Below are 236,562 nucleotides of genomic sequence, written 5' to 3' on the forward strand. Positions count from 1 at the left end.
CAGCATGATATGCTGAGCACCCCCCGACCCCCCAACACACACCTTGTCCAACCTTGCCCTAATTACTGGGAATAAACTGCCAGATACCCTTCATGTGATAAGGAACCAATCCAAAGTTAGCTGGCAGGCTTTGGATGTACTTTACTGATAATAGTGGAATGCAGTAGGTAGCGATGGCCCTTGGATGGCCTCCAGGCATAACAACCTTTCTGCAGCTGCAGCTGACCAATCAACTTAGGACAGGTTCCCCCATCCCAGAGTTGCACCAATCCTGAGACTGTTACTAAGCAACTAGCAGACCCCCAGACACCTGCCCTTGCTCTACCTCCAATATGTGCCCTGTCCCACTGATGCTCGGGGTTCCTCCTACTCTACTCACTGGGTTGGACAGACAGAGGACCAGAGTTAACTCGTAATTAAAAAGACTCCTTGCTTTTGCATCAGATCTGGCCTCTTGGTGGTTTTGGGAGTTCAGAGTCTGGGCACAATAAGGTGTCCTTTTCTATTGCTCTCCACTTTTTTATTGAGGCAGAATCTCTCACTGAAGCCAGAGCTCGCCGATTACAGCTACTCTAGCTAACCAGCTTGCCCTGTGGATCTCCCATATCTGCCTACCAGGTGATGGATTACAGGCAGGTCACAGTGCCTATCCAGCTTTTCCCTGGATTCTGGGGAGCTGAACTCCAATTCTCATGCTTGCACAGCAAACATTTTTATCCACTGAGCAATTTCCTCAGTTTCCTGTTGAGTGGTTTCAGTATCAACCAAGATAAGTTTATTGTATAGTTTGAGATGCTAATAAATGTATATTTCCTTCACAATATCAAAATACCCTTGCATTCCTGGGTTATTAATAACAATATTAAAATGCCTTTGTGTGCCTGGAATAGATCTTCTGCAGTCCAAGAACATGCCTAATATTCTGTTGGATTGTAAACATTGACAGTTATTTTCAAATTTCATATTTCCATTTATGGAACTAAAATAGAACTGGGAGATGGGTATGGTAACTTTTGAGGGTTCTAGAATTTGGATAATGTTAGGGTTAGAAATCCTACATTTTGCCAGGCGGTGGTGGCACATGCCTTTAATCCCAGCACTCGGGAGGCAGAGGCAGGCGGATCTCTGTGAGTTCGAGGCCGGGCTGGACCGACAGCCTCCAAAACACTACAGAGAAACCCTGTTCTCGTAAAAACAAAAACAAAAAAGAAAGAAAGAAATCCTACATTTTAGCTGTATACAGGAACAAGATCTATACCATAAAAAAATGTTTTATTTGACTTTCAAGAATTGCATGTGACTTCATCAGCCAAATTACAGCATAATGTTTTATGAAGTCCTTGTTTATCTATAGACTCCGTGCTGATGGAGCTACGATATTTCAATGACCTGCACTGAGTTTTTACTGTGTTTTAGTTCCATTATAGCCTTCTAATGGCTCTATTGGTCACATCTTTGGAGCGTAATGTTCATGGGAATCTGACTAGAAATGAGTTTTTCTAAGTATACAAAATGGTTTTTGTGCTTATCAGTAGTATAGTATTGCTTCATGTCATCACTAGGATTGGGATCCGAACCCAGCAAATACTGTTCTGTGAAAGGGATTGGCTATTGTGGGGATTCCTTAATGGGAAATACTTGAAAATATGGCTGTAAACCTTGAAATTGGAAAAAGTCCTTGTTTTTTCTATTGCTGTGAAGAGACATCATGAGACATGGCAACTCTTACAAAGGAAAACATTTAATTGGGGTAGCTCCCTTACAGTTCAAAGGTTCAGTCCATTATCATCATGATGGCACATGGTGGAATCCAGGCAGACATGGTGTTAGAGAAGCAACTGAGAGTCTTACGTCTTTCAGGCAACAAGAAATGATCTAAGACACTAGATATGATTTGAGCATATATGAGACTTCAAAGCCTACTTCCACAATGACACACTTTCTCCAACAAGGCAATACCTACTCAACAAAATCACACCTCCTAATAATGCCACTCCCTATGAGCTTATGGGGACAAATTACATTCAAAGTACCACATATACTTTGTACTTTTGTCAATTCAGTGGTAATAATATGTATTTTCTCATATGTACCATTTGTAGATTTTTCCCTAATAAAAGCATTATGAGTTTGAATTCCATTGTTATTATTTTGCTTGATTTTATTTTATGTTTGTATTTTGTCTGCAGATATGTCTGTGTAGTTTTTGCATGCCTAGTGCCCACAAGGCTGAAAGAGGGTATCGTATCCCCCACAGCTGGAGTTACAGATGGGTTCTGAGCTTTTGTGTGAGTGCTGAGAACCAAACCTAGGTTCTCTGCAAGAGCAACAAGTACTCTTACTCACTGAGCCATCTCCATAGCCTGCTTTTATGACTTTCATAGCAAATTAATGAACATGCCAGTCATTTTAGATGTGAGTAGTGATTTTATTTTATTTTTTGAAACAAGATATCATGGTCATTTCTTTAATCCCAGCATTTGGGAGGCAGAGGCACGTGGATCTCTGTGAGTTGGAGTTGGTATACATAGTGAGTTCTAGGACAACCAGAACTATATAGTGAGACCCTATCTTGAAAAGAAGAAACAAGATCTCACTCTGTATCCCAGGATGGCTTAGAACTTGAGATCATCTGGCCCAGCCTCCCAAATACCACCTCACTAGGTATAGTGTTTTCTTACATATTCAACATAGTTTTAGCTGGGTGCTCACATAATTGTGGTCCAGCTACTGAGAAGGCTGAGGCAGGAAGATCTCTTTACCCGGAAAACCAAAATAGCTTGGGCAACATAGCAAAAGCCCATGTCAAAGAAAAAAGAAAAATATTTATACATATATACATGTACATATGTATATAAATATATTGTTTTCTCCCTTTTCTCACACCATTTCTGGTATCTCCTTTTTTTACAATATTTCAGAGAAATGTGTCCATTGTTTCTATGTTTATGCAAAACCAGTTGTCAAATGTTATTTATTTCATTTTCACTGTACTTTAAATATCTTTATTCCTATTTGTATCTTTTTCCCCTCTAAAGGATTTCTCACTCAGCAGCATTTTCCATCATCTCACAGTTTTCACTGGGATCAGTTCTCTAATGACATTAATACTTTACTAATATCTTTTGAGCTGGATGCATGCAAGTTGCTGGGCAGGGGCATCACTTTTCCTTGAGATATATGAACAACTTGTATTCATTCTAGACAGGGGACTAACAAAAGACCATGGAAACCATTCCACCCAAGTCTAGCTTAGTGAACCAGTGAGTTTATGGGGGTCACTTACAGGTCCATGGGTGACTTGAAGGCAGAATGTAAGCAAAAGTCACCACACCATGGGCATTGACTCACAGGAGCTGCATCTCTAGAGCACCTTGTGGCTCGTGCAGGCAGACCATCTGCCTTGACAGTCTCCTCTTCCCTGAAACTGCTTAGTTTTCATAACCCTGGGAAGGAGCTGCATGAGTTTTGTGACTTTCTGAGCTTCCGGGATCTACTCATTTTCTTGGCCTTCCTAGATAGAAAGGAAGGCCTTCTTCCTTCTCTAGGAGGGAATGTTTCAATGCTGAGGAAATACACAAGAGTTACTAACTCCCTTCCTCAAACTCAGCTTCTGATAAATTAAAGATGAAGGATGGGGCAAGAATCTGAGGACAGTGCATGATAAAAGTGTGTGAAAGGGGCTGGAGAAACACTTCAGCAGTTATGAGCGCTTACTGATCTTGTAGAGGACCAAGGTTCTGCTCCCAGCACCCATAGTCGCTCACAACAGCCTATAACTTAAATTCCAGGGAATCCAGTGCTCTCTCTGACCTCTGTGGGCTCTTGAACATGTGTAATGCTTACATATGCATGTAGATTTAAAATAATAAATTAACTTTAAGAGAAAAATGTATGTGAACACTCCACACCCACACTGTCCTCATAAGATAAAAGAATCCAGATGAGTGTGGCCCAGGAGCCTCAGAACAAGGGCTGCCATCTCTAGGCAGGAAGGACGGGAGGACTTCCAGTTTCACTAAGATTCAGTCCCAGGACTCAGCCAGGATCAGTAACAGCCAGAATAAATCAAAATGAGAAGATTTATTTATTCCATAGCCTGGAATCAGTAGTATTCAATATTTACAACACTATACAACTAACATGGATAAATATAGCTCAAAGGAAGAAACCTCCTGTTTTCTCACCTGAAGAGATGGGATATGTGTGAGTGTATTGTGAGAGTATGTGTGTATATGTTTGTGTGTGTGTGAGTGTGTGCATGTGTGTGTGTGTCTGTCTCTCTGTGTGTGAGTGTGTGTGAGTGTAAGAGAGTGTATGTGTGTCTCTGTGTGTATGAGTGCATATGTGTGTGTGTGTGTGTGTGTACCCAAGCTGATGGATTCATGACATAATTTGCAGAGGAAGCTGCCCAAAACAGAGAACCCTTTCTCAGACAATGTGCTCCAAAAGGTGACTCAGCCAGGGCCACTGCCCTACAGAAATCTCCACAGGAGCCTGAAAGACAGCCTGCTGTTCATGCTCCCTGCCTAAGAAACGGACATGAGGGGAGAGCCCATCTAGGAACCAGCAAATAGTCTTGAGTCAGAAACACCACACATTTATTTTTAAATAATAAATAAACAGCAAAGGAAATACAGGAAAGAAAACATTCATTAATTCAAGTCACTAAAGTGCTTCCAAACATTAATCCAAAAGGACCAAGAAATCAGGTCTGATCTTCAGTCTCCAGATATTTAACAATTGTCTAAACATGTCTCCAGGTGATTTCAGAGGAAGGGAGTATGGCCTTCTTTGCTGTCTATGCATTGAATATTCAAGGCCTAGCAATTAACACTCAGAATTCAAAATTACTGCCTACCATGAAAATGAGAATGTCTAAGACCCAGTTCAAGGAAAGGTGATATAGCATTCATTCATTCATTCATTCATTCATTCATTCATCTGTTTAGAAACTCCTAGGAATGTAAAATAATTATATTCACACTGCAACCCCAGCATTGGAGAGGCTGAGGCAAGAGATGACAAAATTGAAGCTAACCTGGGCTGTACAGCAAGACCCGGTCTCATTAAGCCAAACCAAAAGCTCCAACTTGGAGTGGAGAGCCCTCTTAATGATTGAATCACATCTCAAACGATACAGGTGGTAATAATATCTATCTATCTATCTATTTATCTATCTATCTATCTATCTATCTATCTATCTCAGGTCTTGTATAGCCCAGCTTGACCTCAACCTGGATGGTCTTAAACATCTGAACCCTTGTTTCCACCTTCCGAGTACTGGGATTACAGGTGTGCACTACCACATCTAGTTTATGTGGTGCTAGGGATTGACCCCAGGCTTTTGTGTGTACTTTCAATTGAGCTAAATTATACCCCATCCCATCTTTGAACTTCAAGTCTTCCCTGCTCAGGTTCTACAAAGAAGAAACAAAATTTTAGACCAGCTTGACTGATTCAACAGGTTGTACGAAATGTTCTCCATTCTAGAATTAAATGAAACTTGCCTTCAATTATCATTTATCCAGATGTTTCAGGAAGGAAATCAAACTGGAGGTATTTGTCTTAGACCAATTTTCTCTCCAAAAACTGTTTCCAATTTTTGGAGGAAGCGATCTGTTGGTCTCATGAGGCTTCCACTTTTGGGGGCTGGAACACCTGCAGCCCTGGGTCATGGGAACATCCCTGAGCACTGGACTCCAGGGGCATTTTCTTGGTCTCCTGCCTGGAAGAGCTGGACAGGTCAATGGCCACATCTTCCACGCTGTCCTCAGGGTCCAGAATTGTTTTGTCTGGGCCTTTTCCAGGTCCATCCTGACCCTTATTAGCACCTTCCTTGAGGTGGTCAAAACCCCAGAGTCCTAACTTGTCTTCACTTTCTGATTTCCTCATCCCTGAAGACTTTTTATGCATTCCTGAAAAATAAAAACAAACAACAAAAAAATTGCTTTGTTTTGTTTTGAGGCAGGGTCTGTCTATGTAGTTCTGACTGTCCTGGATCTTGCTATGTAGAACAGGCTGACCTCAAACTCACAGAGATCCACCTGCCTCTATATCCCAGGTACTCAGATCAAAGGCATGTGCTACCATACCAGGCTCAAAAAATATCTTTAAATTCAGCAAGCAAGCGCATTCCTTTCTTACCACTATTCTTTCTATCTCTAAAATTTTCTTGTCAGTGTTCCTCTAGAGCCTATAAAGAGCGGTAGTTAACTCCCAACATTAGGGTTTAGAAGACCCTATCCACAAGCTGTCACTCCTGCAAAATTGCTTTGTTGGGTGACACAGTAACTTCACATTTGTTTGAATAACAAAGTGCCCTAGTTCAGCACAAAACCCACTTGCTTGTGTGACTGAAGTCCCATGCCAGCAAGGACCCCCATTTGTGGGGCATTACTTCTAATCTCTTTGGTCCTTAGGCAAAGTCAGGGCGTATCGCAGGTTCTCGGCACAGTACCTAACCGGAAAATGTTTGCTGAACTTTCCAACTTAAAATACCACTATGAGCCACCTAACTAATTTTCTGGTAGTGATCATCTTATGACTCAGGCCTCTGAACTCTGAACCCAAAGAGATCAGTCAAGGGTAAGGGCACCAGAAAGGGCTTGACCTCACCAGTAGAGGTACTACCCTAGGGCAGGTTTGTTAAATCAGAACCAAGCCCTGACCTATTACTTCAGCGGTGCCAACAGAAGGGAATGCTCTAGATTGTCTCTACTCTGCATGGCCCTATAAACCTTGCTCTCTAAACCGTGTAGTTTATAAACTGTCTAGTAGCATTCACCACTTTGAAAATATGTATCAAACACAAGGCATGTCTCTCTATTCATAAGTTTTGAATACATATTGACCAATGTGAGTAGCCTATGAGGACTATCCCACACACTGCCTCCACAGTTCCAACGAAAATTTAAGGCTAGGAATGAAAGACAAATTAGAGTCCAAACTGGGCCTAAATCTGAGACCTCTCCTGCTTTGCTCTTGTAAACGCATTGTAAGGTCCCCACCCAACTCTCTGGTCTTGTTCTTAGCCTGGCTTACCGAGAAGCCAGGGCGCACAGGAGCCCTGCAGGCTGTCCACTGAGTTGAGCACAGAATCTGGCAGTGGAATGCAGTGGCGCACCATGGCCCCATAGAGCCCGTACTCAGCCATCACGCTGCTGCCACCCCAGCGCTTCTCTCGCTTACGCCACTTGGCTCTCCGGTTCTGGAACCAGACCTGGTTAGAGGCAGAGGGGAGTCCGAAAGGCTCAAGAAAAGACACTATGAAAAGGGATGCCTGGAGGAGCGTGCATGACATGCCCCAGGACTCTGAGTCTACAAACAAAGGGCCCGTTCCCCACCCACAGGCCTGAAGACCAGCATGACAGCAGCCCTCCAAACCTGCAAGGACACAGCATCATGAGGATGAGACAGGAGTCGCTTCCTGTGAAGTTTTCTAAGAAGTCAGAAAGCGGAAAATAAGGGATGAGAAGGACTCTTTCCTGCAGTGTGTTTATATGAAGGGGCTGCCCACGGCGTTTCCTGGTTTTCCTGTTTAGGATGTCTGCAGGGGCAACGGCCCCTTGGCCCCTTCAAATCTTAGACTGAGGGATTGCTGCTATTTCTCCTGAAGAAAAGTACATTAATCTAAACAATACAAGATAACCTGAAGCTTAGGGCAGCAGGTCACTGGCAACTCTTCCAACAAAGCACATTTGCCAGCACAGGAGAACTTTCAGGATGGATACTCTCTGACACACAGACAGCACCACGTGACACCTACTCAAGCTGTATGCATCTGGTGATTTCTTTAAGAACTAAAGACCAGAGCCAAACACTTTTGCTGATATTCAGTTTTCTAGTTCAACATACAATTGAGTGATTTCTTTTGAAACATCATTTTTATTAATTTTGTGTGCGTGACTGTAGAAGTTGGTGTGACACAGCACGTATATGGATGCCAGAGAAAATTTTACAAGAATCAGTGCTCTCCTACCAAGTGGGTTCCAGGGATCCAACTCACAACTGCACAATAGTTGAGCATAGGTTAAAGACAATGATAGAAGAAAGAAAGGCGCGAAGGCCAGAGCTGTCGGCATCTTTAACTAAGTCACTCTCCGTTCTCGAGTGAAGAGGACCATCCTGGGCTGTTCTGAGTGGCTATGGGCTGTTCACTGTGTGGGGGAATGTCCTCTGAAGTGTCTTTAGAGGAGAGGAAGGACACCACTAGACACCTGTATCCGGTCTTCGGGGAGCTCTGTTTTCACAGCCAACATCTCCCGGGCATACACGTCAGGGTAGTGAGCCTCACCAAATGCCTTCTCCAGCTCTTCCAGCTGATGGGCAGTGAAAACTGTCCTGCAGAGAGCCAGAAATACACATGAAATTTTCCAGAGATAAAAACCCAGTTACAAACCCACCAAACCATGTCTTTAGATTTGTGGAGATTTCCCTGCAGCCTCCTGGGAATTGTGGGTCGTCTTTGCAAATGGCTATGTGATGCTCACTACCCTGACTCTCTATACATTCTCAGACACTGTTCTCAAAGACAGTGGGGTTGTGTCCACCAAGACAGGCAGAGAAGCCTGGACCCATACCTGTGCCTCCGCTTCTTCCTCTTGCCCGGGGTAGGGGACATCTTCAGGTCACTCTTTTCTTCAGATGGACTGTCCCCATCTGTTGGTACAAGAAGATAACTCTCTGAAAATGTGAAAAATTTGGCTATATTCTGGGCTATATATTTTGCCATATTTTAATGTGAGGGTTAACATTGTGCATCTCTTAAGACTGTGCTTACTGATACACACAAGCAAAGAGAGCAACTCCCACATTCCAGACACTGTCCGCATTATTTCAACTATTCCTCATAAAGTAAAACATAAAGGCAGCTGGTATCATTGCCCTGCCAGATCAAAAGGCCAAGTTGCAGTGATGAAGCTGGAACCCAAATTTCACTTTCTTTAAAGCCAATGCTACTTGGCTACCAGAGTTCCACAGCTGATAGACCACCATGCTCCAGTCGCCTCCCGCCTCCCGTCAATGCCCATGTGGACATTTCTGAGAGGCATGATTTGTGACACCAGAATCTTTGTCAGAACTGATGCACCCATTCTGGAGACACAGCCCAGGAAGCTTATGAATGCATGACACACATGTTCTCATGGTGTATAGCTTCCCCTGGAAACAATACCATTCAACTGTGCAGTTGTCTACCCATATTCAACACAGCAAAAGATCTCAGGGTAAGGAAGGCTAGAATCCAAATTATTATCAGATTCGTCATTCAAAAACAGAATTGCCCCAAAATATTTTAATGAGTAAAGAAAAAGCAATGAAAGTACATCAGTTTGTCTCTATTTCAATGATATCACCACAAAACAGCATGCTTGAATTACAATATTCTGCATTTTCCTACAGAGTGTCTGGAAGCCATTGGACACTTGGGGTGAGAAAATGCTTGAACAGTGGCTACTAAGACTTGCAGCAGATATAAAACACTCCGTCAGTTTGGAAAACTTAATATCCCCAAAGCATAATCATTTTATAATGATTACACAGAAAGGATAATATTTGCGTGTATTGGGTTGGCAATCTAGTATTTAAATCTATGCCAACCATTTCTTTTTTCTCTTAAGGCCACAGAATTTCTCATCAGTCAAATGATGGTATTTCTGAAGGAACCGCCCTTGCAAAATAAAATTTACTTGCATTTTTTCCTTTCTTTAATATTCTGAAAAGAAGCCACCCAATGAAGATAGTCCTTTGGATTTTAATGACACAACAAACAGAGGGTTTCCTTTCATCCTACGGAGAGGCCAGGACTATGCGATAAAGTCGGTTTTCCGTAGAGAGCCCCAGAGATTGGCCCCTTTGCTCCTCAGACTCCACTCTACCTACCTAGTCGGTTGCTCTGCCGGACAGTGTTTCACTAGGTCGGCGATTTTTTGCATAATTCTCTCCCCTCCCTCTCACATCGCCAACCTAGTTTCTTGCACTGAGGAATGAATATCTTAGGTTCCTTCTCTTTTCCCCACAATCGAAACTTTTTCCCCCCTGAGGAAAATAGGTGGAGTCCGAACAAAACATGAGTTGGACGGATAGCTTCTCTCACTTGCCTGTATTGGGAAGAAGGTGATAGGAAGAGAGACAGAGGCTGGAGACCCAGGACTGCCTTCTTAGCACCCGGAGAGAGAGACCAAGAGTTCCCGCTGACACCCAGCCCTCTAAAACAGTTCGGCTGAGTCTACCTTAAGGATATGCGAGACAGACCCCGGTCTTCCTGACCATTTGCCTCTCAAAGCGCTGAGAGAAAGGCGCCTGCTTGTCTGGACACAGGGTCCATCGGAACCCATGGCGGTTGTCCCCACCGCCTGCGGGAATAAGGCTAGGCAGGAGAGGCTGAGGTTTGGAGACCAGCTATGGCAGGAGGCACAGCAGATCCCCCTGTCGGACTGGGCTCCCCTCGCGATTCCAACCTCCCAAGATCTAAAGTGTCTCGAAGGGCGACCAAGCATTATCCAGGTGCTTCTGGACCTTTCGAGCACTAGGGTCGGGAAGCTTTGCCTAATTACCCGACGTGGAGACGCTCTCGCTGCGCTGCTGGCTGCCGAGCGCAGGTGGCGGGCAGACCCGGGTCTGGGCGACCGCAGGTTCGGGTCCAGCGGGCGGCAGAAGCCTCAGATCGGCGAGGAGCAGGCAGCGCGCACGAGCAGCGGCCGCGGAGGAGGGTTGCGCCCCGAAGCCGCAGAGGAGGCCCAGCCCCAGCGGGAGAGCCCCGCGCGCAGGGCAGGAACCGCAGAGTCCTGGCCCTGGGCCTGCGGCCTCCTCTGAAGCTTCACAGCTGGTTCCTAACCCGGGCCCCGCCGGAGTTGGCAAGTCGCCTTCCAAGCCCAGCAGGTCGTTGATGGCGAAGCTTCGAAGGCGAGAGCCGGTGGGAGGACAGCCCGGAGCCAGGGCTCTACTCCTAGACAGCCCATCCGAATGCCCGTCCCGTCCAGTCATGCTTCTCGGCCAAGAGAGAGAAGCTGAGCCCCTCTTGGTCACCTGTGCAAAGGAGGCTAGCTGGGGCGATGCTTTTTTATGCTGGGGAGGCTGTCCGTAAGATCAAGACGGCCCAGAAAGCGCCAATCAGCAGGGAGCAGGCGCATCCAGGCTCCCACCAGAGGTGCAGAGGCCACCAGCTCCCCTCCCCTGAGTCGTCGGCCTCCCGACTGCGATCCTCCTCGTCACCTCTTTTCTCTCTCCAGCTGTCCCTTACCCTCCCCACCCCCATGTTCTGGGAGAAGAGGAAAAGTGAGCAACAAGGGCCGCGTTGTCTGCCCACCCCCCTGAAACCCACAAGTCCCACATCCTGATGGGTCTCCCTTCTGGACACTCCGGGCCTTCCAGAACCGGGCACACGCCCCACTCTCCTGTAATACTTCGGGCGGGTTCCCAACCACACTCCCCTCACTACTACCCAAACCGCGTCGGCAGCCCCTTCAGCTCCAGCGCTCAGGCTGAAAATCCCTGAACGAAAGAACCGCTGACATTTTGCTTTTAACTCAAGGCCGGTCCCTCTCCCTCCAGGCAAACAGTAGAATGCAACAAATTCACAAAATCGCAGGAGCTTCGAAAGGCGATGGAGAGAGGAGAGGCAGATGTGGACTATGAGGGCTAAAACCGTGGCCAGGATTAACAAAAATACACGCAGCCCAGTGAAATTTTAATTTCCCATAAGCAATGGATATTGTTTTAGTATAACAATGTACCAGTATTTGATTCAGCAATCCTAAATGGGTGGGGAGCGTGGATTAAACAGGTCCATCTATCGGAACTCCTCACTGAGACTAACAAATCACCGTCCGGTTTTATGACTATCCAAAGACAACCTGATTGGCACATAGGAATTTCATATTTGTTGAAATTAGGACTAATTAAAACAAGTGAGCAAGCCACTCAGACTCCGCCCAGACACTCATCCTCTCGAGCGACCCTGCTCTCCTGCGGTTCTCAAAATCGCCCAGACAGAAGCCGCAGCTTTTGGAGACCTACAGGACATGGCGCTGCTCGCGACTTCCTCAGTGTGGGACCGGGTCAGAGCCCTGAACAACAAGTCTCCCTTGCTGTCTTCGCTGTGTGAGGGGGCGCCACCACTAAGCCAGAGGATTAAACAAGGGACTCTAAGAAAGACAATGACAAGAGGCTGCGCATTAACTTTCCATTATTAAAGGGAGACCCAAATCTCCCCTCCAAGCTGTTCTCCTGGATTAGCAAAGCAGTAACTTTCCTTCAGTATAATTGTCCTGAGTTGCTCGCGGGAGGGGAGCGAGGTTGTGGGGAGGAGTCCTTTTCAGCTCTGCTAGGAATGCTGCCTAAAATTTACCTTTGGATTTGGGGAAAACATCAGAGATACTGAGCCCTGCCAACTAGCAGCGTGATCGTTTGTAAATTTGGTCTCACGGTTAAGAAAGATACCCAGGAATCCACTCTTCTGTAGTCTGTAGGTGATTCAGCCATGGTCACCGGCAAGTAGAAGAGGCTCCAGCGACCTTGCCACAGAGATCCCCTCCCTCTCCTAGGTTCTGCCTTAGGAGGTAGATGGCCACCGAGATGACAGACTCCCCACACCCCAAGTAGATGCCAGAGATAAGCCAAAGGTAGGGGATGTAGGGGATGGGAGAAATGCCGGATCTCAGCTGCTGGCAACAGCCCAGAGCACATCTGTTTTAACCCTCTGAGAAAGATCTTACCAAATCAACCCATTTGCAGATGAGAGGCTATTCATATAAATCAAGTGGTCTTGTGGAACACGGGAGAGAAATGGAGAAAGTGAGGCAGAGCTTAGCTGAGGAAGGAGTGGGGTTAGGGCTCGGAGGGCTTAAGGAATCCTGCTATTCCTGAACAGAGGCGCCCCAGTGTTGCCTGTCTTGCATCTGGCAGGATGATTGGGGCCTGCAGGGACTCTGGCAGGAGAGCTAGACCTCTGGGCACCTTACTGGCAAGGGAACGTGATAACAAGGAATCCTTTCATGGGGCCTTCGAGATGGCTCAGAGGATAAAGGTTTTGGGCTCCCAAGTCCAGAACCCACACGTAGCAGAAGGAGAGAACCTACTCTCTCAAGTTGTCCTCCAACTTTCAAGTGCACCCATCCCCTGGCACACATGATTCCCTCCAACACACAAAATGAGAGAGAGAGAGAGAGAGAGAGAGAGAGAGAGAGAGAGAGAGAGAGAGAGAGAGAGAGAGAGAGAGAGAAAGAGACAGACAGACAGATGAGTCAAGGGCTGATTGGTTTTCTAAGGAACTTATACCCCCGCACCCCCACTGCAACAAATCCAATATCTGGCACCAAATGATGGAGACTCAACAGCAAGAGATGGGGAAGTGCTTTACTCAAATGTCCTCAAAAGAGGAGGAAATCACTTGTGGTCGTTTAAGAGATGAGGCACTAGAGGTGGCTCTGCCCCTGAGCCTACCCACACTGCATGTCCACCCTATCTCCAGGCAGATAAAACCACAGGGAGGTTTGCACCTCACCTTGGAGCTGTGGCAGCCTAGTGTGGACTCCTCTTGGCCTCCTCTGACCATGGGCAGCGTCTGCTGCCTCTGCCACCCCGCCCCCCCCCATGGAACCCTAAATCCATTAAGGAGTCCAGATCCACCTTCATCAGCCAGGATTATCTGGGATTTAACTAATCAAAGTTTTCCCTCTCATTATTTCCAGGGAATGTTTCCAGACCCTCTCTGATGCCAACCACAAATGTGCCAGTCCAGCGCTTCTCGTATTTGCCCAGTTTAGGTGCATTGTAGCCTTCCGGGAACCAGGCTGCGGCTTGTCCAGTTCGGGCTGGTTCACAGACACTGCTCCTCATCTTTTCAGAGCTGCTGCTGGCCTGGCAGGCAATACAAAATCCTGAGGTGTAACAGGAGTTGGATACAGTGTGGGGTGCTCAGAGTTGCTTCTCTGCCCTTTGTTAAATGTTGCTAGAGCCCAGTATATTAGCTCATACTTGTAATTCCAGCACTTGGGATGCTGAGACAGGAAAACCAGGACTCATCAGAGACCAGCAGGCTACCTGAGCTACAGAGCAAAAAACTGCCTCCAAACAAAACCAATCAAACAAAAAAGTTGTGGAAGAACTGTTTTTCCTGTTATTATCCCTTTCCTTGGTCAGTTTGCCTTAGTGCCCCAACCACTACACACCCATGTCCTCAGCTCTATATATTTTCCTGGGGATTCCCTTGGTTTTGAAACCACATTGCTAGCTAGCCACATGTGGAAAGAATGAGCAAGTTCTGAAAAGCCCTGGATCACAGAACAACAGAAGTGGATTATACACTGTCAGTTCAGCCACAGACATGTGCAGTGCACTCTACTCTGTCTCTGCAAGGTCCTGGTAGGTCTGTCCCCAAGGTCCTGGGAGGAATATCCCCAGAGTCCAGAAAGGACTTTTCCCAAGGTTCTGGTAGGAGCCACCAGCTGCTAAGAATGCAGAACTGGGCTTTTTGGTGGCTCTTCTCCATTGTTGGAGACTCTGAGGGGATGGGGTTTGGAGATAGAGAAATGGGTCATCTCGGAGCAAGCTGGAGATTCCAGTCAAATAGTATAACTATCTGAATTGTTCAGAGCCAGGGTTTGAACCCAAACAATAAGAACTGGAAGCCTGACCACTAGCAACCCTGCCTCCCTCTTCAAATCCTCTAAGAGCGGGAGGCCATCAGCACACTTTGGATCAAGGACAATCTCTCCCTACCCTCTACCTGGGAACTTTCACACAATCCCTGTCTCAGGCTCTTCTTTGGGGAAACCCAAGTCACTGTCCACAACAAGCCCTGGACCAGGGTCCAATGCTGATCTGATAGTGCTATGGGTGCCTTATTCTTCAACTTTTTCCTCTGAATTGAAACTGAGTAAAGCTTACAAGGTACAGGAAGCTCATAGAACTTACAGGAAGCCGGAAGCTTAGAAAGATACAAAGTTTATAAGATGGATGCATCGTCAGAAGTCACACCCGCTCGCTCGGGGTGGGCTTTTCAGTGATGCAGCTGCTTTGGAAGCAACTTCTCACCATAGTCTTAAATGCAACCACAACAAACTCATTGGTTTACCAAGCTAGACTTGGGTGGAGTTCTTTTCTTTGGTCTGTAGTCATTGCTTTATTCACTTCTTCCCAGGAAAAGTCATGAAACAACCTAGCACCAAGTGAATGAGTCCTGGGTGGACTAGAATGAACAGTGGGCTGTTACCCAATCCAGTTTCCTAGAAGAACTTCAGCTTCCTTTCATTTATTCTTCTGATCCCCAAGAAAACCTCACACCAAACTCTGAGACCACTTCCAAGAGCCTGAGAAGTCTGAGAGCATTACTTCCTGCCTTCTGTAGTCCCAGGAGGAAAGGAAAAAGAAAGATGTTGTAGCGAGTCTTTCTCTATACCACCAGCCAGCTCCCAAATAAAGACATGAAGATGTCTTATTAATTTTGAAAGCTTGGCCATTAGCTTAGGCTTATCCTACTAGCTCTTATAACTTAAATTAACCCATTTATATTTATCTATGTTCTAGCATATGGTGTTACCTCTCTTCCATCTTGTACCTCATGTCTCCTTTCCTTGTCTCCTGGCATCTCCACCTGTCTCCTTCCCAGAGTCCTGTCTGTCTTTGGAAGTCCCACCTAACTTCTTCCTGCCTAGCTATTGGCCATTCAGCTCTTTATTAAACCAATCAGAAGGCACCTTGGCAAGACACCTCTCTACAGTGTAAACAAATATTTCACAACAGATGTGAATAAATGGCAATGACTACAGACCAAAGAAAAAAATTCCACCCAAGTCTAGCTTGGTAAACCAATGAGTTTGTTGTGGTTGCTTATAAGAATATGGTGACAGGTTGCTTATGAAGCACAGTTCAATAGAACTCTCACAGACCAGTTCTGGGGTGGGTTCCCCAACTGCAGTGGTAGGTCACCAGGTGTCCGCACTGGCTACACCATTTTGGCTATGAGTGACCATCCTGAAACTCTGCTTTTGTTAGGGTTGAAATTTTATTTATGAAGGTCGCAAAAGTGGCAGCCAAGGCTGGGTGAGTTCCAGACTGGTGGTAGTCAGACCTTGGCAGGATTCAACACACAGCAGATCTCTGTGTGGACACAGACTAGACTGCCTATTAATAAGTCCAAGCAAAAGACAGCAGCATGCTGCTTTAACTTAGTCTGACTCACTTTCCCAGCCCTTTATTTCACCAGACAGACCCAAATCAACTAGAGAAACCCTCCTTAAGGAGTAGAGCAGAAGGAAAAGAAAAATGTGACCAAGGCGTACCATAGACCTACCTGAACATAGCAAAGGTGCAATGTTCTTAAAAGTACAGCTCCCACACAGAGGAGCTAGCATCCCAGACACATTTTATCCCCATAGCTACAGTTCTAGGCAAGCCTTCCATCTGCCCAAGAAGAGAGTGTTTTGAATTGCTTTGTCCTTTGTCTTGCCATCCTTAGGAGAGCATTTGTCATACAAGTCTAGGATTTCTTTCTTGCTCCTCACCCTGATGTTTCCTACTTTTTACTGCTTAAAAAAATATCAGATTTGAAGCCACAGAGAGGGCTCATCAGTTAAGAGTGTGTACTGCTCTTACAAAGGATCTGAATTCAGTTCCCAACACCCATGTCTTGTGGATCACAACCTCCTATAACTCCAGCATCAGGATATTTGATGCCTTTGGCCTCCTCAGACCCCATCATTTACAGGCACAAACACCAAACACTCCCACACACAGGGTGGGAGGATTTTAAAAACTAAATAAATCTTTTTTTCAATATAACAGTTTTGGAGATCTGAGGTGTTGGAGAAACGGCTGTTAGTAAAGTGTCTACCACACAAACATGAGGACCTCAGTTCAAATAATCAGTAACCATGTAAAAAGCCAGGAACAGAGGAATGTGTTTATAATTCCAGTACTGGGGAGATAGAAGCAAACAGGTCCTGGGGCTTAATGACTAGCCAGCTTGATGAACTCCAGGCCAGTCTCAAAAAAATTTTTAAGTGGATAATTCCTGAGAAACAGCACGCTAGCTGGAGAGATGGCTCAGCCATTAAAGGCTAGGCTCACAACCAAAAGTATAAGAGAAACAGCAAGCATACATACACACAAACGCACACACACACACACAAAAGATTACATGGGAAATTTTCAAGATAAGCCATATTCTGGATTGTAAAACACATTTCAACAAATTTGGAAGAATAGAAATCATACAAAGGACCAGCTATACCACTCTTGGGGGTATACATCCGAAGGATTCTATATGTGCAGAGATACCTGCTCACCTATGTTCACTGCTGCTCTAGCCACTGTTATAACTGTGATAATGAAAATGTGGTGCACAGACATAGTAGAATGTTACTAGCTGCAAAGAAAAATGAAATTGTAATGTTTTCAAGTAAATGAATGAAACTGCAAAACAAAAACAAAAATGAACACACTTAGTAAGGTAGTTCAGACCCAGAAAGACAAATTTGTCATATGTTCTGTCTCATATATAGATTGGAGCTTTCAATATGTTAGATTTGTATATTTAAATTGGAGTACCTGTAGAAGCCAAGAAAGTAAAAGGAGTCCATGTTGGGGGTGGATTAGGAAAGAGGCACAGCAGAGACAGAAAGGGAATAATTTGGGAATTTGAGAGTAGGGTAAAATCAGAGGTGTGGGTGAACTAGCATTAAATGTGTCTGGAAAATCTGTATGGAAACCTACTATCCTATGAAAGACACAGAATGACATAATGAGAGGACAAACTACAGACTTGAGGACAATATTTATAAAACACAGATCTGCTTAAAAACTTGTATCTGATATATAGAAAGAACATTTTTAAAAAGATTTATTTATTTATCATGTATACACTGTTCTGCCTGCATATATCCCTGCACACCAGAAGAGAGCACCAGATCTTATTACAGATGGTTTTGAGCCACCATGTGGCTGCTGGGAATTGAACTCAGGACCTCTGGAAGGGCAGCCAATGCTCTTAACCTCTGAGCCATCTCTCCAAACCCCTAGAAAGAACATTTAAAGGAAGTTTGTCCATTTATTTCAAAACTACACATGATCTTATCATATGGTGTGGCAATCTCATTTTCTGGCATTTACTCACTTATGTTGGTAAGCATGCTTTCACAATATGAATACTCACAGCAGGTTTTTTTATACTACTTCAGTGTTGGAAGCAATCAGCCTGGTTCACCCACTGAGAAATACATAAACTATACTACATGCAGGCAGTGAAAGTGTTCTATTTATCAAAACAATGAAAAGAGACAGGCATAGTGGCTCATGCCTTCAGTTCCAGCACTTGGGAGGCAGAGGCAGGTAGATCTACACAGAGAATTCCAGGACAGTGGAGCTATATAAAGAGACCCTGAAAAAAGGAGATGAAAATGAAAAGCTAGGAAGAAATCTTAAATGCCTATTACTCAGTGAAGGGAATCAATCTAAAAAAAAACTACATACTGTGTGACTCCACATACAACATTCCAGAAAAGGCAAAGCTATGGAGACAGTTGAAAGATCGCTGCTTGCCAGGGGATCTATAGGAGGCAGAGATGAACAGGCAGCTATGGTTGCTGTTCTGGTGTAGTGAAACTGTGTAACGGTGTAGTGATAACTAAGTGACATAATGCCGCTGTCCAGTCTCAGACTCCATAACTCAACAACCCCCTCACCCATTTGTTGTCTTGATTGATTAAAAAAATATGAAAGATTTTAATGACCAAAGGCCAGGGGGGGGCTTAGGGTGTGTATATGGGAACTCTCTGTACTTTCTGTTCACGTTCTTAAAATAAAAAGACAAAGTGTAGTAGTTCCCAAAGCTGGCAAGGACCACAAGGAAGAGCTTGCTCTCAGTTCCTCTCACCACCCTGGTTTTCACCTTTGCTTTGGGCCCTGGAAATTCCCCTTGAATGTCAAAATAAATGGACTTAAGAAAGCATGTTATCCAGCATTTCTAGGACCAGTTCTGTTTAATCCATTCAAAATTGAAAATGGAAATCGAGGGGCTGGAGATGGTTTATATAGCACTTGCCTTGCATGCCTTAGGTCCTGGGTTCCATGCCCAGCACCATGTAAATCAGGCATAATAGCACACGCTGTAATCTCAACACTCTGGGCATGCAGACAAGAGGGTCAGGAACACGTGGTCATTCTTGGCTACAGAGTTAGAAAACAGCCTGTGTTACATGAGACTTTGTCTCAAGAACAAAACAAAAAAAAAGGAGTAAAACAAATACTTTCATACACATGAAATTGTCAAGGTGTCTCTTTCTGGAAGTGTCAAAACCAACCAGAACTAATTTAAGCAGAAGGAAACTAGCTCGTAGGATGGGACAGCCAATGTGATACATGGAACAATGGGATACAACTGGGCCTTCAGAAACTGTGTTGAAACTCTTCTTCTTCTGGCTCTATCTCTGAGTATTTTAATTCTTCTTCACCATAGAGCACCCTCCATGCCCAGCTCCAGTCACCAGCTTGCCACTGGAGTGAGGAAGCATCTGGTTGATCATACTATGCATTGCGAGCATTGAGTGTATTGTATCTACTCATCTCTTTGAGGGATCCTGTTTGCCGAAGGATGTAATGAAACTGTCCTGAAGGAAGCAGGTGGATTGGTTCAGAACTGTGCAGATGGCAGACCCATCTTTAGCTACTACACCCAGAGCACAATAAATGCACGGAGAAATGGAGGCAGAATGGAAGGAAGGATGGGTGCTCTGCCTGCATAGGTAGAGACTCTGGGGCCAGTCTAAGTGTAGAGCCTAGAGCAGGCTGACTGGGACAGTCCTGTATGATCATCTGTGCTGGCTCTCCTCTCAGAGATGCGGGTGGGATGTCAGGGTGTGCTGGGAGCATTGTGATTGGCGGACACTGACTGGGCCTTGAGAGACTGAAGAACAGATGAGAGACCAAAGAGACCACTTCTCTGTCTCTCCCACATGTGCTGCTGGCCTGAGAGCCTCTGCCATCATTCTTTGTTCACCCATGTGAACGGGGCTCACACTCAGTGAGGCTAGAAGAGTTTGGTCCTATGAGCCATCTGGTGTCTTGAGGATCAGTGAGACATGCTCCTGTACAACAGTCTCACCAGGCTCAAAAGTAAACATTTCCTCTGAGGGGCTGGCAGTTACTGGTGCTCACTCTGCCACCTGAGGAAGTACCTGAGAAGATTCTGGGGCAGGGAGGGGAGAGGCAGGGTCTAGAGAAGAAAATCTCTTTGTTTCCTGGCTCCTATGTCCACCCTCATGACAGGCAGCTATACAGTCTCCACTACTCCCTATAAATTCTTGTTCACCCCCCTACTGGTGGCTGGAGAGAAGTGCAGGCACTGCTTACTCAGTTAGCTCAGGAATAGGCACTCTCATTAAGGACACTGGCCAGGTAGTTTGGTGGCTGAATCTGTGTTCTCTCCATAACACTTGGATGCTCTCACATTCCCATTTGAGAATGGGGTCCCAGTAGAGTTGCATTTGGCTTCTCCTGAGGGCTGGCAGTGGGGATCTCAATGGGAATGTGTTGTTGGTAAAGACACCTGGTTTGAAATTCTTTTTATAATGCACCCATAGTAAACTGGATCTATTGTTGCTTAATTTTTCATCAGAATTGTTACCAATCATTAAGGATGCTTCCAGCACACTGGGCACACGGGTATCACTATATATAAGATTATTATGACATTCCTTAACTGCTTTCAGTGTCCTATAAGGGCAACTTGGCACTTATAGTTACCAATATGTAAAAACGCCATAGCAAATGTTTCTTGCCAGTCAAAAATTTACCAATGTTTCCTTTGTTCCTTGAATTCATATTTTAAACTCAGCCCCACCGCAACCCTGGTGTTATATGCACTTTGTGTTTCTCAGTCTCTCATGGACCACGGTTTCATGTTTCTGGAGCACTAATATACTTTTTTTGAAGTCTAAGTTTTAGGGCCAGAGAGACTGCTCAACATGTAAAGGCATTTGCTACCCAAGCCTGACAATTTACATTTGATCCCTGGAACTCATGTAGAGAATGGAGAGCACCAACTCCACAAAGTTGTCATCTGACCTCCACACATGCACCCTGGCTCCCCCCCAAGCATTAATAATAATATTTTCAAATTAATTCTGTTTTTAAATTTTCCCATAATCATGATTATCTGTCTGTCTATCTATTTATCTATCTATCCATTTACCTATCTATTTATCTATTTGAAACAAGGTCTGTCTTAGGGTTTCCATTGCTGTGAAGACACACCATGGCCTCAGCAACTCTTATAAAGGAAAGCATTTAACTGGGACTGGCTTAGAGTTCAGAGGTTTAGTCCATTGTCATGGACTAAATGCAGAATGGACTAAAAGCATGCCAGAATGCAGGCAGACATGGTGTCAGAGAGGTAGCTGAGAGTTCTACATCTGGATCAGCAGACAGCAGGAAGAGAGTCACACTGGTTCTGGCTTGAACATCTAAAACCTCAAAGCCCACCCCCCAGTGACACACTTCCTCCAACAAGGACATATCTATTCCAACAAAGACACATCTACTAATAGTGCCACTCTGTAGACCAAAGTTTCTGCCCTGTCCTGCAGTCATTTGGTCCCAAATAAACACACAGAGGTTTATATTAATTATAAACTGTTTGGCCTATTGCTCAGGCTTATTATTAGCAAGCTCTTAAAGCTTAAATTAACCCATAATTCTTATCTATGTTTAGTCATGTGGCTTGGTACCTTTTCTCAGTAAGGCATTCTCATCCTGCTTCCTCTGCATCTGGCTGACAGCTGTGTCTCTGACTTTCTTCTTCCCAGAATTCTTCTCATCTGGTAGCCCCACTTATACTTTCTTCCTGGCTACTGGCCAATCAGCCTTTTATTAAACCAATACAAGTGACAAATCTTTACAGTGTATGAGCATTATCTCACGTCATTACTCCCTGGTGACCAAGCATTCAAACACTTAAGAGTCTTCAGGAGTCATTCCTATTCAAATCACAATAGGGTCTCTCTATTATGTAGTCCTGAATGTTCTAGAACTTGCTGTGTAGACCAGGCTGACCTTGAAATCTCAGAGATGTAACTGTCTTTGCATGTTGAGTGTAACCATCATTGTTTAAAAATTCAACACATTTTGAAATGTTATTGGGGAGCCTGGGGTGATGACACACACCTGTAGTCCCAGCACTCAGAAATTTGAGAATTAAGACAAGTTGAGATACTGAGTCAGGCAAAGCTACAGTGTGAGATACTGCCTCAAAAATTATCATCTGGGTTGAATTATAGCAACCATTATTAGTGTTCAGTTGAACAATATGTCACAAGTATGTTTAAAATTCAAAGAACCATTAGAGTCAATAGCTCCCATCCTCAATAGCTACCATCTTCACTGAGGCATTTGTTCATCTCCTCTTGAGGCCCTTGAACATATTCATGATTGCTACTTTGAGGTTCTTGTCTTGTGGTTCTACTAAGTTGCTTTTTTCAGGGCCCATTGCAACATGGCTGTTGACTTCAGAAAGAGGTGTCATTGTCTCGCCTGTTCATGTTTGTGTTTTTGTGCTGGGATCTCGGCATCTGAAGTTATGATGAATGATTGAGGTGGTTTTGGTGTAGATACTTGGTCTTGTCTTTGTTGATAGGTTTTCTGTTCTTTGGTTGCTGTTGCTCTCTTTGTGTTCCAGGCAAGTGTGGTTCCTGGTAGACAGTGCTTGGGCAGGTCAGTGGTGGGTGACACAGAGCAATGGAGATGGACTAGAAGGGAAGGCTGGAAGGGTCTTTGGGAAAGAGCTAAGGGGACCCTTGGTCTGCACCGGGGGGAATCCCCAGGTGATGAAGGCAGGGTGGGAGGAGGGACTCATGCAAGCAGGCTGCAGCAGGACTAGGAGAAAGTGTGGAAAGACAGAAATGAAAGAGATAGGGGAGCCCAGCTCCTTGAAATAGACCTTTAGAGCTAGGTCCACATGTGCAGGTAAATGCCGTGCACTGCTAACCTGACAGTTGTCAGCCTCTTTTAATCTTTTTCATATCAATGAGGTAAATGGGTCTGGACATAGCTCCTTTCAGACAGCTCCCCTGACATTGCTGTGTCTTTGAGTACATGTGTGTCCATGTAAACATACGTGTACATGTGCATTTGCACTTGAAAACCAAAGGTCATCCACAGTATTGTTCTTCTGAAGATGGAGGTTTCTGACCCACCAGGTCCCACAGCCACTTTTCCCAAATAAACACACGGACACTATATTAATTATAAACTGTTGACTGATAGCTAGGGCTTCTTATTGGCTAGCTTAATTATTAACCCATTTCTATTAATCTAAGTATTTTCATGTAAAGGGTCCAGACCTGTTACTCCTTCCTCCCCTACATGGCATCTTCTCAAGGCCTCTCTCTCCCTCACCCTGCAGCATTCTCCTCATCCCCTTGCCTTACCTATCTTCCTGCCTCTACTAGTCAATCAGCGTTTTATTCATCGACCAATAAGAGAAACATATATACAGAAGAACATCCCCCATCATTCTTCAATCTTGTTTTTTGAGATAGGATTAGTCCTTCACTGGCCTAAGTCTTGACAATTAGAGCTCACAGACAAATGCTAAATTCCCCACACATTAATTAAAAAAAAAAGTTAAAAAAGCTTGAAGTGCAAGTTCTTAATAAGCTTCTAAAAATCAATATTCCAACTTATTTATTCATTTTGTGTGCTGGGTAGGGATGTGTGCTCATGCCACCATGTGTATATGGAGGTCTGAAGACAGCTTGCAAGAGTCGGTTCTCTCCTTCTACCACGTGGGTCCTGGGGATTGAACTTAGGCCTTTTGGTTGCTGACATTACCCATTGAGCCATCCTGCTAACCTTTAATCAGATTTTAGAGCCTTAATCAGTTTTGTAGTCGTTCACTTTGGAAATGGGCAGCAAGCACCAAAGACTTTTCTCTGACCCATCTGCACCTACTTTCCTTTGACTTAGATGGACCTTCTTCCTTAAGATCTGTTAGAGATGTTGAACTGTTTAAGGAACAAAATCAGGGAACCAAAACTGAAGTAAAATTGCAAAATATACATTTTAGAAAAGTTCCTGGCAGTTCTAAACAAAGCCTAATATATTCAATCAATTCCTAATCTTATGTGTCATCTTTGCAACACCTGGTGAATAACATCATGCCGGAAGAACAGGGAGGCAGAGGCCCATGCATGCGTACACATAAGGACTGACTGTCAGTGACACATCTGGTGGACTTATCTCCACAGATAATCGAGGGAACTAATCCTGCTAAATGAAGCCTTTTTTTTCTCAGAGAATTGGTCCCTACACTGTGCCTTAGGAAGATGTTTATCCTGCACATGGATACTACGTATGTTCTGCTGGTGGGAGTGAAAAGTTGATCATGGCTCACACTGAGATGCTAATGGATACTGCTAAGAGCATTAACTGGGGAACATTCCACCACTTCCATCCCAGTGTGACAGAGCCAAAAAATGGTCACTTGTAATGGACAGCACTCCAGATGATGATGATGATTATTATTATTATTTATTGCTAGAAAATCGAACCAAAATCTTCACACATGCTAGCCATGCTCCAAAACTGACCTATACTCTCAGAGTCCCCCCTCATTTTAAATATATTTTATAGATTACCAATATGCTTTCCACAAAAAGTCAGTAATAACCTTCCTTCTGTTGGGAAAAATGGCTGTTAATGAATATGTGAGATAGAGGGCTAGGGATTCAACTTAAGTGGTAGCATGTGTGCTTAGCTCACACAGTGTCCTGTCTCTAATACCAAAGAGAAAACAATAATAGATAAGCTGGAAAAGTAACCCTAACAAAATGCTCTCCTTGTGTTGCTCGGCTGGTTGTTCTCCCAAGTATCTTGGTCATAGCTACACAAAGGCAGCGCGCTTAGAGTTTGCTCCTGGAGGGCTGACAGATGGCTCAGGAGTTAAGAGCATTTGCCATTCTTCCGAAAGACCCTGAGTTCAGTTTCCAGCACCCAAATTGGACAATCACAACCGCCTGTAACTCCAGCTTCAGGGAATCCTGCACCCACTTCTAACCTCTATAGCCATCTGCATACATACAACACATCCACAGAGAGGCAATGCACACACTTAGATAAATAAAGACTAGATCTGTAGAATTTCCTCATGGTCTATGAACCTACAGCAGCTCACGGGGGAGATGAAGCTCTGGAACACCTCATTTCCAGTGTCTTCCAGATGAAAGATGGGTATGTCATTAAAGTCTCCTTTTGGGGAGAAAAAGGAGCTAGATATGGGAAGAGCAGGAAGAACAAGGGTGCCCAGGGCCACTCGGCCAGGAGTGGAGGCTTTTGTCATGGCTTTCTTTATTCACTTTTTTAAATGATTTACTTTTATTTATGCATGAATGCTTCATCTGCCTGTATATATGCACACCACCTGTGTATGGTACCCATGGAGGTCGGGAGAGTATTTGTGGCAACTGCAGTCACAGACAGCTGTGGGCTGCCCTGTGAACTGAGCCCAGGTGTGCTCCAAGTGCAGCCCGGCCCTACAGCTCTGCCCCCGTAGCATGCAGGCAAGAGCACCACACAAAGCTCTGAAGCAAGTCTCTCCTGGCTGGTGGGCCTGGGGCCAATGTGTGATTATCTAGGATCTGGCTTAAGTTTTCTGTTGTTCATTTTGTTTTTCACTTAGCAGCTTTGTGTTAATAGAAAGTCCACTCACTGAAGGATTTGCCCGGGATTTCTGTAATAAAATAGAAGGATTTGCAACAAATGCGGAAAGAGCTGTCTGCAGAAGTGGTATTTTCTGAGTGATTATGAAGCCTGGAACATATTGTCATCCCAGGGCTGCAGGCCTAGCTTCCTCACCAAAAGGCAGTGACAGATGTCTTCTGTTAATGTCCAGTGATTAAATGTCACTCTGAGCCCTTTCCCTGTCTATACAAACTGTCCCTTGCTTTCTGCAACCATGGTGGTACTGTTACCCACAAACCTCCCGTTTCCTGAAAATTATGGGCCTTCTCCAGACTGAACTTTGCGTCCATAGCAGCCATGCTTTGCTTTATTCTACCCTCATCCTAGATGGCACCTAGGAATAAGAAGACCTGTGTCACCTATTGGAAATTACAACCTGCACGAACACATCCTATTGAAAAGCTTACACTAACAAAAAATGCAAAGAAAGAAATGACCATGAAGGTGTTAGAGATGCTGGCATCATTGTCCCCTCTGGGATTTATTCCAAAGGAAGAATTAAACAAAAATTAGTACTTCAATGGCAGTGCATTTCCATAACAGAAACTGAAAACACCCCAGAAAACCTTAAATGTTGATCCATTCACTGGACCAGATAAGATACGACCATTTGGTAAGTGCTCAGTTAAATGTGGCCTCCTGACCCACAGTTTTTGTTCTCATTCTTACAAAAGTTAAAAAGAGAAAATACAAAGTAAATTTCAAAAGCAAAGAATATGGGAAAGAAGAAAACGCAACAAAAACAGTGTTGCCCACAGTAATGCAAAGAGGCCAGATCCCTTGGAGCTGGAGTTATGCACGACTGTGAGCCAGCATGTAGGCGCTGGGAAGTGAACCCAGGTGCTATGCGAGGGGAGCCAGGGCTCTCAACCACTGAGCCATCTCTGCAGCCCCTTTAATGGATCTTTTGAAAGATGAAGAGAGAAAAACCTTAAAACCAGCATGTGCAAAGTAGATTGTCACAGGGATCTTCCCACCAGAAACTTTGAAAGTCAAAAGAAGATGAGTTGGGGTGTTTGGAGTATGAAAAGAATACTGCCAATTGAGAAGCTAATGGTTGACAGAACTATTCTCCTTTGAAAGTACTGGAGAAATTAAAGCATCCTTAGGCACACCAAAGTTGAGGCAATTCATTAGCACTAGACCTAGCCTGCAACAAATGCCCACAGAGTCCAGTAGGGCATGGCAGAAAGATACAAGATAATAACCCAACCTCATATGAAGAATCAGGGATTTCAATAAAGGGCAACACAATTTTAAAGGTTACTAGTGCCCTAATAACAGCTTGTAACTCTACTCTCTTCTGTATGATTTTTGAAACCATTATATATTTTGGTTTTAGATAGATAGACTCCAAACTCAAAATCATGTCTCAGCCTCATTTGTGCTGGGATTACAAGCATGTACCACCATATCCAACTTGAGACAGAGATATGTTTTTAAATTATTGATCTAAGAGATACTATCATTATACCTTGGTTTCTAACTCCACATTGTTCTTTCTACACAGTTTAAGAGAACAATTCATCTAAACAAATGTTCATTTAAAGGGCACAATATATAATGAAAATTGTCTTTTGTGGTATCAACAACTGAAAGCATTGGAAGCACATCTGGAAAAGGGACATTTTTGCACTGTTGCCTCTTCCCACCTTTCTGAATAACTTTTTCTTCTGTTATATTGAAATCGAGGCAGACTAAATTCAAATTGAAGTCCTAAGACTTGGGTATGATGGCTGGAGAAATGGCTTAGCAGTTAAGAGCATTTGATGCTCTTGCAGCGGACTCAAGAGATTTCCAGCACCCACATGGTGGTTCACAGTCATCCATTACTCCTGTCCTGGGGGACCCAGCCCTCTTCTGATATCCAAGGGCACCAGGCATGCATATGACGCACACATATACATACACACGGGTGAAACATGCACGCACATAAAATAAACACCTTGGGTATGCTAAATATGGTCTTCATGGTAACCACAAATGAAATATCTATATAAAAACAGAATTCTATGGCTGGGTGTGGGGGTGCACACCTTTAATCCCAGCACTCAGGAAGCAGAGGCAAGTGGATCTCTGTGAGTTCGAGGCCAGCCTGGCCTACAACAACAACACAAGTTCCTATATGCTCTAGCAGTCTTATATCTGGGTATGTTTCCAAACGGAAGGAAGTTGTTACCTCAGATATGTGTCCCATTTCATTACCTCACTCACAACAGCCATATAGAAACAACCTAAGGGGTCATGGACGGATGGAGAAAACGGAGTACATACCCTCACGGAAGTCATACATATTTCAGCCAGTGGCAGACTGCATATATGACATGTCATAAAATTATGCCACCAGAGTCACGGCAGGGCCACCATGAAGTTGGGTCTGTTCACCTTGCGGAGTAACTTTTGCTTCCCTTTTGTCTTTCTTTTGGGTGCTTTCTTTACTTGGGGCTTCTTCGCTCTTTTTGGTTTTGGTTTTTTGCCTGCTTTTGGTTTTGAGACAGGGTCTCTCTAGGTGATCCTTGCTGTACTAGAATTCACATCTGTGTCTGCCTTCTAAATAAAGGTATATAATATCATTCCCCAGCTTTACACTGTTTTTCCAAAGCTCCCCTCCCTGCCCAGTGGCTACTTGTCCACTACATGACTGACCTCCATGCCTAACTCAAACCAGCATGTTCTCTCTCTCTCCCTCTAAAGCTTTCACTATGAATCTATAATCATCTGCTCTCCAAAACAAAACAAAAGATTATGTCACCACTAGATAGAATCCATGATCTTTGGCTAAATTCTGGCTTTGTAATCAAACCAATTGTATTAAAAGGCATTTTTTGAGGCAAGCGAGGGAATTTGAATATAGACTGGATACAAGATGGCATTGAGGTGTCCATGAGGTGGTGGTTTTCGGGTTCTATAGGATGTTGTCATCCTTCAAGACTGTATACTGAAGTGTTTAGAAGAGAGATGTCAAAATGTCTGCCACATGTTTCAAATGGAAGGAGCCCTAATGTTGCCAGATGAGACCAAGTGGTGAATTCTAGTGGGTGTTTCTGTAAGTGCTCATTTTATGATTCTCCATGTTTCAGAAAGTTTGTAGCAAAAGCGACAGCAAATAAAAGATGGCTTTGTCTCAGTTGTTAGAAAGAAGCACAGGTTGCTCTCTTATTTCTGGTCTTTGAGCAGCCACCTAAGTGGGCAGGTGGAGTTCTCTGAAAGCAGCACACCCTGGGACAGAGGTTCCATACAGGAAGTTTAAGCAGAAGGCAGCAGGATTGGGAGGCAAGTGGTTTCTGTTGCTGTGATAAAACACTTCCCCAGAAAGTGACTTGGGGAAGGAAAGGATTTCATTGGCTTACAGGTTACAGTCCACCTTAGAAGCCAAGGAAGGAACCTGGAGGCAGAAACTGGCTCAGAAGCCATGGAGGATGCTGCATACACACTTGCTCCCCATGGCTTGCTCAGCTGCTTTCTTATACAACCCAGGACCACCTGCCCCAAAAGGACTGGGACCTTCCATGTCAATCATATCAAACAAAACAAAACAAAACCAAAAAACCCACAAACACGCCCACAGGCCACTCTGATGGAAGCAATTCCTCAATTAATATTCCTTCCTTCCAGAAGGCTCTAGTTCGAGTCAGGTGCCTAAAACAGGAAGGGGGAAAGATTGGGATGAGGAAAAGGATGATTTTTTTTTCAGAAATTTATTTTCTAGGACTGGAGAGATGGTAATTCTGTCCTCTATGAGCACATGCTGCCCCCACCACACACACAGCACATAATCTTTAAAAATAAACTTATATTCTGCCAATTCTGGAGGCTGGAAGTCCATGATCAGGATGGTGATAGAGTCGTGGGCACCTAAAGTCCATCTGATGGCCTCTCTCTCATCAGCAGATGATCATCTCACGGTGTCCTCACATGGCCTTTATCTCTTACTCCTTTCTTTTCTTTTTAAAGACACCAGTCTCATTGGATTAAGGCCCTACTCTTATGACCTAATTAAATGTCTATTACCTTGCAAAAGACCCTGTCTTCAAACACATTTGTATTGGGGATGAGGTTTTCAATATGCATGTTGGGAGGATTCTGACCGGATTTATATTAATTTCTTTATCACTGTGACCAAATTACCTGACATAGACAACTTAAAGGAAGGATATCTCCTTTGGGCTCATGGTTTTAGAGCATTTTGTCTCATGTGTGGGGAAAGGTGTGCCAGAGCAGAACAGCTCGCACCACAACTGTCCAGGAAAACAGAAAAGGGGAGTTGTCATCTCTTTTCCTCTTTTAAGTTGTCGAGCCCACGGCCCATAGAATGATGCCATCCAGGTGGGTTTTTTGGCCTCAGTTGATACTCTCTCAGAAGGTCAATTTTGATGAAGCAAAAGGAGCTCAGAGCTCTGAGTGGGAAATGGCTCGTGAGTGGCCCACAGTGGTCCCCGGCTGCCTTAAATTAATCACTGGACAAAGTGGCTCAGGACAGAGCATGGTGACATCTGCAGCTGAGACAGATAGAGCCCCAGGCCCACTACTATCTCATAGCTGAACAGCAAGTCCCCATCAAGGGGTCTCCGAGTACACTCCGTGCCACTTCAGAGGAGATGGTTCATCTTGCTCACTGCACACGGAAGGAAGCTACACATCTGTAGACTCTCCATCATCCGAATCTGAATACCACAGTCTTTCAGGACCCAAGGAGTCTGATTCCAGGACCTGGTAAATAGCCCGGATGTGGTGGCGCACACCTTCAATCCCAGCACTCAGGAGGCAAAGGCAGGGAGATCTCTGATCTGATTGAGGCCAGCCTGGTCTACAGAGTAAGTTCCAGGACAGTCAGCACTACACAGAGAAACCCTGTCTCAAAAAACCAACACAAATAAAACAGGACCTAGTAAATAACAAAAATGCACTAATGTTCAAGAAGTTGACATAAAGTAGCTTAGTGTAGTGTAGGTTATAGCCTACATCCTCTTGTAGGCTATAACCAGCACTACATGGCTTATAACACCCTGGACTATGTCAGGACTACACAGGGAATTGAAATTGACCTCTTATTAATTACTGACTTTTCTCCAGAGAGTATGTGTTAAAAGAGAAGTATTGTCATTGTTTAAACAAATACTGCACAAACACTGTCTTCAATAAGATTGTAATCAGCTTTACCTATTTTCCATTTAATCTGATTGAAGCAGATTTTCTACAAAATCTTTTTTTTATTTTGTTGCTATTAAAAGATCATCTATTTGGATTGGCCTCAAACTCATAAGTTACTGGGACCAATGTATAAGTTCACAGATGACCTAACCAGAACTAAATTAAAACAGAAAAAAAGAGGGGGATTTTCCTACATAGTGGAATTTGCAGAGTAACTGTCGGGTACCCATTATTGAATGCATTTAGCCTATTTCCCAGCTCTCTGATGTAAGTCGGGCATCATAATGCCTTTAGACCCTCTGCACTTACTCCATAATAATTATCCTTTAATACTCTTATAAATAAACTTTTAGCTTATCTTCCATTAATTCTACAGAACAAGCAGAGCCATCTAGATAAAATGTTTAACCCCTATGTGCTCTTCTCTATCACAGAGGTAAAATGGAAAGCCCTTGATGGGAATTTCATCACATCCCAGTGTATACATGAACTTGAATTTCATTTACCTGCCGCTCCTTGCAGTCCCAAAGGAGACTCACAGAATGCGCATGCAACAACTCAGTTATGGCTCTTGGCATCTCTTATGGGGAAGGCACAGTCGGCATCTTCCTGCTGCTGCCCACAGTGAGACTAGCAGTATCCAGGGCATGGATGCTTAGCTGGAAAGAGCCTGTTGCAAGGCCAGAAACCAGAGCAGGTGCCTTCCTTTATCTTCACCACACATGGAGAAGTTCTCAGTAAGATGCCAAACACCTTGGCAGTAGTGGGTCAATGCTCTGGAGCCAGGCTGACTTGAGTCTCAAATCCCCACCCGCCAGGATGTAGTATCCTGGGCCACAATCTTGAACTCCTTAGCTCCTTGCCTTCTAAAGTGGAAATGGTCTCCATGCTTATTCCACAGGACTATGGCATGGTGTGGTCAGGGCAGGCTGAGCACTCAGTACTCTATCAGCCAATTCACTGTGCAGGTGGTACCTATCCTATCCTGCCTACTCCATGTACCTGATCATGCAAACAATTTCTCACCCAAACTGCAGAAGGATGTTCTCTGGTCTGGGAGCTTACTGAGAAATAGTGCCCCTGGGAACAGTCCTCAACCACAGGCAGATATCTAGGTGGGATCCTCTCTGTTACCAACCCAGGTCTACAGAGCCACTTTCTTGGGTGGATTAGTGTTGCTCACACTAAAGCCAGCAGGGTGACGTTCTGGTTTAGGCTCCTCCCTCTCCTGTCCTGCTTTACTTACTACTAGAGTTTCCTGAAATGGACGAATTCATTAGTGATGGCTGCTTCTTCCCAGCCTTAACACACACACACACACACACACACACACACACACACACACACACACACACACACACACACGCCCCCAGGCATGAAAACTGAGCCACCTCCAGTTGCCCCTGCTTTGCTTTCCAGCTTCACCTTGGTAGCATCTCCCTGTTGTTACCAATCACCACTTTTGATCAACCCCACCTATAGCTGTGTTATTGTGCCCACAGGGAGCCAGAAGCAACCACCAGATTATTCTGGGGTATTCACTAAGCAGATGTACTTATTGTCTTCACTATTTCTGTACTCCATGAAATACCCACACTCTCACTGTGTTTGACCTTCAAGGGCCAGAAAATGGCCAGTTCTCAGATTCCTAGGAAACCAGAATAGTTCAGAGTTGATGCCCTGGTCTGGGTACCACAAAAGCACAGTTAAGTCAGGAATCCCTGTGTAGGGCTTATTGAGGTTACTCTTCAGGATACAGAGAATACCCCAGCCACCCAATCTGGCAGGCAGAGGCCACAACAACATGGAGCCACTCCCAACAGTTTCAGTTTCAGTTTTCAGAGGGCCCAGGAACAGTTGGCAGGAATGTGTTCTCACAGCTACTGAGCACACAGCTTCTAATGGGAAATTTGATCACAAGGAGTCCATCCATCCATACTCTAAGAGGTTCAAGCAGTTATGCCCAACCTTTTGACACTACACCATTACATTGTCATCCACAAAGTTCATGCTCAAGAACCTTGTAATTAGCCAGGTGTGGTGGCTTACATCTTTAATCCCTGCACTCAGGTGGCAGAGGCAGATTGATCTCTGGTCTACATAGTAAGTTCCCAGCTAGCCAAGGTTACACATAGTAAGACTATGTCTCCAAACAATCTAATTATTATATTACAAAAAAACCTCATAATATTTTAAGTAAGTTTATAAAATTGTGTTGGACCATATTTGTAGCCATATTGGGGTGCATGTACCTCGAAGGCCACAGGTTACAACTCTATGTTAGAGCGCACTTAGTCTGTTTCCATTGCTAAAACTAAAAACCTTAGGCTGAGTAACTTAAAAACAACAGAAACTTGTTGCTCAAACTCTTAGAACCAGGCACGCCAAGATCACGGTGTTAACAGACTTGGTGTCTGTTACGATTTGTTTCTCCTGATCACAGACTGGAACCACAGACAGGAAATTTTAGAAATGAGACCAATCCCCACACTATCAACAACACGGGAAAAGAACCTTTCCACTTTACCTAAAACCAATCAACGCCAAGGATCTGGTCTTAGCTGGGGGTGAATTGGCCACTCTTTGAACAAAGGAAGGGACAGACATTTTGTTTATCTTCTGGGATGGGCTAATGTTTGGAACCTGTCCACTGGCCATAGACATAGTTTCAAAAGATGCTTTCTTTCCCATGTGCAAAGATGTCAAGCTAAAACAGTGACTTGCTGAGTTACTGCCACAGCTGGCATCATCATCTTGCATAAGCATCCTGGCCTCATGATAAGGCTGAAGGACTATGGGTGCTTAACCTGCAGATATAGTGCATGGGCTATGTCTTCTCCAAAAGGCAACAGGCTAAGTTGACCCTGTATTACAGTCTCGTGTGTTGGGCATTTCTACATGCAGAAGTGAGTGGAGTCCAACTCCTGGTTTAAGACAGAAAAGGGGACAGACAGAAAAGGAGACAAGTCTTTTATCCCATTTTAGTCACCCATCACATATCTTTAGGCTCCACTGAAGAGTCAGTGTTTTTACCAAGAACAGATTTAGAGTTTTTGCAGATTACCCTGGGAATGGCTATAGTCCACACATCAGAGCTGTGATCTATGGTCGAAGCTAACCACATATTGCTCAGCTGTGTATCCTCCAAGTTTGATATTTTTAAGTTAATAAAGAGCAAATGTTGTTATTTTGTTTCAACAGATTGTCTGCCATTTGAGTTGATTCTGGAGGCTTATCAAAGGCATTTTCCCTGGTAATAATCCCCTTATCTTTGTCATTTGTGTGGTCATCTCAGACACTACTAGTTTTAGCTTGCTTAGTCATAAGTGGCTCTTGATCTATAGATATTCTGGCCTTGTGGCTTAATCTTGTGTTTTATGGCAAAGCTGTAGAAAGCATGCTTTTTTAAGTCTCTGTCTCTCTCTCTATGTCTGTTTCTCTCTCTCTCTCACTCTGTGTGTGTGTGTGTGTGTGTGTGTGTGTGTGTGTGTGTGTGTGTACAGTCATGCATGTGCCATGCTTCATGTGTGGAGGTCAGAACAGTCTCGGGGGTGGGTCCTCATCTTCCAACCATGTTTGAAAGAGGGTCTCTTTGTTTACTGCTATGTACACTAAGATAGCTGGCCCCCAAGCTTCCAGGAATTCTTCTGTCTCCATCTCCTAGCCTCCTGCCTGAAAACTAGGATTATAAAACGTGTATACTACCACACACAACTTTTATATGGGTTCTGGGATTTTGAACTCAGGTCTTTATGTCTGAATGGCAAGCACTACTCTGTTGTGAGAGATTTGATTACACTATGATTGATTGCATATTTGATATGTCACTGTGATTGGTTTAGCAAAAAGCTAAACAGCCAATATCTAGGCAGGAGGTATAGGCAGGGCTTCCAGACAGAGAGATATCTGGGTAGAAGAAAGGGAGAGTCAGTAGTCCGACATGGAGTGGAAATGGAAGGTACACGATGGGAGAGAGATAATGCCTTGTGGTAGAACATAGGTTACTATAAATGGGTTAGTTTAAGTTATAAGAGCTAGTTGAGACAAGCCTAAGCTAAAGGTTGAGCTTTCATGATTAATAAGAATTCTCCATGTCTCTATTGGGAAGCTGGTGGTACAGAGAAAGACTTGCTACAAGTATCAGCCAAACAAGAGGAAGCAACTTCCTGTCCCAGCTTCCTGGCAACTTATATCTCTCTTAGGCTCAGCATACAGAGGCACAGGTCTTTTAAGAGGCAGCTGAGCACATGAACAGACAGCACTGGGTACAAACACCTGCCACAGGCAGATACAAATTCCCGGAGCTGGGGTGGGTAAATATGTCTCAGGACCTGTACCTGCTGGCATGAAGTCAGGTTCTCACAAAACCAAGGGGGTAGAGCCAGTCTCCAGAGCCACCCTGCAGCTATAGCCTAACAGTTTAAGGGTTGTCTCAGGTCCAGACTGAGAAAACCTCTAAACAGATACGATATGCTTAAAAATGTGTTCAGATGCTGAGGAAAGAAGGGAAAATTAGTATAGACAGCCATAGAAAAGTAAATAAATAGATTAAAATAATAGTGGTCTTTAAAGAGAAACTAAAGTAATATAAAAGGAATAAGCCACATAAAGATGGGAAATACACAGAGTGTCTGGATCCTGTATGGTGCTTTGCCGACTTCGAATTTTTAAAATGTTAATTAACAGAAAACAATAGCTGCTGAGAGACTTTGGATTATGGAAACTACAAAATTAAACCAACTTATATGTTTAAAAATGACTTCAGAATAGAAGTCAGACAGTGTGTTGTGTTGAGGGAGAGGAAACTTTTGTTTCCACAGAAAATAAAATGCTATGAATTCCTTCAAAATTAGATCAGATTTAACCATGGGAGACTTCCTGAGGATCTTGGCTGCAGACATGAGGGAGGAAGCTAGGAATAACTACAGGACAGGTGACATATATCCTGATCCCTTTACATGGGAGCAACTCTGAGACTGGATGAGACATGATAAATCTTGTTGGCTACAGAATCCTCATGACTTCATATAACATGCCACCCTTTCATATGGCATGAATAGAGGTCTGGTTATACAGTCCAAACAAACTTACAAAGATGACACATGCCTTTTGCCTGCTCAAACATAAAATAGAAAATCATGTTTAGTTGACTTATATATCCTTTAAAACTTTGTGTGTTTTCAGAACAAAAGGACCAGAGGACCAGACACCAATGAAGACAAGTAGCCCAGGTGATCCAGCTTCTCGGAATGCAGTTTCCTCAAAATTTTGCATCCAGAACAACTTCAAAATTGTTAGCTGAGATGATCAAGCCTCAGACTACTCCAGCCAAGACTTCAGATAAACTCTACACTTTCCCATCGCAGAGAGACTAAACAAAAAAAAATAATACATCTAGCTTTCCCAGGACTTGATCATTATCTCAATTTTCTCAGGGTCCCCAAAAGATGCTGTCGTCATGCCCCCCCCCCCGCCAGACAACAGAAAATAATTTTAAGAACACACTGTCCACATCCCCAAGAGGTGGAGTGAGTGGTTTTTGTTTGTTCAGTGGATTATGGATGTTTATCATCGTATAGGGGATTGATTGTAAATTGTTATTGGTCATAGTCAGGGTAGAAACTAAGCAAAGGAGTTAGATTCAGGGATCTTGTTCTTAAAAGAAAAAGGGGGATATAGGAATGATAGGATAAAAGGGTAGATTATTAAATCTACTTTTAAACTACTTAAATATTTTACATTGGTATTGATTTTTGTATATTGACACAAATTTAAGGTTATTTTTGTCATACAATATATATGTTCCTACTCTTGTTTAAGGTATTTTTTGTATATTGATACAAATTTAAGGTTATTTTTGTTATACTGTATATATGTTTCTACTCTTATTTAAGGTATTTTTGTATATTGATACAAATGTAATGTTATTTTTGTTAGAACATACTGTGCATGTGTTTCTACTCTTGTTTAAGGTATTGTACCAATGCAACTCATTTAACAATGTAATGTAAATTTCTAGTCCTTGAAAGTTATTATTACAAACTATTTAGGATAGTTAGTCATCTATAACAATCAGACTTACAGTCATGTTAGGTATGTTTTCAAGGCCAAACAGATATATTTTAGATAGACAGGTGGTTTTCATACACTTCAGAGACCTACAGAATTCCACATTTAAGATGTTTTTTTGGTTTTTTTTTGTTGTTGTTGTTGTTTTGTTTTTACGAGACAGGGTTTCTCTGTATTGTTTTGGAGGCTATCGGTCCAGCCCAGCCTCGAACTCACAGAGATCCACCTGCCTCTGCCTCCCGAGTGCTGGGATTAAAGGCGTGCACCACCACTGCCCGGCTCATTTAAGATGTTTTAATAACATAAAACTTTTCTGACAATGAGACACATCTGCTCCTGGCAGCACCAATCTACTTCAGAGAAGATGATGGGCATTTAAGAACCTCCATATGGAGTTTGCTTTCTTTATGGCAAAAGTTAACCACGTAGAAAGAAACTGCCCTTGCCTCAATTGTCCAAATTAGACAAGGAGAACACAAAAGAAAGCTACTGCCAAACTTTGTCAAGATAAGGCAGGACAGTCCTTCAAAATTCCTGCTTCACGGAAGTCTGTCAGATATTGGAGGCCTGTAGGCTGAAGATGGATGCCCTAACATTACAGAGGAACCGGGGGTGACTGTCCAGACAACCAGCTTTTTCTGTCATTTCTACAGTTTTGGAAGTTGTTTACTCAGCTTTTTCTGTTTACACAGGAAATACTATATCTTTCTTGGATCTCTGATGGAGTTGAAGACTAGACAGTTATAGTTTTCCTTGTCACCAACTTCAGAAAAGAAACTCACAAAAAATGTTTAACATGTATAAGGTTGATAGACATAAAAGATTAAATTGTTTATCTAAGAAAATGTTTTGAGGTATAAAAAATTATTTTGGGGTTCGTTACAATAGAAAGGTAATTAGGTATAAAACTTTGGACTCACCAAGATAGGATAATGGAATATTTTCTCCAAATTTGCCAAATACAAATGGACTGGATATTGTAAATGTAATTCTTACTTGATAATTGTTCTTATTGTATATAGTTTCACTATGTTGTAATTAAAACCCTTTTCTTTTTACTTAGACAAAAATGTGGAAATATTGTGAGATAATTTGATTATACTGTGTAAAGATATGTCATGTAGTTGGTTTAATAAAAAGCAAAATGTCCAATAGCAGGAGGCATGGGTGGAACTTCTGAACAGAGAGAGCACTGGGAAAAAGAAAGAAGGAGTCAGCAGCCAGCCATGGTGAGGAAACAAAAGGCGCAAGGTACAAGAGCAGTAACACCACATGGCAGAACATAGATTAATAAAAAAATGGGTTAATTTAAGTTAAAAGAGACTGCTGAGATGAGCCTAAGTTCAAGGCTGAACTTTCATAATTAATAACAAGTCTCTGTGTCATTATTTGGGAGCTGGTGGTAGGGAGAAAGACTTGCTACACTACCTGTGAGAAATCTCCCTAGACCTAAAACATGCTTTTAGTGAGAGCAGATTAGAGTCCCAGTGTTCATCTGCTTGTGTCGCCTTGTGGTACCTAAGTGCTTCTCTCCCAGATTGTGCTTCCTAAGCATCCTAACAGGATAGAAGTCAGTGAAGCAGATTCTGTGTCCCTAGTGGCAGAAGAGACTGAAAGGCTTCCTCTCTGCAATAGTTGGTTTTAATTGTCAACTTGACACAACTTAGAATCATCTGAAGAGAATCTCATTGAGGATTATCTACATTGGGTAGGCATGTAGGCATGTCCGTAGGGGATTGTCTTAATTAAATTAATTGACAAGGCAAGACTTGGTTCACTACAGACAGTACCATTCCCTAGGCAAGAAGTCTTGAACTGTGTGAAACAGAAAAATTGGGTTGCGCATAGCAAGCATATATGCATTCATTTCTTCTGTTCTTGATTGTGGATGTGATATGACTAACTGAAGTTCCTAGTTTGACTTTTGTCACAATGTTTGGCCTGCTATAACCTGAAATTTTAAGTTTAAATAAAACTATTTTTCCCCTAAATTGTTTTTCAGTGTGTTTTACTGCAGCAACAGACATGAAAAAAGAACACTCCCCAATTCCATGTGAGCTGAGAATTCTCACAACCTCACTGTCTACTAAAGACTTCACCTCTTAATTCCACACTGGGTTAGGGTTCAACGTGTGAATTGAAGGACACCAACACTTAGATCAAGGCAAAGCATAAACAAAGACTCATCCAGGAACTTCAGAGCTAGACATCTAAAAGAATCCACAAGAGGAAGAAGGATGAAGACTCAGGGTCAAACCTTATCCAGAAAAGAGAGTTTCTGATGTATCATTTTTGTTAAATGGAAATGTTGTGTATAAAAAGGTCATATGAGGACTGGTGAGGTGCCTCAGAGATTAGGAGCATTGACTGCTCAGAGGTTCTGAGTTCAATTCCCAGCAACCACGTGGTGGCTCACCATCTGTAATGAGATCTGGTGCCCTCTTCTGTCATGCAGGTAAAATGCAGACAGGACACTGCACACATAATAAATCTTTTAAAAAAAAAAAAAGGTCATATGAAACATTCTAGCATCTCTCCAGCTCCAGGGGATCCAACACCTACTTCTGGCTTGCATGTGCCCCCCCATCCACAGTGCACACCCACACAGATACACATGAATAAAAACAGTAAAAATAAAAAGAATAGGGCAAAATAAAGCATATACAATATGCTATGTATTAGGAGCCACATAATCTGCTATGTAAAACAGTACTGAGAGAAACTCCATTTCTGATCTGTTTAGTCAACAAAATTTAATTAGTGGCGATGAAGTGCTGGACTCTAATCTTTGTCAATATATACACATAATTTCTGTTGTGATGAGGATATTTCTACCTTCAGTCTGAGATCCTTTGAACCCCACACAATGATGCAATCATTTCCTTGTCTCTGAGAAATTGGGCTCCTAAGGAACTGCAGATATAGGCAATTCTATTATCAAGTCCCAGCAGGTGTTCAGTACTAGGGCTCGAAGGCAGGTGTGGTGGTTTGAAATGAGAATGCTCATACGTTTGAACGCTAGGTCCCCGCTTGGTGGAACTGTTTGGGAAGGATTACTGGTGTATCACTGAGGTTTCAAAAGCCCGGTCCAGTCACTCTTTCTCTCTGCCTTGTGCCTGTGGATCAGACGTAAGCTCTCAGCTACTGCTCCAGAGTCATTCAGGCCTGCCAACTGCCATGCTCCCTGCCATCGGAAACTGTAAGCAAGCCCCAAATTAAATGTTCTCTTTTTATAAGTTCATTTGGTTGCTGTATCTCTTCGCAGCAATAGGAAAGTAACTATGAAACCAGGGGTGTGTCCTGGGCACTCAAGCAGCCCCAGAGAAGGACATCAGGGAAAAAACACCTTCTCTCTGAAAGCCTACAGGAAGCATCTCCCTTCTAATCCAAACAACCAACCACACTCTTTCAAACAGAATCTGCAATTGAACTACAATGCTGCACAAAACCAGCATTGTGAATCTGGTTTTAAGACCTAAATTTCAAACCATTTAGGGAATGCTCTGATGACCGGTGGTGAGAGTCTTGCCACAAAATAGTACTTAATGAAAATCATAGTCCCCACAAAAGGGACGACGGCCAGAGAAACTTGACAACATATCATGAACAACAGCACCCACCCCATCATAGTTTTATTTTCTCTCTTTCAGGTAATTTTTCTCTATAGATCCTAGGCATTCTTTTGTTGATTTTGAAGGCAAATGTGCTTCACCATCAAGCTCTTGGCAGGTGTCCCCTGGCCAGGATGACCCACATGTTTACTGAAAACTTAAGAAATGGTTTGTTAGGAAAAGAATCTTCCTAAAAGCATTTTCTGATCATTGTTAAGGAATTCAATCCTCTCTCTTAGCTTAGAGATAAAGTCCTGATTACTAGAGCAAAGCACCTAGCAAATTCCATACTCATTCCCCCAATGGCATAATCCCCATGCCAATCAACTGACCACAGTGCATACGCACCCCTGAAATGTCTTGTGTCAATGTCAGGGAACTGAATAACAATCTGATTTGATTTCTTTCTAAAGGAAGCACAGCTCAAAACAACATAAGATGGCCACACAGTCACCAGACAGAAAATAAACTGCCCATCCATCCACATGGGCTCCCAACTGCATCTCACTTTAACAAGAGCCATGGTTACTTTCTAAAGTGGCTCTTCATTTCTGGTTATAAAAGTCTCTGCATCTCTTGTGGAAAATGAAGGAAATAAGAAAATAACAGTTGCTCATAAGCCATTGATCCATAAATAAGCACTGGTAACATTTTTGGTATGGTGTGTGTGTGTGTGTGTGTGTGTGTGTACATGCATACACACATATGTGGATTTTGGGGGGGTTTGTTTGTTTTTGAGACAGGGTCTCTCTACATAGCCTTGGCTGTCCTCGAACTCACAGAAATCCACCTGCCTCTGCCTCCGAGTGCAGGAATTAAAGGCAAGCACCATCATCACCCAGCTTGATATGTTGTTTTCCAGTCTGTGTACAGTTTTGTAATTAGGTATCACAGTGGAGGGACAATTTGTTAACTTTCATCATTTGACATTTTTCTTCATGTGTACTTAGTGTAGTGTACAGTCATGTTCACAAGTGTGTGCCCATGTATGTGTGCAGTGCACATGCACACTGTGGGAGTTTATTCAGAGACGTAGGTTGATGACCCTGATCACTCCCCACCTTAGTCATTGAGGCAGGATCTCTCAGTTGAGCCCAGAGCTTGCTGGTGTGGCTAGTCTGACTCTGGGGATCCCCTGTCTTCTGCCTTCTGAGGACTGGAATTGAGGTGGCAGCCTTGCTTTCTCAGAGACCCCAACTCCAGGTCTCTTGTTTGCACAGCAAGCACTTGAGTCACTGAGCCATCTCCCCAGCCTCTCTTTTATTGGCATTTTTCCTGTTCTGTAAGCATATGTATTAAAGTATAAATGATAGCCTCTGGGTGGCAGGGATATTTTTCTGTCTGCTTATTTGTTGTAATCTGTATTTTTAAGTTTCCCCTGCCCCCGCATCTTCCTCTTCCCTGGCTGCCTACACTGGTTATCTGACACCCTGCCCTGTACCTCCTTCCCACTCCCCTGTTGGAGTTGCCCAGGATTCCATCACAAACACACTGTAGTCATCCCTCAGTGGACTCAGGGGTTTACTTCCAGGAACCCCATGAATACTAAAATCCACAGTCCCTTATGTAAAATGGGGGTTGTGACTGTATAGGTCTGTGACTATATATAATTTCCCTTCAACCGCCTATGTACTTCAGATCACCACAAAAACTGTAATACCCATAACTAGAAGGAAGTGCCTGTGACAATCTGTTCACTATCACAGGGACAAGCACCAGAGACAATCAGCGGTGAGAGAGCAAATGCTTGTTTTGGCTCTGTTTCAGAACCTTCAGTCTGTGATCATTTGACCCCAATTGCTTTGGGCTTATGGTGGGACAATACATCACAGAAGGAGTATCTCATGGCCAAGGAGCAAAAGAGACCAGGGTTCCACAGCTGGTTCCAGGGCATATCTCCTGTGAATAAAGCCTTCCCTCTAGGCCACACCTCCCAACAGTACCAAGCTAGGACAGAGTTTCCAACAGGAGCCCTGGGAAGGGCCACTAAAATTTCAAGCGATAACAGGATGTAGATAGTTGTAATATTATATTGCTTAGGGAATAAAAAGAAAAAAATCTCTAGCGTGTTCAGGATAGATGCAATTTTTCCCCAAATAGTTTGATTCTCAGCTGCTTCAGTCTACCAATAGGAACTTTCAGACACTATTCGTGCACCCAAATCCTAGTCTTGGGTCTGCTTGGGAGAAACCAAACCACAAGAGTACTAAGCTACGGTCCATCCCAGCACCACCTGAGCCAGAGTCATTCTCAAATCTCAGGAAAGTCAGCTCACAAGTGCCACAAACAGTAGGTATGTTTGTGGCAGCTACAGTAGTTATATCTAATTTGTTATGCTTATGTTCTGCTCCTGTAACCCACCTATTTTGCCCACCAAATCCCCCATTTGGAAACCCCTTACCCCTGAGTTGTAAAAACTTGATCCCTGCCTTTAGGGAGAGATAGCCCATATACACCAATAAAAAAAAAGCTTGCTTTAATTAATTTGGCCGTGATGATTTGGGTCAGTGGTCTTCTTCCCCTCACCTTTGGGATTTACATTTCCCCCAAAGGGAAATTTCCTTTAAGTGTGTGTGTGTGTGTGTTTGTGTGCGTGCGTGCGTGCGTGTGTGTGTGTGTGTGTATGTGTGTGTGTGTGCGTGCGTGCGTGCGCGTGTGTGTGTGTGTTTGTGTGCGTGCGTGTGTGTGTGCGTGTGTGTGTAGGAACTATGGTGCAGTAACCCAAGAGTATGCAAGAGCTAGACTCTTAGGTGGCTGTGGCATATCTTGGCGTGTGTGTCGGCTAATCTTATGTCAATTTGTCACACAAACTAGAGTTATCTGAAAGGAAGGAATCTTAATTGAGAAAATACCTCCATAAGATCCAGCTGTAAGGCATTTCTTAATTAGCGGTTGATGGTGGAGAACCCCATCCATTGTGGGTGGAGTCATCCCTGGTCTGGTGATCCTGGGTTCTATAAGAAAGCAGACTGATCAAGCCATGGGAAGCAAGCCAATAAGCAGCTCCCTTCCATGGCCTCTGTGTCAGCTCCTGCCTCCAGGATCCTGCTCTGTTTGGGTTCCTGTCCTGACTTCCTTCAGTGATAAACAGCAATGCTGAAGTGTAAGCCAAATAAACCTTTTCCTCCCCAACTTGCTTTTTGGTCATGGTGTTTTGTCACAGCAATAGAAACCTTAACTAAGACAGGGTAGTCTGTCGCAATCAGGCCAAGCTGAACAATACATAGCACGTGTTCCTCCAACAGGGTCTCTGTTTTACCCCCTCAGGGACATCAGTGATGTCCTAGAAAACAGGAGAGGACAGCCCTGGTACTTCCCAGGACAGAAAGCATGGAGGTTCCCACCTTTTCTCCCTGGGCCTCTTCACAGCTTTGTCATCTCGCTGCAAGCCTGCTCTGGCACCAGCAGTGCTGCTGTGGCTCTAGAGTTGGGTTATTTATCAAGTGATTGGGGTGAATTCAGGGAAGGAGCTGAGAGTGCTAACAGTGTGTGAATGTCAGAAGCAGGCCACTGTGTGCCATCCATCCTTGTCACGGGGCGGCCTAAGTCTGGGTCCTAGCCAGAATGCCTTCCAGTCCAGGTGCCAACCAAGAGCTTCAGCTCTTGAAAACTGAGGCCACCCAGCAGGGCCTCGAGTGGGGGGTAGGGAGGGGACTCAGCTCCCTGCTCACTTTTCCTTGGCCTCCTAAAATTCATGCTTCCAGAATTCCAGTGGTAGCTGCTCCTGGAACACCAGGCAAGGGTGCCCCCTTCTCAGGCTCCACTTTGAGTGAATACCCCAATCAGTTTTCATACATGTCACTATGTCGGCTTTGCAGGCCCCACCAGAACCCCTAAGGACTGCTGAATAGGCCTCTGCCCTCACTCCTGCCTGTTACCATAACTCTCGTCACAGCACCCTGTCTTCATCCTCCCCTATTGGACGTCACTTCCCACAGACATTTCTGATCTCCAGTTTCATGAGAGCAGCTTTCTTCACCAGTTCTGTCTGGATCCCAAAACGGTTCTGTGACACTGTCTCCCTGTGCTGTGCTGTTCTGTGACACTGTCTCCCTGTGCTGTGCTGTTCTGTGACACTGTCTCCCTGTGCTGTGCTGTTCTGTGACACTGTCTCCCTGTGCTGTGCTGTTCTGTGACACTGTCTCCCTGTGCTGTGCTGTTCTGTGACACTGTCTCCCTGTGCTGTGCTGTTCTGTGACACTGTCTCCCTGTGCTGTACTGTTCTGTTTTGTTTTTGTTTGTTTGTTTTTAAGGACTTTCCCCTGCTCACTGCTGAGGGGGTCATAAAACTCTGCTCACTGTGCACCCGGGTTGCCAGCCCCATGCTTGGTACTGTGAGACTCGGTGCTTAAAGCAAAGCCTAAAGCCAGCCACCGCCTGGCACATTATCCTCTAGCATGGGTGTTATCCTCTAGCAAGGGTCATGGCTGCAGCAGGTAGGGAGGAGGAGTGAAAACCAAAGCCTAAGAGGAAAGGGTGACGGTTGTGAAAGGGGGGAGGAGAACCACACCCAGAACCAATGTGGAAACCAGGCCGGCCTCAGACTCACAGCAACCTGCCTGGCTTGGCCTCATGAGCGCTGGGATTAAAGGTTTACACCACCACTGCCTTGCTTCTTTTTTTTTCTCCTCCCCAAGAAGCAGATGTTTAAGTCACAAAGACAAAAAGCATTTATTAGAGGCGTGTGCCACCACTGCCCGGCAAGAAACAGAAATTTAAGGCCATTCTTCACTACACAGTGATTTGAAGGCTAACCTGGACTACACAAGACCCTGTCTCAAAAATAAAATAAACTCACTGGGTAGTGGTAGCACACAATCCCAGCACTCGGGAGGCAGAAGCAGGCAATTGGACTCTGTGGGTTCAAGGCCAGCCTGGTCTTTAAACAGAGTTCCAGGACAGTCTCCAAACCTACACAGAAACCCTGTCTCAACAAACCAAAATAAATAAATAAACAAACAAACTCAGGGTAGTTCCTGAGAGAGAAAAGAACCAAAGCATCCCTCAAGCTTCCCCTGGAGTCCCAGTATCTTTTTGTTTTTAATTTATTTAAATTAGAAACAAGCTTGCTTCACATGTCAATCCCAGCTCCCTATCCCTCTCTTCCTCCCCCGTCCCCTCAGACCCCCCAGCCCCCCACCCAACCCCCACTCTGGTCCCCAGGGAGGGTGGACCCTCCATGGGGAATCTCCAGAGTCTGCCATTTTGTTCAGGGCAGGGCCTAGACCCTTCCCCAAGAGTCCAGGCTGAGAGAGTATCCCTCATTGTGGGATGGGCACCCAAAGTCCATTTGTATGCCAGGGATAAATACTAATCTACTACCCAAAGCCCCATAGATTGCCTAGACCTCCTCACTGACACCCACATTCACAGGGTCTGGATCAGTCCCATGCTGGCCTCCCAGCTATCAGTCTGGGGTCCAAGAGCTCCCCCTTGTTCAGGTCAGCTGTTTCTGTGGGTTTCACCAGCCCAGTCTTGACCCCTTTGCTCATCACTCTTCCCTCTCTGTCACTGGGTTCCAGGAGTTCAGTTCAGTGTTTAGCTGTAAGTATTTGCCTCTGCTTCCATCAGTCACTGGATGAAGGTTCTAGGATGGCATATAAGGTAGTTGTCAAACTCATTATCAGGGAGGGGCATTTAAGGTAGTCTCGCCACTATTGGTTAGATTGCCAGTTGGTGTCATCCTTGTAGATCTCTGAAAATCTCACTAGTGCCAGAACTCTCCTCAAACCTATAATGACTCTGTCTATTATGGTATCTCTTATCCTGCTCTCCTCTATTCTTCCCCCCCGACTCAACCTTCCTGCTCCCCCATGTCCTCCTCTCCCCTCCTCTTCTCCCCCTCTCTTTTTCCAGCTCCCTCTCTCCTCCCCTCCCCCCATGCTCCCAATCTGCTCAGGAGATCTTGTCTCATTCCCTTCTCTGGGGTACCATGCATATCTCTCTTAGGATCCTTCCTGTTTCCCAAAGTCTCTGGCAGTGGGATTGAAGGCTGGCACTCCCCTAGTCCATGTCTAAAATCCATATATGATTGAGTCCATACCATGTTTGTCTTTTTGTGACTGGGTTACCTCACTCTGATGGTTTCTACTAGTATCATCCATTTGCCTGCAAATTTCAAGATTCCATTGTCGTCCCCCCCCCCCCATGGAGTAAATAGTACTCCATTGTGTGAATGTACCACATTTTCTGTATCCACTCTTCAGTTGGAGGGCATCTAGGTTGCATCCAGTTTCTGGCTATTACAAATAATGCTGCTATGAATATAGTAGAACAGACAGCCTTGTTGTATGAATGTGCATCTTTTGGGTATATACCTAGAGTAGGAGTCCCAGTATCTTAATTGTATGGTTCTTTAAGTTTCCTTAATTAAATTGTTTGCTTGGGTCCTGCTCCTTTCACCCTCCCTCATCACTTTGCATCCATTCCCTGCAACACCCTTCGAAGGGGTAACTGACAAGCTGTTTGTGTGTAGACTCAACTCCTCAACAATATGCTGCCCAGACAGACTGCCCTGCCCAGGGCCACTACCCTCCTTTGTGAGGAGGCCAACTGGTAATGGGCAGTTGAATGTCTTCTGAACAAACAAAAGGTCTGCTCAAGTGTGCAGCTATTTGGGGCAGTGGCCACTCCCTCTGCTGGTGGTTACGGCCTGCCCTACCCAGAGCCAGCTGCTGAGTCCCCGGGAAAGAATGGAGCAGGCATGTGGCCTGGACAAAGGCTGCTGGCCCCAGGGCCCTCCCCAGCCACTGCAGTGAAGCACCCTCAGCATATGGGTCCCCAGGGCCCTCCCCTCAGTTAACAATCATGACTTCCCTCTTCAGGACACAACAATATTCTGGGACCTTAAATGGGCCATGAAACTACATTAAATTCCCAAGGCAGCCTGAACCAAGAAGCTAATTGGCTTGGCTCCGGGTTTTCCCCTTCCAGGAGACAGATTGGCTCGTTTTTTCAAATGACTAATTATTTATTTGAAGCCATGAATTGAAAGAGATGGGAAAGACCTGTCACCTGCTGCTCAGTAAATGCTAAAGCTTTGTGATTTGTTTTAGTCACAACAAGGAGCTGAAGGGTCTTTGAGTGGGCAAGAGGCCAGGCGGGGCTCCTGTGCAGACAGAGACTGCATTGTATTATTTCTTTCCTCTGTAAAATGTAGTGGGAGCTATAAATAAGGAATGCCATGATCCAAGGGTGTGGGAGACAAGGACCATACTATCTTATGGTCTCAACTAATTGATGAAATCTCTGAAGTTTATATAAAATTTCAAGTTCGTACAGAATGTGGACAGAATTTTAAAATGAAAATCTTCATCAAATGCTAACCTCATGTCCATAACTATACCACACCTTTGACACTACCACATCACCAATACATCCTATGTTATCTTGTAGATGGATGACACAACTTTATTGCATTGTATTTTGGCCTATTAAAGGCTTTTACCTGTTACTTAGTATGACATGACATTACAGTGACCCATATTTCTCCAACATCTTATTTTGTAAAATATTCAAATATGTAGGGAGGTTGATAAAATTTATAGTGATTCTCCATAGAGACACCCCAGCCCTAGCCCATAGGCAGCTCTATTCTTTTTTCTTTATCATATTCCAAATCCTTTTTACTATTGTATTTGAATACATTGGAAACTTCAATAAAAGAAATGATCCAAATTTTTCTTGACTCCTATAAAATATTACTTTGTTTCTTTAAATCACCAAATTGCTAGTATGTCTATCCATATCTAGAAGGCTGAGGATTACTTCAGAACCAAAACTGTTGTTTTAAGTCCATCTGTGCAAGGTGTGATTTTCTGCAAACATCAGCGATGGCTGAGGTACCCTGTGCTAGAGAGCCTTTGGAACCAAAAACAGGGTCCTAAATAACACAGGTGCTTTGAGGGGAGGGGAGAGAGAGAGAGAGAGAGAGAGAGAGAGAGAGAGAGAGAGATCACCAAACAGTACTTGAAGTTAATGGGGAGTTGATTTGAAGTTTGGGGAGTGGACGGGTATTTACTGTTCACAAAGTGTTTCCTCACAAGCTACTGATTCCAAAAGGAAGTTTAGAAACTTAACAGTGGGGGCAACCTCACAAAACTAAAGAGGAGACACACCTCCTGCCTGCTAACCAGAAGTACAGAAAGGTACACTTCCTTGTAACGGTATTCTTGACAAAAGGGTAAAATCTGAATTTAGCCCTCTGTGATTGCTAGTTGAACCCAAACTGAGAGACATTTTAAAAAACTAACTCTTACAAATTGTTGGGAGCTATGGTATAACTTTGATACAGCAACAGAAAAGGCCTGCCCATCAAGGAAAAACTAGTTCTTCCTGGTCAAGAAGATGAAATCTCTGGCCTGGGTGAAGACCTAATGTAGCAGGCTTTTTCTTTTATGCCACCAACCAGCTTCCAATCATGACACAGAGACTTATTATTAGTTTTGAATGTTCTGCATAGCTTAGGCATATTTCTGGCTAGCTCTTTTAAATTAGCCTGTTTTTCATATGTATCTTTTGCCTCTGGATTTTCTTACTTTCACTGCTTCTCTATGTCTGCCTGGCTTCTTCTTCTTCTTCTTCTTTTTTTTTTTTTTTTTTTTTTTTTTTTTTTGGTTTTTTGAGACAGGGTTTCTCTGTGGTTTTGGAAGCTGTCCTGGAACTCACTTTGTAGACCAGGCTGGCCTCGAACTCACAGAGATCCGCCTGCCTCTGCCTCCCGAGTGCTGGGATTAAAGGCATGCGCCACCAACGCCCGGCCTGCCTGGCTTCTTGCTTCAGGAGTCTCTCTCTCTCTCCTCCTCCTCCTCCTCCTCTTCTTCTTCCTCCTCTTCCTCCTCTTCTATCTCTCATTCCTCCTTGTTCTTCTTAAGACTAGATCTCTCCTCCTATTTATTTTCTCTGCCTAGCAGCCCCACCTATCCTTTCTCTGCCTAACCATTAACCATTCAGTTCTTTATTAGACCAATCAGGTGCCTTAGGCAGGCAAGGTGAAACAGATGCACCATGTCTTTACATCGTTAAACACACATCCTCACATCATTAGACAAATGAGGCATAAACAAAAGCAACACCTTTACAAGGTTAAATTAATACTCTGTAGCATAAACAAATACAACACATCTTTGCTTAGTTAAAACAATATTCTACAACAACCTAACACCCAAGCTACCCAAAACATACCAAAGTTACTCATACAGCCAGGGAACTATCCCTTAGGGAGGTGAGACCACCCCCAGGAAGTCCAGCTCACCTATCCCACGCTAAAGAGATAGGAGGGATAATTATCCCTCTAATGAGATAATATGCTTTTCCCTCCCAGATTGCCACTCCCTAGCCCAGTCCCTAGAGCTCCCACAAGGCGTGGCTGGGTCTGTCAGACTTTCTGAGTCCAGATGGAACTAGTTCACTTTTCTTGTTTTTTTTTTTTTATCATCTCCTTCTTTCTGATGCTGGCCAATACCTAAATATACTTTTTCTTGTGCTGTGGGCTTTTTTATTCTTTCCCTAAAACTCCCCCTCCTTACCATGCGGCTGCTCATCCACCAAGTGTCTGGCCTCCCAGCCTGCTTAACTCAAACAACATGGTGTTTTTCCCTTCTCTCTGCCAGTCCCCTCCTCTGGGCAACTGCTGAGATATGTAGCATTCCTTCCCTGTTGGTTTTGTTTTGTTTTTACTCTAACACAATTGTTCTTCTTTTTAAAAACTTTGGTTTTGTTTGACTTTCCAACTTTTTTGCCTTTTGATTATTTAATTGATGGAGAAGATGAACTCATTTTGTTAATCCCACTGATTGAGAATAAGACCACTGACACAATTCAAAACCAAATTTGAAGCAAGCTTTAATTAAATACTAATTAAGTATTTCCTGTCAAGTCCAATCAGGGGCAAGCACACATCCTGACTTATTTCCTGCCTGTGATCCTCCTGCCCACATGTGATCAAGCACATCCCATACAGATAGGTCAAACAAACTTGTTTAGGGGAGTGAAAACATGTGACTTACTATCTCCCATAAACAATAGCCTCCAGCATTTCAGGAACTATCTGTCCTGATTTCTAAGGCATAGTAATTAAAACATTATTGTCACAACAGAGTGACAGCACACAGGCAGGCATGGTGCTGGAAAAGTTGAAAATTTTACACCTGGACCCACAGGCAGCAGAAAGAGAGAGAGCCACTGAACCTGGCTGAGCTTCTAAAACCACAAATCCCATCCTCAGTGACACACTTCCTCCAACAAAGCCACACTGCCTAATCCCTCTCAAGTAGTCCTACTCCCTAATGATCAGGCATTCAAATATATGAGCCTATGGGGACCATTCCTATCCAAACCACCAGAGATACCATAGAGAAGTTGATAAAACCTGAGAAGTGCGAGTCTCGTGTTGGTTTTGTGTGAGTGTTAAGTTTCTGTTTGTTTGTTTGTTTGTTTGTTTTTCTTTTTAGGGACAGGGTCTGATTATGTGGCCCAGGCTGGGCTTGAACTCCTCTGGTCTAGCTAGCATTACTGTAAGAGAGTATTACCATACCTGGATACTTTTGTGATCTTAATAAGCTATTACAACTGTGTAAGAGAGAGTCTTAGACAGAGATTCACAAGACTAATTACAGCTATTAAACTCCTAAGCAATTATAGCCTGCCCGCACAGTCTATTATTACGTGCACTTTTGTTACCTAATGATTCTCTGGAAGGATGTTACTTCCCCAAGGGTGTTCTGTGTTTGTAGCAGAAGGCTTAATGTATTGGCAAACACATTTGTTTTCACAGCAGACTTTGGGTCAAAAATGGGAATAACAGAGATAAGAGAGTCGGCACTGGCCATTCTAGAATGTATCCACACTAGTAGGTGAAGCTAAGAGATTTCTCGTGAGTAAGAGCGAAAAGGGAGCTGGAAATCTAAATTAGGTAAAAGAAGATGAAAATGACCCAGTCTCTAAGGAAATAAACAGCTTTTGGGGTCGAAATTGTGGATACTTGAGACAGCATGACCAGGAACGGCTCAAGGACAGTCAAATGCCTCCTATGTCACAGAAGGCTGGTGGTGACACAGGCGAGAACTTGTGTGAAAACCATTGAGCCACTTAAGATTTGTTGCTTTACCACATGGGAAGCCTAGCTCAGTTTAAAAGAGCTTTCAAATTATAAGGGATTTTCTCCAGGGTATGCTAATAAGTGAAAAAGGTGTTTGGAGAATGTGTATAGAATGCAGGCTTTGACGGGGGGGGGGCAGGGATCGCAGCTCCAAAAAGAAAGTAGACCAACTATCTTTGCCTGTGTCTGTAACCTCACTGGAAGACAATGGGAGAAGTAGCTAAGACAGAGCACCAGTCAAAGGTGCTGTGTGGAGAGTGCACAGAGGATGGGGCTAATTCATTTCTTAAAGCAAGGAGAAATGTAAATATGGGTAAAGTGATAGCACCTCCATCAGTACTTTGAAAATACGGGGTTAAATCATCAGATACTAACAGCTTAAAGGCATAAGGCTGATGAAAATCACCTGACCTGGGGAGAATATTGGGGAATCTGACCAGGGAACTACTTGATCATCTCATTCTCTCCCTCTCCTTTCCCTTTCCCTCTGTCTTTCTGAGGTTTTTTCCAATGCAGAGTTTCTCTGTGTAGCAGCCCTGCCATTCACTTTACAGACCAGGCTGGCCTCAAGCTCACAGACATCCGCCTGCCCCTGCCTCCTGAGTGCTGGGATTAAAGGTGTGCACCACCATGCCTGGCTGTTTTCTTTCTTTTTCTTAATGGCAATTTAAAAACATATTTATGTATAGAAAACTTAGCAGCATATGTTTTCTCCATAGAATAAATACTTATGAATCCCCAAGTCAGCACCCATAACTCATTTTATAATTGATTTTTAACTCAGCTTTTAAAATTTAATTTAAATTTCCCATTCATTTGTTTATGTGTATATATGCACACATACACATGTATGTATTTGTGACTTGGTACAACAAACTCTATCCTTTTTGTGGTCTTCTACTGCCATCTAATGTTTGCTAAGGAAATTATCTCAATCAAGCCTGGTGGCACAGAAATAGGAGGCTAAAGTAAGTTCAGACAGTCCAGGCTACTATATAACAAGTTCCAGACAAGTGTAAGCAATGTAACAAAAAGAAAAGAAAAAGAAACAAGGAGGAAAAATGAAAGTGAACAAGCCATGCATACAGAAAACACCTCTGAAGAACAAATTTAAACTGTTAGCAGTAAAGACCTCCAGAAAGAGGGCTGGATGTCTGGGAACACTATGGTATAGTAATTGTGTGTCTTTCAATGTTGAGCCATACTGGGTGTTGCTAATCAGAAAGGAGTGATAGAATTTTAAATATAAGTCTCTGATTATTAGATTTTATGGGTAGGTTGGCAAAAAGGGAATTTTTTTTCTTCATTCATTGATCCAAGGACAAAAGCAAAAACATGGGGCTGGAGCGATGACTCAGGTTAAGAACACCAGCTGCTTTTCTATTAGACCCGGGTTCTGTTCCCAACACTCCCACATGGCAACTGATAGCAGTCTGTAACTCCAGTTCCAGAAGACCCAACGCCCTTTTCTGGTCTCCAAGGACACTGTAAACATGGTATAGAGGTGTATCTTTAATCCCAGTACTCCAGAGGCAGAGGCAGGTAGAGCTCAGTGAGTTTGAGGTCAGCCTGGTTTAAAAAGTAGTTCCAGGACAGCCAGAGCTACATAGTGAGATCCTGTCTCAAAAGTACCAAGCTGAAAATACCTTTTTAAAAAGCAACTTAGAGAAGAATGTACTATTGTTATTTTGTTAAGTGGTCATGCTGCCACGTTGCCTTATGCTTATGCCCTTAGAATTTAGCTGATCTCAACCTTGGTCAGTTAAGCTTCTTTTTGTAGTGGACAGTAGTAGAAGAAATGTACTGAATGTTCAGCCCTACATGGGACATCTGTTAACCCCAGCACCACCTAGACTCGGGGAACATAACAGAAGAGGAGGTGAAAAGAAGGTAAGAGCAGAGGATGGGGAAGTTGTGAAATGCTGTCGACTGGGTATGACATGGCTATCACAATCATGAGCTCACAGAAGCCCTGGTTACCTACACAAGACCTATTCAAGAGCAAGTCAGCAAGAATTCTGACATAGGTAGAGCAGATGACCACCAGGCTCCACCCATATTGAGTAGTTATTGACAGTGACTAGTTGCTGGGGGAGAGAGAATCCCTCTGTTTTTGTGGCCACCAGCATGGGGAGAGTTGGAGGAGGGTAAAGAGAGGCAGATATGATCATAGTTCATTGTATACACGTATGATATTTTCCAAAAATTTTACAACAACAAAATGGCAAAACAAAAATTATCTAAAACTCTTTAGTACACGATTCTTAATAGCATATGGACCAGAGAAACATAATAATTACCTATTGATATTTATTTTTATTAAGTGTGTGTGTGCATGTGTGTATGTGTGTGTCCACAGCATGCAAGTGCCCGTGGAAGCCTATGAGGGCACCAGATCCCCCGGGGCTGGAGTTAAAAGCAGTTGTGAGTCACCACATGGGGACTGGGAAGCTAACCGCAGTTCTCCAGAAGGGCAGCAAGAACTCATAATTGCTGAACCATCTTCACAGCCCTGCATAGTAATTATCACTATGGAAATGGAGGAGTGTTTAAAAGTGACGATAAAAAAGTGCTATGTGTTAAAATCTGTGGGATATGATGGAATTATAATAGTACTTAAAAAAACAGAGAGCTTTGGGAGCCCAGCAGTTAAGGGCACTTTCTGTTCTTACAGACGACCGAGGCTTAGTTCCCAGCACCCACCTCAGATGGCACCAGGGAATCTGATACTCTCTCCTGGTCTCCTCGGGCACCTACATGCATGTGGTACACATAACCTTATGCAGATACACACACATAATAAATGAATAAATAAATGAGAAAATATAATGCATTTATTAGAAGGCAGGCTGAAAATTAATGGGGAAATATTTAGCTTAAATTAGAAAAACAAAAAATGCACAAAAAGAAAGTACAAAAAATTAAATTCATACTATAAAATGAAACATCATGAGAAAGCTCAACAGTGTTATAGCTTAGTTTTTGCTAAAAGGAAAACTACAAAATGTCCAAGTCTCTGGAACTGTAGAGCGCCCACAAGTGAGAGAGGGAGAGAGAGAGAGTGAGAGAGAGAGAGAGACAGAGAGAGACAGAGAGAGACAGAGAGAGAGAGACAGAGAGAGAGAGAACAAATAAATATCCTGAGGAAAATGGAAATTGTAAGTAGAAGGAACTCTGTACATAATGTTATTTCAAGAAAGAAACAGTGAAGTGGGAAAATTGCTATAAAGATAACAAAATATCCTGGAAAAGGAATAGAAAATTTGGCCTTAGAAATGGGTCAGAAATTTCAAATATCTCATGTAAAAATATGCATAATCTATCAAGTATTCAAGGCATAAAGAATTCAAACCTTGAATTTCAAAACAATAGTCTTGGCTAATCAAATCCAGTAATGCATTTTTAAATGCTTTTTATTGGGAATGTAAAAAGGACTCAATGTTAGAACATAATTAATTAGAACATAATTTGAATGTAACCACATTAATAATAAAAATAAATTAACAGGGGTTGTGGTGCTGGAGAGATGACTTCCAGGTTAAGACCATGTACTACTCTTCCAGAGAACCCTGGTTCGTTCTCAGCATCCACATGACAACTTACAATTGTCTACAACTACAATAATAGGGCCTCCAGCACCCTCATCTGGTCTCTGTGGGCATGAAGCATACACACATTGTGCTTATATATACACACAGGCAAATACTCATACACATAAAATAAAAACAAATAAATCTGGTTCGTGCCTTTAATCCCAGCACTCTAGAGAAAGAGGTAGGCAGATATCTGTGAGTTTAAGACTACAAGGCCAGTTCCAGGCCAGCCAAGACTACATAGTAAGACCCTGTCTCAAAACAAAAACAAACGAAATAGAACAAGAATACATGATTTTTCAAATGAACACTCTTCAACTAAAAAAGAAAGGGGTTTTTCTTACTCTTACAATGAGTAACATCACACTTACAGGTACAATGTTAACGCCTTCCTTGGGAGGGGACAACAGTGAATCAACAGGACAATTCCACCAGCCTCTGCTCACCAAGATACTTAATAAAGCACTCAGGTCATTACAACCTGCTTCACAGCTGTACTTCTTGTCTCAGCCAGATTGTTGCTACACTGAAGGTGATCTCTGTGGGACCATGTCTCAGGAAGCCCACGGAAACCTCAGAATGATGAGAGAGGAGCGTGAGAAGATTAAACAACCAGCGCCCCAAGAGTAAAGCCCTGTTTCTTCCACATACAGTACTAGGTTTTGTAAAATGCAAGGCTCACCATGAACAAAGAAGACCTGAGTTTGGGGAGGAGTTAGGGAGAATATATATGGTTGGAAAGGCAATAATTTGAGGAAGAAATCACAGAGGTGTGTTAAAGTTAAAACCCTTCTTTTTATTAGACAGAAGAGAGGAGATGATTGGGGATGTCCTTCTGTATGTATGTTTCTCTTACTGGTTGATGAATAAAACACTGATTGGCCAATAGAGGCAGGAAGATAGGTGGAGCTAGGAGACAAGGAGAATGTTGGGGAGAGAAGCAGAGGGAGGCTGGGAGGAGATGCCATGTAGCAGAGGTAGGAGTAACAGGTTCTGATCCTTCTCCAATAAGATAAAACCATGGGGAAATACTTAGATTAACAGAAATGGGTTAATAATTAAGACAGAGATAGCCAATAAAAAGCCCTAGCCATTGGCCAACAGTTTTATAATTAATATAGTGTCTGTGTATTTATTTGGGGCAAAGCAGCTGTGGGACCAGGAAGGACAGAAACCTCCACCTTTAGAGGTGGGCTAGGGAGAGGGCTCAGTGGCCAGAGGCACATGCCGCCAAGTCAAATGCCCTAAATGCACATGGTGGAAGCTAAGAACTGACTTCACAGAGTTATCTTCTGACTTCTGCATGTGCCATGGCACGTGTGTGTGCATGTCCATACAAATAAAAAGATGTACTAATTTTTAATGTAAGAAACAACAATCTATTCATAATAAGAATATATAATGATAAAGAATAAATGTGAGGAGCCCGGAAGTGGTGGCACACCCCTTTAATCTCAGCACTGGGGAGGCAGAGGCAGGTAGATCTCTGTGAGTTCGAGACCAGCTTGGTCTACAAGAGCTAGTTCCAGGACAGCCTCCAAAGCCACAGAGAAACCCTGTCTGGAAAAAACAAAAACAAAACAAAACAAAAAAAGAATAAATGTGAGGAACAATAACCACTTCATAATAAGAGCATTGAAACACAGTATAGTGAAATCAAAGTAGGTTATTTTATGATCTTGCAAACACCTGTGTCAGCCTAGAATTACAGGCGCGCTTATTGGGGGCAAAGAACAGTCTTTATAGACCCTAACACATGACCCATACTCCCTTTTTTGAACAACCAGGTGTGCAATCTCAGGTGCCATCTAGTTCTTATCTTACTCTCTAATAGCATACATTTGTCTTTTCTCAACAAAGGCACATGGGTTTATCTCTGTGTTTTACCTTCTGTTTATTTTAAAGTTCATCAGATGCATGACCTCAAAGGCAAGCTTGGTTATTAGTAATTTTCAACTCTAAACTGCTAGTTTGTGTGGTGGGAGCAGGCAGAGGTTTCTTAACAGAGTTTGGATGGAGGGCATTAGCAAGAGTCTAGCACCTTCTGGTAGCTGCACCTAAGCTATCTTAAGGCATCTTTGGAAATGAATCATCAAATTTTATTTCTAACAAAAAAGAAATCAGAAAGGCAACTAGATACTTTGTTTGGTATTACTATCAAATGGCCTATAATTGGTGAGTGACATCTATCAATCCCACTCACCCACTCAGTGACCTCAGAAAACACCAATAGAGGAATGTGAACGGAAGACGTGAAAGAAAGGAAAGTCATACTCTGTTACCACACATTCCATCGTTTACAGGCCAGAGACTAGTTGTCCTGCCTGGGAGGAAGCCAAGGTCTACACTCCCATCAAGCTGAAGGCTGCTCCCAGGATCATTTGCCCAGAACTTCCAGTCACTGGGCATTTCTCTGATCAATAGAAAACTCAAGCATTCCAGAATCATGGGCACTTGTAGCAGGATGAATCATGGGGAGAGCACTGAGAGCCTCTGACGGCAAGGATCTTGCAGAACCATTTTACCCTGTTTCTTTTGTTTGTCTGTCTTGTTCTTTTGCAGTACTAGGGATTGTACTCACAACATCCCTCATGCTAGGCAAGTGTCCATAACTGAGCTACACATTCAGCTCCGTCTTGACATTCATATTTAGAGATAGGCTCTCACGAAATTGTCCAGGCTGGCCCTGAACTTCCCATCCACCTGCTTCAGCCTCCTGAGTAGCTCGGATGGCAGGCAAGCGCCGGCAGGCCCTGCTCCTGCTCCACTTCACAGACTTATGACTGGTGTGACTATGCATGCAAACCCAGCAGACAGCATGCAAAACAGTGGCTCTCCCCACTCTTAGTCACTGAGTAAGCTAAGATAGGTTGCATACCCATTTACTTCCTCCAACACTTTCTCAGCCCACAAAGCAGGGCCAGTCATATCTGCTGCCAGGGCACACTTCTACCCTCCCGCCCTGCCCACATTTCTGCTATCTGCTCCATCATCTGCTCTAAACCTGGAGTGGATGCTACTCAGAATCTTCCTGCTCAGAAGAGAAAACTTCAAAGCACCCTGATGGATCCACTTATTCCTTCGACAGACATTGCTAACAATGTCTTAACTAGGGTTTTCCTGAATGCTGTCTATGATCTTATAAGAGGTTGACTGGTGCTCCCCCAGGAATGTGTGTAAGAAAGAAGGGAAGGAAGCCTGGGAAGAAGAAGAAGCCATAACTATGGGCAACCAAGGCTCGTGCCTGCTGTGGACTCCAAACTGCACCTCTGTGAAGGGTAGACTGAGGTGTTCAGAGATTAGCAATTAATAATTGTTAATAACCTTAAGAATTAGTTAAGAGCTTCTATGAAGCGTGCTTATTATGCACTGGTTACCACCTTGTCTTGGCCTAGTAACACACAACACGTTTACACTCAACGATCTACATAAACTGTATTTATACCCTGCAGATGGGCAGGCAGGGACAACAGCCTCCTAGACACATTGCTAGCCATCTCCCTCCTCCACTGAGGTCCAGGAAGGCTGCCTAGGATAGAAGATGTCTCAACAGTACTACCTCAGACTTCGAAGAGCAGACCACTCTAGGTTTTATTGTTTTATTAAGAAAACCCATAATGTTCTAGGCTAAAGCACTGAAGAAGATACTGTTTCAGTCAGAGCCTATCCCAAGCTGCCTCTTGTCTCCAGATGTTGCATTCCTAGGGGATTGACTTGTTTCAAGACAACAGAGAACTTGGTTGCAGTTGCTTCTGGGAAGTTAACCTTATCTCCTTCCATTTCCGGGCTGTCACAAGCTCTACAGAGGACAGCAAAGAGATGCAGCCATCATGGGCACTCTCTACTCCACTAGAATGATGACATCACAGCCAGGCTGGGTTTGTAGACTCCGTGTATTAAAATGATGATGAGCAAACAATACCACTTAGGGCAGATGACTCTTACTCTCATGAAACCTACATTTCTGTAGTGAGACGGAAATGAACCAATAAACAAGCAACAACCAACGATGGTCATGACTTAATACTATGAAGGAAACACACAAAGCATGGTAGAAAATAGCCAGGAGAGGTCACTGTAAGTGAAATGGTCTGAGAAGATGGCATTATGGTGCCTTAAAAATGAAAAAAATCTATAAAAGGAAACAGCTGATAGCATAGCTTTCCTGGCGTGAGTAAGAGCATATACAAACAGACAAATTCTAGAGTGTGAGAAAAATATGGTAAAAACGGAGGCGGTGGTAAAAGATGTGAAGGAGGCAGACAGAAGCAGGATCATTAAAGGTCCACGAACAAACTTCAAAATACTAGAAAATTAAGCCAAAAATAGCAGTTGTTCTATTGGATTAGCAAAGAATCAAAAGTTTGAAAAGATTCCACTAATTAAGCTGTGGAGAACCCATGCCTCATACATTTGAAGAGTGTAAATTAGTACAATGACTAAAGAGAAAATTCAGCCGTATCTGTGGAGTTATCGTTTATCATAGCCAATTCCACTTCTAAGACTCTCTCCCACAGCGTATCCATGGTGAGTAGCAAGACAGATGTTGGGATACTGTAGTGTTGTTTACAACAAATCACGGGGGGGGGGCACAACTTTTAATAGCCACCAAATAAGAGGCCCTAGACTACTATTGTAATCAAATCTCAGGGATCTGATTAGCAAAACAAGGCAAGGTCCAAACAGCTGCTCGCATGGCCATTTGCAATGGTTTCATGGGACTACTGGCGATTGCCAACCCTGCTTCCTGCTTTCACACAGTGTCCCTGCACTCTCAGTCCCAAGTGCCTTGACTTGACCATTAGAAATCTTTGCACACGCACTCCGGAGGCAAAGGCAAGCATATCTCTTTGAGTTCAAGGCCAACCCGGTCTACAGAGCGAGTTCCAGGACAGGTTTCAAAGCTACAGAGAAACCCTGTCTGAAAAGGAAGGAAGGAAGGAAGGAAGGAAGGAAGGAAGGAAGGAAGGAAGGAAGGAAGGAAGGAAGGAAGGAAATCCTTATTTCTAGGCTTTCCCAGCCGACACAGGGAAGTCCATTAGGACCACAATCAACGTCCCTGTACCCCAATATAAAGATGCCATCATGCGGGCAGGCGGACGAGGAGCCCTGGTCTGATGGAAAAAGGACAACCAACTTGGGGGACTTTCAGACAGATGAACTAAGGGCATGTATTCGGAGTCTCACTGCAGTTAGGAGCTGGCAACCTGTGGCTTGTAGGAAAACATAAAAAACTACGGCCAAGATAAAGGAGATTTGATGCCACTGTATTCTCTATCATGAATGCATATCGTATCACGTATTCCTTTGAAGGAAGCAACTCGAACGTGGGAAGGACAAGGTGATGGATGAGACTGAAGTAACTCGTACACCAGTCAAGACAAGGTTCCGCTTCACCATGCCTCGAGGATTTAGCAGAAGGATCCAAGAAGCAATCAGGTTCCGGAGTCCTCTACCAGCAGAAGAAAAACGGCTCGGAAGAGCACCTGGCTATTGCGCCTGCGTACTGCAAGCACCACAGCGCACGCGCATTGATGCCGTCCAGCCCACCTAGTGACGCAAAGTGCACGTGGGCGGGGACAGCTTCTCGGGATCTGCTAGGTCGGGTTCCACGCGTAAAGGCTGTGTTGACGCGGAGCGGGACTGGAGAGCCGAGCCCTTGGTGGGTAGTCGCTCCCGGTCTCCGGGTACACCACCGCCTCCACCGAGGGGCTGAGGGCGCCGTGCAGGGTAAGGGGGGCCTGCGGGGTGTGCTTGGCCGGGATGACTGAGTGCGGGGGTGGGTGTCTCCCAATGCACGAGTGACAGGGTTCCCCGTGTTGCGGGTTCAAGTGCCTTGGCACCTCCCTGCGCCAGGCGGCAGCTCCTGGGGGAGACCTCAGGGTCACTTGCGCTCCCCGCCCTTTCCCCTTGGTGCCTTACCGTTCCGCTGCGCGGTCCCCGCACGTGTGTATTACACGGTGGTACTCGCGCAGTGTTGCGAGCTACACTGTAGGCCAAGCAGCAGGGGTCTCTGCCCGAGTGCAACCCACTGCCCTGCGCCATCCATCCATTCATTTGGCCGGTATGTGCTGACCCGCCCCTAGCGGAGCTAGGCCTAGGCCCCACCCCTCCTACACTGCACAGTCCAACTAGGAGGCTCAGGAAACTGGGGAAGTACTGTGTTCTGACAGTACAGAGGTGGGACTGATGGTGACCTGGAAAAGCCTGTCAGGGGTCGCGGTGGTTCTGCCTAAGTTGATGTGTGGCCACAGGTGCTTCAGGCTAAAGGAGGGAGAAGTCCTGATGTGGACGCCCAGAACGTAGAAGGATGGAGAATCCGAGGGAACAGGTTTTTATTTTAAGAGCAGCAGGAAGTAATTGGGTGTTTTTGAGCTACACTGCTGAGTAGGTTACAGCAGACACAGCCCTTCACACACTGAATCTGTCCAAAGGAATCAGTTGCCTGAAAATACCTGGGCCTTTTATATCTCTGCAGGCCCTTGTACCCCACGGTCATGTGTGGTGAGCCATGCATCCTACATCACAGGGCGTATAGCAAAGTCTTCATAGCCACAGTAGGAACATCTCAGACACCCTCGAAGGAGATATCCCGGGGAGAGATAGATGAATGTGATTACAGGGACTCTTGTGGGGCACTGCAGAGCCTTGGAGGGGCCTGAATAGCATTGAGGGGAGGTTTCCCTATTCCTGTTACCAGCCAATTAACAATGTAGCCCTTGAAAAATGCAGCAAGCATAATGGTAAGTCTAAAAATTGAGGGAGTTTTTGTCCCTATCCTTCTGCCCCAGGGAGGAGTGTAGGCTAATATGGTGTGTATCTGAGCCCCTCCTGGAGGCTCATAGACAAAACGTGAGAGGCATGGCAGCCTGCAAAAACATCAGGAGTCCTCTTCACAGGGCCATTCGTGTAGAGGGTTTATTCTTTTCTCCAAGAAAAGATTTTCTACAACTACCAGAAGAATAAGTGGTGCTTTGTTAGTGGCCTTTATTTTGGGACACATATTCAGTGTGTGCAGCAGTCATTTGCAGGCTTGGTTCCTCTACTTTAATGCAAACCAGGAAAAATCTGGCTGCTGCCACTTCAAATCAGCTGGAGCATAGTTCTGAGATCCTGTGTCCCCTTCCCCCCTCCTAACTCCACACCTACTACCTTCTCTGACTCCAGTTTCTACCTGACAGGAAGTGAACCTCTCCAAGCCTCCCCTGTTTGCCTCTGCATGCCACTTCCTGTTCTCCTGCTCATTCCCCACCTGGCTTTACTTCTTCCTGCTGCTTGCTTTTTGTTCGTTTGCTTTTTGTTTTGTTTTGTTTTAAAATCTCTGTTCTGTAACTAAGGTTGAGTTGTTTTCCTCAGCAAGCCTTTGGAGAGTCTGATCAGTATGCCACCACTGGGTGTTAGACACGGCTGTAGAAAAGTGATTGATCCTTCCTGCAAGTGCCTTAGCTATGAACAAACACTTCAACAACAGAATGAAGTTGATGTGTTCGGAGTTGGGCCTCTGAGGCACGGAGGTGCCTGTGGACAGACTGGTCTGTCTGTGCCCCTTGGGTATGGTGTTCAGTTTGGATTGTTAATATCCTGTGTAAATGCCATGATTGTAGGTCTGTGATAAGTATTGTCCGGCTGTCTAAAGTAGATTCTTGTATTTACAGGTTGGGTGTAGGGCACTTGGCACATGGTGAAGACATTCAAGCCAGGGAAGGCAGTAGAATTTGGACAGTGAACAAAATTGGCCCAGTTGATGGCTGAGCATTCTGGGAATGGGTAATAGTATGCATAAAGGGCCTGAGACGGGGAACTGACTTTTCAAGGCAAACGGAGGCAGTGTGTTCTTGGGGTGCATGGGCAAAGAGTAAAAGATATGGAATAGGTTGCAAGGGCCAGGCCTCAGCAGGTGGTGAGATGTGATCTTGAGAGTAGCTCTCAAGTGCAGTGGGATCAAGTGAGACCCAAAGTAAGGCAGGATCTGGGGACTGGCGCGGGCGTTGTGATCCTTAGCACCTGCCCAGAGAACCTTTCTGAGCCCCATACGGTGCAGGAACTGGGGAAGGTGATGTGTCTTGTTTTCTTGCCCCAGTTTGGGCCTCCTCTCTGGGCCTGGGGCACAGAGGCAGTGTTGTGTGACCTGAGCTGTTTGCCTGAGAGTATTTGGGTGTGACCAGGGGTGGAACCAAGGGAACCCTGCCCTGATTCACTTAGACCGCTTAGGCTGTGCACACAGGCCCTGCCTAGGACTGCTGTTACTCTCCCCAGGCAGGGCAGCCACAGGGTCCTTCTGCCCATCGTTGTGCCCAGTTTCTAGGTGATGGATTTCCACAGCGGGCAGGAGTGAGGAGTGGCAAGACCAACAGACATCCCTTGAGATGCGGGCCCCTCTCTTCTCATCCTTTAAAGACTAGGAGCTACTAAAAAACAAAACTGAACATCCAGAGACGATAGTACACACCCAGACTCCCATCACTGGAGAGTCTGAGGCAGGAGGATTGAGATTTGAGGCCAGCATGGACTATATATCAGGAACCTGTCTCAAAAACCCTTTCAAAAAAATTAAAAATTAAATTTTAAAAATGGGTGAATGGTTTTGTTTGGAGTATATTGGACCAAAACTGATGGCATCAATTCCATTTATTTTTATAGAATGTTATAGGCCTTGAAAGTACCAGACATCATTTATCCCTCAACAGGAATGTTTTTTTTTTATAAATGAAAAGCAGCATCCATTAAACATTCAGAAAAATAAGTTCACTGTCTCACACCTGTCTCAGGTTCACTGGAGTTGTTCGAGTGGCCAGTTTTTATGCCCCTGGGAAAGTAAATCACTGACAGTACAATCTATGAATGGGACTGTGAGTAAAGATGGCAAGACAGGGCGGGGCATGTGGATCTGTTGCCTGGAGTGATCTGTAGACACTGGGCTCTTTGATATAAGCAGCAGCGTGTCCCACTGTGGTTTGTTGGGAAGTTATCTGGTGTCCAGAACCCTCAGTTCTGGACTATCCCTTCCAGAATCATCAAGAAAATCAAATGACTCCTGTGAGTCCTGGAGGAAGGGTTGCAGACCAGTTTTGAATTGCATACTTTGTACCCAGACCTGGAAACTTCTGACATAGGCCATAGGCTACACCCAATATGATTTACCTAATTCTCTTCCCTACAGCCAGCAGCAGCCACATAGTCCCCAGCAGACTGAGAAATGAGGAAAATACCAAACCATGGAACCCTGCGGATGACAAAGGTGGCATACCCCCTCGGGCTGTGTGTGGGCCTGTTCATCTATGTTGCCTATATCAAGTGGCACCGGGCCTCTGCTGCCCAGGCCTTCTTCACCATTGCTGGAGCTGCCTCAGGGGCACGGTGGACCCAGCAGGCCTTCAGCTCCTCAGACTCAGCTACGCATAGTCACGAGGTCTTCTATGGGATCATGTTTGACGCTGGGAGCACCGGCACCCGAATCCACGTCTTCCAGTTTGCCCGGCCACCTGGAGGTATCTGTCTGACCATGAGTCATTAGGGGGCTCAGACACAGTGTCTGCCTTCTCCCCTCTCAGGGCAAGGCTGTTAACTTCACAAGACTGTGGGCTTGAGCCCCTGCCCTAAACTAACCCGGAAGTCTGTTAACATGAAGTTATTAAGGCAGAATTCAGTGGTAGAGCACATGTGAGGCCCTGGGTGTGAGCACCAGACCACTTGGGGCGGGGGGAGTATAGTTACTAAGACATACTTACTCAGTGGACACGAAGCCCATGCACCTATAGTCCCCAGGAGCTCAAACCTGTCCTTACACTTTGAGACTACCAGTGACTAGCATTGATGGGCAGCTAAGGCCCTACAGGGCATTTAGTGGCCTGTGCCCTCCCTGTGTCCACAGTAGGCCTTGTGACTGAGTCTGTGATTTGGGCCATGTCATGTTGATGCTGGGAGATCTCAAGTCAGGAAACAACTGCAGACTCAGGCTCATGGGAGCCAGAAGCCCAGGCAAGTTAGAACAGTAGGAGAAACCTGGGACTGAGGCTTGCAGGAACTGCTGCTGTGGGCCCAAAGAGCCTAGCATGGCACTCAGGAGGGGTCTGCACCTCAGGCCCTACCAGCTCTGCTTCCTGGGAATGGGGACTTCAGACAGAAGGTGGGGACCCCTTGGCTGCCTGGCTCTTTGCTCAGCTCTCACATCTGTTGCCCTAAAATCTGCCCTCTGTGCATCTGACTCGGTCAGCCGGCTTTTTAGCCCTCGGCTTTGCCCAGCTCCATATCTAAATCCCTAGTGAGCAGACACTATCCTGGTATTAATTGCCTGTGAGCATGAGACCCTGACACCTCTTTTCAAAACTACAGTAGTCTGGTTTACTTGCTTCTGATTTAGTTATTATTTCTTTTTCTTTTTATGTGTTTGGGCCAGAACTTTGCTTCACAAGAAAAGGGGAGAGAAATGTTATTGAGGATAATTTAGATATAAAAAAGTTTGTATCCATTTAAGGTGTTAATTTTTAACAGTTAATCTGAGTGTGGTGCTTCATGCCTTTAATCCCAGCACTTGACAGGCAGAGGCAGGTGGATCTCTATGAGTTTGAGGACAGCCAGGGCTACACAGAGAAACCTGTCTGAAAAAACAACAACAACAATAATTTAATAGTTAATTCTTGCTGACTCAACAGCAGAAATGATACTCTAGCCTTTTGTTAGTTTGTTAATTTATGCACTGATCCTTCTATATTTATTGCATGAGTTAAACATTAAATGCCAGATCTACTTACGTGCCTGCAAAATTGGTTTTGGAACCAAATGTAACAGTTGTAGTTAGAAGGGTTTGCTCAGTGGTAGAACACTGTTCCAGCATGTTTTAGGCCCCAATCAATTTCTATCACCAAATTTAAAAAAAAAAATCTAAGTTTAAGGCAGTAATACCATAATTTGGTGTTTCTCTTTAAAGAGAACAACCCTCGTGAAAAGGTTTTGTTCCTGGCTGGGCAGTGATGACTCGCCTTTAATCCCAGCACTCGGGAAGCAGAGGCAGGTAGATTGCTGTGAGTTCGAGACCAGCCTGGTCTACAAGAGCTAGTTCCAGGACAGCCTCCAAAGCCACAGAGAAACCCTGTCTTAAAAAAAAAAAAGCAAAACACTTTTGTTCCTGTTTTTTAGTCCTGTTTTTGTCTTCCTTGTCTTCCTATTCACATATTCCTGATTTAGACTGTTTCTTTGGCCACAGGATGCCTCTGGACACTTTCCTTGTTGCAATATAGTTTTTTCCTCCTGACATCAAACACTCAACTTCTTAAGAAGAAAAGCAAGCCTTTAAAAGCTTGTTTAAGGCCCATATAAGGATAATGTCCCAGAGTTACAGACGTCATTTTTATTTTACAGTTTAAGATCACTTTCTGTTTTTGCTTTTTTGTTATTTTGTTTTTCGAGACAGAGTTTCTTTGTGGTTTTAAAAGTTGTCTTGGAACTAGCTCTTGTAGACCAGGCTGGTCTCAAACTCACAGAGATCCACCTGCCTCTGCCTTCGGAGTGCTGGGATTAAAGATGTGCGCCACCAACACCCAGCCTCAGTTTAAGATCATTTATCTTGTTAAATCAGCAAGAATTATCTTAAAATTTAAGTAAGTTATCCTCAATAAAGCCGGGATTCCAGTTGTTCGGTTGTTTGGGGGTTTTTTGTTGGCTTTTTTGTTTGTTTGGTTTGGTTTGGTTTGGTTTTTTGCAGTGCTGTAATCAATTCCAGGGCCTCTAAAGTGCTAGGCAAGCACACTCACCCTGGCCTGCCTGTGTGTGTGTGTGTGTGTGTGTCTGTGTCTCTGTGTGTGTGTGTCTGTGTGTGTCTCTGTATGTGTCTGTGTGTGTATATATACATACACACACACACACACACACACACACACACACACACACATATATATATTTAAGAAAGAAAAACAAACTTTAGGTCCTTTACTCAGTTGATCTAGATCACAGAATTTAAACAAAAATAATCCCTCTTAATTGGCCTCCATGGTCAAGCTTCTGCTCTTAACCTCAGCTGGTCTCCTCTGTATATATATAATTCCTTGTATATACTCATAATTACATCTTTTAAAAATGTCTCCCTTTAGAAACTCCCACCTTGACCCATGAGACCTTCAAGGCACTGAAGCCTGGGCTTTCTGCTTATGCTGATGATGTTGAAAAGGTAACCACCGTCTTGTGTCTGTTTGTCCTTCCATGTCCTCTAACTGACTTCCCTTCTGAACTAGATCAGTTGGCCATCTTCTGAGAGAAAGGTGCCCTGGTGCTGGTACTGCCTGTGGAAGATAGAGAGGTAGGAAGGAGTGAGGGTCCCACCGACCAGTGTGCTGACACCATGAGGCCCTGGCCCATACACAGTTCAGAAGCTCACACCCACACATGTAAGCGTTATTGGGGGGCTGCAGAAATGGCTCAGTGGTTAAGAGCACTGGCTGCTCTTCCAGAGGACCTGGGTTCAGTCTCCAGCACCTACGTAGCAGCTCACTACCACCTGTAATTCCAGTCCCAGGGAATCCAGTGCTACCTTCTGGCCTCTGTAGGCACTGTGTACATGTGCACAGACTGCAGGCAGGCAAAACACTCATACAACAATAAAATGAGGAAAAATGTTGTATTTGGACTTTAAAATATTTGTATTAGTAATATAAGTTTTGCAAAGTACCCTGTGATGCAGGGATCTAGGGATGCAGCTCCGGGCTTTCCAACTCTAGACCAATGCTCTGATATTGAACTAAGACTCCCCATAATGACTTTGTAATTTAAATGTTGCATTGCAGTTCCTCTGCTTGAAAGCATAACATTTACTAAAAACAAATATTAATGTTAAAACTATTGTGCTAGGGCTAGCAGAGCTCAGTGGTAAATTTATGTACCAAATAAATATAAAACAGATTTCATTGAGGTGAAATAGGATTTCTCTAAGTGTGTAGCATTTAGATTTCTGATGTCTTAATGTTTTAATGCACTAGCAGATGTGAACCAAGGACTCATGAGTTTCTTCTAAAGCAGATTCTGCTTGCTGAGAGGGTTTGACTTCCCTGTCATTGGTTTGTTTGTTTGTTTCTTCTTTTAAACTCTGGGTACGATACCCAGCGCCTCTCCTTGTGTGTTAGGCAAGTGCCCACCTTGGAGCTGCATGCTAGGGCATTTCAACATTCCCCAGACCCTGTGCTAGTCCGCGGCTCTGACCCATGGTGTTCTAACAAATGGCCAGTGCTGCTTGATGCAGTGCTCCTGCCGGTTTTGACAGTTAGAGAAAGGGGCCAGGAGGTGGGTTGTCGGCAAAAGCGCTAGCTTCAGATGCCTGCTGACCTGAGTTTGAGTCCCAGAGCCCACAACAAAAACCTCAGTGTGGTGAGTCAGCTAGTCTGTAGTAAGTCTGCAGCAGCAGGAGCAAGAGAGACCCAGCCCACACGAGGTAGACGGTAAGAACTGATTCATGGAAGTTATCTTCCTATTTCTGCATATGAAATGCTCGTGCATGTGCATGCATCCCCCAAACTTAACTTTTAAATGAGATAGTATGTTTAATATACATTTTAAAGGGTAGTGGTAACTGGGTAGTGTAGAATAACAACCCTGCTTTGCTTTCACTATATCCAGAGTGCTCAGGGGATCCAGGAGCTTCTGAATGTTGCTAAGCAACACATTCCATATGACTTCTGGAAGGCCACTCCTCTGGTCCTGAAGGCCACAGCTGGTTTGCGCCTGCTGCCAGGAGAAAAGGCTCAGAAGTTGCTGCAAAAGGTAAACTTAACCATTTTCCCCACTGGAGGGTGGCTAAGAATCACTAAAAAAAAAAACACTAACATGCTGGGCATGCCTGTCACTCCAGCACCTGGGTGACCAAGCAAGACAGTTTCAAACCAGAGGCCAGTCTGAGCTACAGAGTGAGACAATGTCTCAAAACAAAATAGCCACTATCCTTGCAGCTAGTGTCAAGCAGGCAGGACATAGAAGTGTCCTCAAGAGAAAAGCTTTGAAATGTTCACAGTATCACAGTTAGGAATTGTCTATGTGACATTTAAGAACACAACTGTGTCCTAAGATTGTGTTGTGCTCCAGAGGGCACCCACAGGTGTGTGAGCTGAGCTGGCATCTTAGCCCAAGCTCAGCTGTGACTGCCCAAGAGACCCTCAGCCTCTTGCCCAGCCCCAGTGCTTCCGGGGGACATGGTACCCCAGACAACCATTTTGTACTCTATACATACTCGACCCCAGAATGCATTTCTAATTTCCTTTCCATCCACCAAGTTTGGGAAGATACAGTCTCCCTCAACTTCTAGACTGTTCTTACACTGTTTACCTGAAAGATGGTAGCACAGTAGATCCTCTTAGGACATAAGGGAGGTAGAGGTGGCTAGGGGCACTGAAGTTTCTATGTCCTGAGACTCCTTAGAAAATGGAGAAAGAAACGTACCCAGTTGTTCACACCTTCACCTCCCTCTGCCAGACTCATGTCCCTGGATACGTGTCCCCACCTATACACAGGCCACATCAGTGTTTCCCAGGTTTAAACCCTGACTCATAGGGCTTCTTGCCCTTCATCTCTGAACCCAAAGCCAGGGAATGTCTGGGGACCCCACAGGCTCAGGGCACGTCAATTCTGCCTAGGCCACCTTTGCTCTCAGAACTCTCCTGTCCGCAGCAGCTCAAGAAGAGATACCTGGAGTAGCCTGTCTCTTAGCTCTCCTAGGGATATCAGCCAAGGCCACCCCTACAGAAGATTGAAGAAGCTTGAAACAGTTTCATCTTTGCTTCTCAGCATACCACAGAGCCCTCAGTGTTCTGTCACAGCCAGCTGGGCACACAGTGCCCTTCCTAACTCTGATCTTGCTTCTGAAGAATGAGCACATCCCCCTGCCCTGGCTGGGGTGGAGGGTGAGACACTCCCTGTGTGGACCAAACTGACCTCAATCTCCAGATCTCTGGCCTCCACCTCTCAAGTTCTGTACAAGTGTACAGCTTCATGCCAAGCTAAGAAATGTTTCTCTTTGCATTTAGGTGAAGGAGGTATTCAAGGCATCACCTTTCCTTGTAGGGGACGACTGTGTCTCCATCATGAACGGCACAGATGAAGGTAGAGTGGACAAATGAGTATCTCTCCAGTGCATGTCCCAGTCAGACAAACGACTTGGTGCTGCCGCCACTGCATGGACTCCAGGCCTGAGGGCACTGTAGCTAGACTGTCATGGTTCTGTTCCATTTGTTAGAGACAAGTTCTTACCTTGACCAGCTCCAAGCCTGGTGCGGATGCAGCCTCTGAAAACATCATCCTTTGGGTTTTAAGGCATTTAGAGAATGCCACTTGCTGCCATGCTGGGGACATTGTGGTTATGTAGCTCATTCTGTAGCCGATACGTGAGGTTCCTCCCAGGCCAGTGGCTTTAAATATGACCTTAAGAGTGAGCTTGTCTGGAGGGCAGAGGAAACATTGGATTCTCTGCCTGCCTTCTTCAAAAATGGAAGCTGGTGACAAAGTCCTGGAGGAGACTGACCAGCATTTGGTAATGTGTTCTACGTTTTCAGTGTGTGCCGAAGCCCCTGGGTTCTTGAGTGAACACTGCTCCCTCTCAAGGCTAGGAATGCAAGCAGTGCCCACACACCCCTGAAATCTGGGAATAGGTTAGCGAAGTAGATAGCAGTCCTGTGTGTCGAGAGTTAAAATGGGGTCTAGAGAGACGGCTCAGCTGTTAGGATCACTTACTACTCTTACAGAAGACCAAACTCAGTTCCCAGCATCCACATGGTTTCTCACAGCCATCCGTAACTCTAGTTCCAGGGACTCCAACCCCTCTTCTGACCTCCATGGGCACCAGACACACATGAAGTCCACAGACATACATGCAAGCAGCACACCCATACACTAAATTTTTTAAAGGAATTGAAATGTCTGTGCTGTTCTCTTGTAGGTGTTTCAGCATGGATCACTGTCAACTTCCTGACAGGTGCGTGTCTGCTGGATGGGAAAGGCTAATGGCTCCCATCCCTAGGAAAGGAGTGCCTGCCAGGCTTCCTGAAGCACCTGCTGAGACCCCATTGCCATAACAGCCAGATTCAGTGTTGCTGGCGTGGAGGCAGGTTGGGGTCCAGACAGGTTAGGCGATGTGAGCCCCTGTGTGCTCGTCACCCCTCACTGCCCTTCCCTTTCTCAGTACAGCCCCACCCAGCATCCACTGGGACTTTGACCTGTAGTTTGTGTCTGAGAAAAGCAGTGAATCAAACCTAGTCAGGTCTTCAGATACGGGATATGATGTGACTGTGCTGGTCACCCTTGCCAAAGCCGTCTGCCTTGGAAACGGGTTGTCAAGAGACACTTTCAGATAGTTTTCAGTGCGGCCCTGTACTGGAAAAGGGTAGTGTGTCTATGTTGAAAGAAGGAAGTGTTTTCCGGGAAAGTCTCACTATTTGCGGGCAGAAAGACACTGGTCGAAAAGTTGGGGATCACTAGCTCAAATGCTTTGGGAGAACAGCCTGAGATGGGGCTAGTCAAAGAGGATGCCCTGTAGGGAGGATCCCTGTCAGAACAGCAAAGAAGTCGGTGTTCCCTGGGAGGTGAGGCTGGCCCTGCCAGATGATAGGCCAGTGTGAGCATTTCTCTCAATGTTCAGAGCCATTCTGCCAGCCACATCAAAGCCACAGCTGGCAGAGCCATGGCTCTTGGAGACTTTTAAGTTAAAATGTTTCAAGTAGTTAACAGGAGCTTCTGCAGCCTCCCTGCCTTTCCCCCCTCCCGCCACCACCACCAGGGGCAGCTTCTTACCTCTCTTTGATCTTCTGATATGCTCATATCCTTCCTAACCCGGCAGCACTGTCTTTATTCCCTGTGATCTAGGCAGTCTGAAAACCCCCGGAAGCAGCAGCGTGGGCATGCTGGATTTGGGCGGAGGATCCACTCAGATCACCTTCCTCCCCCGTGTCGAGGTAACCTGCCCTGTCTGCCTCACCAGGTGTGTGCATCAGTCAGGGAGCTGCAGCCACCCAGAGGAGGCCCCTCAGAGAAGGCCCCTTGGCCACTGGAAGGTGCTCCAACGTCTTAGATTTTAACTCTACAGACTAAAAACCAAAATAGAAACCTGCTCTTCAGTGAGGTGAAACCAAATGATGACGAGGAAGCTTTGGGCTAGAGGCTGGACACTTTATCCCCCATGAAGTTCCAGGAACAAGAGTGAACAGTATGGCTAATAGATTGAGGGCAGGGGGTCAGCCCCCTTCAAGGTAAATGTTCTAAAGAGATGAAAACACCAGTGTTTAGTGGCATCCGCTATTTTAAATACCTTTCTTGTCTCCCACACTTTATTAACAATCACAGGAAACACCTGTGTTATAGAGCGTGAATAAATGACCTGTACACACCTAGTGACTGAAGCTGTGGTCCTAGTCAGGTTATTAGAGAAAGATGCTTAGCTGGTCTGATTGAACTATGTGTGTCAGAAGGTGCAAGATGCAGCTGGTCCAGTGCTGCCCATCTGTGACCCCAGCACTGTGGAGGCTGAGGTTGGAGGATTAGGAGTTCAAAGGTAGCAGGACCTGGTCTCAAAATAACAATAATAAATTAATTAATAATGATAGTAATAAATGCTGAGGATGTTGCTCACTGGCCAAGTACCTGAAAGCCCTGGTTTGATCCCTAATATGCAAAGAAAGCTTCTAGAAGGACAAACCATCGCTCTGTTGGTTTGTTTTTTTACTTCTTGTTCCTCATTGTTTCATAGCCAAAGACTCAATGGAAAGCTCATTAGATGTCCCTGTTCATCCAGACGATTCAGGGAGGAGGGCACGGTCTTCTGGAAAGACAGGGGGCAACAGTGACTTCGTGTTCCTCCCCAGGGTACCCTGCAGGCCTCCCCGCCTGGCCACCTGACAGCGCTGCAGATGTTTAACAGGACGTACAAACTGTATTCCTACAGGTGGGTTTGCCCACTCCTGGGGCACCTCCCACTGCTGCCTTCTGGTGGGACCCTTTCCCCATGTAGATGCCAGATCCCAGACTCCCTTGTGCCAATAGACTGCCTGGGCCCTGTCCTGCCTCCCTGCTTCTCCTCCTGTATGCATCATTTTTAAATTCCCTGTAAAAGTTAATTCTTCTATTCTTGGAAAAGACTAAGGTGAGGAGTTGGTTGCCTCTTGGCCACATGGCACTTGCAGAACCCCATAAAAACAGACGGGCTCTGTCTCCTTCGCTGCCATGTGCACAGCGTCTGTAAGAGCTCGTGGCAGGCTCTCAGTTCAATTACCTAATGTTTCAGCCTTAGCATAAGGCTCAGAGAAGAAGCAGGAACACCTTACCTACTCCCACTGAGCCCAGGCAGGTGCATGAGTGGCCCAGCCTCACCGGGATTTGTCTCCACAGCTACCTGGGGCTAGGACTGATGTCGGCACGACTGGCTATTCTGGGTGGTATGGAGGGGAAGCCTGGTGAGTAGAACACTTGCTCTAGACTCTGTCCCCACTCTTGGTGCCTCTCTTCTGTGATCTCTGTGAGTTCGAGGCCAGCCTGGTCTACAGAGAAAGTGACAGGATAGGTTCCAAAACTACACAGAGAAACCCTGTCTCAAAAAACAGAAAGAGAGAGAGAGATACTAGGAGATTACTATAGAGATGGCTCTGTGGTTAAGAGCTCTGTTTGCCTTTCTGAAGGAACCAGATTTGATTCCCAGCACCCACAACTGTCTTTAACTCCAGACCCTGGGGATCTGACGCCCTCTCTAGCCCCCACAGATACTGCAAGCAAAACACCCATGTACATAAAATTTTTAAAAAGGGATTTTTAATTTAAAAAGGAGAGTTAGTAGGGAAATAATTTCTGAACTGTGTCACCTGCACTTAGAATCACCTCATGTGTCAGTTCTCTGTCACTGACAGTAACTGGGACAAATGGCTCTAAGAAAGAAAAGTTTGTCTTATGGTTTTGGAGGCTTAAGTTGTTGATCACTTAATGTGTTGCCTTTGGGCCTGTGGTGAAGCAGGACACTATGGTGGGAACATGTGGCAGAGGGTTCACCTGCTGGCAGCAGGAGGCAAAGGAGGAAAACAGTCAGGCTCCAGCGTTTCTTCAAAACAATGCCCTGGTGACCTAAGTTCCTCCCCTAGCTCCACCTACCAAAGATTTCACCCCATCTTAAAGTGCTAAAGGCTGGACATGAACCTCAGCACAGCGTCTGGGCCTAGTTCATGATGAGGAGCAAAGCTTCACTCTGTGGCATGGGAACACCTGTCCTCGCCTTCCTACCAACCTGTCAGTTACTGCCAGCCTTGGCCATCTGTAAAATTGGTTTGTGACAGTCTCCTCCAAATAAGTTCATTGTGATAACGGACAAAAACAGCACTTGGCCCAGTGTCTGGAACCCCAGATGCCCAGGGGACATGAACATTTTGCCAGGCCACAGTCATGTCTCTGGACAGGTGGGATTGGCTGCCACCCTGTGACAACAGGGATTTTCTCCAGCTGACCTGGACTCTCCTGGGAGACAGGTCCCATTGTTCCCCCTCCCCCACACCTTATTACAACCTGTGGCATTCTCTGTTGGACCCCACCCAGTTGTCCAAGCTCTGTCTGATGGACACAGCGCTGTTTCCTTCTTACCTTCGTGGCCATCTCTCTATTTCAGCTGAGAATGACAAGGAACTGGTCAGCCCCTGCCTGTCTCCCCGGTTCAAAGGAGAGTGGGAGCATGCTGAGGTCACCTATAGAATTTCAGGACAGAAGGCAGGTAGGTGGCATTGCTGTTCAGGATCGTGAGGGTCAAAGGCAGCCTGCTTCCCTTTTCCTTTTCCAGATACTTCTGAAAAGCAGGCACCAACACAGACAAGTCTGTACCTTCCCCTAGAGCGTAGGCAACTAAGAACTGTGGCAGGACTGCGAAGGCTTTTGTCGAGAGCTCCTCTGCCTACCTCCCTCCTCAGGATCTCTGCACAAAGTCTCCTTGTCTGTCACCAAGCACTTCTATCCAAATAACCCAGTTTCCTAACAGCTCCAGTGAGAAGGGAACTGGCTGCCTTGGGGCCTGAGACAAATGGCCACATTTAGGCTCCTAGCCCAGAAACTGCTCTGGCCAGTTCTGTGCAGAGAGAAATGAAGGCTGCTTCCTGCCAACAGCCCAGGACACACCACCCTGTCACTGGCCCTCACCCTGGTCTTGTTATTCTGGGTCCTTTGAATTTCTTCTAGGAGAAAAACTGGGCTATTGTTCCCAGGCTGGACACAAGACATGCGGCATATCTGCCTTTGGTGTGTGGTCAGCCTGGTTGAACTGTCAGGTGTCACATGGATGGGAGCTGTGTGACCTGTGTGCCTCAGGCTTGCTAACTTTGGCTGTGGGCTTTCTCTTGCCTTCTGCAGTGGGCCTCTATGAGCTGTGTGCCAGCAGGGTGTCAGAAGTCCTCAGAAATAAAGTACACAGGGCGGAAGAGGCGCAGCACGTGGACTTCTATGCTTTCTCCTACTACTATGACCTTGCGGCGAGCTTTGGCCTCATAGGTAAGGGCCAGGGCGGTCTGGGCAGGGGGCCGATGCCAGCCAGTGGTGACTTTGTTGGTCTGGGTGAAGTGAGAGGTGTAAAAGGAGTTGGGCAATGTGGTAGGAGTCAGGAAGTCATAAGCCCCTTTCATAGGTGAGTAGTTCCTTTGAGGCAGTTAGTAAAATGGCAATTGTCTGCTGTGGATACAGATCCCGCTAGAAAGTGGGCCTTGCGCTGCACTCACTCCCTGTGCTTGACCGCTGGCCTTGCCATGCAGCATCAGCTCGGGAGCCTCTTTGGGATGGGTAGCCACATGCTGTCTTTCTGAGGAAGACCTGCAGTGAGGGGCTCGCTTTGACCCAAGGACCCAGGGCAGGGTAAGCAGTCAGCCAGTGAAGGGTCTGACAGCGTCTATCTTACCTGACAGATGCAGAGAAAGGAGGTAGCCTTGTGGTCGGAGACTTTGAGACAGCAGCCAAGTATGGTGAGTGGTGCTGCACTTGTCAGGGTGGGACATGGGAGCAGACACCCCAGGTGTGATGGCACAAGGCCCAGCACTGCTGGGTTTAGTACCTTACTCTGTCTGTTAACTGGTGCTGAGAGGTGTGTAAGGGCAGAGTTCAAAGTGTACTATCATCACCAAGGGCCAAACCTCAGATCCAACCTCCCGGTGGAGGGCATCCCCAGATGTGAAAGGCCACAGTTCGGTGCTGCCACAGGGCTCTGAGGCTCCAGTTCCCTCATCTCAAATCTCTGGCACTTTCCCTTGCTACCAAAGACTCTTCCCTGGGATGGTCACAGCTACTTCATGATGGTCAAATGACCCTGAGGAAGTTGGGTTCCAGGACAGTAGTGCCTGCTGGGACAGCATCCTGAGTGTCTCCCTGAGTTGTCTTTCTTCTCCTCCCATGCCCTTTGTGCAACCATTCTGGGTCACAGCACTCTGGCGCTCAGGACTGAATGTCGTGTCCACATTCAGCTCTTCTGGTTGCTGCTGCCAGTTTGCAATTTAGAGCAATTAAGCTTAGTGTATTTCTCCATGGGAAGTTTCCTTCTTCTCGCCCTCCTACCCTCCCATGCTAAAAACACGGCGTATGTGCTTTTCTGTCACTTCTTGGCTTTTCCCTGGACATTGGTATCTAGATGGATTTTCCCCTCTTCCAAGAATAGATTCTGGGAGCTGTAAAAATGGTTTGAGTGTTTCTGCACAAGCATGAGGATCTGAATTCAAATCCCCAGAATTCACATAAAATGGAAAAAAAAAAAAAAAAGCCCAGACTGTGGGGGCGAAGACAGAAGAATCATGGAGGCTTGCTGAACTCCAGGTTCAAATAAGGGACCTTGTCTCAAGAGATTAAAGTAGAGTGTGATATAGCAGGATACTGTATGTTTTCCTCTGTCCTCTGTGCCTATGGGACACAACACACATACACACACACACACACACACACACACACACACACACACACACACACACCAGAATAGATTTGAAGTCAGCCTTAGTGTCATTATCAGGCCTTAGAAAGGCTGGATTCGGTCTGGAGAGATGGCTCAGAGGTTAAGAGCACTGGTTGCTCTTCCAGAGGTCCTGAGTTCAATCCCTAGTAACCACATGGTGGCTCACAACCATTTGTAATGAGATCTGGTGCCCCCTTCTGGCCTGCAGACATACATGGAAGCAGAGTGTTGTATACATAATAAATAAAAATAAAATCTTAAAAAAAAAAAGGCTGGATATTAGAATATGTTGACATCTAGGAAGTGTCAAGGTTCTCAGATACAGAGATGTAGCTGAGGGAAGTGGGGTTCTACTGTTACCCCAAGTTAAGACATTCAAGTCTCTCTTGGGCGTGGCATCCAGGCCTCGTGGAGGTTGAGACTGGCCTCTTGGCCTGCCAGTAGGATGACACTGCAGTTTGACAGTGAATCAGAAGTGAAGAGCAAGATGGGTACCACAGCAGGTGGGGTCAGGGTTGCCTCCTCCCCACCCCAGGGTGTTTAAAACAATGGTTCTCAACCCATGGGTCTTGACCCCTTTTACAAACCACTATCTCCAAAAATGTTTAATTACAATCCACAATAGCAAAATTAGCCGGGCAGTGTTGGCACATGCCTTTAATCCTAGCACTTGGGAGACAGAAGCAAGTGGATCTCTGTGAGCTCTAAGCCAAGTTCCAGGACAGGCTCCAAAGCTACACAAAGAAACCGTGTCTGGAAACAACAACAATAACAAAGTAGCAAAATTACAGTTATGAAGTAGCAATGAAAATAATGTTATGGCCGGGCGTTGGTGGCGCACGCCTTTAATCCCAGCACTCGGGAGGCAGAGGCAGGCGGATCTCTGTGCGTTCGAGGCCAGCATGGTCTGCAAAGCTAGTTCCAGGACAGCCTCCAAATCAATACAGAGAAACCCTGTCTCGAAAAACCAAAAATAAATAAATAAATAAAATAATAATAATGTTATGGTTGGGGTCACCACAGCATGAGATTAAAGGGTATTAAAGTGTCACAGCATTAGGAAGGTTAAGAACCACTGGTCTGGAACATGATTAGGAATTGGCATCTCTTCCAGTGTGCCGCACCCTGGAGACACAGCCACCCAGCAACCCCTTTGCCTGCATGGACCTCACCTACATCAGCCTGCTGCTCCATGAGTTTGGTTTTCCCAGGGACAAAGTGTTGAAGGTAAGCATTGCATCTTGGGTTCTACGTTCCATTTGTAGGATGGGGTTCTGGGAACTGTTCGCCTTACTGTTTGGATTTTTATCACCTGCTCCCATCCTTGCTTTTAAGAAACAGCATGAAACTGTGTAGCCTCCTGAGCCACTGCCTTCCTCCACAGATGCCACCCAGTCTTCCATCTCAGGCCTATGACGCTCTCTTCTCCTTTCCTTTGTCTTTTCCAGCTGGCTCGGAAAATCGACAACGTTGAAACCAGCTGGGCTCTGGGGGCTATTTTCCATTACATCGACTCCCTGAAGAGACAGAAGACTCCTGCCTTGTAGCAGCCAAGCCCTAGTCTCCACCCTAGCCAGAACTCCAAGGCTCCCAACTCTGTCCTGGAAGTGACACCATCCTTGAGGAGCCTGCACCTGGCAGAGGTCCTCCTCTGTGCTGGCAATGTCATCTCCTGCCGATTTGCCTGGGACGTGGCCCGTGTAACTAGCCCCACTACACCTCACTAGCTGGGGAAGGACCAGGGTGGGAATGCTTCCTGGCCTGAGGCCGTCTCCCTGCCTTGCCTCCAAGTGAGCAGGGATCCAGGCGGGGCCCAGGGCACAGACTGAGATGCAGCCCTGTTCTTAGCCCGTCCACCTGCAGGGTTGTGGCTGCTTTTATGTGTTTCTGTGTGGGTCTTGTTTTGTCTCCCAGCCCCTGTTCCCTCATGAGCCAGGCCTCTGTCTGCCTTCCCTGAGTTGTGGGAGGTGGAGTAGGCTGGCCCAGACACAGTGCAATATCTTCAGTGCACACATCTCTTCCTCAGGATAGTCACGGCATTACCTGGAGGTCTGCTCTTCCATCTCTGGATGGTACCGCATTAACTGATGTGGGGACACTGAGTAGGAAGAAGGTGGGACAATGCCTCGCATCAGGCCCAGTGTTCCAGCTTTGCAGAGCATATGGCTATGAGCAGAGCTATACGAATGTTCAAGGCCGAGTACTCAAGCACTACCCTGTGAACTGGGAGTGCTTTGTGTTAAAACTGAGCCCCCTTTCTGGACACAGCAATGTCCCAGTGAATGTATTGCTGCTATGAGCCACTTACACCAGTGGGGTGCTCTGGAACCGTATTGCCCCCACCCCACCCTCCTCACTGGGCTGCAGCTGGCTCCCTGTGGTCCCCTCAGTGAATGTACAGTCTATAGAATAAGCTGAGTCATGTTGTTCCACCCTGAATAAAGGTTTACAAGGGTTTCTCTCCTTTGTGTCCTGAGTGAGCAGCCAGCATTTAAAACCTGTCCAACTGGACAACGGGGTAGCAGTAACCAGCAGCAGCAGCAGGCCACCCAGAGGCCTGGACTGTTTCAGGGTCCAGGAGTGCTGTATCCCAGCTCTCTGTTGAGCTCCTCCCCCTCCTGAGATATGGCTCACAGTCTGGCTAGGGGCAGTTCTGGGTACGTCACCTGTAGATCACTCTGCTCAACAAAGATCGAGTTTGATTCTGGCGTAGTCCAAAAGGGGTCACATGCCAGGGTCCACTGATACCCCAAATGCTCACAGCTCCCAAGCCTATAGTGGTTCTGGCCCTGAGAACACCTCGTAGCCCTCTCCTCGTTACACCAAGAATGCCACTTGGACCGGCCAGTGCAGAGGAAAGGAGTTCTGTAGGAAAAGGGGGCATGAAGGCTCCAAGCAGCCAGCTCATCCTTCTCTGATACCTTGTCCATGCTACTCAGGTAGTCACACGACCCTGAAGAAGCTGGGTCCCTGTACAGTGGAGCTGTCCTTGCAGGGTCGAAGCCGACATCTTGGGTGACTTCTCACTACAGAAGTAGTAGCTTCACAGGTGACAGGTAGGAGGGAAGCCTGGGTAAAACCTGACATTCCCCGGGGGAAAAGGATGGTCAGTGGGATTCCAATTCCAAGTGGAGACCCCAGAACCAGAGCAAAGTAAGCCTGGTGGTCTCCTTAAAAATGAAACCTTGGAGGGGCTTTGTGACTAGTGTATAACATGTCCAAAAAAGAAAGCAGGAAGAAGTCTTCCTAGGTAAAAGAGTCATCAGGGACCAGAGCCGGGGGATTTTGCTGAGGAGGACATGGAAAATCCTGTCCTTTCCCACACTGCACCACCTATTCCTTGGCAGAAACCCCACTGCCCCTTTCTTTATAGCTAATGGCCTGAATATTTAAAGACTCAGGAGGCGAAGCATCAAATCCGCAGGACAGAAATCCGGAAGTAGACTCATTGCAGGTAAAGGTTAGTGATCTCACTCATGAAAAAGTAAACAGCTGGATACCTCCCAAAAGAACACTAATAGACTGGAATATTCTTAGACCTGGCAAAATATGCAAGTCACTCCACTCTTGGCATCCTTTGTGATAATAAAGAGGACTTTATTGTTTTGTTTTTCAATAGCTGTGTCACTCTGACCTGTACATCTGTGTGCCTCCCTGGGTCCACCTGACACACCCCAGACACCTGCTGTGTCCCCTACCCCGCTCTGCTCCTATTTGAGTGGCTGCATGCAGTAGGCAGGGGATCTCACTCCCACATCTAGATGACAGAACTCAGGCTTTCCTTCCACTTGTATGCCCATATGTGTGAGCCATCCTGACACTGTCTGGTCAAGGACGTTAGCATGTTAAATTGGAGTGGACATTGCCAGTTTCTTTACTCTGACCGTAACTGCAGTGACTGCCCATGGTTTGATGTTTGCCATTCTGGCAGATGGTAAAATGGGACTGATGATTTATCTTTGTATCTGCGTGGAACATCTGTTAATATTTATCATTTTTCATGACCACTAGTCATTTCCCATATTTTAGGATTTTTTTTATTTTCATCTATTTATTTATTTGGGTTTTTTTGAGACAGGGTTTCTCTGTGGCTTTAGAGGCTGTCCTAGAACTAGCTCTTGTAGACCAGGCTGGTCTTGAACAGAGATCCACCTGCCTCTGCCTCCTGAGTGCTGGGATTAAAGGCATGTACCACCACTGCCTGGCTTTTTTGTTTTGCTTTGTTTAGGTTTTGGAGACAATTCTGGAACTCTCTTTGAAGACTACTAGGCTGGCCTTGAACTCACAGAGATCCACCTGCCTCTGCCTCCCGAGTGCTGGGATTAAGGGCATGCACCACCACTGCCCGGCTAGGATCTTTGTTTATTAAGGAGATTAGCACATTGTGACTAGATAATTTACTTCACCACTCCCTTTTGACTTTGTTCTTTGTTGTTGTTGTTGCTTGTTTTTGTTTTTCGGTTTTTTTTTTTTTTTTTTTTTTTTGGTTTTTCGAGACAGGGTTTCTCTGTGGCTTTGGAGGCTGTCCTGGAACTCGCTCTGTAGACCAGGCTGGCCTCGAACTCACAGAGATCCGCCTGCCTCTGCCTCCCGAGTGCTGGGATTAAAGGCGTGCGCCACCAACGCCCGGCTGTTTTTCGGTTTTTTTGTTTGTTTGTTTTTTTGTTTTTCGAGACAGGGTTTCTCTGTATTGTTTTGGAGGCTGTCCTAGAACTCTCTCTGTAAACCAGGCTGGCCTCAAACTCACAGAGATCCACCTGCCTCTGCCTCCCGAGTACTGGGATTGGATTAAAAGTGTTGCTTGCTTTTTGAGACAGGGTTTCTCTGTGTAGTTTTGGAGCCTGTCCTGGCACTCACTCTGTAAACCAGGCTCTACTCAAACTCACAGAGATCCATCTGCCTACTTCTGCCTCCCGAGTGCTGGGATTAAAGGCATGCGCCACCACTGCCTGGCTATGGTAGCTTTTTAATATATATTGAAACCTTTTATTTAAACTGATCAAATCTATATTTACATACAGATTATTGTGTGGCTTCCAGATTTTGTGTCATAATTACAGAGGCTTCCTCACTTAAACAGTTTTAAAGTTCTGGAATTGGGATGTGGTACAGAGACAGCATGATGCTTGCCTGGCACGCACAAGACCCTGAGTTCAACCCACAGCACTACAAACTAACCAAATGGACTTTTTATGGTTTTAGCTTTTCCATTAAAAGCTCAAGCTTTTGGATGCTTTCAAATGGCAAGAAATCATTGTTTGTGATCTCATTTTAAAAACCATTTCAGAGTCCTTGAAGAGTGAGTTCAGACTATAACAATACTGTCTAGGGTAAAGACAGAGATAACTCCACACTTTACAAAGCATGGTAATCACAGTGGTGTCAGCAGCCATCACCCCAGGCAGGAACTTGGGAACAGATTTGGTATGAGGCTTCCAGTAATGTCATGCGTGTTGTGCCCAAATTGCAAAGATCCCCAGAGACCACCAGGGAGACAGACCCATTGAACTGTAAAAGCAACGTTTTATTGTTTATCCAGCCATGACAGGGACCCCATCTGGCTAGCTGATGCAGGGGCCTCCAGAAGGAGTGAAGCTCGCTGTCTACTTCTGGGTTTTAAAGACAAGAATTACAGGATTACATCAGTAGGTACACATTGGTTTCTGATTGGTTGACATTTGGGAACAATTAGAAGCATTTCTCAAAGTCATATTTTGGCATGAAATACCTGTGTACCAATTATTTTCATTGGTCAGTGCTGAGGGAACATTCTGTGGTTTCTATGGCTTTGTCTCGTTACTTACAGGTGGCCTGTTGTACACAGATACCAAAGTTTTCAGAACTATATCCAGGAGACTACAGGAAGTTTTTGATTTCCCCTGGAGTTTCTTTTGTGGCCAAACAGTTCCCAGGAACCAAGTATCTAGGAGGCTGGGGGCAGGGCTGGAGTTTCTTTGTGTTCAGTTTTGGCCTTAGGCTCTAGGAGGCCAGAGAATCTGGAATTTCCTTGTGTCAGAGGGCTACGTGTCTTCTCTGTAGCCTGCCATGGCTGCTAAAGCAGGGGCTGAGTGAGGGTCTGGTCCCTTCAATGCACATGGGACTTCATTGGAGACATTGAAATGTGAGGAATGCTTGAGACAGTTGGAGATAACTGTGAAAAGCTTTGGGTTGGGCGGAAGATAACAGGTATCGAGCATTACCTGAAAGCTTGTACCTTTCCGGGGCCAGGTTCTGGCATGGTGCCAGGGAGGAGGCTATCACAAGAAAGCTGCTTTCAGGTTTTGAAATAAGAACAAAAGATGTTTTGCCTGGGCCTGGAGATTTTGCTAAGTGGTTAAGGGCATGTGTTGTTCTTGCAGAGGACCTGGGTTCAGTTTCCATCACCCACATGGCAGCTCATAACCTTCTGTAACTCCAGCTCCAAGGGGTCTAACACCCTCTTTGGACCTCTGTGGACACATGCAACCAAAACAGCAGCACCCATAAAATTAATTAATAAATGATAGATAGATAGATAGATAGATAGATAGATAGATAGATAATGAAAGACATTCTTCCTCATGAGAACCAATGCTTCCTGTGAGCACCCAGGGATTCTGCAGAGGATGCAGAGTTAGAATCAAGACTTCCAACCAGGTGGTAGTGGTGGTGGCAGTGCATGCCTTTAATCCCAGCCAAGAGAGAAACCCTATCTCCAAAAACAACAACAATAACAAAAAGAATCAGGACTTCCAATGTCTTCTCACTCAAGAGTCTTAGATCTGCCTTGAAGTCATGGACCAGTGTCTTTGTTTTCATCTAGTGTAACAGACTACTACAACCTGGGTAATTTATACTGAACAGAAATGCCTTTGGCTCACATTCTGGAAGTTAGAAAGTCCAAGACCGTGGTACAGGTCTGTGGTGGGGACCTTAACTCTATATCTACATTAAAAAGCAGAATGGCAAGAGAAGGCAATAAAAAAGAGCAAGTGGGATCCAACTTACATCTGTTGGTGTGTGTGTGGGGTATACATGTGTGTGCATGTGTATACACATGCGGGTATGCTCACCTGTGCATGCGCATGAAGTGAGAGTGGTTAACTTCAAGTGTCTCCATCTTACTGAACCAAGAGCCTGCTGTTTAGCAAGAGAGCTTGGATTCCTGGGGAATCACATGTCTCCACCATCTCCATCCCACCCCTTTGCCCAGTCCTGGAGTTACAGGCATGTACCTGCCACCATGCTTGGCTTTTGCCTGGGTGTGGGGGGATTTGAACTCAAGTCCTCATGCTTGACAACAAGCACTTCACCCACTGAGTCACACCCATCTCCCAAGTTGCACTCACAACACTGGAGAAAACTAACCCACTCTCCTGGCGGTCACTTCAGTTTGCTCACAAGAGGACCACTCACCTTTTATTGGATCTCCTCATACTGGTGCATCAGAAATCACATTTCCAATGCCACCGTGTATGGGGGACTCTTTCAAGTCGTAGCACCAGGAAGCATACTACATCTCTTCTCCTTCGATTAAGTTAGAATAGCAGTGGCTTTGGTTCATTGAGTAGTCACTGTGGCAGGCATCATGTTAACTACATCCTGTGAGATCACTAGAGTCACTAGCCACACAACTAGTCTCTCATTGCCACTGGCAAGCTAGGGTTTAAGGAGCTCAAAGAATTCTCTAGGGCCTAGTGAGTGAGACACAGACCCAGAGGTTTCTCTTCTCACCCTAAACCAGTATGCTATCATTCATTGTGGGGGAAGCATCACCATTGTGTTCCTGATCACCCCAGGCCATACCCCACAGGCTGGGCTCCACCCTAAAGAGTCAGTCACAGTTGTAATGTGTTCTGCGATGTTTAGGAAAATAGACATGATGAGAAACAACAGCTCTAGACCTAGCCACCCCTTTATCCAACAACCTCTAGTCCCTTTCTGTGTTGTTGGTTATAGATATAAAGGTTTCTATGGGAGAAGGTCAGTGCGGCCTTGTAAATCCTAGTGTCAGATGCATGATTTACAGACTTCCCAGGCAGCTATCCCCCTATAAGGCTGTCTCAGAAGCAGTCTGAAAGGTCGGAAGAGTGCCGAGCATGAGCGTGTGTGTCCTTCCACTGAGCCACCCCCAGCCCCTGATGAGGTCCCGTGGTACAGAGCCAGGCAGTAGGATGTCTGCCATGCTGTGGGCACTCTGAAAACTCAGCGTCAGGCTTGGAAGTCACCCAGGGAGGACAACTCAGGTTCAAACAGCTTTGCAAATCAAAGTGCCAAAGCTCAGAGGCCTGCCAGGACTTGTTTTAAGGCAAGAGATGTGGGAATAAAAAAAAAGTAAGGGATTTCAAGTTTCTGAGGAATAGGAGATTTCAAAGAATATTTTTTTCTAAGATCTGGGGACATATATTAGACAAACGTTCCACCACTAAGCCATAACCCAAGACTTTCAAAGGGCGTTTATCTTTTTAATGAATACTTCAGGGCTGGGGAGATGGCTCACCGGTCAAGAGCACTGTTGCTCTTCTAGGACCCTGGTTTGAGTCCCACACCCACTAGGCAGTTTACAACTATCTGTAACTCCAGTTCCAGGGTATCTGACACCCTCTTATGTGGTGCACAGACATGCATACAGGCAAAACACCCATACAAGAAGCACGTTGGAATGTTATCCAGCCTTTAAAATGAATGAAGTTCTGGGGCTGGGGTTAAATCCATGGGGTAAAGCTGTCTGGCATGTACAGAAAGGCCCTAGGTTTAATTCTCAGCACAGTGGTGAAGAGAGAAAGGAAGTAGACACATAGGATTGCATCTTGTATGATTTAACTTACATAAAATATCCCAAGTAGGGCTGGAGAGATAGTCAGAGGTTAAGAGCACTGACTGCTCTTCCAGAGGTCCTGAGTTCAATTCTCAGCAACCACATGGTAGCTCACAACCATCTACGATTCAATCTGGTGCCCTCTTCTGGCATGTAGGCAGAACACTGTATATGTAATAAATAAATAAATCTTAAAAAAAAATTCCCGCCGGGCATTGGTGGCACATGCCTTTAATCCCAGCACTAGGGAGGCAGAGACAGGCAGATATCTGTGAGTTCGAGACCAGCCTGGTCTACAAGAGCTAGTTCAAGGACAGCCCCCAAAAAAGCCACAGAGAAACCCTGTCTCTAGGAAAAAAAATTCCTGGAAAAGGCAGAATCAAGGTGGTAGTTTCCCAGGACAGACACAGGGAAATTGATAGTAATGACAAACTGGTACAGATGCAGGATTTAGGGGAAACAATGGAAAGGTTATTTACACTAAAGGTTATTACAATGGTGGCACAACTCTAGTCACACTAAAAACTTATATCTCAGTAAAGCAGTTTGCAAAATGGAAATAGGAATTTGGGGATGAAGTTCAGGGACTTCCACAGGACCTGTGAGGTCCTGTATTCCTGGTACAACACTGCCAGAGAAATCATATAAACAGCAGGTTTCTCTTCAGGCAGGTCTCTTGAGTCAAGCCTGACCACATATGTTCTTTTGTTCTTAGCAGACACTCTTGTTATTTTAACCCGCAGGCCTTTCTCAGACCTGCAGTCTCACTAACCCTTGAGAGAAGAGCCAGGCCTGCTGGCTAGCTGGTGATCCTAGGGGAGGGGCGCTCAACTGAGAAAAGTCTGCCCAGAAGAGCGAAGAAGGTTGAAGTCCCTGATGGATCATGTGGGCCTCCTCTCCTCGTCCTGCCTGGTGTTTCCTTGTAGGGCCCTCGGCTCCTCTGCCTTGTTAGTGGGTGTTCCCCGGCAGAGCTCCACCCAGATCAAACACGCAGCAGCAAAGCAAGGCAAGTAGACTTTTGGCAAGAAGCCTTCCCTGCCTCCCCTTCTTAGACAGCTCCATGTTTGGCTCAGTCTCCTTGGACTTATTCTGTGTGAAATGACACTCGGCGGGAACTTGGGGCTGTTCTGGGGCCTTGCTGATGGCCACAGCTGCCCCTTTGTAAGGCTGCTTCTAGCCTTTGCCAGTCCAGCTGATTTTTCTTGGCTAGATATCATTCTCATACAGTATAATGCACAGATCCAACTACGACTGAAGTGATTCTGTGACATACTTGGCCTTCCTAAAACATACAAGCATGTCTATCACCCCAGAGAGTGTCACTCAATGTTCTGGCAGCCATTGTCTGATTTTCATTGTGGCACACATCTATTTTTGGTTCCGGAGATCGGGCATGTGCTTCTGAGCTGCACTCCCCACCCACGATTCCCCCACCCCCGCCTTTTTAAAAATTTAAGTTAGAAACAAGATTGTTTCACATGTCAATCCCAGCTTCCCACCCCACCCCACCCCCCACGCCCATCCTCCCCAGTGAGCTACACGTCTAGCCTCTTTATGACTTTGTGTCAGTCCTCCAATGTCACATGACTGGAATCTAGCTTTGTTTGTTTGTTTTTTTGAAGACAAAAACATTTGCCATTCTTGGCTGGCCTGAAACTTGCTACGTAAACCAGGGTGGCCTCCAACTCAGATTCACCTGCCCCTCCCTCCAGAGTGTTAGGATTAAAGGTGTGAGTCTGACCTATCAGAAAGTCCACCAGCTTTGGCTCAGAGTCTGCCTTCATTTACCACCTAGCAGCCTCTCCGCTGCCTTTCCATGGCCAGCCGCAGGACTTGGGAGCAGGCTACAGAGGTGCTGGGTGGTGGTGGTTTGCAGGAAGAGTCTAGGCTTGGAGCTCCCCAGAGGAATCATGGGACCTGCGGCTCCTACAGGGTAACTAATGGGAAACATCCAAAGCTAGGGGAGCCTGGGAGAAAACCAAAGCAGCAGTTCAGGGTGGCACCCAAGAAAGACCCCAGCATAGATAGAGCAATGTGTCAGCAGCTTCTCCTGGGGGACAAGGTGAACCCCCAAACTGTCTGTGGCTGACAGCTAACTGAAGATCAGCAAGCAGAACACCTGCGACCTAAGAAGATTTCCACCTCTCAGATGTACCTACCCAAGGCTCATGTGTGCTGACATCTGACATGCAGCAGCAGCACTCTGAGCATGCTCTTATGAGCTGGCCTCGACCACACAGCATTACGCATCTGTACTAGTGGGAATGGCTGCGGATGTCTGGTGGCTGTGCTATTACATCATAGTTTATGTACCCATCCAAGTATTCATAGACATTTACATGCTGTTATCTGTGTTTTTGCACATGACTTCAGATGGATATAAGCATTTTTATTGGGTGTTTTCTTTGGAGGAGAATTGCAAGATCAGAAAGAAAGGATAATTTTGCTTTTGTGTACACCACCAACTTCTCAAGTGCTTATATGTAAAGAGTTTTATTGATGTAGAAACTGAAGAGTCTAGGATGCACCCTCAGTCGGTGGTCTATATTGGAGTCATGTACATTCCCGTGATGCTGGAGTGTGCAACCCAAGGAAGGGATCATTTCACACAAGTTCTGGTATTATCAGAAGACTTTTTTCTTTTTCAAGACAGGGTCTTTCTGTGGCTATGGAGGCTGTCCTGGAACTAGCTCTTGTAGACCAGGCTGGTCTCAAACTCCAGAGATCTGCCTGCCTCTACCTCCAGAGTGCTGGGATTAAAGGCATGTGCCACCGCTGATCAGAGGAAAACTTAAAGATGCTTCTCCACTTGCTCTTATCTGGCTGAAAAAAAAATGCCTGATTCTGGTGTGAGGTCAGGCTGTGGTACTCACTGGTGATTCCCGTTACTCAGGAGTTGGAAGTAGGAAGACCATGAGCTCAAGGCCAGCCTAGAGAACATAACAGCATCCTGTCTCAAGCCAAAGGCAATTGCCTAACCTACACAGGGCACTGGGTCCACTCATGCCGTAGAGGAAACAAGTCATTGGTGCTAAGGAAATGCAACTGCTCATTATCAGTTCCCACCAGCCCTCCTGAATGCGGGCTATGATGGTAATGGACAGATTACTTTTCAGAGACTTGAACCCACTTGTATGGTAATTTATTCTGGATAAAATATTCCATATTCTGATGCTCATCCCTAAATGGGATGTCTAAATCACATTCCTCCCTACAAGGCTTAGGAGTCATCATGGAAGAGTGAGTCGGTGGGTGACTGTAAGGAAACAAGTCATTGGTGCTAAGGAAATGCAACCACTCCTTATCAGTTCCCACCAGCCCTCCTGAATGGACACAGCAGGAAAGTTGCCACACAAACTCACAGCAGTTGTGACAGCATACAAAAGCTCTGCAACAGACCAAGTCCCAGCATGGAGAGGGAAGGTGGGCATGGAGTCCCAACCCTAGCCGAGGAGTTATTGGCAATTGGTAGCTTCTGAGAACAGCAGTTTTCTGTAAGGTTGGAGTAGTTTGGTGATACTATAGTGGAAGACCAAGAGCATATATAGGCAGTACAATTGGATTTAATGGATTTTTTTAAAAGACACAAAGTTCCATAGGTAGGGAGAGGTGGTAGATCTGGGAAGAATTTGAAAAGGCAACAGAATATGAACAGAATGCATTGTGTGGAAACTTCAAAGAACAAAAACATTGCAAATAAAGAGCTCAGACTTGGAGGGAAGCTGGTTAAAACTCAGGAAGTGGGCAGCCTTCTAGCACTCAGGTCAGTATCTGTGAGGAAGGCCAGAGTGATCTATATAGTAAGACTCTTTCTCACAAACAAACAACAACAAACAAACAAACTCAGGAAGTAAACAACTCAGTAGCTTCAGGAAGTCCTTGAAACTGACCAGATTCATTGGGCTTCTTCCCTACGTTTACATAAGCCATAAGGACTGCTGAGAGATATTCCCAAACAGTCCAAACTGCCTGGGAGAAACAGACCAGTCAAGCCACCTGGAAGAGTCTCGGACCAATTGAGAGTCCGGAAGAGACACTCTCCAATCTGTTGGGCTGCCCGCAGGTTGTAAAGTGTGCTCCAGGTTTCCAGCTGTCATGGGTTATCACTCATGCTGGAGGTGTTACCAGCAGGGTAATGGTGCAGGATTTCCAGTTCCAGATCATCTTGGGCTATATAGTGAGCCTGGGATAAAAGGTGAGACTGTTTCTCAAAAGAAAACAACAACAACAAAAGTCAAGCACCCATCAGACAGGCTCAAGTGAAGAGTCAAAAAGGGTGGTGTTGTGTGACACTAATCTAAGGAGTCATGAACAAAAGTCACTCACACAAACAGGGAAATGCCCTCCCCACCCCTGCTTTGTTTATAGACTAATCTGATGGTATCCTTCTCTCACTTGAGGTTCCTTCTTCCCAGATGACTAGGTTTTGCCAAGTTAACAAAAACTAACTAGAACGTTGAGGGAGGGCTTCCATGTCACTAGATCACTCCAGCTGGTGGTAGCGTGGCGGTGTGTGTGTGTGTGTGTGTGTCTCCATTTGCACAGGTTCAGCCTAAGTAATCCATTTGCCATTTACCTCCATTTCTTGAAAAGTCTGGTCTGTGGTTTTAACACTTAATTGACCAGCATACAGAAGCCAGCAGTATTGCCTGGAACCCAGGGAGCTCCAGGCTTCCACACCTCTGAGTTAACTGTAGATCGTTAGGGCGATAGGGTCCCTATCCCCTGATAAGGTAAGTGGCTGAACCTGTCCCAGACATTAGGCATCATCTGTCACACCAGAAAACCTGTCTTTGAACAACTATTTGGTTTTGAAAAGGGTCTGCCTGTGAGGCTGGCCTCAGTGGTTTTGTCTTTTGAAGCTTGCAATCTGTTCCCTAGGACTGTGCAAGGGTGTTGTGGGGGCACACACACTGTTATGGCTTCTGAACTGCAAAGTCACCCTCAAAGAGATAGCATTAGGCGGAGTCCCCGGCCTCCAGTCTACCAGGAGTCCCACAGGCCCTGTCATCAGTGGCTGAAATTTGATCTTGCTGGGTTCACAAGCACAAGGACAAAGTGCTGGAGTAAACGCCAGAGCAGACAAGAGTAAGGGGAGGTGTTCCAGTGTGTCGTCTCCTGAGAAGTCTGTAATGATGAGGTTGAGGTAAATTAACTCTGGAACCATCAAACCAGAAAAACAGCTACACCTGGATTTTTGGTTTTGCCTTTTCCAGAGCTCTAGATGGAATCCACTGTGCAAGCCACACAATTACTGAGCTACATCTCCAACCCTACATCTGGACTTTTTTGTTTTTAATAGAATAAAGAGTTTATTGGAGCCTTCCTTACAGCTTCAGAGTGTTAGAGTCCATGGCAGAAAGCTTGGCATCAGACAGGCAAGCATGGTTCTAGAGCAGTAGCCGAGGGCTCTCACATCTTATCTGCAGGTTGGAGGCAGAGGGAGAGAGAGGCAGGGTATGCTTTTGAAACCTTAAAGTCCACCCCAAGGGACACACACCTTCTGGACTGTTATGGTAGTCGCTGTGGCAACCTTTACTTCCACAATCAGGAACTTTTGCACCCCCATCCGCCCACCTAAAGGAGCAAATGAAGGCCTCATTATGTGAGGGGAGCTTCTCCAGAACAAAAGAAAGCTAGAGTTTACAGGAGGCAACCCTGAGTGCTGAGGACCAGTGGGTCTTATCTGCCTACTGGGAAATAGTGCTGGAGGGGTTGTGGCTCTGTCAGAGAAACTGAGCTTCTCCAGCCACAGAGTTTTCCTGCTTCCTGCTTCAGGTCAAAGGGCACTGTGTCTACTAGTGCGTGATTTAGGGAGTCATTCGGAGTGATAAGGAAATTATATATATATATTATATATATTTATATGCATACATGTATATGCATATAAATATATGTGATACATATTTATGTATATGTGTATCAGTATTTTGACAGCTTGATCTATCACTGCAGCCTAGACTAGCAATTTGTATTTTGAGGTTTCCCATGCAATTTGTTTCCCAGAGCTGAAGTGAAGTGTCATGGGGAGTTCTGAATTTGCAGTTTTTGTATATACAGCCTTTTATTTTCTTAGGTGTATTTTCAGAACCATCTGTCAGTTCATCGACAGGGCCCAGTAGGTGTTGGCGGCTGCCTGTCAAGCATGTGCTCCTGACATTTCACAGGACCCTACTGCACTTTAGCATCCCAGGCAGTCCTAAAGGGGGCATCTGGTGATTCTGTCCAGAGCCAGAGACTGCAGCCCCAGAAATGGCTCTAGGAAGTCCCTGGATAGCAAGGGTTCGCGCTCTGGTGTGGCAGGAGCAGTCACTAGTTCTGGTTCTGCTTTTGTCCCATAAAGGGAATAGATCTCGGGTATGGTGAGGCTGTAGGCCGGTCTCTCCAGCTTCAGACACACCAATAAAAGGGATAAATCACTTCCCGGTGTTCGCGCGTCTACAATGTCTGGCCGGCTAAAACGTTCTCCTAATCCGTGGTCTTTCCTCCTCGCGGCCCCGCCTCCAGCTCAGGCCCTGCCCCTTGGCGCGGCCCTGCCCTCTCTAAATGCGCAAGCGCAGTCCGTTTCAGCCAGCCTCCGCCGCAGTCCTTGGCGCCAGAGTCGCCGCAGCATCCTAGGCAGTAGACTCTTCTCAGCTCGCTCCAGGTCCATCCCTCGTCCTCTGCCTCTTCTGGCGCCATGGCGAAGCCGTTGACGGATAGCGAGAGGCAGAAGCAGATCAGTGTGCGTGGCATCGCGGGGCTGGGCGACGTGGCCGAGGTGCGGAAGAGCTTCAACAGGCACCTGCACTTCACGCTGGTCAAGGACCGCAATGTGGCCACTCCCCGCGACTACTACTTTGCCCTGGCACACACGGTGCGCGACCACCTAGTGGGCCGCTGGATCCGCACGCAGCAGCACTACTACGAGCGGGACCCCAAGGTGAGCAGCCCGCCATTCCGGGAGGGAGACCCGGCCCTGGGCAGGGCGGGCCCCGCCCCCCAGTGTCTCCCGTGGGCCCCAGTCACTGTTGCACCTCGGTCACCAGTGATCGGTGAAGTGACAGTAGAGCTTTGCATCCTCTTGAGAAGGATGCGTGCATACCCTGCGCTTGCGAGTTTCGTTCTGATTGAGAGCCATCCCCTGGCTCTCCTGCCCCCAGCCTTTAGTCCCTAAGTATGGCTTTGAGTGGCTCTGGTCTAACACTGCAGCCAGTCCCCTGGGGTGTGTCGTCCGTAATCTGGCTGCGCAGAGCCAGGCCACTCATTTAGCGGAGTCGCAGGTCCTCAAGAAGTGCCTTAGGGGTCTGCTGTTCCAGCAGCTGCCAGGCCCCAAGTCCAGCCGGATTTTCCGGCTGGTTTCCAGCTGTGAGCTTCCTCTACCCCCACCCCCTTTGTTTTTCTGCAGCCCCAAGTGAAGAACAGGGGACTGGAGCCAGGCCCGGTAGTTTTATGAGCTGGAAAGGGGTGAGATCAGTCTTCTTCTGCAGGGAATTGTGCCGCCTCCCTCCCCCGCCACACACGCTCCGATGAGAAGAAAATAATTTGTAATGCCTGCCTAATACAGGAGAGACCCAAACTTGTTTGGAGATTGCTTTAGAGATACTTTCTCTATTTTGTTTGTTTGTTTTTGATCTTTTGAGACAGGGTCTCTCTGTGACTTTGGAGGCTGTTCTGGAACTAGCTCTTGTAGACCAGGCTGGTCTCGAACTCACAAAAACCCGCCTGTCTCTGCCTCCCTAGTGCTGGGACTAAAGGCATGCGCCATCTCCGCCCGGCTACTTTCTCTACTCTACAAACGTTCGTTCTCAGTAGGAAAGCAAAGTAATTGAGAAAGTCTCTGACAGTTCCTCCCTCAACCCTCTCCCCAGCTGTTCAGCCTTATGTGGTCTGTAGCTGTTTGCAATTGCACTGGCCTCAAACTCACTGAGATCCACTGTCTCTCTTTGAGTTCTGGTATTAAAGGCACAGCCAGCCCCACCAAGTCCGACAGTCTTCATTATTCTTTGCCATTTGCACTTCCAGGTATTTTCTGCTCCTAAATATACAGGTATGTATATTTGTGTGTTGCTCAATTTTGTGACTTTTGTTTCATCTCAAACCATTTATGGCTTAACTCATAAACAGGGTTCCGTGTCAGCCAGGCGTTGGTGGCGCACACCTTTAATCCCAGCACTCAGTAGGCAGAGGCAGGCGAATCTCTGTGAGTTCGAGGCCAAGCCTGGTCTACAGAGTGAGTTCCAGGGCAGCCTCCAACAATACAGAGAAACCCTGTCACGGAAAAAAACAAAAACAGGGTTCCGTGTCAATAACACATACTGGTACTTTTCAACTTATGGTTGTATCATAGTTTTGCACAGCCTAATTTTCCTTCTTTCCTTCCTTCCTTCCTTCCTTCCCTCCCTCCCTCCCTCCTTCCCTTCTTTCCTTCCTTCCTTTTTTCCCACTTGATATGGAGAATTCTGCCTACCCGGTACTAAGACTGAGTGAAAACTAGCAAGGAAAAGACGCTTACTGACCTGGGGCCAGTTAATAATGATTTTACTGCCATAGAAACCTGGGCACCCAGCAACCTTACTGACGGAACTTTAGAGTAATCTTTTATAGGGTATTAAAGTAATTTGATAATTGCTAACAGTAAAAATTAATTGCTTTCCAAACTCATTCTGAGGCCTTTCCCCTTCCTAAAATAAGGATGGTAAGGACAGGCTGTTAGACTATTGGTTGGGCCCCTTCATATTTAGTATGCAAGACAGCTTCTAAAGAAGTGGCCCCAAATGGCTAAAACAGGTTATTACAACAAGGGCTTGGGATAACTGCCAGGGAAAGCGGCCAGGAGCAGTGGCTCCCCCAGAATGCCTTGTTAGTAGAAGAGCTGTGTTGCTCAGAGTCTCTGCTGTCGTCCAAGCAATAGATGACAAGGGATACAGCTTTGCCTGAATGTTCAAGGTCGTTTCCCAGGACGTAGAGGACTTTCTAGGGCTCTGGTTATGATGAATCCCAAGGATGAAGGAAATGTCTCTCCGTGCAGCCTTCTGCCCAGCAGGTTCCCTGGTCCTCAGGTGTGATGAGTTGTTTGCTGCCCTCACTGCAGATTGAAACCTTTCTCCTACACTCCACTTAACATACACATCCCCACGTATTAATTAATTTAGTGGGGACGGGTATGTTTTGGTGGTTTACACTGCTAATCTCATCATACAGCATGCTGTGGCAGGGTTCTCATGGTTGAGACCCTGTCTCAAAACCCAAAAAATAAGCAACCTGCCCAGTTTGTGAATGGAGGCTGTTGTTTGTATAGGAAAGCTATATAGAGTTGGAAAGTTGAGGGCTGGTGAGATGGTGGTTAAGGCACTTGCCAGGCAAGCCTGAAATGTATCCCTAGAAGCCCTGGGGAAGGGTAGAACAAGACCTGCCTGCCAGCTGTGCTCTGACCTGTGGAGTTGTCCTGTGGCCTATGTGTGCCTATGCTTACACTTATTATACAAGCATAAGTAAATTAAAGTGGAAAGTGGATCCAGGTATGGTGGTATGTTCCTGTAGACTCAGCTACTCTAGAGTTTGTGGTAGCCTGGGCAACCTTGTACAAGAAACAGAAGAGGTGTAGCACAGTGGTAGAATCCAGATTTGAGTGGGTTTTTTTTTGTTTGTTTGTTTTGTTGTTTTTGTTTTTTCGAGGCAGGGTTTCTCTGTGGCTCTGGAGGCTATCCTGGAACTAGCTCTTGTAGACCAGGCTGGTCTCTAACTCAGAGATTCACCTGCCTCTGCCTCCCGAGTGTGTTGGGATTAAAGGTGTGTGCCACCACTGCCCAGCAAGATTTCAGTGTTTGATGCCCTGATTTTCAATACTTGTCTGGGTAACAGATGATGACAATCAATCAGCCTGTCACCTCTCTGCACAGTGATTTTATTGCAGTAGCAGTCCAAGTGAGGGGTGGGAGTGGACTGCCAATAAAACACCTCAGAGCCGTCCCAGGCTCTGGCAATGCCTGAGGGGTGTGAACCTACATGTCTCAGACTGTGGAGCACCGTGACATATTTGATAAAGCGGTGCTTTACCAAAATTTTTAAATATTGAGCTGGGCGTTTGTGGTGCATGCCTTTAATCCCAGCACACTCGAGGCAGAAGCAGGTGAATCTCTGTACATCAGTGTTGAGTCTGGTGCCCATGGAGGCCAGAAGAGGGTGATGGATCTCTTGGGACCTGAGTTACAGACAGTTGTGACCTGCCGTGTAGGTACTTGGGATCAAGCCCAGGACCTCTGGAAGAGCAGCCAGTGCTCTTAACCACTGAGCCATCTCTCCAGCCCTAGCTTCGTGGTTATTAGAAACAGTAATTACAGATATAGCATGGATTCTCTTAATTTCTGACAAAGTCTAGAAGTCCATCCTGAAGTAACTCATTGGAGACCACTCAATTTAGGGACCAGAAGACCTCTGTATCAAAGTAGGGCCGGACTTGATCCTAACCCCTTTTACACTTTTTGTTTTACTCAAACCTAGGGCCTGAAGCATTCTGGGTAGACACTTATCACTGAGACACTTTCAGTCCCAAACTCCTTTCCATACTGACTTTTTCCATTTTTTCACTTTGTCTGTAGTGTGCTACTGTCTGTTTGGATTGACACCCCTAATGGCCTTGAGTACCACCACACACCAGTTAGCTGCCATAGTTTTCTTTTTTTTTTTTTTAAGCCTTTCTTGCCTCATAGTTTTTTTGTTTTGTTTTTGTTGTTTTTGTTTTTCATCTTTAAAATGAGAGTTGATCCAGGAAATCCATTTTTGAGGCTTTTGTCATCCTGAGAGGTTAAGGTTTTGTTTTGCTTGTAAACTGTTTCTATATCTTGTTGATATTCCCAAGCCAGAAGAGTTCAAGGCTATCTTTGGTTACATAGCAAATTTGAGATCAGCATGAATCATGCAAGAGACCCTGTCTCAAAAACCAAAGTCTTACTGGGTTTGCTGGCACATGCCTTTGAGGCATAGGCAAGATGGTTTCTGGGTTCAAGGGTTGTCTGCATAGTGAGTTCTAGGCTATCCTGGGCTGCACGGTGAAACCCTGTCTAGAAGAAGAAGGAGAAAAACAAAAACCTATCCTGAGGATGGTTAAGCAAGGTGTAACATAAAAGGCTCAAATTAGGGCTGGAGAGATGGCTCAGACAGAGGTTAAGAGCACTGGTTGCTCTTCCTGGGGCCCTGAGTTCAATTCCCAGCAACCACATGATGACTCACAACCATCTATAATGAGATCTGGTGCCCTCTTCTGGCCTGTAAGGATACATGCAGACAACACTACATAATAAATAAATCTAAAAAAAAAAAAGACTTAAATTAGTATATGTGGTCTCAGTGAAGGTGTGGTAAAACATCATGGTGTAGCTAAACCCACTGAGTCTGAATTGTGGTGAGTCATAAGCCAAAATAAGCATAGCCAAGACATGGTAGAAAAAGACTTATGATCTGCAGCAAGCAAGGAGAGTATGGAGCTTTTTCCAAAGCATGCCCTCCCAGAGCAGGGTGGACATTGGGTTGTTATTAAGGAGGCCTGTAGTTATTAAGGAAGCCTATAGTTATATTGGAGCTGGCTTACTCCTGAGCATGCTCAGTTAGTAGTGGACTCCTGAGTATACTCATTTCAAGGTCACGGAGCACACATTTGAAATGTTGAAGTGTGAGACCCATCTCCAAAACAAAAAAAAAAAAAAAAAGGAAAGAAAAAAGAAAAGAAAGATTAAAGTGATGGTCTGTCTGGAGTGCCTCTGGGCGTTTGCAGCTGGTATTATGAAACTTCTGTTGAAAATCAAGGAAAAGGTACCTTGAATGTACATTGGTTGGTGAGTCTGCTCCTAAAGGTGCCTACCTCACTTTGTGGCTAGCAAGAGCAGAGGGTGGCTTAGATTTGGGTATGAAGTCAGGAACTAAATTCAGGACCTCAGCTCTGGGGCTATGGCTTGGTCCCATAAGCATGAGGCCTGATGGTAGCAGTAGGTTGAGGAAAAGCAGTTTTTCCGAGGAGATAATCACAATGAATTTGCTGTCTGGCCAGCTTCTAAGGAGGTAATCCAGCAGCCAGGCCCCTCTGTGAGCTGCACATCTGGGGCTTTGGTAGAATTCATCAGCCCTGGGAGCAAATGCAGAATCCTCTGGACATTACTAGTTGCCTGATGTGTTCCCGCTTGTGTGTGTGAAGGTGACCTTTCCCTCCAGCAGGCTTCCCCAACAGCAGATAACGAAGGTCTTTGGCCTGAAACTGATGGTAGGCAGCTGTTCAGTGTTGACCAGATGAAGACTCCTGTCAGGGAGCATGCACCTTTGGCCTCTGTGCTTACAGGCTGTGGTGGCTAATTTTATGTGTAAGCTTGGCTGGGACACAGTGTCCAGGTAGACAACATTATCCTGATTTATAGGAGGGTGATTTGGGGGATGAGGTTAACATTTAAATCAGTGGATTTGTTTTTGTTTGCATTTTATTTATTTTGAGAGAGTCTCCCTGTGAAGTCCAGTTGCCTTTGATATTCCTACCCACAGTCTCCTGGCTGGGATTATACCATTCTGTACATACCACTCTGCTTAGTTTTAATTTAGCTAAAATTCTAACTGCTACTGGTTTTGTCAATGTTCTGTTGCTGTGAAGAGACACTGGCCACAGCAGCTCTTATAAAAGGAAGTATTGAATTGGGGCTTGCCTACAGTTCAGAGGTTTAGTCCGCTGTCATCGTGACGGGAAGCACAGCAGCGTGCAGGCAGACAGGGAGAAGGAGCTTGAAAGTTCTACACCTGGATCTACAGGCAGCTGGAGCCTGGCTTGACCCTCAGAGCCCACCCCCAGTGATATACTTCCTCTGACAAGGCCACACCTCCTAAAAGTGCCACGCCCTGGTGACCAAGCATTTAAATATATGAATCTGTGGGAACCGATCCTATTCAGACCACCACAGACATTGTTCAGGTAAATCTGAATCCTTGGCTGCTACAGAAAAGAATTTCAGAATGAGGTAAAGCCAGGAAGTTTATTAAAATTAAAAAGAGGGGGGAAGGATGTGTTTCGGTTGTTGGAATGCTTGCCTGATGTGCACAAAGACCTGGACTTGATCCAGGCACCACATAAATAGGGTGTGGTGGCGTACACCTGTGATCCCAGCAGTCTAGTGGAGGCAGGAAAATCAGATTCAGGGTCATCCTCGTCTACCCAGCAAGGTCAAAGCCAGGCTGAGCCTGCACTCCAACCCTTAACCACCTGTGTGACGCCTCTGGCAGCCAGTCTCCATTCTTTTTAATTATTTTCTTTTTGTTTTGTTTTTGATTTTTCTAGACAGAGTTTCTCTGTATTGCTTTGAAGGCTGGTCTGAAACTAGCTCTGGAGACCAGGGTGGCCTCGAACTCACAACCGAGTGCTGGGATTAAAGGCAAGCACCACCAGTTTCCAGTCTTGTGGATTACTCGAGGTTACCTCGTGAGCACGAAGAGATGAGACTGGGTTACAAAGGACACTCCTTGCCATTTGTTTTGCTTTGCTTTCTGTTATTGTTTGAGACAAGGGGTCACTGTGTAACTCCAGGCTGACTTCCACTTTCAAATCTCTGCCTCTCTGCTGGGATTATAGGTCTGTGTCACCATGTCCCCAGCAATGTTCATTTTGTATTTATTACTCTTTTTTCTTTAAGTGGAGCAAGAATTAAGCTTTTATTGTTTCTGACAGGCTTCATACTTGTCAGACAGAATCACCATTACTTAAAAGCTCATCTAGTAAAGTTTTAGGTGGCTGGTAATTTCATCGATTAGTTCTACTGGTCCTGGCCCAATTCCCAGGACAGTTTGAGAGCCTGGTTCAATCTGAGTACGTCCAGCATCTTGAATTAAACTTACAGTCAGTCCCAATGTTTTCGCATGGGTCACTAATTCAATGAGGGTGTCTTCATCTGGGGCTGTGACCACCACTTTGGGCTGGCCACAGTAAGCACTTGAGGGATTCTCCTTTGAATCTGCTTGCAGGCAGAAACAGCAGCATGGGAACACTGGGCAGCGACCTTCCCTTTTCCCCATCTTTAGGTCAATTCGAACCCCAAGAATCATTTTGTACTCCTCACTCTCCCCCAGGATGGTTGCTTCGGTCCCCGTCTCTGGGTCTTTACTTGTCTCACTTGTTGAGTTCTGGGGGAGCATCCCAAGGTGGCCCTGGAGGCCCCCAGCCCAGGCACATGCCACAAGCAACTCAACAATCAAGCTGAGTGTACCAAGATGAGCCAAACACTCCATAACCAAGAACTTGGAGAGCACCAGAAGCCCTTGAGGCTCACAACTCGTGGTTCTCCACTCCTGAACAAGGTGATTTTAGTACTCTTTTTTTGTTTTTGTTTTTGTTTTTCGAGACAGGGTTTCTCTATGGCTTTGGAGGCTATCCTGGAACTAGCTCTTGTAGACCAGGCTGGTCTCGAACTCACACCAACGCCGGGCCAATTTATTGCTTTTAACACTTAGGAAAATGATAGAAACAAAACAAGGATTTAGGCACTCTGGCCACAAAGACCAAACATATATGCCTTAAAGTTTTCTTCAAGGGTCTGAAAGCCTAATAGAAGGAATTCTGCTACCCAGTTGCTTATGGGCTGGCTTTGCAGTTCTGCAGCCAGGTGTGCCCTGCAGAGTCCTGCAGAGTTTGATCTTGCACTGCATAGTCAATCTGCAGAGCCTCCTATCCATTGTGTACTGGTTGTTGGTTTTGTTTCTGTGGAGATTTCCTACCATGAAGGGCCTGTACATGGCTGTAAGGGCCATTGTATCTTTATGAAATATTGTAACTGACTTCACCCCTGTACCTCAAGTATTTAAAAATTTTTTTTTATTAAAAAATGGGGGTGGGGCTGGGCGTTGGTGGTGCACGCCTTTAATCCCAGCACTCAGGAGGCAGAGGCAGGTGGATCTCTGTGATTTGGAGGCCAGCCTGGTCTACAGAGTGAGTTCCAGGGCAGCCTCCAAAACAATACAAAGAAACCCTGTCTTGAAAAACCAAAAAAAAAAAAAACCCACAAAAAACAAACAAAAAAACAAAACAAAACAAGCAAACATTCTACCCTTGAGCAATACCCCTACCCTTTATATGACTTTCACAACTTTATTTTACATGATCATAGGATGCTGAGTATGTGGTGCACATCTTTAGTCCCAGCACTTGGGAAGCAGAGGCAAGCAGCCTGGTTTACATAGTGAGAGCTTGTCTCAAAACAAAATAAAATTTGCATGACTCATACACAGAATTCCCCAAAAGTTGAGCAGTCTAACATAATTGGCAGGTCTTTCTGTCTGTAAGCTCAGGGTTTTCCTCTGGATTATTTGAAAGTTAGTTGCAGCCTTGGCACCCCTTTACCATTAGTAACCTCTGTGTGTCCTTTGGAGACTTTGGGTCCTCACAGAGCCACTATATTATATTATATTATATTATGTATATTATACTGCTTCAGCTCCTGACATTCTTACTGGTGAGGTGGCCCCCTCTGCTTGCTCAGCTCCACAGCTGTCTCTTTGTAAAATAATGCAGTAAGATGTAATTGTCCCCTATCACACTCAGGAGACTAAGGCAGAAGAATTACTGAGAGTTCGAGGCTAGCCTGGGCTATAGAGTGAGACTGCGGCTCAAAAACAACAAATGGCCTAAGCAGGTGCCCAGTGATAGTGTTTGCCTTGGATTCAATCCCCAACCCCTGGACCAAACACACACACACACACACACACACACACACACTAATGCAATGCGACAGTTATGAGAAATAAAAATAAGAAAGTAGAAGCTTGTAAACCAGATTGTATCTATTTTTCCCTCTCATTAAAAAGAGCAAGGCTGTTAAGTCGATGTGATGACTCTACCTAACCCAAGTACTTAGGAGTCTGAACTAGGAAGATCACTTGCATCTAGGAGTTAAAGGCCAACCTAGACTGCATAGCAGAACTTATATCAAAAAAAAAAAAAAACAAGCTGAGTATGGTGGCACATAGCTGTAATAATATCAGCACTCAGGAGGCTGAGACACGAGGATTGCCTTAAAATCAAGTCCAGCCTGAGCTACATAGCAAGACCCTTGTCTTAATGTCTAAAAACAAAACAAAACAAACAAGCAAAAACCAAATAACCCCTGACATATTATAAGACATTATACTACTTTTCTTGTCACTGGGACAAAATTCTTGATGGAAAGAGCTTAGGAAGTAATTTCTATTCGTGGTTCCACAGTGGGGAGGTATACAGTACAAGCTTGCAGCATGACTTATTGTATCTTGGTGGATCAGAGAGAGGCCAAATGGGCCACTTCTTCTAGCCAAGCCCAAGTCCAAAAGTTTGCACCTCCCCATGGCAGCGTGCCTAGCTGGGGGGGGGGCATGACTTCAAACACTTAAGAGCTTGTAGGAGACAGTGCGCACTGAGAGCATAGCAGTCACGAACCAAGTAACCAGCTCAACATAGGAGTGGCTCTTCCTCTGCCTGCAGAATAGTTTCCTAGGATATAGTAAAGGGAAGCTCTGCGGGCCCAGAAACTTAGAAAGGCATTTAGACATAGGAATTTAGTGCATTCTGTCTACAGCAGGATTTTGCTCAGGAAGTGTGCTATATCATTTTAGCTATAGCTCAGTAGTTTTTCTCAGCTTTTGAATGCAGTTTAAATTGAGGATGTGGGTAGGTCTGTAAAAAATGACTGCTGGGCTGGAGAGATGACTCAGCAGTTAGAAGCCCTTGACTGCTCTTCCAGAGGGCCCCCATGATGGCTCCCAGCCATCCATAACTCCTGTCTCAAGGGATCCAAATACCCTCTTCTAGGCAGGAATGTACAGACATACATACAGATAAAACACTCATATGCAAGAATAACATTTAAAAATAAAGCAGGCTAACAATTACAAGACAAAGTCATTGCTGTCTGTTTTCAGTATGAGCTATGCTTAGAGCTAGCCTTGCAGATAAGCAGGAGGTGCTAGGACCCTCCTCTCCTAGCCAGGGCCTGGTTCCTGTCAGTCTCAGAGCTGGAAAGCTGCCAGTGGCCTGCTTTATGACTGAGCCCAGAATTAGATAAGGTCTGGAGTTTCAGAGTTGGGGCAGGCAGGCCATATACCCTGTGGCAAATGCCATACTTGGTGTGTAAGGCTGATCTAGGAGTGATGCTCCCACACACCCACACACACCCACACACACACACCCACACACACACACACACACGAACGAGATTCCACAGTGTGGATACTAGGCTGTGGTGAGAAGACAGAGCAGGTCTCGTCTGGCAGGTGGGAGGACCCTGCCCTGGGCAAAGACTCAGCCCCCCAGCATCCCTCTGTGTCTAAAGGGGTAAGGAACCTTCCCAGGACCTGGCTTGTTGGTATATTGTGCTCACTGGTCTGTAGTCATGTGGGACAGACAGGGGTAGCCTGTTGAGAGGTGCTCTTAGTCACTGGTGAATGCACAGAAACAAATAGACAAGGGGAATGTTGTCTCATGATCCTGAGAACAGGACTATAGACCTCAGACAGCTGCCTCCTGCAGCCTTGGTTATCCTGATGAAAGCAGTTGCCCATATCTTTGTTTTGTGCCCAGACATTTCTGCAAACGGAGTTTTTTTTTGTTTTTGTTTTTTGTTTTTGTTTTTTTTTGGTTTTTTGAGACAGGGTTTCTGTCCTGGAACTCACTCTGTAGACCAAGTTGGCCTTGAGCTCACAGAAATCCTCCTGCCTCTGTCTCCCCCAGTGCTGGGATTAAAGGCATGCGCCACCAACGCCCAGCAGCCTTGGTTTTGTAACGGGCATCTGGCTAGGTGTGATGGTAACAGCACATGTCTGTAATTTCAGCACTCAGGTGAGGCAGGAGAATCTCAAGTTCAAAAGGCCAGCCAGAGATACCCAGCTAGGTCCTGTCTCAAAACCCAAAGAGAAAACAATGCAAAAAAAAAGCAGCTCTATGAAGGCTGTTGGTATTAAACTCCACTTCTGTAAGCCTTCTAAGATGCCTTTGGAAGGTCACTGTGTTGTGTGATATTTGTGTTTGAATTTCTGCGTCTCTGGCTGGAGAGTTTCTTAGTGCTTTTCCGTGATTCAAGTAGAGTAGGTTTTGCATGTGATAACTAACCCTAACTTTAAAAGGGGAATGTGGCTCACTGGCAGAGTACTTGCATATCATGAGCAAAGCACCAGAAATTCCATCCTTACACTACAAAAACCACCTCCAGACAAAGGCCTCCACTAAACAAAGGCCTCCGCTAGGCCACTCATTGTCATATGGACAGACCCCAGAGGAATGTCAACAGCCCATGGTGCCAGGGCTTGAGGATCCTGCTGTTTTCCAGCTGGGCTAGGCAAGGGATTCTCACCCATATCCCTGAGCAGGGAAGCCCACCTTTGCCCTGGAGGGGGTAGGTAGGACTGAGTGCTTAGAGGCTGGAGCTTGGACAGGTGTCCTCGCAGCTGCTCTCCACAGCTGCCCCTTGCTAACAGCTGCAATACTCCTTTAAAGCATGGTGTAATACAACATGGTGTGCTGTTTGAGCCCCAGCCTGGCTCCATAGAAACCCCAGGGTGGCTTTGCTATGTTCAGAGGGTGAGCACCTTGTATCCAGCTGGCGAAGGCAGGCCAGCCTGAGTTGGGCCTCCATTTGGACCATCAAGTCTGTCCATTTTCTTGGCTGGCTCCTCCAGCAAGCTTCTTTCAGTTGGAGTTTTCACTCAACCATCCTAAGGAAACGGGAAAACCAAATCAACACTGATCAGGAAATTTTTTTCCCTTTTTCTGAGAGAGGGCTTCCCTGTGTAACAGCTCTGGCTGTCCTGAAACTTGATTTGTAGACCAGGCTGACCTCTAACTCACAGAGATCAGCCTGCCTCTGCCTCCTGAGTGCTGGGACTACAGGCCTGCGCCACCACTGCCCTGCAAGAACTTTTTAAAAGAGGTTGCAGAAACCCTAAACAGCAAGCATCTCTCAACCATAAGGCCAAGGCTCCCATTACTTGGCCAGCGCTTCTGGCTGTCCCTGGCCAGTGACTTCTCTGCTTATGTGGAGTGATGATCAACTTGGAGGGAAAATGAAATCAGAAGTTTCAAGTGTAGGTCCAACATGTGTTAGGTGTCTCAGTGAAGTCTTTGGAGATGAACAGTTATGTTTTCTTTCGAAGTGCTAGGCGAAGGTACAAATTTTGGGCAGAAAGGGCAAACTATAACACCTTTAAAAATAGAGATTTGGAAAAAAAATAGAGATTTGGGGGGCTGGAGAGATGGCTCACCAGTTAAAGAGCACTGACTGCTCTTCCAGAGTACCCAGGTTCAAATCCCTGCACCCGCATGGCACCTGGCAACTGTCTGTAACTCCCAAGATCTGATACCCTCACATTGTCATATATGCAGGCAAAACACCAATACACATAAAATAATAATAATAAATTTAAAAATGCATAGATTTGGGGCTGAGCATGGTGGTGCACATCTTTTATTCCAGCTCTTGGGAGGCAGGGGTAGGAGCATCTCTGTGAGTTCAAGGCTGACTTGCTCTAAAGAGAGATTTCCATAACAGTCAGGGCTACACAGTGAGACCCATGTCTGTCTCCTTCCCTCTCTTCTTAAGATTTTGTGCTGGGGAGATGGCTCAATGGCTGAAAATGCTTACTGTGCAAGTATGATGGCCTGAGTTCAGATCCTGGAATTGCTGTAAAGTCTGAATGTGCTAGCGCACATCTGTAATCTTAGTACTTCTCTAGTGAGATGGGAGGCGGAGACAGGAGAATCACCTGGAAGCTCGTGGCTAAGCTTGACTGAAACCTGTAACACAGCAGCAGAAACAATGCAACTTGTCTCCACAAGGTGGGAGGTCAGAGCTGATTCTGAAAAGATGTCATTTGACCTCCACATACACATCTTGGAACACACATGCCCACACTTGAACACATACCATACATATATATACCACACACGTCGTTTTTTTTTGTTTTTTTTTTGTTTTTTTAGGAAAGGCAAAATAGAACTTTCAAAAAGGATAATCCTCCAACTGGTTAGCTTTTTATAATTCTCCTCTTAGGAAGAATTCAGCAGTAGCTAAGTGGGGATACACAGGCCTATATATAAAGTACACCCCATTGTATGCTTTACCTGTGCTTTCAACGTCTGTACCTGTAGTCAGCTGCAATCTAAAGATGCTAAGTGGAGAATTCGAGATGTGAACCCCATAAGGTTTTTCTTCTTGCTGTTAATGTCTTATATTCACATAATGTGTTTTGATCAAATCAATTGGCCCTCCCCTCCCTCCTCCCCACCCCCCCACTACCTTTCCCTCCCAACTCCATGTCCCCTTTTTTAATGTCTTTTTAAAAAAATTTTTAAAAACACACCGAGTCTACTTAGTGCAATCTGTATTACATAGGCGTCAGACCACCTACTAGAACATGGGTAGCCTTTCAGAGGCCACATCTCTGAGAAAAGCATTCTCCTACCCTGATAGCTGATAGCTTCTTAATTAGGAATGGAACTTCACATGAGTCCTCCTCCATGTTTATGCTAGGTTTTCGGCTGGCTTGATCTTTTGCTTTCGGAAACAGCTGCTGTGAGTTTATATGTGCAGTAACCTTATCATGTCCAGCAAATACTGTTTCACTGCAGACCTCTGGCACTTGGCCCTTCTGCTCCCTGTTCTATGACAATTCCTAAGCCTTGAGGGGAGCCGATGTGGCATAGATTGTCCTAATGAGAGCTGAGCACCCCTTACTCCTTTATTTTCTACAAATGGATCTGTTATGGATCTCTATACTAATTACCATATGCTGTAAAAAGCAGCTTCTCTGGTGACAAGGAGAGCTGCATTAACCTATGGGTGTAAAGATAAGAACTTAGGGAGCAGTTTATTGCTATGTCCATTTGGCAGAATAATAGGATTAGGTTTTCCCCTCAGGGCCTAGCCGTTCATGAGCTTTTGGCCCTGTTAACAGTAGCAGGCATGAATTCTGCCTTGTGGAGCAGGCATTAAACACAAGCAGAAAGTAGTTGATTACTTCTATAACATTCATGGCATATCTCGATAGGTCAGTAATTGTAGCTCTTGGTTCATGGTTGGATGAGATTGTTGAATGTTTTTCTCCCCTAGTAGCTTAAATAGAACCATCCAGCAAGTACCGTGAAAGCTAACCAGTAGGCATGAAGCTTCCAGGTTGCTACTAGCTTATTTCTCCATGTCCTATAACACAAGTATGAGGTGTCTTCAGCACTAGGTATTTATTCATAGGTTCTGAGGGTAACAAAGAGCAGTGGCCTGTAATGTTTAGGAGGTAGGTCTGTGAGACCCCTCTCACTAACAACTCAAAAAGAGGACACCCATTCCCAGTACTGACAACACCATAAGCTTTGATTTGCATGGTATTGAGAGCCTGAGTTATGAGTTATTCCTTTGTCCAGTATATTCTGCTTGTCCATTAGTCACTTAGTGGTGCTTGTAGTTGTCATGTGAACTATTGCAGTGTTGTATTCAAATAACTTATTTTATTGGCTGGCCCCAAAGCATATGGCTATGCTGGCAATTTTCATGTCAACTTGAAGCTGTAAAGAGCTTCCTTTATAGCCTGGTCTACAGAGCAAGTGCCAAGACAGGCTCCAAAGCTACACAGAGAAACCCAGTCTCAAAAAACAAAAACAGCAAGAAAAGAGCTTCCTTTACACAAACAAGTGAAAGTTCTTGGCCCAAGGAAAGAAAAGAATATGCTGGTGTTGATAATATCTGTGGCAAAGTAAGATATTTTTTGAGAGGGGTGCCACAATCACATACTTTCCTTAGTGTATTCTTTATTATCAACATTATATTTCCTTTTCATTATTGCTATTAATTTATAAATTAAGCTCATGTACATACATATATAAACAAGAAAACATGATGCATATTGGTTGAAAGTCTCCTATCACAAATGCATAGAACCAAAAGTGTTTTTAGATTTTGGAGTTTGGAGTATTTTCATAGACCTGACCAATTCTAGCATGTCTCATCCAAAAAAATGTCAGATGAGAGTGCTCAACTGTGTGGAGTTTACTTTAGACATGATGAGGCTTGGGGATACTGCCCCTAGTGAAAAGAATTTCTCAGGCAACTGAGATCCAGCTGGACTCTGTATGTTTCCATATTTGTTAGTAAACCTTGCCCAGACAGGACTTGCAGCTTCCTTTGCACTATGGAAACGCTATAAAATAGTAAGTTGGCTCAAGTGTAGTACAAATAAAGCATAAAGTGATTAAAAAGCAAGAAGCAATGGACTGTGAACCAGTAGTAACAGCAGGTGCAATTACAGCTGTCCAAGGACTTGCTAGTTACTCTACAATGTGTTTCTGTCACTTAAAGGATAGTGGAATTTGCATAGAAAGTCAACATTAATTCACATAATTAAAACATAGGGGTGTGGCAGAGACAAAACTCTGACTTTGTGATTTTAGTATATTCTTTCAAAGGTTGACTTTAGTGTTCTGGAATTGTCTTCTACCAATTATTTTCCTGTCTCATTTTTCAGTGTTACTCAGCCACATTTTTGTTTCTGGCTTTGCTCTTCCTTAAATTCCATGGCAACTCACCTTTGAGGGGTGAGTTTTTGACCATGCCATGTTTCAGTACATTGATACATCTAAGTCCCACAAGTTTCTTGTTCTACTTGTTTCCCTCACACACACCTCTTTTTTGACGCCCTGTAGCCTAGGTTGGCCTTGAACTTGTGATCCTTCTGTCTTTTCCCTGATTCTGGAATGACAGGAGTGTACCTCCACTCCTCCTCCATTTCTGTTCAGGAAACGGCAGGTCTCCTATGAATGTCAACAAAACATGGCAAATCAAGTTGCAGTAAGACTGAACACTTCCCCTTGTATTAAGGTTGGGCAAGGTGACCCAGTATGAAGAATAAGGTTCCAAAAGTCAGTAAAAGAGTCAGAGACAGACCCTGCTCTCACTGTTAGGAGGCTTACAAGAGGACCAAGCTACACAACTGTAACATACATATATATATATGCATAGTGCCTAGGTCTGTCCTATGTAGGCTTTCTGGGTGTCTTTAGTCTCTGTGAGTCCCTATGAGCCAGGATAGTTGATTCTGTGAGTTTTCTTGTGGTGTCCCTGACCCCTCTGGCTCCTACAATCCTTTCTCCTCTTCTTCAGGATTCCCTGAATAGCCACCTAATGCTTGGCTGTGGATCACTAAATCAGTTTCCATCAGTTTCTGGATGAAGCCTCTCTGATGACAATTGACCTAGGCAACAGTCTATGTGTACAACAGAATGATGTTAGGCATCATAACACTGACATTTTCCCCCTTCCAGGCATGTTTGGTTCTATCCTAGGTCTCTGGGCCATGCAGCCTGTGGGTCCTGGTGTTCCAGGCAGTGTCAAGGGTGGGTTTACTCTCCTGGAACCGGTCTCTGTAGACCAGGCTGGCCTCGAACTCACAGAGATCCACCTGCCTCTGCCTCCTGAGTGCTGGGATTAAAGACAAGTGCTACCACACTGGTACACTGCATCTGTTTTCCTATAGCCAGTGAGTTTTAAGGGATATGTGAGCAGGGACATTTTTATCCTACCATCCACTCATTGGAAGGTTTTTGTTTTGTTAAGTGTGAGGTCTTATCCTGTTGCCTCAGCTGTTGTGAAATCTATGACAAGATAACTCAGTGGATAAAGGCACGTATTACCAAACCTGATGCCCTGAGTTCAAGCCCTAGAACCTACATAATGGAAGGGGAAGTTTGATTGATTAAAGCTGTCATCTGACCTCCATATGTGTGCCATAGCATGTGCATGCATATGATAAATAAATGTAAAAATATTGTTAAATTTATTTTAACTTTGATTTTTTAACACTATCTCATCTTCTTTTGCTAAGAGCTATATTGAAATAAAATTCATAGTTATATAGTTTATCATTTTAAGTATGCAAATTGGGCTGGGGAGAGAGAATCTGCCTAGCACATAGGAAGCCTTGGGTTTGATCTGCAAAAGTGGGAGAAGGTAGGAGGGGGGGGCTGGGGAGGGGGAGGGTGGGGGAGGAATATTCACAGGCTGTGCGTTCGACACCAGAGTAAAGACACTGTATTCATCACAGCATGCATCACACTGATAGACACACCTGTGCCTTCTGGTTGTCACCCACCGAACACTGTCCTCATAGTCATTGACATCTGTCAGTCTGCATATTCTGCCCTTCCCAGTCTCCTCAGTCTCCTCAGTATTGAGCCCAGTGCCTTATGTATCAGGACAAGTGCTCTATCCCGGAGCTATACCCTGAGATTTTTTTTTATTTGATGTGTATATGAATGTAGTATGTAAGTATATTTTGTATGTGTCTACTGCTTGCAGGGGCCGGCACCAGATTCCTTGCACTGCAGTTACAGCTGGATATGAGCCATAGTGTGGTTACTAGCAATTGAACCTAAGTCCTCTAGAAAAGTAGCAAGTACTCTCAACTGCCAAGCCATCTCTCCAGTTCCTACTCCCAGCTTTTTAACTTTTTATTATTTATTTATTTGCTTGTTTTTTGGTTTTTTTGTTTTTTTGCGGGGTGGGGGGGCGAGGTTTGAGATGGAGTTTCTTTGTGTAGCTCTGGCTGTCCTGAAATTTGCTCTGTAGACCAGGCTGGCCTTGACCTCAGAGATCTGCCTGCCTCTGCCTCCCAAGTGTTGGGATTAAAGGCATGTGCCACCTTAACTTTTGGTTTGGAGACAGGGACTCACTGATTTACCCACATAGGCTTTGGAAGTGTGACCATCCTTCTCCTGCCTCAGCCTCCCTAGTGTTTGGGTAACAGGCATCCACCGTCAGGCCCGGTCAGATCCATCTTTTGATAGCACAAGCTAAAGTGAGAAGTGGTGACAGATGGTCACTGCTTTAATACCCTGTGCACAAGGCAGAAGGAAGTGCCTGTGTGGCAACTTTCAGAGGGACAGCAAGTGATTTGTTAGAGAACTCTGCGGGGAAGTCAGTTTTAAAGGGGCTCCTTAGACAGCATAGTGTGACCTGTGGTAAAGTTGTCTTGGCCCACAGACTCAGCAACTGTGGGGGGTCCTCCGCAGTGCTGCGTGGGCTTGAGGGAGAGGCTAGGGTGTAGCAGAAGACTGCCCTATAACATGACAGTCAGTGCCAGTCTTTGTGAGGAGTTGGTGCTTTGTGGCTAAGTATGCCAGGAAGATGGAAGCGTCATATTCCCTTTGGGGACTCTCCTCAGGTAGATAAGGGAACTTGGCTAAGAGCCATCCCTGCATGATTCTGAAATGGTTTCCAAGATGTCTCTGCATGTCAGTACCTGTTGGTGGGGCATTGATTTCTGAGTCTTGACAGAAGCTCCTAGAACCTGTCCAGTCTGGTAACACTGTGTGTGGCCACAGTCCAAGTTAAAATACCTCACTAAGTCCTGCACAAACCTCACACTCCACACCCCACACCAAGCAAACCAACCGCACAGCCGGTGAAAACCAGACTTTGCCTTGAGGGAACATTTTGAGGAGGTTGCCAGCATCCTCCTCCCTGGTTACTGTGCACTTCCTGTGGGCTCTGGAAGCTGCCCTTTTGAACATGGGATCTCACCAGCTCACCCAGGGTGACTTCACACTTCTGGGCTTAAGTCATCCCTCTGCCTTAGTCTCTCAAGTAGCTGGAGCAGCAGAACACACACGATGGACAGCATATTTTAATAATTGGAAACATTTCCTCCTCTATTGGCTGTTTTATCCTATGTTAGAGAGGCAAAAACGGACTGTCTTAGGGCACACAGCTGGGAAGAGGCTAGTCTAGCTCACTGTGGGATCTGCCAGTCACGGAAGCCTGTTCCCAAGTTCTAGGACAGCCTGATCCCCTATCATAGGAAATCAGTTCTATGCACTAAAGACTCAGGCGGGTAGGGTTAGCCTGCAAGTAAGGGATCGTCATTGGGTTCCCGTGAAAGTCCTGCCTAGGTGATTCGTGACTCCCTCTCTCCCTGCTGTGCGGACAGACTGGGAAACCTAAGTTTTTCTTTCCTTTACTTCTTCAGCGAATTTATTACCTTTCCCTGGAATTCTACATGGGCCGCACGCTGCAGAACACCATGGTGAACCTGGGCCTTCAGACTGCATGTGATGAAGCCACCTATCAGGTATGTTTAATCTGTCCCCTGCAGAGTGATCACTGATGTTAGGACTCGTGTCCTCTGGGAATGCACGCCTGAGCCCTGGTGCGCACTACCCCACCAGAAAGGACTGTCCTGGCGGGCAGCATGCTTCCTCCTCAGGGGAGAATGTAAGACTGTAAGGGAAGATAATAAATGGAATTATTACTGGGCGGTGGTGGCGCACGCCTTTAATCCCAGCACTCGGGAGGCAGAGGCAGGCGGATCTCTGTGAGTTCGAGGCCGGGCTGGACCGATAGCCTCCAAAACAATACAGAGAACACCCTCCTGAACTCAGTGTACTATATAGGTGTGGAAGTGCCCTCCTCTCATTGGAAGAAGCCAACCCTTCCTACAGGCTCCTCTTTGCACCATTCTCTTTGGGATAATTCCTGCACGGGTCATTTGTAGCCTCAGCAGAACTCCCCAGCCTGTCTTTTCCGTCTCCTCTCTTCCCTGGAACACTGGACTCTGCAGTCTATTTCCTGCTGGCATGGGTATAAGAAGGTTTCCCCTGCTGGCATGGGTACATAGGGAGGTTTTTCCCTGCTGGCATGGGTGTAGGGAAGTTTCCCCCTGCTGGCATGGGTATAGGGAGGTTTCCCCTGTTGGCATGGGTATAGGGAGGTTCTCCCTGCTGGCATGGGTATACAAAAGTTTTTGGAGAGGGGTCCTCCCACCTACACTGCAGCATCCCACCTGCTTTGTTTAGAGCATAGGTAGGGGAAGTTTGGGGGACCTGATAGGTGTAAGCCTTGCTGGAGACCCATGTCTCTCCTTCTCTAAATATATTGCTATGGCAAAATACATGAGAGAAATCAATTAAAGAAAAAAAAGTTCATTTTAGCTGCCCGTTTCACTGGGCCTGAGACAGGCAGCATATCTTGGTGTCTAGAGCATGTGGCAGAGGAGACTCCTCTCCTAGGATTCAGGAGTCAAAGGTGGGGGTTGGGGGCAGGCACACTCCTCTAGGGTACCTTCTCCGAGGTGACCCAGTTCTTTTAACTAGACCTCCCCTGATAGTCTTTACTCAGCTATGACTTCAGTTGCTCAACCCATCCATGAGGTCACAGCTTTCATGATCCAGTCCCCTCTCAAGGTATGACATGCCAAATGTTCAGGGAACAGCTTACTCTTACAACCAGAGCTTCAAAAGACGCAGCTTTTTTCCAAGTGAACATATCAACAGTGCACTGGAAGTCATTTGTACTATAGAAAAGATTCTTACCAGCTTTAACTCAGGGCTTCAATGTGATCTCTAGAAGATGGGGACCCTCATCTACCCCATGATGCTGATCATATAAATTGCCTTATAATTTCTTTTTTTAGTTCTTAATTTTTAATTTTTTATGTGTGTGCACCATGTGCATGCATTGCCCATTGAGGCCAGAAGAGGGCATCAGATCCCCTGGAACTAGAGTTACAGACAGAGTGAGCCACTCACTATGTGGCTGCTGGAAATTGAACCTGTTTCCTTTGGAAGAGCCACCAATTGCTGACCTATCTCTCCAGCCCCAGGTTGCCTTAGAACTTCTAAAACAGAATGTTTGAAATTGGTACAGTGCCTAAATTTCCCTTCATTTGTATGTATCTCTTTTTTGTTTGTTTCTTTGTTTTGTGATTTACTTGGTGGAAATGGACTTGTCTTGCAGAGTTTCTGTCATCTTCCTGACTGTGTCTCCCATCTTGGGTTTAACCTGCCTGTGTTAACAACATAAGGATGTCTGCTCACACTGTCTCAACATCCTACAATAGTAGGTTCTGGCCAAGTAGTTAGACAAGAACTGGAAATAAAAGGCATCTAGAGGGCCGGGCGTTGGTGGCGAACGCCTTTAATCCCAGCACTCGGGAGGCAGAGGCAGGCAAATCTCTGTGAGTTTGAGACCAGCCTGGACTACCAGGCGAGTTCCAGGACAGCCTCCAAAGCCACAGAGAAACCCTGTCTCGAAAAACCAAAAAAAAAAAAAAAAAAAAAAAGGCATCTAGATTAGAAGGAGGTAAAACCATCTACTTACAAATGACAGGAACTGGAAAATCATAAGAAATTCATAAAGACATTGAGGGCTACACAGAGAAATTCTATCTCAAAAAACAACAAAAGAAATCCATAACGAAATACTAGAACTGGCAAAATAGTGCCACCAGTTTTCAGGATACAGGATCCATAGCAGAAACCATCTATATCTAAAGTTTGCAGATTAAGATCCAAATTGAAACAAAGATGGCGGTTCTGCTTATAGTAGCATAAGGAAGAATAACATAGGTGAACATGTAGCACATGCAGCAAGGAATACCACTCCCCATGCAGCATTTATACTCTGAGAGCAAGTTGAAAGAAATTAAGGAAGGCTTAAATGGAAGAGACATTTCCTACTAACGTCTTGGCAGACTTAGTATTGTTAGGATGCAAAGTGTAGATTCAGTTCAGTCCTCTTCAGATTCCGGGTTTCTCCAGAGTCTGACGAAGCGATCCTCCTGTTGGGTGGATCCCTGTGGAGTTGCAAGCAGTCGAAAACAGTCTCTAAAGGGAACCACTTGGGAGACCCACACTTCCCAATTTCAAAACTTACTATAGAACTGTAGTAACCAGGTCTGGGTCCTGCTGGCAGGAGGTCACATGTATCAGCCACCAACTAGAACCGAGAGTCCAGAAATAAGCCTGAATGTTGAGGGTAGATCTCTCTTTTTCAATTTAAAATAATTGTTGGAAAAATTCATATGGCATAAAGTTAGCCATTTTTAGTGTGCAGTTGGGTGGCGTTCAGGACATTGACAGTGTTCTGCAGCCGTCACTACTGCCCATCTGCAGAACCAGTTTTCCTAGACTGAAGCTACACCTTACCCCCCGCAGCCCCTGGAAGCCACCATTGCTCTTCACGTTTCTGTGTGTTTGGCTGTCCTGGGTATTTCAAGTATAACTAGAGTGTGCTTAGCCTGGAAGGTTCTCCTGTGTTTCAGGGTTGGTCCTTCACTGCTTTTCTTCTTCTTTTTTTTTCAAAACAGGGTTTCTCTGTGGCTTTGGAGGCTGTCCTGGAACTCGCTCTTGTAGACCAGGCTGGCCTCGAACTCACAGAGATCCACCTGCCTCTGCCTCCCGAGTACTGGGATTAAAGGCGTGCGCCACCACTGCCCGACACTTTTTTTTTTTTTAAGTAACAATTTTACACTCATTTTCATGTGTTTAATATTCTGTAGGGACACATTCCTCACAGTGCTAGCACAGAGTAAACTTGGCTCACTTGCAAAAGCAAAGACATTAGGTTATAAGAAAAATAAGTAATAGATACAGAAGTCCTTGGTGCAGCACCTGAATCGGGGAGGCCGGAGAGACCGAGGTGCTGGCCACTCCTGTTGCCATCTTAGGGCCTGGCTCTCCGCAGGTCCTGCATCTCCCTTCACTGTTGTTTAAGGTGCCATCATATGAGTACACTCTATCATGTTTGTGTCATGTTTCATCCATCCATCTGTCTGTGAACATGGCTGCTCCTACCTTCTGCCATCACAAATAATGGCACCGTGAACATGAGTGACTCATAGCTTTGTAAGACCCTGCAGTTGATATCTTAGTCTACAACTAGAAGTGCAGCCATAGGGCATCCAGCTCTCTTTCCTTTGTGGCGCTGGGACTTGAACGTGGATTCCCGTGTGTGCCGGGCAAGTACTGTACCACCAAGTGACATTTTCCACCTCCTGGTGGCTCTGATCTGCCTTTCCTAGATGGTCAGTGGTGGTGAGCATATTGTGCTTATTGGGAAATCTCTTTGGAGCCAAGTCAATTGAGTATAAATGCCCACTTTTGAGTCAGATTGCTTGTTTCTTGGTACTCAGATTTTAGATTTCTCTGTTTATTCTGGATACTCATCTCTTCATCAGATATGTGGTTTGTAAATATTTTCTCCCATTCCTTAAATTGTCTTTTCATTCTGTTGGTAACATCCTTTGATTCACAAAGTGTAAATGTTTTTTGTTTTGTTTTGGTTTTTTGAGCCAGGGTTTCTCTGTTTAACACTCCTGGTTTTCCTGGAACTCATTTTGTAGACCAGGTTGGCCTCAAACTCAAAGAGATCCGCCTGCCTCTGCCTCCCAAATGCTGGGATTAAAGGTGTTTGCCACCACCACCAGGTTAAGTGTAAAAGTTTTATACATTATTGTTTGTTTTTCTTATTGCCTATGCTTTTGGTGTCACATATAAAACATTTTGTTTACAGGAAAGGTTTGGGAGTTGGAGAGATGATGGCTCAGCCATTAAGAGTGCTTGCTGCTCATGCAGAGGCCCTAAGTCCTGTTCTTAGCGTATGAGATGGCTCACAACCGCCTGCATCTCCAACTCCAGGGGATCAGACACTCTCTTGTAGCCTCTGTGAGAGCCTGCACACACACAGCATACACATGCACACACAAATAAGTCTTAAAAGGGGGGAAGAATTTGCGTGCATGCACCCATAATTCCAGCAATCAGGAGGCTCAAGCAGGAGAACTGCAAGTTTGAGGCTAGCCTGGGCTGCATAGGAAGATCTTGTTTCAAACAACAACAATAATAACATAATGCCAAAATAATTCCATGGAGAAAGAATAGTATTTTAAATAAGTGATGCTGGACACTTGGATAACACAGCAGATGAGGAAAATCAGACCCTTCCCACACACTAAGTAGACAGATTAATCAAAATGGATCACAGACTTAGCTGTAAGGATTAAAACTGTCGAACTTCCAGGGGAATATATAGAGATGAATCTTCATGACCTTGTATGTCACAGTAATTTTTTTTGACATCATAAAGCATAATTAACAAAAGAATAAAAGTAGGTACATTGGACTTCATCAAAACCACAGTTAAGCAGTTTGTCAAATCTACTCACTAAGTTGTTGGTTTGTAGCCTGTCAACAAGGATTTGTAGCTATTAAGCTCTTCTTTTTTCTTTTCTCTTTAAGGATCTTACAGTGTATGTAGGTAGCCCAGGCTGGCCTTGGATTGGGAATCCTCCTGCTTTAGCCTCCAAAGTGCTGAAGTTACAGATAGGGTCTGCACACCCCACTAGATGTATCTAATTTTGAATAGTCATTGTTAGTAGGTTTTGAAATAACCTGGAAACTTTCACTTCTGTGCGTTAGTTAGTATTAAGTTTTACCATTGAATTTTCAGTCTGAAAGAAATCTGACTCAAGATTTAAATACTTTCAACTGTTGGCAGGCAGTAGTAAACAATACTGAAATGACACCTTTGTGTTTAATTACAGTTGGGGTTGGACTTGGAAGAGCTGGAGGAAATAGAGGAAGATGCTGGCCTTGGGAATGGTGGCCTGGGGCGGCTGGCAGGTAATCTGCTCTTATATCTCTCTAACCTGTTGACTTGGTGGAGGCTCACAGGGTGAGATCAACATCCCGTGTACTCCTGATGTTCATCCATCACCGTAAACTGGTGCCCCTCAGAGGCATGAGCAAATGTGCTTGGGTCAAAATCTTTGCCATCATTAGGCAAAAGGGAAAATGTACATTCTCTTCCAGCCAGGACACTGTAATTATCATGAAGCTCATGTTTGCCAGCATTGGGTCAATGGTGCAAAGAAAGTTCCAGAGCGCCCCTCCCCCACCACTTTCCAGGCCTGAAGAGTCACAGGGTATGAGCAATACTCCAGCATAGTGAGCTGATGGCCTCTGTTAGAATAGGGCCAAGCTTTGGGCCAGGCTGCCTTCTCTGGCTGCGTTTGAGAAAACCCACAAGTGTTGTTTTCTTTGAGTAATTTACAGACTTTGGGGGGCAGAAAACAAGCTAGGTAATGAACATAGAAGCTGAAAAAACAGTCTGGCTTTGTGGTGGGATACGGGAGGGAGGGTGTGTATCCAGGCCCAGCCTTTTTGGAAATTGTCACTTTATAAACTGAGATATGCTCTAAAATGTACCTGGGTGAATGACTTGCCCTGCCCACCCCACCCCCCACACGTCACAGCCTCCTCTCAGAGGCTTCGGGTCAGGCCAGACATGGTGCTGTGCTGGCTTTGAAAGTGAGCCCACTCTTCAAGTGTTGCAGCTACTCTTTGCCCAACCCTCAGGACACGTGGCCATCACTATCTTGCTCTGTTGATGCAGAGCCTGTGTCCCGATGGAAGCCCCCTTGTTCTTTACAAGCTTTGCTGCAGCCTGGGGAGCCCACCCCTGAGCTCAGAGGGCCCCCCTCTGCCTTGACACCCATTGCATGTTCTTTAATGCCAGACACCTTTCCTTGTTCCCTGCCCTGCATGGCCTGGGCCTGGATGCCTCCTCCTCCCTGTCCAGTCTCTTCTTTGACCTGGTGTGAATCCACGATGGCTTGATTGATCTGTTTCTTTCCCAGAAGTTCAGGCCTTCCTCGTCGCTCTTGCTTGCGGGTGTCTGCGTTTGGTGAATTAGGCATGTGTTTTGTCTGCTAGTGTTCCTTGTGGCACCCTTCCATTTTCTCTTCTCTTTCCTTAGCCCCTTCCTTCTCTCTCACTCTTTTCTTTGTAAAGCTAGGGATGCCTTACATATAAGCAATGTACTACTGAGATCCACCTCAGCCCTCCCTTTTAAAGCCAGAAGGTGGAAAAGGTCTCACTAGGTAACCCTGACTGGCCTGGAGCTCACCGTGTGGACCAGCCTGGCCTGGAATTCACTGAGATCCACCTTTCTCTGTCCTCTGGATGCTGGGATTAAAGGCACTCACCACCTCACTTGCCTAAGTCAAAAATATAACACAGCTTCTTTCTGCATTTTTATTCAAAATACTGTTGCTCAGGAAGTTTTTAAAAATTGATTTTTTGAAAAATTAACCTATGTGTATGAGTTGTTCTACCTGTATTGCATGGATGTGTGTGTGTGGCATGCATGTCTGGTACCTGCAGAGGTCAGAAGAGGGAGGGCATCAGATCCCCTGGAACTGGAATTAAGGACAGTTGTAAACCACCATGTGGGTGATGGACCGTGAACCTGGATTCTCTGTAAGAACAGCCAGTGCTCTCTTCTGCTAACCCATCCCTCCAGCCACATAGGAGGTTTGGATTGGAACAAAACAAGTGCTCCATTTAGTGACATGCTGCTGCAGGTCACATTGGGACCCTAGAGGCACTGTGGAACTTGGGTGTTTAGTATTCTGGGCCATGGCTGTACATCAGTGGTCCTGTTTCTAGATAATCAGATGTGCCCCTGCCATCAGAGCTGTGGATTTACAGTGTACAGAAGACAAGCCACGCAGCAGGCTTGCAGTGAGGGGACTTAACCATGACCTCTGGGATTCCTCACTTTTGTTCCCTGTTCTTGGGTGAGGGGGACTCATGTCACCTTTTGTGAAAACTGAGGTTGCTATCGTTATCACTGGCTCCTTGACAACTCCCTGGCTGAATCCCAGTGGAACCTTGGTGTCCAGCACTCTTGAGTTCTGGTTATGAGCTGTGATTTTTGGTTGGATTTTTCAGCCTGCTTCCTTGATTCGATGGCCACCCTGGGTCTAGCTGCATATGGCTACGGAATCCGCTATGAATTTGGAATTTTCAACCAGAAGATTGTCAATGGCTGGCAGGTGGGTGAGCTTAGGTGTTTCCATTGTTTTCCAGTCCTCGTTCATATACGAAGTGTGTGCTCCACACTCCGTGGAGAGAGCTAGCCAGTTCTTAGCATAGCACAGCAGGAAGCAGTCGGCTCTGGCTAGGCTGATCCTGTGGGAGTCCTTGGCAAACAGCTTCTTTATGGTGACAGGGAAGTCATGTGGGAGGACACGCTGGTTCATTTGAGCCTCAGAAGATCCCAGACAGGTACACCAACAGTGGTGGCCAGGACACCATGAGCTGTGTGCTGGTATCCTGAGATGCTTGTATTTGCGGGGAGGGTGTTCCTGTTGGGGTTCATCCACTGAGACAATCTGATAGCTAGAGAAACAAAGTAATTCCAACCATCCAAGAGGCCAGAGGCAGAGAGATTGCCATAGGTTTCAGTCGAGTCTGGTTCACTTTTTGAGTTCTATGCTGGCTAGGTCTACACAGCAAGACCCTGTCTCAAAACAATAGACTTGACTAGACTAGGATGATAGTGATTTTTATAGCTTTGGTTCCCACCACCTGCTTTCCAACAAGTGACAGGCAAGGCTGTGGCCTGTGGAGCTCTCTGGTGGAAGGACGGAGGAGCCTGCTGCTAGTGAGTCAGTGAGGAGGGTGGGCCTGTCGCTGCCCGCGTTTGGCATTATCTCCTCCATATTGAGCACTTCTTTCTGCTGCTCTTCCAGGTTGAAGAAGCTGATGATTGGCTGCGCTACGGGAACCCTTGGGAGAAAGCGCGGCCTGAGTACATGCTGCCTGTGCACTTCTACGGGAGAGTGGAACACACCCCTGACGGTGTCCTGTGGCTGGACACACAGGTATGAAGGCCCACCCCACTGACATACTGGTGTTGAGCAAGAGGGCTGCTCTGAGTGAGGGTTTTTGTTATCATCTCGACTTCATTTTGGGAGTCAGGGGACATACTGCTTCCTTGGAGGACTTAAGGAAGGGATTATTCTCTCACACACACGAATATTTGCACTTTGGTGGGTGTTCCTTGCTGTAGGCTATGATGCACCTCACACAGCAGTCTGACTGTTTGGCCAGTGCTGTGTGTTGGGGTTGATGCCAGCAGCCAGAGTTTTCTTACACTACTTGATGACGCAGTACTGGAGCTTAGTGATAGAGCTCAGAATCATGTCCTGATGGGGAGAAAGGCATTGGCTCCGGGAGGATGAGAACAGTCACAGAGCACTGACTACTGCTGTCCGTGGTACCACTTACGACCCATAGCTGTTAGGTGGTGTCTGAGCTAGCCAAGCTCCCGGTGGGTATGCTAGGCCTTGGCCAGTGTCTCTCTCTCTCTCCCTGCTGGCCCCAGTGTGGTGCTGCTCTGGGAAGATGTGGTGAAAAAGAGCAAGTCAAGTCTAGGGTGGGGGCGCACACCTTGGTCTCTGGAGAAGGGGAGAGCATCCTTAGAGGGGAGTGCAGGGAACAAGGTAAGAATAGAGAGCCTCCGTTATCTGTGATGTAGACGGATGGGCAGACATGGAACCCTGGCGGCTGGGGAATCCTTTGATATTCTAAAACAGACCTCGAGCAATCTAGAGTCAGAACGGTTTACTGTACAGAGCCGTACAGGGTCACAAACAGAGAAGTGAACCTGTGTTCTAAATGTGTGTTTGTGATGATCGCTCAGTGTGCATGATGAGAGCCTTAGCTCTGAAGACTGTGACTGTGGTGCCTGGAACCTGTCCTCTGTGAGATGAGCATTTGTAGGACAAGAGAGAGGCTTGGCAGCACATAGGGAGAGATAATTGATACCTGCGTTACTCCTGGTGACTCGGACACACTGTCCTTTCCGGTTGTCGGCTAACTGACTTTGCAAAGCTGCTTGGCTGGCTTGGCACGGAGGGAGCATGGCAGAGTGGTTGCGTTTCTGTCTGGGCTGTTTTAGGTACATAGAGGGTACATACAGTTAAGGCACCCAATACCAAGGAGCATTGCCAAAGATGTCTGAAACTGGGAGCAGGTGTCAGTAGGAGTTAGCCAGGGCCTGGACTTGCCAAAGCAGAGTGGGGGAGGGGTGGGGTGCTTGTGCTGTGGCACCTTGAGAGACCAGCCTGGGAAGACTGTTCAGTGGCTGCCTGTACCAAACTAGACGAAGCTGGGACAGGTGGTTGGAAAGATGTCAGAGTGTGGCTGCCATCCCTTGCTGAGAGTGCAGGGGGGACTGGGAAGTGTTCTGACAGGGGGGTGTGTTCTGCAGAAGGGGAAGGTAGGAGCCTGGGAGCAGATGGGTCAGGGACTGTGGGGAGCTAGAGCTGTCCTGCCAGGGCGTGGTGACTGGGCAGGAGGGGTCTTTGCTGACTCAGCCCTAAGTGTGTTTTCTTGTGGTCAGGTGGTACTCGCCATGCCCTATGACACCCCAGTGCCTGGATATAAGAACAACACCGTCAACACCATGAGGCTCTGGTCTGCCAAGGCACCTAATGACTTCAAACTGAAGGATTGTAAGTTCCCACTGTGGCTCCTGTGCTCTTATCCAAACTCGAGGCCCTCACCACTCCCATCCCTGTTTTTATACTCTCTGCTGGGGTGGGGCATCTTGTGAATTGTGACCCTTACAGACCCCCTGCAAACAAGAGGTAGGGTGGACAGAATGCCAGGCTTAGGCAGCCAGAGTCATGGTCATTCATGCCACATGTCCCCAAGAAAAGAGCTGGGGCGTGGTGGTGTGCAGCAGGAATGAGCGCTGTGAGAGCGGGCTGCTCCGCGGTGTAGAGAGGAGGGTGGCAGTGGCCGCGGGCATCCCGGCTCCTCCAGGAAGCTGCTGAGCCATGGTAGCAGCCTCACTGCACGAGACCCATGGGCCTGCACAGAGGCTGCGCTGACTGGGCTCTGTCTTTCCTTAGTCAACGTTGGGGACTACATCGAAGCTGTCCTGGACAGGAACTTGGCTGAGAACATCTCCAGGGTCCTGTATCCGAATGACAACGTAAGTGGCTAATGTGACTCTCTCTACAGTGTGGACTTGTAAGCTGGAGACCTATGTGTACATGGGGTGGTAGCAGCCATCTTGCAGCAATGCCAGGACACGTTTGGAAGAGTGTTACTACATGTCTGTCACATGCTAGCCTGTGGTCACAGCTGGATTCTCTGTTCCCACTGGCTGTCGTGTCCGGTGACTTGAGGAGCCCTGGAGGGGACATAGTTCAGGGGTAGACCCTGTGTTTAGCATGTCCAAAGCCTCGGGCTTAGTCCCCAACACCAAAAATAAATCAGTGGAATTTGCTTATCTTGATTAGTTGTGCACTCTTTAAAGTGGATTATTTCTTTTCTCAAAGTAATCTGTGCACATCAGTGCAGGAGGCTGAAACCAAATGCTTCTGTCCCTGGTGACTGGGCACATTCCAGAACTTCAGGTGTGGGTGTCTCCTGATGTCTGTCTTGAGAACTGGTTCTGAGTAGCTGTGGCACTCCTCATAGCTGGGCTTGTCACTCTCTTTGATAGACCGGACTCCTTGTAATTAGGTGACCTTGTGCTGAAGGTGTATATGCAGACCTTGATGTTGGGCAGGCTGCTTTTGACCTGTCACCTTGAGCAGGGCACCTGACCTGGCCCTTGGAGGGATAAGTGTGGGAGACGGGCCGAGCAAGTGCAGGGCTCTCCAGCGCATCAGTCTTGGAGCTACTGGGGTGGTGGAGTTAGTTAGTTACTGGGGTGGTGGAGTTAGTTACTGGGGTGGTGGAGTTAGCTCCTGGGTTGGTGTTGGCTGCCACAACAGTACTGTTTTGCAGTTCTTCGAAGGGAAGGAGCTTCGGCTGAAACAGGAGTACTTTGTGGTGGCTGCCACCCTTCAGGACATCATTCGAAGGTTCAAGTCCTCCAGGTTCGGCTGCCGGGATCCAGTAAGAACCTGTTTCGAGACGTTCCCAGACAAGGTCTGTAAAAGGAGTGAGTTCATTGTCATAGGGATGGGACATCCTTCGGCTTCTGAGGTTTCTTCCTTGTGTTTGGGTGGGGCAGGAGGAAGATGGTATTGTGTCCTGAGTCTCAGGGTCTCTTCCAAAATCAGTGCAGCCCTGGTGTGTTGGAAGTGGAGGCCGGGAGGTCACTGTGAAAGGCTCCTGATGCATGTAACAGGCTCACGGAAGTAATCCTAAACAAAGCTGTCCCGTCTGAGATGAGAGGAAAGTAGCCTGTGATGGCACCCATCCTGAAGTCCCTTCTGCACCTGTGGGACACATCTGCCCACAGGTTGCAGCTACGTGACTGCAGGTCACAAGTACCTGCAGAGCCAGCAGCACCCTCCTGGTGCCTCTAAGCCCTAGGGCTCCTCTAGACTACATTCCTAGAATGGTTCCTTCACACCCTGGTTCACGACTTCGGGGGCCAGGGGTGAGACAGCTTAACAGCTTCCCTTCCTGACTCTAGGTAGCCATTCAGCTGAACGACACCCACCCGGCACTCTCCATCCCCGAGCTCATGCGGATCCTGGTGGATGTGGAGAAGGTAGACTGGGATAAGGTGAGTGTGACAAGGGAAAGACTGTGTCCTCCTTTGACCAGGGTGGGTGACAGCATCCTTGGGAGACCTCACGCTGTGCCACACGTGGTGATTATGGGCTGAGCTAGTCCCAGAAGTAGGGCCTTTTTCCAAGCCTCAGGTCTGGGAATTCACCTTTGAGAGTGCCAAGGCCCTGGAAACAGTGTCTGGTCCCAGGAAATGGATGCTCTGTGGGATAGAGGCATGGTGGACAGGGGTAACAGGACAGAAGAGACAAGGGTAAATACTCTGGGCATCTTGTACATGTTCTTTTCCCTTGAAGTTTGGCTGAGCATGGTGGTGCACGCCTTAATCCCAGCACTTGGGAGACAGAGGCAGATGGCTCTCTATGAATTTGAGACCAGTCTGGTCTACAGAGTGAGTTCCAGGCCAGCCTGGGTTACATAGTGATATTCTGTTTCAAAACAACAACAACGAAACAACCTAGAAGCGTTACACCTTCAGAAATATATTAGTTGGCTATGGTGGTGCAAACCTGTAATTGAGCACTCAGGAGATTGAAGCAGGAAGTTAGTAAGTTCAAACCCAGCCTGGGCTACATACTGAAGAAAGGAAGTTGGAAGGTCTAGTGTTCATATTTGAAGACCGTCTGGAGGCTCCGTTTCCCTTGGTCCTCTTCTTCTTTGGTACCGCAGCATCTTCTTGGTTGAACCTTAACTAGATCACCAGAAAGCCAGAAGGCAGCTTGTTCCTTTTCAGAAACCAGAGCCTCTCTGGCCTGATGGTGTCCACTCCCCCTTGAAGCTATACCCTGGGGTGGCAGGCCACATGGTAACCAGTGTCCTCTGCACTGTGGATGTCAGACATTTTAAGGGAAACTAGCAGAAAACTGCCCATTGTCTGATAGTTCACCAACAGCAGAGGGATTACAAAGGAGAAATTAAAAGGTAATTGTCAGTGGAGTAGGGCCAGGGAGCAGGGTCTGTCGTGTGTGTTTACATGTGTGGGGTGTGAGAGTTAGGCGATCACACCAGTGTGGTGACTAGGCTGGGGAGCAGAGAGCAGGGATGGGATGAGGGCCTTCCCTCGTGCCTGCAGTGCGTCCCTGTGACATCTGCTCTTCTTGATGTGTAGGCCTGGGAGATCACCAAGAAGACCTGTGCATACACCAACCACACGGTGCTGCCGGAGGCCTTGGAGCGCTGGCCAGTGTCCATGTTTGAGAAGCTGCTGCCACGGCACCTGGACATCATCTACGCCATCAACCAGAGGCACTTGGATGTGAGCCTGGGTGGGGGGTAGGGATTGGACTACACACAATAGCTCCACCACACTGGCAGAGGACGTATTTTACTGTGAGGGCTGAGGACTGTCACCTGGCAGAGTTCCTCGTTGACCCCTGCTTTGTACATGAGAAGCGAATGCAGACAGATCTTTCTTAAAAGACCCATTCTGAGCAGGCTGTGAATCTGAGTGTCTTTCCTGGGCTGCACTGGAGGTGTCCTGACAGCTCCAGGCAATCAGAAACAGAACCTGTGTTCTGTATTACCCACAGAGAGGATGGTGGTGTGTGAGCAGGGAAATCTCTGGTTTGGGGTAATTGCCATGCCTTTGCATGTGTGTAATACTGGGGATGAATCCGGGTCCTTGAGTTTGCTGTGTAATCATTCTGTCACCGAGCCATACCCCAAGCTTTTTGTGACTTCTTCAACCTTTTGGGGAAAGAACAGCTGTCCCCCTAATGTAAGTATGGCTTAATGCTGCTCAGGCCAGCAGGGGCCATGGTCTAACTCTCCTCATAAACTGGATGGCACTCTCCTACCCCACTGGTGGCCCAACCTCCTCAGAATAGCTCTATTGGTCCCAGGGCCCCCACGAGCACATCTGAGCTAGCTTGGGGGAGGACACTGGGATAAGTGACTAGTTTCAGGGACACTGGTGTTCAGGGCTGGACATTGTAGCCACATGATTGGCAACAGCGGACCTACCTATAGGCATGATGGCTGTTCTGTGCTGTGGATGTTCAGACTGTCTCTGTGCTCTTGTCTCCAGCACGTGGCTGCCCTGTTTCCTGGGGATGTGGACCGCTTGAGGAGGATGTCAGTGATTGAGGAAGGGGACTGCAAGAGAATCAACATGGCACACCTGTGCGTCATTGGGTCCCATGCGGTGAATGGCGTGGCAAGGATTCACTCCGAGATTGTGAAGCAGTCTGTGTGAGTGAGGGACTCTTCACCAAGCCCAGGGGGTTCCCTCTTAGATCTCCAGCCCAACTTGGATTTGTCTGCTACACATACCGTGACCAAGGTGTGGCACATAGCCCCCATGCCACTAAGTCACTTTTGGACATGGTGAAGGTGCCAGAGCCCCACCACATCACACGCCTCTATGTTCACAGGTGACTTGGGTGACATTGGCGAGACTTCTTTCTTTACTGTCAGTAGTCGCTCCTCTTGTTCTCCTGCCTACTTACAGTGTCTAGTTACGGTGCATCTGCTGCTGGTTGGGTAATGTGGATGCCCCATGTGGGGCTGAGTGTCCGGGACCGGCAGATGCGGTGACGAGTGTGACAACTGAGGAATTTCTTCCTCCCATTCTTTCACCAGAGTGCTGCATGCCTACCACAAGCACCAGTGGGGCAGCGCCATGGGTGCAGGGTCCTTAGCCACATCACCCCTGTGGAAGCCCTCCTGTGTCCGGGGCTTGGCCAGGCACTTTGTGTCCCTCCCCACACCCGGCTTGTGAGTTGGGTGTCTTTTCAGCGAGCACCAGAGTGTGAGCTCTCTTGCCTGCTCAGTCTCCACGCTCATGACCTTGACTGTTCCTTCTAGATCTGCCTGGAGACAGCCAAGTCCTAACGACACGTAGGACACGATGGTCACACAAGCCACAGCCACACGTGGCAGTCATGTGTGGTTTCTGTGCTACTGTCCTGCTCAGTGGTGGCACACCCTTGTCATGCTTCAGAAGTCAGCAGCTGAGCTCTGGGACCCCCCAGGGGTGCCTGTAGTAAAGGCCTCACCGTTTTGGTCTAACCTGGTTTAAAACAGCCTTTGTGACAAGTCCCTGTTTTGTTTGTAGTTTCAAGGACTTTTATGAGTTAGAGCCAGAGAAGTTCCAGAATAAGACCAATGGGATCACGCCCAGACGGTGGCTGCTGCTGTGCAACCCAGGGCTGGCGGACGTCATTGTGGAGGTGAGTCCCTGGCCTTGCTCTGTGTCCTGTGAGATACCAGGCCGGAGTCTGGAAAGGAGCAGTGGGAAAATTTAGAAGCTTAGGCTGTCCCCTTCCTGCCCCCAGGAGGCTCACCAAGCTTTTCTCAGAGTGGCTGTTGAATTAGTAGGATTATTTCTTTCATGTCCAGCAGTGGCCCTGGTACATGAGCAATGGAGACTTCTTGGTGCACTGTAACTGCCCAGTTCTGGCTATGTGCCAGCTTGAAAGGTAGCCTAGGTTTCAGGAAGGCCTAGGGTGTAGCTGAGTGGCAGACACCAGCCTGAGAGGACTAGGAGAAGCTGCTCCCCAAGCATCTTTTTTTTTTTTTTCTTTTTTGGTTTTTTGAGACAGGGTTTCTCTGTATTGTTTTGGAGGCTGTCCTGGAACTTGCTCTGTAGACCAGAGTGGCTTTAAACCCACAGAGATCCACCTGCCTCTGCCTCCTGAGTGCTGGGATTAAAGGTGTGCACCACCAACGCCCGGCTCCCCAAGCATCTTATGTCCCTAATCACTGGCTGCCATGTGTCAGACCCTGTACTGCAGCCAGGTCTTCAGAGTAGGCTTCAGGCCTCGCTTGAAGGGCCACAGTGCCTTGAGGCTAGGAAAGACAGTCCACCTGGAACCTTGTGGGCTGGGGGCAGGGAGCAGCTTCTCTGGGGAGATCTGGTACAGTACTCATGCCCCCAAGGGGTCAGGAAGCCAGCACAGTATCCATACATCACCAGGCCTCTTGTGGGGACTGGTAGGGGGTGGGGGTGGGGCTTATGGGAGGCAGACAGAGGAAGAACCTTAATGCGATGCGTTGGAAATGATGGTTGCTGTGGTAATGAGAAGGCAGGTTGGGAGAAAGAATTGTGCTGCTAGTCCAAGGTGTCACCTGTGGTAGGGTGTCTCAAGCAGGAAATACTGGAGCGTGGGGACTGACGAGGCTTGTGAGTTTGTTGTGTCCTAGTGGCCACACGACTGTGGGCTTGAGGGAGGGTGGCATTAGGGCCCAGCATTGCAGGCAGATCCCAGGGAAAGAAGGGTGAAGGGTGACAGATGGAGGGACAAGCTCCATGATGGCTCAGGCGTGGTGACCGGAACTCGTGTGTCCTCCTAATCCAGAGAATCGGGGAAGGTTTCCTGACTGATCTGAGCCAACTGAAGAAGCTGCTGTCACTGGTTGACGATGAGGCCTTCATCAGAGACATCGCCAAGATCAAGCAGGTAGGCTTCCTTGGCCTGCAGTCTGCCTCGCTCGCTCGCTCGCTCACTCGAGCTTAGTACCTGGGACTTGGGTAGACACCCAGGAGCTGGGGTCAGGACTTACCTCAGCTCTCCAGATAAGGACCAAGTGGGTAAACACAGCCTTGCCACATGAGCCTTCACCTCAGTCTGCTCTTCCGTCCACAACACGTGGAAGAGCCTCCGAGGGCCCCCACAGGGGCATTCCGTTTGCATCTGGTTGAGCTCAGGTTGTGGCCTCTACTAGACCCTGCCCAGGTCACAGGCACCTCCAGTTCCTCAGAACCCAAGAATGCCCCCCTGTGGTGTCATCTGGCAGGGATGCTGGCCCAGCATTTGGGGCAGCAGAAAGTTGTGTGTGTCTTGAGTCTCCACGGTGGTGTGGAGTTTGCAAGGCCCTCTCTCCCGTCACGTCTCACCCACTGTGCCTGACTCCCGACTCCTGCTTGCTTTTGTGCCTGCAGGACACACTTGTGGTTCCCTCTCTTGTCGCTTGGTCCTAGCTTTTCATTTATTTGTGAGGCCAGAACATCATCTCAGTTGTCATCCATATTTCCCTCCTCCCCACTCTCCCCTAATGACAACTCCGTCCCCAGCTCTGGTCTCTAAGCCCCCAGTGTTGTCCATGCTGGTTTCTGGAGAGATGAGAGTCTTCTTGGGTCAGGTATAAGTGCGAGTGCCAGTGGGCCTGGGGGAGCTCGTAGGCAGTTCCGGTATTTGTACAGCCACCATCTTCCGTTTCTCAGGAAAACAAGCTGAAGTTCTCTGCCCTGCTAGAGAAGGACTACAAGGTGAAGATCAACCCTGCTTCCATGTTTGATGTTCATGTGAAGAGGATCCATGAGTACAAGCGACAGCTGCTCAACTGCCTGCACATCATCACCCTGTACAACCGTGAGTTCCAGGTCCCCGTGTGTGTGTGTGTGTGTGTGTGTGCGCGTGCGTGCCTGCACATCATCACCCTGTACAACCGTGAGTTCCAGGTCCCCGTGTGTGTGTGTGTGTGTGTGTGTGTGTGTGTGTGTGTGTGTGTGTGCGTGCCTGCACATCATCACCCTGTACAACCGTGAGTTCCAGGACCCTGTGTGTGTGTGAGTGTGTGTGTGTGTGTGAGTGTGAGAGAGAGAGAGAGAGAGAGAGAGAGAGAGAGAGAGAGAGAGAGAGAGAGAGAGAGAGAGAGAGAGAGAGAGAGAGAGAGAGAGATAAGCTCCTTTTGCTCAGTGTTGGAACCTGACTGGATCATGAGGTCCATGGTTCATTTGTTTATTTGTTTGTTTTCTTTTTTATGGGGTGGAGAACAGTGTGTTGAACTTAAGAGCAGTGGGGCTTTGTAGAGTTCCCAGGCAAGGTCTTGTGCTCATTTTAGTTTTTGTTTTAAGCTTATTATTTCGATAATAAATTTTGTCTTGTTTGGAAAGACTACTTATTAGAGCCGCCATGTGGGTGCTGAGAACCAGACCCAGGTCCTCTGTAAGAGCAGCCGGTGCTCTGAGCCATCTCTCCAGCCCTGCTGTCTGGTTTTCTTGGTCATGTAAATGGGTGATTCTCTGTTGTGTCTTGGTGCTTGAGTCTGCAGCCCACTTCTTCCTGAAGCTCGGGATGAGCTGGATGCCCAGGAGAATGTTGGAGCAGGCTCCTCTGCCAGGGAGGTTTTCCGGCTTTCCTCCCAGGTCTGAGCCATGTTTCCATAGCACATGGCCTTATGGGTAGTCCAGTTGAGGTCTGGCTTACCCTGAGGCAGGGCCTGTAAGATTCCTGAGACCCTGGTGTCCTCCACCCTGTTGTCCTTGATAGGAGTTACTAAGTAATCTGAAGTTTGTCCACTTCAGTAGTTTTGGTGAAGATGTCATTTGTGGGGATTTTTGTTTTTTATTTTTTTAACTAAGAGGAAGGGTCTTGCTATGTGGTTGTCCAGGCTAGTCCTGAACTCCTGGGGTTAAAAAAAAAATCCTTTCTCAGCCTTTCAAATGTCTGGCCGATAGGTGTGGCCACCCTGCCCAGCCTCCTTTTTACTGTTCCCTTTCTTCATGTTATTCTGCCTGATTTTCAGAAGTGGGAAATTTATAAATAAAACAGCTGTGTTTCCACAGAACCAAAGGGAACCCCACTCCTTAGCTTTGGCTACTGAATGGCTGTTGGGAGACCTTTGTTGTAGACACTGTCACCCCTGACTGAAATGTATAGATGGATGGATTTGAACTGGCCACTGTGGCTCAGTCCACTGACCAGACCTCTGCAGGACAGTGTCAGGTGTGAGTCTCTCAGCCGTGAAGTAAACTCGGTGACAAAATACTCAAGAGACCAGCTTCTAAGGAGGAAAGACTGTTCCAGCTCATGGTTGGACTCATGGTTTCAGGCCATGGTCACTTAGTGGTGGCACAGTATCTCAAAGTGGGACAAAGAGGCCTGTTCATCTCATGGCAGCCAGGAAACAGGGGAAGGCCTTTCTCAATGTCCCCTTTAAGGCACACCTCTTGTGATCTAACTCCCTTCCACGAGGCTCTCCAGTCTCCATCACTTCCTCAGGACAGTGCACGCTGGTGACTAGGTCTTTGGCACAGGCTTTGGGGGGGGGGCATTTCCAAATGATAACATACACATGCCACACACAGGCAGCAGGGAGACTTTCAAGGGCTGATGATACCAGACCACAGTCCTGAGATCCCCTCCTTTCTCGGTATCATCAAAATGACGTGTCTAAAATGTGTCTTAAGGACTGGCAAGAAGGCCCAGCAAGGAAAAACATTTCTGCAGAAGCCTGAAAAGCTGATTCTATCCCTAACTGTAGAAAAAGACCAACCTCCAATTGTGGCTGGCGGCATATGCACACCCACGCTCACACACATCATGCACATAGTAGTAATTGCAAAATAGCAACCAAAAAAAAAAGGAAATGTTTTAAGGACACAGTGCATATCTCATACAGGCCTTTGACTCCTCGTGACCACCGGCAAACAGCTCCTGGGTTGACATTTTTTTTGGAGCCATATGGGTGGCTTTCCTCAAGCTTGGGATACTGCATTAATTGTCATCAGTGGTCCTGGATAGCCTTCTCCAACATCCTGGCGTGCAAGTGTAAAGCCTGGGGAGGCCTTGTTCCTCTGAGTGACAGGTTCCTGGAAGTATTATAGTGTATGTCCTAGGTGAAAACAAACAGTTTGATGAATGTGCCCTTCAATAGGACCCTGGAGAGCTGGTCAGGGACCATCTGGTAAAGTTGCCTCTTCTGTTTGCCCTCCAGGAATAAAGAAGGATCCAGCCAAGGCCTTTGTTCCCAGGACTGTTATGATCGGGGGCAAGGTGAGGTAACCTCCTCCTCATTCCTCGTGTTGATGTGGAAACATGCTTTCCTGACCTGTCACTGGGCCAGCCTGCCTACTCAAAAGGAAGGTGTCACTACACACGTCAGTAGCACCTAGCTGCTGGGACAAGGAGCCTTTCACACAGTTAACAGAACATGAGGGAAGAAGTGGGTTCAAGCCTGCTGGCCTCTCTCGTAGGAGTTAGGGGATCCCCAGACCCAAGGTCCGGATCCCAGGGGCTTTATGGAGCACACCCCCACTCCCCTTCTGAACCCCGCCACATCCCTTCTCTGCCTCCAGGATTTCACAGTGCAATGGTTGTTGTGACTGCTTCACCTGCCACACATACACTGTGACATATTCCAGGGGTAGCAGACATGCTTGCCACTTCCTCGTACTCAGCTGGTAGCCGGGTCTTGTCAGAGGATATGAGCTGTTGGGGTACAGTTTCTTTTTGAGAGACTGCCCTGGGACGGCCTCCCATGGCCATCCACACACGGCATTCCTGCTGTTCCTGGCATTCCATGGCTGGATTGAGGCAGACACAGGTGCTGCCCTTGGCCACAAGGCCATTCTCTCCTCTGACGTTAGGGCGTGCAGGGTCAGGCTCGCCTCGTTTGGCCTCTGCTCACACCTAGCACCTGGTATTTTGAAACAAATTTGGATGGTGTATTAGTTTGTTAGTATTTTAGTATGCACAGTCCAAAGCACTATGGATTTGTAGGAAAGTTTTAAAGTATTAAAATGAGTAAACTTAAACCTAAAGAAAAGTAGGAGGGGTGCAGAGCATCCTGCCCCACCACTGCAGAGGGGAGTCCAGATAACATACTTTATACTGTACTTTCCATCTGCACATGAGATGCTCCCTAAAACCACAAGATGTTTTAGATTCTCAGCATCACACTGGATGGGGATTCTTCCATGCCAGTAAATACAGACCCACTCTGGCACCACTATCCACTTTGTCTTACTGAAGTTTAATTATTTTCTCTTTTGAGTTGGGGGTTCTCTTTAAGCTGCCTAAACTTAAATCATCTTCCTCAGCTCTGGAGCGGCTGGGACTACAAGCAAACATCACCATGCCTAGCTAAAGTGATGTTTACCCTTTCTCTGCAGTGCTAGGCATGGGACCTAGGACTTGCCACATGTAGGACAAGCATTCTACTACCACTGGGGCCTATTTTTAGCTGAGTCAAGACTTCAAGTAAAATCCCAGGATTGAGATTGGTCCCTTAATTTTTCTTAAATCTGTGAGTTTTCCTTCTGTGGGTTTTTCTCTGTTTGTTTGTTTGTTTGAGACAGTCTCTCTGTGTAGCTCTAGCTGTCCTGGAACTCACTCGGTAGATCAGGCTGGCCTTGAGCTCATGGACATCTACCCACCTCTGCCTCCTGAGTTCTGGGATTAAAGGTGTGCACCACCACCATCACCCAGCTTCCTTCTGTGTTTTTAAATTTTAATTTAAAGTATTTTTGTTATAGAAGTTGGATTTTTCTCCTGAAGTTAGCCTTTTCTGATTATATCCCTCCGGTACACTCTAGTATATTCCTTTGTTTTCTGTAAATGTATAGTTCTAGAAGTCTTTGTTTCTTTTAACTTGTCGTTTCTTTTTGTTTTGCTTTGTTTTTTTCAAGACAGGGACCCACTATGTAGTCCTAGCTATCCTGGAACTATATAGAACAGGCAGGCCTTGAACTCCCAGAGACCCACCTGCCCCTGCCTCCTGGGATTAAAGGTGTGCACCACTCTGCCTGACTACATCTTGTAGTTTCTAAAACACTAACTAGAGTCAGGAAATCAAATTCAAGGCTGGCAAATCCACAAGTGGGGTGACATGTGGAGTGAGCAGAAACCAAGACACTTGGACAAAGCCACTGCAGGTGTGACCTCCATGGTCTGCAGTATACTGGTCAGCTCAGCACGGGTCTCCATGGCTCGCAGGTCCCTGTCTTACATACCCAGGTGTCAGTCCTTCTTGGAACCTGAGCCCAGTGTTTATGCTGAAATCCCCCTAATTGCTCTTTCCCCTTTCCAGGCAGCTCCAGGTTACCACATGGCTAAGATGATCATCAAGCTGGTCACATCCATTGGAGATGTTGTCAATCATGATCCAGTTGTGGGCGACAGGCTCAAAGTGATCTTCCTGGAGAACTACCGGGTGTCCTTAGCTGAAAAAGGTAGCCCTGAACTCCTTGACTGGCTTCTGCTTGTAGCTGAGTGTGGATTTGACTGTGCTGACCAGGACTGTTCTCCACTTAAGTCAGCTTCTGGTGTGGACACAGAAGTCCTGCCAGAGGAACACTGTGTGTCATGAGTGTCTGGGGACCTTTGCTCGTCATAGGTTCATACTGTTCATTCTTGCCATCTGGACCTCTTCCGCCTGTCTGGATCTCAGTGTCCCTCTTCCTCCTCCTCCTCCTCCTCTCCCCCCAGCTTTGCCTACTGCTTTTGGGTCTCTCTTGGCAGTAGAATATGACTGCCCTTACCTCCCAGAACCTTCTATCTCCTCTCCTCCTTCCCCTGCTTACCTCTGCCAGCTCCTGCCACCTTCCGTCTTTTTCCCTGATTCTTGAACCCTGTCCTCACCCTGTCTCCCCCCACTCACCTTCTCCCTGCCTCTCCCTGCGAGGCACCCTGCTCATTTGTCATGCACCAGCATTGCTGTCATTCTTTTCTGATGGCACCTCATAGCTTGTTTGGAGAGTTTGGTCTGGGGCTGTTACTGGGAACCTCTCCTGAGACATGAGGATGCTCATTGACCTAGGTAGGTCTTTCTTGGTAGGAAACATGTTTTTCAATCCAATGGATGGTAAGGAGCCCGAGCTTGGGCTTCACATTCCCTTTCTGCCACTGAGGTCAGATGCCCGCATGTCCTCTGCTTTCCAGACGGTAGCTGCCTGATGTGCTTGCTTCCCTGTGAGCTCAGACTACTCCATGGTCTGGTCCTTGGTCCAACTGTTGCTGCCATGCTCGAGTTGTTCCCACCTCCATAGGGTACACTTGATGCTTGAAGTCCTTTAGTGAGTACCAGGAACCGGGCTTCACCCAGGTGTTGGCTAGGAAGCCTGGTGGGACTTGGCACCAAATCATCTTGTGTCCTTTCTGCTGCCTGGAACTCTTTTCACCTTTATTTTTGAGATCATCTGGCTTTGGCTCATCTGTAGAATTGGCCACAGGGCTTCAGGCAAGGTCTGCCCTCACTTTTTCTCTGACTCCTTGGGCTTGCTAAGCAACGTGCAGCTTTCGTCAGCTGGACTGTGGGCCTGGGGGCTGTAGATGCCTGACCCTGGGCTTTTCCTGAATGGAGTGACAGTGACTGCCATCAGGCAGTGTTGGCAGCTCTGGCCTTAGCTGTAGATGCTGAGATGAGGTGTCCAGCTAGGTTAGGACCTGGGACAGTGACCCAGCCCCAAGGATATCACTCTGAGCCTGCTGCCTTCTAAGTGCAAGGAGCCTGAGTGCGGAGGAGGGTGTGGTATTTGGTTGCCTGTATGGGCCCCTGTACACATGAATTAACTCCCACACCATGAACCTCAAGCTTGGACCCAGCCTTCCCCGCCATCTGGTTCTGCAGGATCTAGACCCTACTCGGGCTAAGCAGGAGTGTGTTCTAATTGAATAAGATACCAGTGTCAAGAGGAAGAAGTATCTGCAATGTCAGTAAACCAGGACCCAATCCTCCAGGTGGGCTTGATTGGTTGGCATGGTTCCCAAAAAAATCCCAAACCTGGCTGTCGAGATGGCTCAGCAGTTGAGAGCATTGCCTGTTCTTCCAAAGGATCCAAGTCTGGTTCCTAGCACCCACATGGTGGCTCACAGCCATCTGTAACTCTACTTCAGGGGACCCAAAACCCTCTTCAGGCTTCTGCGAGCACCAGGCATGCATGGAACATATAAATATGCATAGGAAAAGCACATACACAATTTTTAAAAGGTAAAAGTAAAGAAAATTCCAGAACAAAAACCCCATGCCACTGTGGGGATTCTCCTCGAGGGTGTCCATCTTAGACCCTCTGTCTTAGCTAACCTGGTTCAGAGGAGGAGCCTGGAAAATTCAGGTAGCTGCTTTGGGGTCAGTCTCCTTGTTTGGCGGTGAGCTCAGTGGCTTCAGGACTAGGATTCCTATCCTAGGATCACACTCCATGGAGAGAAGCTGGGCCCGGGCTGAGCTGCCATCCTGTCTGTATCTGTCCCTTCCTCCCTGCAGTGATTCCAGCTGCTGACCTGTCACAGCAGATCTCCACGGCGGGCACGGAAGCCTCAGGCACTGGCAACATGAAGTTTATGCTCAATGGCGCTCTTACCATCGGTACCATGGACGGCGCCAATGTGGAGATGGCTGAGGAGGCCGGGGAGGAGAACCTCTTCATCTTTGGTATGCGGGTGGAGGACGTTGAGGCGCTGGACAAGAAAGGGTATGTGTACCTTCCCTTGCTGTTGGGGTGTGTGGCGGCTTTGGGTGGAGGCTGTGAAAGCTGGCTGTAGGAAGCTGAAGCAGGACATGGGTCAGGGACCGAGTGCTCATTGAGTCCATTCATCAGCACAAAACATGAGATCCCAAGGAGGCTTCTGGGGTAGGAATCTGGCTGCCTCTTGACAAGCAGCAGCTGAAGCCCTAGCTACAGGTCTCCTACTAGAGGGACAGACCACTCAGGGAAGGACAGGACACAGTCCCCAGACTCCCGTTTTGAAACGGAATGCAGGAAATCTCAGCAGTACAGAGCTTCTGTCTCCCACTCTTCCAGCTTTCCACTGTTTACTTACTGAGGGTGGTGCAGCCTCTCAGTGACAGTGTCATTAGTGTCCGTGTTCCATTGCCATCTCCTGCCCTCGGTGGCTGTGGTCATCATCTGAAAACAGCTGCTTTCCCTGACTTTGACATTGATGAGGAATCCTGACCTCTGAATTGAAAAGGCAGTGTAGTCTAATTGTTTTTCAAAGCTCCTGGGGAGTCATTGAGATCAGTCTGTCCTTGTCATCCCAAGCGCTCATGTGTTTGTATAGGGTGTTTTGGTCTCTCTCAGGCTTCTTGGTGAGTCACAGCTAGCTTTATGTCATTTTATCTGGCTTTATTCCTTCATTCTACAGTCCTGCCAGTGACCCTGTTAGGCATCATGTATCTTAAAGTGTCCTTTAGTTTTTTCAGAGTCCTGGCCAGGAGTTTTTGGAGGGGTAAGCTTATGGTGGGTTCTGTATTCTCTGGCAAAATGATAAAGGGAGGCTTGTGTGTAATAGTAGTAAAGGAAGCAGGGATTGATTTTTGTCTAACCAGCTGCCTCTCAAGGGAACCACATGTAGTCAGTAGCTGATGCCCTCAACAACAAGGGAGGGTTGCCATGGGGCTGAGGCTGTGGCAAGCATAAGCTCGTCCCACCACCTGTCTTTGAGGCTGCTTGCCTGGGGTGCCGGTTGCTAAGTGAGCTTGTCTCCCCTAGGTACAATGCCAGAGAATTTTATGAGCGCCTGCCTGAGCTGAGACAGGCTGTGGATCAGATCAGCAGCGGCTTCTTTTCTCCCAAAGATCCAGACTGCTTCAAGGATGTGGTCAACATGCTGATGTACCATGACAGGTAGGACACAAATCCTATTGCTTTGGCTTTCCAAGTTGGCCACCCACTCCCCACCAGTGAGACAGTTGGATTCACCTGGTGGGCTAAAAACTTCATGTTATGAGGAGTGTAAGACCTGCCTGAATTTTTATGATCTCCCATCTCCACCTCAGACCAGACCTTACCCAAACCAGTTGCAGCCAAAACCAGGGCCACCGTCTACAGTGGCCTCTAGTGGTGCCTCAGGGACCCTGGGTCATGGGTGGCAACCAGCAGCACCACCCTGTCTGGAAGGGAGCTATATCCCTGGGATGTTGCAGAGTGTGCTCAACAGTGCAGGCAGGACAGCCTAGAGCTTGCAGAGTGGTGGCAGGGAGGGTATGGATCATGGCAAATATTAGTCTACAATTAAAATGGAATTAACTTGCTGCATCGCAAATTTCTAATGTATTTAGTATTTTGTTGATATCATATCAACCTGGCATGGTTACAACCAACCTAGTTACAATGCAAGTCTGCAAAGACATCGGTGCTTGAGGGCAGTGCTTACCCTACTGGTAAAAGTTGAACCCAGTATTAACTTCTCCACTTTCAGTTGCCTCTGGTTAGCTTGTCTTTGTTCTTTGAAGACTTTGTTCTTTGAAGGCATTGGCTTCAGTGAGACACTCAGCATAAAGTGGGGCCCTCTTGGGGCCCATGATGGAGGAGGGACTTTTTGAATAGTGAAGCATGCTGCTAATTTGATAGTAAAAATAAAAGCACCATGGGCTTGCTGCACGGGGTCTGCAGTTGCCTCTGGGCATGTGCATTTCTGACAGCTGTTTTGGAAATGACAACTAACTTCCTTAAAAGAAATGTAGGGTTGAAACCAGACTTTCAAAAAAGCACCCCCAGCACATGAGGATTCCCAGAGAAGCGTGTGGCCCTGTGGACCTGGTGCATCCTGGCACCCACAAGCAGGATAGTCTCTACCTAGGGTCCTCCAACAGAGCTGGGAGGATATGAAAGGCATGGCCTGGGCCATTCCTGATCTGGCTGGGGGACTGTCCTATGAGAAATACCACAGGATGTTCCAGGCAGGACTTCTCACCCACTGCACCTGCTGCCCTGACCCAGCTTCCCGTAATTTTGCTTCAGGTTTAAGGTGTTTGCAGACTATGAAGCCTACATACAGTGCCAGGCCCAGGTGGACCATCTATACAGGGTAAGGTTTGTGGACCATCGGGATGAGTAGGATGTGGCTGTATGAATCTTTGTGACCCTATTGGGTTAGACCACTTCTCAACCAGACCAGAGGGGTGGGGTGGTTTGTTATCTGTATATCCAGCCTGCCTCAAGTTCAGCTGTCCCATCATTTGGTGTCATGGGAGAAAAACCTCTCCCGATAGCCGAGACTAGAATGAGGAGCCTAAAAACCATATGGGGGGGGGGCTGGCCCACAGGAGTCAAGCCCCTTCTAGAAGGCCCCGTCCATTGAAGTCTGGAGGCTGTCGTCTGGGGAGTTTTGAAGTTCAGAGGAAGTTGTAATGGGGCTGAAGTGTTAGAAGAGAGTGCCCATTTTAGGACATTTGGTCTGCCTGTGGCAGTCGCTTACTTGGCTGTGCTCCTTGCTTAATGTGGGCCATACCTAGGAGCCTTTTGAGGACAGACAGACCCTGTCTTAAGCTCCTGGTACCTTACGTTTAATAGCACTCTTCTGGCCAGTGAGGACCCCTTTTCTCTGAGCACATGGTTGCAGTCTCTTCTACTACCAGACCGTCCCAAGGCTCAGCGCTCATCTGTTAACAGTCCTCATGTTCTAGAAGCTTGGGCTTTCTTAGGATCCCTTTGCTCTACCAAAGGTTAATCATCTCCTCTTCCTCTGACAGAATTCCGAGGAGTGGACCAAGAAGGTGATCAAGAATATTGCCTGCTCTGGCAAGTTCTCCAGTGACCGCACTATCACCGAGTATGCACGAGAGATCTGGGGCGTAGAGCCCTCCGACCTGCAGATCCCACCTCCCAACCTCCCCAAGGACTAATTTCCCCACCACACATGAGACCAGTGGCTTGTTTGGCTGACTCTGCCTGCGCCAGCCCTCAGGCACTGCAAGCGGCTGCTGGTCCCTGCACTATGTTTCCAGGCAGGACCATGGGAATGGTTTTGAAGATCTGGATAAAGGAGTGTGTGGCATCCTCCTGGTTTCTTGCAAAAGGACTCTTGCAGAGTTCACAGCACAGATGGGCAGAGATGGTCCCCCACAGAGGATGAGCAGGGAGTGGAGCTGAACCCCTGAAGCCCTGCAGATAGCTGAGTGAGCTTAAGGCTTTATAGTTTTGAACCTTTAGATTTGGAGTGTGAGTAGGGATCTGTGATGAAGCCTGTATTTCTGTGTTTTACTAGAACCTGGGTCACTAGCTGTAGGGTAGGGCCAAGCCCAGTATGTGGCCTTCTTGGTCCTGCTGGGTAGAATCATTTCTTCAGGTTTCATGCTCACAGCTTTCTGTCCTCTGCCCTTGGCTGTATTGGTTGTTGACTCGTATAGGTCATGCCTCTGTAGCCATCTGTGGAACCATGTGGATGTCATGTAGAACCCAGGACTTCAGGAGAAGAGCACTGAAGAGGGACCTTTACCCCATATCTGAGGCCTTGGTTAAGGACTGGCAATTTTAGAGTTGGGTTGGTGTTCTGCTTTTTCAACAGGAAATAATACCTTCATGAGGAACTGAAACTAGCTAAAGCCTTTCTTTTTAGCAAGTAAACATTGTACTAGCTCAGTCTGGTGTCAAGAGTTGGCTACTTTAGGGATATTTTGACTGAAGAGTCAGCGTCTTATCCTGCAGTGGGGTCCCCTAACACTTCTATGTCCTGAGGTGCATTTCCTTCCTGTTGTCAAGACAAGGCACCATTCTGCCTCCATTTCCACCAGCCAGTCTGGAAAAAGCAGCCCAGTTTCCACTCTGCTGCAGCAGCCTAGTGAGGAAGAGAGGTGGACCACCCCTACCCCCTTACTCCAGGAGCCCGTGCTCCTCCCTGAGGGCAGAACCTGCATTAAGTGCTGCCCAAAAGAGAGTGGGTTGTCAGAGAAACTACGTGGGACTCTCCCTCCAGAGGCTTCTGTCCCCTTGCATTGCTGTAACTGGCTGGGGGTGGGTAGGGGGCCCCGTCACTTCCCTCACATCAGCAGTGTTTGCTGGGAAGTGTCTGCTTTCAATACTCAAGTCACCGGAGCCACTGTGGTAGCTTGTGGGGTGAGAGGTTCTAAGGGCTGGTCATCTGCTGCCCTGTGTAGCGGCCTTATGCATGAGGTCCCTGAAGCCATGATACATGATCACCACTCTACGACTTTCTGTTACCTCCTTGTGTGAGAAACGGATTAAACGTCTATGCCCATGGTTGGTCAATGTGGTATCTGTGTTTCTATCACAACAGTGTCAGGTAACTCCCATGGGAAACTGGAGGATGTAAGCCCGGGGCAGGTACCACATAGAACAGGCTATAGTTGTCCCTTGGTGATGAGGCCCAGGCTGCTGGCACAGACGACTTATATAAGGAAGCCAAGGGTTCCTTGATGGCCTAGCCCTGTTGTCAGTGAACTGTAGATGGGTAACACAAGACCAGTACACCCAGTTATAGGCCAAGAGAAGGAAGCTTGGTGTTCTTGTCACAGGCTGGCTTTAGTAAGGCTAAATCCCTGGTCCTAGAGTCATGTAGGGAAGGTTTGTTTCCCCTGTCTTGAGAATCACTTAGGGCTTTGGAATGGTGAGACTAAAATTCCAGCCATGAGTCCTCCAGCTAAGCCCACACCTGTAAATGCTGGGCCTCCGTCCTTGGAAAACAGACAGGCAGATGGTCAAGATCTCCCAGCACTGGTACCTTGAGATGTTAAGTTCTATAGTTTAAGGACCTGGGGAAGTCCACCATCACGAAGGGCTTGGGTCCTCCATGGACTTGCACCAGAGATCTTTTGTCCAGAGGATGCACTCAACTGCATGTTCAGGACCACAGCCCCTGTGGCTGCTCCTCATGCCAGTTTCTGCTAAGCTTTGTGCTCTGACACTTCTCAGCCTTGGTAGGTCTCTAGGTCTGTAGCTTCAGGTCAGACTGTTTTCACAAAACAGACTTAGATTAAGACAACCCGGTGAAATGTGTCCAATACATTTCTAAGTCCTGGTTGTGCCACTCATATCCTGTGTGTTGGCGGTGGCGATGCTCATACAGTGTGGTGGTGCAGTCTGTTTGGGCCTGCCGTTATAGGAAGAGGCTATCTAGCAGATATGGAAAAGGTGCTTCCCATCAGAGTAGACCTCAGTGCCTGGGCATTGGGAGCAGCCCTTGTACTTCCTGTGGGGATCGTGCCTGGTGCAGTAGAGGAGGCAACAATGACTCCTGCTTTGTAGAGAAAACAACAAAAAGACCACCACCAAGATTTTATTCTTAAATAAATGCTCAGTCTACAGCCAGGTTAGATGGCAGACAGGTGGGCAGAATGGAAGGAGGTGCAGATCCAGGTGCCCCTTACTGTGGGTGAGCAGATGCCATGAGAGACAGGGTCAGCTGAGGAAGGCAAGCAGGTACACAAGCTGAAGGGGACAAACCGTACCATTCTGTGTACGCCAAGGAGGGCAGAAAGAACCATTTCCCCATATTTTAAGTGGTGGTGCCAGAAAACCTGGACTGGTCCTGTGCTCCTGGGCCCCTCCCAGGTTCCCTACGCCCAGCACAAGGCATATGGGATCCACTTGCTGTCAGTAAACATTCTCAAAAAGAACTCAGGTAGGGCGGCCACCAGAGGCTCAGGAGCCGCCTGCCTGCCACTTTTCCTCACAGATCCACATCTGCGGAGCCTCTGCCCACTGTGTCTGAGTCCTCTTTCTAGGTACGCACTGGGCTCCTGAGCACCACAGGTGGTGGCACCCTGGGCTACTGGGTGCCAGACTGCTGGCCAAGGGAGAAGGGAAGGAAGGTAGGTCTTCATGCGCCTTCACGGGCCAGTTTCAGTGCTGGCGCTCCAGTTCCGACTTCCCTAGGAATTCCCTAGACCAAAAAAGGACAAGTGCATGAACCAAACTGCTTGGCGCTAAGATCCCACTCCCCACAATGGAGGCAGCAAAGAGCCTGGGGCAACAGGCTGCCTGACAAGAGGAGGCCTCGGTGAGGCAGATGGGGCACTGCAGCTCAGCCCCGAGGTCAAATGCCAGTGCGAGAAGTAAAGACAAAGTTAGGCTTTGGGGCTCCATATTCATTTGGAATTTTCTGCCACATTCCCTTTTATAATGAGGGGAAAAGATGTCAGTCTCAAACCCAACTTATTCAGCTCCCTGTCCCAAAAGACTATAATGTAACTTTGCCTTGGGAGCTCTCAAAGGAGCCAGGGAATGGACTACAGTTTTATACAGGATATTGTTCCTTAGGAGACAATTTATGGAACCAGTTTTAGTCACAGGTTGGTGTGTACTCTTCCTGTGTGTACAGGGAGGGGTCAGACTTGTGATCAGGGCTGCTCTGAGTGGTGATGGGTGGCACATGGGTCACAAGGAGCTAGGTGACAATATGGGCAAATCTGCACAGAAGCATGGAGGGTAGGCATGCATGGAAGTCCTTTCAAACTCTTGCTCCTTGTTACCCCACACTCACACTTGGGCTCTGGACCCAGGCCAGATGGGGGCCTTGGCTTTCTGGGCTGCAGCCTCCATTCTGTCCAGGAGTATGATTAGTATGCAGTAGCCAGAAACATGGTCTCCCTTTAGAAAGCTATGTCTGAGTACTCCTGTACATATGAAGTCTTCTGTGTACCAGGAATGCTGCATGTGCACACTGAAAGGTTTCAGGATGTCCACACACTCCGATATAGACACAGCAGTCTGTGAGTAAGGATGGTGCATGTGTATACTGTCCTAGGTACTCCCCCAAACATGTTCATGTGGGTTTGTACAATGTGTACAGGGAGACCATATGTCCGTCTAATCAAACTTATCCAGAAGGAAGGGAAATGAACTTTGTAACTCCTTTGTGGTGTTAGTGGAAGGCTCCTGAATCACTGTGATCCTGTGGCACGCCACTGAGCCCCTCAAATGGCTTCAGTGATTGCCACTTGCTGCAGTTAGTTGAGAGACATCACTATCCAGGAGAGGCTCATGGATTAGGAGAGAATGTCTCACCTCAGTATCCGTGGAAGCTCAGGGCTCTTGTAGATGTACTTATGCCTGTAACCAAGGTCTGAGTGAAAGGGGACAAACTGAACTTTGAAGTCTCGGAAGCTTCGAGATGGTGCAGCAATGTTGTATAGCTGGTGAGAGGGAGAGATGAATCAGCCCAGAGCCCAGTGGAGACCTCTCTTTGCAACAAAGACTGGATGCTTCCTCTAGAGAACAGCACAAGTGCCCATGGACACTTTCTGTTATTACAGCTTTCAACAGCCAAGGTCCAAGAAGCCAGAGTCTGGGCTAACAGGGGTCAAACACTCGGAGCGGCTACTCAAGCCCACCATTTAAGACCCTTTTTTGCCCTTGTATCTCCAGGGTGCTCTTCCTCTGAGAAACAACTAAGAGGGGCAGCTCCAGTGGCAGAGACAATGTAATCCCACCTCAGCTCCGTGACCACGGGCACTGCTAGGCAGTTCACACTTTCTGGAATGGCTTCATGGTCTGTACTTTATGAAGTCTGCTCAGCGTGAGTCCTCGGCCAAGTCTGCCGATGAGGCGCGGCATGCACTCCTCTGGGCTCACCCACATGCTGTTCTTTGCCCCACTTTTATTCCCCTCCACAAATCTAATACAGCTTCCTAGCAGCAAAACCAAAGCAGATTTTAGCAGAAACAAGTGCAAAGTCCCTGCAGTTTATCCCCAAAGGCAAGATGTCTGGATGTCTTCCCATCAGTTTTGCCAGCAGGACTGGATGTTGTCTCCTCAGCCCTCCCTTGTCAGCCTGAGTTCTAATGCTTGTTTGTCATAGTTTCTGGTGGAGAGAGCAGCAGTCTGGTGTTGACTCTGACAGCAGACCTCTTAGGCTGTCAAGCACCTAGAGAAGACGCAGACTAGTGTGACCTGAACCCACTGCCACCCTACCTTGCATGCCAACTTGATCCAGACTCAGGACCAATGGCACCTACTGCACCGGGGCAGAGCCACACAGCACCTACCTTCCTGCCGAGATGAAAGGGCACAACTGGATCATCCTCAGCGTGCAAGATGAGCAGAGGACAGGAGATGTGCTTCACACTGTAGGGGAAAGGGGCTGGGTGGAGACCAAAGAGGGGTTACCTGTACCCCTCGCCCTGGGCAGGGGCCTGGCTTTATGGTGTGTTCAGCCTTGGCTGGGTTTCTTTTCACTACACAGCTAATAAATAACTTCTCAGGGTTTTATTTTCTTGTTTTTTAAAATCAGTATGTATTCTAGAGGTCATTTCACTCCCCAACATCTGATCCCTGTGTATTTTATGAAAACTGAAAACCATTATATTTGCCAGTAGATATATAAAAAGTTAAAAAGACAATCTTTATAAGTGGGAGTATTTAAGTTTACTAAGAAGCTTATTGTGCCGGGAGGTGATGGCACATGCCGTTAACCCCAACACTTGGGAGGCAGATGCAGGTGATCTCTGTGAGTTCGAAGCCAGCCTCATCAGCCTGGTCTACAGAGAAGGTTCTAGGATAGGCTCCAAAGCAACAGAGAAACTCTGTCTCAAACAAACAAACAAACAAAACAAAACAAAAAAAACAAACAAGCAGCAGCAGCTTACTGCAAGTGCATGTTACTATGAATCTATTGGTTAAAAGAATCAGTATTCTATTGAATCTTTGGTGTAACTGACATTTAAGTCACTCTAACTTTGATCCTAAATGGTAAATGAGACAATAGGTCTAACAGAGCCAGAGTTCTTCCACAAACCTTAGTAGAAAGACAACTGACAAGACTGAACAGGACCACTGAGGTAGCCATTGAGCTGTTTTGATCTTGACCCCCAGCACAGCTCTGCCATCCTAGCACATGGGGCAGGACCTAGCCTTGAGACAGCCTGCAACCAGCACACACGACTCAGTGGTGAAACATTTCTTGTATATACACCCACACACATATGCACGTGTAGGTAAAGACCAGAGGACAATCTTGGACATCATCCTCAGGTGCCCGTCCCCCGTTTGTTTTGAAACAGGATCTCTCACTGACCTAGAATTCAGCAAGCAGGGTCATTTCACTCCCCAACATCTGATCCCTGTGTATTTTATGAAAACTGAAAACTATTATATTTGCCAGTAGATGTATTAAAAGTAGACTGGATGGCCATTGAGCTTCAGGTCCTAGCACTGGGATTACAAGCATGTATCATCTTGTCTGGCTTTTTAAACATACGTTCTGGAGCTTAAACTCAGGTTTTCACACTTGCAAAGCAAGCACTCACTGACTAAGCTGTCTTCTAGCCGATGGTGGAACATCCGATGAGCGGTTCCTTCAGCCTGAGCTCCTGGAGGAAGTGGCAAGAGGCTGATGTGCAGGTTAGGGGTTCTACTGGAGCATGGTCCTGCAGCTACTCACACGCCACCTCGCTTTGTGGGAGAGTTGGAGCCAAAGGCAGCATCCCAGGTCTACCACTCACTTCTGTTTTTAAAGAGGTTTGCTTTATACTGATAACTTCCCTTTAAGATCTACAATGGCAATACTTAAGCAAGGGGTTTTGTTTGTAATAATTGAAATTTTAATCTGGTACATTTTTACTTTTAGAACAAAAATACATACTTGAAGGAAAACTACTTTATGTTTAAACATCTATTTCAATGTGTTCACTGTCGAATTTAAAAAGTGTTTTAATGTCTATTCAGGTTTCAAGGCTGAAAAAAGAATTATATGGGCAAAAATGTGCTATTAATCTTTTAGAAGTCTTTATTTCTGTGCCATTGAGAAAACTGTATCATTACCTATCTACTTGTTCAGTGGGTAAAAGCACTCACTGTGCAAGCCTGATAAACTAATTTGATTTCTGGAGTGTGTTAAAAAAGATGAATGTGATGGCAGGCATCCAAAATCCTAGCACCCCGTATTAAGTAAGAAAGGAGACAGAGGCAGGAGAATGGCCCAGAACCTTGTGGGTCAACTAACCTAGAGTATGCAGTGTGGCAGAAACAGCAAGAGAACCTGCCTAACAAGGTGGAAGGAGAAATTTGACACCTGAAACTCTGACTCCATAAGCATACTGTGACCTGCTTATGCCCCTGCCTGCCCTTTAAATGTTTTTCTCATTTCTAATACAAAGCTCTGCTTGACTTTCCCTTATGAAAGACACTTTCTTAGAGACCAACCATAAGTCTTCTGAATCCCACTGTCAGGCTAACAGGATTGCAGTGAGTCTTGGGGGGATTCCCGGTGTCTTTCTCCTCGCTTTACCACAATACTCACTTTTCGTCATTTGCAAACTTAATTCCACTGCTTGTAATGGGATCCAGGAAGAACCAGTCAAAGCCAGGGAAGTATCGATATATCTGAACACAAGACAAGATGGAGAGCATTTTCAGAAGGATTAAGACAGCTGTGCGGAGGGCAAAGGCCAAGAGTTCTGATAGTTTAGGTTCCGGGAGTTAGGGAAATGTGTAGTTTCCATCCATTCCCAGCTTTGTCTTGGCTTTGTAGATGGAGACAGAAGACTCATTTGCCAGCCCCAATGATCAGATGGGGTTTCCACACCTCAGGTACAACTAGAATCCTGCTCAGAAACCAGACTCCCCACAGACAAAAGACCAATACCCACCCAAGGGAATAGGGATCAAAGGCTAGCTTCCTCGCAAAAAAAAAAAAAAAAAAAAAAAAAAAGCAGTACCAATGATATGAGAAAATAAAGGGTTGTTCTGGCCCACAGGTGGTAGCATGAGATCACGTCAAGAGACTCTAGAACACACACTGGTTAGGAGCTGAAGTGGGAAGGTGGGAGGGCAGGCCAGAAAAAGGATGGACTCCAACTGCTGAGGGAAAGGTGGGGATGACCCTGGAGTCCCTAGCAAGGATTACATGGACTTCATTTGGAGACATTGCTGTGTGCCTATGTCCAATCACCCTCTAGTACTCAAAGTATAGGCTCCACTCTGAGGAGGGAGACGTCTGCAGCCTCCCACAGCACCAAGTGGACAGTGATGCTATGAGATCGGGGTGCAGTGAAGCCATGTGGTACTGAGTACACAATGAGGCCACAGGGCCAAGGCTCCTGTAGTACCCGTGTCCCTGGCTGAAAGCCATCCCCCCTTCTCTGGAAGCTCTATGAGCAGATCAGTGCCTAGAACTGGGAGTCCTTTAGTAACATCAAACTAAACAATTTTCATTATCTACTTGCTCTTACTTTCATAGCAATTATGTTAATAATGAAAATAAGTTTTGCTAAAATCATATACTTGCCACTGAAAATGGATGACTCTTTGCTTCTTCACGGATATTTGTGAATGGAGACTCCAATATAAGGGCATCCGGTGGCGTCTCTAGATAAGCAAACACAGATTGCTGATAGTGGGTAAGAAGAGCTGGTGGGGCTGGATGGCTGGGGAGCTTAGACAGGACAGGGAGCTAGGTCCCCACTTCTGCAGGCCTCCCACCACCATGAGGCCCAGCCCCCCAGGCACCCTGATGACTTTTGAGGATCCTGTTGGGAGAGCAGGTTGGGTAAACTCTGAGCACATCAGGGCCGCACCCTGGATGGTCAGCTCGTGCCATCACTGTGGTGCTCGCCAGTTAGAACTTGCTTGGCAAGAACGTGTAACAGAGGCTGGACCACTAACACGTACAACAAGATGCCCAGCCACAGTGCCTGGCTCTCTCACCTCGCTCGCAGAGGCGCCGTACCAGATTTGTTGCCACTCTGGGAAGAAAAAAATAGAGTTCAGCTGAATTATGATGGAAACTCTTTTAGATGAGACTGACCCTGGAAAGTCCCAGAGAACCTGACCTGAAGCTAACTTGGGGCAACACCTGCTGCCATCTCCACTGCCTGTATTGGTTCTAAACCACTCCTGAACTGAGGAGTAGTTCTATATTGGTTCTAAACCACTCCTGAACTGAGGAGTAGTTCTATATTGGTTCTAAAACACTCCTGAACCGAGGAGTAGTTCCAGAAATCCAATTTCTCCTTAGTCCCTCATGGTACTTCACTCCCTTACCCCCTACCACAGGGCCAGGAACCAAGATTGAAAGAATGGATGATGCTATAGTCTCAGAGGCCTTGGGCTACTTCAGGGGTCACACATTAGGCCTGCCTTCACGAAGTCTTCCTCCTGCCTGAGAGCTCTTACCCAGTGCCCAGTGAATGGCCCCAAATATACACAGGGTTGTCACCACTTCTTGCTTTGATCCAGTCAAAAACATGGAGTGCATCATACGTCATGCCTCGCTCCGATGGTGTTCCCACTGAGTCACCCCAACCTGAGGAAGAATGTCAAAGGCAGCGTGTGAAACTGAAGCAGCCTCAACAGAAGCTGCCCTACAACCATCTGCAGTCCACATTTGTGCGCCCTCCTCTGCCGCTCCAGATCTGATGGCAGGGCCTGGAAGGGAACCTCTCCTACTTCTCATGGCTGACAAACCAGAGGTTCTTGTCATTCTACATGCACATCAGATTGGTAACTAACAGAACAGAGTCAGCAAAACACACACCAGAACTTCAATTGCATGTCTTGCTAGTGCCTGCCCACAGGTGTAAACAGCCAGCCTACTTCCTCCTCTGCTCTGTTGACAGGCCAGCCCTGACGCTCATGAGGGTCAGGCCAGAGGGAACGCTGATAAGACAGCCCAGTCTGCTCAGGGCCCACAGAAGGACTAGGTCAGAGAGGAGGAAGTCACGAAGCTGCAGAGGTTAAGAGATTCTTCTCACAGTTTCCAGCAAAGATCAAGTACAATTGCCTTTTCAGTGGCTCAGCACCGAGTCATCATCACATGACCTGAATACACACAAGGCTCAGAAACTCAATTCTGCTGTGTGAGCAAACCCCATAATTATAATGTCAGCCTCCCAACCCCAGGAAAAAAGAACTGAGGAGGGACATGGGTAAATGCTTAGGATATCGTGTGGGAGACATGAAGAGAGACAGAGTAACACAATAGGAGCAGAGTCAGAGAGGGAATTGGGTGGTCCCATACCACATAGGCAGGCAGAGACTCAGCCTGGAAAGACAAGATGCAGGGATGTCTTCTTGACAGACTATAGGAAGAGAACACAGGAAGGAGACATTCTTTTCACTACCCTAGGATCTCAGCACACAAGAGGAAGAATGTTTCTAAAAAACCTTTGCAGCATGGAGAAGGAAGAAGGCAGGAAAAGGAGCAGGACTTCCTAGCTCTTCACTTAATTTTTTTTGAGCCCATAACATTCATCCTTTTGTTTGCTTGTTTTGCTTTGCCTTGCTTTGAGACAAGGTTTCTCTGTGTAGCCCTGGCTGTCCTGGAATTCCTTCTGTAGACCAGCTGGCCTCAAACTCAGAGATCTGCCGAGTTCTGGGATTAAAGGTGTATGCCACCACTGCCTGGCTCAGAACATTCATCTTGATGGAACTTTCTTTATTGAAAGACATCACTGTAGTCAGCAGGACAGTTACTCCTGGAGAAGCCCACATATGAATCACAGACTTGTAAGCACATGACCTTCAGGCCAGGGAGTTAAACTGTACAAAGAATGAAGGCCACTCAGTAATGGGCCAACCTTGAGATGGGGTGATACTGGATCATCTGGGTAAAGCCCAAGTATTCATAAACATTTTGATAACAGAAAGAGACCAAATGTGAGGGCCCAAACATCCATGAGTCACAGGGTGTAGAGGCCTCTGCAGCTAGGAAAGGTGAGTGTGGGGCCTCTCTAGAAGTCACTGAAGAACAAAGCTCATAGACACTTTAATTGTATCTCAGGAGCTAAAGTTTTTAGAATTCTGATCTCCAAAACTACAAGATAATAAATTTGCTTTGTTTTAAGATATTCTGTTTGTGATAATTTTTTACTTCAACAAAAGAAAACTAATATAAACCCTACTTGCAGGTGGCAGTGGTTTCTATCCCTTCCCAATCAATCCCTGAGCCTGAGGACATCTGAATAACTGCTCTCCTCCAGAAGAATCAAACAAGCTAGTTAAGCAGCCTTTTCCCTTTGAGATCTCCAACAGTTGCTTGCTGTTAAAGAAGTATTTCTGCTGTTCATTAATCAGAATGCTCATAGCACACATCAAAATGGATTCTCAGTCTGCCCAGTAGCAACCCTGACTAAATACAAAAAGAAAGAAGCAAGGCAGAAGAATCTCTGTGTTCTCAATGAACCTTTTTCCAATTGTCATCATTTCACCAAGACTAACTCTGCTACTAAACCAGTGTCTAATACCCAGCTGCAGGGAAAATCTGAGTCCAATGAGGAGAAAAGGCAGTACTTTCTGCACTTAAATGTTATATCAGGGCACTGACAGTAAAGTCGGCACCAGAAGCTACAGCAGGATGCCTACTACCCACCCTTCCTCCCACTGACAGCACAGCCCTTCAGGCCCAGCACTGCACAAACAAGTGCCGTGCCTGGGTTCCAAGCTCTCACTCAAATCTGCCCATCATGTACAATCAGAAGCAAGGGCATGCCTGGATACACTCTTTTGTTTGTTTGGTTTTTTGAGGGATACATTGAAAAAGAACCTCACCTCTGTAATCGAAGGTGACCACATGGTAACCAAGGGAACTCAGCACCTGTGAAATGAAAAACATGCATCATTGGCTGTAAGGCTTGCTTCCTGCTAAACCCATCCAGAGTTCTGTCCTGAATCTTGCATGCAGTGGGAACTTAACAGACTATTGGCAGGTAGCTCTCGTTCGGACCTGCTACTGTAGAATGTTCTCACTTCCTCTGGCTGAGCAACATGGGAAGGGTGCCTTTGCTGCTGCTGCCTAGATGGCCAAGTGGCCAGCTCCTATAGTTCCCAGGATGATGCTTCACAACACTGGGCAGCAGACAGCTCTCAGGTACCATGAGCAGGCCTGAGGCCTGAGGCAGCCAGCATGTTGGTGGACCTCAGAAACTTCATTTGAGGACCCTTACTGCGGCCTACTATTTCTCTGATTTTAGTGAATTTCTCTATTCACTTACTAGCTGTCTTGTCCATTCTCACTAAGATCATTACTCATGTACTCATGCGCGGTGCCCAATACACTGGCTAGGGTATGCCTAGACAAGTGAAAGAGACTTCCACATCACCACTGTCGTCTACAGTCACTTAGCATGCCACCTTCAGGAAGACATGGTGCTTTCCTGGGTAGCCTGGTGAATCCTCCCCTCCTAGCCTGCACTCAAAGCTTTGTGGGTCTAGACAAGGAAACATCAAGGGAACTGCTAACTTCTCAGCTTACCTTTCCTGTCTTGATACAATTTTCTCAAGGGTATGAAAACTTCCCACTACCCAGAGCAAAATAGGCCCACATATATATGTGTATTTTCTTTTCTGCCCTATTAGATACAGACAACTCTTTAAGCTGAGGAGGGTAGGCATGGGAGGCCAAGCATGCTGTACCACTGCTCCAAGACCCAAAATCAAAAACAAAACCATAGGGCTGGCAAGATAGCTCAACAGGTAAAGAAAGACACTTGCTACAAAGCCTGGTAATGTGAGTTTGATACCCAGAACTCACACAGTGCAAGGAAAGGATCAACTTTCACAAGCTATCCTCTGACTTCCTCTATTTGCACTGTACACACACACACACACCACCACCACCACCACCATCAACAACAACAAAATAAACCTACAAAAATGAAAGGGATTCCAAGTCATGCCCAAGGCATGAACATTCACTTGCAAGAGCTTCTATCAAGCCTGTATGGCTCAAATTCCATCAGTCTTTATACTCCCTACACCCCGAGGGTGATCCTGCAATAAGGATAGCTCCCGCGGCATTTCTGTATTTGAGGAACACATTATTAAAAACAATGGCAAATGCCTTTCATCTCATTAGCAAATACATGTATGCACCGTTTCTGGAGCCCACCCCAGAAGCAGTACAATATAAGACCCATGGGCATCACCTTTAACATGTCCATGAATGATGACTTTTCAGAGTGGCTAGTTCAAGTGACCCCTTCTATTCCAGCATCCTGTAGCTAACAATCCATCAGCACTCACCTTGTACAGCTCCACACGGTGGTCGCCTCCTCTGCAGCATGAAAGGGAAGGAAATAGGAAGTGGTATTAGTGCCCATGCTCAAGATGATCCTCAGGAATCTGGGACTCCAGAGTTGGAGAGATGGCTCAGTAGTTGAGAATGCTTACCACTCTTGCAGAAGACCTGGGCTGTTTCCAATACCCATATTAGGCAACTTACAGTTATTTGTAACTACAGTTCTATGGGATCTAATGCCCTCTACCATCTGCCATCTGTGGGCATGTGCACGCACATAGTGCACATAAACTCATGCAGACATGCATACATATATATTTTTAAAATCTTCAATCTGGGATCCCAAACCCCATTTCAAAGAAGGTAGACACATGACTTTGGATTCCCCTAAATGGTATCAATCTTCTCTCCAGCATCTTAGGCATATTTCTTAATTATCATGTGTACTTTTCATTTTTCAGTAGGAATGAACACTTACTGCCCAGATTAAAAAAAATTAAAACTGGAAAATAAAATTAAAAAAAAATACAACAGATCCCCACCATGCCTGCCTGCATCACTCAGCTCTCCCCAGCTTCCTAGGGCCAGGCCAAGACTACCTATGTGTATGGAAGCTGTGTCCCAAGGAACTTGTCCAAGTACCTTCCTAGTTCAACCCTCACTTCCTATCTAGACCCTCGGTCATGGGAGCTCCTTTCCGCCTACTGCCTCACTGCTACACTGATATCTCTTCACATGCATGTGCCATACACGTGTGTGAAATGTACCTAGACCTAGGTAAGTGAGCCCCGGACCCAGCTACTGGACCTTCATCAGGAGCCCCTTGGCTCTCATCATAGTGAATGAGAATGGCTAACTCCCCAGCAGACTAGTGTCTTAGCAAGCATTTCTTATTCCCTTCTTCATCCTTCAAACCTATTTTCCTTCTTTCATAATGAGTACTGAGGCAATTTCAGGTATATGGTGAGTGGGAATGCCATTGCAGGGACACATGAATGAGTTAGAGGCAAGAAACCCAATACATTGCAGCACCAAAAAAAAAGTGTTCAAGACCAGAAGGAAATCCTGCCAGATGTTTTTAGTTGTCTTTGGAAGATAGCTTTCCTAAAATCCACAAGCTCCCTCCATTACCTGAAAAAAGAAAGTGGGCTCAGAAAGCCACGCCTTTGAGAGACTTCAAGGCTATAGAGAATGACGGAACCCTGCTTGGGGAGGGAGGGATAGCTAGAGAGGAATCTCGGTGAGCCACAGCCTTTGAGAAATGGGGGTGTAAACAGGACTAGACAGAATGCAGGCACTATAGGCAGTCTCTGGGAGTGGGAAGGCACAGTAAATCATTGAATGTCACCATATTCCTTTCAGACATAACTACAGAAAAGCTTTGTCCTTTTTATTCAACACGTGATTACCAGAAATATGTGTCACAGCCAACTATAATTTTTTCATTTAGGGAAAGATAGTACAAAAGCTGTTTATAGCTTGGTCTTTGAGAAGCAAAAGAGAAACCTATTGCAGCTTGTCCCCAACAAGCTCTGTAAACTGTGCAGAGCATGTGTGACTCAGTGGCTAGACATTCCGCTCTTGGCACAGAGGCCAGCCTCTTTCTACAATGCCCTCTGCATGGCTTCACAGCAGATATCTACCCAGGACTACCTTTGCCTTCAGAAAGATCCATACATTGTTCTTCTTGCTGTTTCTACCTATAAAAGTTTACCCCACAGCTACCCTCACACTACCCTGCTGGTGAAGGGTTGCCTCCCTTCTGAATCCTCCAGGCTCTCTCACAGGCAACCCAAAGAAGCATAGAAAAAGGAACCGCAGAAGTTTCAAACAATGCTTTCCTTAGAAAAATGCATCTCCCCGCCTCCCCTGTCCCTTCTGAACAACATGCTATGGTGTAAAAAGAGCATGAACTCTTTAGGTGGGAGAACAAATCCAGATTAAACTAGTCTGAATTAAACCCACTCATGAGAAGCATCTGGGATAAAACAGAAAGGCCCAAATGGACAAAGTGTGTACTTTTTCAACAGTCCCATTAGGACACACTGGTATTGCTTGTGTCAAGGATGCCAGCAGACAGCTCCCCCACACAGGCAGTCCAGGACACTTCATGCATGCTCAGCCTTCACCTTCCCCTATGGCCACTTTTCAATACTCTCTATTATCTCTATTTTAGAAGTGAGGGTAGAGGGGCTGGAGAGATGGCTCAGGGGTTAAGAACACTGCCTGTTCTTCCAGAGGTCCTGAGTTCAATTCCCAGCAACCACATGATGGCTCACAACCATCTGTTATGAGATCTGGTGCCCTCTTCTGGCCTGTTGGATACATGCAGACAGAATGCTGTATACGTAATAAATAAAATCCTTAAAAAAAAAAGATTTATAAAAAAAAAAAAGTGAGGGTAGAGGAGAAGAGGAGCCTCAGGTCTGGGAGCAGCATCAGAGGAGGCCCAATCTACCAGCCCAGGAGCAGCAGAGGGAGGCCCAAGCCACCACCCAGGAGCAGTGAGTGACCACCCAGAGAGACTACAGCAGCAGCTTCCAGTAGTAGCTTCCATGAGCTATCTCAAGAAAAGAGCACCCAAAGGAAAGCCACACCTGAAGCTCCTCTCTTTCCACTTGTGTCTGCCTGTCTCCTTGGGCATGGCCACAGTTACAAGTTCACTGACAAGATGCCTACAGAACAATACTCAACTTTACATGGAAAAACAAAAAACCCAGGATAGCCAAAAATAACCCTATACAGTTAAGGATCATCTAGGGGCATCACCATCCCTGACTTCAAGCTCTATTATAGAGTTATAGTAACGAAAACAGTTTGGTATGGCATAAATACAGACAGGTAGGCCAATGGAACCGAATAGAAGATCCTGATATCAACCCACTCACCTATGAACACCAATTTTTGACAAAGAAACTAAAAATATAAAATGGAAAAAAGAAAGTATAGTCAACAGATGGTGCTGGTGCAACTGGATGTCGACATGTAGAAGAATGCAAATAGATCCATTATCTATTGCCATGCACAAAACTCAAGTCTAAATGGATCAAAGACCTCAATATAAATCCATCCACATTGAACCTGAAGAGAAAGTGGGAAATACCCTTTAATGCATAGGCACAGGAGACCACTTCCTAAATAAAATATCCATAACACAGACACTGAGAGCAACAATTAATAAATGGGACCTACTCAAACTAAGAAGTTTCTATAAGGCAAAGGGCACGGTCAACAAGACAAAATGACTGCCTACAGAACGGAAAAAGATATTCATCAACCCCACATCTCAAAAATATACAAAGAAATCAAGAAACTAGACATCAAACTACCAAATAATCCAATTACAAAATGGGGTACAGATCTTAACAGAATCCTCAACAAAATCTCAAATGGCAGAAAAACAGTTAAGGAAATGTTCAGCATCCTTAGTCATCAGGGAAATGCAAATCAAAGCAACTCCATCTTACACTGATCAGAATGGCTAAAATCAAAAACACTGATGACAGCTTTCACTGGAGAAGATGTGGAATAAGGGGAACGCTTCTCCACTGCTGGTGGGAGTGCAAACTTGTACAGCTGCTGCGGAAATCAATATGGTGATTTCTCAGAAAATTAGGAATCAACTTACCCTGCAATACCACTTTCGGGCATACACACAAAGGAGGCACACTCATACCACAAGGACACTTGCTCAACTATGTTCATAACTACATTATTCATAATAATAGCCAGAACTTAGAAACAACCTAGATGTCCCTCAACAGAAGAATGGATAAAGAAAATGTGGTATATTCATACAATGAAGTACTACTTAGCAGTAAGAAACAGTGACTTCCTGAAATTTGCAGGCAAATGGATAGAACTAAAAAAAAAAAAAATCCTGAGTGAGGTAACTCAGACCCAGAAAGACAAATATAGTATGTATTCACTCATAAGTGGATACCAGACATAAAACAAAAGATACACAGCCTGTACAATACATAACCCCAGAAAAGCTAGAACCCTCTTCCAGAAACAGAGGGAAGCAGACACAGAAATTCACAACTAACCATTGGGCCAAGTTCCTAGAGTACAATCAAAATGAGGAAGGAACAATAAACTGAACAAGAGTCAAGACCATGATGGGGTAACTCACAGAATCAGCTGACCCTAGCTAGTGAGAGATTCCTGACTCAGGTCTGACAACTCAGGAACCTGCATAAGACTGAACTGCATTCCCTGAATACAGGTGACAATGATGTGGCTGGGGCAGTATATGAGGCAGTGGGTCTAAGATCTAACTCTAATGCACAAACTGACTTTATGGAGCCCATTCTATACGGAGAGATACCTTGCCCAGCCTAGGCATGGGGTTGAGGGGCAGGGAAGCTTGGTCCTGCCTCAACGAGATAATGAGACAGACTTAGTAGACTTCCTAGGGAAGGCCTTAACCTCTCGAGGAACAGATGGGAGGCAGATTGGGGAGAGGTGGGAGGAGAGGAGGGAGGGGGAACTGGGATTGGAATGTAAAAAATAAAAATTTTAGAAAAAGAAATGCGTCTGCCTTTCCTATGGCTGCCCTAGTCTACACCCTGGGGCTATCTTACTGGTAAGATGGACTTGCCTGCCACTCTTCAGACTAGGGTGACAAACACAAAGGTGAAAGGGAGTCATCATTTTCCTCAAGGTGTACTGAAGCCACCAACAAGTATCATCATCAACCCTTGACTGACTACCACTTCCTTAAAGAGAAGCCCTGCTTTGTAAACTAAATACTAGCAGACACAGTGACCTTTGAGTCAAAGCAGGAAGAAGGACACCCCAAGGCTGAAGGAGCTCAGTCTCTCTGTCAGAGACACATCCCCCCCCCACACACCTGATTAAAATTCAACTTCCAAAGATGCTTGCTACTCAGCACTATCTTCTAAATTCTCCCAGCCACAAAAGAACTCTACCTTTTCTTTGTTCTGAGACGCTCTTCTTGCATGAGGTAGATCAGTAAACCTGATTATGTAGACCACAGGCCCACTTTAGATAGTCAAAGCTAACACATTTCCAGCCTAGGAAGGAGCCAGGTGCTGCTGTACAGAGGTCACACCACTTGTCTGAGTTTACCTGGTGCCTGCATTCCCATGAAGATATAGAATGATGGGGTGGTTAGAAGCCAGAGCATCCTCATACCACATCTGGTCCTTCCCTTGGGCATTTTTCCACCAGATGGAGGGGATGGTGTGCCTGCAGACAGAAGTAGAGGGGGAAACAACGTCACATGCCTTCTACACAGACAGCAGCATCTATATGAAAGTCTGTGGAGACAGAAAGTAGCAGAGCTCCTATCTACACACAAGTGGACAAATAGGTGGGTGGCATATTATCTCATACCTCAAACAAGAACTAGAACTGTAAGTTGCCAGCCTTAGACAGAGCAAAAGGGCCTCTCATTGATCCAACAGTTTGTTCTGGTAGCTTTTACCCAGATGTTAGAGAAATCCACTCTGCATTAACAGGAACTCCCTAGATAGAACCTTCTGCATTCTAGGGCCACAAATACATGGACAAATTTACCATCAGCCAGGCTAACCCAGGCTCTTGGATACTGCTATTCTGTTTGGCCAAACTTTCCTTCAGAGATCTACAAAGGCCAAAAAACGAATACTGTTAATCACTGGGGAGGGTCTAAATTGATGTCTACTTTTCCTCTAAAAATCTTAGCCAAATTCATTCTAGATGCCAATGACATAAATCTTTTAAAAATCAAGTAGTCAAGTTTGTTTTCTCCCACCTTTTCCTCTCTCACTTTTTTCAAAACAGTGTTTCTCTGTGTAGGCCCTGGCTGTCCTTAAACTCAGAGATCACCCTTTCTCTGTCTCCTAAATGCTGGGATTAAAGGTGTGTTCCAACCACTGCCTGGCTATTTTCTCATTGTAATACATCTTTCTTATCCATTCATGAGGATAATGTTTCTGGGTTTCTAGCCACTATAATTATCACTATAATTATCCCATACAATCATAACCTATAGTACCAGATACCTGAGAGGCTGTGGCAGGAAGATTGCTGTATTCTCGGAGTCTAGGTAATATATAGTATTTTTTTTTTCGAGACAGGGTTTCTCTGTGGCTTTGGAGGCTGTCCTGGAACTCACTCTGTAGACCAGGCTGGCCTCGAACTCACAGAGATCCGCCTGCCTCTGCCTCCCGAGTGCTGGGATTAAAGGTGTGCGCCACCAACACCCGGCTGGTAATATATAGTATTAATGGTAACCCATTTTAAATGTTTGCAGCTGATAGTCTCCTAGCAGCCAGACTATCCCATTGGGAACTCTTGGCAGAGGCCCAGTGTGTACCTCCAACTGTTGGTAGAGGGCAGCTGCCACTGAGCTGAGTGTTCAGAATGGTCCTTGGGTTGCACTCAGGCCTTTGCACAAGCTGGTAGAGAATCTGAAGAGATGTAGTGAGGCAGTTGAGAGGATAGCCTGTTGCTTCCTAAGGTCCAAGATCACAGAATGGCCTAGATGGACAGGCGAGGGCAGCAGCTGCTGTCGACTGCCTTGAGAAGTGAATGGCCATCACCCTAACTCTTGTGGGAACTTAAGAATGTACACAGGTTCTGTTGATGCTTTCTGCCTGAGTACCACCATGGCATGCCTCCTGCATAAGACAGAGCCTTACTCCTACTTATGGGCCAATTATCCCCCCTACAATACAGCTCTGGACAAAGCAGGTCAGATTCTTGACAGTTCCAAAAGCACACATGGGTCAACTACTGCTCAATTAAATCAATCAAGAAAATGACAAAACTACTCCCACTGTCCTCTGCTGAGAACAAGAGCGTCCCTTCTTGCTCTCTCTTCTTTACCACAGAATGTCAATCGAAGCATTTAAGGTCCCCTCATCCACACTGGCAGTCTACTCACCAGTTTCATTTACAAGCATCTCACATACACGGTGGGTTTCTAAGCCTGCAGAAAGAGACTTAGTGGCAACTGCAAAAATAGACCCGCTAAGATAAAGGGGTAGTTATTCAGAGCTGCTTCTGAGAAAAAAAAAAAGAAACCCTGATGCAGTTCTGGTCAATTTTGACCCAGTTGTTTAGGAATCATCACTTATACAGAGAAGTCACAGGGCTTATGCCCAGTGTAAAAAAGTAAACATCCCTCTCACAGGCTCCTAGGAAGTACTACAGGCAGTAGTCATTCACTTCTCTGAAAGGTACATTTGAATCTGTATTTCTGATTGTGTGCTTACATTCCTTTTGTCTCTAGACTGTTTGGTTTAAAAAAAATACTTGGAAATAAGACTCTAAAAACAATTTGGTTACAAAGCCTTTGCTGTTTCAAAGACCTCAAGAGAGAGTTTGGTGCCATCTCATTCTGCACAACTGAGATCAAATTTAGCTGAGCTCTTCCCTTGGCCTTGAGAATGGGTAAAGATAAAAACAAGCAACAGTACCCCAGAGCCCAGTGTCAAGGACACTGCCTGAGCTAAGCAGGGCCCTTGTAGCCTCCTGAGGAGGCCAAAGAAGCTAGTGCCTCTACCCTGCAGCCTCAGCTGCAGACACTCACCAGACTCCAATAGTCACATCATCCTCTGGCTGGAGGTAGTAATTGCAGGTATGATTCAAACCTTGATCCTGTGGTTTTTTCAAGTCAATGAAATAAGGAACCCTCACTGTAGGGGACAAAGAGATGAAGTCTGGGTTAATGGGAGAGGGTGGACACACACAAACACTTCTCACCTGTGAATTCACATGCACTTGAGCACACAACACACACCCCACGACAACACACACACACACACACACACACACACACACACTGACAAGTACACATCCCATCCCCACAGCATAGGAGAAACTCTCAAAAGGCACTAAGTGCTTTTCTATCAGAATTTTGCCACATGAGAGGCACACTCAGGCAAGCGGTAAAGCTAAGAAGAAATGAAATACAACCTGAAAGCACTGTAGTAAGGACACAGCCTAAGTGGAGCCTGGGATGGTTGCCCAAGGGGAAGACAGAAGGGAAGGGATGGCTTTAACGGGATGGACTGGTAAAGATAGTTTGAGACACAGAGGGGAGAAGATCCTGCAGAAGAGCTCAGCTGAGCCACAGCTGAAGGCTAGGGGCAGGGTGACTGGCAGACACTGGAAAGGGATACTGGATAAGATGACGGGTACAAGAGGGAAAGAAGACACAGAGGTTCTCAAGTTTCCGGTACACCACTTAACCCAGAAAAGACATCAAAATGGATGAAGCCAGAACCTCATCCACAATGAACTCTAGTCTTAACAGTTAGTGGTCATCTGCCAGTAGGGTCATAACTGGATAAACTGGTATGTCAAATTATGAGAGATTATGGAAACATCCGCTATGGGAAACATGCAGGACAGGGCAGATAAGAGGGACACTGTCCCACTGTCACTGCAAATACAAGCAAAGGACATCAACAACTGCAACCACACCATGTGTGGTTGAGAAGTAGAACAGAGAAAGACACATGCCAAATGTGAGTGCGCAGAGAGACTTAATTTCTCCCTTATACGTCACTGTGTTTTAGTGCAATGGCAAACTTCTGAAGAAAATTTAATGAAAGTATGAAAAACTTAAGTGAATAAACCAGAAAGCATAAGACCCAAGGTGTAATTTACCCTCACCATGGGGAGAGTGACAAAAGAACAGGAAGGTCCTGACTTCTGGGTGTTAACAATCTCTAGAAGGAATCCATTCACAGACTTGAGGAAGGGGTGAAGAAGGAGGCTTCAAGACTAACTTCACACACCATATATAGCAGGTCTAACTCACTTCCTTAAATGCCAGTGGGCCTCAACGAACACTTGCTGAATAAATCAACCATCTGATTCATGAAGACACAGGGATGCACATATGCTCCTTCTCCAGAAAGTGATGAATAAAACACTGTTGGCCAATAGGGAAGAGAGATAGGCAGGACTAGGAGACAAGGAGAATTCTGGAAAATGTACTAAAGAGAAGTCACCATGTGATCCAGGCAGGAAGTAACATAGCAGGCAGTAACAGTATATAAGCAAGAACAAACAGGAAATCACTCTCTCTTCTCTCTCTTCTCTGTGGAGACGATGAGTAGATATGATATAGACCCCAAGGGAGTAAGAGACCCAGACCTTTTCTCCAGTAAGAGAAGGTCATGAGGAAATATATAGATTAGTAGTTATGGGTTAAGAATAAGAAGCCCGAGTTGCCAGCCAACAGCTTATAAGTAATATAGTGTCTACATGTTTCTTTGGGGCAGAGAAGGGAGGCAAACCCTACCTAGCCAGGCCAGAAAACAATGGGGCATGAATTCCCACTTGAAACTTGGACAAATGCTGAGAAGGGCAGTGGACCTAGCCAGGCCAAGAAAACCTCACGTTACAGCTGTTCACATCACCACCTTCCTAATCCACATTTCCCTGAAGAAGGGACTGAAGTTTTAAATCTCCTCTTAAGTTTGTTACATGTTGGATAATGTTCTCCCCCAAACTCCTAGAATCCAAGACTGTCATGACCTAATTTAGACACCAGGTCTTTCCAGAGTAACCTCTAACTCATCATGGCTAGCACACTTCTGAAAAGTGAGATCATGTGAAAATTGTTGAGTAAAGGGTTGAGGTTTCTACAGGCCAAGACATATCAAAGACTGCAGGCCACTGCCAGCTGATGAAACAGGCAGGAGGAGGTGGAGTGCTTGCCCACTATACACAAGGCCCTGGAGGAAAGGGAGAAAAGGGAGAAAGGATGGACTGTATCCAGGTGCCCCAGAGGGTGCCAACACTTTCTGAGAGACGGCATTTTTATTTTAAGCCACCAAGTCTGAAGATCTGTCAGGAAAATGGCCAGTCATACTAAAATATTCAGATTTTATTATGACAATAGTGTTACTGGAGACTTGGGAGTCGTCTGGCATGGAAGCAATAGAAACGAAACCAAGCAAAAGATGCATGCAAAGCTTTAGTGGGGCTCCAGCTTACAAGTAGAAAGGAGCCAGCACTGCTGCTCCCTGGACAGAGGGAGAAGCAGGCCTCTACTGGCTGGCCTGAAGGTGGAGCAGAGGCTGTACTGTGTACTAAGCTGCTGGAAGATCTTCGGGGGCAGAAGAGCAGCTCCACGGAGGATCAGCTGGTCTGCATGAGGCCTGAATAGAACCTGACTTGAGGCGATGGCAGCACGGGAAGGAAGGCAGAAATGCCAGGTCTTTTTGTACTGTTGCAGCCATGCATCAGAGAGCTAAGTGTTTATTTACGTTTTCTATTATAACAGTGGGACCCGTGAAGGCTCTGACTAGAAAGTCTACTTCCTGTGCTGTGCGAGCCAATCCCATGCTCCCCTCTGTGACCTTCCCACACACTGGAATTTGAAAGCTGCAGCCTCATTTGCAGGCAGGTGAAGTTAAAATAGGATAAAAAGTGGAAAAAAAAATTAGCTAGGTGGTGGTATCGCACACCTTTAATCCCAGAACTCTGGAGGCAGAAGCAGTTGGATCTCTGAATTCAAACTACAAAGTGAGTTCCAGGACAGCCAGAGTAAACCCTGTCTTGAGAAACGGGTGTGGGGGGAGGGAGGGACTAGAGAAGGAAGAAAAGCTTCTCACTCACTGGCACCCAGTTTGCCATTGTTGCTGACTGGGTGGGGGGTGGATTGTCAAAACTTCAATATAACCAACGAAGCCAAAACTGCCCACCGAGATAGATGTCTTAAAAACAGCAAGTGAACTGTGCTTATGTAGAACATGAATATCTGTAACTCTATCAGCACCCCTAAATCTAAATACTGTGCATCATAATGCCACTTTATAATTTTAGTCACAAAAGTAAATTCTTTGAGAATAAGTAAACAACTTCATATATTTTTACTTAATTTTAAAAGTTCACTTAGGCTTTTGTTTTTGCATTTGAGCTTTACTTAGTCTTTAAACCTTGCTTTAAGTTACATCCTTTAAGGAATGGAACCTAGAAAGCGACAGGGTTATACATAGCTATTGTAAAGACACTTAAGCATGCCTCTTTTTAAAAATTATTATTACTGTATGTGTATGCTTATGTGTGTGAATGCAGGCATCCATACATGTCCCATGGAATGAATGTGGAGGTCAGGACAACTTTTGGGAGTCAGTTCTCTCGTTGACTCTTACCTGCTGAGCCACCTGACTGACCTTAGCATGACTCTCTTGAGAAGCCTAGACACATGTCTTGGGATTATGTATTATCCTTTTTCCTACATGATTGTGGTTTGAATGAGAAATGTCCACTGTTAAAGGCGAGGATGTAATTATATCACTAGACCCAAGATAAATGATAAATGGGTGTTTACTGGGGACAATTACACAGAAAACTACAAAGAACCACCGGAGAGTTTCCCTGCTCTTTCTACTGGATCCAATGACCCAACAGAACAAGCACACAAAGGAAAGCCATGCCACAAGCTCCTCTCCTTCCACTTTCATATGCCTGAAGCCACACCCAAGGGGTGTGGCCTCCACTTCAGGTCCACAGACCAGATGCCTACACACTGTAGGTTCAGCTATTTGAAGACTTGATCCCCAGTTGACTGTGCTATAGGGGTTGGCTGGATGGGAGGGTGGGGCAGCCTTGCTGGAGGAATTAGATCACTAGGGGGTGGGCTTTGAGAGTTCGTAGCCTTAGAAGCCTTCCAGTTCTCTGTTTTGTGCTTACAGTTGGAGATGTGCTCTCTCAGCTTCCTGCTCCTGTCACCATGTGTGCTGCTTACTGCTATGAATCCTCATTTTGATGGACTCTTACCCCTCTGGAACCATAAGCCAAAATGAACTCTTCCACAAGTTGCTTTTGGCCAGTGTTTTATCATAGCAACAGAAAGGTAACTAATACAGTGATTTTGTCTAAACACTTAGAATAAGTTTACACGCCACTGTTGACAAAACTATAAAGATTCAGATCAGGTGCCCACTGGTGACCTGAGACTCACATGTCAGTCCTGCCTCTGAAGGTGGAACCACAGCCACCCTCCCAGGGGGAGAAAGGCTTGGAATACTTGGTTTCCCTGGTTCAGCCTCCTAATATACTCAGTACTGTGTACAGAAAGAAAAGGAGGCCAATATGGAAACATGAACCTCCCTGGGATTCTGGAGGAATTCCTGATCAAGGGGTTTTATGAGAATTAACAGCTAATCTAGAAAGTTTCCAAGCCAGGACATTAAGGACCTGGGAAGCTTTGTTTAGTACAAACGGAGCATCCCAGGAAGCTGACCTGACAGCTCATGTTTATTCCAGACTTAGCAGTGGAAAGGGAAACATGGGGAATACCCTGCAGTCAGAAGATGCTGTCCTTCATGTCCTTGCCTATGTAGACATTGACATAGAGCCTGATCAGTCACCAGGATCACACTGCCCCAGAGAACTGTAATTACAGGAACCACCTGGTCAGTATGGGTCCAAAAGATCAGAAATGCCAGAAAGCAGGAAATGGGGATAAGGAGTGCATTAGGTGGAGGTAGCTTGAGTGCAGTCATGGGATCACATAGGCCAGATGTGTAGTTCACTCTTTCTGCCCAATACTGACCCTCTCTCCTACCAAGTGGTTACTATAGCTCTCTTAGCCATCAACCCTTGATGAGCCCCATGATCGTGGGATGCTGTCTGGAGCCTACCCTGCTGAGGCACTGATTCATGCAATAACTAAAGCAGGAGTGGAGTACATGGCTCAAGGTTATCACAAAAGAAACAGGCCCCTTACACAGCATTCATTACTTCATGCTCCATAGACATGGTCCTGTTCTCATCACCATCTCATAGGTTCCTCTCAAACAGGGCTTGGCTATAAAGGTCAGGCACCCTACCTCTGCAGATCTCTGGCCTCTTCAGATTTTCATCAACCCCCTTTTTCAGCCATGCCACCATATCAGCAATCTCAAAACCAAGGGGCATGACTTGGAAAAGATCCTTCACATACAGGCACTCAGTAAAGAGTGAGTGAATAAATATGCAAATGACTAGAAAGCAACTTGATTTCTCATATGTTTTAAAAGACTCACCTGGAAAAGTATCTGAAAGGATAAAAACCTGGAGTTACTAAACTGAGATGGGCATTTGTGACTGCCTGGGGAATTTTGCTATCGGGCTCCATCTCATTCCATCTTTGTAAGTAACAGAATAGCCTTGTACCAGGTGTAGTGCCAACAAAGGAAGGACCTGACAGGTTATCTTAGGTTTTATCAATTCCAATTACTTTATAAGATCAACCAGAGACATCAATGGGAGCTAACGAGATAAGAAAGAAAGTTATATGAGTTTAACAGGGACTGCTCAGGGGAAGAATGAAGGAGGTTAGTGTTTAACAAAGCTAACCCATTTCCCAAGAAAGTTTGAGCTCCCTTTCATCTGCCTCCAAAGCAAGACTTTCCCCTTTCTGGGAGACAGGTTCCTAAGCTTTGAGAAAGGATAGCAGAGTGACAGCTGGGAGCATACTCTAGCCTCTCAGACCTTAGAAGCCAGACATCACCCAAATATCCCTGGGATGGAATCAGACTTGAGAACATCAGGACCCAAGAAGCATGCTCATATGAACAGGGACTTACAAAAAGACTATCAGGCAATAAACTATGGTATTAACAAAGTTTCTCAAAGTGATTTTCACTCTGTTACTTACTCTATTCAGGGTTTTTCAGCTAGCTTTTTGCATCTAAAGGAGAATACTGCCTTAAATCAGAGGTGCTATGCTTCTTCTAAAGCTTATTTATCTGATTGTAAATTTAAGATAAATTTGCTGTAAACTCATGACTATATTAATCATGTCCTGAGCCCTAAAAATTGTCAGGATGGACAGCCACAAGTCCTGACTCCCATCTGGAAGAGACAAGAACTTCCACATACACAGACCTTCCCAGCCTGAGGTAAAATCGAACCCCAAAGCCTCTACTGCTTCCAGTTCAAAAGGGAGACAGGCACAAATAGTTAAAGCTGGCCACACTATAACTAGAAAACCAGCAAGCCGACATTTTGCCCCTTCCTCCCAGGAGAGCAGGCCTCACAGTGCTGCTGTGAGAAAGACTGTGGTGATAGCCAACCACTGACTGCCCTAAAATGATACCCATCAGTGCCAAGCTCTTGAGTAACTTAAAAAAATATTATTTATTCTCTGTAGTGGGTGGTACACGTGTGTTCTAGGGCACAGGAATGAAGGTCAGAGGGCAATGCTATAGAGTTGGTTCTCTCCTTCCACCTTTACATGGGCTCCAGGCTGTCATATAGCAAAGCTTTACCTGTTGAACCTTTCTCTAGTCCTTGAGTAACTCAAAAATTCTTTTATAAATTTTGTTGAAGTGTGTGTGTGTGTGTGTGTGTGTGTGTGTGTGTGTGTGTGTGTGTGTGCACGCGCGCTTGCTCAAGCAAAGGCTGGAGGTTAATGTCAGGATATCTTTCTTAATCACTTTTCTACTTTTTTTGAGAGGGAGTCTCACTATCTAGTTGTCCTGGAACTCATTATGTAAACCAAATTAGCTTTGCAATTACAGAGATCCATCTGGCTCTGCTTTCCATATTCTGGGGTAAAAGGCATGTACCACCATGCCCAGCCTCTACATTAGTTTCTGAAACAGAATTTCTCACTAACCTGGAGCTCACCCATTTCAGGTAGGCTGTTAGTCAGTGAGTCCCAGGATCATCAGCCAGTTTCCACCACCCAGCACCAGGGTTACAGGCTTGTGCTACCACACACTCAGTTTTTTACGTGGGTGCTGTGGATCCAAACTCAGATCCTTATTCTCGAGCACCAAGCACTTTTGAGCCACCTCCCCAGCCCAAAACAAACAAACAGCAACCCAGAGACAGATTTTTATATTATTATTCCTTCAGTGACACTGCCCAGGGAAGGACTCACTGGTACAGGCATATGAGGCCCTGGGTTTAAGTTCCACTACTCCAAATCAGCACAATCCCAACCCAAACCTGACCCAGGCCCTCTGCCCCCAAGCAGTAGGCAGTGGAAAGAAAATGTTAGAGGGCATCAACTGGGGGTCAGCCATTTCACAACCTCCTCTCTGTGACACACACTAGACTAGAAGAGAACCCAAAGTTCTGTGCCTGTGACACAGCTACTATCTCTTCAGAAAACCAGCAGTGCAAAACCATGGGCCGTGTCTAAAGCAGCCTGCAGAATCTAGTGGGGAAAAATCCAATCCAGATCTTTGCTGGCACCTGACTGTGTGCCAAATAGCAAATAACACAGAAACCTAGGCGACATGGACATGGGTCAGCTCCAAGTTACACCAATACCTCTACAGCTCCCGTGCCTTTGTGTCTGAAACCCCAGCATCTTTTCTGTACCTTCTTTAAAGGACACTAACTCAGAAAAACAACACTGCCTTGCTTTTTTTTTAATTATTTTGTTTCTTCTTAAGTTTATTCCTTACAAGTTACCAAACTTAGAGATCATAAACTCCTGGAAGTACCTTCCACTTGAAAAACTAAAGTATCTCTTAATACACAACACACATATTTATTTCTCTTACCAAGTTTAAAGAACAGAAATTCCTTCTTAGTATTCTTACAATTTTTTGTCATTAAGTCTATTACCAAAATTTGTAAAAACCAGACCCTATAGAGTCTAGAATTGTTACTGCTGGGGGGTTTGAAACCTGAGACATGCTTCCCACCTGCCCCGCATCCTTGGCTCTACCATGTTCTGGGCTACAATCTCATGTGAACTGGACCCTCAAAGTCCCTCTGTCTGTCCAAAGCTTGCCGGCTGTCTCAGTATCAAGCCAGTTTCTGAGTCTAAAGCTCCCATACACACATGGGCCAGGCTCACTCTGCAAGCCAACCTTGTCACAGATCTGGTGAGGAGGCCACCTCCTCCCATCCCAACACTGACCATAGTCATTTGCATGGCCAGCGGTAATGCCTCCACCTTCTTTTGCCTCATCTTGGGTATAAAATGATATCTCTGAAAAGACTGTTTCTAGCAAACACACCTAGGACCCTTTGCACCCTATCTTATATAGCACAATACTTTCTCACTTTTTCCTCCCTCTTATACCCCAAACAGCTTTGGACTATCAATGTTTTCTAAACAGCACAAAATTCCACAAAAATCAAAATGTGCCAGTTTTTTTTTTCTTTTATGGAAAACAAAACAAGGTTGTTTTTTTAAAGGACCAATAAAAATAACAATTAAGAAAAACATAAGGCTTCATTATTGTTATTATTTTTAAAGACACTGTTTTTCTGTTGTTGTTGTTTGGTTTTAGGGTTTTTTGTTTGGTTTGGTTTGGTTTTTCCAGATAGGGTTTCTCTGTGTAACAGTCCTGGCTGTCCTGGAACTTGACTATACAAGTGACAACATGTCTCTAACATGACAGCTTCAGACAAATGTTCATGCTGTCAACATTTTTATCTATTTTATTTTATTTTATTTTATTTGGTTTTTTGAGACAGGGTTTCTCTGTGGCTTTGGAGGCTGTCCTGGAACTCACTTGGTAGTCCAGGCTGGTCTCGAACTCACAGAGATCTGCCTGCCTCTGCCTCCCGAGTGCTGAGATTAAAGGTGTGCGCCACCAACGCCCGGCCATTTTTATCTATTTTAGCTAAAGAGAGATAATCACCTCCAGCGCAATAGTCACCTAGATACCCAAATGCAGCACTGGATGGTAATGCCATCGTCGCCATGTCCTTCAATTAACAAAAGGTACAGGGAACTTTCCAGGTCACAGGCCCTACTATTCCTGAATCTGGGTGGTGGCTCTACTTCCCTACACACTATACACTTAAAACACATACATTTTACTACATGTAAGTTCAATCTCAATTAAAATAAAAAGACACCTTTTAAAGTGAGCAACCATTGTGAAAATATATTAAATAAAATTAAAGAAAAAGAAATACAAAGGACTTACCGAAATTCAAGAAAATCAGTTTGGCCTGTATCCCAGGACACAGTTTGACAAGAAATGGAATGGCAATGTAGAACCCCAGAGCACAGAGAATTATCTTCCTCAGTCGGAACCACAGGCTCTTTCGTCTAGGAGACAGAAGCAATATGAGTCAAAAGGCAGTATGTACAATTCTGCCAGCTTATTAATAGCACCTTCAATCTCTAAACAAGTGCCACAGGCATCTTTCCATATAGGGGACACCGCATCGATAAAAGTGGTCTCCCATCTGCTTTTGCTAATTAACTGAGATAGTCTTTTGAGTTTTCAACTGTACTAGACAGAACATTTTATTTTTATTTCTTAAAAGCCAAGACACAGTCCTGTTTGTCTGTTATCTTGGCCCCTAGGCAAGAATCCAGCAGAGACAACAGGCCCTCAAAAGCACCCCACCTGATATCAGACCCCCGCTTCCACCTCATCCCGGCAGAGTGGCTGGCTTCTCTGGGCCTTGAAGCCTCACTGCTGCTAAGCTGCTTTGATACAGCTCAGGGCTGAGTTACTCATTAGCTGCTCGTGGGAAGCCGGAAGTACCTACACCCAGGACATCAGCAGAACCTGCCCAACCAGGTCCTGGAGACTGCAGAGGCTGAAAATGAGACCAACCCGTGAACTTATCCCATGGAATCCCTTTCAGGCAGGGTCAGTACCTCAGCTCTCAAGACTTCTGATTCCTGAGTCATACCATGAGTCTTCCCAATTCCCTTAAAAAGTTGTCTCTAAACTTTTCATCAAAAAAAAAAAAAAAACCAAGGACCCTATGACACTTTTATTTGTATTTATTGCTGTCAGCCAAGGAGTTAAAACTGAGGGATTAAAACAAGGACTGTCATAGAGGACTTGACTAGCTCATACAAGGCCCTGAGTTCCAGCACCACTCACACCATAAAGAGGAATGCTCTGAGTTCAAGGAGAGTCTATGCCACACGGTGAGACTTTACTCCCCCACCACATCTTTTTTTGTTTTGTTTTGTTTTGTTTTTTCTTGGTAAGTTCCTTTAACGTTATAAAGGATAGATCATCAGATAAATTGTTTCAAAGCATAAAGTAAAAAACATAAAGTACACAGAGCATGCATGAAGCCCTGGGTCTAAGCCCAATATCAAAAGGAAAATGTGTTTTAAAATAAAGATGATGGCTGGGCGCTGGTGGTGCATGCCTTTAATCCCAGCACTCAGGAGGCAGAGGCAAGTGGATCTCTGTGAGTTCGAGGTCAGTCTGGTCTACAGAGTGAGTTCCAGGACAGTCAAGCCTACACAGAGAAACCCTGTCCTGAAAAACCAAATAAATAAATAATTTTTAAAAAGATGATAACGAGCTATTGGCTTCATTGTGTGGAGGAAGCATCACTCTAAAATACCACATGAGAATAAATAACTTCTAGATGGCTGCATGCAACAGTGGTTTTTGCCACATATATTTAGTCTGAGGATACCAACAGGTTTGTCTGTCCATTTACCCACTGGTGGGCACTCATATAGTTTCAGCTTGGGGACACTGTGGATGAAGCTACATGAACAGTTGATGAGTCTTTGTGTGGGTACGCTCTCTCTCTCCTCAGGGGTAAGATCCCACTGAAGACCTACCTACCTCCCAGCAGAACAAAAGACAAGTGAGAGATTATGAGAGGAACACAGAGTGAAGACTATTTCCATTGCTCCAAAATTCCCTCATACCTCTCAACCAGTCTCCCTCTGACCTAAGCTCCCAGCACCACTACTCTGCTTTTCTGTCCTACAGTTTTGCCTTTTCTAGACTTTCAGATAAACAGTCGTAGTGTATCTTGTGGCCCTCTTACTAACTTGGCACAGTGCTTTGAGGTTCATCTCTGCTGTTACATGTGTTGGCAGTCCAATGACTGTTTTAAAATATAACAAAGATGTCTGTTCCACTATGTTCATAGCAGCTTTATTTGTAATAGCCAGAACTTGGAAGCAACCTAGATGTCCCTCACCCGAAGAATGGATAGAGAAAATGTGGTACATCTACACAATGGAGTACTATTCAGCAGAAAAAAATAATGGAATCATGAGATTCGCAGGCAAATGGATGACACTAGAAGAAACCATCCTGAGTGAGGTAACCCAGTCACAAAAAGAGAAACATGGCATGTACTCTCTCATATATGGATTTTAGACATAGATCTGGGGAGTGCCAGCCTACAATCCTATTGCCAGAGAGTCTGGGAAACAGAAACTTCATTTACTGGCTGGTTAAGTACTGAGCTGAACTCAAGAAAGCCAGTATCAGAGAGGGAGGACTGATGATCAAAGGGATTAAGACTGGGCTGGTTGAACCCCCAGAAACAGCTGACCAGACAAAGGTTAACTCTTGAATCCCAGGCATCAGCCTGGGAATCCAGCATGGGACTGATCAAGACCCCCTGAATCTGGGTGTCAGTGAGGAGGCCTAGGTAATCTATTGAGCCTTGGACAGCAGATCAGTACCCATCCCAAGTATACACACGGACTTTGGACTCCCATTGAACAATGTGAGGTGCACTCTCACCCTGAACTCTTGGGGAAGGGTCTAGGCCCTGCCCTATATGAAATGACAGACTATGGACACCCCCATGGAGGGCCTCACCCTCCCTGGGGGAATGAGGGGATAACGGGGGGGGATGGGGGGGAGGGCACGGGAGGAGGGGAGGGAAAGGGAGAGGGACCTCGTACTGACTTGTGAAGCAACCTTGTTTCTTATCTAAATTTAAAAAGGAAAATAAAAAAAATATTAATAAAAAAAAAGAAAGAAAGAAAGAAAGGAAGGAAGGAAGGAAGGAAGGAAGGAAGGAAGGAAGGAAGAAAGAAAGAAAGAAAGAAAGAAAGAAAGAAAGAAAGAAAGAAGAAAGGAAGGAAGGAAGGAATTAAAGCAAGGAAGGAATGAAAGGAAGGAATGAAAGGAAGGAAGAATTTTGCATCTATGTTCATAAGGGATATTGCTCTATAATTTTTTGGTTGGAACTTTGTATAATAGTGTAATAGGGTAATAGTGGACTCATAAAAAGAATTGGGAAATGTTTCTTTAGTTCCTATTTTGTGAATAATCTGAATAATGTGAGGACTGATGTTAGATCTTCTTTGAAGGTCTGGTAGATTTCCACTCTGAATACATCTGTCCCTGGGTGATTTTTGCTGTTGTTGTTGAAGATTGGGTAGACTTTTAATTACTGCTTCTATTTCATTCAAATTTATGAGTCTGTTTAAATTGTTTATTTGATCTTGACTTAACTTTGGTAGCTCATAAATATCAGTAAATTCATCCTTTTGTTTTGGTTTTCAAGTTCTTTTGGTTCTCTAGATTTCATAAGTACCTATTTTAATATTCCTATTTTCACCTCTGTTTTTGTTCATTTGGATAGTCTTTTTCTTTTTGTTAATTTGGCTAAGTGTTCATCTTACATATTTTTCTTAAATAGTCAACTCTTCATTGATTTTTTTCTTACTTTTGTTTGTTTGTTTGCATTTCATTGATTTCATTCCTGAGTTTATTATTTCTTGCCATTTACTCTCTTTGGATACCAGTTTTTTCTTTTTGTTCTAGAACATTTAGGTGTGCCACTAAGTTGCTAATGTGAGAGCTATCCGATTTTTTATGTAGACACTTATTGATGTGAAATTGCCTTGTAGAACTGTGTTCATATGTCCCATAAGTTGGATGTATTGTGTTTTCATTTTCACTCAATTCTAAAAAGTTTTCATTTCATGTTATGGAAAAAAAAATAAAAAAATAAAAAAACCATAAAAAAAAAAATCTCTTAGGAGTTATTTAGAAATAGCCCAGAAATAAGTAATTGGCTCCAGCACAGCTTAGACCAACATACTGAGTGAAAAATGCTGAATGAGTACCAACTGACAGAGAATTCCCCAGGTGCACTGCAGGCTCATGTGTCCCCAAGATCCTGCAGAGGACCAGTGAGATCACTGATTTTCATAACACTGACCTGAAATTTGCCCCTTTCTTTCCCATCTAAGAAAGTATAATGGAAGTTTCTAGCTGCTGCACCTCATATGGTATTGGAAACTTTGAAAGCAGCAGATAGGAGGAGCCACCTGGCTTCTGAGCAGTCTGGCTTTGAGAGAAAGCATGGGGCCAGTGCCATGGTTTAGTGGGTAAAGGTGGTTGCTGTCATGCCTGAAGACCAGAATTTGATCCCCTGGGCCATGTAGAAGGACAGAAAAAACAAACTCCTTCAAGTTGCCACCAATGCCGAGTCTGAGTTCATGACTATTAATGTATAAATTGATGTACTTTTGACCAGGCAGTGGTGGCACACACCTTTAATCTGAGCACTCAGGAGGCAGAGACAGGAGGATCTCTGTGAGTTCAAGGTCAGACTGGTCTATGGAATGAGTTCCAGGACAACCAAGGCTACACAGAGAAACCCTGTGTGCGTGGGGGCTGAGGGAGGGGAGTAGTTTCTTCAACATCCTGGTTTCGAGGATTATAGCCATAAGTCATAACACCCAGAAATTCCTTTAGCTGTACTTTTCATCACTGCCAGTACTGATGTTTACAATTAGTCCCCAAAGTGAGCAGCCTGTCCTTGATGGCTGGTTGAAATGAAGACTGCCCTCAGGGCTTGGGACAGCATTAAAGGAGCACATCTCTTCCTTCAAGACCCTAGATGGGACCTGGAATCCTCTTAGAGGCTCATGTTTCTCCAAACTTCATACACTCAAGTCCATGGTCATGTTTTTTTAAAATAATTTTTATTTTATGTGCATCATTGTTCTGCCTGCATGTATGCCTGTATGAGGGTATCGGGTCTCCTGGAACTGGAACTACAGGCAGCTGTGAGCTGCCAAGTGGGTGCTGGGAATTGAACCCGGATCCTATGGAAGAGCAGCCAGTGCTCTTAACCACTGAGCTATCTCTCCAGCTCCCATGGTCATGTTTTTCCCCATAAACTATAATATCATTCAATGTGTTTTCATTAAAAGTTACTTAGTACACAGACAAGATTCAACATGCAGCTGCAATAAAACACCTAGAGAAAAAGGAATACAGGAGAAGGCACTCCCCCTTGACATAGGGGATGTTCATATCCACCTTACACCAGTAATACAAACAAAGCAGAACTTCAGAGTAAAACACCAGTTACGGGAGGATATTCATTGCCATTATCATAACACTATCAAGCACATGTATGTAAAAACAGCTAAGCAAGGGGAAACACAAATTATAACCCTTGAGACTAAAAGAATAAAAGTGGTCAGTAGTTCCTAAACAAAATATTCAAGCTATACATGTAGCTCAATAGTAAAATATTTGCTTACCATGTGTGGGGCTCTAAGTTGAATCCCAAAATAAATCAACTGAAAAAAACATTAAAAAATTTAAAAGTCAACAAGAAAGTAATTTGTTGCTCAATAAATTCCAACAGCTTCCTCACATATCAAGATTTACAAATTAAAATATATGCTGGAGGCTAGGGATATAACTTAAAATAGGTAGAGACTTGCCTAGCATGTGCAAGACTCAGGGCCCAATCCCCAACACTGCAAAATAACAATAATAACAACAACAAAAGAATCAAATCATAACGAAGAAATTATTCAAGAATTATCTTAACAAGAAATGAAGAAAACTGGGCTTATATACAGCTTATGTAGAGCTGTGATCTCAGCTACTTGGGAGTTTGTGGTAAGAGAATCCCAAGTTCAGTGCCTGCTTAAGCTACAGAATAAATCTGAGGCCACCCTGAACAACTCAGTGAAATACTGTCTCAGAAAGAAAAGACTGCATATTTCAAGTTGCCTTTTCTCTTTTTTGATATGATGATAAATGAATTATTTATCTTCATTTGGGGGTTGTTCATTACTTTAATACTATAGCATTAAATTTTGGTAAACTACTCCTATCCAGCGTTATTGCTGATCTTGTTTATTAATTCTGGTAGTTTTGTTTTGTGGTGAGTGTTGGAGGGTTTGTCTGTTGTAAATTCACGACTTGGGCTACAAAATGTGTTCTAGGACAGCCTGGGTTACAGAATGAGACCCCATCCCAAAATACATATTTATGACATGATGGTACACACCCCAACACTTGAGAGGCAGAGGCAGGTGGATCTTTGAGTTAGAGGCCAGCCTGTTCCATGACAGCCAGGACTCTACAAGGAAACCTTGTCTTGAAAAAAATTAAATAAAATATAAAAATAAAAGCCAAAGGATTGTGTCATCTGAAAACAGAGTTAAGTTTTCCTTCTCCCTTTCTAACTTGGATATTATTTATTTCTGCCTTAACTACCTTTACTAGAGCCTTAGTTCAGTGTTGACTAGGAGTGGAGATACTAGACATTCTTGATTCTGACTTTAGGAGAAAAATGTTTAGTATTTTACTATTTGAGTCTGAAATCAGATATGGGTTTCATTTGTTTTATATTACACACGCGCGCGTGCGCGCGCGCACGCGTGTGTGTGTGTGTGTGTGTGTGTGTGTGTGTGTGTGTAGGTGCATATGGAGGCCAGAGGAAAACTACTTTCAGTCATGTTCCTCAGGTGCCATCTATCTTTTTTTTTTTTTTTTTTTTTTGAGACAGTCTCTCACTCACCTGGAGTTTGGCAAGCACGTGGGGGCTGGTTGGCCAGCAAGCCCTAGAGATCCTCCTGTCTCTACCTCCCTAGTGCTGAGATTACAGGCTCACACTATCATGCCTGCTATTTTTGAAAGATTTGTTTACTGTCTCATTTATGTGTGTATGAGTTTGTATATATCACTTGCATGATGGTGCCATGAAGGCCAACCGAGAGCGTAGAATCCCCCGGAGCTGGAGTTACAAGCAGTTGTGAGTTGCCTAGGACCTGAACCCAGGTCCTCTCGAAGAGCACTGAGACGTCACTCCAGCCCCATGCTTGCTATTTTTCATATGGGTTCTGAGCAATAAGCTCAGGTCTCACACTTGCAAAGCACACACTTTATTGACTGAGCTATCTTGCCAGCCCCATATGAGTTTTTAAAGGATAACTGTTTTGAGTTGGTTTGAGTATTTTTATCACGAGGAATGTTGGAATTTTTCAAATGCTTTTTCTGTATCTCAATATTGAGATGACTATGAGTCTGCCTTTTATTCTATTAATATGGTATATTCCATTAGTTAATTCTTAGATGTCAAATTCACTTAGCTTCAGGATAAAATCTCACTTGTTTATGATGCATAGGTACTTTACATGCTGCTGGATTTGGATTGCTATCATCTTGTTAAGGATTCTATACTTGCAATCATGAAAGACATTACCTGTGAAATTCTGTCCAGTATCATCATCAGGATAAAACTTATAAAAGTCTTATAGGTGGAACATGTCCCCTCCAGGTATACTTCATGTAAGAGTTTGTGATAACAAGTTTGTGATAACAAGTTGTTCATTTGTCTCCAGAGGTTTGGTAACACTTTCCAGTAAGTAAGGCTACCTGATCCTTCCCCCTTCTTTGTAAATTTTAAATTATTAATCCATCTCTTTGCTGGTCACAGGTCTGCTTAGTGTGTCTCTCGACAGTCAATGTCAGAACCTGTATTTTTCTTCAGACAAGGTTTCTCTATGTAATAGCCCTAGCTGTCCTGTTATTCATGTTGTAAACCAGGTTGGCGTGCTACCACACCTGGCTCATGAAATTATTAATGCTCTTTATTATAAGAAATGTCATTAGACTATATAAAATGCTGGTTGCTATCACAGGCAATGAGAAAGTATCAAAAACCCTCATCAATGGAAACCCAGTTATTTCAATGAGATGACACAGAGCTTCCTAAACGACTACAATCAGCTTATCTTGTTCATTTGAGCTTTGTCCTCAGGTCATAAAGCCACTTTGAAATAGCTTCACAAAGAAGAGGTAGAAGGTGCTCTAGGTCTCAGAGAACAAACTCGCCCTCTGACCTGTCACCCCCTTTCACCTGTTTCTTTTTCATCACAAGGCAGGCCACAGTCATCACAACTTTCTCAAGGCAGATCATGTAAACTATTGTCTCCCCTGACCTTTCGTACAACTCTTATTTCAGATGGGGTCCTGCTGAATCAAGAGGCCAAGAAGCTGACAGACAGGCCTTCTGGGGTTCTCCTTTCTGTCCAATCCTGTTTCTATGTGGTTGTCCATGCTTCAATCATGCCTATAGGAAGAAGAAAACAGGAACCCACTGGAAAGCTGGACAGCTGATCACATGGACTTGTGGGAAGGTGAACAAGAATGTTCCCTCTGCATGGGGAAGTCAAACTCCATGAAGATGAAAGCTCCTGTACTCAGCCCTTCTGGCCTTGTCCCATGTATTTCTTCACTTTGCTCATTATTTATACCTTTTAACATATAATCTGTCATAGGGCTGGGGTTCAGCACAGTAGTGGAGTATGATCCAGAGTTCCAACCCCAGAGACACGCATGTGCATGCACCTGCGCACACACCTGCACACACACACACCTTTAGAAATAAAGTGGTAAGAGCTGAGGGTGTCATTTTTTCACTCTGGCAAACAGACATTAATTTTCATGTCTTTTTAAGGCTAACTCCCAAAGTATGAACAGGTACATGGAAGTGAGAATATAGACTAACCAAGTCTCTACGCAAAACAGGAAACTTAACTATTCAGTCATTTCCCAACATAACCCTCCCTAAATGTGTTTCAAAGTCATTGCAGTTTCTTATCCCAGGCAGAGGGCACAGGACCCCAGAGGAGAAAATACAGCTGGATCAGACCTTGTCCTACTGTTTTCTATATGCTGTATTGCTGAATCCAACTGGGAACAGAGCTGGCAAGGTCAATTTCTATCCCTGGTAATCAGTCCAGAGCACAGAGAATTAACTGTGCTCTTATCAAAGCTGAGAAACAAGAGATGAGTGATTCACATCTTTGACCTGGAGAACACAGCCTACCTGGGCCATGAACTCTTTGTCCTTCTACCTGACTTTGCAGAGCTAATTCAACGTCATATACAGTTGGCTCTCAATCAACACACCATCTAAGAGAGCCTGCCTGCAATCACTAATGCCTCCCCACCTGTAGTTTAGAGTCACACCGTGGTCTTGCCCAGTGTTTGGAACAGTAATGGTACTGAAGATGAAATCTGAGAGTGACAGGAATTTCAAGGCAAATGAAACTATCCTATAATAGCCAAACAATCTCATGAATTCTTAAAGACTGGGAAGTCCTAAACAATATCTAAATCATATTCACATATAATTACTTCCCTCCATAGCCGAAAGAAACAACTTTGGGGGAGAGAGGTACCTGCAGAAGCAGGAGACTGGCAAGAGGGCCTAAGAGAGTCTGTAGAGAGGTCTCCAGGCAGACTCAACTATGGAGTCAGAATATGTGTTTTTCCTGTGTATTTCAGTTCATAAACACCTAGATTTTCATCATTAACCCCAAGGCCTTAAATTTTCTGGCCTAAAATGTTCTACAGAAGCCACATATCAGACAAAAATACTAGAACTGAACACAGTCCACCTTTCCTGGTGTCCAAGACAAAGGCATTGTATCAGAGCATTACACAGACACACACAAGACCCCTAATGAACAGGGGAACATAGTGACAGTAACAGAAATCTGTAAAGCCAAACAGTAGCACACCCAAATCTTGATTGTTGTAACTGTGAGGGAAATAGTAAGTGATAAACATTATTGTAGGGGGAATAAAAAGTTCAGTTGTCTGTCCTCCTGTGCCTCTTTGGTACATACTATTCTCTTAGAATAACCATGTTTGGCCTTCCCTACACAGTTGAAAATTAGAAAGTTGCTGTTATCTGCATCCTTTTATTTTGCCTCATCCTGCCGTGTGTGTGTGTGTGTGTGTGTGTGTGTGTGTGTGTGTGTGTGTGTGTGTGTGTGCGCGCGCGCATTCTCATTCTCACTCTGTAGCCCAAGGGCCTCAAATTTGCAGTGCTCTTCTGCCTCCACTTTCTGAGTACTAGGATTAGAGGCATTAACTACAACACTGGTTTCTTTTGTGCCTTTTAAAAAGATACTGGAATATCTCAAACTTAACTAAACTGCTCTCAACAATGAAGACAGCATCTCTGTTCTAGAGGTTTATAACTAGAACAAAAGACAAGTAAAGTAATCGTAAGCCCCATTCCTGAAAAAGCTCCATTCTCAGATCAAAGTTGGCACAGCTTCTGCTAAGCCTGCTGAAGTCCTGGCACTCCATGAACTTGTTGGTTCTGTGAGGTACATATCCCTCTCCATCCCAATAACCTGCAGCCTCCCTGGATCTTTGCTCCTGTACCTGAGGCTTCAGACCCACTTCCCACGGTACCCTCAAATGCCCTGTAGGTGGTCATAAGCATCAGTGCTTTCAAGTCATCCATCATTCCACCTACAGAGCTCACTCTCTGATCAACTTCTAGAGGACAGCACCCAACTTTTCCAGACCTCTCTTTCCTGGGTACATGACCTCAGTCACTGTAACCTCCCTGCTCAGACCAGTCAGTGATTCCCTGCTGTTGCCAGTCAGAGGGAACAGAAGGAGCTGGAGTGTGGCTCAGTGACAGTTCACTAACCTAGCATGTGTGAGGCCCTGGGTTCCACCAGCATCACAGGAGGTGGGGCAGAAAGTACCAAGACATTTTAGAAACAGATCTCTGTCCTCAACAAATAGACTCATACAGAAAACAAGGATGAGGTTGAGCTCATCATGGTCAGTGAGAAACACTGTCCCCACTTCTCCCTTTCTCTGGAAACACTGTCACTGTGTATGTGCCCTTGTGATCTTCTGCTTCACCTTACAAATGAAGGGATTACAGCAGTGTTCCACTACTCCTGTTTTCTGGTTTTGTTTTGTTTTGAAAACCATTTCCTGCTGGGGTAAAACATCCCCTTTCAGAAAATTTCAAAGAGACATATAAGGGAAAAGCATATGTAAATACACAAATATGCTATCAAATTTTGTTTAAGCTTCAGGGTGCTGAGCTTTCACCACTTTGAGCTGTGACAAGAAAACAATACGGGGTCTGTTTTTTTCCTGGGAAAACAAAAGCCGGTCCAGCCACCATGGGAACTGAGTGGCCAGCTATAGGGTCATCTGTATGATGAAACCTTCAGTGAGTATACCCAGGGTCAGGCCTCCTGGTAACTCCTATTGATCGCTGCTCTTGCACCAGAGGCTTCAAATTCCACTCCCTTAGGGTCCTCAAATTCCCTTTAAGTGGCCACATATCAATAAGTACCAGTGCTTTCAAATCATCCATCAACCAAACCAGGGAGTAGTCACTCTGATCAGCTTCTGGAGGATAGCACATGACATTCCCAGACCCTCTTTCTTAGTTGCATTATCTCAGTCACTGCAACCCCACTGGCTCTGCCTGTCAGTCACCTGCCCTCCAAGCGACTGCAATGCAAGAGACCAAGACCACTAATGTGCTCCCCGAAGGAGGCAGCGGTGAAAGGTTTCAGAGCCTAGCCAGAGGCTAGAGAGAGGCAGATACAATCTGACAAGGCCCCTTTGGACAAACCCATCATGCTGAACTTACATTTCCTGCTCTGGTACTGTCTATAACTACTGCTCTAGTAGCTTGAGACTGCCTAGATCACCCCAAACCAGTGGGAAGGGAGGTTACCTCTCCAGGCAAGTGGTAGGCAGCAGCAACTTCATTCTAAGGATACCTGCACCTGCCTATCCACCAAGAATTCTGCTGCAGGGTTTTCTAAGACTCCCCCAGGGCATGCCCAGAGCCAAGTGGTTTTGGGTAAATTCAAGGCTGCTCCTGATATACCTAGTGGTCTATGCACCAGTGGGTCTTCTGAAAAATTGCCAGGCAATGGCTAGCGCTGTTCTCTTCTTGAATTCATGGGAGGATGGCATACTGTACTCCTCCACTTTTAAGTAAGGGATGGACAACTGAGGCTTAGACTAAGGGAACATGAGCAGAAGGGTCTGTCCTGAGAAATAAAGAGTGTGTAGAGCTGTGGTGGGCAATGGCCTAGACCCTGAGTTACTACAACAAAAATAGCTGGCACAGCAGGAGTAAGCAACATGCTTCGGTGGACTTGGCTCTTCAGCACTTTTTGCGTTTACTTACCTATCTTCTCCTTAGGTCTCCATCTGGAGGCTTAGTGGCTGCTCAAAACCAACATTCTTGCTTTTTTTCCTCCTTCCCAACACCTGTTCTGCTCCATGTTTTCCATCTTGCCAACACCACTTGCCTAAGTGCCTGACAGCATTTTGGTATCTGCCTCCTTGCTCTTCTTCATTTGCAATCCAAACCAAGTCTTTTGGCACCTGCTTCAAACCTTTACCTTTAGTCATCTCAATTACTACCTCTCAATTCAGACTAGCAACATTTCTTGCCTAGACTAGCCATCTCTGGCACATCACACAAAATTAATCAACCAATTACATTGCTAGGGACAGAATCAAAGACCTCACACACTAGGCAATTATTTTACCATGAACTACACACTTTTTCTCCTTTTCATTTTGCTATGTTACCCCAGGCTAGCCTTGAATGTGAGATCTCCCTAGTTCCACCTCCAAAGTGCTAGGATTATAGGCTTGTGCTATTGCTATTCTGCTAGCAGCAATTGTCAATTTGATAGAATGTAGAATCATGCCTCTGGTACGCCTGTGAGAGATTACCTTGATTGAGGTGGGAAGACCAACTGTGCTGGTTAGTTTTTATCACAAACTAGAGTCATTTGGGAAGAAAAATCCTTAACTGAGACGATGTCTCTATCAAATTGCCTGTAGGTAAGTCTGTGGGGCATTCTCTTGATTAATGATTGATGTGAGAAGGCCCAGTCCAGTGTGGATGGTACCACTCCTGAGCAGGTGGTCCTGGGTTGTAAAAGAAAGCAAGTAAGGCGTGCTGGGTGGTGGTGGCACATGCCTTTAATCCCAGCACTCGGGAGGCAGAGGTAGGCGGATCTCTGTGAGTTCGAGACCAAGCCTGGTCTACCTATCGAGTTCCAGGACAGGCTCCAAAACAATACAGAGAAATCCTGTCTCGAAAAAAAACCAAAAAACAAAAAAAACTAGATAGATAGATAGACAGACAGACAGACAGACAGACAGATAGACAGATAGCTAGATGGAAGTAAAGCAAGTCTTAAGAAGCAAGCCAGTAAGCAGCATTCTTCCATGGTCTCTGCTTCAGTTCCAGCCTCCAGGATCCTTCTCTGACTTCCCTCAATGATGAACTATAATGGGAAAAATGCTAGGATATTTTGTTTGTGCGTTAATGAGCAAAGTTTGCCTGGAGATCAGAGGGAAGAGCTAGCCAATAGTTAACCACAGAGGTCTGGAAGTCTGGACAGACAAGAGACAGGAAGTGATAAGGCAGGGAGGAGACAGGATCTCAAACCTTGTTGGTCAGAGGATTCTGAGAGGTAAGAAGTGACTGTGGCTGCTCCTTTGCTTCTCTGATCTTTCAGCATTTACCTAAACATCTGACTCCGGGTTTTACTGATAAGGCCAATTAGGCTAGCACTTCAGGGAAATGTAAGCCCCAAACTTTCCTTTGCAAATTGCTTTAGCTCATGGTGTTTGAGTTAGCACAGCAATGGGCACCGCAATGGAGAACAAACTAGCACACTAGCCCACTGTAGATGGCATCATTCCCTAAATAAGAACCCGGGTAGTATAAATGAAGAAAGGAACCCGAGCAGCCGCATGCATTCTTTACTCTCTGCTTCCTCTTGACTGTGGATGCAATGTGACCAGCTGCTTCAAGTGTCTGCTGCCTTCACTTCCCCAACATGATGGGGTATACTCTTGAACTGTGAGTCAGAATAAACCCTTTGTCACCTAAGCTGCTGTTGTTGGAGTATTTTATTACAACAGGAAAAGTAACTAATTACCATGCTTGGCAATCACTTTTTCTTATTCACTGTATTAGTAACTTTTTAAAAAAGCATATGGCTCATTACATACATGCTTATTAAATTATATAAAAGTATGACTTGTCTGCATGCTTATTCAGGTTAATTTCTAAATATGAATGTAATCAAAAGGCCTTACAGTTCCTTCCCAGGCCACAGTGATTGTGTGTCTGATGATCCACTTTGGAGACCAACGCTCTGGTTTCCTGGAATAACCTGTAAGCCTCTGTCTCACACCTGATTTGCTCCAGTGACATTCTGTACTATACAGCCAGAGAAACCTTTTTAATAAGCAATCTGGTCATGTTGGTGCCCTACTGAGCATCTCAGGAGATCCCTGCTATGCTCCCACCTCAGCACTCACTCATGGGTCTCAACCCTCTAGATCTTTCAGTTGTCACACACACAGTGTGTCTTCCCACCTGACATCTCCAGCCCGGTCCTCAGCCAGGTCTGTCTCACTTCTTCAGTCTTCCTGTGACTCCTGTCTAACCTGAACTTTCTTTCCCTTCCACAGTCTGTAATGGAACAGTTAAATATATAATTTCTATGTCTTTTCCATGATATATGTTATAGTTGACACGGTCACCAGTACCTAGCACATGGGTGCTCATGAAATATTGGTTACAAAGTTAAGAAATTAACAAAGGCAGAAGTCTACAGCTTCTATCAAGAATCTTCTGATTAGATTTTTTAAAAAATGAGTTCAGCAGGACAATATTATTTTTGGGTAGTGCTGAGCATCAAAGCCAGGACCTAGAGTTTGGTAGGCCATTGAGCTATATATACCTCCATCCCTGAAGTTTTTTTTGTTTTTGTTTGTTTGTTTTTCAAAACAGTGTTTCTCTTTGTAACTGTAACTTATTATGTAAATCAGTCTGGCCTCAAGCTCACAGAGATCCACTTGCCTCTGCCTCCTGAGTGCTGGGATTAAAAGAACATGCCACCATCTCACCACCGCCCAGCTAGAAATCAAGTTCTTATAACAACTTCCACTAACAAAATATTTTCAAGAAAATAATCTATAAATTTTGCAAAATTCAAGTTAAATAAATATTATGCAGTATATGTATCAAAGGAAAGTATCACATAACATTTCATTTTCATCCATAAACAGTCATTTAATCTTAATAATAGCTGAAGAAGGTGAGAGGAGAATGGTCCATTTGAACATTCCGGGGGAAAAGAGGAAAAGCGTTATAACCTTGTCACAGGTCACCTTAGCAACAGTGTCAAAATTGTAAATATTCATGGTCTGACTCACCACATCTCAAATTACCCCAAGTAACAAGGCATTTTTTGAAAAAGGAACAGATTGAACACTAGGAAACTGCTAATAATAGCAAGAAGCACTGAGAAAAGCCAGATCTGTAGGAAGCCGATTAAATAAATGATGAACTCATATATTATGAAGATGCTGGGTATATATCATACTGGTCTTGACTGAGAAAAGCAATAATTATTCTTTTAAAACTCCCCTGATGTCATGATGGGTAGCCACAGATTCCTCTTCCCCTTCAATGGTCATTCCATCCGTGTGGGCAACATTGGTGTTTGTGAAGGCATGCTAACATTCCTGTGTCATCTCCAGTCTGTATTTAATTCCTTTCTTTTGCATCTGTATAAAAAATCTGGACTAGGACCTGCAATTCCTTCTTGTGTGTCAAAACATGGTAAAGGGCAAGACAGGGCCACACAGGAGAAAATCCTACAAAGAGCAAGCATTATCAGGAGTAGGCAAGGGTCCTGTGCAAAGCACACATTGTGGTGCTGTGGAATATTAACTACGTAAAGATGTGTTACATTTGTTTATGTTGCAGAATATTACTTTAACTATGTAAAGATATGTTGCATTTGTTTAACTATATAAAGAGGTGTCCCATTTGTTTCACCTTGCCTGCCTAAGGTACTTCATTGGTCTGAACAGCCAATAGCTAGGCAGTAGAGGGAGAGTCAAGGCTGGTGGGAAGGGAAAATAAGTAGGAGGAGGAATGTAGACTTGAAAAGGGAGGACAAGAGAGAAAGGGAGACTCCTGGGCCAGCCAGCCACCAGTCAGCCAGCCATGAAGGAAGGACGGAAGTAGGACATACAGAATTAAAGAAAGGTAAAAAACCCTGAGGCAAAACACAGATCAAGAGAAACCGGCTAAAATAAGTTATAAGAGCTAGTGGGACAAGCGTAAGATAAAGCTGTGCATTCATAACTGATAATAAGTCTCTGTGTCATGATTTAGGGGCCGGCGGTTTGAGAAAATCTGCTATATTTGATGCCCAATGTAGGGCTCAAACCCAGGACATTAAAAGTCTCATGCTCTACAGACTGAGCTAGCTGAGCTGCTGGTTAGCAGTTTAAAGCACAGCCACTGTGACAAAAATAAAACAACAGGGTGGCATTCAGGCACATGTGGTTCCCTTGTCCATATCACATCACTCCTACTACTTTGTATCTTTTAGTCAGACAGTATTATGGCAACTCTGTACAAAGGGAGGCCCCCAGGTCAAACAAGGAAGGCACTTGCTATACAAATGTTAAAAACAATGTCATCTCTATGTGAGCATCTGGACCCAAATCTAGTATACAGCAGTTAAGCTACAACTCATAAAATAATGTGCAGAACTGGGTACAGTAATACACCTATAATCTCAGCACTGGGGAAACTGAGGCAGGAAGATCTTGAATTCAAGGCCACTCTGGGCTACATTGTAAGACCCTTTGCAAAAACAAGCAAAACCAAAATCTTAGATAGAAATGAAAATTGTACATGTGTACACAGATTAAAGAATGTAAATGCAACCAGAAGGGTGGCGTTGCCAGGGACAAGTGATCTTGTAGCTGTTTGTTATCTAATTTATGCCTTCCTATATTATCTGAAAATGCATTTTTACAATGAACAGTCATAACCAACCCTGAATTCTATATGCTATTTTCTTCAGATTAATTTTATACAAGTAATTTTTGATGCAAAAATAAATTCTTGATATACTGCTAAGTGAAAAATACTGTAGGATGGCACATTCAAAAGGCTATCCCCTGGGGCTGGAGGTAAAATGCTTGCTGTCCAGGAACAGGACCTGAGTTTGATCCTCAGAACCTACATTAAAAAAGTAGGGTACAGGACTGGAGAGATGGCTCAGAGGTTAAGAGCACTGACTGCTCTTCCAGAGGTCCTGAGTTCAATTCCCAGCAACCACATGGTGGCTCACAACCATCTGTAATGAGATCTGGTGCCCTCTTCTGATGTGTACATGGAGGCAGGGTGTTGTATTAGCGATAGATAGATAGATAGATAGATAGATAGATAGATAGATAGATAGAGTAGGGTACAGTGCCATGCACTTATATTTTAGTGCTTGTGAGTTAAAGACTTGCAAATCCCTGGGGTTGATGGCCAGGCTAGTTTAATGGGAGTGCTTCAGGCCAACAAAAAGCCCTATTTCCTGAAGAAACAACACTCAAGATTCACACACACACACACACACACACACACACACACAAACACGCATGAGCATGCACAAACACACATTAAATAAATGTAAATTTAAAAATCACTGTGCACATAAAACTTACATACAAGTTGTAAAGATGATAGGTTTAACTGTTCCTTCCACCGAAATAATTTTTTTAAAGATATAAAACCATAAGTATCAGGGTGAAGAGATGGACCAGTAGTTAAGAGCACTAGCTGCTCTTCCAGATGTCCTGAGTTCAATTCCCAGCAACCACATGATGGCTCACAACCATTTGTAATGAGATCTGGTGCCCTCTTCTGGTCTGCAGGGATGCATGCAGGCAGAACACTGTATACATAATAATTGAGTAAATCTTTCAAACAAACAAAACAGTCAGGTGGTGGTGGCACGCATCTTTAATACCAACACTTGGGAAGCAGAGGTAAGTGGATCGCAGTGAGAGGCAAGCCTGGTCTACAAAATGAATTCCAGGACAGACAGGACTGTTACACAGAAAAAAACCTGTCTCAAAAAACAATACCCCCAAACAAACAACAAAAACCTCATTAACATCAACAAAGAGAAGAGAGGCGTCAATAACATTTGGAAGCTGGAGAATAGAAAAAGAACTGTAGGGAACTAAGCCAACACACCTAAGAGAGGCCTGAATCAGCATGTCAGCAAAAGAGGCACAGAAGCTGGTAGCATCAGGTTAGAAGTTGATCAAATTGGGACAGGAATCAGGACAATTTCACACCAACAGCCAGACTGACCAACCCTGACTCCTATTTCATAGAACAAAGTGGAGCTACTGTTCTGACCTACCAGAACACTGAGTTTATTTATTCAAGAGGATAAAAGAAAAGGTTTGACTCATAGAGCTCTAGTTATACTAAAAAGAGCAAGTATAGGAAAGCTAAGAAAAAGTGTTGGGAATCCTACAATTGTTCCTCCACTGTCAGAGAGCTGAAGCTGATGAGCTAAGCAATAAAAGTTACAAACAGGTTCTGATAACCTTCTGAAAGTCCAGGCCTTGATCCACACTGGCTTATCATGTGACATTTCAAATCCCTGCTTTCCATGGCCATTGTACTCATGAACTCGCTGCAGCTATACTTATCTACACACAAGCCAACAAGTTCAGTTAGCAATCCAGCATACAGCACTAACTAGACTCAGTAGGTTACAAGGGGTGGGGGGACACATGACAACAGGAGGGGAATATGAGGGGCAAGAGGTCATTGGGGGGTAGATATGAAGATACACTATGAAATAGCTGGGTGGTAGTGGTGCATACCTTTAATTCTAGCTCTTGGAAGGCAGAGGCAGGAGGATTTCTAAGACCAGCCTGATCTAAAGAGCAAGTTTTAGGACAGCCATAGCTAGACAGAGAAACGCTGTCTCAAAAAAACAAAACAACACAACACAAAAACGGGTTGGGGAGGGGAGTATGAAAATGAAGTCGGGCATTGGTGGCACACAAATAAAATTACATATTATGCCAGGCAGTGGTGGTACATGCCTCTAATCCCAGCACTTGGGAGGCAGAGATAGGCAGATCTCTATGAATTTGACACTAGTCTATAGAGGGAGTTGCAGGACACCCAGGGCTACAAAGAGAAATTCTTTCTTGAAAATAGCCCAAAATAAATAAAAGTAAATGTTATATAAAAATATATTACTTTACATACATATTATTAAAGTTTAATAATTTCTTGGTTAAAATATCAATTAATGTCTATGGGGGATGGGGTTCTATACAGAGTTTCTCTGTCTAGACACGGTTTCTCTGCCCTGGTTGTCCTGGAACTAGCTCAGTAGATGAGGCTTGCCTTGAACTCACAGAGATCAACCTGTCTCTACCTTCCAAGTGCTGGGATTAAAGGTGTGCACCAACACTGTCCAATGGTAATATTTATTCTTGATATTGATATTATATGTTTCTGTATTAATACTGTGAAATACAGCTTATACTGTGTAGGGAGAGATCTTAGATACCTGTGCCACTGACCATGCATGCTTTGGGTGTGGTTACAGGTGCATGGGAAATAAAGGGCGGTGCAGGGGAGACACTCGCTCTCTTCTCAGGGTTCCAGTCAGGTCTCCGATGATACTGAGACCAACCTGGGTTGCCGGTTTCTTTGTAAGTGCCTTCCCACAATAAATAGTCACCTTTATCTTTACTCAGTGTGTGATTTATATTTCTCTAGATCTGGTGTTAGGAGCTGGTATCGGAACCAGCTCCAGAAGCCAATGTCTTGGCACTGCCCAGAAGGGGCTGCTCCTTCTCGGCCTGAACACCGCTAGCAGCACTGGCTCCGAACACACTTGGGCTCCCCTATCACTGAGCCACATTCTGATTCAACCCACCACCAGAGTCTTCCACAGGCGTGATGGATCACACCTTTAATCCCAGTCACTGTGGAGGACAATCTCTCCCAGGACAATTAGAAGATCCACTGCTTATTGTAAAGAATAATACATCTCTAGGTGATAGATTAGCTACTGAGGATGAATCAAACATAACTAGAGGAAACAAAAAACGTATATTTTGGCAAACTTCTGCACAAGATCACAGACCCAAATTAGCAGTTAGGGTAAATAAGACGATTATTGGCCTTTTAGACACTACAAATGATATCAACATCATAACTCAGAATTCTTGGCCTTTAAGATGGCCTTTACAAGAGGTAAACATTCAGTTCTTAGGGATTGGAACCCTATCTCAAGTAAAACAAAGAACGAGATGGATTGACTGTATAGGGCCAGAAGGACAAAGAGAACGACTGAGGCCCTATCTCACAGACATCACTATAAACGTCTATTACAGCAATGGAATACTCAGATTAACATTCATTCCTCCTGTACCACATATGAATCAGAAAACAAGGTCTTAATGGTAGAAAAAAAATATCGTAAGGCACTACAGAAAACAGGTGCCAACCATACAGGCTGTACAGAAACATAATACGAGTGCCAAACCTACAGAGGAACCAAAAGCCCTACCCTTAAAATGGCTAACAGATGAACCTGTCTAGGTCGGGCAATGTCTTATGATCTCTGAGAAGCTAGAGGCTTTAGAAAAGCTGGTTCAGGAACAGCTAAATGCTGGGCATATCAAAGAATCTACCAGTCTGTGGAATTCCCTTATGTTTGTTATCAACAAGAAATCTAGTAAATGGAGAATGCTTACTGATCAGAAAGTCATCAATAAAGTAATTCAACCTATGGGCTCTCTCCAGTCTGGGATGTTATTGCCTTTTCTGATACCCAATGGATGGCGTATTATAGTCACTGATCTAAAAGATTGCTTCTTCACTATTCCTTTACAAGAAAAAGATAGGGAAAAATTTGCCTTCACAATACCTACCTATAACAATTCTCAACCAGTTAGGAGATTTTAATGGAAGGTTTTCCCACAGGGAATGTTAAATAGTCCTACTCTGTGCCAGTATTTTGTTCAAAAACCTTTGGAAAAAATTCACAAACAATTTCCACAATCCATAATTTGTCATTATATGGATGATATACTGTTGGCTGATTCAAAGTAAGGAATGTTGGAAAAGACGTTTGAGGCAGTAAAGGAAATTTTACCTCACTGGGGATTACAGATTGCCCCTGAAAAACATACAAAGAGGAGATTCTATTAATTATTTAGGTTACAAAATAGATCTACAAAAAAATTATACCACAAAAAGTACAGATCAGGAGAGATCATTACCAGAATCTTAATGATCTTCAAAAACTACTAGGAGAGATTTCTCAACTACAGACAATTATTGGAGTTGAAGGGCATGATTTAAAACACCTAAAAATGCCCTAAAAGGAGACAAAGACTTAAATAGTCCACGAATATTATCAGCTGAGGTTGAAAAAGAATTAAAATGGATGGAAAAGAGAATACTAGAAACACATGTGAACCGCGAGGATTCAAAACTAGACTGTATTCTGGCTATTTTACCATCTAGAGAATACCCCTCAAGAATGTTGATGCAGAGGGAAGATAATCATATTAGAATAGATATTTCTGCCACATAAACAGAAAGAAAAAACTAAAGACATATATAGAAAAGATCTCTGATTTGATTTTAAAAGGTAAATTAGGGCTTCATTAACTAACTGGAAGGGACCCAACAGAAATTATAGTACCTTTAACTAATGAAGAAATTTCTTCCTTATGGAAGGATAATGAATATTGGCAAAGGGCCTGCAGTAACTTTTGGGGAACAATTAGTAACAACTGTCCCCAAACAGAGAGAATCAAATTCATAAAGAAAACAATTTGGATGCATCCACATATTGTAATAAAAATGCCAATCTCTGGAGTCCCTACATTCTACACTGATGCAAACAAGTCAGGAAAAGCAAGTTATAAATCAGGAAATATAAGTAGTTCAAAGCCCTTACAACTCTGTACAAAAGGCAGAGTTGTACATCATTCTCATGGTACTTACGGATTGTACAGAGCCTCTCAATGTAGTTACTGAATCTCAATATGCAGAGAGCATCATCTTACACATTGAGACCACTGAATTTATTCCTCATGATGTGGAATTAACCTCATTGCTTATCCAATTACAGGAAATCATCAGAAATAGAACTCATCCTGTATATATTACACACATCAGATACCATACGGGTCTGCCAGGTCCTCTAGCACAAAGTAATGATGAGACTGATCGTTTATTAATAGGAAGTGTGCTAGAAGCTTCAAATTTTCATTAAAAAAATGCCATGTTAACAGCAAGAGCTTAAAAAGGATTTTTCTACCACTTGGCAACAAGCCAAGGAAATAATAAGAAACTGCCCCACCTGTTCATTATATAACCAAACTCCATTACCAGCAGGCAGTAATCCCAAAGGTAATCACAGAAATGAAATTTGACAAATGGATGTGTTTCACTTTCCAGAATTTTAAAGTTTAAAATATGTACACCACACCATAGATACATTTTGGGGGTTTCAATGGGCCACTGCTCTTAACTCTAAAAAGCTGATTTTATTATCACACACCTTTTAGAGGTGATGGCCGTTATGGTTGTACCTGCACAAATAAAAACTGACAATACTGTAGCATATGTCTCCAGCAAATTAGAACAGTTTTTCTAATATTATAATATAAAGTACATAACTGGTATACCATACAATCCCACAGGACAAGCAGTGGTTCAGAGATCTAACCACTTTAAAAGAACTGCTTCATAAACAGCCAGGGGGAACAAAGACCCCCAAACACAGATTACATAATGCTCTAGTAACATTAAATTTTCTTCATGCTAATGAGAAAGGGCAAACAGCTACAGAAAGACACTGGACTACAGAACTTCTAAACTAAATCAGCTGGTGTATTTGGGATGTAATGACCTCAGTGTGGAAACCAGAATATATGTTACATTGGGGAAGGGGTTTTGCCGTTAGAGTCCATCAAAATTGATCAAGATTCGATCCAAACAGGAGAAACATTGGGATGAGGAAAGATGACAGACCATCCACAAAGTCACATTCCACGAGGTGTATAGAAACCTCACAAAGGAAAGAGAAGTGTTTCGTTCTTGTCTCAACAGGAAAACCCATCTCCAAAAGGCAAGACACTGAACATATAGACACCTAAAGAGAGGATGGCTAGCCAAAAGAACCATCAAACAAAGAAAATCTGATGCTTAACATCAATGTCTAATTCTCTGAACTTATATTCTTATAAAATCTACTTCTCTTTACTTTCTAATACTCTTTTGGTCCCAATTCACTTAAGCCAATGCTGGCTTTGGAGTTGGAAATGACTCTCCTCCTCTAAATCCAAGCATGTTGTTTCAGAGTTTCTGTATTATATCAAGAAGCCAATTGATGTAAGAGAGACGAAAAGAAATCTAGGGACTGTCATTTGTCTATTCTCGGGTTCTTTCTCTGAAAGTCTAATTTCCCTCATATTTACTATCTTTCTTATTGTTGCCTTTCCTGGCATGCATACATATAAAAATTGAAATTTCCTTGTTGACATTAACCTTTAAGCTTTCCACAATTTAGTTTTGTTTCAAGACTAAATCTTTTCCTTAGACTAAAAGGGGAATTGCAGGGAAAAATATCTTAGATACCTGTGCCGCTGACCACGCCTGCTTTGGGCATGGCTACAGGTGCATTCGGACGTGGGAAATAAAGGGTGGTGCAGGGGAGATGCACACTCTCTTTTCAGGGTTCCGGTCAGGTCTTGGAATACACTGAGACCAACCTGGGTTGCTGGTCTCTCTTGTAAGTGCTGGTCTCTCTTGTAGTAAGTGCCTTCCCACAATAAATAGTCACCTTTATCCTCACTCAGTGTGCAATTTATATTTCTCTAGAATACTGTTACTCTTTCTAGGTGTCAGTTATTGGTATATAAGAAATCTCTCAGTTGGCATATTTTTCACTTAATAATCTCAGCACTGTGTAAGTGAAGATCTGGCTAAAGGTGTGTATACATGTGCATGGGTCTGCCTATGAAAATCAGAGAACAATCTCACATGTTGTTTTTCAGATGCTACTCACTGATTTGGATTGTTTGTTTTGGGACAGGGCCTCTCACTGGTCCCACTGGTTTGACACTCTGAGTAGGCTATGCTGGCTGACCTGAGCTGCCTGTCATCTGCCCAGTGCTAGAATTAAGAGTTGTATCCTCACACCCAGCTCTGTTTATGTGGGTTCTCGTGTTTGCAAGACAAGCACTTTACTGACCTATCTATGCTTCCAGTTCTTATATGCCTCCTTCCATAGCAACCACAACATTTAGAATACTATTTTATACTAAAGTGAGAAGAAATGTAAAGTCCTGTTCCTTTACTTGAATTTTCATTCTCTTAACAAATACTTTTCAAGTATCCAAGAGGCATGAGGTGGTGAATACCATGGCTGACATTCCACTTTTTATTACAATTCTGGCTGGTGAAATAGATGTCTTTGATCAAAAATTTAACTTTGAATGCTGTAGATGTAGTGCTCATCAATAAAACATTAGCTACAAAAAGCAGCTTCTGAATCCAATTGTCTGCAGTTTTCTGCAGTTTCACCCACCTGAGACTCCCTAGGCCTTGGAATTTCTTCTGCTAAGAATGGAGCAGAAAAAGTTCCCTTCCCTGGGGGCTGGAGAGATGGCTCAGTGGTGAAGAACACTCACTGCTCTTCCGGCACTCAGCAGTTCAGGTATCTGATGCCCTCATACATACAGACAGACATGCAGGCAAAACACCAATGTATATGAAATAAAAATATTTTAAAATGTACATGGAAGGTGGGATAGCCAGGATGAATTGCATATTCTGCCTCCCTCCCATCAGGGCCAGCCTAAGATCACTGAAACAGCTCTTGAAATCATGGCACTTTTATTTTTATTTAAATAAAACAGCTGTGTGTGGTGGCTCATGTCTGTAATCCCAGAATTTGAGAGGCTGGAGTAGGGGGACTCCCAGAAGGTCAAGGTCAGCCTAAACTACCGAGAGTTCCAAGCCATCTGAGGATATTGAGTAGACCTTGCCTCACAAACAAACAAAAAAAATAGATAACAAAAATTTACAAGGTATAGACTGGGAATTTGTTCTCACATGACAGATAGTATTTTGTGACATTTTTTGTTACCAAAACACAGGTACTAAGTAAAGATGACATGTGAAAATGCAAATTAAATAACTAATTTCCATTTTTACTGTGTTATTTTTGTAGTTGCTTAAGTTAGAGTTTTGCTGTGGAGCCTTCCCTAACTGACCTAGAATGTCCCAGGACTAGAATTGTAGAGACAGGAGGATCCCTAGAGGTCATTGTTTGGTCAGCCTACCACAATCCATGAGTTCCATATTCCCTAAGACTGCCTCAAGAAAATAGGGGGGCAGGGACAGCAAGATGGCTCAGTGGGTAAGAAGCTTGTGCCAGCCTGAGTACCTAAATCCAATCCCCAGAAAACACATGGTGGAAGGAAGAACTGACTCTCACTGGTTGTCCTCTGATTTCTGCAGGCATGCCATAACACAGGCCTCCAATCGCCACAAAAGATGCCTGATATTGGCCTGTGGCCTCCACATGTAAGTACATAATGTGCATGTGTACCTACATGCACACACTCACATAAAAATTCAAGAGCATCCTTGGCTACAGAGCGGTTTCAAGATCAGATAGATACATGAGACCCAACCATGAAACAAACGTTAATAAAAAGCCCCATGAAACAGCTATCCCAGCATGACAGAAGGCTCTCTGTACCAGTGCAGTTTTTTATACAAGAATCTTCCAGGGAAATTAGCATATAAATGCAGAAAAAAATGAAATGAAAAATAAAAATCACTTCCCATCACTTGATGCTAAACAAGCTAATACTAACACCCTGGTATAGCAGTATTGTGCATTTTAACTCAATGCCCTATTACTTTATATAAAGTTAGGCTCTACAGCAGAAATGGATAGCAGGCCATACCAAACTAGCACTCTCCCCCTAGTGTACAGTTGCAGATAGGTACAGGTTGCCTGCTGGAGAATTCTGGAATCTGGAAGCATATGGGACCATGTGAATGGTTCTTACCAGTGTCACCCAAAGCAACATGCAGCTGATTTTTTTTTAAATTGACCCAGCATAACAGCTAGTGTTTCCTAATTCATACAAAATTATACTCTAGCCATGCTTGTAACTCCTGCACTAAGGAGGTGGCAGCAGGAGTGTCAAAAGTCCTAAGTCACTCTGGGTACTACACAGCAAGAGTTTGTCTCAATGTTTCCTCTGCCCAGAACATACACACACACCTCCCCCCCCATTTCCTCTATATATTTGTATACATATATATTTGTATAAACCACTGACAAATTTCAAGTTTTTAAAGGTTGTATGTTTACATAGCCTAAAAAAAAAACCATCATAGCAAATCTCACTGCTAACCTGTCACCCCTGGACCCAGAAGTAACCACTTTTACTAAGTACTGATTCCACATATAAATTCATATGCGCTAAACCTTCCCTTTTAAACATAAAAGATGCATGCTACACAGTATCAATGTTTTCTTCCTTGATTCTTTTATCCTACAAGATATCCAGAAATTTTTCTATATCAATTCATAGCTTTCTTGCTTCTTACACCTCAATTAACCAACAGGACAAACACTGAAAAACCATTTTACTCTAGGCAATCAGGCTATTTCTAGCAAATTACACAAGGAATCATTGCATACATATAAGGTTTTGTACATGCAGGTGTAGGCAGGACCAGGATGGCACTAGATGGAAACACCTGCATCTGTAATTACGAATCTATTTCCCTCCCAAATCTTGCTTCCCTCAATGTAAACAGAGTTAGAATTAATATAAGCCTCTGTGTGCTTATTTGGGTCTAAACAACTGTGGGACCAGATGGGACAGAAACTCCATCTACACCTCAAAAACAAAATAACAAAGCAACTGCCAATCTGATGGGTGGAAATGGCCATCTTGGTGTATTTTCAGCTTCTCTAAGAATCAAAAGTAGGGCTAGGAGTGTAGCTAAATGGTAGAGCAATTGCCTGTCCATGTATGAGGTAGGGGAAGCATGTAGTGAAGAGAAGAAACAATACGTATTTGAGTGTCCTTTCATATGCTGAAGTGTTTTGTTTTGCTTTTTGTTTTTGTTTTTCAAGACAGGGTTTCTCTGTATTGCTTTGGAGGTTGTCCTGAAACACACAGAGATCCGCCTGCCTTTGCCTCCTGAGTGCTGAGATTAAAGGTGTTCATCACCAACACCTGGCTTGTTTTGCTTTTTAGTTAGGTTTTTGCACAATATCCATGGCAATTTGATCTTCTTTCTTCTCAGTTACTAGAAACTTTAAAAATGTTTAAGACTTGTTCATTTTACATTATGAGTGTTTTGCCTGTGTGTACAATATGTATGCCTCATGTCCTTGTAGGATCAGAGCCACTGGAACTGCTCTTAATTGCTAAGACATCTCCCCATCCCAATTCCTAGAAGCTCTTCTTTTTAGAGCAGCTAGCTCCTTGTAACTATTTCTTTTATGATTCCATACATTATAAAAGTGTTCTTATGTTTAAAGTAAAATTTAAGTGGAACATGGTGACCCATGCTTATACTCCCAGCACTTGAGAGGCTGAAGCATAGCAAAGACAAAAGCTTGTGTTCAAAACAAAAACAAAAAAAGGAAAGGGAAAAAAGACGTAAACATGAGAGTTTTGAATAGACTGGTTTTAGAATCAAGACTCTTAGTGTAGCCACAAAACAGAAATGTAATGTGCATTCTCCCCACCAGCCTTGTCCCAGAGTTTCGTCAGTCCCAAATGAACACACAGGATGCTATATTGAATTATGAAGCTGTTGGTCATTTGCTATGGCTTCTTAATGGCTAGCTGTGACTTAATTATTAACCCATAATTACTAATATCTTACCTAGAATGCAGCCTCATGCGTCCTCTCTTCCCAGGATCACATGGCGACTCTCTACTCTTGACTACATTTTCCAGAATCCTCCTTGACTCCTAGTCCCACCAATCTTGCTTCCCTATCGGCCAACAGTGCCTTATTTATCAACCAATAAGACAACATATACACAGAAGGACTTCCCCCATCACAGGAACATCTAACTTGAGTTCCTTTGCCTTTGTACCTCTCATCATGGAGGTGATTTGGGCTCTAATTTATAGTTAGGAGAACTTTCTCCCAAAGAATACGAATATATTATATGCCACTCCAGAAACTACCTTAGTCTCAGAATCAGCTTGGAGAGGACCCACCAAAAAAAAAATCAGTGTTCTCATTTGGAATATAGTAATTAGTGTCTATAGCATAACATCATAATGAAGACCATTATGTTGTTTAATTAACATATATTAATAACATTTTCATAATAAAGGCCTCCTCCAACATCAAGACTATAAAATAATTTGATTCATATTTTCTTCTAGTACTTTTTGGCTTCACTTAACTCTAATCCATTTTCTCACTTAAAAAAAATTCAGGGTCCTACTATGTAGCCCTGGCTGTCCTGGAAATCTCAACACAGATCAGGCTGACCTTTTTTGTTTGTTTGTTTGTTTGTTTTTTTGAGACGGGGTTTTTCCTGTGGCTTTGGAACCTGTCCTGGAAATCACACTGTAGACCAGGCTGGTCTCAAACTCACAGAAATCTGTCTGCCTCTGCCTCCCAAGTGTTGGGGAATATTATTTTAAGGTGTGTGACTTTTGTTTATGCTGCATTTGTTTAACTCTGTGAAGCTACGTTACTGGGCCTGCCTAAAACACCTGGTGGTCCTAATAGTGAAGCAATAGCAAGAATAGGCGGGACTGGCAGGCAGAGAGAACAAATAGGAGAAATGAGGACCAGGAAAAGCGAGAGAAGGATGTCAGAGGCCAGCCATCCACAGAGTAAAAAGGAAAGTAAGATATACAAAAGTAAAAAAGATAAACGCCCAGAGCAAAAAGACGGGTTAACTTAAGATTTTTAAAAAGCTGGCTAAAAGTAAGGCAAACTAAAGTTGGGCATTTATAACTAAAAACAAGTCTCCATGTGTGATTTATTTGGGTGCTAGGTAGTGGGCCCCCTCAAAAAGACCAAAGAGTAAAAAAAAATTTTAAATAAATAAAATGGCACCAATTTGTCTTTTGTTTTGTTTTTTGCTGCTGTTGTTGTTGCCTTTTACGCTACAGCTATCTTATTTAGCAACTTATCACTCCTACCATTTGAACAGTGGCTAGGCTGCAAGAGTCCAAGCCTGAGGGAAATCTGCTCCATCAGGCACTGACTCTTTTAAAGTTACTAAGAAAACCTAAGTCTTGATTTTGCTAAAGAAGTCAAAATTCAAAGGTTGAGGTAGAACCCTGTTTTCAAGAGAGGTTAAACAGCAAGCAGCTCACCTCTTTGCTTCTCCCAAGAAGTCCTTATGCTGTTTCTCACCCCTCCTTGTAAGCCCTCCTCCCCCTGGCTCCTCCCTACAACTTCCTGTCAGCTAGTAGCTAACCCAGTCTCCTGACCGCAGGTGAAGTTTATTTAATCAAACACATCTTTGCATCATTAAACAAATGTTCAGACTATAAACAAAAGTAACACACCTTAAAAGAATATTCTGCAACACCCAAGTGCTGGGATTAAAGGTGTGTGCCACCACCGCGGGGCACCCCTTAATTTTTGTAGAATTGGTAATAACATCTCCCCTTTAACATCTGATTTTAGTAATTTGAATCTTCTTCCTCTCAGTTTATCTCACTGAAAGTTTGTTCATTTTATTGACCTCAAAGAACTAATTTTTGGAATGAAAAGATGGCTCAGCAGGTAAGAGCACACTGGCTGCTCTTCCACAGGTCCTGAGTTCAATTTCCAGGAACCCCATGGTGCTCACAACCATCAATAATGGGATCCAAAGCCCTCTTCTATCTGATGCCCTCTTATGTCATGCAGGAATAAATGCAAACAGAGCACTCATAAATATACATACACATAAATAAGTCTTAGCTGGGTGTTGGTGGCATACACCTTTAATCCCAGCACTCTGGAGGCAGAGGCAGGTGGATCTCTTTGAGTTCGAGGCCAGCCTGGTCTAGAGAGTGAGTTCCAGGACAACCTCCAAAGCAATACAGAGAAATCCTATCTCGAAAAGCCAAAAAAAAAAGTTATAAAAAAGAATTTTTTACTTTCACTGATTCTCTTTTTTTAATTTTATTTCTTTCCGGATTTATTTTCTTCTGTTAAATTTGAGTTTAATTTGCTATTTTTCTAAGTCCTTACATTGTAAAGTTAGATTGCTAACTTGTATGTATACATGTGTGTGCACACATCTGGAGGCCAGAGATCAGATACCTTTTCTCAATCTCTTTCCACCTTACTTTTTTCTAGATAAGGTTTCTCACAGAACCTGTACCTCACTGACTTGGATGGCCATCAAGACCTAGGGGTCCTCCTGCCTTTCTCTTCCTTGTACTGTAATTACAGATATTCCTTTGCCTGGCTTTTTAAAAATGTGGGCTCTGGGGACTGAACTCGGGTTGCTGGGCTTGGCATTGAGTCCTTTACCCACTAAACCATCTTGGCAGTTCCAATCTTTCTTTTTCTCATTTCCTTTCCAGATAGCAGAAATGTAGTTCCAAGCAATTTAGACTCGAAGCCAGGATTTGAGACCCCCACCACCCCTCAAGATTAGTACTAGGGGGCTGGTTCCTCTCTCTTTAGCACCTGAAGCTTTGTTTGCTGCCCAGGTTGGCACTTATCTAAGGAAGACCTATCTGCTGGACAAAGCCTGCTGTGCAGCCCACATCTTACATCAGGTAGCAAGTTGATAGTTGAGGCTCCAAAACTGGGCATGGTGATGCACACCTTTAATCCCAGCACTTGGGAGGCATTCTTCCCTTTGTTTTTGGAAGAAGCCTCAGTTACTGGCAAAATGGTAACCTTGGCCTCACCCAAAAGGGACCATTGTAATAAGAGTACCATTTTATTTTCTTGCCTAAGGTTCTGTTCTTGTTGGCCAGAATGGGAACATGCAGATCCTAAAGTTATGGGATATGATTTGCTACTCTCATCTTATCCCCCCTTTTTGGGGGGGGGGTTCAAGACAGGGTTTCTCTTTGGTTTTGGAGGCTGTCCTGGAACTAGCTCTTGTAGATCAGACTGGTCTCGAACTCAGAGATCCGCCTGCCTCTGCCTTCCGAGTGCTGGGATTAAAGGTGTGTGCCACCACCGCCGGGCTCCCTTTTTTCTATAGACCCCATTGCCTTCCCATATGCCCTGGGCTAAAAGAAGAAACAATTATTTTTATTTCTTAATAGGGCATAGCAAATACGAAAACACTCTGTTCTGATATATAAAACTGACCCAACTGGAAGCTCAGAAAATAGTAACAGCTATTAGGGTCACATGTTTGAATGCGTCTCCTCTAAAGTTCAGGTGCTGCCTATGTGAAAAGATGGCCTTTGTGAGATTATACCATGAGGGCTCCTCCTCCACAAACCCATTTAAGGCACTTACACAGGAGGCTTCAGACGCTTCACCAGCTTGCCTTTCTGCTTTTACCATTTGAGCATATAGCATCAAGGTGTGTAAAATCTTAAACGTGGACAACTGCCTATACCAGACCTGCTAGAACTTTTGTTTTGGACTTTCAAGCCTCTAGAACCATGAAAAAATAAACTTCTCCTGTGAAAAATAAACTTCTGTTCTTTACAAATTACCCAGTTTATGGCATTTTATTACAGTAACAGAAAACAGACTACAGTATCTGCAAAAGAAAGAAATGCAATAAACTCTCTGTATGTGGAGGTTTCTGATTCTAAATAATCACATGACTTTAATCCCAGTACTAAGGGGGTAGGGGATGGGGCCAGAGGCAGGCAGACCTTGTGATTCTGAGGCCAGCCTAATCTACAGAGTGAGTTCTTGGGCAGAGAAACCCTGTCTCAAAAAACAACAACAAAAATTTAAGCCCAATAATCACTTAAACTGAGGAGTTCAAGGTCAGTCTAGGCATCACAATAAGAACCCTTCTCAAAAAAGGGAGTTGGAGAGATAACTCACTAAAGTGATTGCTTTTCACAAGGACATAGATTCAATCCCTAAAACCCATATTTTAAAAAAAAATCAGGTTTCATGGTACAAGTTTTTAATCCTAGCACTGTGAAGATGAAAATGTGGTAGACCCTGGAGCTTGCCAGGCAGCCAGCTTAGTTTAGTTTACATGGCAAGCTCAAACCAGTGATAGACCGTGCCTCAAAAAATCAAAGAGGACAGTACCTGAGGAATGACACTAGGAGTTGACCTCTGCTCTCCACATGAACATGCATGCACATACACACACAAACCAAAAGAAAAAAAACCAAACAAACAGAGCTATGTATCTGTTACCAAGCAGAGTAAAAAATTACCTGATCTTCAATACTATTTGTATAGCACTCATACAAAATGTGTGGTAGAAAATTCTGAAACCTGTGGTTAATGCAAAAATACAAGGACATGATCTAAGTTAGCAATGTTTAACAGTATTGACAAGCATCATAAAATCTAGGTAAAGCTAGACCTGATGGTACAGGATAGAATTCAACTACCTGAGAAGCTTGGGAAGGAGGTTTGCAAGTTCTAGTGAATTCAAGGCAAAGTAATGAATGCCACCAAGTATCAAAAGGAAAAGAAAGTAAGGACTCAGGCTGTAGCTTAACAGTAGAGCTCTACTATAGTATTATACCCCAATGTTGTAGGGCTAACACTAGGCAAAAATAGGTGTTTCCTGTGAACTTCTTTTACATTTCAGAAGTAGTAGATGGGGTAAACAGATGGTGGAAAACCATAGAACTTTATTCTTACATACTAATATGATCATGTTGAAATCTTAGTACAGCCAGGAAGGGAGGAAGCATAGATCATGCTCCCATTGTAGAGAAATGGAAAATGAACTCAGTGCTATCAAATGCCATGCCTAGGTCTGGCCTCTGCGTGGCAATGAGCCTCAAGTTCAGCCCACTCTTTCCATTCCACTGAATCCTCATTTGGAATGAAAAAGCATAGCCAGAAATACACAAAAACATACAAAGGAAACTTGACCTTGCCTTCTCCATGGTGTTTCAGATTACCTGACAAGGCTCACAATACCAAAGGCAGTAGGAGTAAAACTCAGAATTCCACCACAGACTAGACCAAAGTCAGATATTTTCCTTCCAAACTCTAATGCGAAAGTACTGTAATGTGTATTTAGTTTTAAAAACAGCTTTATTGAGACATAATTGACACACACAGTGTGTAAAGGTATATAACCTACTAAGTTGAACTTAAATTATTGGGAAACCAACAAGCCTGTCTGTCATCCTGTTTCCAGTCCCTCTCAAGCCTCCCTCTCAATCCCTCCAGTTGGCTCCAACTTCAGGTGTCTATGGATCTACTTTCTGTCACTAGAGAAAAACGTGGATTTTTTTTCTTCATGCATTATATTTGGGGAATCATGTTCTTCACTCAACGTTGCCCCTGCCTGTGGCTGTTTTACTCTTTTGGCTTTTGAGGGGGGTCACCACCAGCTCCCAAATAAATCACACAGAGAGGCTATTCTTAGTTAGGGATGCCCGGCCTCAGCTAGGCTTATTTCTTGCAAGCTTTTCTCAACTTAAATTATCCCCAACTACCTTTTACTTACAGGCTTTTTCCATGGCTGGCTGGAAGGCTGGCCCCTGACAACTTCCTCTTTTTCCTCGTTTCTCCTTCTATTTATCCTCTCTGCCTGCCAGCCCCACATATCCTTGTCCCTGCCTCACTATTGGCCGTTCAGCTCTTTATTAGGACCATCAGGTATTTTAGACAGGCACAGTAATACAACTTCAAAGAGTGAAACAAATGCAGCATAAATGAAAGTCACACATCTTTACATCGTTAAACAAATATTACAGAGCATAAACAAATGTAACACACCTTAAGATAAAACACCTGTTAATATTCATTTCTCTCTTTTAAGCCCTTAATTTTATTAGAGCAGTTTTGGGTTGACAACAAAATGGAGCAGAAACAACAGAAATTTTCCATATACTCCTCTCTATATACATACCTACACCCCTCTCCCACCAGCATCCCCTGCAGAGGAGAGCATTTGTCAGCTGAAGAACCTGAATCAACACATTGGTACCCAGAGTTCATAGTTTACATGAGGATCCATACTTGCTGTTGTACATTGAGCATTTTTATGAAACACATTCAGATTGGCAGAATAACAGTTTTTGATGAGTTAGCTTGTTTGTTTTTGTTTTACTCTGATGCACCACTGTGTGAATACACCAAGATCCACACTCTGAACTGGGACAATAGAAAAGATATCGTGAAGACCCCAATCTATCAAAAGCTCCAGGGCATAAAAATATAAATTAATGTTGAAGAAAAATGGAAGAGAATGCCTAAGAAGACAGAGCACCCAGGACACCTTATCGAAGCAGGGTCCCTTAAAAGAATGTTTTCCTGGAGCTAGAGGGGTGGCTCAGCAGTTAAGAAGAGCCAGGTTCAATTCCCAGCACTCACATGGCAGCTCACAACTGTCTTTAACTCTAGGTCCAGGGGAGCCGACATTCTCACACAGACATACTCAAAGACAAAACACCAATGAACATGAAACCAAAAAGAAAAATGTTTTCCCAAGTTCATCTGCAAATACACAGAGGCTGATACAACTATGGTTCAAAGTGGCCAGGCTACATTTCAAGACAGAAACACAACTTGGAGTCATCCTGCAGGCATGAAAAATACAAGTGTTGTAGGATAATGAGGTTTGCATCAAGGTTCAGGAAAGTCACTTGGTCAGGCAATGTATGGCATTGAATGGAACCCCTGAGTGGGCCATTTATAAAGCTATGAATATGAAGCCCAAGCTACAATAGATACAGACTCCAAGGTGTTGCAGATGCTAGGAATGAGGGTTATCACCAGGGAAAGCTATTCATACCAAGTAGAGTCAGCTCATGACAAATGTCATAAATGTCACAGGTAATAGAGCTGGAGGGTCATGGCTACCCAATGTCTAGTCATTGGAGACTAGACAATGGTACCATGAGCCCTAAATGCTGAACCTGAACTACAAAAATTTGTTTTCCCTGCTGGGTTTTGGTCTTAGACTGTCTGATATCTCTTTGCTATGTCCCCTCTCTTTTAGAATGGGAATGGTTTCTCTGTGCTACTATATATTGGAAGTATGTAACATTAAAAAGAAAATCTTACAGTGGCTCAAGTTAAGAGAATGCTTTGAGTCAAAGCAGGAGACTTTGAACTTAACCTTCTGAATAATGTTAGGAGGTACTCTGGAAATCAGATAAATTATGAGATACACAGGAGTGGGTTTTGGGGGGGTGAACGGGAATGTGAAGGGAGGAGATACAGTATTGCAGACTAACAGAATGTGTTTGAAAACTGACAAGGAGTGGGCTTGTGATGACTAACACAATGTCAAATTTAGGACCCCCAAAGAGATTGAAACAACTACGCTGGAGGATCTGTGAGAATGTTTCAGAGAAGATTAACCGAGGAAGAAAGACCTAACCTGAATACGGAACCATCCCACGGGCTAGGATGGAGTAAGAGTGGAAAAAGAAAGTGAGCTGCATTCATCTCTCCCCAGTTTCTATTCAGCTCCATGTAAACCAGCTGCTACATGAGCTGTGAGCAGCTCTGGCAGCCATGCTTTCCCTGTCATAGTAGATCATACTCTCTGAAAACTGTGAGCCAAAACAAACCCCCCTTCCCTAAGGTGTTCTGTCTGATGCTCTGTTTCAGCACTAAAACAGTAACTACTACAATTCTGTTACTGTAATCAGCAAAAGAGCCGAAATGTTTCCTTTTGATTTTATTACAACATATTTTCTTAGAAAGAACAAAAGAATAAACCCATTAATATGATTAATTTCCCAACACTAGTAGCTGAATTAAATAGTTCTTATCTTTCAAGTAGATTTTTTTTGAGACAGGGTTTTGCTGCAGAATATTCATTTATACTGTGAAGATGTGTTGCTGTGATTGGTGTAATAAAGAGTTGAATGGCCAATAGCTGGGCAAGAAGAGATTAGGCAGGAGCCGGGCGTTGGTGATGCATGCCTTTAATCCCAGCACTCGGGAGGCAGAGGCAGGCGGATCTCTGTGAGTTTGAGGTCAGCCTGCTCTACAAGAGCTAGTGCCAGGACAGCCTCTAAAACAATACAGAGAAACCCTGTCTCGAAAAACCAAAAAAAAAAAAAAAAAAAAAAAAAAAAAGAGAGAGAGAGAGAGAGAGAGATTAGGGAGGACTTCTGGGAAGAGAGAGAACTCAAGAAGAAGAAGAAGGGGGAGTCGCCAGCTGGACTCAGAGAAAGCAGAGCATGTAATAGGAAAGGTAATAGCCACAAGCCACATACATGGCAGTGTGTAGATTTAAAAGATGAGTTAATTTAAGTTATAAGAGCTAGTGGGAAAAGCCTAAGCTAAGGCCAAGCTTTCATAATTAATAAGTCTACATACTGTTATTTGAGAGTTGGTGCTTCAGAAAGACTCATTACAGGGTTTCTCTGTGTAACAGCTCTGGCTGTCCTGGAACACATTTTGTAGACCAGGCTGGCCTCAAACTCACAGAGATCTGCCTGCCTCTGTGTCTGCGTGCACCACTGCATCCAGGTAGGTGGAAATCTTAACAACCTTCAAAATCTTATTCCAACACAGTTGGTACAAGGTGCAATCACACTACACCTCTGAAAACTTCAAGGCCTTAATGAAATGCGCAACAACAACCTCTAATGTCTCTTTTGTTTTCAAAGAAGAAAACAAAAATCATGAGGATTTTGTTGGCAGAGTTGAACAGTTACGTATCCTACTGTGGGGTCTGCTTTGTGTTTGTGGTGGGAAGACAATGTAGGGTTCTGGCAGTAACAAAAATAAAGATTATCAGAGGTGGGGCTCATTTTAAGGCTTCACACATGGCCATGATTTCTATCTTATTCTTGGTTTTTTTGTATTTGTTTTTGCACAGCACTTCATCGCACTGTTGAAACTTTACTTGGTATTTATATCTGCCTTTTGGCTGTGCTTCTTCACAAGTCTGTAAGCTCCATACAGACTAAGGCTTACCCACTCTCATGCCATGTTTTAGTTCTATTAACTAGCCTTCAAGGAAGGCTAAGTGAAAGCTACTTGCTAAATGAGTGAAAGAAGATACAAATCCCATTTTCAATATGCACCACACAGTTAAAACTCTGGAGGAGAATTTCACTTCCCTGTTATCTTTCTGTACTTTGATTCTCACTATAGGATTATAGGGTCTTTACTACTTTGGAATCAGATACAAAGTAAGGAGCTGAATGAGACAGTGATGGCCCCTGAGCAGCCTCTCACCAAAGCTATGTCATCTCCTGGGTGACTTCACACCTAGAAATCCTTCCCTGGGCCCTACAAAATCTTTCCATTTTTCCCTTGAGACCTTGGGGAGACACTGGCAGGCTTCCACATACCTTACACTGGTTCAAGAGGCTCTTCTGGAATCTTAAGCTAGATATTAAGTGTTCTACAATGGTGATCTTTGTTATTTCTCATTTTTAAGGCATCATACATAGCCATGTTTGAAGGGTCCTGATATAACATGCTTTATCGGAATGCCGTGTGTCCCTAACTGTGAGACTTTCTGTTTTATTTCTAGACTGTGTAGCTGTGAGTGATGTTCTTTGCATTACATCATTTGAATGAAGGAAGAGGCCAAAAAATGGATGCTTTTAACATAAAAATATTGGAATAAATGGGTCTTTAAGAAAGAATGAAATGCCAGCAGTGGTGGCACACGCCTTCAATCCCATCACTCAGAAGGCAGAGACAGGCAGATCTCTGAATTTGAGGCCAGCCTGGTCTACAGTGCATACCTGTAGTCCCAGCACTTGAGAGGAAAAGTCAGGAAGATCAGGAATTTAAAGCCACCCTTGGCTACAAAAGATCAAATGTCAAAAAAGAAAAAAGGAAGGACATCAGAAAATCAAGCATAGTGATGAGACAATGCCTGTTGTAATCACAGTACTCAGGAGGTTAAGGCAGAAGAAAGATGTCTTAGGGTTTTCTATTGCTGTGAAGAGACACCAACCATGACCATGGCAACTCTTTGAGACAGGGTTTCTCTATATTGTTTTGAAGGCTGTCCTGGAACTCACTCTGTAGACCAGGCTGGCCTTGAACTCACAGAGATCCACCTGCCTTTGCCTCCCGAGTGCTGGGATTAAAGGCGTGTGCCACCAATGCCGGGCTGACCACGGCAACTCTTATAAAGGAAAACATTTAATTGTGGTGGCTTGCTTACAGTCCAGAGGTTTAATCCATTATTGTCATGGTGGGAAGCAAGGCAGAATGAGGGCAGACACGTTGCTCAATAAGGACCTGAGAATTCTTACATCTTGACTCACAGGAAACAGGAAGTAGTCTAAGACACTGGTGTGATTTGAACATATATGAGAACTCAAAAGTGACACATTTCCTCCAACAAAACCATACATACTCCAACAAAGTCACACCTCCTAATAGTGCCACTCCCTTTGGGGGGGCTATTTTTTTTTCAAACCATCACAGAAGGCAAGTTTAAGGTAAGCTTGGGCTATATAACAAGATCTGAAAGAAAAACATGAGTGAGAGCAGACAGTCTCTAGACACTCTTGTGTTCTCTCTAAGCCATAGCACTGATCAAAATATTGCATGTAAGAGCTGATGGCTGCCATCCATAAAGCTGAAAAACAAGATTCCTTAGGGGAAGGTATCCTCTCCTTGCATCACCAGTTGCTTTCACAGTACCTGGAAAAGCATAGTAACCGAGGAATACAATAACGCATAGGTACCTGACATTAATGTTACTTTCAGGCAAAGCTACGAGGATATTTCAGGATTGAGAATGGCACAGCTCAAAGACAAAAGAACATAACGTGTCTGCTACACATGCTATTAAAAACAATGGAAAATCAACATCTTAATCTTTTCTAACGTCCTCTCTAGTGAGGACCCTACATTTTTACCTTTCCATTATATGAGTAGTCACTCAATATATTCAGTCCTTTATGGAACTTGCATTAGTCTGAAAACAGCTGAAGACAATTTAACTTTTTTTTCTTCACTTTAAAGTGCAAGACCACTTCTTCCCAGTTTCAAGAACCAATACAAGATCAAAGCACACCTTTAATCCCAGTACTTGGGAGGCAAAGGCAGGAGGATTTCTGCATTCCAGGATAGTCTGGTCTACATAAAGCAAATTCCAGGAAAGCCAGAGCTACACAGAGAAACCCCGTCTCAAAACAAAATGAAACCGCCGGGCGTTGGTGGCCCATGCCTTTAATCCCAGCACTGGGGAGGCAGAGGCAGGTGGATCTCTGTGAGTTCAAGGCCAGCCTGGTCTACAGAGCTAGTTCCAGGACAGCCTCTAAAACAATACAGAGAAACCCTATCTCGAAAAACCAAAACACAAAACAAAACAAAACAAAAAAAAAGATCAAAACACTCCTCGCTCTGCTTCTATCCCTTCACTGGCAGTCCTTCTCTATCTCCATCTCTTTCTTTTTACAGCACTGAGGATCAAACCCAGGGCCTTGAGCATGCTAAGTGCTCTCTACCACTCAGGCCATACCCCCAGGCCCTCTCCTTCATCTTGACAAACGGATGGAACAAGTGGCTTAAAGATCAAGGGAGTAGTTTTGTAATAAAGGTGAACAGACTTGACATGTGACTTCTTGCTTGAAGCTACTCTACTTCCTGAGTTCTCTCTCTCTCTCCATATGATGCATATAACAACCTGGATGTGATCCTCATGGTGTCTGGAACCCCAGGACTGAATGGGGCAAACAAAGGAGAATTACTAGGGCTTGCTGGTTGCCAGATGAAAAACGAAGGCTTTAGGTTGGGGAGAGACTGTCTCGAAGGACTAAGGTGGAGAATGACAGGAGGGCACTCACAGGTAAATGTGGAGGAAGGGTTAGAACATGGTAATAGGTTAAGGCTGGAATAATTTGAAGAAAGGTGGAAAAAGTCCTATATTTTCATGAGCAAAGCATTAGGGATAATTCTGGTAAGGGCTCAGAAAAGAGTTTCAACAGAAAGATCCACAGCTAAGCACTGGACCAAGATCCCAGAGTCCAGAAAAAGAGAGGAGGGAGGGATTATATGAGCAAAGGGGTCAAGATCATGATAAGGAAACCCACAGAGACAGCTGACCTGAGCCAGTGGGACCTCACTGACTGGACTGCTAGCTGGACTGCATAGGACTGAACTAGGCCCCCTGAATGTGGGTGACAGTTCTGTGGCTTAGGCAGTCTGTGGGGCCACTGGCAGTGGGACCAGGGAGTACATGAAGTGACTTTTTGAGTCCATCCCCTATGGAGAGATACCTTGCTCAGCCTTGATTTGGCGGAGGGGGAGACTTGGTCCTGCCTCAACTTGATATGCCAGACTTTAACTCCCCATGGGAGAACTTATCCTTACTGAGGAGTGGCTCGGGGAGTTGGGTGGGGGGGGGGGGAGGAGTAGGAAGAGGGTAGGGAGAGGGAACTGTGGTTGGTATGTAAAATAAATACTTTTTGGGGGCGGGGTTTCAAGGCAGGGTTTCTTTGTGGCTTTGGAGGCTGTCCTGGAATAGCTCTTGTAGACCAGGCTGGTCTCAAACTCACAAAGATCTACCTGCTTCTGCCTCTTGAGTGCTGGGATTAAAGGTGTGTGCCACCACTGCCCGGCAATAAATGAATAAATAAATAAATAAATAAATAAATAAATAAATAAATAAATAAGAAAGACAAAAAAGAGCTTCAGGGGCCAGGTGATGGTGGCACACACCTTTAATCCCAGCACTCGGGAGGAAGAGGCAGGCGGACTTCTGTGAGTTTGAGGCCAGCCTGGTCTACTGAGCGAGTTCCAGGACAGGCTCCAAAACAATACAGGGAAACCCTGTCTGGGGGGGCACGGGGAGAACTTCAGGGAAGTCAAGAATTCATCATTTTTGTTTAAGTGTTTGCCAGGTCTCATACACTATTCAGTTAGTTTCCTTTCTGCTAATGTGATTAAACACTCTAGCTAAAAGCAATTTAGAGGAAGACAGAGTTTATTTCAACTTCTAAGTTACAGTCCATCACTAAGAGAAGTCAAGGCAGGAACAAGCAAGAACTTGAATAAGAAACCATGGAGAGCTTGCTGGCTCATTTGTAGCTTCATGTTTAGCTACCTTTCTGATATAGCATAAGACCAGCTGTCCAGGGGATGGTGCCACCCATAGCAGACTGGGCCCTCATACATCAAATATCAATCAAGATATTCCCCACAGATATGCCAACAGGCCAATCTGACCTAGGCAATCCCTTATTTAAGACTTCCTTCTCCCCCGGCGGTGGCGGTGGTGCATGCCTTTAATCCCAGCACTCGGGAGGCAGAGGCAGGCGGATCTCTGTGAGTTCGAGGCCAGCCTGGTCTACAGAGTGAGTTCCAGGACAGTCTCCAAAACAATACAGAGAAACTCTGTCTCGAAAAAAAAAATTAATCCCAGCACTCGGGTAGATCTCTGAGTTCGAGACCAGCCTGGTCTACAAGAGCTAGTTCCAGGACAGCCTCCAGAGTCTCGAAAAACAAAACCAAAAACAAAAAAGGAAAAAGAAAAGACTTCCTACTCAGGATGACTCTAGGTTTAACAATCTCAAGTCAACAGTTAAAGCTAGCCAGGGCAGACAGAAATGAAGAACTATATTGGAAATCAGAGTAAAGGCCATCCTTGTGAGGTCTCAGGCACAAATGAGGAACTATATAGGAAATCAGAGCAAAGATCACTTTGTTTATGGAGTTCTAAAGACTAGCTTAACTTTGCCCATGCTCTGGAGCATTCTGAGAGCTGTAGGGTGTGTATACCCTGACTTTAAGTAGGCTGTCAATAGTCAAGGAGGCTAGATAGAGATATCATGAGATAGAGCCACTAGTCTAGGGCAAATGCTCAGCAAAGCTATAAGGGAGGGACCACCAGAAAGATCCCTGAACTGTAGAGCGACCAGAGAGACTCCACTGTGGAAGAACTGAGGTAAAAGACGTCAACTTATGACTGCTGGTAAAAGCCCAACAAAGCTACAGAAGCAGGAGTGCTGCAGATGGTAAAGGCTCAAGCACCCAAGAGCACATCGTTGCTATCCGACAGTGCTCAAGGTGTGGGATATAGTAACAAAGAACACCATTCTTTCTTTTTTTTTTTTTGGTTTTTTTTTTTTTTTTTTTTCGAGACAGGGTTTCTCTGTGGCTTTGGAGGCTGTCCTGGAACTCGCTTGGTAGTCCAGGCTGGTCTCGAACTCACAGAGATCCGCCTGCCTCTGCCTCCCGAGTGCTGGGATTAAAGGCATGCGCCACCAACACCCGGCAAAGAACACCATTCTTTAGCTTTTAGACCAATATTACTTTCTCTGATGGGCTTTAGACTTACTAAGGACCAGCTACTTCTTTCTTCTTGCCTACCTCTCCCTTTTGGAATGCCTGTCCCACCACTATATTTTGGAAGTAAGGCTCACAGCAGGAGGAAACAGGTCTCAGGATGAAACCTTGGAATGTCACCCATATCTGATTTAGACGAGACTGAACTTGGAGCATTTGAGTAGATGCTGTACTGCGATTTCTTTCAGATCTGTGAGACTTTTAATAATGAAATCCTATGGTTTGAGCTCCTCCAAAATATACAATGACCATTCCTTCTTTCCTTAGCATCCCCAGAAGTTAGGATGACAGGCATGCATTACCATACCCCAAACATGTTGAAATTTAATTACCAACAGAGCTATATTGAGAGGATGGAATGTTTGAGGTAGTAAGACTGGATTAAGGCTGTTACAACCAGGAGTAGGTTAGAAATCATCAAGAGTAGCTTTGTTAGAAGCGCAAGTCTTTTCTCTTGAGTGTTCAAGCATTCTGTCCTTGTTCCATTTTCTCTAAAATGCTTTCTCCATGTGATACCTTCTGCTATATAAACTGTAGCCCCAAGGCCCCCCTCAAATGCAGCCCTTTGATCCTGGACTTTCCACACTCAAAAATCGTAAATTAAAAATCTCAAGTCTGTGATAGTTATAGCAGTAAACCAACTAACAGAGTTCCCTTCTCAGCAATGTAGTTCTTATTCTTCCAGTTACTCAGAAAAGATTTTTTTACACTCTTCCATTCAAGCAATCAGTAAGTTCTGAGAATGGTATGGTTAGAATTCCACATCTTCCCCCATCTCCAAGGCTACTTCCCAGCCCAAGCCCCACAATGTCTTTCTTACACTGATGACAACACCCCTAATCTCATCATCTCCAGGTTGTTCTCATCACAGGCACGATATTTATCTATCTATTATCTATCTCCATATGTATTATGTAATACATATGGAGGGAGGGAGGGAAGGAGGGAGGCAGGGAGAGAGAGAGAGAGAGAGAGAGAGAGAGAGAGAGAGAGAGAGAGAGAGAGAGAGAGAGAGATACACAGCTTATGCTATTCTGCTTCAAAGCAGCCAGAAGCTTTCATTCAAGTGTCCCATTGTCAGAAAGGCTTCTTTCTCATTTAGACCACTACCACTACCACAGTAGCTTGTCCACAGCTGGCCTCTTACTGGCTCTGCAACTCTTAGTATCCAGAACACCTAACATAGTTCTCTTCTTTTGTCTTCTGTCTCTTCCATAGCAAAGTAAAGCCCATGATCACTGCTGAAGCCTTGCAAGTGTTATCATATCTAAGATATTCAAACCGTTAAAAGAATAGCTCAGGGCTGGCAGGATGGCTCATTGGGTAAGGGCACTTGCTGCCAAACTTTACAACCTGAATTCAATCCCCGGGACCCACACGGTACAAGGAGAGAACTGACTCCCACAAATTGCCCTCTAGCCTTCACACATATGTCATGAAGCATACACATGCCGACACACACAAGGTGGGGGTTAGTAAAAACAGCTTACAAAAGTGTTAGATGACTCATCAGTATAGTTAGGACAGATATAGGCTGACCAGATGGCTCAATGGGTAAAAATGCTTGCAGCAAAAGCTTGAGGATCTGAGTTTGCTCTGGGACCTACAGGGAGAAAGAAAAGAACTGATTCCTATATGCCAAGTTTTTTTCTTTTAAGCCACTAACCAGTTCCCAAGTCATGACTTCTTATTAGTTTTGGGTGCTCAGCCTTAGCTTAGCTCTTTTTAGCTAGTTCTTTTAACTTAAATTATCTGTTTCTCTTTATCTGCCTTTTGCCTCAGTGCTGACTGTTCTTTCCTTCTGTATATCTTGCTTCCACTGCTTCTCTGAGTCTGTAGGTTGGCAGCAGCTGCCTGGCTTCTGGCCCCAGGCGTATCCCTCATTCTCTCCTCCTAGCTCTTAGCTGCTCAGCTCTTTATTAAACCAATCAGATGCCTTAGGCAGGCAAGGTGAAACAAATACAACTCATCTTTACATAATTAAACACACATCCTTACATTGTTAAACAAATGCAGCATAAACAAAAGTAACACACTTTTATACAGTTAAAGTAATACTGTGCAGCATAAACAAATGTAACACATTTTTATCTAGGTAAAACAATATTCCACAACATTTTCCTGCAATTTATTCTGACCTCTATTAGTATTTGAGTGTGCCTCCCAAAAAAAAAACCCACAAATAATTATATATGTAATAAAAAGATACATTTACCAACTAGGATATATTAAATGCGCAACTATGAAGTGCAAGATTATAATCTGAGGCAGGAATGGGAAGGTGGAATAAATTGACACAATCTTAGCTTATACCATTAATAATAACAATGGGATAGTTGCACCAGAAGATGCTACTGATGCTCACCAGGTGCCAGGAATCTTCCACACACCTGGGCCTTGCTACAATCCAGCTGAGAGACCTATCCCTCCCCCACCTACCTCTGCCTCCTGAGTGCTGGAATTAAAGCCATGTGCCAACAAAGCCCTGCTCTGGAGACATTCTTATCCTCACATTACAGATGAAAAAATAACAGACTCAGAAAGTTAAGTAGTTTCTGCCAAGCCAAAATTCTGAAAAGACTCACTTGAGACTCAGGTAACTATGCAGCATCCTATAAAATATGGAACTTAGCATAGGGGAGACTAAACCCAAATGACAGGTCCTCTAGATAATGGATATTTTTGTCCCAACAGCTTGGCTATCAATTTCCCATGCCGGCTAGTCCCTCTGTCCTGAAATTCCACATGCCCATCACAGCATAGGGTAGGGCAAGTGACTTGCTGTGCTGACAGAGCCACTCACAAAGCATAAATCCACTGAAATGTAAGTCTTGTGGTACCAACTATAGACAAAGAGCACAAGTGTCATTAAACAGTCTTCCTGCATACTTTATTTGAAATGCAAGTGTTCTCTTGGGAGGAGCAGCAGGAATCTGAAACAGGATTCCACCTTTATTAGCGCAGACCTGATAAAGTGATTATCTTCCATTACTTTTTAAGTATTAAAAGTGTTTGTGTCTGTGTGCACACCCGAATGTATTGGGGCATGTTTGCCAAGGCACACATGTAAAAGGCTGAGGACAGCTTTGTAGAATTCTCTCCTACCTACACATGTGCTTCAGGGATCAAACGCAAGTCACCAGACTTGTGCAACAAGCACCTTACCCACTGACCAATGCTATCCTCACCCAGTCACTTTTAAACTTTAAGAAATTCCATGATTCTTTCTAAGGTGGCCTCCATGAGCATGTCAAGAGTTTTCAGTCTGCCCAAAAACATCTCCCACAACACAGACCTTGCTAAGGCTGGGCAGTGGTGGCACACACCTTTAATCCCAGCACTCGGGAGGCAGAGGCAGGTGAATCTCTGAATTCGAGGCCAGCCTGGTCTACAGAGTGAGTTCCAGGACAGCCTCCAAAACAATATAGAGAAACTCTGTCTCAAAAAACCAAAAAAAAAAAAAAAAAAACCGGGTGTTGGTGGCGCACGCCTTTAATCCCAGCACTCGGGAGGCAGAGGCAGGCGGATCTCTGTAAGTTCGAGACCAGCCTGGACTACCAAGGGGAGTTCCAGGTACAGCCTCCAAAGCCACAGAGAAACCCTGTCTCGAAAAAACAAAACAAAACAAAACAAAAAAAACATGCTAAGATAAAGGAACCTATTTTCAACAACAACAAAACCAAATAATTAGGATAAAAATGTATAGGAGAGGTCATGAAGATGACTCATCCAGTAAAGGCACTTGCCATTGGACCCTAGATTTCACATAAAGATAGGAGAAAACAAATACCATGAAATTTTCTTCTAATCTTTACATGGAACATGTACTTACACACACACAGCACACACACAAAATAATAAATATATAAAAAGAACATATAGAAATTTTTCTAAGGGAAATACATAGGTAGGGAGCAAAGACAAAAACAGAATTTTAAGATAAAACAATCAGTAAGACATTTCTGAAAATTTAAGAAATTTGAGTGCAGACTGGATATTATACATAGTTGATTTATGATACTACCACTACTACATTGTTTCAAATAAATTTTTTGTTCAAGTTATCCTAAAGTACTTAAAAATAAAATTTGCAAGCTGGGTGGTGATGGCTCATGCCAGCACCAGGAGGCAGAGGCAGGCAGATCTCTGAGTTTGAGGCCAGCCTGGTCTACAGAGCAAGTTTCAGGATGGTCAGGGATACACAGAAAAACCAACCAATCAATTAATCAATCAAAATTTGCTTTAAAATAGTGTAGCCCCACCCTGAAAAAAATGCGGAGAAGAGGGATGGCTCAATACTACTAAACAGAGAAGGCTTGAAAGTGTGTGGTAGACACATAGTGAACCATTATGTTTACTTCACTTTCATGTATCTGAAAGTATCCAAGGAACTCAGCCAAAAGAAACAGGCAAGGTCAGTCTCAGGGGCAGGCAACTTACAGTGATGGAGGTCATAATCAGTACTAATTCTTCAGTGAATACTTTGGTTTTACCTGTCAATTATAAACACACCCTTTGGCCCAGAAATTCCACTTCTAGGAATTTGTTCCATAGATACTCATATATTCAATGAGAATTTTTTTTTTTTTGCCACCTACCATTTGGCAGGCACTGGAATACAGAGGTGGAGAAAGCAACCTGCTCTTATTGCATTTCCATTCTTGTTGGGGAGGAGACAGGTAAGGCAATTCAACAAGTATGCATGCAATTATAACAATTACAATGTCAGGTAAGTGATAAGGTAAACAGGGCAGGGCAGGGCGGGGCTGAGTGAAGCACCAGAATGTCTTGGAAAGGCAACCAGAAAGAGGGCTGTGGAGTAATACTCCAACCTGGCCTTCCTTTGGTATGCTTTTTTTTCCCCTAAAGCCTCTGTTCATTCAGAGGATGTGGGCACCATTTAAATGCTTCTCTTTGTCCCACAATATAAATCAGGTCCTTTTAATACAAGGAAGGTGTCAGGGCAGTATTTCCACCCCACCTCCTAAACATTACTGTGCATAGCAATTTCATTTTTTTCAAAGAAAGAACTTCTAAGTTATCTAAGTTGTATGCAAAGCATGTAAATAAATATGTTCTTGAACTATCAAGGGTTTTTAATGCAGGCAACTTTCTTAAGAGAAAGTAAAGAGCATATCAGTTTTACAAAAGATTAATCATCTGCTAGTTAATTTTTAATTACATGTAATATATTTATTTTGTATGCATGTATATAAGGTGGACTGCATGGAGGTCAAAGGCCAACTTTCGGGATACAGTTCTCCAAGGATGGATCTCAGTTCATTAGGGCTGAGGGCAGGAGCCTTCACCAGGTAGGCAACCTCACCCACCCCTTGCTAGTTCATTTTATCCACATACAAAACAAAACCGGCCAGTTCTGGCCCTTCTGCAAGATTGAGAATCACTGACTTAAGAGATTTCTATAGTTTGAGTTCATGACCTTTTACCACAGCTTCAAGCTCTGATTTTCTTCCTATTTAAGTAAATGTTTTACATATGCATAAGGAATGCTCAATTGTTGTAAAAAGAAATCACTGCTACAATTCCTGTCTTGGGAATATTACAAACCAACATCTCTGATCATGAACTTCCAATACTTCAAAACTGCCAAAAAGGTAATAATATACAAATTGGCAAATTGTCATATTAAGAAACCATCAAATAAGGGAAAGAAAACCTATTCCTATGAAATATGCTATTTCAATTTTGCAATCGGCTTTACATAACTGTACACTTCTCCATCACAAAGGGCAGATGCAACACTAACTAATCAGCCAACCTCAGCAGACTTCAGGACCTTACAAAGTGATTTTCAGTGACCAAATTTCAAGTACCTGGAGCCAGCTGCACAGCCAACCACCGGTTCCCCCCAACAGCTGAGGATGGATGCATCCATTCTTTCCCCTAGACACTACAAACGGTTTAACCCTCGAAAGAGGGTCGGCGAACGCTGCTCTGAAATAGTTACCTAGGATGAACTACCGAAAAGAAGGACCAAGCACCCAAAATTTTTCCAGACAGAGGAGAGCTGCTACTGAGCTCCGTTTGAGGTCAAGGCAAAGCAGGTGAAGTGGCTAACAGCACTTGCAGGGTCTGCAGTCCACGCTGCGTGGCCCTCTTCTTACACACGGGAGACTCTTCCAGGGCCAGTCAGGATTACTGGACCCCTGACTACTACTGGCCCGGTCGCTAAGTATCCCTGCGGGCTAACCTGATAAGGGTCTACATGCCAGAGTGTTGGGTGGGTTAGTGAGAAACCCCTAGGGTAGGGGTGGACGCCAGGCAAGCGAGGGTGGAAGGAGCGCTCCAGAGGCAAGCGCCTGGAGGACAGAATGGGGTTGGACGGTCCCTGCGGGCCAGACGAGGGGAGGCAGCCTGAAGAAGGGTCGAAGAGGACGCCGGGAGGATGGGACGCTGTGATGCTCCCACAGCAGATCACTGAAGGTGGGGGGACTGGGGATACCTGCCCGCCAGGTGAGGGACCCAGGAGTAGCCGCGCCGCGTCTCACCTGCCCAGCGCCCGCTTCATGCCCGCGTCCGCTCCGCTGCGCGGCTCTGCCGGCCCCTTGCCCGCCAGACGCAGGTTCTGCTTCAAGCGGCAGTCGGCGTCCAGCGCCGCGGCGGCCGAGCCGGAGGAGGACGAGCCTGAGGCGGCGCAGCTCTCATGCTCCAAGGTGACGGGCTCGGTCCGCTTCCTCATCCCGCGGCCCTGTCGGCCCGCAGTCCTCGGCGCCCTGGCTTCGGCCGCCCGCCCTCCCGCCTGCACAGCCCTGGCCGCAGTAGCCGCCGCTCACAGCCGTCTGCGCCGGGAGCCGGGAGCCCACTGCCGGTCACATCCCAGCCCCAGGCCGCGGCGTCCACTATGGACCAGCGCCGGAGGCCGGCCGGCCACCGCGGCCAATCAGCGCAAGACCCCAGACAGCTCCGCCCCCCCAAGTCACGCCCCTATCACCTCCTCTCCGAGTCCGCGGGCAGCACGCCCAGCATCCCCAGCGCCAACAACAGCCATCTTGGAGAAGGGCAGAAGAAGCTCAAGCTGCAGATCATTGTTATGGCAGGGCTGATCTGAAGTGTCTCACCGCATTTACGTTGTGGATTAGGATCAATTTGGGTTCTCAGGCTGAGTTGCTCAGGTGTCATCTGCAGACCAACTCAGGCATGCCCCGTCTCAGTGGTCCAATGGTGAGGACGCAGGGAGTGCGACAGCCAGAAGAGGGTCCTTAAAGCGCTAGCTTCACTTGCAGGGCCAAATAGGCGCCTTCCAGTCTCTCTGGAGCCTTTGGCTCCCCTAGTACGCGAAAACCCCCAGATACTCTAAAGGTTTATTATAATCAACAAAAAGCTTTAACTTAAAAGAGAAGGGAAAAAAGCATGCTCTCCTGTAGCTATTGTATCATTTAAAGCAAGTTTATATTCACTTTTCGTTCTTTGGCTGAATGTAAGAAAATGAACTGCCTATGAACTGCTTTGAAATCTTATTAAAAATTGCAACTTCACAAAAATGATTAGAAATGGTGGAGGCCAGGAAGTCCGTTTCAAAGATGGATTTGTACTAGTAACACCCAAAATGAATAATTCAATCCACCCGGGGAAAAAAACGGAAAGGGCATTTTCATGAATGTAGCTTTTTATAGTTTTTGCTTTGTTTGGTATGGTGGCATTAATTTCACGAATACCTATAACTGAGAGATACATAGTTGCCTTCTTATTTCAAAGTTACTTTTGTAATTTCAACATGTGTGTCAATCAATTTGAAAACTATTGGCAACTGATAAAAATTGAATAGGAATTTAGAAATGTAAGGGGTTATGTTGTTGGCTTTGTAATGATATTTTGAAGTTGTCCAAGAATTTCTTTGACTTTTTGCTATACCACAACCTATGTTCATACTGTGTGCATATCTATAGTCTTTTTTTTTTAGTTTAAATTTAGATTAGAAACAAGGTTGCTTCACAAGTCAGTTCCAGGTCCCTCTCCCTTTCCCTCCCCTCTATAGTCTTTAAAACATCAAAAACAGTACTATAGATTTGAAGATCCAAAAAGCAGATAAAATGCTTAAAAATAGTTTTTACCTGTCAGTCTTAAAATCTTTATAGAAAAACAAAAAGAGCAGATAGTAGGACATGCCTGAAGTTATTACAAAGTCTGATATCAGGGGGTTGCAGGTTGCAGGCCAACCAGGCAATTTAGAGGACCCAGCTTCAACATGACAGAGATAAAGACAGCTGCATATAGTTCAGTGGTAGCACTACCCTAGTGTGCCTGAGGATCAGGAGTCCACAGAGAGGAAAAAAAGAACTGGAGGAAGGACACGGAAAGAGGGGGTGAGGAGTGGCTAGACTTTGTCCTTATGATCCTGGTCCTTATGATCTGGTCTCCTAGTGTTGAAACACACTACCACACTGGGTAAGCCCACACTGTATCTCTGAGTCATACCCTTCCTGGAACTAAGGCTCTTTATGCAAAGGTCTACTCCTTGCTGACTTCTAATAAGCATCCAGCTCTCCTTCCTTCCTGAGGAATGGGAACGCCATCCTTGCTCTTCTTGGAGTCAAGACTCTGGGCTCATCCTTGATTTTCCCTTATTTACATCACACCACACACCAGTCATCAAGTTTTCTGTTAGTCCTCTATTCAAAATCCAGTATCTAACCCCTCTTCTCTACCAGTCCCCTCCCTGGACCAAGCAGGAAATAATATACAAAAGGCTCTACAGTAGAGGTCTACTGCTCTTTTTGTTTTTCTATAAAGATCTTAAGACTGACAGGTAATATACAAATGGCTCTGCAGTAGATGTCTACTGCTTTTTGTTTTTCCATAAAGATTTTAAGACTGACAGGTAATACATAAACGGCTCTGCAGTAGCCTGCCTGATAGAGTTCCAGCACCACTCTCAGGGACTGACCTCTCCCAGGATCACTGCCTCCCTGCTGGTCCTTCACTATGCCACTTAGTCCCTCCCCAAGACCTTGGTATTTTGATTCTTACTACCCCAAATCTCTATCTCCCTAAAGCCCACATCTACAAAGTTACTCCCCTGCCCTCTGAGAACTGTGTTTGCTGAAAACTAACACACAATCCTCAGACTCTCTCGTCTTTGCTGTATTCACCTCCTTGACTTATTCGTTAGTGCTTAGCACCAAAACACCTGACATTGATATATCTTTATCTGTATTGATGTTTTCCACACTGCAAGATAGACTCCAAGAAGGGACCTTGTTTACTGCATTATCTTCAGTATCTGGACCAATGCTAGGCTCATACTACATACTTCATAAATATTTGCTGAAGGGAAGATTGAATCATCAAGACTGCTCACAGATATACCACTGTTCCCATTTTAAAAGAAATCTAAAGGTCAATAAAGGACTTGCCTCCTGGCTGAAAGGGAAGAGATGCATGGCTGAGAAGGGTTGTAACTACTAGCCTGTGCCTCACAATCCTACAGCAGTATAACTAGGTGTTTAATAAACATTAACCTAAGTATCCCTAATAGAGAAAGAAGGACATTCCTGTTTACTCAGCTACCTAGCTACCTACCTACCTACATTGTTTTCTGATGCAGGATCTCACATTCAAGCCCAGGTTGGCCTGGAAATCTCTGGAATGCTCTTATTTCAGCATCTGTAATGGTAGTGTTACAGGCATAAGCCAAAGCACCTGAATGAGTAGTTGCTTTTTAAAGTGGGGTATTCTCATACCCATTTTGCAGATAATGAATGTCCTTGTTAAATCTGGAGCTGTAGCCTCATGCACCAGACCACACTCCCAGCCATCTCCCTCCCTCCAGGATCAGCTATAGGAATATGACAGGCCCATGCTGTGACTTTGAAGTCACAAAAGGCAGAATCTTGTCTCCTTCCCCAGCAGCTGACCTAGAAACAGAGACAAACTAACTTCAAGTACCCAGCATGTATTATGGGCTGCTGTTCATGCCTACAGCCTTCTGGCGTTGGACCACATCCCTCTGAAAGTTTTTAGAGAGGACCACTATTTAGTTTGGTGGAAGTTTCTGTCTTCAGAGCCCTGCTGCACTTGCATGTGGCATTAAGGACAGTGTGCCTCAGTGCTCCTCTCTGGACTGCCTCTCTCAACACTGCCCAGTTAGCCAAGCAATCTTCTTATCCACTTTTGCAAAAGAACAAAAGGGAAACCCACTATTGTTTTTTGGAAATGAATGCTGCTTTTCCAAAAATAGCTAAATAGTGAGGCAAGATGGCACACACCTTCAATTCTGGCACCGAGGAGACAGAGGCAGGTGGATATCTGTGAGTTTGAGGTAGGCCTGGTCTACATAGGGAGACCCTGTCTCAAAATAAAAGACACTAACTAAAGCAAGTAGTTCTTATCTTGGATTATGTAAGGTTAGGAAATTTCCCATAATCATGTAGTCGAATGTGCCATAGTTTTTGACAATTTGACACAAACCTAATCATATCTGGGAAGAGGGAATCTTGAGGAATTGCCTCCATCAGGTTGGCCAATCTATGGGGCATTTTCTTATTTACTGACTTGGGATGGCCAAGACCCTTAAGGGGCGTGCCACCTGAGGCTGTTGGTCCTGGGTAAAGCAAAGTGAGAGTTCATTATGAGAAGCCAATGAGCAGCCTTCTTTCAAGGACTCTGCTTGAGTTCCTACCCTGAATTCCCTTCCTGGTGGATTACAACTGTATACCAAAAGTAACCCTTTCCTTCCCCATGGTGTTTTACCACAAAAAGCAGCAAATCAAGACTACACACACACACACTTTTTCTTTTTCTTAAAAAAAAAAATGGGCTCTTGCGGGGCAGTGGTGCACACACCTTTAATTGCCTTTAATTCCAGCACTTTCGGAGGCAGAGACAGGTGAATTTTTGTGTGTTCAAGGCCAGCCTGGGCTACAGAGCAAGTTCTAGGACAGCCAGGACTGTTATACAGAGAAACCCTGTCTTGGAAAAGCAAGCAAACAAAACTTTAAAAAAAGATGGGCTCCTTAGAATTCCTGGGCTGAAGTAATTTGCCTTCCTCAGTCACAGAAATGCTGGGACCGTAGGCATCCGACCACAGTATTACGTCCAACTTTGAATTACTGTTATTTTTGACATTTTCTAGTTTGAAAATATTTTAAAAATTACTTTAAAATCAAAGAGTATCAGAGATGAAAGTGCAAAGCATAGAAAACAGGTTTTAATTATTTTATGAACTGTATGACCTTCATTAAATTAACTGTTCTGGTTTCCCTATCAGTTCTGCTTCCTAAGAACCCTTTAGGGAGAACTGTGAGAATTAACTGAAATATACATCGTAGTCCCTACCATACAGAATGTACCCAATAAAAGATGGTTTCTCTTTAATGTCAACCGGCACTGCAAAACTAAAACAAAACGTGTTATAACCCGTTTCTCGACTTTTCCTCTTAACCTAAAGGTGCTCGTTGGAATCTAAAAGTTAAAAATTCAAATGGAAAAAATAAAAAAAGGGAAGAATGTGCATTTTACTGCACAATCGAAAAGAGCAATTTGGATCAGCTTAGGGTCTCAGACACCCCCAGCTTCACCAGGGAAGAAATCACCTTAATACCTATTTCCCTGCCTCTCAGGACGGCTGCTCAATGAGGTCAAATGTCCCTTCTCGGCCGCCTTAGAACCTCACTCCCCTACCCGACAGTGCATTTCTATTGGTTGACTCTGTTTGGCGCCAAAGCGAGGAGGAGAGGCTGATCGCTGTGGGGCTCTGAACAATAGAAGTGCCGCGGGCGAGAGCGAAGCGGCCGTTTTGTCGTGACTTGGCAGTTGACGGGACCGCGGGACTCGGGAGCGTCCGTCATGTTCTGCGAGAAAGCAATGGAGCTTGTCCGCGAGTTACGCCGCGCGCCGGAAGGGCAGCTGCCGGCCTTCAACGTGAGGAGAGGCGACGGGCGGGCGGGGGAGAGAACGGGGCGTGTCGGGGGCGTGTCGGGGAGAGAACAGGGCGTGTCGGGGGCGGGGCGGGGAGAGAACGGGGCGTGTCGGGCCGGGGCGTTTGGCTTGGGGGCGGGGCCTGTGTGGACCTATCCTGGGCTAGTCAGCTGTGGCTTGTTGAAGTCTTCTCTCCCTTCAGTTGCTGGGTTCTTTTTACTGCCTTGCTAGGTTACGTCATCGGAAACGAAAAATTTGAAACTGGGCCTAAAGAATTGTAGGGAAAAAAAAAACACTCATATTTATGTTATCTATTGATTTGGTGAATTTCCTCATTTTTGTTTCTTGATTTTGTTTTTTGAGACAATGCTCATGTTGTCCAGGCTGGCCCGGAACTCTATTAAAAAGAATTTTGTGTCTGTATGGCAGGTGCTCCGTGAAAACCAGAAGAGGGTTTGGGATCTTCTGGAACTGGGCCTGTAGGCGTTTGTGAGCTGCAGGATGTTGGTGCTTGGAACTCAGGTCCTACTCAAGAGCAGCAAGTGCTTTTAGCCGCTGAGTCATCTCTCCAGGTCCACATATGTCTTTCTAGCTAGCCTCTTTTTAAAAAATTAACTTTATTTTATGTGCATTGGTGTGAAGGTGTCAGATGCACTGGAACTGGAGTTACAGACAGTTGTGAGTTGCCACGTGAGTGTTGGGAACCGAACCCAGGTCCTGTGAAAGAGCAGCTAGTGCTCTTAACCACCGAGCCATGTCTGCAACCCATGAACCAATAGCACTCTGATGTAGTTCTGGCCTCACTGTGAAGCTAGGTCCCACCCTCAGCTTTTGGAAACCACTGATTTTCTTCCTTGCTTGTAGATTATTGACTTTTCTTTCATGTATCTGGGTCTGCTAAGAGCTTACACTTGATAAAGGGCCTGATGCCTTGGTAAGGGCCATATGGAATCATGGAGTATGCACTAAAGCTTTGTATCTGTATCTGGCCTCTCTGGCCCTTTTTTTTTTTTTTTTTTTTTTTTTTTTGATATTTGAGACAGAGTTTCTTTGCATAACAGCTCTGGCTGTCCTGGAACTCACTCTGTAGACCAGGTTGGAATTGAAGAGACTATTCTTACTGTGGTGTATGTTTTCAGTAGTTCAGAAGGGTTTTTTTGTTTGTTTTGGTTTTTTTGAGACATGGTTTCTCTGTGTGTACAGTGCTTTTTTATTTTAAAGACTTAATTACTGTTTTTTTGAGACAGGCTGTCATGAAACTTGCTCTGTAGAATAGAGCTGATCTAGAGATGGAGATCCATTTGCCTCTGCCTCCTAAGTGCTGGGACTAAAGGTGTGAGTCACCAATGCTTGGCCTCGTTTTGTTTGGTTTGGTTTTTTGAGACAGGGGTTCTTTGTATTGCTTTGGAGGTTGCCCTGGACTAGCTCTGTAGACCAGGTTCGCCTTGAACTCACAGAGATCCACCTACCCCTGCCTCCCGAGTGCTGGGATTAAAGACGAGCGCCACCAACGCCTGGCTCGTTTGTTTTTTTAAGACAGGGTTTCACTGTGTAGTGCAGGCTGGCCGAAACTTGACGTACTTCTTCAGTTATTGAGACTGATTTAGGCATGTGGCGGCTATGCCTGGCTAAAGTGCTTATGAATTTGCCTTCCAAGGTATTCCAGATAAGTAGACTCAAACTACAGTTCTTTTGTGTCTGCTGTCTCTGGTTTAACATGGGATTGTCAGGACCATGTTGTAGCACATATCAATACTCATTCCTTCTTATTGCTCAGTGATACTCTACTGGATCATACACACATTTGGTTCATATCTCAATCTGTTATTGGTTCTTTGGATTATATTTGCTTTTTGAGTATTTTGAATAATGCTTACAAGAATATTTGCATAAAGCCCAGTGTGTGGCTATAATTATAGGACATGGGATGCTGAGGCAGAAGGTTTAATGTGAGGTTAGCCTGAGTAACATAGTACTAGCAAGACCCCGTCTCAAGAGAACCAATTATGAAAGCCTAAAAATAAAAATAAATCAAACACAACAAAATTGTTAAGTTTTTGTGTATGGGCTGGAGATTTAACTTAATAGTAGAAAGAAAAAAATGAATGAGTGAAAGGAAGAAAATAAGAAAGCAAAAAAAAAAAGAAAACATATGTCTAGGAATGAGATTGAGTATAAAACTAGGAGTGGAATTGCTGGGTCATATATAGGTGGTATGCAAGCTAGGGAAGTGCTCTACCAATAAGTTTCATCTGCAGTCCTTTATTGTTTAAGATAGGGCATCTCTGTAATGTATGAAGACCTTGAAGTCATGATCCTTCTGCTTGGCATCCTGGGTTCAGGAGCTATGTCCATTCTTGTTAAGTGTGGAACTGATTTCTACACGCTATTCCATTTTATGTTCCTTACCAATATCTGTAGTCATGGAAATATTGTGAAGCCTACTTTTTTTGTTAAGGTATATAAATGAAAGATAAATATAGTACAGGTTGAAATTAATCAGGGAAATCAATTAATGTATTTACATTTCAGGAGGATGGACTCAGACAAGTTCTGGAGGAGATGAAAGCTTTGTATGAACAAAACCAGTCTGATGTGTAAGTTGTGATAATTTTGATGTTTTAAAAATAAGAAATGAGATGTTAAAATCAGAACCTTTTATCTCTTTGGGGGGGGATGCAATTTTTTTTTTAATTTTCTGAACCTGATCTGGTTGTACAAGTGAGCACAGGACTTGAACTTAAAGGGGTTTCTGCTGCTTTGTGGTTGGGCATAGCTTCACATATGCTAGATGCTTAACATGTCTTCATGATGTATTATGATGTATGACTTCTAAGGTGGAAGAATTAAGGTAGACTTAACAAGATGAGACAGGAGCAGATCCATTGAATGCCAGAACTATGTACAATGACTCTATATGGTCAAGGGAGTAGCTTAGTGCTAGGGCTCTTGTCTAGCAAGTGTGGGGTCCTAGGTTTTATCTCTAGCACCACAAAAACGAAACATCCTAGATATTCAGTGATAAATACAGGATCTCACTGTTATAGAGACTAGGATGGCCTTGAACTCAAGAGATTTTTCTGACTCTGCCTCCTAAGTGCTCTGATCAAAGGGGTGCACCACGGTACCCAGTTGTGGTTTTATATCATCTAAAATATTAATGAGGTAGCTACTCTGCTTAGGTAGACTGCTACTAACTTTAAGTGGACAAAACCAGCATGTAAGTCAGTCATTCTGACTTTGGAATTTTAACCTACACTGGAATATATATGTTTCTTGCTTCTTATATGTCATTCTTCTTACCAGGAATGAAGCAAAATCAGCTGGACGAGGTGATTTGATCCCAACTATCAAATTTCGGCATTGTTCTTTGCTAAGAAATCGACGCTGCACTGTAGCATACTTGTAAGTGTCTTGGGCTTTGCTTGGAATATCAGGGAACCTAGGAGGGTTTTTGATGTAGTTTGGTTTCTCAGTGGGTAGCAAGAAAAAAGAAAATCTTATTGTTCCTTTTTATATTTTTTGTTTTGTTTTGTTTTTTGAGGCAGGGTCTTACCCATGTAGACAGGCTGACTTTGAACAGAGATCTTTATGCTTTTCCTCCTGAATGTTAGGATTAATGCCATGTGCAATCACACTTGGCTTCCCTTTTCTTTCTTTCTTTTTTCCAGACAGCGTTTCCCTGTGTAGCTCTGACTGTACTGGAACTGGCTCTGTAGACCAGGCTGACCTTAAACTTACAGAAATCCACTGAAGTGCTGGGTTAAATTAAAGGTTTGTTCCACCACTGCCCAGCTCTGGCTTCCTTTAAAGAAAAAAATTTTTTTTTCAATTATGAAACAATAGTGAATTCAGGAAAAGAATGATATAACTTGCCCTGTGGAACTTAGCCACATACTTCATTATGTTTTGTTTTTATGCTGTACTAGTTTGAATTATCATGGCAGCTCACCACTGAATTTTTTTTTTAATCAATAATGATTTTTTTTTATTCTTTTTTTTTAAATTTAGATAAGAAACAAGGTTGCTTCACAAGTCAGTTCCAGGTCCCTCTCCTTTTCCCTCCCCTCCTCCCGTGCCCTCCCCCCATCCCCCTGAATTCTTTTTCTTTTATATCTGCATATATGTCTACAGGCCAGAAGAGGGGGAGGGTGCCAGATCTCACTTTAGATGGCTGTGAGCCACCTTGTGGTTGCTGGGAATTTAACTCGGGACCTTTGGAAGAGCAACCAGTGCTGTTAACTGCTGATCCATCTCTCTAGCCTCTCACAACTGAATTATTAATACTTTTCTTCTCTAAGCAGCAAGGATCTCTTGGCTTTTGTAGCCACTGCATATTGTCACAATTGGAGAGTTTAACAATGCCTAGTGGCATCTGTCAGGTTGAAACAGGACATCATTATGTAGTCCTGGCTGGCCTTGAATTTACAGAGATCCAAATGCCTCTGCCTCCAAAGTTCTGGGATTAAAGGTATTTGCCACCACACCAACTATCTAAACAGTTCTTATGCACATTTTTCCCCATTGTCCCAAGAATGTTTTCTTGTTGGCATTTTTCTATCAGAGGCCAAACAAAGTCCACATGTTCCATTTAGGTTTTTGTGAGTCTTGAGTTTTCTCACTGGAATGACTTTTGACTCCTTTTATTCTTTTTTTTTTTTTTTGGTTTTTCGAGACAGGGTTTCTCTGTGGCTTTGGAGGCTGTCCTGGAACTCGCTTGGTAGTCCAGGCTGGTCTCAAACTCACAGAGATCCACCTGCCTCTGGCTCCCGAGTGCTGGGGACTCCTTTTATTCTTATACCATCTAATCCCTTGATGTCCTAGGTATGACCGGTTGCTTCGGATTAGAGCACTCAGGTGGGAATATGGCAGTGTCTTGCCAAATACTTTGAGATTCCACATGTCTGCTGAAGAAGTAAGTTAGCACTATTCAAATGTATAGAAATGCTATGTTCTCTAATAGTAATCTGTATTTATCTTTTTGTTTTTAGTATTCAGCAATTTCTCACTTAAAGTAATTTCTTATATACTGTGATAGGAAGTATGTGGTGGAGAGTAATTCTAAGTACCTTGTGGAAAACTAAGTACTTAACAAAATAGAGTTCCAGTAGTTCTTTGTTTTTATTTTTTGAGACAGAGTTTCTCTGTATAATGGCCCTGACTGTCCTGGAATTCACTTTGTAGACCAGGCTGACCTCAAACTCAGAGATCTGCCTGCCTTTGCCTCCTGAGTGCTGGGATTAAAGGTGTGCACCACAACCACCCAGCCCAATATGCTATTTATTACTGACCCATCTTTGGGATTAAAAACTGGTATTATTACTTGGGTGTTTTCTATATAATATGTGCATATATGTACATTCTAATCAAAATTACAAATTCATGTAATATTTCTTCTGCTGCTCCATGAGTTTCAGTTTCTTTGCTGACATTTTCTTCTAGATTGCAGACTTTTTTTTTTTCTCGAGATGGGGTTTCTTTGTGTAGCCCTGACCCTGGCTGTCTTGGAGCTTGCTTTATAGACCAGGCTGGCCTAGAACTCACAGAGGCTTACCTCTGCCTCCCAAGTACTGGGATTAAAGGTGTGAGCCACTACCACCCAGCAGGTTGCTAATTTATTGTTTCCAATTCATCCATTTTACTACCTTACCCTCTGTATTGCTGACTTAATTAAACCATTTGTTTTTATTGTCTTAGAAAACATTGATCAGTTTTTACTAGTAAACTTTTGAAATCATCATCTAGTATTATAGCTATTTTACTGTCACTGAGTTTGGTAGTGAATTATATACAGCCTTCTAGAAGAGCCAATTTGCTATACTTTCTCATGTTTTGGGGGTCTCTGTCTTGTGATGTGTATATCTGCTCGTCAGGATCTCTCTCCCTGTTTTATTTGGGGATCTTCTTGAAGGTTTAATCTCTAGTACCCTCCATAGAGAGAAAGCAAATTTCTGTAATAGCAACAAACCAAGAAGCAATGCAAGATATAGACATACACTTAAAATCAAGTACAGTCCACTACTGGATCATTAGTGACCACAAAAGTGAAACTGGTAAAGGTACTGTAGAAGGTGGGACAAAGTTCATTTTTAGAGTGGGTGTGGGAATAGTAAATGAAGAGATAAAAGAAGGAGGCAGGGGAAGGGGGGAAATAGAGAAGCAAAATCAAATACAATAAGGGGGAAAGAAGCTAAGTGAGAAAAATGTTAATCAGGGAAAAGAACGAGAAATTAGAAAATCATAAAAAAGTTCAAAAACAAATTAGACAAGTGTAAGGAAAATAAAAAAATATATATAATGAGTTCATGCACAGTGGGCAGGGTCAGCAGAACTGTAGACCCCTTTCTTCCCTATGGTTTTTATATGCTGTTGCTCAGACCATACTGGCTGGGTGTTTGATATTTTCCAGAGCTATCTTCACTTCGGTAGTTGTGATAGCTTTGTCAATTTGATACAACCTAAAATTCCTAGGAAGAGATCATTGGGCCAGTGGGAATGTTGTGGGGAATTTTCATAATTAAGTTAATTAATCTGGGAAGATCCAACCCTAGGATGTATTATTTTGAAATGGTAGTACATAGTTTGTACAAATTTTCTCAAACCTTTGTCAAATGACTGTTTTTATGTTCACAGATGGAGTGGTTCAACCATTATAAAAAATCTCTTGCTACTTACATGAGGTCACTGGGAGGTGATGAAGGCTTGGACATCACGCAGGATATGAAACCTCCCAAAAGCCTTTATATTGAAGTATGTACTTACTTTAATGCACACATTATGCTACCCTTTATCAAAGATGAGGGTTTGCTAACTTCTCTTAAAAAGAAAGAAGAAAAAAAACTTAAAAGAGTGAGAGAAAGTTTCAACTGTCTTTAGGATGGACACCTAAAATTTCATCAGTATACCCATTTAAGTTTTGTTTTTGGTACTATAAATAGAGAGCCAAAAGGAAAGAAAAAGTTTTTAAAGAGGGAGAGAAACCTATAGATTGAAAGGTAAGACATAAAACACAATGTATAGTTTTGTTAGATTCTAGTTTCAACTTGAAAACTTAGAAAAATATCCTTGAGGGGCTGGAGAGATGACTCAATGATAAAGAGCACTGGCTGCTCTTCCAGAGGATTCGGGTTCAATTCCAGCACCTACATGGCAGCCCACAACCATCTGTAACTCCAGGCCTATGTGGCCCAATGCCTTCTGCCTCACTTGGACACTTTCCTTGCGGTATACAGACATACATGCAGGTAGAATACCCATATACATGAAATAAAATGGGGAAAATTAAAATATGTATGAGACAAGTGGTAACTTTTGGATATTAAATGAGCAATGACATGAGATAGTATTCTGGTGTGTGTGTGTGTTGTGTGTTGTTTTTTGTTTTTTTTTTTTTGGGGGGGGTCTCCTGCAGCTCAGGTTTGCCAGGGACATGCCATGCAGTCAATGGTAACCCTTACTTAGCTCATAATCCTCTTGTTTCCACCTCCTAACAGCTGGGATTGCAGGCATGAGCCACCATGTTTGACTTTATTTTTTTGTTCGTTGTTTTAACAATATTAGTGTGTAGAGGTAGGTAATTTAAGCCAGGTGTGGTAGTTTGTATCTATAGTCCTAGTAGTTGAGAGGCTGAGGCAGAATGGTCTAGAGTTTAGAACCAGCCTGGGTTACAGGACACCGTCTCAAGATGGGGAAAAGGTAATCCTGAATTGATTGAGGTGAACACACCTGGCCACAACTTCTTCCCCAACACTAGTCTTTCCAAAGAAGATTTTCTTCTTAACAGTATTTCTCACACTAGGTTAAAGTGCTCTGAGAGTCATTGTCAATTTTCAGATTAAATCTAGGGATGGTACAAATATCTGGTACTTGCTGCTGGGGTTGGCTTACTGGAAGTCAGTGGCAGTGCAGTATGAGTCTAACCCTCAGGAGAGTGACTTCTTCCCCAGTTCTCATGAGGTGGAAATGCCTCCCTGTTTTCCTGGATAGCCTTAGTGTTGTCTCTTCAATTTTTTTTTTTAAACGTAATGTGTATTTGAGTGCAGTTGTGTGTCCTTTGGCATATATAAGAACAATTCTGGGGAGTTGGTTCTTTCCTTATTCTGTGAGATCAGGGGTCACCAGGCTTACAAAGCAAGTCCTGTGACCCTCTGAGCCATCTAACAGCTCAATTAGTTCTTTGCTGGAGTTAATGTCAAAGACTGCCTCATTTCTCTATCCTCCAACCAAGACCTCTCAGTTTTGATGACCTAGGTGCCTAAAGAATAAGGTTAAGATGAACAGACTGAGATGACTAAGAATTTGTTACAAATTAAAAGATACTTCAGCACAACTTCATTTTTGCTTCTACTTGTGGCAACAAATGAAAGCTGTACTTTCTTTCATTTCTGATTCTAAAAATTCTCTGGAGCCAGGTGTTGGTGGCACATGCCTTTAATCCCAGCACTAGGGAGGCAGAGGCAGGTGGATCTCTGTGAATTCGAGACCAGCCTGATCTACAAGAGCTAGTTCCAGGACAACAGCCTCCAAAACCACAGAGAAACCTGTCTCGAAAAACCAAAAAAAAAAAAAAAAAAAAAAAAAAGAAATTCCCTGCAATAAGTCTGCATATTGAAGAAAGTTGAGAGAATCTCTTCCAAAAGTACAAAAATAGACTTGTATCCTAATCTCTCACTAATACTACAAAAATGAGGCTGGAGTGGATATAGATATTACATAAATATTCGTGCAACACCTGTTTTCTTTTTTATTACTTACTACCTATAATAGCATAAACAAGGTGTGCTGGGGCATACCTATATTCTCATCTAATCATGAGGCTGACTCAGTAGGATCACTTGAGCCTAAGGGTTAGAGACTCAACTAGACAACACAGCTAAAGACCCTGTCTCAAAGAAAAAACAAAGTCTCAATTTGTTCTTTCAGGTACGGTGTTTAAAAGACTACGGAGAATTTGAAGTTGATGATGGCACTTCAGTTCTGCTTAAAAAAAATAGTCAGGTATTTTATGTTGTCATATACTTTAAACCTTGTTAAGAATGTGTGTGAGGTAATGCTGGATTCAGTAGCAAAATGGGTATCTCTTTGTGATGTTCTCTATCTCAGACCTTTCTGGACTTTTTCTAAATAATGAGACTTGAAGCAGACATTTCATATGGCAAGAAAAAGTTAATTTATTTACTAGGTTGCTGCTTATACTCAATACTAAATATTTTCCTGAATAATTATTATAATGGGCCTTGTTCTGAGTAGTTGACAGATTATTTGGGGACTACTAAAGTGTTGATTTTAAGGTTGGTAATCCCATCTGCTCAAGAGGTAATCCCACCTAAGCGGGAGGGTCCAAAGTTGAAGACCAGCCACTTAGAGTCATGCTTATCTTTTCTTTTTTAATATTTTATTTATTTATTGTGTATACAGCTTTCTGCCTGCAGGCCAGCAGAGGGTACCAGATCTCATTCAAGGTGGTTGTGAGCCACCATGTGGTTGCTGGGAATTGAACTCAGGACCTCTGGAAGAACAATCAATCCGTGCTCTTAACGGCTGAGCCATCTCTCCAGCCCAGTCGTGCTTATCTTTAATCCCAGTACTTTCAGAGGCAGAGGCAGGCAGATCTCTGTGAGTTCCAGACCAGGTTGGTCTACAAAACAGGTTCAAAACCAACCTGGGCTACAAAGGAAATTCTAAGCCATATCTAGCAATTTAGTGAAATATTGTCTCAAAATGAAAAATAAAAAGAAGATTGGAGTTGTGCCTCAATGGTGGCACTTGTCCAGCGTGCATGAAGCTATAGGTTCATATCTATAGTACTACAATAAAAAGCAAAAGAATGTTGGATTGACCTTGTCCCTGAATTTATGAAAATTCTTGTGTTCTTTTTTTGTTTGTTTTCAAGTCAGGGTCTCTCTCTGTAGCTCTAGCTGGCCTGGAACTCAGTCTGTAGACCTTGCTGGCCTCGAATAGAGATCTACCCCTCTCTGCCTCCCAAGTGCTGAGATTAAAGGCGTGCACCACCACTGCCCAAGAACTTTCAAGTACTTAATATGTAAGCAGAACAACTAAACAGGATAAAATTGTCATTGTAAAGAGCTGTAACTTCATTTTAACTCAGTTCATTTTTATCCTCTCCCCATTTTCTGAAATCACAGTAATGGAGGGGAAGGGCTTTATAAGGGCCACTCTTTCCTCTTTGTCTGCCCTGCCATGTGGGTGTTGACCAGTTAAGGTCTTGTTCCTAAATCTTGATGTGGACTGTTTACATCCTGGAACACAGTGCTTCTGGCCATCAGGTGCTCTGGCCTGAGAGGGTAACTGATCTGTTTTATTAGCACGCAGCTGTCATTTCTCAACACTAGGTTTTTAGAGCCGATTTCAAAGATACCCTAAAATCTTTGTTAAACCAACTGTTCTCTCCTATGTGTCTCCTTAAACATACTATGTCAAAACAAGACAACTAGGGTGCTTTAAAAAAAAAATTCTGTGTTTACCATGGGAACCTGCAGTTGCCAAGAGCAAAGCTGTCCTCAGCAAGATGAGAGGAAGTGCTTTCGATTTGTTGAGGTTTTCTTGAGCTCTGGGTACCAAGGCAGTGAGGACTGAGCCTGTTCATCTGCTCCTGTGTGGACATGTGAACAGCCTTAACAACTTGCGTTATCTGTATTTGAAACCTATTTTCTACTGTGTAATGTTAAGGAACTTGTTATAATTTTGGGCGAGGGGGACCTTGGCAAATTCCATGGCGGGCTAGGGACAAACATGCCAGGCAGACAGCTTAAGTGAGAAGTTTAATTAGAAAGGGAAGGGAGGGGAGAGGGAAAGAAGAGAAATAGGGGGACACACACACAGAGAGAAGAGAGGTAGGGAGGGAAAGACAGGAAATTCCTGTCTGCCCCTTTAGAGGAACATTGGGAGAGAGAGTGGAAGTGGGTGGATTTTTTCTTTTAAAGGGTCCTTTGCACCTGCATGCAGACTATGTAGTGATGAACCCTGGGCTGAGCAGAGTACTGCCTGAGTGCATTCTGCCAGGTGACAGGGGGCAGCCAGCATGATGGCACAGTAAGTAGAAGTGCTAGAACACAGGCCCAGTGACCTGTGTTCAGTCCCTGGATTCCATAACACGGCAGGAGAGAACCAATTCTTGAGAGTTGTTTTCTGACCTTCACATGCATGTGTGGCCTATGCGTGCCTGTGTTTGCACATGCATATGTACTCACACACATGCATGCATACTAAGTTAGTTAATATCTGGCCACACCTAAGACTGATCATCCACAGAGTTATGACACTAATGGGGAAATTCGTAACATGTTTTTTGTTGTTTGTTTTTTCTTTGAGACAGGTGTCTCTGTAGCTTTGGAGCCTATCCTGGAACTGGCTCTGTAGACCAGACTGTCCTCAGACTCACAGAGATCCACCTGCCTCTGCCTCCCGAGTGCTCACCACCACCACCACCACCCGGCTTAACATGTATTCTTTAATATTTATAAATATGGTGTTAAAGCAACTGTCAAATGTGTCACTCGGTGTGTGTGCATTTATCACTTAACAATTTTTAAAAACTTGGTGAATAAGGAGCTGGAAAGATGACTTGATGCTTTTGTGGGAGGACCCTAGTCCAAGGTGATCTAGTGCCCTCTTCTGGCCTCCATGCGCAACAGCATACATGTGGTACATATAGATATCTCGACAAAACACTCATACATAGAATAAAAATGAATAAATCTTAAGAATTATTTAGTGACTTTTATAAAAATAAGAACTTAAAAAGTAGGATTCATCTACTAGTATTATCACTTTTACTTGGCTATAATAATAAGTTAGTTAAGTTTAGCTTTTGTCTACTTAGCTGTAGAAGTTGATAAGGTATAAAATAACTGTTGCTTTTTACTGATACAAAATGTAATTAAATTTTTTCCTAATCATTTCTCTCATTCTTTCCCTTCTGCTTCCTTTTGCTTGCAGCACTTTTTGCCTCGGTGGAAGTGTGAGCAGTTAATCAGACAAGGGGTCCTAGAGCATGTGCTGTCCTGACTGCGTCCCGTGATGACAACCGCAGGGCTCTGCAAGCTCTGCCAGGGGTGAAGCTGAGTCTAACTCATGTAAACTTCCTCACTGGATCTCCCCTCCTTCTTTGATTTAAATTTACAGACATGCTCGAAGATAACCAAGAAGGGTGCTTGGGGTGTAGCTCAGTGGTACAGCACTTTCTTAGCATTTGAGAAACCCTGAGTTTCATCCCTAGCACCTCCAAAGACAAGACAACAAAAATCAAAGAACAGACTAGACCAGGAGCACTTGGGGAGGAGTATACTCTGCCAACTGTTAAGCCTTTGTTACAAACTATATCTCTAGTCATTCCATTCCCACAGTAAATGCTGTACTTTTATAAACAAAAATAGTCTTCAGTTTGAATCTGTTTTCATGATACACTTTTTCAAAAGTAGCAAATATTTATCTAGTAGAAGATGTAAACATCCAGGGTAGGAGAAAAAGTCTGTACTTTCCTTAGCAGTAGAATAATCTCCCAGGAAAGCTATTTTGGTCCAGTGAAGCTTTCAGTAAGCCAAAGGTGAGGCTGAGCCTTCTTCAGAAGCTGTGGAAGGCTGGGGGCAGGATGGTCTTCCTTGCACTTGTGAAGGAAGACAAGGGCCCAGAGGAGATCTTGGCACTGTTGATGCTCTGCCTCAGCCTCCAAGTGCTAGGAGCACAGTATTGAGCTGCCACGCCCAGCTTCAGCTGTCATTCTGGTTTTGGATTCTTTTTGTTGTTGTTCTATTTAGCTCTGGCTGTCCTGGAACTCACTATGTAGACCAGGCTGGCCATGAACTCACAGAGATCCGCCTGCCTCTGCCTCCTGAGTTCTGGGATTAAACTGTGCACCACCAACGCCCAGCTTCACCACCCTGCTTTAAATAACATTTTTATTAATTGAGAATTTCATACAATGTGTTTTAATTCTATTCACCTCCCAAATAATTTTCTTTATAGAAATGTGCCGTTTTATTACAAAGAGTCTCACAAAATGAAAATATCTCAAAAAGGAAGGTAGGTTAACACCTCCACCTGCACAGTTGGGGCAAGATAGGGCAATAGGAATTTTCTGCTTGTCAGAGTCCAGTGGGAGGCCTGAAAATAAGGGTTTCCAGAAGACCCTGTCACCCCTTCTAGAAAGCTTAATAAGAACATTTTAACAGAACTCCTAAAGCAGGCACTTGGTAGTTCCG

At 44.8% G+C, this 236,562-nt stretch overlaps 5 protein-coding genes, 1 long non-coding RNA gene and 1 pseudogene across 13 annotated transcripts; 4 read left to right on the forward strand and 3 right to left on the reverse strand.

The window, feature by feature from the left end:
* Positions 1-4,593: 4,593 nt before the first annotated feature.
* Positions 4,594-11,014, reverse strand: Vsx1 (visual system homeobox 1). The gene is made up of 5 exons (XM_005072549.3): positions 10,557-11,014; positions 8,583-8,661; positions 8,220-8,343; positions 7,045-7,222; positions 4,594-5,918 (listed from the first exon to the last, which is right to left on the reverse strand). Exons 1-5 carry the CDS (start codon positions 10,984-10,986, stop codon positions 5,629-5,631), a joined length of 1,101 nt encoding a protein of 366 aa, XP_005072606.1. The 5' UTR covers positions 10,987-11,014; the 3' UTR covers positions 4,594-5,628.
* Positions 11,015-60,821: 49,807 nt separating this feature from the next.
* Positions 60,822-79,629, forward strand: Entpd6 (ectonucleoside triphosphate diphosphohydrolase 6). 3 transcript variants are annotated; one of them, XM_013115235.3, is made up of 14 exons: positions 60,822-60,986; positions 64,417-64,744; positions 67,343-67,419; positions 68,859-69,002; positions 70,259-70,334; positions 71,167-71,202; positions 72,090-72,178; positions 73,085-73,164; positions 73,608-73,672; positions 74,866-74,967; positions 75,597-75,734; positions 76,142-76,198; positions 78,287-78,399; positions 78,621-79,629. In XM_013115235.3, the coding sequence occupies exons 2-14, from the start codon at positions 64,453-64,455 to the stop codon at positions 78,717-78,719; spliced, it is 1,368 nt and encodes a 455-aa protein (XP_012970689.1). In that variant the 5' UTR covers positions 60,822-60,986; positions 64,417-64,452; the 3' UTR covers positions 78,720-79,629. The 3 variants fall into 3 exon arrangements, with proteins under 3 accessions (XP_012970689.1, XP_012970690.1, XP_040602397.1); XM_013115236.3 differs by having other exon boundaries at positions 60,828-60,918; XM_040746463.1 differs by lacking the exons at positions 73,085-73,164; positions 73,608-73,672; positions 74,866-74,967; ... (2 more) ...; positions 78,287-78,399; positions 78,621-79,629 and adding an exon at positions 72,970-73,080 and having other exon boundaries at positions 60,828-60,986.
* Positions 79,630-92,527: 12,898 nt separating this feature from the next.
* Positions 92,528-140,736, forward strand: Pygb (glycogen phosphorylase B). The gene is made up of 20 exons (XM_005072545.4): positions 92,528-92,891; positions 111,950-112,051; positions 117,302-117,380; positions 119,493-119,596; positions 120,296-120,427; positions 121,951-122,062; positions 122,465-122,547; positions 123,351-123,494; positions 123,988-124,080; positions 125,194-125,340; positions 126,112-126,275; positions 127,141-127,255; positions 128,384-128,485; positions 129,250-129,397; positions 131,745-131,803; positions 133,839-133,980; positions 136,011-136,218; positions 137,239-137,373; positions 138,490-138,556; positions 139,221-140,736. The coding sequence occupies exons 1-20, from the start codon at positions 92,649-92,651 to the stop codon at positions 139,371-139,373; spliced, it is 2,532 nt and encodes an 843-aa protein (XP_005072602.1). The 5' UTR covers positions 92,528-92,648; the 3' UTR covers positions 139,374-140,736.
* Positions 99,692-100,723, reverse strand: LOC106021328 (annotated as a pseudogene).
* A 1,011-nt stretch (positions 140,737-141,747) lies between the features above and the next one.
* On the reverse strand, positions 141,748-218,353 carry Abhd12 (abhydrolase domain containing 12, lysophospholipase). 3 transcript variants are annotated; one of them, XM_005072544.4, is made up of 13 exons: positions 217,975-218,347; positions 169,300-169,424; positions 159,984-160,089; positions 157,535-157,654; positions 152,446-152,476; positions 150,973-151,018; positions 148,600-148,729; positions 148,132-148,169; positions 147,713-147,792; positions 146,726-146,808; positions 144,474-144,552; positions 143,494-143,621; positions 141,748-142,369 (listed from the first exon to the last, which is right to left on the reverse strand). In XM_005072544.4, the coding sequence occupies exons 1-13, from the start codon at positions 218,163-218,165 to the stop codon at positions 142,330-142,332; spliced, it is 1,197 nt and encodes a 398-aa protein (XP_005072601.1). In that variant the 5' UTR covers positions 218,166-218,347; the 3' UTR covers positions 141,748-142,329. The 3 variants fall into 3 exon arrangements, with proteins under 3 accessions (XP_005072601.1, XP_040602398.1, XP_021084334.1); XM_040746464.1 differs by lacking the exon at positions 217,975-218,347 and adding an exon at positions 169,729-169,747; XM_021228675.2 differs by lacking the exon at positions 141,748-142,369 and having other exon boundaries at positions 144,474-144,568; positions 217,975-218,353.
* LOC121140558 lies at positions 194,386-208,728 on the forward strand. 2 transcript variants are annotated; one of them, XR_005877470.1, is made up of 4 exons: positions 194,386-194,468; positions 194,570-194,635; positions 204,486-204,622; positions 208,580-208,728. It is a non-coding gene; the product is annotated as an uncharacterized LOC121140558 (long non-coding RNA). The 2 variants fall into 2 exon arrangements; XR_005877469.1 differs by lacking the exon at positions 208,580-208,728 and having other exon boundaries at positions 204,486-204,931.
* A 4,769-nt stretch (positions 218,354-223,122) lies between the features above and the next one.
* Positions 223,123-235,734, forward strand: Gins1 (GINS complex subunit 1). 3 transcript variants are annotated; one of them, XM_040746465.1, is made up of 8 exons: positions 223,546-223,619; positions 223,772-223,914; positions 225,875-225,939; positions 226,649-226,747; positions 228,167-228,257; positions 229,976-230,092; positions 232,265-232,339; positions 235,301-235,734. In XM_040746465.1, the coding sequence occupies exons 3-8, from the start codon at positions 225,905-225,907 to the stop codon at positions 235,367-235,369; spliced, it is 486 nt and encodes a 161-aa protein (XP_040602399.1). In that variant the 5' UTR covers positions 223,546-223,619; positions 223,772-223,914; positions 225,875-225,904; the 3' UTR covers positions 235,370-235,734. The 3 variants fall into 3 exon arrangements, with proteins under 3 accessions (XP_005072600.1, XP_040602399.1, XP_021084332.1); XM_005072543.4 differs by lacking the exons at positions 223,546-223,619; positions 223,772-223,914 and adding an exon at positions 223,123-223,345; XM_021228673.2 differs by lacking the exon at positions 223,546-223,619 and having other exon boundaries at positions 223,741-223,914.
* The last annotated feature ends 828 nt before the right edge of the window (positions 235,735-236,562 follow it).

This window comes from Mesocricetus auratus, unplaced genomic scaffold, assembly GCF_017639785.1.
Source record: "Mesocricetus auratus isolate SY011 unplaced genomic scaffold, BCM_Maur_2.0 Super-Scaffold_100004, whole genome shotgun sequence".
NCBI lineage: Eukaryota > Metazoa > Chordata > Mammalia > Rodentia > Cricetidae > Mesocricetus > Mesocricetus auratus.

Coding starts and splice junctions, on each gene's coding strand:
- Vsx1 (XM_005072549.3), bottom strand. CDS start 10,986: ATGACTGGACGGGACGGGCATTCGGATGGGCTGTCTAGGAGTAGAGCC. Junction 8,662..10,556: donor CGAGAGCGTCTCCACGTCGG/GTAATTAGGCAA, acceptor TTGTACCAACAG/ATGGGGACAGTCCATCTGAA. Junction 8,344..8,582: donor AGGAAGAAGCGGAGGCACAG/GTATGGGTCCAG, acceptor GGCTCTCTGCAG/GACAGTTTTCACTGCCCATC.
- Entpd6 (XM_013115235.3), top strand. CDS start 64,453: ATGAGGAAAATACCAAACCATGGAACCCTGCGGATGACAAAGGTGGCA. Junction 69,003..70,258: donor CTCAGAAGTTGCTGCAAAAG/GTAAACTTAACC, acceptor CTTTGCATTTAG/GTGAAGGAGGTATTCAAGGC. Junction 75,735..76,141: donor GGCGAGCTTTGGCCTCATAG/GTAAGGGCCAGG, acceptor CTTACCTGACAG/ATGCAGAGAAAGGAGGTAGC.
- Pygb (XM_005072545.4), top strand. CDS start 92,649: ATGGCGAAGCCGTTGACGGATAGCGAGAGGCAGAAGCAGATCAGTGTG. Junction 129,398..131,744: donor CATCATCACCCTGTACAACC/GTGAGTTCCAGG, acceptor TTTGCCCTCCAG/GAATAAAGAAGGATCCAGCC. Junction 136,219..137,238: donor GAGGCGCTGGACAAGAAAGG/GTATGTGTACCT, acceptor TGTCTCCCCTAG/GTACAATGCCAGAGAATTTT.
- Abhd12 (XM_005072544.4), bottom strand. CDS start 218,165: ATGAGGAAGCGGACCGAGCCCGTCACCTTGGAGCATGAGAGCTGCGCC. Junction 160,090..169,299: donor ACTGATTTTCTTGAATTTCG/GTAAGTCCTTTG, acceptor TGTCCCCTACAG/TGAGGGTTCCTTATTTCATT. Junction 148,730..150,972: donor GGTCACCTTCGATTACAGAG/GTGAGGTTCTTT, acceptor ATTCTTCCTCAG/GTTGGGGTGACTCAGTGGGA.
- Gins1 (XM_005072543.4), top strand. CDS start 223,271: ATGTTCTGCGAGAAAGCAATGGAGCTTGTCCGCGAGTTACGCCGCGCG. Junction 225,940..226,648: donor GAACAAAACCAGTCTGATGT/GTAAGTTGTGAT, acceptor TCTTCTTACCAG/GAATGAAGCAAAATCAGCTG. Junction 228,258..229,975: donor TCCACATGTCTGCTGAAGAA/GTAAGTTAGCAC, acceptor TTATGTTCACAG/ATGGAGTGGTTCAACCATTA.